This window comes from Schistocerca piceifrons, chromosome 1 (assembly GCF_021461385.2).
Source record: "Schistocerca piceifrons isolate TAMUIC-IGC-003096 chromosome 1, iqSchPice1.1, whole genome shotgun sequence".
Classification (NCBI taxonomy): Eukaryota; Metazoa; Arthropoda; class Insecta; order Orthoptera; family Acrididae; genus Schistocerca; species Schistocerca piceifrons.
In genome coordinates this window covers 1104823678-1105112035 of record NC_060138.1, presented here as the reverse complement: position 1 = coordinate 1105112035, position 288358 = coordinate 1104823678, and the positions used below count along the sequence as shown (strand labels likewise).

General features: G+C 42.2%; 1 protein-coding gene across 1 annotated transcript; it reads right to left on the bottom strand.

Annotated features, from left to right (window-relative positions):
- Window positions 1–122923: 122923 nt before the first annotated feature.
- On the bottom strand, window positions 122924–286460 carry LOC124799346 (putative inorganic phosphate cotransporter). Its single transcript, XM_047262918.1, has 10 exons — window positions 286413–286460; window positions 210722–210861; window positions 195281–195511; window positions 163014–163101; window positions 158560–158783; window positions 158325–158474; window positions 148804–148936; window positions 139067–139311; window positions 124890–125025; window positions 122924–123381 (listed from the first exon to the last, which is right to left on the bottom strand). Exons 1-10 carry the CDS (start codon window positions 286450–286452, stop codon window positions 123347–123349), a joined length of 1422 nt encoding a protein of 473 aa, XP_047118874.1. The 5' UTR covers window positions 286453–286460; the 3' UTR covers window positions 122924–123346.
- Window positions 286461–288358: the final 1898 nt, after the last annotated feature.

Below are 288358 nucleotides of genomic sequence, written 5' to 3'. Positions count from 1 at the left end.
TGCCAACAACATATTTTTGAGCAGTTTATTATCATCATCTCGAAGTTTTTCATCATTCTGTCACACTTTTGGTACAAATTGCCTTAATGGTATAAAACGTAAAACCTGCAACTTTGAGACAGCAATTAGACACTGGTAACAAAACCATTTCTTTTCAAATGACATCAGGTAACATATACATTAATCAAGTAAATTTTAAATGACATTTTTAGTATAATGACAATGTTCAGGAGTTATTTGAGAATCCCAGATTTGTGGTTTTTCTCCCCACATTCTTACTCATCAATATTTCTTTTATAGTCAATATCAAGCTTAACTACACATTTAGGTTATCAAATATGTCAAGATCAGAACAATAATTTTACATCCTACTGCAAGTGATTTCTGCCCACTTTTGGTGGCACTAGACACATACCTCTCTAATCTATTTCATGTACATTAGTCAGGTTTATCTCTTCAGTTTTAAACACACAAAGTTTTTCAACATCATAATTATCCATATTTTCAAAAAAAACCACTTACATTCAGTCATATTATAGTATTCATTTACCTTGTTTTCAGTATTCTTACCTTTTCTCATCCATATTTCTCTTTCCAATTACTTCTCCTTTACACTTTTCCTTTACAATACCCATTATATTTTCATTATTCTTGGTCATTTTGTAGTGTACCCAATTTAAGTATTCATTTACTTGTCCACAAACAATACACAGTATTCTACACTATTTTCATACTTTTCAGTTTATTCTGATAGAGAAGAAGGAAAGAAGATAGTAAAAGTTCTGAATGATGAAGAGGAAGGCTGGCAGCACGAAAAGAAATGGAAGTAGTGCTGGCAATGATTTGGGTACCTAGTGCTCATCAGACACTTGACAATGCAAAGAGTGCATGTCCCCTGAGGCTAGTACATTACATTCATCATTGGTTTCTGTGGACATACAATTCCAGTACAACTATATTTCTAACTCCTAAAGGCTTCCTTGACCTAGGGTACACAAGAAAATAAGCATTTGCATGTGGAGTTCCTTGCACTTCAAAAGGCCCATTGTAAATGTATTTGAATTTAGAAATGTCATTATTAATTTCGCTAGATTTTTCATGGGTCTTCACTAAAACATAATCTCCAAGCTTAAATTTAGTTGTTTTGAGGTTATTATCATGCCTTTTAGATCTAGCGACCGCTTTCTCTTTCATTCTTTTCTTAACTAATTCTTTTTTCTCATGCAAGTTAATTCCTACAATAGGTGGGAATTGCAAGATCTCTTCAATAATACTTTTACTTTTACAGTCCAATAAAATTTCTTCAGGGGTAAAACCGGTGGTTTCATGGTATAAAGTGTTCATGGTCTTTTCAAAGTCACTTACAAATCTGCCTCAAGCCTTATGGTTATGGTGACAGTAGGTTCTAGCTAACCTTCCTAATTCACACATACATCCTACGACAGGGTTACTAGCTGGGTGGTAAGCTGAAATATATTTAACTTGAACATCATGCTGCTTCATGCCTTCCTTCCATATTTTTGAGATAAACTGTGGTCCATAATCAGACAAAACTGCTTTAGGTTTACCAATGGTGTTAAAATACTCAGTCATCTTGTTAAAGACTGCTTTATCAGTGGCTTTCCTAATTCGATATAATTTAATAAATTTGGAGAACACTTCCAACACTACAACCATGTAAGACCAATTACCTGAGGTTTTAGGTAAAGGACCATACAAATCCACTGACAGTAATTCTAATGTGTCCTCTGGTACTGTATTCTGCATAAAACCTTGATTTACTCTGTTACTTTTGCCCTCTGACATACATCACAAGATCTTATTCTCTCAGTAATTTTCTTAGTAGCACCTACATTAATCGCAACCACATCAGTTAACTTTTCAATACACTTCTTGGGACCACAATGCCCTAAGGCAAGATGAAAATAATCAATCACTTCAGTCTCAAATTGCCTAGGCCAACACACCTTCCATTCTTCAGTGCTGGTATTCTTTCTCCTATATAAAATTCCATTAAATATCTTGTAAAATCTACTGATTTGTAGGTTATTAGGGTTACTAAAATTAACTTTCACTGACTTCCATATTTCATCCTCATTCTGGTGGAACTTCATGCTTTTACAAATTTGCTCTATTCTTTTCCTACCTGGAACCTCCTTAATATATCTTATATGAAATTTGCCATCTTCATTACATTCCCTTGGTAAGTTGTTCGTACCCTCAGGCAACTGTGATAAAGCGTCAGCAACATAATTGTCACTACCTTTAATATATAATATCACATAATCAAACTGTTGTAAGTACAGGGCCTGTAACGCCGGAAATGCATATCCTCCTATTTCCATCTATTGTACTATTATTTTTTTTCCTTGTTTTGTTACCTCAAGATATGACATTTCTGTCTCTTTATATATTGTAATTGTTTTACTGTTTGTATATATATATTTATGCACTCATGTCGATGTATAATTGGTTTGTTTCGTAAATATTATTTGTATTTTTACGCTGGGTCTTGCCTAGGGAAAACTGCTATCGAACGATTACATCGATGGGTCGTGTGAAGAATCAAAGTGTGTAGGATCTTTGGTAGTATTAACTCTGCCGCGTGGAGTGCGGGCAGAGGGAGTCTGGCTGGAGTAGCGAGTGGAGCAGGTGTGTTGTGTGACGCTCCCGCGAGTTGCCGCACTTTCGGGGTTTGGCAGCATGTAATTGCGCTCGACTCGCGATGATAGTTTCTGACATGGTGTCGCGGAGGGGAAGCATTAGCTGGCGCACATCAAGAGCCCGTTTCGCCTGGTGACCGTGTCAAGAAGAAGGCGCGCCAACATCCAGCTTCTGCAACAGCGACGGCCGACAATGAGTGACTGTCGCCACCTCCTCGATCGACGGCTTCAAACCTTCAATCAACCAACAAGGAAGACTAAAGGCACGTAAAGTTTCAGAACTGTATGGCAGACCTCAGCTTTTCAAATTGTTCCATTTGCCCCGCAAAATTACAGCAACTTAGCATGAACCATTGTTGCTCATTGTCCCAATTGCATTGCCAAGCAGGGTCCCTTCCTTTTCCGAAATGAGCCCGAGGGTCGTTGAAATTCAAACGCCAGCATCATTCGATTTCGCTGCTTTAATTTCAAAGTTCAGTTGGCTACAATATTTAGATTGCACAAGCACAAATTAAGATTGCGAGTTTTGTTACCGTATTTTAGTTACCTGTGACTGCAGCTCAGCTTGGTACGTACTAAATTTTACTATTGTTAATTGTTCAGAATCATTTAATTCAAGTTCAAAGTTAATTCTCTTATTTCTAAATTGCATAGATTCAAGTAGCTTTTGAAATGATTGTTGAGGTAGTCCAAGACTAACCTTATTTTACTGAATGTCGATGTGCTTCAGAAAGAAAGCTCACTATTAACGTCAGTCACTAAATTAACTTTCGATTTTCCAGTTTTATTAATTCTTTTGCTAAATTAAGTCAGAGTGTAGCGAAATTTATTACTTCTGACAAACTTTCAGTTTTCACACTACACGTGTCAACCTTCAGTTGCCACGCTTCTAGTGCTAATTATATGTGTAATTACCTTTCTTTTTCAGTTACTATAGTAATTGTCCTTAGGACTGGCGACCATAATTTCTCCCAAATCTCAAATATCTAATTACCGCTAGTTAATTGTTAACGTAACGGCCGCACATTTACTTTCTTCATTAACTTTACCCCTTTTCAAAATTAATTTCCACCAGTTTCATTTGCATTTTTCCTTTCATTTAGATGTAACCCTTTCCTCCCTCTTTACCGACAGATTAACTTTGGTGACGATTGCTTTTCCCAAATTTCCATTAGGTACACGCGGTTTAATTTTTCACTGTCATTAAGATCGATAAGTGAGGGGGAGGTTACATGTGGCGACCTGGTGACAGGACAATCTTCATATTTGAGGTTGTTCTGGACACGAATTTTGCATTGTACAAATCTCGTAACAAAGTACTGGTTACGAAATGGTCGATACGTCAGCGAGAATATTAGTGTGAGGAATCCTAATTAGATCTGAGATTTGGCATTTATATTGAAAAATATTAAAATGAGTGAAGGCAACAATTGCCAAAATTTGGTAGACTTGGATACGGAACAATCGGTCGAACAGTGGGAAACGCGCACCACGGTACCCATTTTTCAGGGGCAGGCGGCTAGCATGAAAGACGCGACCGCCGAAGCGCAACAAAGAGCAGAAATGGAATTCCAAACTTCAGAAAATGTTTCGGAATCGGAAGTGAAAATCAAATCTGAATCCCTTGATGACGAATACGGGGGGAAAATTAAAGAGGAAGCCGCTGCGGAAGAAAAACCGGTAGTTTCCGGGAATTTAACTGATTTATTGAATGTTTTGATTAACGAAATCAAGAGTCAATCGGCCAAGCAAGAAGATCAGGCTGCCAAGCAAGAAGCTCAGTCTGAAAAATTTGAACGGATGCTAGACAATCAGAACAAAGCTATTAACGTTGTTATCAACAATGTTGGAGTTGTTAACACAAAAGTTGATAAAATCAAAGAAGATATTGTTGTAATTAATACCGAAATCGGTAATCTTAAACAGGAAATGATAGGCGTTCAGGCGGAAATTGCGAGCATAAATACTCGTTTCAATTCTGAAATTAGCAGAATCGAGAAAAGTGTAGGAGAATCAGTTGCTCCGATCATCGAGAATAAGGTGACGGAACAAATTCAATTAGTGAGAAAAGAGGATCAAAAGAAGGTGGAAACTTTAAAGGCTTTAGTATCCGAAGTAGATACCAAAGTGACGAAGCAGGCTAATACCTGCGAAGAGAAAAAAAGGGAAGTAGAAACGCTTGCGACAACCACGTGCCAAGTAATTACGAGAGTGTCGGAATTAGAAAAGAAACTTGACGAAAAACAGAGCTATGTGCCAATCTATGCACATAGTTCGGAATTGTTGACGAAAGAGGAGCGGTTCGACCCCTTGAAAAAAGGCGGAATACACGCGACGGATTTCATTAAGAATTGTGAAAGAGTTTTACCCAGATCATGGACTGATGAGAGAAAAATTAATGCGATTATTGATGTGTTGGCTGGTGATGCCAAGCGTTGGGGCTTAAACCTCAACATTACGAACCTGACTTTTGACGAATTTAAAAATTTGTTTCTGGCTGAATACTGGTCAGAGCAAAAGCAGCAAAGTGTCTGGCGCGAATTTGTCGTATCGAGGCCTTTCGATGCGAATTCGCGCGGTTCGATGAAGGAGTTTTGTGAGGGCTGGATCCGCAAGTTGGAATATTTGCGTGACCGCCGCTCGGAATCCGAAATAGTCTGGGAACTCTACAAGAAGCTTCCAGATGATACAAAACGATACGTAGGAAGCAATTACAGGACAATCAATGATTTCCTGGAACGAGTGGAGGACGAGGACAATTGGCGCAATAATCGCGACAGTGGCAGAGGCCGTGGTAACAACAACGGGTACCACAGCAACCACAACAACGATAACTACGGGAATAATGCATACCGCAACCATGGCAGCAATAACAATAATGGTTCGGACCGTAATAACAATCGGTACAATGCAAATAATAACAGGAATGACGGAAACCAGTATCATACTAACGTGATACGGGCTTCACAGAATAGTAATAACGCCAGAGGGTGTGATCAGCCGCCTCAGCAGCATCCGGGGAGCGTATCTGCTGGGACGAGAAATGGAAACCATTAGCCGCGCCGGTGAGGGGCCGACCAGGCGTGGAGAAATTTTGGCGGCCCAATAACAGGAGAAAACCCAGGTGTCGTCGTTATGAAAATTCCGTGTGGAATAATCAACGGCGGGAGAGTGTGCCAGTGTTAGGAGAAAGGAGTGCGCCCACAAGTAGTAGATCAACTGTATACACGGCAGTAGAAAATACATTCACTGTCAGTGAGAACAATTTAAGTAGTGTTCCGGAAATCGATTATAAAGGGGCAGCTGTAATACCCACAGCGGAACTGAGTTTAAGAATGATTCGCAATTGTTGAGAGAAGATCAGATGTCGGATAACACGTCCGTCATTGAGCGAGGGGATGCAGAGAGGGATGAGGTCTGGTTAAGGCAGTTCGGTCGCTTATACGACGAACTAAGAGATTATAGGGGCCTGTACGGGAGAAGCATTTATGGAGAGCGCGGGCAGAATTTGCCGCGTCTCGTCCCACAGGAAGATAGTATTTGTGAAGTGATGAAAAGTTCTGGCCCTAACCGGCAGACTTTGCCAGAAATAGTTGATGTTAATGGGGAGCACGAGCAAGATTCGTCGTGTTTCGTCCCGCAGGAGTTAGATGTTGAAGTAGTAACGGAAAGTTCTGGCCCTAACCGGCAGACTTTACCGAAAGTTATAGTGATAGAAGTAGCCGACCCATCCGACGCAAACCTCCAGTTTAAACGTTGCGAGAGTATTAAGGAGAAAGATTACGAAAATTTTAGTGATAGCCGGACACGATTGGTAGAAAAGCACATAGATTACAGCGTGTATGAGGTTAGAGCTGACATTATACGGTCAGACGATAACAGTGTGGGTTGCGCAGATCTAGAGGAAGTAATTGCAGATACTACTGGGCACATTTCTCCGGGTAGATTGGCAGATGAGATCAATCTGACTAAAGAGGAATCAACGAAGGTGACAATTAGTGAATTGATAGCAAAGCAACACTCACTAGTTGACAAGTTACAGGAAAAGGTTTCGGTATTGGAGGCGAAGCTACAGACTAAGCCTCAGGACAGACGTGTTGAAATTAAAACTGTATGTGAACAGAGGCTGAAAAAGCCGCCAGATAAACCGGATTTAGGATCAAAGCCGGATGGTTTTTTCTGGAATGACCTGGATATAGACGAGGATTTACTGTGGGAAAATAAAGAAACAGTCGAGGACAAGTGTAGACAGATAGTAGTGTCTGTTAATATGCACGACCTACAACTAAACGTGTTGATGGACACCGGTGCAGAACTGAGTGCTGTATCTGGGAAAATATTTGAGTTACTGAAAGACAGACCCGGCATCGTAGTTATGCCAGTAACAGGAGTGAAAATTATCGGTGCTACTGGGAAGGCCAGTAAACCGGTCACAAAACAGATTCTTGTCAACTTCGAGATATGTGGGGCACGATTTGAACAAGAGTTTGTCGTTGTGCCAGACTTAACTGCGGAAGTAATTATCGGGTTAGATTGGCTATTAAAGTACCGTGCAGTGATTAATTGCGAAAGCAAAACTTTGACATGTACGTCCCAAGATAAAACAATAGTAGTTAGTTTTGACGAGGCAGGAGACGGTGTGCATAGGCAATACCAGCCTATACGCATTGTTAACTGGCCCAATGGAATTGACGTAGGTATGAATTTGAACTACTGTAATGTGAGGAATCTCGGCATTGACAATAGTATAGAAAGTGAATTGGAAAGTATTGTAGACGGTGTGTCAAACGTAACACACCAACAAAGACGAGGCCGACTTTCCCGTACCTATTGCCATCACAACCATAGGGCATGGGGCAAATATGAAGCAGAATTTAAGAGAATTATGAACACCTTGAGACATGAATCGACGGGATTTTCTCCAGAGGAAATCCTGTTGGATGACAGAAGTAAAAGTTTAGTGGAAGAGATAATCAAATTCCCTCCACGGATTGACATTAGTATTGGTGTGAAAAAAGATCGTTTGCGAGAAGTAATGAAGCTTAAAGCCGATGCTCGCATACGTCGTCATGACGCTAAAGCGCGTTTTGCTAAGTTTGCGATCGGAGACTTAGTACTTGTAAAAGCTCATGAGAAATCGAGCGAGATAGGCAATGAAATCTCTAAATTTAAGTTTGTTTATAATGGACCGTATAAAGTCATTGGTATACCTCACACAAATGCTTATTGCTTAGAGTATCCAAGCTCTGGAAAGCTATTAGGTATACGAAACATTGTAGACCTGAAATTGTACCAACCAAGGATTGATTAGTACCACAGATAGGGTAATTTGTACAGTATGTAGATATAGAGTGTAAGATTTAAGGATGTGCCATGTGGCGATGCTTTTGCCTGACCTAGAGGTCATTAAAGAAGTTGTAATTAATAAGTAATTTATGTTGATTAAATGATTTGAGAGTTACTGAATATTAATCAATTTAAAAATCCAAGCTGCTAGTTTAAGTTTTCAGCTGAGTCACAGTAGATTAAGCAATGTAAATATGATTTTGTAACTAGCTGTAAGATTCCATGAATATGTGTTTTACTAGTCATTGCCGATGTACTTAGACGCTGTTTTAAGTTTCAGGCTTGTACATGTGTGATGATGGACAGTGTTGAGTTATCCACTGTGATAGTGTTAATGGACTTCTTGAGATTACTCGGGAGTGAGTTTTTCCGAAAGAATTCAGTGAAACGGACGTTCTGGAAATGCCGTTACACAGGCGAGTGAGATCAAGCGTGCCGCACAGGCGGGCGCAACAATACTGGCGAGGCGGTGCCGCTGTCGGCTCTTGTGGCGCTGTCGGCATTCTTTGTACTTGCGAGTACGGAAGGCGGAATTGTTTTTCTTCCCGGACAGATGATGTGAAAGAATTCTGCTGTCAATACTTATGTTTTTTTCGATCTACTGAATATTATTTTCTTGTTTAGCATTAAGTGGACTCTCATGGCAAGCGTATTAATTACGAAAAGGTTATATAAAATGTGTATTCTATGTAATTAAGAATTAATTTGCGTATTTTGATCTACCTGTTTTTATGACCATGTACTCTGATTAATTTTGTAAATAGTATTCCATTTCATGATAGTGTTACGGATTTTGACGATTTTGGAATAGCTAAACCATTTTCTATATCTTCTATGAATTTTAATATGTTGTCAACCTGTTTTATTTTGTGCAAGATGACAGAGTGGAATAAGATTAGGAGCGTCTCCACTCAATTATTATGGTCTAAAAATTGATTTATGATTAAATAGACGAATGCAAAATTTTGTTGATGTTTTGAGCATATGCATTTCCGCTGTTTCTTTTTTGGGACATTTTCTGCGTATGTTTACGTTACACGAACATCCTCAGACAATGTGGGGCACGTGTAACGCCGGAAATGCATATCCTCCTATTTCCATCTATTGTACTATTATTTTTTTTCCTTGTTTTGTTACCTCAAGATATGACATTTCTGTCTCTTTATATATTGTAATTGTTTTACTGTTTGTATATATATATTTATGCACTCATGTCGATGTATAATTGTTTTGTTTCGTAAATATTATTTGTATTTTTACGCTGGGTCTTGCCTAGGGAAAACTGCTATCGAACGATTACATCGATGGGTCGTGTGAAGAATCAAAGTGTGTAGGATCTTTGGTAGTGTTAACTCTGCCGCGTGGAGTGCGGGCAGAGGGAGTCTGGCTGGAGTAGCGAGTGGAGCAGGTGTGTTGTGTGACGCTCCCGCGAGTTGCCGCGGTTTCGGGGTTTGGCAGCATGTAATTGCGCTCGACTCGCGATGATAGTTTCTGACATGGTGTCGCGGAGGGGAAGCATTAGCTGGCGCACATCAAGAGTCCGTTTCGCCTGGTGACTGTGTCAAGAAGAAGGCGCGCCAACATCCAGCTTCTGCAACAGCGACGGCCGACAATGAGTGACTGTCGCCACCTCCTCGATCGACGGCTTCAAACCTTCAATCAACCAACAAGGAAGACTAAAGGCACGTAAAGTTTCAGAACTGTATGGCAGACCTCAGTTTTTCAAATTGTTCCATTTGCCCCGCAAAATTACAGCAACTTAGCATGAACCTTTGTTGCTCATTGTCCCAATTGCATTGCCAAGCAGGGTCCCTTCCTTTTCCGAAATGAGCCCGAGGGTCGTTGAAATTCAAACGCCAGCATCATTCGATTTCGCTGCTTTAATTTCAAAGTTCAGCTGGCTACAATATTTAGATTGCACAAGCACAAATTAAGAGTGCGAGTTTTGTTACCGTATTTTAGTTACCTGTGACTGCAGCTCAGCTTGGTACGTACTAAATTTTACTATTGTTAATTGTTCAGAATCATTTAATTCAAGTTCAAAGTTAATTCTCTTATTTCTAAATTGCGTAGATTCAAGTAGCTTTTGAAATGATTGTTGAGGTAGTCCAAGACTAACCTTATTTTACTGAATGTCGATGTGCTTCAGAAAGAAAGCTCACTATTAACTTCAGTCACTAAATTAACTTTCGATTTTCCAGTTTTATTAATTCTTTTGCTAAATTAAGTCAGAGTGTAGCGAAATTTATTACTTCTGACAAACTTTCAGTTTTCACACTACACGTGTCAACCTTCAGTTGCCACGCTTCTAGTGCTAATTATATGTGTAATTACCTTTCTTTTTCAGTTACTATAGTAATTGTCCTTAGGACTGGCGACCGTAATTTCTCCCAAATCTCAAATATCTAATTACCGCTAGTTAATTGTTAACGTAACGGCCGCACATTTACTTTCTTCATTAACTTTACCCCTTTTAAAAATTAATTTCCACCAGTTTCATTTGCATTTTTCCTTTCATTTAGATGTAACCCTTTCCTCCCTCTTTACCGACAGATTAACTTTGGTGACGATTGCTTTTCCCAAATTTCCATTAGGTACACGTGGTTTAATTTTTCACTGTCATTAAGGTCGATAAGTGAGGGGGAGGTTACAGGCCCATCGACTCAACCTGCCAGTAAACAGTCGACAGTTTTTCAAAAAGGTTAATGCCTTGTGGTCTGTATGAATTATAGTTTTATGTCCCCATAAATAATTCCTAAATTTCTCTAATCCCCAAATGATTGCTAAGGCCTCTTTCTCTGAAATAGTATAGTTTTTCTCATATTTAGTTAAAGTTCTACTAGCAAAAGCAATGGTCTTATGTGCTGTTTCCCCAGATTCTGTGTTATCCTGAAATATTTCAACACCAATACCATAAGCACTACTGTCTGTAATCATGTGGAATGGCTCACTGAAAACTGGATGATGTAAAATGTTTTCCCTTACTAACTCAGTTTTTAAATTTTCAAAATCATTCTGACATTCAGATGTCCAAATATATACGTTATTTTTCTTCAACAAGCTATTCAAATGTGGGCTGTTGAAAGCTTGCCCCTTCGCAAACTTGCGGTAAAACCCACAAACACCTAAAAATGCTTTCAACTGTTTCCTGTTCTTTGGATGAGGGTACTTTTCAATAGCATTAAGCTTTTCTGCGTCTTTGCCAATCCCAGATGTGGTTATTATGTATCCTAAAAATTTAATTTCTTGTCTCACAACTTCACACTTTTTTAACTTTAAAGTCATGCCTGCTGCTTGAAGAGCAATAAGGGTTTTGTTTAACAGGTCACAATGTTCTTCCCAGTTATCAGTAGCAATCAATAGGTCATCCACATATACAGTCAATCTGCCACAAAGTTCTTTTCCTAACGCAGAATCCAAAGCCCTAATGAAAACAGAAACAGAGGTATTTAAACCAAATGGTACAACTTTGTATTGGTAACACTTTCCTGCAAACAAAAAAGCTGTATATTTCCTAGAATCTTGGTGCAATGGGATTTGCCAATATCCAGCAGTGAGGTCTAAACTAGTTAGATATTTCACATTATGGAACTTTTGTAATAAATCGTCTAAATTTTCAGGTCTGTCTACTTCTCTCCTGACAATTTTATTCAGTGTCCGTGCATCAATGACTACTCTTACACCTCCATCCTTCTTATTGACTATAATAAGTGGACTATTGTATTCACTATTGCTTCTCTCTATTACCCCCCAATTCCAACATTTTATCAATTTCAGCTTGTACTGCTTCTTTCTTAGCTACAGGTATAGGATATGGCCTGACAAAGAACGGTTCATGTTCCAGGACATCCATACGGTATTCAAAGTTATTTACGACACCTGGTTTATCAGAGAACACTTCCTTGTTATTATATAAAATATTAAATAAATCCTCTTTCTGTTCATATGAGATTTGTTGGATAACATCAACAATTTCCCTAAAGCTGTCAGTTTTTTGATCATACTGCAATAAATCTTTTACATGGTATATTTCATATAGTTGGGACAAACCATCATTTTCAGATTCAATTTTTAACAATATAGGTTCTACATTAACATCTTGGACCTGGTTGTCACCTTCAAATTTAATTTCTATTGTTTTGGTTTCTCTATTAATCTTAACAGTTCCACTACCACAATCTAAAATTACTTTTTCCTTGTCTAGCCAATCAATACCTAGAATCATTTCCGCACTTAGTTCAGGGACCACTAAAAAATCATGTTCAAATTTTTGACTTCCTATTCCAAAATCCATCAATACTTGTTTTTGAATGGGCTTGCTGGACATACCAGTAGCTCCTATAATTTTTACTCCACTCACAGACATTATTACTAGTCCTGGTTTACATGAAATAAGACCAAAGAAAGATTCTGATATGGCACTGATTTGGGATCCTGTGTCTAAAAGCACTTGCAGCTCAGTGTTATAAACATTTACAGGTATTGTAGTTTGTTTAATAGTTCTGTGTTCCTTTTCCTCCTGTTCTTCCCATAACAGATCCTGCTCAACCATAATGTCTTTCCACGAAATATTACCTACTGATTTCTGTTGTATATCAGGTGGCTTTTTATTGTTGACTTCTACATCTTTACAGTTTTTCAACAATTCACGTTCTACTATATTTATATCTGGACGTTCTTTAGGTTTCTGTAAATCTGTTTCTTTTTTTTTCATTACATTAAGTAAAGTCTGCCCTAATATAGTGTCATCTGGCGTCTCTTTCGGTTTTGTTTCAGTTACACATTCCGGATTTTGTTTCGAAAAGATGTCATTAACTTTTTCGTAACCTCTTTCTGTAAAGGTATAATTATGTTTGTCGACCTCCAAAAACTCATCTATATCTGAATCTGTAGTCTCTCCTTCGTCTGAGCTATCACTAGGTTCTATTTCGTTATCAGATTCGAGCAGGAAAGCAACTTTTAAAACAGTGAGGCAGATTACCACTAGATGTTTCAGCTACTTCGTTTTTCGACTCATTTTCTACACAATGCATATCGTTTGGACACTCAGGCACTTCAGCTGTATCACTTTGAACGATTTCAGCCTTAACTTCATACTTAGTATAATCGTCATATACTTCGATAACCTTCATTTCCTTTTCCCCTTCATCATTCTCAGGTAATCGTGCGAAATTCATACTAGACCCTTCTGCATTAGAATCACAGAGCACCTTTCCATCAACAATAACTTCACCTGCACTGCTTATAATGTCGTGTTCACTAACGGCCTACTTTACATCCCTTTCACCTATTATTAATTGTGCACACGTCTTTTGCGTGGCGTATTCTACCTTCCTTTCCTCTTTATTCATCATAACCTCCCCCTCATCTACGTCTTTTACCTCATACACATCATTAACAGTACAAATATTCCCCTTTTCACTCGCCTTTTATGGCTCCCTTTCATTCTTTAATAATGTCTTTTCGCACGATTCCGATATTGAGTTATCTTTATCACATGACATACTAACTTTGTTTCCATTTTTACATTCATCTATTACTGAAACCGGCCAACGGAAGTGTCCGATCCCGCCTCTCTACGGCAGCCATCTTGTTCTGACGTCTGCCATTTGTGTGTGCTGCCAAGTGCAATGTACGGTGCTCCCGCAAGCGCTGCCCTGAGCACAAACGGTCACGTGACTTCGCACTGGGAACGCCACTATGCATCACTCCGCGCCCGTCTCCTATAGGCGCGCCCTTAACCTTCCTGCCCTGTAGTTTACATCTTTTTTTCTCGAATCTGTTATTTGATATCTTTTCTTTGGGCCCAAAACCGGTCTCCGCGTGAATCCGGCCCGTAACACACGCGGTTTTCAGTTTTCCATTTCGTCTATATTTTGGAAATTCTGCGCCATGTATCCTCTACCGCGCGTCGTATAATTTCCTCTACCTCTCGCACGACCTCTTTGAATCGTGTTTACACGAAATCTATCGTTTTCAGGTCGTTCGTTTTGGCCATTGCTTTCTCGCGAATAATTGTTGTTATTATGAAGACGAGATTCGCGATTCCTTCGCCGGTGATCTTCATCGTCTACCCTTTCCAGAAACGCAGAAAAACTTCTGTGTGTACTCCCAACATATCGTTTAGAATCCTCAGGCAGTTTCTGCCAAAGAACCCAAACGATCTCGGCTTCAGTTCTCCTAGCCTTCAGATGTATCAGCTTTCTGTACCATGATTCGCAAAACTCTTTCATAGTTTGTCTACCTCTGATATCATACAACCTGGCCATTAGAAACTCACGCCACAACTGGTCTTGTTTTTGGTCTGACAAGTATTCGTCAATAAATTTTTGCTTAAAATTTTCAAAAGACATCTGGTTTGCATCCAGATTCAACCCCCACCTTTTTGCTTCTCCCGTTAATGCACTGATTACAACATTAATTTTTTCCTGGTCAGATAAATATTCAGGAAAGTTCCTTATGCAGTTCTTTACAAAATCAAGGGGGTGCCATCCATTATGTGTCTTTGCAGGGTCGAATTTTTCCTCGCCCTCTAATATTTTACTGAAAGCGATCCTTTCTGTAAATTGTGTAGGTCCTGTTTGTATTTCTCTTTCCAAGTCATACATTTTGCCTTGGATTTGTGAAGTGTTATGGTCACACTTCTTTTCGCAATTAACAATCTGTTTGGTTAGTTCCCTACTTTTTTCTGTTACAGATTGTTTAATCTGTGCAAATTCCGCGTTACATTCTGTTTGTATTTCGGATTTAATACCGAATACCTTTTCGTCCACTTTAGTACAGACTAAGGGTTTTATTTGATCTTGAATTTTAATTACTCCAGTGTCAAATCTATCGTTAATGTCAACAATTTGTCCTTGTATATTGGCAATATTGCCATTGATGACAGTAATTTCGCTTTTAATACTTTTGATTTCATTACTCACTATTCCTACCTTTGAGGTGACTTCTTCAATTTGTTTACTAATTCTGATGCCCTGCATTTCGATTTATTTACTTTGTGCACTAATCTGTTGGTTTTGCTCAACAAGCTGATTATTAATGTTTCGCCCTTGTGCTGCTATTTGTGCATTAATATTGTCACTGTGTGTTGTAATTTGTGCCCTAATATTGTCATTTTCTGCTGCATTTTGTTGTCCCTGTGCTGCAATTTGTGCAGACAACATTTTTAACAATTCTATCATATCTGAATTCTTTTCACTTTTAGGTTCTACTACATTTTCGTGTTCAAGTTCTACTTCCCTTTCAGTTTTTGGTGATTCAAACATATCCCGCGATTCATTGACATAACCACTGTCTTCCACAACATCACTCATATTGTCTTGCTTAGTAAGCGCGACACACATGGCTTCGATCTGTTTATTGACGTCTGCGTGATAACGTACGTAATTTAACTCGCGCGTAATGCCATCTGTTGGTGTGCTGCCTGAACTGCTCTCGATTGAATTCTGTTCTCGCGTGTTTAGATTTATTTCTAGTTTCCTGTCCATTTTAGCTATTATTAAGTACTGATACCTTTAATTTTCAATTTAAACTGAACTTTCACTATTCGTTCTGTCAACTAATGTACAGGTTCGTGCCGCTGGACGTTTTATGTTCACTCTATGTTTGTAAAATGCTAATTACTTATAATTTTGTTCGTCTGTAGGTGCAAACTGAACAACGTCCCGTCACGCGGCGCCACGTATAACACTCCAGCCGCTACTGCTATACCATAACTTCGAAGCTGGAGGCAGTTTGCAAAACAGAATTATTTTGTTAGAGTAATCATGGTATAACGCAATAGAGTTGGGCAACACGATTCTTTTTCCCGATTCGATTCCTACGATTCAATCTCACATAGCGAATCGATTCCTACGATTCGTTCACGATTCTTTCACGATTCATTCTAGTCTGCAATGGCACGATTCTTACGGAATGCAAAAAGTTCTACATCTTACTCACAGATGGCAGGACATGTCTGAAATTGTCAATGGGGTTAGAATCGTACTGTGTCATGACGAGATATGCCAGAAATAGTTTATTTATAAGTAAACATGCATATGATGTTACAAGTGTGATTCTCGATTTATACGTGTAATGTCTTAATTGATGAAAGGACACCATGTCTAACCTAAAACATATCTAGGATGATTGTTGCTATTGGATGTACGGTAAGTCCAACGTGTTCGTATTCGGATAATGTTATACCGCCATCTCACAAAATTTTGATACACCTCTACTGTAACATCCAATAGTAACAAAGATTTACGAAATTGCGATATAAAATACTTATTGTGTAAAATCGAATTTTTCAGGAAACACGCCAATATAGATAAACTTAAAAATCAAAATCCGCATCTAAATATAAAATTTCATCCAAACTGTTAAAGCCGTTCCCAAGAAACACGAAATTCGCGTTTCTGTTTAAAAAACTCTTTTGTGTAAAATCGCATACTGTAAGGAAAGACACCTATATACAGATAAACATGAAAACCAAAACCTTAACTACATTCAATACGTACTAACAAAGTTTTACTAGATGGCGTTATAAAAACATGTGAAATAGCGTTTTTATAATATAAAATTGCGTTTTTACAAATGGAACTATGTAGGATATATATATATATATATATATATATATATATATATATATATATTGTAAAATTGACTTTTTACGAAAGAATGGAACTATGTAGGTGAACTCAAAAAGCAAAAACCAGTCTAAATACAAAATTTCATCCAAATCGTTAGGGCCGTTTTCGAGATACGCGAAATATAATACATAATCCAAGTGCTATTGCTCGTGTGTAAAGAAGGTGTGTGTGTTTTGCATTGCATCTGCAACAATTAGAGGTACGTATTTATTCATCATACTTGGATTTCTTGATTTTAATCGTGAGTATTGGGAGCTGTGTACTCGCTGTGTATCGTTTCTGTCATCACTAGTTCGTGTACTACTCGCGCAAACTAAGCTGACGTCGGCGCGGTGGCTGATGGTAGCGACAGTAAATGGGAAATGCCTTTACGCTCGTTCCAGTCAGCCACCGCCAAGTGTCAGCTTGGTTTGTTCGTTCCGAGCTTCCTCTGTTCACACGTATCCTCCACTTGACTGCCATCTGGCGGTCGTAATCATTCGGCACGACTCGGCATGATTCGGAAGTTCCCTTCGAAGCATAGCGTACCAAGAATCGATGAATCGTTGGAACTTGGAATCGTCATGAGTCGGAAACACGTAATCGTTCTTACGATTCTTTTGAACGACGATTCGTCCGTATGACGATTCGATTCTTACGATTCTTTATTTAGAGTCGTTCAAATGAACGACTCATTCACGAATCGCCACAACTCTATAACGCAACAGAGCAGTGTTACCCTCTGAGAGGAATTTTATTATGTCGACCGTATTGTACCTAACGGAGGTGGCTTATCGGAAGTCAAAGTCAGAATTACGTAAATACTTGAACAGTACGAACAACATTTTGCCTATCTGCACTGTTCAACTGATAAAGAAAACGGTCGCCAGCCATGATTAACATTCCCGTTTAAGAAAATAGTTATTAGTAATTTTAACGAATAAACACAACCTATAGTTTGTCACACGCGAGTGCAATGAACTCTGACGCATACATATGTTAACTTTAAGGTTGGAACAAACAGCTAGAGCAGCACAAACTATTTGTAAAATTATAATAGATGGCGAAACACACTATTACTTTCAGGGCTTGTTCAAACTGAATGGTCTGTATAACATTACTATTTATTTATTTATTTATCGTATGATGTGTACATTGATTTACATTTATATACAATATTTTCAGGACTAAAATGTACAATCACAAGTTCGTACAATTTTACAGCTCTATGTCTAGTTCTTCAATCCACTTGACTGCTTCATCCGATGTACGATGAATGTCCATTAAAGTTCCTCTGAAAGTACGATGAGGGCAGTCAGCAACAATGTGATGAATCGTCTGTGAGGGGGCACCACAGTCACAATTTGCAGAGCCAACCCATCCCCATTTGTGCAGTAGATAGCCACATCTGCCTTGTCCAGTTCGAATGCGGTTAATGATCCTCCACTGACGCCTTGGAAGATCAAATCCTTGCGTCTGCTTGGAAGGGTCCTCGACTAGATGTTTATTGGCTACTGAAGACTGATCCCACTGGAGTTTCCATGAACTGTTAATGTTGAAAGCAGATCCTTCAAGGTCGAGTGCTGTGCGCCATGGTGTTTTCCTCGATTTCAAGCGTTGGTGTGTTCCTTGTACAATATCTTGATGGATGGGGAGCTGGGGGTTCTGCTGAATGTTTTTCCACGTCTTTAGGAGAGCTTCTGATCTTCTTAGGGCTGGAGGTGGGATATTGCTTAGAACCGGCAGCCACAGCGTGTTTGTGCTCCGAATACATCCTGTGATTAATCGCATTGCCTGATTGAGTTGCACGTCTATCTTCTTAGTGTGAACACTGTTGATCCAGGTTGGGCAGCAATATTCAGCAACAGAATATGACAGAGCTAATGCTGTAGATCTCAGGACGTTAGTATTGGCTCCCCATGATGTACCAACAAGCTTCTGAAGAATATTATTTCTAGTTTTAACTTTAGCAGCCACATTTGATAAATGCTGCTTGAAAGACAGAGTTCTATCTAGTGTTAATCCCAGGTACTTTGGTGTACTACAGTATGGCAACACTTGGTCTCTGAATACAACTTCTGGTTTGTAATTTGACCGTCTGTTACGTAGGTGGAATGCAGATATAACTGTTTTCTGAGGATTTAGGTGGAGGCACCATTTCTTGAAATATTTGTCTAAGGCTTCCAGATCAGTGGATAGAATAGTTTCAGCATCAGCAAAGTTGGAGCACTGAGTCACCAGACAAATATCATCAGCATATATGAATTTCCTTGAAGATTTTTCTGGTAAGTCGTGTGTATACAAATTGAAAAGGAGGGGAGCCAGAACAGACCCTTGAGGTAAGCCGTCATTTAGTTTAAACATTCTGCTCCTATCATTATCTGAGTAGATCTGAAAGGACGAAGGACACGTGCGGTCCTATTCAGGACCCACAAGCTCATAGAATTGGACCATCTCTGCGCATCTGTCAACTGAACATTACTATTAACATTCACTGCAGAATCATTAAGTGGATATAGGTTAAGTCTCTCTCAGTTAAATACTTTACTATTTAAAATGAAAGTTGATTGGAATCCACTGAAAGGTTGCTTCTCACTATCATTTGAAGAAAGAAATTATGGTTTTCATAATTAATGGTCTTTCCGTTACTTGTTACTCACAAGGGAACCTCCCCATCGCACCCCCCTCAGATTTAGTTATAAGTTTGCACAGTGGATAGGCCTTGAAACACTGAACACAGATCAATCGAGAAAACAGGAAGAAGTTGTGTGGAACTATGAAAAAAATAAGCAAAATATTCAAACTGAGTAGTCCATGCACAAGATAAGCAACTTCATGTACAGTAAAGACTCAGGAGCGCTGTGGCCCCGTGGTTAGCGTGAGCAGCTGCGGAATGAGAGGTCCTTGGTTCAAGTCTTCCTTCAAGTGAAAAATTTACTTTTTTTTCGCAAAGTTATGATCTGTCCGTTCGTTCATTGACGTCTCTGTTCACTGTAATAAGTTTAGTGTCTGTGTTTTGCGACCGCACCGCAAAACCGTGCGATTAGTAGACGAAAGGACGTGCCTCTCCAATGGGAGCCGATAACATTTGATAGCAAGGTCATAAGTCAACCGATTCCTCCACAGGAAAACACGTCTGATATATTCTATACGACACTGGTGACGGTATGTGCGTCACATAATTGTCTGAAAATAAAAAATTAAAATATTCATATGAGGGAGGATTTGAACCAAGGACCTTTCGTTCTGCAGCTGCTCACGCTAACCACGTGACCACGGCGCACCGCAAAACCGTTCGATTATTTGACGAAAGGATGTGCCTCTCCAATGGGAGTCGATAACATTTAATAGCAAGGTCATAAGTCAACCGATTCCTCCACAGGAAAACACGTCTGATACACTCCTGGAAATGGAAAAAAGAACACATTGACACCGGTGTGTCAGACCCACCATACTTGCTCCGGACACTGCGAGAGGGCTGTACAAGCAATGATCACACGCACGGCACAGCGGACACACCAGGAACCGCGGTGTTGGCCGTCGAATGGCGCTAGCTGCGCAGCATTTGTGCACCGCCGCCGTCAGTGTCAGCCAGTTTGCCGTGGCATACGGAGCTCCATCGCAGTCTTTAACACTGGTAGCATGCCGCGACAGCGTGGACGTGAACCGTATGTGCAGTTGACGGACTTGAGCGAGGGCGTATAGTGGGCATGCGGGAGGCCGGGTGGACGTACCGCCGAATTGCTCAACACGTGGGGCGTGAGGTCTCCACAGTACATCGATGTTGTCGCCAGTGGTCGGCGGAAGGTGCACGTGCCCGTCGACCTGGGACCGGACCGCAGCGACGCACGGATGCGCGCCAAGAGCGTAGGATCCTACGCAGTGCCGTAGGGGACCGCACCGACACTTCCCAGCAAATTAGGGACACTGTTGTTCCTGGGGTATCGGCGAGGACCATTCGCAACCGTCTCCATGAAGCTGGGCTACGGTCCCGCACACCGTTAGGCCGTCTTCCGCTCACGCCCCAACATCGTGCAGCCCGCCTCCAGTGGTGTCGCGACAGGCGTGAATGGAGGGACGAATGGAGACGTGTCGTCTTCAGCGATGAGAGTCGCTTCTGCCTTGGTGCCAATGATGGTCGTATGCGTGTTTGGCGCCGTGCAGGTGAGCGCCACAATCAGGACTGCATACGACCGAGGCACACAAGGCCAACACCCGGCATCATGGTGTGGGGAGCGATCTCCTACACTGGCCGTACACCACTGGTGATCGTCGAGGGGACACTGAATAGTGCACTAGTGCACGGTACATCCAAACCGTCATCGAACCCATCGTTCTACCATTCCTAGACCGGCAAGGGAACTTGCTGTTCCAACAGGACAATGCACGTCCGCATGTATCCCGTGCCACCCAACGTACTCTAGAAGGTGTAAGTCAACTACCCTGGCCAGCAAGATCTCCGGATCTGTCCCCCATTGAGCATGTTTGGGACTGGATGAAGCGTCGTCTCACGCGGTCTGCACGTCCAGCACGAACGCTGGTCCAACTGAGGCGCCAGGTGGAAATGGCATGGCAAGCCGTTCCACAGGACTACATCCAGCATCTCTACGATCGTCTCCATGGGAGAATAGCAGCCTGCATTTTCCAGGAGTGTATATTCTATGACGACGGGTAGGGCAGGGGTCGACACCCGAAGCCTGGCCATCCCGCCGCCACGCCCAAGCAACGTGTTCGAGTTCGAGGATCGAAGGATCAGGAAAAGGATGGAGAGGGTTTGTCGATGTTGTTCTTTTTATTTATTTATTTCTTTAATTTCTATAACATTTTTTTTTTGTATTATAGATTTATTTTTGTTTCATTACAAAGAAAGATCCTACAACTGCCGTAGCCGAGCGTCCGAGTCGTCTTCTCGTCTGTTGGGAGGGGTTCCCCTCTATTCCGTCCGTAGAGGATCAATATGCTCCAGGATTCTTCTTCATTTTCAGCGTCTCATACCCGGAACGCCCCACTGAGCAGGAGGACCCGCAAATAATGAACCTAAATAATTTGCGAAACGAGTTCTGTACTTCGGGTGGCGGCTGAAAGCTGCATGTGTCGTCATCAATAGGGACCAAAAGTCGAGTGTGTCTTTGGGAGCATCGCAAAATACACTCCTGGAAATGGAAAAAAGAACACATTGACACCGGTGTGTCAGACCCACCATACTTGCTCCGGACACTGCGAGAGGGCTGTACAAGCAATGATCACACGCACGGCACAGCGGACACACCAGGAACCGCGGTGTTGGCCGTCGAATGGCGCTAGCTGCGCAGCATTTGTGCACCGCCGCCGTCAGTGTCAGCCAGTTTGCCGTGGCATACGGAGCTCCATCGCAGTCTTTAACACTGGTAGCATGCCACGACAGCGTGGACGTGAACCGTATGTGCAGTTGACGGACTTTGAGTGAGGGCGTATAGTGGGCATGCGGGAGGCCGGGTGGACGTACCGCCGAATTGCTCAACACGTGGGGCGTGAGGTCTCCACAGTACATCGATGTTGTCGCCAGTGGTCGGCGGAAGGTGCACGTGCCCGTCGACCTGGGACCGGACCGCAGCGACGCACGGATGCACGCCAAGACCGTAGGATCCTACGCAGTGCCGTAGGGGACCCCACCGCCACTTTCCAGCAAATTAGGGACGCTGTTGCTCCTGGGGTATCGGCGAGGACCATTCGCAACCGTCTCCATGAAGCTGGGCTACGGTCCCGCACACCGTTAGGCCGTCATCCGCTCACGCCCCAACATCGTGCAGCCCGCCTCCAGTGGTGTCGCGACAGGCGTGAATGGAGGGACGAATGGAGACGTGTCGTCTTCAGCGATGAGAGTCGCTTCTGCCTTGGTGCCAATGATGGTCGTATGCGTGTTTGGCGCCGTGCAGGTGAGCGCCACAATCAGGACTGCATACGACCGAGGCACACAGGGCCAACACCCGGCATCATGGTGTGGGGAGCGATCTCCTACACTGGCCGTACACCACTGGTGATCGTCGAGGGGACACTGAATAGTGCACGGTACATCCAAACCGTCATCGAACCCATCGTTCTACCATTCCTAGACCGGAAAGGGAACTTGCTGTTCCAACAGGACAATGCACGTCCGCATGTATCCCGTGCCACCCAACGTGCTCTAGAAGGTGTAAGTCAACTACCCTGGCCAGCAAGATCTCCGGATCTGTCCCCCATTGAGCATGTTCGGGACTGGATGAAGCGTCGTCTCACGCGGTCTGCACGTCCAGCACGAACGCTGGTCCAACTGAGGCGCCAGGTGGAAATGGCATGGCAAGCTGTTCCACAGGACTACATCCAGCATCTCTACGATCGTCTCCATGGGAGAATAGCAGCCTGCATTGCTGCGAAAGGTGGATATACACTGTACTAGTGCCGACATTGTGCATGCTCTGTTGCCTGTGTCTATGTGCCTGTGGTTCTGTCAGTGTGATCATGTGATGTATCTGACCCCAGGAATGTGTCAATAAAGTTTCCCCTTCCTGGGACAATGAATTCACGGTGTTCTTATTTCAATTTCCAGGAGTATATGTAGTAAACGGCCATGCCTTTTAGCCAGTTAACGGCGTTCGTTCTGGTTGATGGAAAGTATACGACGTCGGGGCGCAATACGTCGTCAGGGGAGATAGACTCCGGCAATCGCCGCAAGAGTAATGCCAGCATGCGCTGCGTCAGTAGCCAGCACTCGCTGGTCGCGGCACACGTCAGCCGGTGTGCATCCGAGTCAGCGACTGAGCATGTGGGACACAAGGGGTCGTCCGTCAGACGTATGGAATGTAACCTCTGACGAGTAGCGAACTTCCCATTCACAACCACGTACCACAATGAACGCACCGTCGTAGGTAGAAAAGGCGTGTGTACCGCTCGCCACACCGTGTTCCAGGCAACTTCAGGATGTCTGTGGGTGACCGTATTTACAGGTTGCCGCTGCTGATAGAGGCGATAATAGTCTTTTGTGCTGGGCTTCCGTGTCGTCGGAAGTTCTGACCGTAAGTAGCTGAAGTCAATAAAGAAGTCTCTGATGTGGGTGAGTGCCGGTGAAATGTGTCCTACAGAAACCGGGGGATGCAGAGAGTGTGGTGCCACTTCCGCTATCAGGGTGCCCGTCAGAGTGGCGTGGGCAGACGTCCACGTGCGACTCATAGTGTTGAGATAAAGCGATCGCGCACGGTTATATACGTGATTTAAACCGATACCGCCCGCCCGTTGCGGCAGTGTCAGGGTGGCGTATCGGACATTAAAAACCATACCGGTGCTTACGAAATGTCCATATGCTGCTTGAAATCTGTCGGCCATCGTAGCTGTCAAGGGAAGGATATGCGCAAAATAGTTCAGTTTTGAGACAAGATAGGTGTTGACATAACGTGTTCTGAGGAGCATATCCAAGCGACGCAGTTTGTTGTCCTGCAGCAGAGCACGTGTCTGGTGTAGGAGCCGGCGGTACGTAGCCGCTGCCGTGCGGCGGACATTGCTATAGAATTGCACTCCTAAACACTTGAGTACGGGCACCTTGTCAAAGGGCACCGCCGTTGTGTGGGAAATCCCCCCTCCGACATCCATGTATTTTGTCTTCTTCACGTTGATGACGCTCCCAGCGACCGCCCCGTACTGGCGTAGCCACTGTAGCGCCATATGCATTTCATCCTCTGATCTGGCCTGGAACACCACGTCATCGGTTAATGCACCACAACAAAAGGTCACGTCCCGCAAGGAGATACCAGTTAATCGCTGCCGTAGACCATGTAAAGCTGGTTCAAGCGCTGCAGCAAATAATATGCCCGACAGGGGGCACCCTTGTCGCACTGACCGTCCAACAGCAATGTGACCACACTGATAACCGTTGACCATCATGCGGGAGCGCGCTCCGTGGACCAGTCGAAGGACCACCTGTGCAGACTCCGGAGAGAGGCCCATGTGTTGCAAAACTGCGCGTAAGAAGCCGTGATCGACGCGGTCGAATGCGTGGTCAAAATCTACGGCGACAAGGGCGCCTCGTATTTTGCAGGCCGCCGTCAAAGCAATTACGTCGCGGTATGCTTCTAACGCCGTATGAATGTTGCTGACACCACCGAAACATGTCTGATCGGTGTGGATGGCTTTCCCGATAGCGGTGTGGAGACGCGCGCGGGGGATACGGGCGAAGATCTTGTAGTCGTTGTTGAGGAGTGTGAGTGGGCGAAAATCCTGCCACCTACAACCACCATTCGGTTTCGGAACTGGGATCAAGATGCCTTCTGTGAATTCCGTGGGGACAGTGAAATCAGGGCGGATCAGGTCTTGAAACATTTGGACCCACTTGTCACCCATAAGGTGGTAAAAAGTGCGGTAGAATTCCAAGGGTAAACCGTCCGGTCCAGGCGACTTGTTCGGTGCTCCACGTGCCAAGGCCGATGTCAGCTCGTCGGGTGTAATGGGCAACAGCAGACTATCATCGGGTGCCACGTCCCGAGGGGCGGGAAAATAGTGCAACAGCTCGTCATAATCACGTACATTTCGCGGATCTTCCATGTACAAGGTCCCATAGTGTCTGGCGAACGTGTGCGCGATGTCCGTTTGTGTCACTGCGCGGCCGCCGTCCTCCGTGTTTACCGCCGTAATGAGCTGACGTTTGCGGTGGCGCCTCTCGCGCACAATGTGATACACTGACGCTGTTTCGTTGGGGATACAGTCTTGCACTCGCGCACGGATGCGGACACCGTCTAGCTGCTCTGTCCTGATGCGAAGTAGACGAGCTTTGATGCGCTGTACGGACATCTGACGTTCGGGAGACGACGGTTGCGTCGCCAGCTCACGTAACGCTGTATAGTAAAATTCCGATGTTGCCCTTTGCCAGTTCGATCTGTCACGCCCGTAGGCCATCAAGGTCTTTCGGAGGGCAGGTTTGACACATCCCAGCCACCACAGTAACGTGGAAGCATACATAGGCAGGCGCCTGATACATCGACGCCACGTGTCAGTGACTGCTCGCCGACACGCTTCCTCGCGAAGGAGGGAGACGTTCAGCGTCCACGGGCCCCTGCTGCGTCTTGTGAGTTGTCGGGGCAAGGTGACAGTGCAGATGTACGCGAGATGGTCCGTGAAGCCGTCGGCCAGAGTTCTGCATCACGGGTTGCTGTGCGGAGGGCACGCGATACGTATATCCGGTCCAGACGACTGGCAGAATGGCTGGTAAAGTGCGTATATCCACTTTGGGTCCCATGATGTAAGAGCGATGTGTCGTGGAGCGCGAGGTCACGTATTAATGCTTGTAGAGCCGGGCATGGGACGTAATGCGGTATCTGGTCCTCGGGCCGCAGAACACTGTTAAAATCGCCGCCCACTATGTAATGGTCCATATTTCCTTGCAAAAGTGGGGCCAACTCCTCCGAATAGAAGACATGCCTGTCACCACGGTGCGAATTACCGGAGGGAGCGTAGACGTTAATGAGGCGCACTGCGCCAAGTGTGAGTGCGATGCCTCGCCCGTTCGGCAAGTACGTCGCGTCTGTCGCGTCTATGCCATCTCGGAGAAGGATGGCCGTTCCTCCTGCGCCATCACCTACGGGTAGGCTGTACGTGGTGTAGCCATATAGGTCTAAACACAGCTCGGGACGGACCTCCTGGAGAAGGGCAATGTCCAAGTCTGCCGCTCTGATCATATCGTGTAACATGCGGGTCATGACAGTGGAGTGGACACCATTTACGTTGACTGTTCCCACACGGTATGACTGAGACATATCAAGTGGCGGAGGCAGTGTGCCGGTGCAATCCCACAGTGATCTCACACACCACACACCACACAGCCATCCATCTGCATCCTGTGCATTACTGTGCCGTAGGAGTCCCTGACTGGCAGAGCCCTCCGGGCTCAATGTCAGCCACGGGCTCTGGTGGAGATATTGATGTTTGCTGTGCATCATCTGCCTCCATATCGTCTGCCCAATCACCAAGAGACGATTGTGATGTCATTGGGGGCTGGACGCTTTCACAGGAGCCCACATTTTGGGAGTCGACGCAGTGCGCCTCGTTTTCTGGGCCACCAGATTTAGGAGAGTGTTCCTTGTCTTCAGGCACCTTCTGGTGAATGATGCCACTGGAGTCCGTTGCAATTGTGGGCGAGTCAACGAAGTCGATGTCTTCCGCCGGCTTCACATTCCTGTCCTGTTCGTCAGCTGACAATCGCCTCTTCTTGTGTCGCTTGGGTGATTTTTGCTTTCGGGTCCGAGATTCGACATCCACTGGAGTGCGGGGCTCGACACAGTCTCGGTCGCTAGGAACCCCTGTGTCTGATCCCGACAGTGACGGTGGCTGGGTGCCCACGACGCTGCGGTGGGCGGAGGCTGTAGGAACCTCTGCACCGTTGGGCTGCGGCGTCGTCGACGGCGCTGACTCTCCAACGGAGCTGGCAGCGACTTGAGGAGGTAGCAGATTTTGATCATCCATCACATCAAGTCGTGCCGCCTCCACATATGTTAGCGGGAGAGAGGTCATAGTGGATCGTTGGGGAAGGTCATTGCGGGGCACCTGAACGAGGCGGCGCTGCAGACACTCAGTTCTAACGTGGCCCTCCTGGCCGCAGCCCGAGCAGGTCCTCGGTTGTCCATCATATATAACAATTGCGCGGCAGCCACCAACGAAAACATACGATGGAACGTGCTTCTTAAGTTCTATGCGCACTTGTCGTACCCCGTTAAGGACAGGGTACGCTTCGAATGTGTTCCATTTCTCCTCTGTGTGGCTCAGAACTGTGCCGTATGGCAGCAGCGCATCAACGACTAGGTTGGGAGGAACTTCGAACGGCAGTTCCAAGATGCGCATGGTACGCACCCCCAGACCAGCATGGTCAACTCCTACCACGCTCACGTTACCGTCTGCGTGACAGAAGCGAAAGCCGTTTGCAGATCGTTGGAGTAATCTGTCGCAGGCCGCTTCGTCAATCAGTTTGAGTACACTGTGCTGGTTACAATAGACAGATGAATTCCTATCAGTTCTTGTGGTTCGATGTGCATGATGTCTCGTAGAAACCGTTCAATTTCATGGGCCTTCGGTCTCGTGTACGATGCGTTGAACGATAGTTTGATTGTAGCTTTTCGATATGAGAACGCCATGTCGGGTTGGTACAGGTACTATACGGCAAGACAACGACGCGACCGCGCGCTAGCGGGTAAACAACAACACCTGCGGAGCACTGCCCGGCGCGCCGAGCCCGTCCGCACGGTATCACGGCTGAAAGCCGACTTAACCACGAGACCACAGCGCTCCTGCAACAAAGGTATCCTTGATGTTGCTTATGTTGCACATGGACTACTCAGTTTGTATATTTTGCTTTTTTTTTTTTTTTCATAGTTCCACACAACTTCTTCCTGTTTTCTAGATTGATCTGTGTTCAGTTTTTCAAGGCCTATCCAATGTGCCAACTTATAACTAAATCTGAGGGGGGTGCGATGGGGAGGTTCCCTTGTCAGCATTAACACAATATACAAACTGTGGATCCAGTTATACTATTAATATGCACTTCCAATACACAAGAGAGATAAACACTTAGCAATCATGAACAAATAATTTCCTACTATTGCAGTTTTCCACGTTTACTACAGTGAGACACAAAATTAACATATATGTAAGATACTGACTCACCTTCTGCGATTTACAACAGGCAGTAATGTGATCATTTACTAAGCAAAACTTTATAAGCCTCAGTCTTAAGAACTTTTACTTTGAAGTTGGCAACAACACATTAATAAGCAGTTTTACTAGGAAAATTATTTTCAGCAAGCATCATTAACTTTAACTCACTCTCTTGCCACATTAACTTTAACTTTCTCTTTACTATGTTCAAGAGGCATTAATTAGCATAACATTGGTCATAAATGTTCTTTCAGTAGGGACACTCGGTAATTAACTTTAGTTCAAACGGAAAGGAACCTGAGAGGTGTTATGATTAGGAAAAAATTAAGGTAGGTACATAAATTCAGGTATAAATTACCTTATATTTGTGCACACTAAAACATCCAGTAAGCTGATCCTTCACTGTACATCATTATAGTATTACGTTACAGTGATTGCGCAACGTGGTGGCAACTGCATGTTGGTAGGTGGATTCGCAAGCAGAACTGCTGGACTCTGGCCCTTCTTGGTGGCGATGATGAATACCAAATCCAGAATCGTTCCAGCTATTTATCCATCCATCTGAGGCATTGGAAAGTAGCAGAAAAAGCCTCTCTCGGAACCAGCACTATACAACTTTTGCATGGCAGTTCACAGTTTGGTAGCTCGTCCCCGACTCGTGCTCGTCCCCGACTGACTCTTATTCCACCTTTTCTACCTAGGCCAACCACAACTTGCGCGCGCTACACAGTTCCGTTCCCGAGGGGAACCACTACACCGTTTACATACAAGCTAACTAAGAACCCTAAGTGAGGATCAGCAATTTACATAACAGCAAACATACATTTTAAAAAAGACAGAATATTTGTACATTTTGACATTTCTACCAAAAATTATTCACACAAAATTATAATTATATAGAGTAAGTTCTGTTCCCTCCAAATGGTACAAAGAATTTGAATGACAGATACGCTACACAGCATACAATCAAATCATGACATCAAAGTTTTAACAGAGAAAGGAGTATACAATTTTGTGTTCTCTATTTTATCAAACATACTTACAGAAGCTCAATGATGTAACATTAAATGAAACAAAAGCAAAATAAATCAGTAGAGCAATAGAGCTATGGTGTTACAAGCCTTATTGATTGGACCGATGACCAAGCAGTTTGGTCCCTTACCCCCTCCCCCCCCCCCCTTTTAAACCAACCAAACAACCAACCTAATTGATTTTCTCTCCATCCCCAGTGTTTCCTTAGCTGAAATATATATAGCTCTTTTTATAGTCAGCCATTTTTGCTCTATGTCTTTACTGTCTCGCACTGTTCCTTGTTCTTGTTCTAGCGCCTGGGAAACTTTCACACAGTACAATTCGTAAATTCTGTTACTTGCAGAGCTGCAATATTGTACCGTTCTTTCCTAGCATATCTTTTTTTCCGAGCATTTTATATCCTTGCTCTTACCTTGGCCATTACAAGAAAATGATCTGAATCCACGTTAGGGACGCGAAATGTTCGAACATCCAACAAGTAAGATTTATGCCTCTGGTCTATTAGTACACGATCAATTTGATTGATGATTCCACCATCAGTTGACTTCCATGTGCCCTTGTGTGTCTCCTTATGGGGAAACCTGGTAGATGTCACTATCATATTGCGGGAGGCTGTGAAGATGATCAGTGTTATTCGATTACCATTAGTGGACCTATGTCTACTATGGGCTCCAATTAAAGGTTGAAACATGTCTCATCTTCGAAGTTACATTAAAATCATCTAGCACGATCTTGATGTCATTCCTTTGACATTCAAAGGCATCATATAAATCATCTTTTAGGTCTTCAATAGATTCTTCTGTTGGTGCATGTCCATTAATTATAATATAATTAAAGAATCTCCCTTTAATTCTAATTACTCATAGCCTTGGATTCATGGGTGTAAAATTCATTTCCGAATGTTTCACATCTTTAAGAACAAGGAAATCTCTACCAAACTCTGTCTGTTATCATCACAGCTATAGAACACAGTACCCACTTTCTCTTCTAATACCCCATTCCCTGTCCATAGCATTTATTGGATGGCAATAAAGCTCTCCTTGAGCTTCCCCTGCTGGTCTAATAATTTCTTTGCAAAGCCTGAGCTATATAAAGATCGAACATTCCTGGTACAAAATCTAAGATCAGTTTTCAACTTTTTAACCATTTGTTGTTCTAGATCCGTGCCATGTCGTCGTCTATTAATCCATCTAGCTTCTGATTTTTGGGCTTTCGTAACTTTACTTTTTTCTACAGGAATAGAGTGTTAGCCTCGGGCCCATGATCAACAGTTACCTCTCCATGTCCGTCGGAGTGACGAAATTTGAGACCATATTTATATCTCGAATGATTTTGTCACACACTGTATCCATTCAATTTCATAGGCTTTCGGTCGCGCATATTCGTTTGGCTTTCGGTATGCATGTGCCTTTCTATATCGGCTATCTCAAAACCTTCGAATACGCCAGAAAGGTAACAAACATCTCGCATGAAAACTTCCGCGGCAGGGACATATAAGGACGTCCGAGCCGCAGCACTGTCTAAGGCAGACTGTGTCTATGACCTGTTCTCGTACACTCATGATGTATATTGCCATACTGGGAATAACACAGTCACTGCAGTCGTATTTATCAGCCGATACCGGACAAACAACTTTCAAGTAAAACGTCTCCTCTGTACAGGAACAGACACACAACAAATAAAGTTTTCCATCACCTCGGTTCCGAGAGTTCTGAGACCTGTACAGAAAATTGGAACAGAAATCAGCATAAACATCAAATCCGCCCCTTTTTTTGCTCATGAAAATCACACACTGCATGATGTACCACAATACAGCGAGACCTTCAGAGGTGGTGGTCCATATTGCTGAACACACCGTTATCTCTAACACCCAGTAGCCCGTTCTCTTGCGTTGATGCATGCCTGTATTCGTCGTGGCATACTATTCACAAGTTCCTCAAGGTACTGTTAGTCCATATTGTCCCACTCCGCAATGGCGAGACGGCGTAGATCCCGCAGAGTGGTTGGTGGCTCACGTCGTCCATAAACAGCCCTTTTCAATCTATCCCAGACATGTTCGATACGGTTTATGTCTGGAGAACATGCTGGCCACTCTAGTCGAGCGATGTCGTTATCTTGAAGCAAGTCATTCACAAGATGCGCACGATGGGGGCGCGAATTGTCGCCCATGAAGACGATGCTGCCAATATGGTTGCACTATCGGTCGGAGGATGGCATTCGCGTATTGTACAACTGTTACGGCACCTTCCATGACAACCATCGGCGTAAGTCGGCCCCACGTAATACCACCCCAAAATAGCAGGGAAGCTCCACCATGCTGCTCTCGCTGGACAGTGTGTCTAAGGCGTTTAGTCCGACTGGGTTGCCTCCAATCCCATCTCCGACGATTGTCTGGTTAAAGACATATGCGACACTAATCGATGAAGAAAACGTGATGCCAATCCTGAGCGGTCCATTCGACATGTTGTTGGGCCCGTCTGTACCGCCCTCCATGGTCCCGTGGTTGCAATGATGGACCTCGCCATGGACGTCTGGAGTAAAGTTTCGCATCATACACCCTATTGCGCACTGTTTGAGTCGTAAAAAGACGTCCTGTAACTACACAAAAAGCATTATTCAACACGGTGGCGTTTCTGTCAGGGTTCCTCCGAGCCATAATCCGTAGGTAGCCGTCATCCACGGCAGTAGTAGCCCTTGGGCGGCCTGCGCGAGGCATGTCATCGACAGTTAATGTCTCCCTGTAACTCCTCCATGTCCGTACAACATCGCTTTGGTTTACTCCAAGACGTCTGGACACTTCCCTTGTTGAGAACCCTTCGTGGCACATAGTAGCAACGCGGACGCGATCAAACTGCGGTACTGACCGCCTAGGCACAATTGAACTACAGGTAAGAGAATCCGTGTACCTCCTTCCTGGTGAAATGACTGGAACTGATCAGCTGTCGTAGTCCCTCCATCTAATAGGCGCTGCTCATGCAGTTGTTTACATTTTTGGGCGGGTTTAGTGATATCCCTGAACAGTCAAAGAGACTGTATCTGTGGTACTATATCCACAGTCAACGTCTATCTTCAGGAGTTCTGGTAACTGGGGTGATGCAAAACTTTTTTTGATATGTGTACATAATGGATGCACGAGAACAGCCTGTAGACACTTGGATGACGACATGTGCAAGTTTGGGTTTGGCCTGAGTCGTGCGCGTCGTGCTTGGATAGCCAAATGTAATCGTAAGATGACTGCTCGCTATAAGCGGAAAATCCGCATTAGAGCCCCAGTCCGTCACAAATTTCCGTTGTCGTCATTTCATTATACGGCTGATGGTAGTCCATATTCGCAGTTGCGAATACACTCCACATATAAAGGGATTTTGTGTTCTTAGCTCTTCCCGATACTGCCTTAATACAAGGAGCGATCAAAAGTTTTCTGATCGAGGGCGTTGCTGCAACGTATAAGCAGTGTATCGCGACTCCAATGCGTGTATATAAGCATCGACATCTAGGCAAAGGAGTAGTATGCCATTTGCGTTGTTCCAATGAGGGTGCGGTAAATGGGGAGACGTGAGGTATGGCGATGTTGTTACCAAATTCGTCCAACGTTCTATTAGTTTATTCTTGGTTGCTAAGGGCAAACACCGGTAGACATCCATCAGAAAATGAGGAACGTGTATGGGGCAATATGTCTGTCGAAAACCAGCTGTGACAAGGAATGCTACTGATTCATGATAACGAACATCCTTGTATCGCAAATGCCCACTCAAGTGTGGGACATTCGAGCACCCACCCCATAGTCTCGACGTCTCCTCACGCTATCATCACGCCTTCAGTCCCTTAAAAAAGACTTTGAAAGGTCTACGGTTCCTATAGGACATGAAGTGCAGCAGAAAGTTACAGAGTTCTTCACGCGGCGTGACACGTTATTTTACCAAACGGATACATTCCACCTGGTGCTGCTGTCGATGGTTGCCTTAGTGCGCTGGGCGATTTTGCCTGATTGGCATACTGATTTTGGACTGTATGGCCTTCGAATGGAAACTTTTCGTTCTGCCCTTATATCTATAGAATACGTACTTGGTTCATATTTTCCATACTATCAATGGATGGCAGTAACCAGCACATTTAAGAATAAAGCTACGGGTTAATATGGTTATTCTCCCTCCCCTCTCCTACCTACTTTCCTTGTGATTTTTTGTAAAAAAATGACTTATGTACATACTTTGGAAATTAGAGAAACGACCTTGACTCTCTGGATAGTGTTCTACTGTCATTATGTTTTGTGAAACTATAAATGGTTTTCAAAAATGTAATGCCCAACCTGACAGATATTAAACCCAGCCACCAGTACATGTTGTTGTTGTGGTCTTCAGTCCTGAGACTAGTTTGATGCAGCTCTCCATGCTACTCTATCCTGTGCAAGCTTCTTCATCTCCCAGTACCTACTGCAACCTACATCCTTCTGAATCTGCTTAGTGTATTCATCTCTTGGTCTCCCTCTATGATTTTTACCCCCCACGCTGCCCTCCAATGCTAAATTTGTAATCCCTTGATGCCTCAAAACATGTCCTACCAACCGATCCCTTCTTCTAGTCAAGTTGTGCCACAAACTTCTCTTCTCCACAATCCTATTCAATACCTCCTCATTAGTTACGTGATCTACCCACCTTATCTTCAGCATTCTTCTGTAGCACCACATTTCGAAAGCTTCTATTCTCTTCTTGTCCAAACTGGTTATCGTCCATGTTTCACTTCCATACATGGCTACACTCCATACAAATACTTTCAGAAACGACTTCCTGACACTTAAATCTATACTCGATGTTAACAAATTTCTCTTCTTCAGAAACGATTTCCTTGTCATTGCCAGTCTACATTTTATATCCTCTCTACTTCGACCATCATCAGTTATTTTACTCCCTAAATAGCAAAACTCCTTTACTACTTTAAGTGTCTCGTTTCCTAATCTAATCCCCTCAGCATCACCCGATTTAATTTGACTACATTCCATTATCCTCGTTTTGCTTTTGTTGATGTTCATCTTATACCCTCCTTTCAAGACACTGTCCATTCCGTTCAACTGCTCTTCCAAGTCCTTTGCTGTCTCTGACAGCATTACAATGTCATCGGCAAACCTCAAAGTTTTTACTTCTTCTCCATGAATTTTAATACCTACTCCGAATTTTTCTTTTGTTTCCTTTACTGCTTGCTCAATATACAGATTGAATAACATCGGGGAGAGGCTACAACCCTGTCTCACTCCCTTCCCAACCACTGCTTTCCTTTCATGCCCCTTCCATGCTTCCCTTTCATGCCCCTCGACCAGTACATACATTTCGTTAAACATGCAGGCGTTGGAAACGCAAATTGAGCGAGCATTAAGAATGAGTAAGTACGACCATGGCGAAGGAGATATAAAAAGTAACTTCTTCAATCGTCGTTACGCATAAGATGATATGCACAGGCGGCGTTGTGACTTCACATGGATCCAATAAACAGCATGTAGTGCTGTAGTCCCAGTTTATCGGTCGCAGTATGTAACATGGAGCGCTACGCATGAAGAGAAGCGAAAGATATGCAACTTCTTTGTGCTGCAGCTGAAATCACTGCTCGAAGATTTCAACGAATAAACGGCGGAAGTCTGGCTGCAGGAAGACGTCCACATGATCGTACATTTACTGGTAAGCACGACTGACTGGGAGATACTGTCACATTGATGGTATGCAGGTACAGTGCAGGCAAACCACGACGGTACATGCGCCTACTTCTGAAGAAGACATGCTGCTACACTTTGAGAAATGGCCCGCGCAAGTACACGGGCAACAGCCTATGAGTTTGGTGTTCACGGAATGTGTAGTGCGAACAGCAACTTTAGCCTTTCATTCTTACCAGAGTACAAGTCCTGGGCTGACTTATTTGCTGGTTTCTCCATCTACATCTACATCTACATCCATACTCCGCAAGCCACCTGACGGTGTGTGGCGGAGGGTACCTTGAGTACCTCTATCAGTTCTCCCTTCTATTCCAGTCTCGTATTGTTCGTGGAAAGAAGGATTGTCGGTATGCCTCTGTGTGGGCTCTAATCTCTCTGATTTTATCCTCATGGTCTCTTCGCGAAATATACGTAGGAGGGAGCAATATACTGCTTGACTCTTCGGTGAAGGTATGTTCTCGAAACTTTGACAAAAGCCCGTACCGAGCTACTGAGCGTCTCTCCTGCAGAGTCTTCCACTGGAGTTTATCTATCATCTCCGTAACGCTTTCGCGATTACTAAATGATCCAGTAACGAAGCGCGCTGCTCTCCGTTGGATCTTCTCTATATCTTCTATCAACCCTATCTGGTACGGATCCCACACTGCTGAGCAGTATTCAAGCAGTGGGCGAACAAGCGTACTGTAACCTACTTCCTTTGTTTTCGGATTGCATTTCCCTAGGATTCTTCCAATGAATCTCAGTCTGGCATCTGCTTTACCGACGATCAACATTATATGATCATTCCATTTTAAATCACTCCTAATGCGTACTCCCAGTTATTTATGGTATTAACTGCTTCCAGTTGCTGACCTGCTATTTTGTAGCTAAATGATAAAGGATCTATCTTTCTGTGTATTCGCAGCACATTACACTTGTCTACATTGAGATTCAATTGCCATTCCCTGCACCATGCGTCAATTCGCTGCAGATCCTCCTGCATTTCAGTACAATTTTCCATTGTTACAACCTCTCGATACACCACAGCATCATCTGCAAAAAGCCTCAGTGAACTTCCGATGTCATCCACAAGGTCATTTAAGTATATTGTGAATAGCAACGGTCCTATGACACTCCCCTGCGGCACACCTGAAATCATTCTTACTTCGGAAGACTTCTCTCCATTGAGAATGACATGCTGCGTCCTGTTATCTAGGAGCTCCTCAATCCAATCACACAATTGGTCTGATAGTCCATACGCTCTTACTTTGTTCATTAAACGACTGTGGGCAACTGTATCGAACGCCTTGCGGAAGTCAAGAAACACGGCATCTACCTGTGAACCCGTGTCTATGGCCCTCTGAGTCTCGTGGACGAATAGCGCGAGCTGGGTTTCACATGACCGTCTTTTTCGAAACCCATGCTGATTCCTACAGAGTAGATACCTTGTCTCTAGAAAAGTCATTATACTCGAACACAATACGTGTTCCAAAATTCTACAACTGATCGACGTTAGAGATAATAGGTATGTAGTTCTGTACATCTGCTCGACGTCCCTTCTTGAAAAGGGGGATGACCTGTGCCCTTTTCCAATCCTTTGGAACGCTACGCTATTCTAGAGACCTACGGTACACCGCTGCAAGAAGGGGGGCAAGTTCCTTCTCGTACTCTGTGTAAAATTGAACTGGTATCCCATCAGGTCCAGAGGCCTTTCCTCTTTTGAGCGATTTTAATTGTTTCTCTATCCCTCTGTCGTCTATTTCGATATCTACCATTTTGTCATCTGTGCGACAATCTAGAGAAGGAACTACAGTGCAATCTTCCTCTGTGAAACAACTTTGGAAAAAGACATTTAGTATTTCGGCCTTTAGTCTGTCATCCTCTGTTTCAGTACCATTTTGGTCACAGAGTGTCTGGACATTTTGTTTTGACCCACCTACCGCTTTGACATAAGACCAAAATTTCTTAGGATTTTCTGCCAAGTCAGTACATAGAACTTTACGTTCGAATTCATTGAACGCCTCTCGCATAGCCCTCCGATTTTTCATCGGACAAGGGATGTCCTGCGCTGTAGTTAACGGTTATCATTTATTGTAAAATTCGTGAGAACGATAATGGACTGAAACAGGCTAATGAAGTTTCTAAAGCCGTTTTGTTTACAGACGCGGCTCGATTTGCTCGGAAAGGTATCTGATGAAAATCCACGTACAATAGTTATGCGAGGTCTTCAGAGATAATTTGCAGTAAATATGCGAACCGGTATAGTAGACGACTACCTGCTTAGGAACATATTGCCTCTTGAAATCAGGTAGTTAATATGCAGAATGAGATTTTCACTCTCCAGCGGAGTGTGCGCTGATACGAAACTTCCTGGCAGATTAAAACAATGTGCCGGACCGAGACTCGAACCCGGGACCTTTGCCTTTCGCGGGCAAGTGCTCTACCATCTCAGCTACGCAAGCACGAATCAGGCCCCGTCCTCACAGCTTTACTTCCGCCAGTACCTCGTCTCCTACTTTCCAAACTTCACAGAAGCTCTTCTTTCTTCCAGGAGTGCTAGTTTGCAAGGTTCGCAGGAGAGCTTCTGTGAAGTTTGGAAAGTAGGAGACGAGGTACTGGCGGAAGTAAAGCTGTGAGGACGGGGCGTGAGTCGTGCTTGGGTAGCTCAGATGGTAGAGCACTTGCCCGCAAAAGGCAAAGGTCCCGGGTTCGAGTCTCGGTCCGGCACACAGTTTTAATCTACTAATTAGTTTCAGTTAATATGCAGGCTGTTCTTGAAAGAGTACCTACCGATGTTATTGTAGGAAGTATTCTTGCTTATCAAAGCGAGGGTGTGGTTCCAGCATGACGGGGCCTGTCGCACTTCGGAGCATTAATCCGTTCTTTCGGCAGTCGGTGGATCGTTCAGGTTCAAATGGCTCTGAGCACTACGGGACTCAACTGCTAAGGTCATTAGTCCCCTTGAACTTAGAACTAGTTAAACCTAACTAACCTAAGGACATCACAAACATCCATGCCCGAGGCAGGATTCGAACCTGCGACCGTAGCGGTCTTGCGGTTCCAGACTGCAGCGCCTTTAACCGCACGGCCACTTCGGCCGGCGGATCGTTCAGGGATGACCTGCACATAGACCTGCAAATCGCTGGACATCATCCCATTATAATTCTTCCTCTGGAGCTGCATGTAAACCTAAGTGTCTTTTACCCCTGTCGACTCAGAGGAGGAATTTATTGCAACACTTTTTGCAGCGGTTACAAACATATATTACAGGCTAATCATTTTTCATCGGACAAGGGATGTCTTGCGCTGTAGTTAACGGTAATCATTTATTGTAAAATTCGTGAGTACGATAATGGACTGAAACGAGTTTAACTTCGTTTTATTGTCAGTCACATGCAGTAAACTCCATACTCACCCAATATACATTTCCGACACCTGGCTGCTTAACAAAATGTATTTGTTGTCTCTGCCATCATATTTGTCAGTTTGGGCATTGGATTTTTCAACACCCTGTATTTAACCTTCAGTCTACTTCACCCGTTGTCGGAATTATGTAGTGTGAAACCTGTAATTTGATAGCAATCTATGAATATCTCAAAGCATCAGCTGAGTTCTTATTTACAAACAGCATCACCTTCATGACATCTATAGTTCATGTTTCTTTGATCAAAGGCCTGATTCTAAACACTCTTTCGGCAGAGAATTTCATGATGATATTACAAACATTCAGGTGTGATGGAGAATTGTAAATGTATCAGTCTGAGGTAGGGGACACCTGTCTGGAAAAAGACCGAATCGCGAAAGTTGTTCTGACGCCTCTGACAGTGTAATATGTGTACTAGTACTGTTTTTGCTAAGGCTGTGGTGCACCCTGTTTCCTGTAACATATCCCACTTGTTATTCGTCAACGGTTTTGGTTCCAACATTAGCAGAGGATCAGTTGGCGTGCAGGCCAGGAATTCGCTGACATCAGCATCAGCATTTCTGGAACTACTGACATCATATTCAGATTTTTTTCCGGAATCATTGCTGCCAGCATCTGGCGATGGGGCAATGACATGATTTTCGGAATTCGCCCCTCCTCCTCTCCCCTGTGACCAATGGCGCCACATGATTCGTGAAAACACAGAGTGGCCAAAGGTGTGCAAACTCAGCCCCTATCTTTCAAAGCAATTTTAATTTTTGTAGTTAGGCTGTGCGAGTGTTTCATTTACCATCTGTACGTCTGCCTAGTATCAAGCGTCGCCAGCAGCAGTGGCAGCAGCATTAGCGACTACCTGGGAGAAAGAAGCTTACCAGTAAGCATTTCTCTTTATTTCTTTATTTTTTTATACAACAATATGGTTATTTAGCGTGCGTGCGTCACAGCATTCCAACGTGGTGCTAACGTTATACTGCTTCGAAGTACAGGGTGATTAAAGAAAAAAACCACAACTTTAGGAATTTAAAACTCTGTAACGACAAAAGGCAGAGCTAAGCACTATCTGTCGGCGAATTAAGGGAGCTATAAAGTTTCACTTAGTTGTACATTTGTTCGCTTGAGGCGCTGTTGACTAGACGTCAGCGTCAGTTGATGCTAAGATGGCGACCGCTCAACAGAAAGCTTTTGTGTTATTGAGTACGGCAGAAGTGAATCGACGACAGTTGTTCAGCGTGCATTTCGAACGAAGTATGGTGTTAAACCTCCTGATAGGTGGTGTATTAAACGTTGGTATAAACAGTTTACAGAGAATGGGTGTTTGTGCAAAGGGAAAAGTTCTGGACTGCCGAGAACGAGTGATGAAAATGTAGCACGCATCCAGCAAGCATTTGTTCACAGCCCAGGAAAATCGACTCGCAGAGCTAGCAGAGAGCTGCAAATTCCACAATCAACCACATTGGCACTTATCTCTCCGTAACTACCTGAACGTCAACTACCCGAGGCGATGGATCGGCCGCCAGGCAGCCCGTGACAGAGCACTTCATCACTGGCCTCCAAGAAGCCCTGATCTTACCCCCTGCGATTTTTTCTTATGGGGGTATGTTAAGGATATGGTGTTTCGGCCACCTCTCCCAGCCACCATTGATGATTTGAGACGAGAAATAACAGCAGCTATCCAAACTGTTACGCCTGATATGCTACAGAGAGTGTGGAACGAGTTGGAGTATCGGGTTGATATTGCTCGAGTGTCTGGAGGGGGCCATATTGAACATCTCTGAACTTGTTTTTGAGTGAAAAAAAACCTTTTTAAATACTCTTTGTAATGATGTATAGCAGAAGGTTATATTATGTTTCTTTCATTAAATACACATTTTTAAAGTTGTGGTATTCTTTTTGAATCACCCTGTATATAAATTTTACAGATGCTCTGTAGTTTGGTAATAAATTAATGACATTTATATCTAGGTTTTAGTTTTTATTGTTACAGATGAGGACACGCAGAAGTTCCTGCCTGAACCACAGTAACAGCAAGGACGTCTTTCTGACCTCTCATACGTGATGTTCTCTGACTATGTTGTAGCACAACCACAGCAGCAGTAGCAGCAGTAAATATAAAACAGTTAAAACACCGTATAAATGGCTATGTTCATCTCACACTAAGTTATGCATTTGAAAACCTTTTCTGTAAAAACCGAGTAAGTATATATAAACTCTTCAAGACAAAAAAGAAGCACCAAAAAATAATTATCCAAATGTAACAGACAGCAGTAAATCAGTAAATGTATTGTACAGACAAACAAATGATCAGTTTTAGAAAAATTCAAGAGAAAGATCTTCACAAATTGAGCAATTCAACAATTTGTTGATCCATCTCTGGCCCTTATGCAAGCAGTTATTCAGTTTGCCACTCATTGGCAGAGTTACGGGATGTCCTCTTGAGAGATATCGTCGAAATTCTGTACAAAATCCCGAGCTGATTAGAGGTGTCTGCCCTGATCAGAACGTTCTCCACTGGGGAGGGACTCTGAGATCCTGCTGGCCAAGGCAGAGTTTGGCAAGCACAAAGACAGGCAGTAGAGGCTCTCACGTTATGCAGGCGGTCATTATCTTGATGAAATGTAACCCTTGGTTGGCTTGCCATGAAGGGAAACAATACGGGACATAGCATGTTGTCGACGTACCTCTGTGCTGTAATGACGCCATGGGCGGCAACCAAAGAGGTCCTGCTACGAAAAGAAATGGCACACCAGATCACATCTGGTTGCCGGGCTGCATGGCGGGCGATAGCATGGTATCTAACAGCTGCCCAGGGCGCCTCCAGATACGTCTTCGCTGGTCACCTGCGCTCAGTTCGAAGTGGGACTCATCACTGAAGACAAATGTACCCCAGTCAATCAGATTCCAGCCCGAAGATGTGTGTGGAGACGTCCCAAACCGCAGTGGGAACAAGTAATCACTCAGTCAGTGTATACAACAAAGGGACAGCGTTTCTCGTGGTGGACATGTACTTTTATCCTTAGTGGACATTTCCATATGTGTTGGTCTCTGACTGGAGCAATATTTAGATATGTTTTGAAGTGAAGGTCTTGGAGTTGAAGTGAAGGAGTTGAGGCAACTATGGCAAAAATGAGTTGTCCCATGAAGTTTCGACGATTGATGGGACATGTTCTTGATCCACACACAGTGATGCACCTCATCTTTGAAAAATAGCAATAAACCTACGTGTCTGGGACGCTGACAGCCTACTTTGTAAATGTGGAGGTGTCGGACTACGCTTCACATCTCCTTGCACATTTTTTTCAGACCATAAATGTGAAGCAAATTTCGGTAAGTTTGTGGTTGTGATGTTTTGACAGGGAACCAGGTGCCTTCAAAGTTACAATGCCCGCAAACAATATATTTATTGTATGTGTCCGTGAGATAAGCATGTTTTGGGTAGTTTATGTCGCAAACCACAAGTGACCAAGCGAAGCAGTATTCATCTTGCTCATCTAAATTCTGGAAATAAATTTATGCCTGTTTAGCGGCAATATCTGGAGGAAGAGGGTTGAAATTGGACCCAACGTTAACTGGAATTAAAACATGGGCGTATAAATCGAATGCCTTACAAGACCCTCTTTTCTACTATTCAGAAAAATTGCTCAGTATGATACTCTCAATAAATCATATTTGCAAATGGCTCACCACACGATATCACATCCCCTTTCCTCATAAATTTAGGCGATTCTTGTCTCTCTGGCAGTACACCTTTTTTTTTTGAGGGGGGGGGGGGAGGATGCGACAGCTCACTGTTGAGTAATTCCTTGCATCTGATGGTGGGTTACTGCTGTTTGTTCATGGTTTCTAGGATCTCAACACCACACATTGGTGTTACAAATATGGGATTGCAGGTTCCTATCCCTGGAAGCATTGGTAATCAAAGAGTGGTTTAATGCAGCTGGATGACTTACTTAGTTTCCATTAACAAGATGAGCTTCATCACTCCTACTGCTAATAGACCCAGGACGTTATCATAGTGATCTTTCACAAGTAAACACCATAAATGTGATGTTCCAGGATGGGGTGATGGTGCTGGATGTGGTGGTGACCGCAGGAAAACTTCTGAGTCGATGCTCTGGGCCTTTGTGCTTGTGGCAAACATTTCGACGATCCAGGCTGGGGTGAGGATGATGATGATTATGGGCACATCATCAGCCTGGATTGTGGCAATAGGGTTAACAAATGGTGGCTACAGTCAGCGTGATGACCCATGTTGTGGTGCTTGCAGACACCAGTTCGAGGGTCCACTCTGGGGTGATGAGAACATCGGCATCAGTGGTGTGGTCAGTCTGCCTCCAGACGACTCCAGTACTTCTGCGAAGGAGGAAGTGAGATCCGTGAATATCACGCAGACACACATGTAATAGATATACACATGCACCAATAAAGATACAATTCCTGATACTTACGTCGTATTTCAAATGGCTCTAAGCACTATGGGACTTAACATCGGAGGTCATCAGTCCCCTAGACTTAGAACCACTTAAACCTGACTAAACTAAGGACATCACACATATCCATGCCCGAGGCAGGATTCGAACCTGCGGCAGTATTAGCAGCGCGGTTCAGGACTGAAACGCCTAGAACAGCTCGGCCACAGCGGCCGGCCGTCGTGTTTCAGAAAGTGGTTTTAACCACATCTGATTTCTGTCATTTGGGATATTATTGGGTAGATATTCAGATATTTTCGCATTCAATGAACCGCCTACATTAATGGCTATGTTGTAATCAAGAGCGCCAAAAGAAAAAAAAAATACACAATGTAAGCACTCTATGTAAGAGCAAATTATTATTAGTAGAATAAGTAGTATTAGTCGTGCATCCACTTCTCAACGATCAACTCTGGCTAAAGAATGGCACCATGGCCTATGGTAGCTTGGCTCTAAAATAAAAACACACACCATAAGCACTTTATCCAAGTGTTAACTATTATTGGTAGATTTAAGTAGTAATACTCACGTATCTGCTCCCCAATGATCAGTGAGATCCCCACTAACTCTGCGGCAGCTATGCAAAAACATAGGAGTGCATAAGCACTGCATGCAAACGTGGGAGAAAAAGTTGAGGCACACACACGTAAAATAGGAATACTTACGTTCACCTTCCTGCCAGTTACCCATTAGGAAAGCCGTATATTCATCGTCAAGCTGTATTGATTTCATATTACTGTCTTGCTCACACATATGTATGAGGGAATTCTGATCACCAAGGGAAAAAATCATTTTATATGTATAGTCCGCAGTATTTTTTAAAAGAAAACACATAAATATGTACACTTACGTTCCCGGACGAAAGCAGTAGTTTGTTCATCAAACAGCAGTGACTGGTATTTTCGTTACTCGACAAACAAATGCGCCAGTCGACGATGACTATCTGACTGAAGACGACGTGCTCATATCGTATGATTTAGGTCCAGCATCACTATGCATGTACCATCCTGTTTTCGCTGATGTTGCAATCGTTAACTTGCGCATAGCACATTTACATTATTTCGACCGAGCGAGGTGGCGCAGTGGTTAGACACTGGACTCGCATTCGGGAGGACGACGGTTCAATCCCGCGTCCGGCCGTCCTGATTTAGGTTTTCCGTGATTTCCCCTAAATCGCTCCAGGCAAATGCCGGGATGGTTCCTCTGAAAGGGCACGGCCGACTTCCTTCCCCATCCTTCCCTAATCGGATGAGACGGATGACCACGCTGTCTGGTCTCCTTCCCCACAAACAAACAACCAACAACCATTGTTTCGAGACGTCCTACAAAAGGAAGTTGTTCGCACTTATATGTGAGAAATTGTCATTCGTCTTTTTTCACACTATTGCTAGCTGTGCACTTACACGTGATTTTGGTAGGTTGATCTCAGGACTTGGACCACACGCTGTGCAAGCAATTTATCGCAGCGAGGCGACCACGGTCGTTGTTGCCCATCGACTGCCACAATGAGCACACATCGCACATGTGCTCACGTCTGTCAGGTTGGGACCGAGCGGGGAAACGCAGTGGTCAGCTTACTGAATTCGTATTCAGAAGGAGGACGGTTCAGACCCACATCCAGCCATCCTGAGTTGGTTTCTCCATTTTCCCTAAATCACTTAAGGCAAATGCTGGGATGGTTCCTTCGAAAGGGCATGGTCACTTTCCTTCTCCATCCTTCCCTAATCCGAGCTTGTGCTCCGTCTCTAATGAGCTCGCTTTCGTCTGGTCATTAAACACCAATCTCCTCCTTCTCTGTTAGGATGGAGCATGGAGAAAAGAGTTCGCTTCCCACATGAGGTGTGTACATCAATAAACGTATTGGACGTTAGCATTTTATCGTATTGAGAGAGCCCACACTGGAATATGGCAGCAGGCTGCCATAGATTTCTTCCATTTTTAGCGTCGCTTAGAAGAAGTTTCTAAACATGTTACCCCTGACATATGTTAAATATTTACCTGAAGTCTAAAAGCAAAAAGGTCGTGAAAAATATGAAGTGAATAAATGCAGAGCTCTTTCTTCTTTAAAAAAATATTTATTGATAATCCAACTTAAAAGTATTTGTACATTTCCTGAAGCACGCATATAACTGCTGCAGTTGTATCAGATTAAAAAGGCTCAGCCAACATACCGGGGTCAGACCAGTGCTACGCAATTGATTAATACAACATGTTTATTTGCAGTGATGCACTGTCAACGGATTCACATTTGCTACTCTAAGTAAAAATCATTTTGTTCATAATTCGACGTTGCTACATCCGAATTAGATCGTCATTGAAGGGTGCGTTTTTGTGATACTATAACGAAAGCACCTATTTGATGCAATATATCCCTATGACTCGAATAGTAACCTATTTGGTTCAAATGGCTCTAAGCACTATGGGACTTAACATCTGAAGTCATCAGTCCCCTAGACTTAGAACTACGTAAACCTAACTTACCTAAGGACATCACACACATTCATGCCCGAGGCAGGATTCGAAACTGCGACCGTAGCAGCAGCGCATTTCCGGACTGAAGCTCCTAGAACCGCTCAGCCACAGCGCCCGGCTAACCTATTTGATTCATCTTAAATGATACTTTCGTAGACGGGGCGCTGTAGAAGCTCCTGCTCCTCTATCGATGCTTGGGAAACGGGAAAGGATGATCCTCGTCTTCCAGCCTCTTCCACCTCCTTATAGCGGTAACACAGACGAGCAGAATATAGCGTAATTGAACTAGAAGTTTGTAACTGAATGTACGTCTAGTTTAGACATATCCATGCTAGCTAGGACTTAAAGGGCAATGGTGTAGGGTGGGCATTAGTAGGCTTCGACTGTATAGTTTACTGTGTAGGAATCCTACAATGTTATAGCAAGATGATGTGAAAAGACGATTCCGCAATGGATGTAAATTCTTCCAGCAAAGGAGTGCTTTAGCATAGAGCCCGCTTCTTCCGCTTCATCACAACACTCATACACTGCTTTCGACAATTCAGGGTCTACGTCGCTGGTAATCTGTATCTGCAGCACCATTTTAAAAAGTAATCTGATGGAGCGGTAGTTAAGAGTTGATATATATCATATCTAATTCATTTATACCCTGCTGTATCTGAGCCCTATGAGGATGGTCCAAATAATTTCTTTACAATAATGTGTGGACTCAAAAATACTGCATGGTTTCTATTTGGTTTCATGCCTCGGCCAGTGATTCCAATCGGTAGAGCACCTTTCTTTTGCCAAGAAATAGTGAGAATATACTTCTTCGAGGTAAATGTCTAGCGAAGTTTTGCTCCAGAAATTACTGATTTTTTTTTTTTCTCGAGGTCCGCATACGGAATTCACTTAAGTGGAAATGAAAGTGATGCAGGTTTAACGCACTGGGAAGACGATAATTCAAATCCTTGTCTGTATCAGTGTTCTATAAAGAGATGAATACATTCAGTACGTGTTAAGATTTTTGTTAAACCATGAAAAGCGGTATAGATGGCGTGTAAAATGTTGAACGGACACGCGAATTTTTTAAATTGGTCTGTATACTTACTGAATAATTTATTCACAAGACAAAATTACATGACGCAATCTATTCTACCGTCTACTCCTTCATTAGGTGTCTAACGTGAGATTTTTATCTTTAGAAAAGAAAAAGCACAGCACCTGTGGCAGCAGCTCTTCAAATTACATTTTCTTTGTCGCTTCCTTCAAGATATTTCGTAGTTTTTGAACACGGTACTTGTTCCGAATTATTACGCAGATCTGATTCATTGATAGTTTCGTACCTACTGACCATCTCCCGAACCTTTAGCTACAGATCTTGCATTGAGTGAGTGGTTGTTTATTATTATTACATACACTCTACGTAAAAAGAAAGAAAACGCCGCGTCGCGAAAGAATTATTTGAATGGAACGAAAATCCGTAGAACTGATGTACATCTACATAAAAAAAGGTTGCTTTTTCAGAAGAATTGGAAAATTTATTGAACAGAAGAGTTTCACAAATTTAGAAGGTCATTAACGCTTAGGCACACCCCTGGCCTTTATGCAAGCACTTTTTCAGGCTGGCATTGATTGATAGTTGTTGTACGTCCTCCTGAGGGATATCATGCCAAATTCTGTCCAACTGGAGCGTTATATCGTCAGAATCCCGAGCTGGTTGGAGGTCCCGGCCAATAATGCTTCAAAGGTTCTGAACTGGGGAGCAGTCCTGCGACTTTGCTGGCTAAGTTAGGATTTGGCAGGCACAAAGTAAAGCAGTAGAAACTCTCGTCGAATGTTGGCGGGCATTATCTTGCCATGAAGGGCAACAAAAGGGGAAGTAGAATATCGTCAACGTACCGTTGTCATGTAAGGTTGCCGCAAATGACAACCAAAGGGGTCCTGCTATGAGAAGAAATGGCTCCCTAGTTGATCACTCCTGGCTGCCGGTCCGCATGGCGGGAGACAATCAGCTTGGTATCCCCCCGCTGTCTGGGACTTCTCCAGACACGTCTTCTCTGGTCATCAGGATTCAATTCGAAGCAGATATCATCACTGAAGACAATTCTACTCCAATCAATGAGATTCCAGGCTGAAGACGTGTCTGGAGACCCCATGGACTTGACAGATTCAACACTTACACACTTTGGTACAGGGGGGGATACAGGTATTGATCCAATTGGTCCATACTTACGCTGTTGTTGTGCAAATACTCAACAGGTTCACAGTACGTCACTCATATATGGGTGCCAATGGCACAATCTGTCCTCTTCATAATCCTCAATTCATGTCTGTAAGTTTAAGAATACTTGAGTGTTTTAGATATATGTTTGTGTCGTATGAAGTTAATTCTTGCATTGACTCAGCACACATTTCTACACTATATACCCTTTGACCAAGCATGAGAATGTCAATTGGAGTATGAGATGCGTCATGTTCATCCATCATCTTCCTCTCTATATACTCCATCATACTACAAATTTAGTCCCAGTTGGACCATGAACACTGAACTTTAGCACCAACTCGTTTTGTGTTTTCCACTTCTATTATCATGTCGAAGTTACTGTTTGATGAAAAAACCACATTTACATGCTTAGAATCACTTGCAGTCACGTTATAAGTGTTGGTGAAAAGCAATAATCTTGTGTTGCTTGCCTGTGGCTTGAGACATAGTCAAACAACACTAGGTCCTAAAGGGTTGGGAAGACATCGCTGCTGCTAGTGTGGTTTGGGCAGCAATTTTTGAATGTCCTCCTCTGTAACAATAACAACAAACACCTAAGTAAAAACGTAATTTAATTTATCCCAATAGATAAGGTCATCAGTAAAATACATATGCATGGAAGCAGTATAATGTTAGCGCCACACCGGAGTGCTGTGACGCATGCATGCAAAAAAACCATATTGTTACATCAAAAAGATCTGACCAATACTTAACGATAGGCTTCCTCCCAGTTGATCGCTGCTGCTGCTACTTGCAGTGCTAGATACTGGAATGAAGTACAGATGCTCGCAGTCGAACTATAAAAATTAAAATTGCTTGAAAGGTAGTGGCTGCATTTCCACACCACTGGCCACTCTGAGTTTTCGCGAAACCTGTAACGCCATTGGTCACAGTGGTGAGGGGCAGGGGCAAATTCCAAGAATCATGTGATTGCCCCTGCGCCAGATGCTGGCGTAAGTAATTCCGGGATAAAGCTGATGTTGATGTCGGTGGTTCCTGAAGTGCTTATGTTGATTTCAGCAAATTCCTGGCCTGCATGGCAACTGATCCTCTGCTAATGTTGAAACCACATCCATTGACGAGTAACAAGTGGGATATGTTACAGGAACCTGGGTACACCACAGTCTTAGCAAAAACAGTACTAGTATATGTATTCCACTGTCAGAGGTATCAGAAAGATTGTTGCTTATAATTTTCGATTTAGTTGTTTACGGACTAGGGTCCCTTACTCAAATTCATACATTTTACATTCTCCATCCTATCTGAAAGTTTGTAACATTGTCGCAGAATTCTCTACCGAAATGGTATTTAGAAACAGATCTTTGATCAAAAAAACATGAACTATAGATGTCATGAGAGTGATACTGTTTATAAATAAGAACTCAGTTGATGATGAGTCACTGATCAATTGCTACTAATTATAGATTTCATGTTACATAATGCTGACAATAGGTGAAGTAGACTGAAGGTTAAAGACGAGTTGTTCAGAAATTCAAAGCCCAAACTGACAGATTTGATGGCAGAAATGACAACAAATATATTTCTTTAAGAAGCCAGATGTCGGAAATGGATGGGGAGACATCCTTGCTGCTGGGTGGTTCAGGCAGGTACTTCTGAATGTTCTCGTCTGAACAATATCAACAAAGACCGAAGTATATGAGAGTATGGACTATACAGGAGGTTATTTCATGTGATTGAGAATAAAACAAAGTTAGATTTGTTTCAGTCCTTTATTGTTGCGATTAATGATGTAAGAAATGACAACAATCACCATAAGCATGTGTAAATGGTAAACAATGTGCCCTCATACTCTCAAACTATGAAAATTAAATTACTTCAAGGGTGGGGACCGAGCTTGCATGCCATTGACCACTCCTTATTTCTGCATAATGCTAACGCCATTGGCAACGAGGTTAAGGGGGATTGGTGAATTCTGGAAATAATGTAATTGCCCTAACGCTAAATGCTGGCATTAATGACACTGGGAAAAGAGCTGATGTTGATCCCAGCAGTTCCAGGAATGCTGATGCTGATGTCAGCCTATTCGTGGCCCATATGGCCACTGATTCTCTACTAACACGATGGAGCCCCATCTCACTTTGTAAACACTTCTAATGTACTCATGTGGTTTGGTACGACTGGTCCTTACCACTTACCACGTATGGATACGTCTGACAAATTTTAAAGTGTTATGAATCCAGGCTCTGCCAGGTAAGGAGGTCCCAGACACGATGATCTTTAGGCATCAGAATAATAGTTGCTATATATTACCTAAAATATGTCAAGCGAGGAAGGGGTAGCCTCTACTTTAGACATAGCAAACTATTGCCTGTACTGAATATTTTTATTATAATAATTTTTGTGGCGGTGTTCGTAGCGACAAGCAATTCGCTGTAGAAACGGCTTACGAAGTCACCGCCACACTTTTAATAGCGGGCCGACCGGTCCGCTGGAACAGTGAACAGAAAGATGAAAACCCAAACACTCTGATTAATTAAAAGTCGGTACTTATCTTTATTATAGAAGATACAGAAACACCGTGGCGAACTCCGTGTCTACAGAGATATGTCTAGTTCGAGTCGGAGCGGCTAGGTCAGCGTCGGCTGACGACAAACAACAACTCTGCTGCGATGAACACCCAACTGACTAGCAAGTACACAATTCGGTGGCGAGTATACAACTGAGCGGCGAATACAGAACTGTCCTAGCGCTCGCGACTCCAGCGCTTAAGAAGCCAGAAGCCAGCGGTGGCGCGCGCAACCTTGCGGCGATTTCCTGTCTCGCTGGCGCTGCTTATGCGGACGGCGTCCGGACTTTGATGCTGCCAACCTTTTGGCAGCGGGCTCGGGTGGCATTACTGGCTAGGATATAACAATAATCACCATACACAGTCGATTCTGGTTGCGTATTCAGTGATGAATCTCATGAAATTAACAGAAGAAAATCTTAATGAACCTAATTTCAAGCAAGATAAACTCATGAAAATTTACAAAAACAGTTCTACACTAGCGTAATCTCAAGAGAATAAAAAATGCTAAAGTAACTTCAATACATTGCACACACGAAAATGTACCACAAAAATATTACACTGTCAGTGTTATAATGATGGTACATTGACTACTCTACTGCAGCTGGACAGTATCGTCCATCAGCCGAACGCCTTCCTCGAATTTAAGCCTCAAGAACACACACGCAATATGTGGCTGACATGGAGACGAGGGAATGAGAAAAACTACACACATCAAGTCCAATCTAAAACTGATCTGAAGTAAACACACTCTAGTGACTCCCACGCCTAGCGCAGGTGCGACATGGCATTTATCTTGTGCAGACTGCAGCGATAAGGCCAGCCGTGGTCGTCTGTGGCGTGTGTCGGTGGCGCATGCGTCGACGCTTTGCAAACCTGTAGGCCTAACAATTCTACTGTGGCCTTGACTGAATATACAGTCGTAAACTGCCCTATGTTTTCGTGAGGTAAAAAAAAAAAAAGTGTTTTTCCCCTGCCTACATTGACAGGCTATGTCCACTCGCTAAGGCTGAACAACGTGTACACTGTTACCCTCAAATGTACCACAGAATTTAACTAGCACAGCTCGTAGCTCATAAATTCCAATGCAGAGATATTAGGAGATGTCAGAGCCTCGTAAACACACACAGGTGTTCAAAACAAAATGTCTTTTCTGGAGTCACTACAGAGCACACAGCCCTCCTGGGAAGAGAGTGCCCCTAATTACTCACTTGTAATTGCCTATATTGTTGCAGACACAATTAAAATCGCTCAAAAGAGGAAAGGCCGCTGGACCTGATGGGATACCAGTTCGATTTTAGACAGAGTACGCGAAGGAACTTGCTCCCCTTCTTGCAGCGGTGTACCGTAGGTCTCTAGGGGAGCGTAGCGTTCCAAAGGATTGGAAAAGGGCACAGGTCATCCCCGTTTTCAAGAAGGGACGTCGAACAGATGTGCAGAACTATAGACCTATATCTCTAACGTCGATCAGTTGTAGAATTTTGGAACACGTATTATGTTCGAGTATAATGACTTTCCTGGAGACTAGAAATCTACTCTGTAGGAATCAGCATGGGTTTAGAAAAAGACGGTCGTGTGAAACCCAGCTCGCGCTATTCGTCCACGAGACTCAAAGGGCCATAGACACGGGTTCACAGGTAGTTGCCGAGTTTCTTGAGTTCCGCAAGGCGTTCGATACAGTTCCCCAAAGTCGTTTAATGAACAAAGTAAGAGCGTATGGACTATCAGACCAATTGTCTGATTGGATTGAAGAGTTCCTAGATAACAGAACGCAGCATGTCATTCTCAATGGAGAGAAGCCTTCCGAAGTAAGAGTGATTTCTGATGTGCTGCAGGGGAGTGTCGTAGGACCGTTGCTATTCACAATATACATAAATGACCTTGTGGATGACATCGGAAGTTCACTGAGGCTTTTTGCGGATGATGCTGTGGTAATTGACGCATGGTGCAGGGAATGGCAATTGGATCTCAATGTAGACAAGTGTAATGTGCTGCGAATACAGAGAAAGATAGATCCCTTATCATTTGGCTACAAAACAGCAGGTCAGAACTGGAAGCAGTTAATTCCATAAATTATCTGGGAGTACACATTAGGAGTAATTTAAAATGGAATTATCATATAAAGTTGATCGCTGGTAAAGCAGATGCCACACTGAGATTCATTGGAAGAATCCTAAGGAAATGCAATCCGAAAACAAAGGAAGTACGTTACAGTACGCTTGTTCGCCCACTGCTTGAATACTGCTCAGCAGTGTGGGATCCGTACCAGATAGGGTTGGTAGAAGAGATAGAGAAGATCCAACGGAGAGCAAAGCGCTTCGTTACAGGATCATTTAGTAATCGCGAAAGCGTTACGGAGATGATAGATAAACTCCAGTGGAAGACTCTGCAGGAGAGGCGCTCAGTAGCTCGGTACGGGCTTTTGTTGAAGTTTCGAGAACATACCTTCACCGAAGAGTTAAGCAGTATTTTGCTCCCTCCCACGTATATCTCGAGAAGAGACCATGAGGATAAAATCAGAGAGATTATAGCCCACACAGAAGCATACCGACAGTCCTTCTTTCCACGAACAATACGAGACTGGAATAGAAGGGAGAACTGATAGAGGTACTCAAGGTACCCTCCGCCACACACCGTCAGGTGGCTTGCGGAGTATGGATGTAGATGTAGACGTAGACTTCCCTCACCATAGCGTGTGTTCGCCTCCTGCCATAACTAGCGTCGGTCAGTGAGTGCTTTTGCTGCACCTTTCGTGGTTTCTTTTCCCAATGGGGTTCCAGAAACGAACTGGGCGTACGCAAGTTTCACCTGATCCAATTAGCGTTCACTCTTCTTTCATTTAGTAATAAGCTCCTCACACACAGGAGCTGTCCTCGTGAACATCAGGCGTCGTCCAGTATCACGTGATTTTCGAATGTTTACCAAAAACACCGGAGACTTACACTGTTGTCTTTCTTTCTGCATCTCAAAATATCCTTCCACTGCGTTATTGAGTGCTTCCTCAAATTAAAAGGCTTTTGCAGAGCAGGTGTGGCTCTCATGCCCTCTACATGTGAATGTCATGTGAATTTTGCTTATGTCAAGCTGATAACGCACTTTTTGCGTTCTTACGTTTCCGTGTAAGTGGAGGGGATTACTCTCCTTTGAAACCACCCCATATGAATCGCCTATGCGTTAAAACGTTTACTTCGCCGCAGGTGTGCGTCAGATGACTCACGCAAGGCTGACTCACTGTTGTGCGGTTGTCTCTGCTGAAAATGCCCACGTGGCTTCCTAATTAATCTCCCACGGCGAGGTTTCACTGGTTTATGGTTTTCCTAAGTTAAGTTCCGTTTTGCTGTGCCTTGATCGGCTGGGATGCCTCGCTTACACTTCGATCGGCTGCTACACAAATGCTACTTGTCTTCAGCATGCAAGTTAGGTGAGTTTTATTATTACCCACTTCATGTGAGCCACACATGAATTAATTACTCTCCATACTATGCAGATAAGATGATTCTAAAGCCGTCGGCACACGGACCGTGCTGTCGAACGTTAACGTTGAGCGTGCCAAGTTCAACGTGCTGCTGAACGCTCAGGAACGATGCGACTTGCGCATATGGTATGTGGGCCCCAACGTGGTATACGCGATCGCAACGCACTCCAACGGCAGTTGAGGGATGTTTGTAGTTCGCGAATCACACTGTTTACTCAACGGGTGCGGGTAAAATTCCCACGTTAGCTCTATTAAAACGTACATTTCTACAATCGTCCACGGAAAGGAAAGTATCATGTCCATTACAAACAGTGTTGTACAAATTTGGAATACTTCTCCGCCTATGATAAACATTGTTTCATCATTTCCACATTTTAATAAAACCCTAAGGTCAGTGTTACTTGACCACTGTTCCTACGCAGTAGCAGAACCTTTGCAACATGTGAACTACGAAGCGTAAAAGAAAAAGGAGCAAAATATCTTTATACAAGTAGCGCAAGCTGTCTTATAGATTAAGCCAATCGAACTAAGTCACCCCTCAAAAAAGGTTAACTTATATTTACATAACGTCAAATATTATAGTATATACCTATATTAAACTAATAATAAAGTATCAGAACCTAATAAAAACGCAAATGACAAGAAAAAAAATTGGAAGTGTCAAGACGCGAACCATCGCCCCAACGAACAGTTCTACAGAACAGTGACGCCATTCATTGTGCTAAACCAACATCAAATTGTTGCTATCTATTCATATTATCTTATAGCTTGCTGAAAACCTTAGTCGTAGATATGTTACTAATTGAAATTTAATTATAACAAATTGTACCAAGAACAATGCGTTTTGGGTGGATCTTCAGTGTGTCGCTGGCCTTCAAATAGCCTACTCTCGTAATATGCAAGTTAGAATAATCTTTTGCCACGAATATGATGTTTCTCTTTATTTTATTGGAACGAATCACACAGTTAACAACGGGTTTTCCAGTGATTCTCAATTTGCTGGCGCTCCGAAAAAGCATATATACATACAGGCTTGAAATGAATACCAATACGGGCCTCACAACTCTGTACTGAAGGGAGACGGCGTGCATGTGACGTAGGTGGCGTTGTGCCATCTCATTGGTCAACGCTCAGACGCACACTCAGAATATCTGACATGCCAGATATTGCGCTGCACGTTCGGAAAGGCTCCCGAACTTACTATTCCACGCTACGACGTCAGAAACTCGGCACGCTCAACGTTCAACGTTTGGATGCACGGTCCGTGTGCCGACGGCTTAAGCAAAGTATGGCTTGTGGGGTATTAAATTCATCGGCTTGATGAGTACTGTATAGGACATTCCCTGAAAACTGGATAACTGGATAGGCAGACGAAGTCCTGTTTCACAACCAACACATTCACCTGACCTCACTCCACTTGATATCTTCTATGGGGCCATGTGAAAAGTCTTGTGGATGAATCGCTTGTCAAAACTAAAGAGGTCTCCTGGCAAGAATTCTCACTACCTGCGACTCTGCTGAAACGACACTGGGCACATTAGAGTAGGTATGAAAGAGAATGAGATTCTCACTCTGCAGCGGAGTGTGCACTGATATGAAACTTCCTGGCAGATTAAAACTGTGTGCCGGACCGAGACTCGAACTCAGTGCCTTTGCCTTTCGTGGGCAAGTTCTCTACCATCTGAGCTACCCAAGCACGACTCACGTCCCGTGCTTACAGCTTTACTTCTGCCAGTACCTCGTCTCCTGCCTTCCAAGCTAGCTCTTCTCACTGGCAGAAGTAAAGCTGTGAGCATGGGGCGTGAGTCGTGCTTGGGTAGCTCAGATGGTAGAGCACTTGCCCGCGAAAGGCACAGGTATCGAGTTCGAGTCTGTGTGATGATGTCATGCCTGCGTTGTCACTGGGGAACTTCATTCTGAACGACTGTCGTAAATGTAGCAGCTTGTGAAACGTATGCAGGAAAATGAAAAATAATTTTTATTGTACCATAGACCTAGATTACGATCTCTCTGCCATTATGTTACGTGCACTGTTACTGTAGTTGGAGTCAGAAACGATGGCGGTCGTGTTTATGCTTCTTCTGCACAACCACATCACGTGCCATCCAGCAGCCAATGAGCGTTCAGTAGTGTTCTGAGCCGACAGCTCAGAACGTGGAAACCAATGCGAATATTAAACGTGATCGTAGGGAGTTACATATATTGCGAGTTGTCATGGCTGACGGTGGTGGTAAAAGACAAATTTTAAACAAGCGAGCGAGAGACAAAATTTGGACAATATACGTCTTCACCAAATGCAACACACATGTATGCGCATATCGCAACTGTCGCTTGGAACTGGCAACAATGCAATCTCCCTGCGTTCCTTGACCTGTGCGAACGCGCCATCCTTCGTGGATCAGATTGTAGTCCATCGACATGGGAAGTTATCTGACGGTATTGGAGAGTATTCAGTGGGAATCCTGTACGACATGATCAGGATTCACAAGTTGGGGCTCTTAGTGTGGCTTGTTTACACTTTCAGTCCGTCACTGTACCTCGGGATATCAGTTTTAACTTTATGTTCTGCGCGCGTTTTCACTTTGCGGCAAGGAGGATTGTCAGCACAGGCATTTCCCAGTCTAACTGGTTGTTGATTGCGGTCAGAGGTCTATTTAAATGTTTTAATTTACAGAAAAACGAAGTTTCTTGGTTTACAAAAGAGGAATTAATCCTGTTTTTCGTTTTACATTCTGATCGCGTTAATGAACTTAACCCATACGTAATGTACAACCTCGGTTACAAGTAATGCTCAGTATAGAGAGAAAGAATTAGAGTGTGAGCTAGGACAGCTACGATACTTACAGATTGAGAGCAATAGCGGAAGAGTCAACAAAATATCTATTTTCAGCAAACAGATCGAGAAGCTGAATGCACATTTGGAAAAGAACATTTGTAAAACTAACAACTCATAGTCAAATAAATTATAGGACAAGTTCGTGTCATCAGTTACATAAACGCGAAAAGTACCATAACTTAATGCTGTATCAGGAAGTTTCTTTCATAAAAAAGAGCCAATTACAACGAAAATTAAAATAAACTGAGAAACTAACTGCAAACAAAACCTGCACGAAATAAAATCAAGCGTAAGAGACATTCATGACAGAAGTGATCAACGAGTTTGAGTATTATTTTAAATAGGGACTCCTGCAAAAATTCCATGTATTTACAGCCGTACGTAGAACCAGTTAACAGCTCGAAAACATATGTTCAGTCGCTCGTGACACAAGAAGTACTGAACAGGAAAAAATAAAACGATTCCTGAAATTCCCTTTTTTCTGTCAAATTTCTTCATGAAGAAAGTTGTTGCACAGCTACAGACGCAAATATGGCAGTTACAGAGACAGCTAACTGCAATTTTAAAAGATTAATGTCACTCGATAGGGGCAAGGCTATCTGATGAAATTTCTGTTATAATATATGTTGATTTGGCGACATTTTCCACCAGTTGTTTTCCGAAGACAGCATGTCGTATGCCTGAAATAGCGGACAGGTTCTTAGCATTTTTTAAGAAACATCACAGTTCATTTGATTTCTCTATAACTGTGTCTAAGATATCTTCCCTCATCATACCACAAAAGATTGTACTCAGCGATTGTTTGCATTGGTGCATGATTGACCCCATTCGCATTGATTCTGTGAACAACCTTAAATTTAGAGACTTGTAATACTTTACATTTAGCTATATTAACGGCTAACAGTCCGTCTTTGTCAAACTGAGTCAGAAGATTACTACAATTCAAACGTGTCTCTACGTAAACGTGCGGTATGCGGTAATTTCTAGACTGTAACCAATACTACCCTCATTTTAGTTCATTATACAATATGAACAATAGTGACTCTATAACCCTTCCCATACAAATCTGTGACTGATTTTGCAGTACAAAGTGTCGCGTTATATCTATTAATAAGTGCTCCATTCTATCGCAAACCTATCTTCATATACCACAGTTTCTTCAGCTGAGGCCAGAGCAGCACTGGGCAGATGCAGTGCTTCTCTAAAACAACGAAATACTGGGTCTATCACTTTCCCATGGCTCTTAGAATATATATGTACCGATTAATTTGTTTGTATGTATGTAAGATAGTTGAAGACAGTGAACAGACAGACATGGGCGGTAACAAACGCAAGAGAAAGAATGCCTGGAATGCTTTCGGCGTACTAAAGAGAATTTTCAAACCTAAGCTTTCGATGCGTCTCAAAAGGAAAGTTCACAATCGTTATGTGTTATTAGCTTCGACTTGTTGTTGTCAGAAATCGACTTTTGATGGGAAAACATTTCGAAAACTAAGTGTTTTGTCGACGAGTAATGTACGTTGAGAATTAGCAGGTGAGACGAACAAGGAACAAGTGGATTAAGGAAACTGCAGAGGAAGATGCAAGTGTGACTCCAGTGAAGATGAAATGAGGGTTGGTACGACATGCAGCCAGAAGAATGGATGTTACGTCGACCAAGGAATTCATTTATTAGATTTCAAGGATAATAAATGTCCGATTCGATGATCTGCTGGAAGTTGGATAAAAGATATTAGGAAATACGAGGGGGATAAGATAGATACATATAGCCAAAATGCGTGGAGAAATGTGTACGACGCATTTATTCGGCAGTGGATAAATGATTATTATAAAGATGATGATGATGATGTGAAGTTATCTTAATTCCTCTATCTTCTCTACCAAATGCAGATGTTATAATTGAAATCAGTTTATATCGATAACACTACCCGTGCTTGGCAGTGTTGTTATTTTGTTTATTTAAAAGATTTCTAGGACAAACCTTCAGTTTGGCGTTGAAAACCTGCAGCCTGACACGAGTGCTGACATATGTGTTATCCAACGTAACTGAGCTGATTTCTTAGTACTACGGACTCAGCACGTTATCTTGGATGGCGAATCGTTAACACATACAGAAGTAATATCGCAAGTGCCACAGGGAAGTGTTTTGGAACCTTCATTTTTCATGTTGTATATTAACGACTTGGCAGAGAATATCAGGAGTAACCACACACATTTCACAGATCGTGCTGTTAATATGAAGGTAATGTGTGAAAAAAAAGAAACAATAACATATTCAGTCACATCTCGAGAAGATTTCAAAGTGTTGCAAAGACTGTTTTTTTTCGTTTTGTGTTTTACATTTTTGAATATTTAAAGCCTGGCAGCTGGCTTTAAATGTTCAAAAATGTAAAACACAAAACGAAAAAAAAAACAGTAATATTCTACGACTATTGAGCCGTGGCAGCTTCATTTCATCTTTTCTTCCACCTTCATTTATTGGCGCCCCGCTAGATGGCATGAATTACCTTTAGCTTCCTGTGTGTTATCGTCGGCGCAGAGTCTTGAAAACGCGCCGGAGCGTGTGGAGTTGGCATTTGTCTGGGAACTTGGCGAGAGGGCAACACGGACAATTGTCGTACCGTCAGCGGTGCGGGCCGTTAGCTCTATTTGTGCGCAGACAAATTATTTACCGGTACGAGTGTACCGTTAGTGGCTGCGTCGAAGTTTTCACCACACCCTTCAGTGTACTTCGGCTGAATTGTCTTCCCTAGTATCCATGCTGTACGCTTCTGGATGCTGAAGTTTTGCATTGAGTCGAAATTATGGAATAACTATTTCTCGATGTAGCAATGTTTGGTATCGCTCGCGTTGTGATAGCCCGCCTCTGTTACTCTCGATTTACGGATCTCAGAAAATTTTTCAGCCGTTGTAAATATAGTTAACCACAACTAGTTTGTTTACCTTTGATCCATTTAATGGTAAGTGCTTGTTCTGCACGTAAAATGGTGGCTACTTGCCATAATAGGTGTTGCTTGAAGTTTTGCTTTACTGTTACTTGTTTACGGCACAAGCTCTCTGGTACTTTAAATCTGATGGTTTTCAAATCAGTGATATTTTGTTTTTAACCTAGTATTTAATGAAACTGGGTATTTTGTGCTGTTAAATTGCTCATAAAGTCTGTGGCAAACAAGGTTTATTAAGTAGTTACTTTTAAGACCTTGGGATATTTTCTTGGATTTATTGTTTAATCTTTTAATTATTTTAAGTCGAACTAATGTATCAGTTTAAATTGTGTTTTAGATCGTGATAGAGAGTCTTACTTGTAAATACTGACAATTAAGGAGCACCTCCTACAGGTAAGCTCCTGTTTCTCATAGAAATTTCAGTTTGGCACAAATAACTCTCTGGCCGTATAGCCTAGGTGATTCATTGACTGTTTTTCTATTTGAAGAAACTTCCTGCGATTTCACCCTACTCATTTAAATTGCTTTGAGGGAGACGTTTATCACGCCATCATTTGACCATTATATATTATTAAGCAGCATTTGCTCTGTGCTATTTTGAGTAACGTTACTGTTTGATTATTATGGGAGATTTCAAGGTTTTATTCCATTATGTTGTTAGTATGTGGGCCAGTTACATTTTCTTAACTTGTATCTTTTAGCTCAGGTTTCACCTGAGTGGTGTTTGTCAGCAGCTCTTAGTTTTACGAATTGCGGGTCTGGTGTTTGGGACAGCACTTCGCAGTGGGGACATGTTGCTGTTACATTCTGGCATAGTGTTTTCGGCTGCCCAACATTACCTTAGGGGAGCTGTTCGCGCTCCCCTAAGCACTTCAGCTTAAGTTTGTTTAGCCTGCACTCTTATTTATAACCTCTTATGTTTAATATTTTCCACAAAATATTTTACGTCTCTCCCAAAGTGGGGAACGTTATCCGATTTATGATTAAGCTTCTGTTTTTCTAAATCAGATTACTTCAGCCTGTACTTATTGTGCTAATACTTGGAAACTTTGAGCTTTCTTTCTCTAGTGGTCAATGTTTGGGATGTTTTTTAAATTATTTTACCATTACTTCCATACGATATTCATTCCATGTGTGCAAAAGAAAATATTGCTGGACCGCAGCTGTTGGCACTTAACTTCCATGGTTGGCCTGTTCTGAAAATTGAATGTTTGGGCCTGTGATTTGATAATTAGTAATCGCAGCTGTAGATGTTCCTTTCAAAGACTAGTCTGATTAATGTTGAAATTAATTTAAATTTTTTAAAACCCTTTTAAGAGGTGCAAGTGGCAATTTGATCTTAAACTTTTTGGGAGAGTAATTCTTTTAACTATTTCAAGGCTAAATTGCTTTAATTAAGAAATAACTTACATTATTATCTTAAAATTTTGTATTTATTACTTATATCTTGCATGTGGCCTGGGGCCTTTGATCAGTGGCTTAAATAGATTATTTGTTTAAAAAAAGAATAGTCCTGTTGTCCATTCTTTGGCATGATTAATATTGTTTTCTGTTTTTTCTGTAACGTGTTCTGCAAATAAATTTGAATTATGAAAGGAAAAATGAAGTGATTATTGTAAGTCCTCGCTTCCATGTGTCCTTTTCTATTCTCATCATACGTAAGGGGATTTCTACTACAGTTACAAGTATTCACAGCAGCAGTCAGCTCATACAAGTAGATAATGTGTCTGTTTACATCTAACTTCTTTTTTTTAATTCCAGACATTGATCACATGCAAACTGTCATCAATCGATTTTCGTTCTAAATAACGATCTTTAGATCTTATTGAAACAGAAGAAGCCTATTATTTTCCCAATATGATGAAGCCAATTAATGATCATGTTCGATTCCATGGGAAAGACTGAATGATTGTGACCCCTCGACCATGATGTAATCCAGGACAAAAAGGTCTGCATTGGTCTAATCACATCCTTCCTTTTTATTGTATTGCAGATCTAGATTTCAGCTTACAGTGTAGCTATCATCAGTGCTCTGTAAGTAGTCTTGTAGACTGAACGTAATTATTATGGCACATATTCCAGTCTAGCTTAGACCTGTACTTATAATGCACTGATGATAGTTGCACTGTCAGATGAAGTTTAGATCTACAATGCAATAAAAATGACAGACAGCTTTACGAGTGATGCTGACCTTTCTCTCCAATTAATTATATTGGTATAATATAAGGTTTCTTCAGTTTTAGTAAGATCTGAAGGCGGTCAGTATGGACAAAAGTCGACAGTCCGATGTAAATTTGTTTGCAACCACTGCCTGGAATTAAAGAAATAAACTGTGTACTTCTTGGATCACTGTCCTTATTCACGACTATCTCCCAGCTTGCAAAACAATATGTATGGGTATGAAACAGAATAACTGCATAGGTTCAGTCGATAATGAAGCACGTGGCATACTGGGAAAATGCAATCAGTGTACAAAGGAGACAACAACACTGGTATGAGCAATCCCACAGTGCTGCGTGAAGGTAGAGGACCCACACAAAACAGGAGGACGAGAAGATATTGAACACATGCAATGAGGAACAGCTCAAATGGCCCCAGATTTGTCGTCACGATAGTGCTGATAAATCTGGACTGGCAGACGTTGGAGATGGAAGCTAACTATTCAGCAAAAGCTTTCTTACAAAGTTCCAAGAACAAGTGTTAAGTGATGACTCTATGGATACACAATGATCCCCTATGCATTGCTCATGTAAGGACCGCGAAGACAAGATTAGATTGGTTAGAGCACATACAGTAACATCTAAGCAGTAGTTTTTCCCGTGCTCCACACGAGAATGGACTGGGAAGGAAGCATAATACGAGATACAGTGGGTGGTTCCTTTTGCCGTGCACTTCACACTGATTTTAAGAGTACCAGTGAGGATGTAACGTCCATCAACTGCCGTGGAAGTGCTCCAGGATCACTTTACGATGCTAAAGAGTTGTGTCCTGAGACCTGACTAGTAGTAGTCACTGTGTACGGTGAGTAGCTGCTGCTGCTCAGTCGTGGCCATGACGGCGGACTGACAAAGTACAGCATCTGATTGTGCAGCCTGTGCTTACCCCCCCCCCCCCCTCCCTCCGCCTCCACCTCCTGCCGCCATAGCCACGGGGACACTTAACAGACGCTATCAGCAACTGCCCGTGACGCGCAGTCATGGTTCGCTGTTAGTGGACACAGCAGTTGCATGCTTACAGTAGTTACAGGTCCTCCATTCAACTTCTTACAAAAACAATGGTAGGAAGTTGATATAGACCATTATGGTTTTGATCATTTTGCACTCTACAGCTGTACTAATGCTAATAAGAACGACCACGACTGTGCTATTTATTGGGCCATCAGTCTTCTGACTGGTTTGATGCAGCCCGCCACAAGTTCCTCTCCTGTGCCAACCTCTCCATCTCAGAGCAGCATTTGCAACCTACGTCCTCAATTATCTGCTGGATGTATTCCAGTCTCTGTGTTCCTCTACAGTTTTTGCCCTCCACAAATCGCTCTAGTACCACAGAAGTCATTCCCTCACGTCTTAACAGATTGAACGGTCTCTGCATCAGCCTCTTCATTATTTTGCCATACCACACAGCTTCATTTGTTTGCCTCTGGCACCTCAATTGTTGGTGCAAACTGTCTATTACCCTAGATGTAAAGAAGAAGAGGGAAAAGACTGAGGAGCTGAGTGTGTTTGTGGTGGCCACAGTATACAATTCATATCTCGTTTTAACATTTCATTACGTTATTGGTACTTATCGGAGCCCCACAAGCATGTTTGACACATTTAAGTGCCATATTTCAATGCATCTATTCTTTCCTCTTCTTGTCTGATCAGTCGTATGTATGAGTGAGAGTGTGCAAGGATTTCAGTGTGTAGATCCGCGGAAGTATAGTAGTCTGCCAGTGTGTCAGAACAGCCAACTGTAGGAAACTCGTACCAGGTAGCAAAGAGGTTTCTGTTTGCCTTGTTTTGTATACGTTGGCACCACAATAGGGTTTCCTCTGGCCACTTCCGTAGGTACGGGGAGCGGTTTTTGGTTGGAGAGCAAATGCTCGTGGGGTGTTCCGTGGGACGCGAGATGAGTGAGACCTACTGGCGGTAAGTGTGTCTTTTCGATGAGAAATTAATGTTGTGTTTAACGTAAGTTTTTCAAAGATAGTAAAAGTAAATGATTCCTTTCCTCGTTCACAGTTTACTATCGTGTGTGACAAATTTTATTTACTAATTTGCGAGTGTTAAATGCGTTAAAATCCTGGGACGGTGTAGGCTATTGTTCAGTTGAACTGTTAATCAAACACATGGAGCGGTGTTGAGTTTATTGTGATTCAGTTCATTTTGTTTAGTATCTCTTTCGCGAGAGTATGTATATTGCGTACGATTCTCGTGATTTTATGACTGAATTTTGCGCAGTTTGTCTCACTTGATAACTTTCTTTGTGCACGCTTTTGTTTGAGAGGACCACGTGGTCATGATCTAATGAGAAAGTCTACAGCGCCAAGGCCACAGTGATCTTCCGCTGTAGAATATCTGAATTAATTGTGATTCTTATTTATACTACATTTTTGTAGCAATTCACTTTAATAACAATTTGATTAATTTATCCCGCATGTTAAAATCAAGGAAACAGCCCCTCCTGCTACCCACATGTGCTGTGGTGAAAGTTTTTAGTTCTTTTCCTTCCTGTTAGTCTTTCACATGCGTGTGAATGTAAGTGCTCTTGATTAAATCATCCTTTGATCATTCCTCTACCATAGATCACAGACATTGCACGGGACTCCGAAGTAAAGTTCTAGGTTTAATTAATATGTGACATAATAGACCGCAGGCAACAGCAACCATTATATTACTCAGTATACATATTCATGTGTGCAGTTAAATCTAACAAATGTTATTTTGCCAGAATTTTTGTTTACACTGCTAAAATTCCACTCCATGCTTCATCCAGCTCTGATTTGCGATACATCCTACTGCGTTCTGTTCGCGCGACCGTTGTATTGAGGCCATACTTCACCCTCCATATTCAGATTAATTCTAAAGGTACCCCTTAACTCTAAAGATCCCTTTCAAGATGTCCTACCATCCTGGCCTTTCTCCTTATCAGTGTTTTCAAAATATTCCTTTCCTCTCCGATTACGTGCAGAAGCTAATCATTCCTTACTCTATCGGTCCACCTAATTTTCAACATTCGCCTGTAGCACCACACCTCAAATGTTACGATTCTCTTCCGTTCCGGTTTTCCAACAGTCCATGCTTCACTACCATATAGTGCTGTACTCCAGATGTCCATCTTCTTGTCAATGTTTTCCAAATATTTCTTTCCTCTCCGATTCTCCGGATAACCTCTTCACTCCATACCTCATCAGTCCACATGGTTTTCAACATTCTTATGTAGCACCACATCTCAAATGCTTCGATTCTCTTCTGTTCCGGTTTTCCCATAGTCCACGTTTCACTACCATGCAATGCTGTACTCCAGACGTGCATTCTCAGAAATTTCTTCCTCAAATTAAGACCCATGTTTGATAGTAGTAGACTTTTGTTGGCCAGGAATGACCTTTTTGCCATTGCCAGTCGGCTTTTGATGTCTTCCTTGCCCCGTCCGTCATTTGTTGTTTTACTGCCTAGGTAGCAGAATTCCTTAATTCGTCTACTTTGTGACCACAAATCCGATGTTAAGTTCCTCGCTATTCGCTATTCTCATTTCTACTTCTTCTCATTACTTACGTCTATCTTCGATTGACTCTCAATCCATATTCTGTACTCATCAGACTGTTCATTCCATTCAGCAGATTCTGTAATTCTTCTTCACTTTCACTGAGGAATTTCCTGCTTGGAAGGCAAAGATTGAAAATACACTCAAAGTATGCCAGCGAGGTTTGGTTAATACTAGAGCGGCACCTGCTACCTGCAGTTTATCAAAAGCAGACATTATACCTGACGAAACCAGTGAAACCGAATCCATGCAACAATATCCATGTATTGGTGCGCATTCACGTAATCAATCGGAACCAAATTGTCAGGAATATCATCCACCACGAAATAGTCACCAGAATACACCTGTGACTATGAATGAAGAGAAAATGATTAAATATAGTCAATTTCAGATATTTAACCCCAAAAGGAAGTCGATCAGTCCCGTGGTCTTTATCAAGCAATTTAGAGGGATACTGCCACGAATGTGGACTGAGCAACAAAGAATTATGTACGTTGCAGGATTTATGCATGGGGATGGCTCGATTTGGCGTCAGGAGCATCAGAATGGTGTCAAGAATATGAGCAATTTGAAATCGCTTTCTTGCACAAATACTGGAGAAAAGGCAGTGCAAGAAAGACTACACAAGGAAGTTTTTGACACACAACCACTTTCTTTCAAAAATGGACCTTTAAGGAAGTATTTCGAGAAGTACATAAACAAAAGCAAATACTGGAATGAACCAATCCCGGCACAGGATATCATTCGAATATTAAAGGCCAAACTTCCACTTGAAGTAAAGGAAAAACTTCTACATGTGCCTGAACAACATGTGGAAGATTTTTTAGCAACATTGGATTCAATAGACATCCTGTTCGAGGAATCACGTGTTCGTTATACCCAACAAAGTTACCAACCTAACAAATATAATAGCAACAACAAACCGTATGATAAACAAACCAAAGAGAATAGATGGTATGGAAACAAACCTTTTGCACACCATTCACCAAACCCAGAGGTGAATTATTTCCAGAAAAACGTGAAATCTTGTAATGAAAATCCTGAACAGAGTAATCATGACCAACAAGGTGAACAAACATATAAACGGAAATGGAGGAAAAATAATAAGAAGAGGAAAGGATATTATCACGAGGGGATAGTTTACAGTCTTCTTTCGTCATATGCATACTGATACAGGTTAATTACCTAAAGTCGTAGGCAGTGGGGTAGCACATTTTTGGAGTACCTCTGCCAGGATCATGACAGTGATTGGAGACTTTTGTCTTGTAGTCAGGAATAAAAACTTGCACTTTTAAATTTCCAGAAATATTTTAAAACATTTTTCTTAACAGAATGCTCGTAAAGCAAAAACCCAAGAGTATCACAACCAACCACAAACTTCAGGTTAGGAGCCAAACGTCAATGCAAATGAATGGCGAAGCCAACCGCCAGTATTAACTGACGTAACGGAGCAAACATCTACCAATAATGGACTATCGTCAAACTAAACTCGACTTTCAGAATTTCCGTCTACGCAGTCGAGGAAGTTTTGAGGGGTGAAAATTCAAGCGTCAATTTTTTCCGGTATAATGATGGCAGATTACTAATAGAAGAACTTCAGCAGGATATGGCGCCTTGCCAAGAGAAACATACCACTGAACTCGTTGAGAAAACTAAGGTGGAAATTGAGGGCATTACTGTGCAAGTTGCTTTAGAGACGGGACCAGCAGTAAATGTCGTTTCTGAAAAGTTATTTCAAAGACTACTTCCCAAAGTAAATCCACTTATTTTCCCTGTTCACTGTTGCAGTTGTGTAGGCCCTACTGGTCACAGGTCTTCTCAAGTTAAAGCGCAGAATCAACTACAGTTAGGTATAGGAAATGTAGCTGTAAATTGCACATTCCTTGCAATAAAAAACAAGGATGTTATTAAACGTGCTCGAGTCACATTTCAGTGCAACTACTGCACTCGTTTTGTGTGTGGTTTATAATACACAGTAGAACTTCTGGTAACTTTGACTTTCATTACGTACTTGCAATACCTGGTCACAAAATTAAATTACAGTGATACTATTTCACCACAATTTCGGAGTCTGTAAGGTCATAATTTAGCGTTAACTAAAAACTCCTTGTGTAACAAATGATAGTTTACAGTCTTCATTCGTCGTATGCACACTGATACAGGTTAATTACCTAAAGTCGTAGGCAGTGGGGTAGCACATTTTTGGAGTACCTCTGCCAGGATCATGACAGTGATTGAAGACTTTTGTCATGTAGTCAGGAATAAAAACTTGCACTTTTAAATTTCCAGAAATATTTTAAAACATTTTTCTTAACAGAATGCTCGTAAAGCAACGAGAGAAGTAAAAGTTTTGATCATTAAAGTTAGATTAGACTATAATCGCATTTCTACAGCCATAGACCCGTGTTAGTCATAGAACTTCTGCTGGAGCGAATTAAATAATCCACGCATGGGATATTTTAGTTTTCTATGGTTTGTGTGGATTTTGATCCACATCCTGTAGATCTATCAGCGTTGGTACAGCATCGAAATTATTTTGGGTGGGTTTAACAATATTTTGTGTGTCTGCGCGTGAGGACTAGGAGTCAGACGTCGGCAGCTGGAGAGTTGCTTAAGCTAACGGAAATTTCTCATATGGAGCTAGATCACGATAGGGAATTATCAAGTAGGGGGGGGGGAGCAGGTAACGTTTCCCACAGAACGGACAATTCAGAGACCATTCATGCTTCACATAGAACAGACGGAGATTTTCGAGGCAGAGGGTGCGATCAGAATGACAGGGAGAACGAGAAAGAGAACGCTACGGTCGCCTCACGACGTGAGGGCGCAGTTAAAAGGATCAGAGAGTAAAGGGTAGAAGGGAGCTGCAGGGGAGTTTCACCGTTGTAGACGCATTCTCAGTTGAGAAGAGAACTCCAAACAGAAGAGATGAGCAAAGTAGCTCAGAAATTGCTTTACTTCAATGTTTTCAAAAAATGGAAAAGGAGAATAGGCAGCGAGAAAGAAAATATTATATGAAATGAAGAAAACTAGGAAAGAGATAAAGGAAATGTAGAATAAAGTCCAGGGAGAAGAAATAAAAACTTTGACGTTTGCCGATGACATCGTAATTTTGGCAGAGATAGCAAAGTACTTGGAAGAGCATTTGAACGGAATGGACAGTATCTTGAAAGACAGATGTAAGATGAACGCCAACAAAAGCAAAACAAGGTTAATGGAATGTAGTCGAATTACATCAGGTGATGCTGAGGGAATTAGATTTGGAAATGAGGCACTTAAAGTAGTCAATGAGTTTTGCTATTTGGGAAGAAAAATAGCTGGTGATGATCGAAGTAGGGAGGATATAAAATGCAGACAGGCAATGACAAGAAAAGCGTTTCTGAAGAAGGGAAATTTGTTAACGTCGAGTATAGATTTAAGTGTCAGGAAGGCCTTTCTGAAAGAATTTGTATGGAAGTGAAACATGGACGATAAACAGTTTAGACAAGAGGAGAATACATGCTATTGAAGTGTGGTGCTACAGAATAATGCTGAAGAATAGATGGGTAGATCACGTAACTAATGAGGAGGTTCTAAATAGAATTGGGAAGAAGATCAATTTCTGATACAACCTGACCAAGAAAAGCGATCAGTTGGAAACATCAGGGGATCACCAATTTAGTACTGAAGGAAAGCGTGTGGGGTAGAAATCGTAGAGGGAGACAAAGAGATGAATACAGTAAGCAGATTCAGATGGATGTCGGTTGCAGTAGTTACTCAGAGATGAAGAAGCTTGCACGGGATAGAGTAGCATGGAGAGTCGCATCAAACCAGTCCTAGGACTAAAGACCACAACAACAACAAATTTTATGTTGTTGAAAGAAATTAATTCTTGATTTTCAGTTAACGTAACACGAATATAGGCGTAATAAGGTTGAGAAGCATAGACGGTCGTACTAAAATCCTGATGGTTAACTGTCGAAACATTCGCAAAGATATGACCGAATCTGAAGAGATCGTAAATAACCATTTATCTCACATAAAAATAGATACAGGAAGCTGGTTGAAACACTGAACTGACAACACTAAGACTTTTTGGGAGAGTAAATGAAGAGGTCAGGGAGATGAGAGATGCAATTGATGTAATTGTACCAGTAGACAAGAAAGTCAACTCCGCGGAGACAGAAATTTGCAGCTGCTTATGGAATCGTTTGGACAAGACTCTGTACCCGGAATGGGCATTAACTTAACACGGATTCTTCTGTCTAAGACAGACTCACCATCTTAATCATCGGAGGAGACTTCTAACATCCAATTACAAACTGGACTAGTTACAGTTCTCTTTGTGGTACTCGCAACAAAACATACTGCGAAACGTTGCTGGAAACTACCTAGACCAGACAGTTCGAAACCCCACTCTTGACGAGAATAACCTGGATTTAATGGCAACGAATAGACGTCGGCTCTCTGGGTTGCCCACACTGAAATTGGTGTCAATGACTGTCAGGCAGCTGCAGCAAAAATAATCACGAAAGCACAAAAGGAAAAGTAGAATAAATAGAAATTCTTATACGTTCAGTAAACTAGATTAAGAGCCAGTATCGTCATATTCCAGTGGAGAACTCGAAAATTTTAGTTAATGACAGGAGCACGTAGGGATAGGCGTACTATTGTTCATGTTTAAAAGAACTGTTGACCATGCACTCGTTAGGTATGTAACTTCTAGAAGAGTTGATGACAGGATGGACACTAATGGTATACGGTCACTACACAGAAGCTTCTAAAGGAACGGACACTTCTCAGTAATACATGTACAACAGATGGTTCAAATGGCTCTGAGCACTATGGGACTTAACATCTATGGTCATTAGTCCCCTAGAACTTAGAACTACTTAAACCTAACTAACCTAAGGACAGCACACAACACCCAGCCATCACGAGGCAGAGAAAATCCCTGACCCCGCCGGGAATCGAACCCGGGAACCCGGGCGTGGGAAGCGAGAACGCTACCACACGACCACGAGATGCGGGCATGTACAACAGAGCACAGGGCTGTAGACAGACTATGGATGGAACGGGTCTGACAGTTAAAGGCACAGAAATTGTAAAATGTAAACTCAGGGTCTATACACGGACAAGGAAGAAAAAATTCCCGGATTTTTCCCGGATTTCCCGGTTAAAAATACACTTTCTCCCGGATGAAAACACACTTTTACCGTGTTATTAAGTGACGGTATATTTTCCATCGGAACTGTAAAACTCATCAATCATTTTGAATGGCTATGTTTTTATACATGGGGGTAGAATTTCGCGGCACTTTAGAAAGCGAAACTCAGGGAAGAAAACCCGTTTTGGAAAGATTTTGGATGTGCAGCAACATGTATGCTGCATATTCTCGTATTACGAAGGTATAAATTCGTATTCCACAGACACTGCATGTTAATTTCGGATCCATTGTAATCGAGATTGCGATGCGTTTTTGTAAGCCAGTCATAGCCCATGTCACGTGATCTCTCCAGCCGATGACAGCGGATATTCAGACTCCAGAACATGTGATGTAGTCAGCTAATAGCAACATCACTGTTAAGTAGCACGGATACACAAACAGGAAAAGTTAATGTTTTAAATTAATATACATAGTGTTGCTACAAGAAAAGCAAAGCTTTCACATATAATATTAGTCTCTAAGGTCAACAAGCTGCAAGAGAAGCTGAACTTTCACATATAATGTTGATCTTTCTTGCGCGTGTTACACTTTAAGATATATCACACGAATGTGCCAGTAAAATTTTTTGCCGAGTCCAGTGACTTGTCCTCAGTTCTTTCCACAAATAAATTAGCTATAGAAGAGGAGTGAGAGCTTCCCGTAGCGCCTCATCAATTTGCTCATAATAACGACATGAATGTCTGATCTTCTGGTCTCGAAATACTTCTAAATGGCTCTTCATCAAACGCCCTGTGATTTAAGAAATTCATCGTGCATTCTCGCACATAGTTCAACTTGGGTAAGAGGAAATTTACTTTCAAAGTAACGCTTTTCAAACCACCATTCGCAATATTTTCTCTCGACCTGTTACAAATAGGTTGGTTTCTGTAGTCGCCAAAGAGCGCCAGATAACAGGTACCACCGCGCTTTGGCAGCTACTATGACGCAGGAAGTCCGTATGTTCGTACGTGTAAAACATTAAAAGATCTTACATTATGTCATAAAAGAAAAAAATACATCAGAGGATACTCCCAAGAGCATCGGAATTTCGTGAACCATACGAAAATGGCACATTTAAAGTGCATACTTAAAGAGCACATTCGTATATCCAGATTCCCAATGAAGTAGGCTTCGACCTGATGTTAAGCTTTTCAGTGTGGACTTTGGGATGCAAATTTTCTTGGAGTACCAGAACTGCATTAACTCATTTTTGATTCTTTATTATGGCATAATGCCATAAGTGCTAGAAGATGAAAAGGAGCACTTGAAATGCAGCGAGCAGTTGAAGTTAGCCAGTAGTATGGAACCAAACACTTCGTTTCAAACACATTGACTGCCTCACCGTAAAAGGTTAATAGAAACCAAATTTCTTCAGCAAACCGACAAAAATAACTTCATTATTCTACAAGGCGATTAATGCATGACTGTCAAAAAAGTGGAAATAAAATAAAATCTGAAACTAATAACATATATTAGCCTTCCGTAATTATGTGAATGTATTTTAATTCACTTGATAGCTCCCGGCCACAGAAATCCGTTTTTTTTTAATTTTTTTTATTTGACGTAAGAGCAGTAAACGAAGAGGAAACAGCAAAATCACTAAATGTAAACACAGGTCACGTGGAGACTACACACTTCCCCACTATAACTCTGCGCATCAGCCCCGGATGTACGATATTTCCGAACCGGGGCAAAACTAAGAAAGTGCCCCCCCCCTCCCCCCCCCTCCGCCCTCGAACGTTTGAGATACGACGTCAAAAATTTGAAAAAATCGAATTTTCAAAAATATGTTCATTTTGTAGCGCACATCTTTTTGAAGAGTCTTATACGTAAATCATAAATGTTCGAGGAAATGTATGACACGTAATTTGGGCTTAAGTGTGCCAGAGTGCAGTGCCACCCCTCTTCACACAGCATTCTTCTATCGCACGTCACTGTATTTCGCTCCTTGGAATTGAAACGTGTATATTTTGTAATGGATGCCATCAAACTATAATCAGGACAGTGGAAATTAAAATGTCCTGTGGTGCCTCTCCTGCTCCCAGTCCCCCGGTTTGATATCCTGCCCCTCTTTAAAAAAAAAAAAATCTCGCAATTAATACTGGAGGGGATTATTTGTAATCGGGAGAACAAGAACTCTTCAGAAAATCTGCACCCTTTATTGCCCACTAGCTAAAACTTTCTGCTTTGGGTGACATAAAATTAATTATAGGATACATAAAACCAGTAAAGACAAGAGACAAGTGAGACAGTACACATTTCTTCAATCCTTAGCTCCTAGCATTGTTTCCTATCTAATCTTGCTACAGCTTTACATGGCGTGCTTTGCTGTCTGCGAAAGATTCTATTACCTCATCAAAGTTCGTCAAACGTTTTGCTACATGAAAAATTGAAATATCGTTGTCTAATACTGCGTAAGCTGGTAATACAATTACTACCCAATACTGGTGTGGTTTCTCGATCTGATTACGTCTATTTTGTCACTATCTGCTTCATAAAACAAAATAGGCCTTTATAACACTGCAGAAATTGTAACACACCAAATAAACGAGACTGTTTTGGTAAAAATGGTCATTTTTATAATACGACAGAATATAATTCACGAAGACCAACATAAAATGCCTATTAGGCCTACTACAAGCAAAAAGCTTTATGTTAGAAAATAGTTTCACATGTCATTCATACTCTCCAACATCTCCAGCATGAGATCAAAAAATAGGAGTACGAGATTCTTATATAAATTTGGAATCGTCATATTCTCCACTAACTTGTGTGATGTCGCCGTTTCTTCTCCTTCCTCGTCTTAACAAACAATTTTGTCATGACTAATTCTGGAACTATTCCTGCCTTTGTCAAAACTTATACGCCGATTATCCCTGATTATTCTCTGGTTAGCGTTGTTATTTTCGTACAAACCATTTTCCGCGCTATTTCCGGAATATAACTTAAGCGGCTGTTAGACAGGGACTGTACAACTGGCCTTTACTAGTGTAGAGATCTGGCCAAAAATTTTTTGACAAAATTTCATCTTCTTGGATACACCGAGAAGATAATACGTAACCTTGCTTACCTGTTATTTCTGTTATTCGTTTATTTCCACTATGGTAGTCTGACTCTATGGATTTCCCTAGTAATTATAACAACGCTGATCATTCGCAAACCCAATCAACTACATAATCATTCGTTCGGCTTTACTCCGCTCAGCTCGTATAGCCCGCCCCTTTTGCCTACAGGGAAGTTTATTTCTAGCTGCGACAAGGATTCCGCTTACACACATCACGTACACTATGCACACATTCAAAAATGAACTTATGATTCATTCAGAAATAAACTTATAGAGTGTGTTCAAAAACTAACAGCGATGCGATTCAAAATCATATGAGTAATCGATAGACAACGTGCGCTAGATGCTAAGCGATTTGTGAAACCAGGTTTTTTCTCCTGAAGAATATGAATTTGGAAAGCCGCCCGCTCCCCCCCCCCCCCCCCCCCCCGAATTGTCACCCGGATCAGATACTTCGGTTTGCCCTCTTGGCCCCCACCCTCATAGATACGGGCCTGTTGCGCGTGCGTGAATCTGTGCATTTTATGTTTTATTCTCATATTTATATTTCTAGTGCTCGTTTTCTTGTTGCAGTATTATTCTGCAGTAGCAGGAGACAGTAATATTCTTTGCTAGAGAATCGATTCTTACCAGTCAAAATTACAAAAATTTAACTGAAAACTGAAAAAACGAAAAATTCACGGAAATCTTAAAAATTCCCGGGTTTTTCCTCGTTTTCTCCAAGATGAAAAATTTTCTGGGTTTTTCGCGGATCTACCGGTTGTCCCGGGTCGTATACACCCTGAAACTTTCACGGACGGAATTGTCGCAGTTAATAAAATATTCCCGGCTATTATGCCGTCGTCTAAGGCATTTCACTTCAAAAACCGACGTTACATACTCATCCGCGGAGGACATTTTCAAGGGAGTTGGTAGCTTTGTTGAACGTCCGATTCACAACCTGGCTCGCTATTGACTACAGCAAAATTCCGCTTCCGCGAAATTCTGCACAGAGCCGTGACGTCTCATGCTTTGACTTGCCATGGTCGACTGCAGTCGTCCGCTGTTACTATCATCCCATAGCGGAAGACCGGTACACATCTTCTTCAGCACCGGAATCCAAATTTCATTCAATTTCATCCCCTCCTCCTTCCTGTTAAAATTCCTGGGGTGTTTCACAATCTTTATGGCCGGGGATTTGAGGAGATTGGACCTGGATAAACTGAAAGAACCAGAGGTTGTAGAGAGCTTCAGAGATAGCATTAGGGAACGATTGACAAGAATGGGGGAAAGAATTACAGTAGAAGAAGAATGGGTAGCTTTGAGAGATGAAATAGTGAAGGCAGCAGAGGATCAAGTAGGTAAAAAGACCAGGGCTAATAGAAATCCTTGGGTCACAGAAGCGATATTGAATTTAATTGATGAAAGGAGAAACTACAAAAATGCAGTATATGAAGGAGGCAAAAAGGAATACAAACGTCTCAAAAATGAGATCGACAGAAAGTGCAAAATGGCTAAGCAGGGATGGCTAGAGGACAAATGTAAGGATGTAGAGGAGCATATCACTAGGGGTAAGATAGATACTGCCTACAGGAAAATTAAAGACACCTTTGGAGAAAAGAGAACCACTTGCATGAATATCAAAAGTACAGATGGAAACCCAGTTCTAAGCAAAGAAGGGAAAGCAGAAAGGTGGAAGGAGTATATAGAGGGTCTATACCAGGGCGATGTTCTTGAGGACAATATTATGGAAATGGAAGAGAATGTAGATGAAGACGAAATAGGAAATATGATACCGCGTGAAGAGTCTGACAGAACACTGAAAGAGCTAAGTCGAAACAAGGCCCCGGGAGTAAACAACACTCCATTAGAACTACGTAAGCCTTAGGAGAGCCAGTCCTGACAAAACTCTACCATCTGGTGAGCAAGATGTATGAGACAGGCGAAATTCCCTCAGACTTCAAGAAGAATAAAATAATTCCAATCCCAAAGAAAGCAGGTGTTGATGGATGTGAAAATTACCGGACTATCAGTTTAATAAGTCACAGTTGCAAAATACTAACGCGAATTCTTTACAGACGAATAGAAAAACTGGCAGAAGCCAACCTCAGGGAAGATTAGTTTGGATTCCGTAGAAATGTTGGAACACGTGAGGCAATACTGACCCTACGACTTATCTTAGAAGAAAGATTAAGGAAAAGCAAACCTACGTTTCTAGAATTGTAGACTTAGAGAAAGCTTTTGACAATGTTGGCTGGAATACTCTTTTTCAAATTCTTAAGGTGGCAGGGGTTAAATACAGGGAGCGAAAGGCTATTTACAATTTGTAAAGAAAGCAAGTGGCAGTTATAAGAGTCGAGGGACATGAAAGGGAAGCAGTTGTTGGGAAGGGAGCGAGACAGGGTTGTAGCCTCTCCCCGATGCTATTCAATCTGTATATTGAGCAAGCAGTAAAGGAAACAAAAGAAAAGTTCGGAGTTGGCATTAAAATCCATGGAGAAGAAATAAAAACTTTGAGGTTCGCCGATGACATTGTAATTCTGTCAGAGACAGCAAAGGACTTGGAAGAGCAGTTGAACGGAATGGACAGTGTCTTGAAAGGAGTGTATAAGATGAACATCAACAAAAGCAAAACGAGGATAATAGAATGTAGTCGAATTTATTCGGGTGATGCTGAGGGAATTAGATTAGGAGATGAGACACTTAAAGTAGTAAAGGTGTTTTGTAATTGGGAAGGATAATAACTGATGATGGTCGAAGTATAGAGGATACAAAATGTAGACTGGCAATGGCAAGGAAAGCATTTCTGAAGAAGAGAAATTTGTTAACATTGAGTATAGATTTAAGTGTAAGGAAGTCGTTTCTAAAAGATTTTGTATGGAGTGTAACCATGTATGGAAGTGAAACGTGGACGATAAATAGTTTATACAAGAAGAGAATAGAAGCCTTCGAAATGTTGTACTACGGAATAATCCTGAAGATTAGATGGGTAGATGTCATAACTAATGAGGAGGTATTGAATAGATTTGGAGAGAAGAGAAATTTCTGGCACAACTTAACTAGAAGAAGGGATCGGTTGGTAGGGCATATTCTGAGGCATCAAGGGATCACCAGTTTAGTATTGGAGGGCAGCGTGGAGGGAAAACATCGTAGAGGGAGACCAAGAGATGAATACACTAAACAGATTCAGAAGGATGTAGGTTGCAGTAGGTACTGGGAGATGAAGAAGCTTGCACAAGACAGAGTAGCATCGAGAGCTGCATCAAACCAGTTTCTGGACTAAAGACCACAACAACACAACATGGCTTCTTTGTATAGCTTTCGTGGTATCCGTTTGTGGCTCCCAGTACTTGAGTCAGGTCAAATTGAATGTAGTGGGCCGGCCGCTGTGGTCGAGCGGTTCTTGGCGCTTCAGTCCGGAACCGCGCTGCTGCTACAGTCGCAGTTTCGAATCCTGCCTCGAGCATGGATGTGTGTGATGTCCTTAGGTTAGTTAGGTTTAAGTAGTTCTAAGTCTATGGGACTGATGACCTCAGATGTTAAGTCCCATAGTGCTTAGAGCCATTTGAACCATTTTTTTTAAATGTGGTGGACTCCTTGCTATAAAGCATGTTCCGCAACAGCTGATCTGTCAGTCGGCGCTCTTCTGCAATTGCCCATGTACTCTTGGGGTCGTGTTTTGACAGTTCTTTTTGTAGTACTCACGTACATCTCCCCACAACTATACGGAAGGCTATAAGTTTCTTCTTTTTGCAGCGGTAGGCGAGAGTCCTTGGCCGATTTTAGATGATCTTCTACCTTCCGTGTGCGTTTGTAAATTACTGCGATTTTCCGCTTTCTAAAGATTTTTCCTATGCGGTCAGCCACGTCCTTAATTAATGGCACGAGACTTTCGATTTCACCGGTTTTTGATCATCACTATGATTTCTACGCGGTGGTCTTAAATCTCTTTTCACCCCAGCGAACGAATAACCATTCTTGAGCAATTCAGTGCTGAGATGTTTTAATTCTGCGTCAAGCAGCTCTGGTTCACAGATTTTCCTTGCTCTATCCGCCAACGCTTTTGTGACGCCTCGCTTTTGTTGCAGGTGGTAGGTCGAATCCCGGTGTAGGTAACGGTGTATGTGCGTGTGAGTTTTCGGTAACCTGTATGGCCCAAGCTACCATTTTCTTTCTTGAACGCTAGTGCAACAAGAAAAATTAATCTTCCGCCTGCTTCGTCCTCATTCGTAAATTGTATCTTCGGATTGATCCCGTTCAGATGTTTGTGAAAACGATCCAGTTCCTCCCTACCACGCCGCCACAAAACAAACGTATCATCCACGTAAGGGAATCAAATATTCGGTTTCTTGTTTGCATTTTCCAATGCCTGCTACTCGAAATTTTCCATAAACAATTTCGCTACAACCGGGCTCCAGGGACTCACCATAGCAACACCATTCGTCTGTTCATAGAACTCTTCATTCCTTTTGAAATATGTGGTTGTGAGGAAATATTTAAACAGTCCCGCAACATCGCGAGGGAAAATCCCATTCAGCTGTTGAAACACTTCATTGAGTGGAACCATAGTGAATAACGACACCACGTCAAAACTAACTAATATGTCCTGAGGCTGTGCCATTTAATTTACTGATATAATGTGCCGAATTCTTGATATACGAATCCGATCGGCCCACATACGGTCGTAAAAATGTTGTCAAGAACTTGGCAATGGAATAGGTGGGCGAACCGACACCATTCACTATAGGCCTTAGAATAACATGTCCTTTGTGTACCTTTGGCAATCCAAAAGGTCTCGGTGCGAGCGCAGTTGAATTGAACAGACTTTTCTGAATGCTCTGTTCGATAGAGGACTTCGTTATCAACCGCGTAGCAGTTCTATGAACTTTGTCAGTGGGGTCTTTACTTAGTTACCTATTTGTTTGCGGATCTAATAAGTCGTTAATCTTACTATGATAGTCGGTCACATTCAAAACAACCTTTGTACTTCACTCGTCAGGGGAGAGAATGATAATACTATCGTCCTCATTCAGGCGTTTTAAGGCATTCCTCTCACCCACAGTTAAATTACTTCTTGGAGGCTTTGCGCGAGACAATACTCTTATAGAATGAGATTTTCACTCTGCAGTGGAGTTTGTGCTGATATGAAACTTCCTGGCAGATTAAAACTGTGTGCTGGACCGAAAATCGAACTCGAGACCTTTGCCCTATGCGGGCAAGTACTCTACCATCTGAGCTACCCAAGCACGACTCACGCCTCGTCCTCACAGCTTTACTTCCGGCAGTACCTCGTCTCCTGCTTTCCAAACTTCACAGAAGCTCTCCTGCGAACCTTGCAGAATTAGCACTCCTGCCAGGAAGTTTCATATCAGCGCACACTCCGCTGCAGAGTGAAAATCTCATTCTGGAAACATCCCCCAGGCTGTGGCTAAGCCATGTGTCCGCAATATCCTTTCTTCCAGGAGTGTTAGTTCTACAAGCTTCGCAGGAGAGCTTCTGTGACGTTTGGAAAGTAGGAGACGAGGTACAGGCGGAGGTAAAGCTGTGAGGACGGGGCGTGAGTCGCGCTTGGGTAGCTCAGATGGTAGAGCACTTGCCCGCGTAAGCAAAGGTCCCGAGTTCGAGTCTCAGCCCGGCACACAGTTTTAATCTGCCAGGTAGTTTCAATACTCTTACAGTTTCTATACAGATTTCTTCAGCCGTGACCTTGTCCACACTACGAATGACTGCTTCTACACTGGCTATTATTTCTTCAGTGGGCACAACTCGCGGGCTGATGGCAAAATTTCCACCCTTGGCAAGCACAGATCTCTCGTCGTCAGATAACGAGCATCCGGATAAATTGATAACGGTGCGGGAAGGGCTTAAACGGTGAATCCTCTTATTAGGTTGCAAGTTATCAAATTTCTTTTTCTGTCTATTAGACGTTGTCAAATACGCTTCCTAATAGCACAATTTATTGCTGATAGTAATATGGAGGGACATTAACTTACAGGTCCCGGCGGGTCCGCTCTCGTAGTAAAACCTGTTCCGTCCGTTTGAAAATCCGCTGCGCCTTGGCCGAGCCGCATAGTCGCTTAATCCTCAAAAACCTCGGAATAACACTGACCGCTCTGCAACGAGACGGAAATGTGGCGGAACACGGAAGCTGCACTCTGTCCTTCTGTAGACCTTTCATGCGTCGCACATTCCTTGACATCTTCTCCCCATAGAGGTGTGTAATTGTAAAATGTAAATTTTCTCTACCTGAATTGTCACAATTAATAAAATATTCCGGGCTACTACGCCGTGATCTAAGGGATTTCACTTCACAACCTGCCATTCATTAAGGACGTGACTGACCGCAGAGAAAAAATCCTGAGAAAGCGGAACATCGTGGTAATTTATACACCCACCCGGAAGATAGAAGATCATCTAAAATCGGCCAGGATGTTCGCCAATCGCTGGAAAAAGCAGTTGTGGGGAGGTGTATGTGGGTACTACAAAATGAACTGTCAAAAAACGGCTCCAACAGCACAACGGCAACTGCAGAAGAGGGGAGACTGACAGATCAGCTGTTGCGGAACATGCTTTATAGCCAGGACACCATCACATTCATTTTGACCGGACTCAGGTACTGGCAGCCAGAAACGGATACCAAGAAAGGTTACACAGAGAGGCCATAGAGGTTGTGAAACACCCCAGGAATTTTAATAGGAAGGAGGAGGGCGTTAAATTGAACGAAATTTGGATTCCGGTGCTGAATAAGATGTGTACCAGTCTTCCACCATCGGATGATTAGTAACAGCGGACGACGGCAGTCGACAACGGCCAGTTGCGCACGCGTATTCAAAACATGTGACGTCACCCCGCGGTGCGGAAGCGGAATTTTGCTCTAGTCAGTAGCGAGCCAAAGTGTAACTCGGACGTTCAACAAAGCTACGATCCCCCTTGAAAAAGTCCTCCGCAGATGGTGAGAAGACGTCGGGTTTTGAAGTGAAATGCCTTAGACCACGTCATAATAACCCAGAACATTTTGTTGTTGTTGCTGTTGTGGTCTTCAGTCCTGAGACTGGTTTGATGCAGCTCTCCATGCTACTATATCCTGTGCAAGCTTCTTCAGCTCCCAGTACCTACTGCAACCTACATCCTTCTGAATCTGCCTGGTGTATTCATCACTTGGTCTCCCTCTACGATGTTTACCCTCCACACTGCCCTCCGATACTAAATTGGTGATCCCTTGATGCCTCAGAACATGTCCTACCAACAGATCCCTTCTTCTAATCAAGTTGTGCCACAAACTTCTCCCCAATCCTATTCAACACCTCCTCATTAGTTATGTGATCTACCCATCTAATCTTCAGCATTCTTCTGTAGCACCACATTTCGAAAGCTTCTATTCTCTTCTTGTCCAAACTATTTATCGTCCATGTTTCACTTCCATACATGGCTACACTCCATACAAATACTTTCAGAAACGACTTCCTAACACTTAAATCAATACTCGATGTTAACAAATTTCTCTTCTTCAGAAACGCTTTCCTTGCCATTGCCGGTCTACATTTTATATCCTCTCTACTTCGACCATCATCAGTTATTTTGCTCCCCAAATAGCAAAACTCCTTTACAACTTCAAGTTCTCATTTACTAATCTAATACCCTCAACATCACCCGACTTAGTTCGACTACATTCCATTATCCTCGTTTTGCTTTTGTTGATGTTATTCTTATATCCTCCTTCAAGACACCATCCGTTCCGTTCAACTGCTCTTCCAAGTCCTTTGCTGTCTCTGACAGAATTACAATGTCGTCGGCAAACCTCAAAGTTTTTTATTTCTTCTCCATGGATTTTAATACCTACACCGAATTTTTCTTTTGTTTCCTTCACTCCTTGCTCAATATAGAGATCGAATAACATCGGGTAGAGGCTACAACCCTGCCTCACTCCCTTCCCAATCACTGCTACCCTTTCATGCCCCTCAACTCTTATAACTGCAATTTGGTTTCTATACAAATTGTAAATATCCTTTCGCTCCCTATATTTTACCCCTGCCACCTTCAGAATTTGAAATAGAGTATTCCAGTCAACATTGTCAAAAGCTTTCTCTAAGTCTACAAATGCTAGAAACGTAGGATTGCCTTTCCTTAATCTAGCTTCTAAGATAAGCCGTAGGAACAGTATTGCCTCACGTGTTCCAATATTTCTACGGAATCCAAACTGATCTTCCCCAAGGTCGGATTCTACTAGTTTTTCCATTCGTCTGTAAAGAATTCGTGTTAGTATTTTGCAGCCGTGACTTATTAAACTGATAGTTCGGTAATTTTCGCATCTGTCAACACCTGCTTTCTTTGGGATTGGGATTATTCAAATGGTTCAAATGGCTCTGAGTACTATGGGACTTAACATCTATGGTCATCAGTCCCCTAGAACTTAGAACTACTTAAACCTAACTAACCTAAGGACATCACACAACACCCAGCCATCACGAGGCAGAGAAAATCCCTGACCCCGCCGGCAATCGAACCCGGGAACCCGGGCGTGGGAAGCGAGAACGCTACCGCACGACCACGAGATGCGGGCGATTGGGATTATTATATTCTTCTTGAAGTCTGAGGGTATTCCGCCTGTCTCATACATCTTGCTCACCAGATGATAGAGTTTTGTTAGGACTGGCTCTCCCAAGGCCGTCGGTAGTTCTAATGGAATGTTGTCTACTCCGGGGGCCTTGTTTCGACTCAGGTCTTTCAGTGCTCTGTCGAACTCTTCACGGAGTATCATATCTCCCATTTCATCTTCATCTACATCCTCTTCCATTTCCGTAATATTTTCCTGAAGTACATCGCCCTTGTATAGACCCTCTATATACTCCTTCCACCTTTCTGCACTCTCTTCTTTGCTTAGAACTGGGTTTCCATCTGAGCTCTTGATATTCATACAAGTGGTTCCCTTTTCTCCAAAGGTCTCCTTAATTTTCCTGTAGGCAGTATCTATCTTACATCTAGTGAGATAAGCCTCTACATCCTTACATTTATCCTCTAGCCATCCCTGCTTAGCCATTTTGCACTTTCTGTCGATCTCATTTTTGAGGCGTTTGTATTCCTTTTTGCCTGCTTCATTTACTTCATTCTTATATTTTCTCCTTTCATCAATTAAATTCAATATTTCTTCTGTTACCCAAGGATTTCTACTAGCCCTCGCCTTTTTATCTACTTGATCCTCTGCTGCCTTCACTACTTCATCCCTCAAAGCTACCCATTCTTCTTCTACTGTATTTCTTTCCCCCATTCCTGTCAATTGTTCCCTTATGCTCTCCCTGAAACTCTCTACATCCTCTGGTTTAGTCAGTTTATCCAGGTCCCATCTCCTTAAATTAGCACCTTTTTGTAGTTTCTTCAGTTTTAATCTACAGTTCATAACCAACAGATTGTGGTCAGCGTCCACAACCGCCCCTGGAAATGTCTTACAATTTAAAACCTGGTTCCTAAATCTCTGTCTTACCATTATGTAATCTATCTGATACCTTTTAGTATCTCCAGGATTCATCCATGTATACAACCTTCTTTCATGATTCTTGAACCAAGTGTTAGCTGTGAATAAGTTATGCTCTGCACAAAATTCTACTAGGCGGCTTCCTCTTTCATTTCTTACCCGAATCCATATTCACCTACTACGTTTCCTTCTCTCCCTTTTCCTACTACCGAATTCCATGACTACTAAATTTTCGTCTCCCTTGACTATCTGAATAATTTCTTTTATTTCATCATACATTTCTTCAATTTCTTCGTCATCTGTAAATTTAGTTGGCATATAAACTTGTACTACTGTAGTAGGCGTGGGCTTCGTGTCTATCTTGGCCACAATAATGCGTTCACTATGCTGTTTATAGTAACTTACCCGCATTCCTATTTTTTTATTCATTATTAAACCTACTCCTGCATTACCCCTATTTGACTTTGCATTTATAACCCTGTATTCGCCTGACCGAAAGTCTTGTTCATCCTGCCACCGAACTTCACTAATTCCCACTATATCTAACTTTAACCTATCCATTTCCCTTTTTAAATTTTCTAACCTACCTGCCCGATTAAGGGACCTGACATTCCACGCTCCGATCCGTAGAACGCCAGTTTTCTTTCTCCTGATAACGACGTCCTCTTGAGCAGTCCCCGCCCGGAGATCCGAATGGGGGACTATTTTACCTCCGGAATATTTTACCCAAGAGGACGCCATCATCATTAACCACACAGTAAAGCTGCATGCCCTCGGGAAAAATTACGGCTGTATCCAGAATGAGATTTTCACTCTGCAGCGGAGTGTGCGCTGATATGAAACTTCCTGGCAGATTAAAACTGTGTGCCCGACCGAGACTCGAACTCGGGACCTTTGCCTTTCGCGGGCAAGTGCTCTACCAACTGAGCTACCGAAGCACGACTCGCGCCCGGTACTCACAGCTTTTACTTCTGCCAGTACCTCGTCTCCTACCTTCCTAACTTTACAGAAGCTCTCCTGCGAACCTTGCAGAACTAGCACTCCTGAAAGAAAGGATATTGCGGAGACATGGCTTAGCCACAGCCTGGGGGATGTTTCCAGAATGAGATTTTCACTCTGCAGCGGAGTGGAGGAGTGTAGGAGACGAGGTACTGCCAGAAGTAAAAGCTGTGAGTACCGGGCGTGAGTCGTGCTTCGGTAGCTCAGTTGGTAGAGCACTTGCCCGCGAAAGGCAAAGGTCCCGAGTTCGAGTCTCGGTCGGGCACACAGTTTTAATCTGCCAGGAAGTTTCATTACGGCTGTAGTTTCCCCTTGCTTTCAACCGTTCGCAGTACCAGCACAGCAAGGCCATTTTGGTTAGTGTTACAAGGCCAGATCAGTCAATCATCCAGACTGTTGCCCTTGCAACTACTGAAAAGGCTGCTGCCCCTCTTCAGGAACTACACGTTTGTCTGGCCTCTCAACAGATACCCCTCCGTTGTGGTTGCACCTACGGTACGGCTATCTGTATCGCTGAGGCACGCAAGCCTCCCTCCAACGGCAAGGTCCATGGTTCATGGGGGGAAGCGGAACATTTTATTAATTGCGAAAGGCACAAGAAGCCTTCAGTGAGTACCGTAGAAGAATATTATCGAAATATGTCTCACAAAACGCGATAAAATTTCGGTCGTATAGAAAGGCTGGTAGTGACACGAAAGTTAGTGTGTAGGCACAGATGGAAGAGGCAGGCACTCATTTGAAGTTTAGCAGAGTAAAAGCAGAAATGCTTACCTTCGTTTCCAGATAGCCGGTTAAAAAGCAAAGGTGAGCAGTTTCATTCACGTACAACCGCGAATATGAGTCAGTAGCGGTGAAAAACAACAGAGATCGTTAGTCAGACAAAGGTCCAGCGCCTGATGGAATCCCTTTCAAATTCCATATCAAATAGCCGGCTGAGTTAACACCTCTTTTAACCATAACATACTGGAGATTCCACGAGCAAGAATCCGTGCTAAATGATAGGACTCGAGCACAGATCAGTCTCGACCACAAGCAGGACAGCACAAGTGAACCAAAAAACCACTGTCCATTGACCTTGACAGCCTCTAACTGTCATGCAATCATAGAAAACGTTCTCACCAAGAACTGAATAGGGTATCTCGAACAGATTGACGTCCTTCATGAAAACCTGAATTGACTCGGTAAAAAGTGATCACGCGTAACTCAAATCGCCTTCATAAGACGCACTGAAAGCCATAGAACTATGCATTCAGCTAGATGAAGTATTTCTTGACTTGCGACAGCCATTTGGCTCGGTAGAACAAACACGTATCGACCTCGTAGGGATCGCGAAGACACAGATAAATAAAATTCATTGCGCAGAGAGACGTTTAATCAATCATTCTTGCGTCCCATAAGTAAATAGGACGGTAAAAAGCCCCAATACTTGGTCTTTCGATGGACTTGAAAGTGGTTTGCAAAGTATGGAGATGTCCAGCTAGCGTGCGTTGTTCATAAATTTCAGTCCGTTGACGATCTACACTACTGGCCATTAAAATTGCTACACCAAGAATAAATGCAGATGATAGACGGGTATTCATTGGACAAATATATTATACTAGAACTGACACGTGGTTACATTTTCAAGCAATTTGGGTGCATAGATCCTGAGAAATCAGTACCCAGAACAACCACCTCTGGCCGTAATAACGGCCTTCATACACCTGGGCATTGAGTCAAACAGAGCTTGGATGGCGTGTACAGGTACAGCTGCCCAGGCAGCTTCAACACGATACCACGGTTCATCAAGAGTAGTGCCTGGCGTGTTGTGACGAGCCAGTTGCTCGGCCACCATTGACCAGACGTTTTCAATTGGTGAGAGATCTGGAGAATGTGCTGGCCAGGGCAGCAGTCGAACATCTTCTGTATCCAGAAAGGACCGTACAGGAGCTGCAACATGCGGTCGTGCATTATCTTGCTGAAATGTAGGGTTTCGCAGCAATCGAATGAAGGGTAGAGCCATCTGAAATGTAACGTCCACTGTTCAAAGTGCCGTCAATGCGAACAAGAGGTGACCGAGACGTGTAACCAATGGCACCCCATACCATCACGCCAGGTGATACACCAATATGGCGATGACGAACACACGCTTCCAATGTGCGTTCACCGCTATGTCGCCAAACACGGATTCATTCGAAAAAATTACGTTTTGCCATTCGTGCACCCAGTTTCGTCGTTGAGTACACCATCGCAGGCGCTCCTGTCTGTGATGCAGCGTCAAGGGTAACTGAAGCCATCGTCTCCGAGCTTATAGTGCATGCTGCTGCAAACGTCGTCGAACTGTTATTGCTGATCAGAATGGGATTTTCACTCTGCAGCGGAGTGTGCGCTGATATGAAACTTCCTGGCAGATTAAAACTGTGTGCCCGACCGAGACTCGAACTCGGGACCTTTGCCTTTCGCGGGCAAGTGCTCTACCATCTGAGCTACCGAAGCACGACTCACGCCCGGTACTCACAGCTTTACTTCTGCCAGTACCTCGTCTCCTACCCTCCAAACTTTACAGAAGCTCTCCTGCGATGGTTGTCGTCTTGCAAACGTCTCCATCTGTTGACTCAGGGATTGAGACGTGGCTGCACGATCCGTTACAGCCATGCGGATAAGATGCCTGTCACCTCGACTGCTAGTGATACGAGGCCGTTGGGATCCAGCACGGCGTTCCGTATTTCCCTCCTGAACCCACCGATTCCATATTCTGCTTACAGTCATTGGATCTCGACCAACGCGAGCAGCAATGTCGCGATACGATAAACTGCAATCGCGATAGGCTACAATCCAACGTTTATCAAATTCGGAAACGTGATGGTACGGATTTCTCCTCCTTACACGAGGCATCAGAACAACGTTTCAGCAGCAACGCCGGTCAACTACTGTTTGTGTATCAGAAATCGGTCGGAAACTTTCCTCGTGTCAGCACGTTGTAGGTGTCGCTACCGGCGCCAACCTTGAGTGAATGCTCTGAAAAGCTAATCATTTGCATATCGCAGCATCTTCTTCCTGTCGGTCAAATATCGCGTCTGTAGCACGTCATCTTCGTGGTGTAGCAATTTTAATGGCCAGTAGTGTTTTTCTATCTGGATTTGTTAACTACGAGTATATTGCTTTTTCGTTCAATAAACTCGTAGCAAGAATGTATTTCTAGATGGTAAACCTATCGGAAAAGCAAATAAAGAGAATACACGTTTGAAACAAATCCAAAATGATTCTCTCCTTAAGGATGCGAAACGAATCGAGTACACGCGACTGTAGCGAGACATCATGAGCCCTGGCAGTCCCTCCCCTTAGATAGCGTCGAGTGTTTCCCTTACAAACTGCCTCTTGATCACCATCGCTCTCTTCGCTTCACTTTACACAGGCTTCGATTGTCAACGTTTGTAACAGATACGTGCCTTCATGACGTCAGTGTCAACAATGAGTTCAGGGACAAATCCAAACGAACCGTTGCGTAGCATCAGTCTCATTGACAAACCCTCCGAAGAAAGAGTCGATTTCGAAGTGCGCTTTCTAGGAAGTCTGTTTCGCATCCTTCGGGCTGTGAGAGGAAGTTGAGAATAACTGAGGAGGTAGGTGATCACAGGAATCTAAATTAGTCTGCAGCTGCAAACACCGGACCAGAAACTGGAAGACAAATATTTTGTCTTTTGTCTACGTTCGCGGAGTACTATAATGCTGCTAGTCGAGAGGAGTAGAAATTCATTTGCTTTTTTTGAAGCGCTTGCTACGTAACAATAGTTTCAATTTGTTTTCTTCTGGCTCATGGCAGCATTCGTCTCATTCGAAGTTAGGTCCCATTTACAAAGCCATACATTTTCTTTTCGTTTATCTCATGATGCCAGAAAAAAATGTACTGATCGTTTTTTGGAAGATCTAGCGAGAAATATGTGGTTTATCTATAGAATTTTTCTCCAAAACGTACTTTCTATAGCAAATACAAAACAGTTGTCTCGACATTTCGTAAATTAGCCTGCGCTTTATAAAATATACTTCACAGAAAAATCTGATTTTGAACTTGACATACAATACAATCTCATAACCAAAACTACTACAAATGGATCAAATGGCTCTGAGCACTATGGGACTTAACTTCTGAGGTCATCAGTCCCCTAGAACTTAGAACTACTTAAACCTAACTAACATAAGGACATCACACACAGGCACTTATGCAGTTTAGCAGGTACGGAAAAAAGTTTTCATTTTTTTTCAAAATTTTAGCAGGTACGGAAAAAATTTTTCATTCCAAATGTATCTGGCTTGGAGAGCTTTGTGGGTGAATATGTAAAGTTTGTTGGTGATTGTACTTTGTATTTTCATAAATAAAGTGATCTGTAGCATAGCCCACTTGAGGTTAGGTTGGGAGTTTTTTTTTTGGAATGCGGCCGCGGCAGCGGCCGCCTATGATTTGAAAATACTGATTAGTTAGTGTATTACGCAATGTTGCGTCATCGGCAGCGCCGCGCTTATCGGGCAGAAGATATCGCCGACGGTCAAAGGAAAATGAAAATGGATGTTATATTCGAAATCAGCGCATCAGAATTCACTATATCGACAAAATATTGAAAAATAAAAAAATTTTAAAAAATTTAAAACAATTTTTTTGATGTAAATAATTGACTGGGGCGAAAATAAATATCGTATTCGTAATCAGCGTATCAAATTTGACTATAATCGATCAAATTTTGAAAAAAATTGATAAATTTTTTCCGTACCTGCTAAACTGCATAAGTGCCCACACACATCCATGCGCGAGGCAGGATTCGAACCTGCGACCGTAGCGGTCGCGCGGTCATAACTACTACAAATATGGATGACTCGTCATGTGAAGTAACATACTATTAGCTTTCAGTAGCCGGAGTGTGAATGAAGACATCACGTAGCATTCCCTACTACTAATTAATTGGTTTCAGAAAATTTGTAACGTTTTACGTAATTACGTATAACTAATTTATCGATTTAAATATATGTGCTTACCAAAAAAGGAATATAAGGTGATTAACTTTCCTTCCTCGTCGTTTAGCAATAGTAGTCTTTCTGTAATTAGTTATAAATAAATATTTCATTTTCAGATAGTGTGTCAATACTTCCAGTTCCATGGTAGCCCAAAACAGTATAGAAGAATCTATAAAATTGTCAGATCGTAACGTTGCTCAGTGAACAATACAAAACTGGAAAACAGTTTTGTTAATTTTTTTTATAAAATTCTTCTGTGGTCGATCAGTAAATAGGGTTTCACATTAAATTTATGTCTATGGTTTGTGTTTTTGCTAGTAACACGGGCTATACAGGCACGACAAAATAAATTTTTGGTATCTGCGAACTCCAATTGGCAGAAACCGAAAGTGCATATTAAATTTGGTACCAGTAGAAAAAACAGAGCCGATATCAATGCACTAAAAATATTCGTTTCCATATGGGAGGCGAAATACGACAAAGTATGTTATGATGTGTAGGCAGGTCGATATTTCGATAGGGGCTTTGCACCTGTACATGTCCTGCTCGCCTAGAAACTGGATCTGTAGTTGCGAAATAATGTTATATGTATCTTCAGCTCGTAGATTTATGGAAGGATTTGGAGAATGTGAAATACAGTGAAATTTCTTTTTTTTTCCTTTTTTGACAGTTCGGTAACGAGTGCATAAACGGATAGAAAATAATGCATTCTGTTTATGTGATGCAGATTGTGTAGTCATCACTGAGAAAATGATGGACCGTTCATAAGCAGCAAAGGTGTAAAGTAGAGTTCCTCATTGCCACTACCGATGCTGAATTTGCGCATTGTGCGTGCACTGTGGGAAGTAATGGATCATATCGACGTGCTATTGAACAGGAATCAGATGCTTAACAAAACTGAACCTGTACTAGACTATAGTTGTAATATCCCCACAAAGAAAAGTAAGTAGCAGCTAGGCACATTGGACTGCTTAATGTTAAACTTGAATTGGAGACTCTTATAAAAGTGGACGAATTTTGCTATCTTCTAAGTAAAGCCGATAAAATAGGTAGATGTGAGAAATACATAATGCCAAAGATCGCACAAAACAAAAATGCTTCTTATATAAAAAAGCAGATGATAACACTGCAAACTATAAACCACCAGGTCTGAGTAAGATTTGTGAAAAGCTATGTCTGTGAAGTATAATCTAAAGTTTAATTCTCTAATACTGTGGAAGGAAAAAACAGTAAGCAAGATAGAAATGAAACAATTATAGCTTTAGAATCAAAATCGTACCTGTGGTCTAATGTGGGGAACAAGGTCAAGGCAGTGAGATTGGGGTCGGATTGGGGGGGAGGGGGGGGGGGCGGTGCCGGAGAGGCACAGTTGGTGCAACTCATATTAATTTCATTGACTATGCAGAAGAAACTTTAGATCTACAACAAAAATATGTACGCCGTGTTAATTTGGGACCCAATGATGCCATTAATGAACAAAAAATCTGGCTCTTATTTTACTAATGGTTGTACATGAACACTTGATCTGATGACTGTAACTACAATATTAATTTTGCTTCAGGTTTTCACATGCGTGATATACCTGAACACTAAATATTAATACACTAAATACGAAAGACTTCCCACGTATGGGTCGAAAGCCATGGATTTAAAACTTTCCGTGTCTTCTTCCGCTTTTCTAGTGGCCACTGTTGACTTTATTTCGTCAACAATAGGACGGATTCTCAGTAAACACACAGTAAAAGTGATTTTTCGCCCTTTACCAAAGACTGCAGCACTGCTGGGCTCCGTTAAAGATGATTTGGTGCTTCGGAAGCCTGGAGTTTAGAAGATACCCTGTGAGTGCGACCGTTCATACATCGGACAGACGACACGTATAGTCCAGGAGAGATGCACTGAGCACCGCAGGTACACCCGTCTCTTACAACCTAATAAATCTCCGGTGACAGAGCACTGTATTGGCACTGGACACACAATGTCTCTATGGTGTACGATAAAGTCGAAATTTTAGCCTCGACTTCATCTTTCTTGAACTCAGTAGTGACAGAAGCAATTGAACCTCGGTTCGCGACCAATTTAATTAATAGAGATAGCGTCTTTAGCTTGGATAAATCATGGAATCCGGCAATTTCTGTAATTAAATCACAAAGACGGTGCAGCTCTCCGTGACACATCGATATCACCGTGTGGATCGACTGCGCAGCCATAGATTTAAATGCCCATGCATATGTTACACCTCTTTGCCGCCTATCAACGTCTCTGGCGCCTTGTGTGTCTTCGGCCGCATACACTGTGGTTTCAAAGGACGGAGCGAGTGCTGGAGCGTTAGTCACCTCAGCGTACTCTGAAGATGACTGGACGGTATTCAGCCGAAAAGTTAGAAGAAGAAGCTGAATTTATGAGGTTACACGCCCGAAATTTTATGGAATAGTCTTTGAGCTGCGAAAACATGAAGATGCACAGCAATGGAATGGTTTTGTTTGATGTGCTGGATGAGTAGATGAGGTTAGGGAAACAGTTACTAAGACTGGCCACTTTCAAAAGTAGTACATTACGTTACTATTATTTTCAATGTTCGCACGTCATTTCAATATCTAAAACAAATGTACTGCTGACGTCAGTTCTGAGAGATAGACGTTACTGAGCAACAACGGGCAACAAAAGTGATTACCTTTGTCTCTCTTTCACTATCAGTTGGTGAAATTAGTCCTCAATTGGCATCATCTGCCCTCCATCTACGTTTTTGATTAACTTCTCTATTTGCTGAGCGGCTGCATTGCAACAGCCTATAGTCCAGAAAATTAGTCTGGAAGAAGGAGTACAACTCACTGAACACGTGGAAAGCGATTTGTTCTCATAACGTCAGAAAGCTTCATAAATACGATAGTTTTCATATACAAAACGAAATAACGTGGCTTAAGCATTTCAGTTAACCGAAAAGGTGATCATCTCCATTACAACACATATCAATTCTCCAACATTCTTCAAAAAATTTGCAGATTAATTTGATTTGACTTGGCAGCAAGCTTTTACGAAAAATAGCTAAATGTGCAGTGCCCACTTTGTGTCATTAACGTTTTAGTGCACCGTTAACTTTTTCATTAACTCCGTTGTTCTTAACAATTGTTTGATTCGTTAACTTTTTCATTAACTTCGTTATTCTTAATAATTGTTTGATTCCTACAAATATTTGTTGTCTTTTAATGATCAGTTTTTGTTAGTTCAGTTTAAATAGTGTTTCAATCTAAAATACAACATCTCTTAATGTTAATTCTTTATTAATGTAATAAGCGGTGGCGTGTGTTACATATTGTGCCAAGTAATGTACGAGAGTGAATTGTTTGTTTAGGCCAATCCTCCTTGTCAACAAGCCAGATTTCGAAAGACTACACGACTGGGCATTAAAATTGCTGCACCAAGAAGAAATGCAGATGATAATCGGTATTAATTGGACAAATATATTATACTAGAACTGACATGTGATTACATTTTCACGCAATTGGGGTGCATAGATCCTGAGAAGTCAGTACCCAGAACAACCACCCCTGGCCATAATAACGGCCTTGATACGCCTGGGCATTGAGTCAAACAGAGCTTGGATGGCATGTACAGGTGCAGCTGCCCATGCAGCTTCAACACGGTACCACAGTTCAAGAGAAGTGACGCGTATTGTGACGAGCCAGTTGCTCAGCCACCATTGACCAGACGTTTTCAGTTGGTGAGAGATCTGGAGAATGTGCTCGCCAGGGCAGCAGTCGAACATTTTCTGTATCCAGAAAGGCCCGTACAGGACCTGCAACATGCGGTCGTGCATTATCTTGCTGAAATGTAGGGTTTCGCAGCGATCGACTCAAGAGTAGAGGCACGGGTCCTAACACATCTGAAATGTAACGTCCACTGTTCAAAGTGCCGTCAATGCGAACAAGAGGTGACCGAGACGTGTAACCAATGGCACCCCATACCATCACGCCGGGTGATACACCAATATGGCGATGACGAATACACGTTTCCAATGTGCGTTCACCTCGATGTCGCCAAACACGGATTCATCCGAAAAAATTACGTTTTGCCATTCGTGCACCCAGTTTCGTCGTTGAGTACACCATCGCAGGCGCTCCTGTCTGTGATGCAGCGTCAAGGGTAACTGCAGCCATCGTCTCCGAGCTTATAGTGCATGCTGCTGCAAACGTCGTCGAACTGTTCATGCAGACGGTTGTTGTTTTGCAAACGTCCCATCTGTTGACTCGGGGATAGAGACGTTGCTGCACGATCCGTTACAGCCATGCGGATAAGATGCCTGTCATCTCGACTGCTAGTAATACGAGGCCATTGGGATCGAGCACGGCGTTCCGTATTACCCTCCTGAACCCACCGATTCCATATTATGCTAAAAGTCATTGTATCTCGACCAACGCGAGCAGCAATGTCGCGATACGATAAACCACAATCGCGATAGGATACAATCCGATCTTTATCAATGTCGGAAACGTGATGGTACGCATTTCTCCTCCTTACACGAGGCATCACAACAACGTTTCACCAGGCAACGCCGGTTAATTGCTGTTCGTGTATGAGAAATCGGTTGGAAACTTTCCTCATGTCAGCACGTTGTAGGTGTCGCCATGGGCGCCAACCTTTTGTGAATGCTCTGAAAGCTAATCATTTGCATATCAAAGCATCTTCGTCCGCCGGCCGAAGTGGCCGTGCGGTTCTAGGCGCTTTAGTCTGGAACCGCGAGACCACTATGGTCGCAGGTTCGAATCCTGCTTCGGGCAAGGATGTGTGTGATGTCCTTAGGTTAGTTAGGTTTAACTAGTTCTACGTTCTAGGGGACTAATGACCTCAGAAGTTGAGTCCCATAGTGCTCAGAGCCATTTGAACCATTTGAACAATCTTCGTCCTGTCGGTTAAATTTCGCGTCTGTAGCATCTCATCTCCGTGGTGTAGCAATTTTAATGGCCAGTAAGTGTATTTTCGTCTGGGCAAACACTGCTTGTTTTACGGTTCCAGATGTTTTCGCGAGTGAAGTCGCTGTTCAGCTCGCCAGCTACCGGCTACAGGCTGGTCGATGAGCCGCCGACGCCTGCGCCTCTGCGTCGCCTTCGGCCACCTCGACCGAAGCCGAACGAGAAGAAGGTGGAGTCCACCACCACTGACTGCGAAGAGGTCGCTGCTGATAAACCAGATCTTCGGCCAATTCATGTAAGCAGAAAAGCTCCCTTTGTACAGCATCAGACACTAATTACTGTCAGAGTGCTGCAAGAGCAAAGGCAGAAATGAAATCCAATAATGCTATGCAGGCACCTTTGTTGACATGAGTTTTTCTTTTTACAGTTTGGTCCAAGGCCAAGAATTGTGCATTTTGACTTGTCTGACATTGAAGATGAAGAAGAGGAAGTCTCTGGCTCTTACTATCCTCCTGGAGTTCCAGTTCCACCCAGTCGGCTGCAAATCTTTGCCAATAGACCACGCAGACGGAGTATTTTTCGAGAGCCCCCATCGCAGGAAGTGCAGACTGCGATGGCACGTCTAAAAGCTGAGATACAGGCAATGGTACGTTACCCATGTAGCAGTTAAAACGCAGCATTACATTGGAAATAGAAACGTTGATTTCTTATTAATTTTTCTTACGTAAAACACATGTAATAAATGTAAATGAAGGGGTCAATTAAATCCACGAATATATCCAACCTCTATAAAACACTATGGTATAATGGTGAGGGGTGACAAGGTCATTCTGAAGCCAAACGCGATACATCATTAAAGAATAGGTGGAAAGGAAGAAAGATCATCACCAATTTGGCCTAAAAAAGAATATACATTTATATCAATAAGAGCGTTACTTGTTTTGATTTATTTGGATGGAATGGTTATGGAGTAGTGACATTGTCAGTATGAAGATTCAGTTAAATCAGTTCGCGTGTTATATCTCTATTTTTTTCATTGCTTGCAAGAGTCATAGGCACCCTGTTGTTACAAAATGTATCTAGGATGTAATACTTTAATTGCTAGATATAGAGTTTCTCAGGCAAGCAGCATAATAAAAATAATTCTTTTTGTCATTCGCAGGAGAACCCGCCACCTACCACCTGGATCGGGCTTCTAGTGGAGAGTCTAGTCGACCTGTATCGGAACAAGAGAGATTACCGGCGGAACCATGGATTGGCAGAGAGACCAGGGTTCGTCAATCGAATGAGGGGAAGACTCGCACCTGTTCCTGAGGCAGTGAGAAGATTTCTGCATCTGAAGAAGAATGCGGACAAGAGACAGCTGCCGACGGGCATAGATTCAACTCTGAGTGATTACTTTCTTCATTGTAAACACCCTGACCCTAATTACCCGCCAATTATTCCATTAACACCACAGCTACTTGAAACCGCGCTGTGACGGGACTGTAGGTAGACAGTCTGCTTTGAATTGAAATAAAACACCTTAAATCTTGTTTAATTGTGTTTTTATTGCATAGTTAATTTTTAAAACCTTTCTACAAAGTGTACTAGTGTGAAAGTAAAAAATGATCGATAGTGTGAAGACTGCGTACGTATTCTTCCGTGGGAACCTCTGAAGTAATCTGCGTGGATGAACATACATCAGAGTTAAACTGGCAGTAGCATAAGCTGAATTGGAGCAGTTGGCGCTGCACTTAACGTCTCTCAGGCTATGAAAGGGACAGATCTGTTTACTGGGATCAAAACTGACAAATCAGGCAAAAGCGTCCAAAGACACTACAAGTCAACCAGATTTAATTTAAAAGTTTCCAACCGATTTAGAGCTTTACAGACTGTGGGCAACCCCCTCTAGACAACCCGAAGAGTTCATATAGTAAAATCGGACAAGTAAAGAAAAGTACAAGTAATGGCAAGTAATTGTAGAGTCAAAGAAAGGCTGAGAGGTTATTTCTGAAAGGCAGTTTTCATGACACAAAACGTTTTAATTAATTCAGAACTCCCTGGGTGGTCGAAACTTTACAACAACTGCTTTTACGTGAAACGTAGCGCTCAGCATTGTAACTTGTGATATGAGGTATGTGACGAAGGATATCCATAAAGAAGAATATGACTGATTATTGTGAGTGCAGGTAATTTTTTAGAGCGTAACACTATCTCTCCAACTGAGGATGATATCAGAAACACCTCTGAAAATGCTTCTTTCACTAAGGTGAAGATTGTATCATTCTTTGAATAACACAACACGCCTTGGAGCCTAGGGATTCGTTCAACCAACTGCGCCAGTGATGTATGTGAGTGTCTGATGTTTCGCACCACACGCGGGCGCATATCATGCTACATGGTATTGCATTGCCTCCTGTAAAAAATAGTAGAAATAAACTGCAGAAACGTAATGGTGAAGAGTTATCTGTGCTATCAGAATTAAAAATAGTATTATCTGTGTGCGTGTGTTTTTTTATTTTTATTTTTTTTATTTTTTTTTTAGGAAAAGGATGAATGGTTTTTCTTTCATTGTCTTGTCGATTCTGCTGTCCTCACTGACGGACATTAAATTTTCACAGTGTAACGGTACGTCACATAAATATTGACATTTTTATCGATTGTAAACCGTAGTTAACGTATTTTATGAGTATAATTAGTATAAAAGATATAGCTAATGTTCTTGAAACAACTGATATGCAGCGATAATTTAAGAGTAACATCTTTATTTAAAAGATGTCTATGAAAATAAAAAAGGATCGAAAGAGACGCGATTGTACGGCCGAGGAGGAAGGACGTATTTTATGGTACACACACTGTTTTGTTTCGCGATACGGAAGGCAGCCATTGAGAGGCTACACATATTTTATGTAAGTTATTCGGTATTCTGCTAAAATAAACTAATTACTGCTATCACAAAATTAATTTCTTTGCAATAGTTGCCACCTCAAATGCTCGCAGTGGCTAATTATTTTTAATAAGCATTTTTTCAGTAATTTGCGCTGCGGGATGCTCATCTTCCGATGCAGCCTCTGGTCGGCCATTACACGCCGAAGTATTAATTTATTTTTCAGTGTTAACAATAACTGTAAATGCGAGAGATTTCGATGTAAGAACCTTTTTAAATTGCAACAGATAATTAATTTACTTTAAAGCTCATTATTTTTTTTAAATTATACAGATTCCATGAGCTCAGTAAGTTTCATCTTGGCCGCTCCACGCAAACAATCGAAATTCTCTCGAGCCTTACTTTGCAATCAGAAAATAGAAATTAACAAAATTACATTCAATTCAGTTAATGGCAACTATATTTTAGTCATCACTTTCAAAATCTAAAGTTGGTACATGAATAACAGCGGCCCTTCAAGAACCTGTTTCATATTTACTTATGGACGTAAGTAAAAGTGATAAGAAAAGATTATATCCCTGAGAGAAAGAATCATTTTCTAACAAAAGAAAAATTCATGCCGATAAATTAAAACTAAAAATATAATTTTTTTATTTATATATCTAACGTAACAAATGGCGCCAACGTAACAACGCTCTGCAACGTATACAATTATTTATAGTAGGAATATAATTTTTTAAATACATATGAGATAATACATAATTTTAGTGCGTATTTTTTTGAGTAACTAGTACCTATCCTGTATATGATTCAGTACATAAATAATTAAACGTTGCCCTGGCCATTTCCATGTAGGCTCATTGTGGTAGCGACGTCATTAGTGACAAAAATTATATAAGTTCTTCTAAAAGTCATATAATACTAAAAGTATAAAAGGAATAATTTTAATAATCTGGAAATGACGTCCTGCAATATTTTTCAATTCATATTAGGCCAGAAGTACTGTTTTTATTAATAACAATATCAATAAATGCTTACGCTGCCATTGCACATAGGCAGCGATACTGGAACATCCAGTCCCTCAGAAAAAATAAGACTTGTTTAAATGTATTATCGCGTACTAGTTAAAAAGTATTTTTAATCCATCGTGAGTAGGACGGATGTCTTCACGGTGGGATATGTAAGCTATTGTCAGTGAGAGCATCATGGGAAAAATCTGCCGTGGCTTTTAACGTACATAAAAGAGAAAAGATTCATTACTTCCATTTTTCAAAACTATTTCATACCATAAGAATAACGGCACGGTTATCGTTGCATGAATTATTCAGTCAGTCATTTATTATCACTTAAAATTACGCGATAACTGGCGCCCACCGTGAGGCTCGAAGTTCTAGAAAATTTATGCATGTGGAAAAAATATATTATTAATATAAGAAAATTAATGCTTGTTTATGTAATCTGCTTCATGTGGACGAGGATTATTATCTTCGATGTTAAGAGGAACGGAAGTCTTGGAACCCTTTAAAGGCTAAGAGAGAAGATGAAGCGGTAGCCCATCATAGAGCCTATGCCTACCGTCATGTATTTTTTGACTTTCAGTAGGAGGAAGGAAGGATTCGCGCTCAGCTAGTGAACGAGTGAGAAGCATGCTATTTTTAGCGAGTAATTGTAGACCGCCATTTTGGGGTCGCTATGAATAAGTGAGGAGTATGTATTTCATATGTGCACCATTTAGAAAACTACAGTATTGTTTTATTAACAGAAAGGTCGAGTGAGTTGTTATTTCAAATAGTACATTAATTACAAGAACTGAAGCCCACCTGTGTACTTTGGAAAATTACGAAGATCCGATAAGCTTAATGAGAACACGGTCAAGACTTCAAAGGTGAACACGGCGACCAAACGTAGCATTATAAAGAATGGTAAGCACAAATCTACAGCGGAGAAAGAAACTACTTCGCCCTGCAAAATAATATGAACTAATACGAACTTATTTCCAGGCATAGCTCAGCTTATTGTGCTTGTCATTCATGCCGAAAAATTAATCTCATTAATTCAATACATTTTAAAAAGCCACGCATTTCAACATTTTACTATCATCTATTCCATTATTTTATTATATTATACCATGTGGTAGTGTCTTGCAAACAGTAACTCAAGTAGGCAAGGAAATTTATATTTGCTGTAAATTTTTGTAGAAATAGAAATTTTATATTGTGTTATTATTATTTTTTGTGGTGATTGCCGTGTGAAAATAATTGTGATAGAACAATGTCTCGTACAAAGTCAATGAGATTACGTAGTAAGACTAGAAGAGAAGTTAATATGGAAGCAGATTCACGAGACGTTAGTGGCAACGAATTGGAGGAAATCCCCATGGGACTTACATCCAATAGAAATATACAGAAAATATTACGGGTCATGAAGTAGAAACTGTACATCAGCGCGCAGAAATTGAACATAGCCTTGATAGCAGCGTGTCGCCAACTGTTGCGGGTGAAACAGCCGCGCCCGCAACTAAACAAACAGTTACGTGCGCCGCGCCAGGTTAAGGCGCCGTAACTGCAAATCTAACGAAGTTAGATCAATTCCAGAAGCAACAGGATTAGAGAGATAGATAGAGGGAAAGAATAAATTTAGAAAGGGAGAGGCAGCAGGAGGAGAGAGAAAGAGAGAGGGAAGAACGGGAAAAAGAGAGGGAAAGCAATATATGAACACTTCCTGGCAGATTAAAACTGTGTGCCCGACCGAGACTCGAACTCGGGACCTTTGCCTTTCGCGGGCAAGTGCTTTACCATCTGAGCTACCGAAGCACGACTCACGGCCGGGATCACAGCTTTACTTCTGCCAGTATCTCGTCTCCTACCATCCAAACTTTACAGAAGCTCTCCTGCGAACACTCCGCTGCAGAGTGACAATCTCATTCTGGAATATATGAACAGCTTAAAAGTTTTAGAAGTCATGAAAGCAGACATGGCCAGTCTGAAACAAGCGTACCAGGAATTGCTAAATTTAGTAAGTGGTCTAACAACAGAAGTACAAAATCAGAAACTAGAGCAGAATAGCATGAAGGAAGACATTCAGAACATAAGCGAGAGGATAGAAAATATAGAGATAGGAAATGAGGAAAGAATACAGAATTGCCTCACGGAACATAAAGTCGAAGAAAAAGTAGAAAAATGGATGAATAATAAAGAGAAACAGATAGACGATAAAATACAAACAGAAGTGACACGCGCAATTCGCGCAGTTCACTCGACTAGTCAGATCAGTCAGACAGAACAGGTAAGAGTAAATAACATGAGAATGGAGGACAATTATGTACCTGCTTCGCACTTTTCACACGAAAATCCGTCGTTCTCTGCCACCTATAAAACAATTTGTGGGGTACAGGCAGAAACGTGTAGTTCTTACAATGAACCGTTGAATGGTGCGGGGGCTGCGCCCACTGTATCTTCAATAATGGTGGAAGAGAGTTTAATTAAACACCAACAGTTCCAAACCCTCTCAACCGACAAGAAAAATGTCCTCCGGGTTGTATTTATAAAGGGTTTTCGAAACGTACTGCCCAGAGCATGGACAGAGAAACAAAAGATACAGTTTATTGTTTCGCACATAGTAGGAGATGCTGCTCTATGGGCCACAGATGCAGCTGAAACCAGCTACACCTGTGAACAATTTGAGAAGGCATTTCTAAATAAATACTGCTCGCCTTGTATTCAGGAAAGACTTAGAAAAAAGTATATAGTCCAAAGGCATACAGTCCTAAACAAGGAAGCCTAAGAAAGTATTTTGAAAAGTACATCAACAAAACGCGGTATTGGGACGAACCGATCTGAAATCGTGATGTGATCAGGCTATTAAAAGCCAGACTTCCGCTAAATATTAGAGAGAAATTAATCCATGTTCCAGACAATTATCTGGATAGCTTCTCGTCTGTCTTGGATTCAATAGATTTAATTCAGGAAGACTTAAGGTTGCAAAGTGGCAATGGAAATAGTTACGATTATAAGGAAAAGAACAACAATAGAAAAATGGTTGGAATAATTGTGGGAATTGTTCTAATGGGCGAAACCACAATGGTAAACAAGAATAGCAGCTGCTTTCTATAGCACGAAACTATTTACATCATCTATAAATCTGTCCAGTTCTGTGAATGGCATCTTCATTCTGAAAGGATGATGATGATACCATTCAATCTTTTAATGCTGTTGAGTATACAATGAAGCATCAAATAATATATTAAAATTAAAAAATAAATATACAAAAAACTTTTACTGCCTAGACCACACTTTAAATTAGACAATTAAAACATGGTGACTTATGAAAATTGCGGTCTATGCACTAAAAGGCTTTTGTATAACCTTTTTTCTAATTTTTATAAGTTACGTTGAGGCAGCCGTCTCCTTTCCGGATGTTTGCTACAGTGTTTCCTCTTACCTACAAAGCCTTTGCGGAGCACTTCTTCTCAATGCTACCCAGAAAAGGAAAGGTTATTAATAAAATGCTAACTGTCCAAGCTAAGCCTTATATACACGCAAAGGTATGTGCTGTGGATACGATGGGAGGCATTTCAACCTTCCACCCACCTTCAGTAGGTCCTCTGCCGACCAAAATATTAGGGCCTGCTTGCGTCTGCGTGCAGCAAAGTGGAGTGGGACTCTTAATACTGCTGACAGGCACGGTCAAGGTCCGTTAATAACATATCGTTACTGAAAATATTCTCGATATTTAGAGAGACGTGTCATATAAAGTTCTTTTAGATAGCCTACATACCGTATTCTCTCCTGGTTGCCCTGACAAGAAGAAACCTCGTAACATTGTCTCAGCTACTTCCTGCTGGGTAGTACCTCTACGTAGAAGTTTCTAGTGTGATGTATGTGTCTTGGGCGCTGTCGATTGCTGATATCTTTGTTCTCTGCGGTCAGAAACTGCCGGACATACGCATACGCGAGACAGCGGTGGCTGGTGTCTGTCTAGGGCATGAGTTGGAGACACCTTGCAACAACAGGTGACTGTGGTGGAGTTTTCCCAGGCAACTATCAGGCAATTTGAGTGTGGTAGGTTATGTATAGGTCACCATCATCTCCCCTTTTTTAATCTGTTTTAAATAAAGTGCTTGTCTATCCTATTCCCATCTTACGCCAGTAGGCATAATTATTTTTACAGAATAAATTTAGCAATGTGCAGTGATTAAATTTTTTTCTCCATTGCCTGTTTACTAGTATACTAGGAGTAGTCATATAGCAGTGTCATGAACTGCTAATGTAACGGTAATGTGTACATGGTTCATATTTGTGGCAGTGTGTTATTTGTTTACGATGGGATAGGTGTATATTTTGAAAGGTGGCTACACTGAGCCACTGCGCCAGAGATTGCGCCAAAGAGTACTATTAAGCCGCCTCCACAGTGCCTGTTAAGAACTCGTAGAAGTCAGTGCGTGGACAGAGCTTGTAGAAGGTAGTTCGTGCCGAGATGTGCTAGTGGGCACTGCTTGTCGTGAAGTCGGAGTGAGATGTGATAGTGGAGAGTGTTGTTCCATGTTTTATGCAGTTATTTGATGGGAGAGATAGCAGATGTTATTCTAATGGAAATACTGTAACGATCAGAATGCTTTTCGTCAATATATATGAAGGTAAAATATTGCGTGTTTTTTCATTATTGCCATGTTTTAAATAATGCGTCATGACAGGTTCAGTCAACAAAGCATCTGGCTTGTGTTCTTGTATTAGAGTGTAATTCTGGTTTTCTTGAGTAATTATGGTATTTTTATTTCCTTTAGTTACTTCTGTATAAATGGTATTTAAAATTTCTTGTCTTGTTGAAGAAGAACCGTGCCAGATGTGTACGTTGAGTCACACTCCCACACACAGAACAGTTACATTTGTGCTTGGGTTTTGTAGATTTTATGGTTGCTGGGGACTTAATTAATTAATTGTGTTAATGAAAATTCTCATTTCATTCTTTGTTGTTGTTCTTGCAGTCAGATAGCGTAATAATACTAGTCAGGGCCAACCGATTACGAGACACAGCGTAATCGGACAGACAGCTACGAAAACTAAAAACTAAAAAATATTTTCAATCATATATTTAATTAAGCCCCCATGCACGTGGCGACCCTGCCAGGATCGTCCCTTGGATTCTTCTGATTGTAAAAATAGTACACCGTAGTATTGTTGTAGTAATTTGAATTTAGTAATTGTAGTCTGTATTGCATGTGTAGATTGGTAATTGTCATTCTTCTAATGGTATTTTTCAAAATTTAAATTGTTGTCTTGTCTATGGGTTTGACAATTTAGTGCAATTATTTCAATTGTTCGATTAATTGTGTTTGAGGGAAACTTTTCATGTAAATGGTATTGTTGAGATAAAGTGTCATTGAGTGCAATTTTCACAGTGACGAATTTTTTTAAATGTTTTGTAAATGATTACGCGCGATGAAGAAGGCAAAAATGATGGATAGTGAGAATGACAAAGTTGTTAATATGGCGAACTCGCCAACAGAGGAAAACAGTGTGATGAATAATGAAGTGGAAAACAATGTAATAAGTCGGGAAAATAGTTCGGAACCTTTTCAAAATTTTTCTCAATCAGAAAATTCACAGAATACGAGATCAACGATAGAAGATTCTGAAATAGTATCGAACACAGATAGCTTTATGGCTATGCAGAAGGAAGTTAGTTTTGTGGGAAATGTTAGGGACGAAAAGAATTTCGAACCGGCTGATATGGAGCAGTTGATGGGTGTAATATTAAATTTGGGATCAGAATTAAAAACACGGTTCGACTCACAAATGGGAACAATTAAAACAGAGATAGGAACAATTAAAACTGAGATGTGAACTTTGAGATCTGAATTAAAAACAGATAGGGGAACAATGGAGCAGTTTCGATCTGAATTTAAAACAGAGATAGGAACTTTGGAAACACGGATGGGAACAATGGAAACTCGGATAGATTCACGAATAGGAACATGTTTCAAAAATATGAAAGATGAATTAAAGAAAGAAATCAGAGAAGAAGTACAACCAATTTTGAATGCTCACAATAATAGATTAATAGCAGTAGAAATCAGACAAAGGGAACAGGATAGAGAACAGGAAGAAAGAGATCGCGTGATAGTACAGAAATTTTCAGAGTTAAATTTACAACGTGCAAACGATAAGGAAGAAATATTTGAGAGAATCGAGGAATCTGTACCAAATGACAGAATAAATAACTTAACACAACAATATGAACAGTTAACTACCAAATGTGTCAATACTGAAACCCGAGTCGCGACACTTACGGAAGACGTAAATAAACAGAAAGAACAATTAGGTGACTTATCGGAAAGAGTTGAGGAAATTTCAGATAAACTGACAAATCTTAGTTTACATGGGGACAGAGATTCGGATGATACAGCTCCATTACCATTTGCAGAAACCGAAGAGTACCAGAACATAAATAGGCATGTTGAAAATCAGGGAAAATTTAATGAACGCGTGAAAAGGGAATTTGAGGCATTAAAAAAGTAAGTCAAACAAATTGAAGGCGAAATAGTAGGACAGGACAGTAGAAGGAACTTAGAATCACAGATAGCAGAGGGGTATGAAGAAAGTAATTTATTTCATTTACGAGAAGCAACAAGAGCGCGCCAGGCGCGCGAATTTAACAATAATCGTCATTGTGACTGGGACAGACGCGGTAGGTCTTTGTCGCCACGAGGCGAAAATTTTGACTATAAACACTTTTTGACTGTCCGGAAATTTAAGATCTTCCGTAATTCTAAGAATGACATACATCCATGTGCATCGTTAGATCAATTTACGTACGCACGTCCACCAGATGTGCCACAAAGTCACAAACTAGAAATTATGTGCAGCTATTAATGTCCTCAGGGGATTCACTACTCTAAGTGAATATGTGCCGTAGCGAGCATAGGGCCCCGAGCTGTAGTGGTGCTATTTCTCTTTTAGTTTTCTGTACCGCTGCCTACTCTTTTACTATTCTTTGCATCTGTCAAAACAACTCTTCGACTATCAATCAATCTAGTGAGTAAGTAGACAATAACCGGATATGACTGTTTTACCCAAAAGTGACTTTGGAATTTACCGTTTGGACTTACTATATTTTCTGCAGCATTCATTCGTAGTTTAAACGAAATGTTACCTGTTTATCTTCGTGACAATATTACTTCGTATGTTGACGACTTTCTTATTGCTAAACGTTCTTGGAGTTGAGCATAAAAAAATTTTTGGATTCATCATTACGTATTTTTGCAAGAGTTGGCATTACTGTGAACTTCGAAAAATCTGAATTTGGTCATTCTCAGATGAAATTTCTCGGTATTCTTCCTGATCAAAAAAATTAGACGCTATTCGTAATTATGCTGTTCCTACCACAAAACGTGAGGTTCGTAGTTTCAAAAATTTTTGTGGAATGATATACTTTTGAAAAATTTTTGTAGAATGACATACTTGTGAGAAACTAACAGCTACATGTAAACATGCAGAGAATACAAGGATACCGCGCTGTGTTTTGGCGGCGGCACATACTCAAAGCAACAGTCAAGTCTGCGCGCCGCACAAGGCAGTCGTTGACCGCGAACAGTTGCTTCCTACGTCACGCGCCTACAGCTGATCGAGCGCTCAGTGCGAATGCACTGACAGCCGTAAACAAATACACAGTTTAATTTCTCCGATTAAATTCAGTATAAAGCTATAGTGACTTGATGAATTCTGTTATTAACATTCAGTATTTTTCAGGATACGGTTCTATAAAATATTTAAGAACTTCAGGTAAATTCTGTGTGTCTCCGACGTTAAGACGACTTGCTATCGAGAAATTTTCAGGAAGAATGTAATTTCGAAGAAGAAACTAATAAACTAAAAAGGTAACTATTAATTGGGTTTATTTTTCAGGTAACATATTTCCACTTAGGTACGTACTTTAGACGTAGTTTGCTGCTCGCGATTACGTGATTCATACTTTGTGCTAATTTCATGTTCTATGAATTTACTTGTGAAGCGACGTGCTTGCGTACGTTAACTGATTTTGACAATGATTATTAATGAACTGGGTTGTAACTTGTGTATATTATGCATCGCTTGACTGCACTGCTTTTTCACTGATGTCATATTTTTTACTTATGTGCCTGCTGTGCTTATTTATTTAAATTATAATTGTCACTTGATTAGTTGTGCTGATATGTATGTAAGTTATACTTTGTGATTTATCTGCTTGCGCCTTCATGTTTACTTATTAGGATGACATATGAACATTTATTTGCTTATGCTGATATGATGCTAATGACCTGTTTGCTGCTATGCGTATGGATTGCATATTTATACATTTCTGTTTTGTTGTCATAACTACTCTTTAATTTGGTATATAGAAATGCTGATATACTGTGTATGAACATAGAGTTTAGGTCACGCTATTAGATTAATTATAGATTGTTCGCTTGGCAGAGCCTCGTTGTAGGATTTGAGCTGCATCCACTTGTTGACATTGTGTTCTCTACTGGTATATTTACTCGCTATTGCTTGTTTTGCTTACGCAGTGCCTTATATTTTTAAGATAAGAAAATGAACTGCTATAATTCGACGAACGACATTGGTACAAAGAACTTCGTTGAAGTCACATGAGCTGAAGGTTTTATGGAAGCTGTATAAATGTATGCTAATAGGAAGGAAGCTAACGACATGACATACCATTACTAGGTTTAGACCATTAACAGTTATTACACTGCATTTTTCGTGAGCAATTGAAATAGGAAGTGACACTTGACACAAGAAATACTCCACATGTTTGCTTCTGTTTGCCATAATTCTTGAAGTGGTGTGCACACTGTGAAATATTATGATTATTCACACTCCGTAATCGTACTTAATTACTGAGAGTTATTCGAACTAAGTCTGTTAGAGGTCATGTATGCATTTCTTTGTTTATAATTCATAATGAGCAGAAGATTTGGGTCAGATGGATTACACAGAGGTTGTGTGTTGGCAATGTGTCTTCGGATTGTATGGGATGATGAGGTTTGCATTTGGATTTTATCTGTACTTGTTCGAGGAGACTGACTAGAGGAAAGAGTTGTTATGGAAGTGAAATGATATTGGTAATAAGGTTCATATTTATCGACGTATTGAGGTATAGAGATTATATGAAGTTGATGATTATTGGAGTTTTTGTGGACAAGAGGTAAGGTAAATGATATTGATGATAAGAGTTATATGTATTGATGTAAGAAGGATTAATGAAGTATTGAGATTATGTGATGCTGATGATTATTGGAGTTTTGGTGTATAAGAGGTAAAGTAAGTGAGGAGCATATTTTTTTTTGTTGGTCTTAATGGAACAAGGAGGATGAAGATAGCAGACTAGAACACACTTTGTTAAATCACTAAGCAGTATATACTTTTTTTTGAAGAGAGGAAGTATTTGCATATCTTGGCTTGTTCAACAACAGTACATTTGATCTGGCTTGGCAAACATTGGTCTTGACATGATGACTATGACGTTGACCTAACTATTATTGACTGTTATACATTGCTGCCACTACTACTTGATACACATGATGAACATCAGATTTTGACAGAATTGCATTTACACAGTTAACACCAATTACACAGTAGTACTTAATGTGGATTAAAGATGAATGAGTGTGTTTTGTGTGTTTTCCTTTCCTAATCCTACCCACCTATCTCGTAAATATTATTTTATTTGTTTGTAGTGGCTTGCACTGACACCCATAAATATTATAGGTTTACTGATATTTGAGTATTTGTAATAGTTAATATGAAAATTATCTGACATCATTTGTGTGTTTATTATGATTTGTATGTTTAGTGTAAAAGCATTTGTGTGTGCATTCAAACTATTGTTCATGCCTGAACTGTCTGATTAGTGATGGTAAATATTATGAACTGTTACCTGCACTTTTCAACGTAATGTGTGACACTTAGGAATGATTAATTTCTGCTGATGAACTGAGTGATCAGTGATAGTGAATATTATGGATTGTTACTTGTACTTTATCTACATGATTGGTGTCACTAGGACATGTTTAGTTTCTGCTGATGAACAGTGTTATTAGTGACAGTGAATATCATGGACTGCTCTCTGGACCTGCTCATCATTGCTAGGTGCAACTGATGGACTACTTGTATGGAAATGAAGTCACTTCTTGCTGTCTGCACCTACTCAACATTGCTGGGTGCCACTGATGAACTGCTTCTACTGAACTAATGTGACTTGTTGCTGTGTGTACCTCTGCAACTTCACTGGGTGCCACAGATGGAACTACTTCTACTGAAATGATGTCACTTGTTGGTGTCTGCACCTGCTCAGTATTGCTGGGTGCCACTAATGGAACTACTTCTACTGAAATGATGTCACTTGTTGGTGTCTGCACCTGCTCAACATTGCTGGGTGCAACTGATGGAACTGCTTCTACTGAAATGAAGTCACTTGTTGCTGTCTGCACCTACTCAACATTGCTGGGTGCCTCTGATGGATTGCTTCTACTGAACTAATGTGACTTGTTGCTGTGTGTACCTCTTGAACTTTACTGGGTGCCACAGATGGAACTGCTTCTACTGAAATAATGTCACTTGTTGCTGTCTGCACCTGCTCTCAACATTGCTGGGTGCAACTGATGGACTGCTTCTACTGAAATGATGTCACTTGTCGGTGTCTGCATCTGCTCAACATTGCTGGGTGCAACTGATGAACTGTTTCTGCTGAAATGAAGTCACTTGTTGCTGTCTGCACCTACTCAACATTGCTGGGTGCCTCTGATGGATTGCTTCTACTGAACTAATGTGACTTGTTGCTGGGTGTACCTGCTAAACTTTACTGGGTACCACTGATGGACTGCTTCTACTGAAATGATGTCACATGTTGGTGTCTTTTTTTGTATAAACTAATCATTGAAAGCATTTTATATGAACATTTGTATAAACTGATTTTTTGTGTATTGTGTAAACTATTATGTAAAGCCACATGTATGAAAAAATTTGTATTGCTTACTGTATCTCATATGTTACGTTATTGAAAGGTCAGTGCAAAGCCAAAATTTTAACTAATTATGTGATATTTAGGTATTAATATTATCTTTTATTTCTGTCTGTATTTTTGTGGACGAATTTGGTGGTATTTTCACCACCAATGCTGGCAAAAATACCATCAAATTCTGGCCTGTGGAGGAGGGGCATATGAAAGGTGGCTACACTGAGCCACTGCGCCAGAGATTGCGCCAAAGAGTACTATTAAGCCGCCTCCACAGTGCCTGTTAAGAACTCGTAGAAGTCAGTGCGTGGACAGAGCTTGTAGAAGGTAGTTCGTGCCGAGATGTGCTAGTGGGCACTGCTTGTCGTGAAGTCGGAGTGAGATGTGATAGTGGAGAGTGTTGTTCCATGTTTTATGCAGTTATTTGATGGGAGAGATAGCAGATGTTATTCTAATGGAAATACTGTAACGATCAGAATGCTTTTCGTCAATATATATGAAGGTAAAATATTGCGTGTTTTTTCATTATTGCCATGTTTTAAATAATGCGTCATGACAGGTTCAGTCAACAAAGCATCTGGCTTGTGTTCTTGTATTAGAGTGTAATTCTGGTTTTCTTGAGTAATTATGGTATTTTTATTTCCTTTAGTTACTTCTGTATAAATGGTATTTAAAATTTCTTGTCTTGTTGAAGAAGAACCGTGCCAGATGTGTACGTTGAGTCACACTCCCACACACAGAACAGTTACATTTGTGCTTGGGTTTTGTAGATTTTATGGTTGCTGGGGACTTAATTAATTAATTGTGTTAATGAAAATTCTCATTTCATTCTTTGTTGTTGTTCTTGCAGTCAGATAGCGTAATAATACTAGTCAGGGCCAACCGATTACGAGACACAGCGTAATCGGACAGACAGCTACGAAAACTAAAAACTAAAAAATATTTTCAATCATATATTTAATTAAGCCCCCATGCACGTGGCGACCCTGCCAGGATCGTCCCTTGGATTCTTCTGATTGTAAAAATAGTACACCGTAGTATTGTTGTAGTAATTTGAATTTAGTAATTGTAGTCTGTATTGCATGTGTAGATTGGTAATTGTCATTCTTCTAATGGTATTTTTCAAAATTTAAATTGTTGTCTTGTCTATGGGTTTGACAATTTAGTGCAATTATTTCAATTGTTCGATTAATTGTGTTTGAGGGAAACTTTTCATGTAAATGGTATTGTTGAGATAAAGTGTCATTGAGTGCAATTTTCACAGTGACGAATTTTTTTAAATGTTTTGTAAATGATTACGCGCGATGAAGAAGGCAAAAATGATGGATAGTGAGAATGACAAAGTTGTTAATATGGCGAACTCGCCAACAGAGGAAAACAGTGTGATGAATAATGAAGTGGAAAACAATGTAATAAGTCGGGAAAATAGTTCGGAACCTTTTCAAAATTTTTCTCAATCAGAAAATTCACAGAATACGAGATCAACGATAGAAGATTCTGAAATAGTATCGAACACAGATAGCTTTATGGCTATGCAGAAGGAAGTTAGTTTTGTGGGAAATGTTAGGGACGAAAAGAATTTCGAACCGGCTGATATGGAGCAGTTGATGGGTGTAATATTAAATTTGGGATCAGAATTAAAAACACGGTTCGACTCACAAATGGGAACAATTAAAACAGAGATAGGAACAATTAAAACTGAGATGTGAACTTTGAGATCTGAATTAAAAACAGATAGGGGAACAATGGAGCAGTTTCGATCTGAATTTAAAACAGAGATAGGAACTTTGGAAACACGGATGGGAACAATGGAAACTCGGATAGATTCACGAATAGGAACATGTTTCAAAAATATGAAAGATGAATTAAAGAAAGAAATCAGAGAAGAAGTACAACCAATTTTGAATGCTCACAATAATAGATTAATAGCAGTAGAAATCAGACAAAGGGAACAGGATAGAGAACAGGAAGAAAGAGATCGCGTGATAGTACAGAAATTTTCAGAGTTAAATTTACAACGTGCAAACGATAAGGAAGAAATATTTGAGAGAATCGAGGAATCTGTACCAAATGACAGAATAAATAACTTAACACAACAATATGAACAGTTAACTACCAAATGTGTCAATACTGAAACCCGAGTCGCGACACTTACGGAAGACGTAAATAAACAGAAAGAACAATTAGGTGACTTATCGGAAAGAGTTGAGGAAATTTCAGATAAACTGACAAATCTTAGTTTACATGGGGACAGAGATTCGGATGATACAGCTCCATTACCATTTGCAGAAACCGAAGAGTACCAGAACATAAATAGGCATGTTGAAAATCAGGGAAAATTTAATGAACGCGTGAAAAGGGAATTTGAGGCATTAAAAAAGTAAGTCAAACAAATTGAAGGCGAAATAGTAGGACAGGACAGTAGAAGGAACTTAGAATCACAGATAGCAGAGGGGTATGAAGAAAGTAATTTATTTCATTTACGAGAAGCAACAAGAGCGCGCCAGGCGCGCGAATTTAACAATAATCGTCATTGTGACTGGGACAGACGCGGTAGGTCTTTGTCGCCACGAGGCGAAAATTTTGACTATAAACACTTTTTGACTGTCCGGAAATTTAAGATCTTCCGTAATTCTAAGAATGACATACATCCATGTGCATCGTTAGATCAATTTACGTACGCACGTCCACCAGATGTGCCACAAAGTCACAAACTAGAAATTATGTGCAGCTATTAATGTCCTCAGGGGATTCACTACTCTAAGTGAATATGTGCCGTAGCGAGCATAGGGCCCCGAGCTGTAGTGGTGCTATTTCTCTTTTAGTTTTCTGTACCGCTGCCTACTCTTTTACTATTCTTTGCATCTGTCAAAACAACTCTTCGACTATCAATCAATCTAGTGAGTAAGTAGACAATAACCGGATATGACTGTTTTACCCAAAAGTGACTTTGGAATTTACCGTTTGGACTTACTATATTTTCTGCAGCATTCATTCGTAGTTTAAACGAAATGTTACCTGTTTATCTTCGTGACAATATTACTTCGTATGTTGACGACTTTCTTATTGCTAAACGTTCTTGGAGTTGAGCATAAAAAAATTTTTGGATTCATCATTACGTATTTTTGCAAGAGTTGGCATTACTGTGAACTTCGAAAAATCTGAATTTGGTCATTCTCAGATGAAATTTCTCGGTATTCTTCCTGATCAAAAAAATTAGACGCTATTCGTAATTATGCTGTTCCTACCACAAAACGTGAGGTTCGTAGTTTCAAAAATTTTTGTGGAATGATATACTTTTGAAAAATTTTTGTAGAATGACATACTTGTGAGAAACTAACAGCTACATGTAAACATGCAGAGAATACAAGGATACCGCGCTGTGTTTTGGCGGCGGCACATACTCAAAGCAACAGTCAAGTCTGCGCGCCGCACAAGGCAGTCGTTGACCGCGAACAATTGCTTCCTACGTCACGCGCCTACAGCTGATCGAGCGCTCAGTGCGAATGCACTGACAGCCGTAAACAAATACACAGTTTAATTTCTCCGATTAAATTCAGTATAAAGCTATAGTGACTTGATGAATTCTGTTATTAACATTCAGTATTTTTCAGGATACGGTTCTATAAAATATTTAAGAACTTCAGGTAAATTCTGTGTGTCTCCGACGTTAAGACGACTTGCTATCGAGAAATTTTCAGGAAGAATGTAATTTCGAAGAAGAAACTAATAAACTAAAAAGGTAACTATTAATTGGGTTTATTTTTCAGGTAACATATTTCCACTTAGGTACGTACTTTAGACGTAGTTTGCTGCTCGCGATTACGTGATTCATACTTTGTGCTAATTTCATGTTCTATGAATTTACTTGTGAAGCGACGTGCTTGCGTACGTTAACTGATTTTGACAATGATTATTAATGAACTGGGTTGTAACTTGTGTATATTATGCATCGCTTGACTGCACTGCTTTTTCACTGATGTCATATTTTTTACTTATGTGCCTGCTGTGCTTATTTATTTAAATTATAATTGTCACTTGATTAGTTGTGCTGATATGTATGTAAGTTATACTTTGTGATTTATCTGCTTGCGCCTTCATGTTTACTTATTAGGATGACATATGAACATTTATTTGCTTATGCTGATATGATGCTAATGACCTGTTTGCTGCTATGCGTATGGATTGCATATTTATACATTTCTGTTTTGTTGTCATAACTACTCTTTAATTTGGTATATAGAAATGCTGATATACTGTGTATGAACATAGAGTTTAGGTCACGCTATTAGATTAATTATAGATTGTTCGCTTGGCAGAGCCTCGTTGTAGGATTTGAGCTGCATCCACTTGTTGACATTGTGTTCTCTACTGGTATATTTACTCGCTATTGCTTGTTTTGCTTACGCAGTGCCTTATATTTTTAAGATAAGAAAATGAACTGCTATAATTCGACGAACGACATTGGTACAAAGAACTTCGTTGAAGTCACATGAGCTGAAGGTTTTATGGAAGCTGTATAAATGTATGCTAATAGGAAGGAAGCTAACGACATGACATACCATTACTAGGTTTAGACCATTAACAGTTATTACACTGCATTTTTCGTGAGCAATTGAAATAGGAAGTGACACTTGACACAAGAAATACTCCACATGTTTGCTTCTGTTTGCCATAATTCTTGAAGTGGTGTGCACACTGTGAAATATTATGATTATTCACACTCCGTAATCGTACTTAATTACTGAGAGTTATTCGAACTAAGTCTGTTAGAGGTCATGTATGCATTTCTTTGTTTATAATTCATAATGAGCAGAAGATTTGGGTCAGATGGATTACACAGAGGTTGTGTGTTGGCAATGTGTCTTCGGATTGTATGGGATGATGAGGTTTGCATTTGGATTTTATCTGTACTTGTTCGAGGAGACTGACTAGAGGAAAGAGTTGTTATGGAAGTGAAATGATATTGGTAATAAGGTTCATATTTATCGACGTATTGAGGTATAGAGATTATATGAAGTTGATGATTATTGGAGTTTTTGTGGACAAGAGGTAAGGTAAATGATATTGATGATAAGAGTTATATGTATTGATGTAAGAAGGATTAATGAAGTATTGAGATTATGTGATGCTGATGATTATTGGAGTTTTGGTGTATAAGAGGTAAAGTAAGTGAGGAGCATATTTTTTTTTGTTGGTCTTAATGGAACAAGGAGGATGAAGATAGCAGACTAGAACACACTTTGTTAAATCACTAAGCAGTATATACTTTTTTTTGAAGAGAGGAAGTATTTGCATATCTTGGCTTGTTCAACAACAGTACATTTGATCTGGCTTGGCAAACATTGGTCTTGACATGATGACTATGACGTTGACCTAACTATTATTGACTGTTATACATTGCTGCCACTACTACTTGATACACATGATGAACATCAGATTTTGACAGAATTGCATTTACACAGTTAACACCAATTACACAGTAGTACTTAATGTGGATTAAAGATGAATGAGTGTGTTTTGTGTGTTTTCCTTTCCTAATCCTACCCACCTATCTCGTAAATATTATTTTATTTGTTTGTAGTGGCTTGCACTGACACCCATAAATATTATAGGTTTACTGATATTTGAGTATTTGTAATAGTTAATATGAAAATTATCTGACATCATTTGTGTGTTTATTATGATTTGTATGTTTAGTGTAAAAGCATTTGTGTGTGCATTCAAACTATTGTTCATGCCTGAACTGTCTGATTAGTGATGGTAAATATTATGAACTGTTACCTGCACTTTTCAACGTAATGTGTGACACTTAGGAATGATTAATTTCTGCTGATGAACTGAGTGATCAGTGATAGTGAATATTATGGATTGTTACTTGTACTTTATCTACATGATTGGTGTCACTAGGACATGTTTAGTTTCTGCTGATGAACAGTGTTATTAGTGACAGTGAATATCATGGACTGCTCTCTGGACCTGCTCATCATTGCTAGGTGCAACTGATGGACTACTTGTATGGAAATGAAGTCACTTCTTGCTGTCTGCACCTACTCAACATTGCTGGGTGCCACTGATGAACTGCTTCTACTGAACTAATGTGACTTGTTGCTGTGTGTACCTCTGCAACTTCACTGGGTGCCACAGATGGAACTACTTCTACTGAAATGATGTCACTTGTTGGTGTCTGCACCTGCTCAGTATTGCTGGGTGCCACTAATGGAACTACTTCTACTGAAATGATGTCACTTGTTGGTGTCTGCACCTGCTCAACATTGCTGGGTGCAACTGATGGAACTGCTTCTACTGAAATGAAGTCACTTGTTGCTGTCTGCACCTACTCAACATTGCTGGGTGCCTCTGATGGATTGCTTCTACTGAACTAATGTGACTTGTTGCTGTGTGTACCTCTTGAACTTTACTGGGTGCCACAGATGGAACTGCTTCTACTGAAATAATGTCACTTGTTGCTGTCTGCACCTGCTCTCAACATTGCTGGGTGCAACTGATGGACTGCTTCTACTGAAATGATGTCACTTGTCGGTGTCTGCATCTGCTCAACATTGCTGGGTGCAACTGATGAACTGTTTCTGCTGAAATGAAGTCACTTGTTGCTGTCTGCGCCTACTCAACATTGCTGGGTGCCTCTGATGGATTGCTTCTACTGAACTAATGTGACTTGTTGCTGGGTGTACCTGCTAAACTTTACTGGGTACCACTGATGGACTGCTTCTACTGAAATGATGTCACATGTTGGTGTCTTTTTTTGTATAAACTAATCATTGAAAGCATTTTATATGAACATTTGTATAAACTGATTTTTTGTGTATTGTGTAAACTATTATGTAAAGCCACATGTATGAAAAAATTTGTATTGTTTACTGTATCTCATATGTTACGTTATTGAAAGGTCAGTGCAAAGCCAAAATTTTAACTAATTATGTGATATTTAGGTATTAATATTATCTTTTATTTCTGTCTGTATTTTTGTGGACGAATTTGGTGGTATTTTCACCACCAATGCTGGCAAAAATACCATCAAATTCTGGCCTGTGGAGGAGGGGCATATGAAAGGTGGCTACACTGAGCCACTGCGCCAGAGATTGCGCCAAAGAGTACTATTAAGCCGCCTCCACAGTGCCTGTTAAGAACTCGTAGAAGTCAGTGCGTGGACAGAGCTTGTAGAAGGTAGTTCGTGCCGAGATGTGCTAGTGGGCACTGCTTGTCGTGAAGTCGGAGTGAGATGTGATAGTGGAGAGTGTTGTTCCATGTTTTATGCAGTTATTTGATGGGAGAGATAGCAGATGTTATTCTAATGGAAATACTGTAACGATCAGAATGCTTTTCGTCAATATATATGAAGGTAAAATATTGCGTGTTTTTTCATTATTGCCATGTTTTAAATAATGCGTCATGACAGGTTCAGTCAACAAAGCATCTGGCTTGTGTTCTTGTATTAGAGTGTAATTCTGGTTTTCTTGAGTAATTATGGTATTTTTATTTCCTTTAGTTACTTCTGTATAAATGGTATTTAAAATTTCTTGTCTTGTTGAAGAAGAACCGTGCCAGATGTGTACGTTGAGTCACACTCCCACACACAGAACAGTTACATTTGTGCTTGGGTTTTGTAGATTTTATGGTTGCTGGGGACTTAATTAATTAATTGTGTTAATGAAAATTCTCATTTCATTCTTTGTTGTTGTTCTTGCAGTCAGATAGCGTAATAATACTAGTCAGGGCCAACCGATTAAGAGACACAGCGTAATCGGACAGACAGCTACGAAAACTAAAAACTAAAAAATATTTTCAATCATATATTTAATTAAGCCCCCATGCAATTTGTTACCTCCATTTTGCAGAATATACCATGCCATCATTAATTTATAGTAGTAAACAACACATTGTAATATAAAGTGTCCTACCTCGTAAATTACGGTAATATTTTCTGACATTTTCCGGAATTACACATCCACGCTCTCCAAGAATATTAAAGACTGCATGGGAGTATTGCAGTATAAACATGCTTTACTGACTGATGACAGCAACTATATCTCGAGCCCTACAAATTGCAATGTATGTACTTCACATTGATTACGTGATCCTGATGTCACTGCCGCTTATGAGTATTAAAGTTAGAATACATAGTGATGCTATTAACAGAAATCACTTTTTGTGATTGGAGGATATTATGCTGTCACGCGCAGTTTGCCAAGAGGCCTAACATTTTCCAACATTTAGTGCAATAAACCACGACATCGTATTTACTACATACCTTAGAACGGAGTGGGAATATGTGGGTGAAAATCATTTTAAAAATGTAAATAGCAATGGAAGGTGGAGTGCTTATGCCGTTATTTTTAACATACTATGAAATGGTCACATCACCATTTCAGACACTGAGCTAAAGTTGCTGTTTATGTGCAGTGTTTGTTCCCCATAGGTCTTGTGGTTGCATACAAATATTGCGTACCTGAATTGAAGGTACAGTTCAGACTGCACGTGGTCTTAGATCCGTCTGTGGAAAATATATCGTGTTAGTTGAATTGCGCCACGTTGAAAGGAAACTGCCTGTGTGTTTCCTTTAGGCTGACCTTTCCAAGGTGATGGATACAGAAGGAGTGACAGAGGCAGTGCTAAACAACTCTGAAGAATTCTGGGAATGTTTTCACTCATAGCAATAATTTTTATGCTGCCCAGTCTTCTAATTAGAACCACTGGGTGCTTACAGAAAACAGTCCAATACTTTGCTACTAACTGTGTTAATTAAGACATGAAACTTGAAGGTGGTTATTTTGAAGCATTAATTATGGTAATACCGACTACCATTTCTAAGTAGGGTAGCCGCCAGTCACACACAGTTTGCCTAGAGGAGGGTATGGAGTAACATTTGCTACCATTTTGTAGAACTTGAGATTCAAAGCGTCTAATAACTTGCAAGACCCAAATTTTTGTAATAAACGTGTACATGCATTTTCTGACAAAAATGTGTGGTCAATGTAGTTCAGTCTGTCATTGGGTTATGCTAACAGGACAACTTTACTTCATGCAAGTATAAGCCTGCATTTACGAATCAGCTGCTTCACTCATTGAGCCGCACTGACCACACATCTTTACAAACTCTTATCCCCCATTAAACGACAAGATGTGATGTAATGAGGCTAAGCACCAATGTTCAACCAATTTTGATGTGTTTGAATGAATTTAATGTGATCGATTTGGTGTTGTCTGCTGGCCAGTAATTTATTTAAGTAATACAGACAATTTAGGTAGGGAAATATTTAATTTGATGCATCATGTGCTAGCAAAATGCTCAAAAGTTTACATATAATACAACTTTTATTTTGCTTGAATTTTCGTCTTCCATATTACAATAAAAATTTAAATTGTATGTATTTTAATAAGTTACATTAAAAGTGGAAATATTAAGGCAAAAGCTGCAGAAGGCTTGCAAGTGTGGTACCATTTATGTAATACAATAAATGACAAATAATTTTATCTGTTTTCGAGATATCGACTCTGACATCATCTTTAGCGATGTCACATCTCTCTCTGTTACCGTTTTGGGTTGTCTCACGAGTGTGTTTAGTCACAGATGTCTCTCTGCAGTTTAAGTGACTTACTGTAATAAACCACCTCCTTCCTTCATAAAATCGAAGACCATGTCTTTTGGCTAAGTGTTGTATGTCACGTATTTTTAGGTGATATTGTTATTCAAAAGTTGATTACAGAAAAATCTGTGAACCTTGTAGACAGCCTAGACACCATAGTTGCGAATTTAAACTTCGTCGAAAGTTTTTATTCTCCATAACCTCCAGTAGGCTTGTGTCATTTGTAATAATAACAATAATTGTCAGTTGGTATTATCGATTATATTTCTCTAACGTGTAACATGATTCAACATCTTTATCCCTCCTAAAATGGTGCATGAGAACAATTTCAATATGGAAATACACTCCTGGAAATGGAAAAAAGAACACATTGACACCGGTGTGTCAGACCCACCATACTTGCTCCGGACACTGCGAGAGGGCTGTACAAGCAATGATCACACGCACGGCACAGGGGACACACCAGGAACCGCGGTGTTGGCCGTCGAATGGCGCTAGCTGCGCAGCATTTGTGCACCGCCGCCGTCAGTGTCAGCCAGTTTCCCGTGGCATACGGAGCTCCATCGCAGTCTTTAACACTGGTAGCATGCCGCGACAGCGTGGACGTGAACCGTATGTGCAGTTGACGGACTTTGAGCGAGGGCGTATAGTGGGCATGCGGGAGGCCGGGTGGACGTACCACCGAATTGCTCAACACGTGGGGCGTGAGGTCTCCACAGTACATCGATGTTGTCGCCAGTGGTCGGCGGAAGGTGCACGTGCCCGTCGCCCTGGGACCCGACCGCAGCGACGCACGGATGCACGCCAAGACCGTAGGATCCTACGCAGTGCCGTAGGGGACCGCACCGCCACTTCCCAGCAAATTAGGGACACTGTTGCTCCTGGGGTATCGGCGAGAACCATTCGCAACCGTCTCCATGAAGCTGGTCTACGGTCCCGCTCACCGTTAGGCCGTCTTCCGCTCACGCCCCAACATCGTGCAGCCCGCCTCCAGTGGTGTCGCGACAGGCGTGAATGGAGGTACGAATGGAGACGTGTCGTCTTCAGCGATGAGAGTCGCTTCTGCCTTGGTGCCAATGATGGTCGTATGCGTGTTTGGCGCCGTGCAGGTGAGCGCCACAATCAGGACTGCATACGACCGAGGCACACAGGGCCAACACCCGGCATCATGGTGTGGGGAGCGATCTCCTACACTGGCCGTACACCACTGGTGATCGTCGAGGGGACACTGAATAGTGCACGGTACATCCAAACCGTCATCGAACCCATCGTTCTACCATTCCTAGACCGGCAAGGGAACTTGCTGTTCCAACAGGACAATGCACGTCCGCATGTATCCCGTGCCACCCAACGTGCTCTAGAAGGTGTAAGTCAACTACCCTGGCCAGCAAGATCTCCGGATCTGTCCCCCATTGAGCATGTTTGGGACTGGATGAAGCGTCGTCTCACGCGGTCTGCACGTCCAGCACGAACGCTGGTCCAACTGAGGCGCCAGGTGGAAATGGCATGGCAAGCCGTTCCACAGGACTACATCTAGCATCTCTACGATCGTCTCCATGGGAGAATAGCAGCCTGCATTGCTGCGAAAGGTGGATATACACTGTACTAGTGCCGACATTGTGCATGCTCTGTTGCCTGTGTCTATGTGCCTGAGGTTCTGTCAGTGTGATCATGTGATGTATCTGACCCCAGGAATGTGTCAATAAAGTTTCCCCTTCCTGGGACAATGAATTCACGGTGTTCTTATTTCAATTTCCAGGAGTGTATTTAATGTGAGGGTGTTTGTGACTTATGTCAAGAATGTACCTAATTAATAACATTCAGATTGTCGAACTGTTTGCGTGGTTGCCTGCTTAGCATAGTACTTTAGCTAACAGTATTTTTTTCAACTGTAAGCCTGAGCAGGTTAGTTTTACGACATTGATCCCTTAGATATAACTTCTCAAATGTCGACTTTTATTTGTAACTTTTTAGGCATGGAAATAGCATTGGAGTACTTACCACAGAGTTTTAGACACTAATTTGACGACTGTGGGTATGTGGAAATTAACATTATAATACTCGACAGAGACAGCACATTTTCTTTACATTACAGATGTATTTTGCAAACATTTTAGAATATTGTGACAGTTGACAATCATCATAGTGATACTAGACAACTGTTATTAGGCATTGAAATAGGTGTATTTACTTTAGAGGTTTAGACACTAATTTGATGATTATGTGTGTAAGTGGAAATTATAATTACATTAATCAATATAAAACTGCACTTTCTTGCATTTCAAATGTATTTTTACGGACATTTTATACTTGGAAAGAATAGTGTGACATTTGATAAGCATCACAGATGTGGAAAATAATTTGAGTCTTTGCTGTGTCTTAAACCAAGAGTTCTACATAAAATGAACAGTTATGGTTTTTACAAGAGCAGACATTTGTTGGTGATAGTACAAAACGCGTGGTAGAAAGATCGAAAAATGCATATTTCCAACGCTACAGGTATCTCTTAGTGATAGTAAGCAGCTGGGACATGAAACAGCAGATCATTTTATTCCACAGTTTTTGGGGTTTGCGGAATTTCAAGGTACCGAAAAAAAACCAATTCAGTTTAACAAAGTTAGAATTAAACAAATAAAAATATGAGAGTGTTGAGTTAACGTTTGCTCTTGTTATTGGTACCAAAGAATGAGGGTGCTCTATTTTCATGACCTGTAATAAAAATTAAAAATAATTACACTGCGTATGTACAATAGTATTTCCGACATTTGTTTAGTTGAGAAAATATAGGTAGTATTTAAAGCGGGACCCATCTTCGACAACTACATGTTACTAATTCTTTACTTACATTTTACAAGCAAATGTTGGTTTTTATTTACTTGCGGGAAGTATATGACATATTCGTTTCAATTATTCTTATTGAAACTCATATAGCTTTGAATGAAATTTATCAACGTGACTGTTGGGCCAATACATAAACGATTTTTGGAATTGAGTAATGCAAACATAGTTCGTCTTTTTCATACAATTCAGGTACTATGACGTATGTTTTTGATAAATATTTTGTATATTTTTAGCGCAGCCCAGATGGAGCTACACTGTACTAATAGTACTAGGCTGTGATTGGTGGAGAAAGAAAGAGGTGTGTCATGTATTTATTTGCTAAATTATTTGGTCATTGGGACACTTTTGAGCAAAGACCAAAATTTGCTCTGCTTTTATTCTGGCCAAACTCAGTGGCTGGTCATTGGTGATGGCTCTTTTTCGATATCCTTTAACCATGACGTCCAAACCTCAAATTAGAGGCAACTGGACTTTTATGATAAAAAGGGAATGGTAGGGGAAGGGAGGGGAGGGGGAAATTGATTGTAATTGATCGAGAGCAAATTTGCTGAGAGCAGTGGAGCGCAGTAGCGACTGGCAGAGAGCAACAGCAAATGACAACGTTGAAATTTTTATATAACACAATTGACTTGTAGCAAAGATGGGTGCAGAGGGTGATGAGGGCACTGGCTGGGTGAAAAGGGAGGGAGCCGTGACCTTGAATTTGGCAACGATAGTTGCCTCAGCTGTAATCTGTGACCTTGCCCTATTTGAGTTGGAACTCACAGTGCTGCATTACTATTGGCCCTATGACTGCGGAGGCGTCTTGACGGCCATTTGTCAAACACTCGTGGTGGTCCTTTGTGGCGTTTTAGACGTGTGGCAACATGATCTTTAGGATACTGCAGATCCGTCTTAGACTCCGTTGATCTCATTGATCTCAAATTCTTGTGTAGTCTTCCATATGACATGAGCCCTGTGTCATCCATCGATTTATATCCCACGTTCAAAACCGGCTAAGTCGCGAGGTGGTGCCATGGTCTTTACATACCTGTAACAGATTGCTCTGATACCATGTTTACACTCGCGCCATACTCAGCAAATGTCCGCAACATCCGGACCTTATAGACAGAACATCTTCAAGTGGGACAACCCTTCCTATCACTTTTGGGCCGTAAGTTTATGGTAATAAACTTTTTTATATTGGGTGTCACAGCCATAAATGTATTAAAAGATAATTTCATGGGCTGTTATATAACCACTGTCATTTATACCACACGATCAGCTAATTTCGGCGCTGTGCCGTTTCCGAGTACTAAACGGTAGGAGCACCACTTGAAAACGGCACAGTTCCGAAAACAGCTGATAGTGTGACTTTGTAACAGGCAAGGCGGCAAAGGAAATGGTCTTTTAATAGTTTACGACAGTGTCTTTAAAGGACACCACTAAGTGGGATAAGCCATTCACGTCGTGGTGGTATTTTTTGATATTGCCGCAGAACATATTTTCCGCCGCGCGGTCTCAGGCGCTTTGTCTTGGCCCGCGCGGCTGCCCCCGCCCCCCCCCTCCCCTCCCCGCCCTCTCCACCACCATGGAGGTTCGAGTCTTCCATCGGGCATTGGTGTGTATGTCGTTCTTAGTGTAAGTTAGTTTAAGTTAGATTAAGTGGTGTGTAATCTTAGGGACCTATGATCTCAGCCTGCAGTCCAGAACCGCGGGACTGCTACGGTCGCAGGTTCGAATCCTGCCTCGGGCATGGTTGTGTGTGATGTCCTTAGGTTAGTTAGGTTTAAGTAGTTCTAAGTTCTAGGGGACTTATGACCTAAGATGTTGAGTCCCATAGTGCTCAGAGCCATTTTTTTATGATCTCAGCAGTTTGGTCCCATAATACCAAAAACTTAAAAACATTTTTCCTTAAATCAACCCAAAATGAGGAAATAGCTTAGTATCTCTAAGAATATTTTGCTTTAATATTTTTCAGAAAAATAATACATGTTGAGATGCTTACATCTGAGTTTACACAAATAATACTTTTTCGCCGCCATATGCTGATTAGGTGAGTTGCGTCACTCAGTCCATGCAGTCTTGATACGGTTTGCGCGAGTGTTTTGTAGCGATTCAGGCTTAAATTAAACTGAGTTGAAAGAATCACGTTCCTTCGCACTGCGATACGACTTAACTAACATACGACTAGTCAGTGTAACGAACCAAACGTTTCAGAACGACGGCAGCCCGTCTCTTGTAACGTAACCATACACTAAGTCGGGGCTTCTTCGTTCTTGAGATCAGTGGTTCGCTTCCTGGGACAGGTTGGTCACTGAACTTCCTGCAGTTTCTTGAGCTGGTTCACGCTGCCTCCTTCACAGAAGTCGCTCCGTAGTCTGCAAAAAGTAATATTTTCTTTCTCAGTTGTCTATGAATACATTATATAAGATGTGGTTATGTCAGAAATTAAGTTGAACTGAAGTTATGGAGGAGCAACCAGTGGCGAAGGGAGTGGGGCAGAAAGGACTCTCCCCTCGGGCTTATGAATTATTCCCAGACATGCGCGAAGGATAGAAATTGCGGTATACGAACCCAAGGAGAGGTATGATCCATCTCACAACGAGAAACGAATTGTGCCCTCAAACATGTAGAAGTGAACCTACGATTTGCATTAAGAAACCCAGATTCCAGAGAAACGATAAATAACCTTTCTTTTGAAACCACGTATCCCACAAGAAACAGCTGAAGTTCAAGGCACAAAGGAATGCTAATACCTGGAGCATCGAGCCCTTCTCAAGTCGTCTCAGTCATTTTCAAACAAAATGCGTCTGAAAAGTTCGGTGAATAGGCTCAGAAAATAAAGGGACAAGAGTTACAAACAAAATACTTTTACTGGTCTTCAAAGTAATCGTAAAACACTTCTGTCATCGGTTGTCAAGCTGTTGGAAACAGTCAGCAAACGCTTCCTGTGGAATCGCTCGAAGCACTGTGGTCATACTTTGTTGACCATACGCAACGTCTGCGAATATTCGTGAACAATACTGCTTACACTGTCTTTGCTTCTTTTCCGCTCTCATTCTCAAAGACAGCCGCTGGTCATCCGCAAGCATCTGTCGTACACATTCGACGTTATCAGGGTTTGTGGGTGTAGACCCGAACGCAGCTACACAACGTCCTTTCCGTTTCTAAAGCGTTTAAGTCACTCATACAGGTTTTACTCACTAATTCAACACCGTATACGTGAATTAATATTCCACGAGTCTCCGTCGCCGTTTCCCCTAATCTGAGGCAAAACTTGCCTAATTTTCCGCTTCATTTTGCAATGACACGAGTGCGACGGTTGCTCTCGGATGATCGGCGGCTGTCTTAGAGAATGAGAACAGAAAAGCTGAAAATAAGCAAAGACAGTGCAATGTTGTTCACGAAAATTCGCAGTCGTTGTGAATATACAGCAACGCCTGACCACGATGCTTCGAGCGATTCCACAAGAAGCGTTTACGTGTATACGGAACTCCGACAACTTCAGTGCGTTACACTTAATTCATGAAACAATTCGAACAACTGAACCTTGCATCACTGTGATTCAACAGTGTCCCTCGGAAACCATGAGACATGAAAAGGCATTAGAAATTAGGCCACAATGAACTTTTACTTTTATCTGACCATTAAAATCTTATAATTCCCCACGTGTAAAAAAGGAATTCCCCTTACAGTTTTGCAGCTCAATCTTCGTTATTGTAAATACAGTTTTATACTTTGGAACGAGGGGACACTCTCTTTGGTATAACTACAGTCTTATATCACAGTTCAGAAATGAATGAAATCGTAAGAACGGAAACAAACATACGCTCCAAAGTCTTTTGGTCTGTGGAACGATATTATCACATTTAGCTTTGAGACTCACCTGTTTTCTTTTTTCTAGAGTAATTTGGATCGTTCCAGGGTTGAACTTCTCCGCTAGCAAAGAGGATAAAAATCAGATTGCCTACGAAGAAGAACCCAGCTGCGGTGAGGAACACGATTCTCCACTCTCCAAGTGTCTGCGTAAGGGAAACAAACATAAAATTATTGCAGAAAGTCGTAGTAAGAAAACACAAGTCATATCACAGAAAAAAATATATTTCTTGGATACGTTATGTATGACAAAAGATTTTGTACATATTATAAACTGGTAACCATCGACACATCTGTGTATGAAGCCGAGCCTAATGGTCACGGTATCTCGTGTTGTGTCGATGGAGGCCGTTATCTGTGTCTTCATGGCGGCGTTCCTGCCGTTCGGCATTCTTTTCATAATTTATTCATATATTGTATTACGTTAATCCCATCATGAGTTATGCAGAATGAAGACAAACGTATATTACTACAGAGACAAAGCACGGACTAACTGCTTCTGTACTACAGATTAAGAAAATGTGTCGTTAAAATATGTGACATTATTTGTCAAAGTCACTTGCCCATATTCTACTCCAGACATATAAATGCTTCGAACTGACATCGTAACTAATTATCAGAAAAGCTTATATATCAAAAACCTTTCGATTTTTCTAATAAGCCTATTCATATACTATATACTTAACACATGCCGAGTAATGTTGAAGAATAGCATCATCTGTGTTGTATGAGGATGGTCTAGTTACAGTGAGCATTATTTTCTGTAGTGATAACTTAATTCAGAAACCTAGATTCCAAAAATTCCGATAATTTGTAGGAAGAGTAAATAAAAGATTCTTATGAAGTGATTATTCTCAACTTTTTATGAGTTAAGAAACCCTTGCCACTGGCAATGCACTGGATGCAGAAGGCAATGGAAACCACTTCATTAAGACACGTATCGTGCATCCACAGGACATGTGGCCTGTAACTGAAGAAGTGTCATGATGATCTCTCCATTGGCAAAAGGGGGGGGGGGGGGATAGTCCCCCATTCGGATCTCCGGGAGGGGACTGCCAAGGGGGAGGTTACCAAAGATTGCAGAATCAATGGAAGGATAACTTTCTACAAGTCGTGGCGTGGAAGGTCAGAAGCTTAAACGCGGTAGAGAAACTAGAAAATCCGAAAAGGGAAATGGCTCAAGTTAGATATAGTAGGGGTCAGTGAAATGAAGTCAAAAAAAGTCAAGCATTTCTGGTCAGATGTGTTCAAAAAATGTTCAAATGTGTGTGAAATATTATGGGACTTAACTGCTAAGGTCATCAGTCCCTAAGCTTACACGCTACTTAACCTAAATTATCTTAAGGACAAACACACACACCCATGCCCGAGGGAGGACTCGAACCTCCGCCGGGACCAGCCGCACAGTCCATCACTGCAACGCCTTAGATCGCTCGGCTAATCGCGCGCGGCGTCAGATGTGTATAGGGTAAGATCAACAGCAGCAGAAAATTGTATAACTGGAGTAGGATTTGTTATGAATAGGAACGTAAGTTAGAGAGTGTGTTACTGTTAACAGTTCAGTGATAGGGTTGTTCTTATCAGAATCGACAGCAAACCAACACCGATAACGATAGTTCAGGTATACATGCCGACGTCGCAAGCTGAAGATGAAGAGATAGAGAAAGTGTATGAGGATATTGAAAGGGTAATACAGTATGTAAAGGGATATGAAAATCTAATAGTCATGGGAGACGGGAATGCAGTTGTAGGGGAAGGAGAAGAAGAAAAGGTTACAGGAGAATATGGGCTTGGGACAATGAATGAGAGAGGAGAAAGACTAATTGAGTTCTGTAACAAGTTTCAGTTAGTAATAGCGAATACTCTCTTCAAGAATCACAAGAGGAGGAGGTATACATGGAAAAGGCCGGGTAATACGGGAAGATTTCAGTTAGACTACATCATGGTCAGACAGAGATTCCGAAATCAGATACTGGATTGTAAGGCGTACCCAGGAGCAGACATAGATTCATATCACAAAATAGTAGTGATGAAGAGTAGGCTGAAGTTTAAGACATTGGTCAGAAACAATCAGTACGCAAAGAAGTGGGATACGGAAGTATTAAGGAATGGTAAGATACGGCTGAAGTTCTCTTAGGCTACAGATACAGCAATAAGGAATAGCTCAGTACACAGTACAGTTGAAGAGAAATGCACATCTCTAAAAAGGGCCATCGCAGAAGTAGGGAAGGAAGTCATAGGCAGAGAGAAGGTAACTGCGAAGAAACCATGGTTAATCCATGGTTGATCCATGAAAGGAGGAAGTACAACAATGTTCCGGGAAACTCAGGAGTAAAAAAATAAAAGTCGCTGAGGAATGAAATACACAGGAAGTTCAGGGAAGGAAAGACGAAATGGCTGCAGGAAAAATGTGAAGACATCGAAAAAGAAATGATTATCGGAAGGACAGGTTCAGCATACAGGAAAGTTAAAACAACCTTCAATGACATTAAAAGCAAGGGTGATAACATTAAGAGTGCAACTGTAATTCCAATGTTAAATGCAGAGGAGAGAGCGGATAGGTGGAAAGAATACATTGAAAGCCTCTATCAGGCGGAAGATTTGTCTGATGTGATAGAAGAAGAAACAGTAGTCGATTTAGAAGAGATAGGGGATCCAGTATTAGAATCAGAATTTAAAAGCGCTTTGGAGGACTTAAGATCAAATAAGGCAGAAGGAATAGATAATAGTCCTTCAGCATTTCTAAAATCATTGGGGGAAGTAGCAACAAAACGACTATTCACGTTGGTGTGTAGAATGTATAAGTCTGGCGACATACCATCTGACTTCCAGAAAAATATCATCCGCAAAATTCAGCAAGAGCTGACAAGTGCGAGAATTACCGTACAATGAGCTTAACAGCTCATGCATCCACGTTGCTTACAAGAATAATATACAGAAAAATGGAAAAGAAAATTGAGGATGCGCTAGATGACGATCAGTTTGGCTTTAGGAAAGGTAAAGGCACGAGAGAGGCAAATCTGACTTTGCGGTTAATAGTGGGAGCAAGACTAAAGAAAAATCAAGACACGTTCGTAGGATTTGTCGAACTGGAAAAAGCGTTCGACAACGTAAAATGGTGCAAGATGTTCGAAATTTTGAGAAAAGTAGGGGTACGTTATAGGGAGAGACGGGTCATATACAATACGTACAACAGCGAAGAGGGAATAATAAGAGTGGACGACCAAGAACGAAACACTTTTATTAAAAAGGGTGTAAGACAAAGATGTAGCCTTTCTCCCCTACTGTTCAATCTGCACATCGAGGAAGCGATGATGGAAATAAAAGAAAGGTTCAGGAGTGGAATTAAAATTCAAGGTGAAAGGATATAAATGATACGATTAGCTGATGACATTGCTATCCTGAGTGAAAATGAAGAAGAATTACATGATCTACTGAACGAAATGAACAGTCTAATGAGTACAGAGTATGGATTGAGGGTAAATCGAAGAAAGACGAAGGTAATGAGAAGTAGTTGAAATGAGAACAGCGAGAAACTTAACATCAGGATTGACGGTCACGAAGTAGATGAAGTTAAGGAATTCTGCTACGTAGGAAGTAAAATAACCAATAACGGACGGAACAAGGAGGACATCAAAAGCAGACTAGCAATGGCAAAAAAGGGAATTCCTGGCCAAGAGAAGTCTACTAATATCAAATATTGGCCTTAATTTGAGTAAGAAATTTCTGAGAATGTACGGTAGTGAAACATGGACTGTGGGAAAACCTACGCCGAAGAGAATCGAAGCATTTGAGATGTGGTGCTACAGATGTTGAGATGTTGAAAATTGGGTAGACTGATAAGGTAAGTAATGAGGAAGTTCTGCGCAGAATCGGAGAGGAAAGGAATATGAGGAAAACACTGATAAGGATAAGGGACAGGATAATAGGACATCTTTTAAGACATGAGGGAATGACTTCTATGGTACTTCAGGGAGCTATAGAGAGCAAAAACTGTACAGGAAGGCAGAGATTGGAATACATCCAGCAAATAATTGAGGACGTAAGTTGCAAGTGCTACTCTGAAATGAAGAGGTTAACACAGGAGAAAAAAAAAACCACTGGCATTAATTTGTGTAAAGAGTGTTTTCATAAATAGTCTTTATAAAGACTATGGTTTCCTTAGCATTACATTTACTGCAGTAGCAGTTCTCACAGTATTTAATGTAAGAGAATTACTGGGTGGTTATAATTAAAGTGCAGATACTCACAGAGGTCCAGTGTGGGCGGTAATGCGGAACCGATGTTGGCCACCAGGTGCGAATATGGAGCTTTGAATACAACAAAAACTTAAGGACTCTTTCCGTATGGAATGGATCAGGAGCGGGTCGTAGGCAGGAAAGGTCAAACAAGAAAGAAAGGCAAAATGTTTGTTTTATTATTAACCGCCGCTTACACAGTTTATTGAGTATGAGCAACGGAGACGTCAACTACATGCTGCATTCGTGAAATATCGTGACCAACAGTTGCTCACAGCAGTTGCGACAGGATCTGAACAACCCTTACCTGTACATTGTTCTTCAGTTCAGGTAGAGACCAAACGTGTCCCTGGCTAGTGCGTTCTTTTAGATATCCCCAGAGACAAATGTCACATGCATTCACACCATATGACCTAGTATGTCATGCATCTGTCAAACCTCTGGAGATACCGTTCATGGAAGACTCCATTAAGCAGATCTTTCTCTGGGCGAGCGACATGATGTGTTACCCCATGTAGCATGGAAATAGTGGTTTCTACAGAGTTGCTTTCTTCGAAAACACGTATCACATGCTGCACAAGAAGGTCCCGATAACAAGAAAACTTCACGACACACTTGACTGACCCTTTGGTAGTATTCTCTCCAAAGGATGACGGACCGAGTATGCAGGGTGAAAAGTATTTAAACCGACAAACTCTGGGAGGTTGTAGAGGACATCAAAACAAATATTTTTCCCTAATGTCATTTTTTCCTATGCGGAGTATTTAAACCGGTAGAGGAAGATTTCTCTGGCGACAAATTAATTAAACCAACAAAAAGTCCAGAGGAGACATATCTGGGGATCGAGCAGGCCATGGTACAGGACCACCTCTGCCAATCCACGTTTCTGGGAACCGTCGGTCCAGGAATCGACGCTCACGACGACTGAAATGTGCCGGCGCCCCGTCATGTAGGAACCACATGCATTGTCTTGTAGAGAGCGGGACGTTTTCCAGCAATTCCGCCAATGGTCTGGCGAGAAAATTGTAATAGTGCCTGCCATTTAATGGCCTAGGTAGCAGATATGGCCCAATTAAACAGTCCCAACAACACCGAACCACACATTAACGAAGAACCGCACTTGATGAGCGCTAGTAACTGTGGCATGTGGGTTATCCTCACTTCAAACACGCGAATTGTGCATGTTCAAGACTCCATCACGCCCGAACGTTGCTTCATCGGTAAACAACACAGAGGATGGAAATGTAGGATGCATTTCACAGTGTCCCAGGTACTGCGAAAAATGTGCTCTGGGTGGATAATCAACTGGTTCCAGTTTGTGGATACGCTGTAAGTGAAATGGACGTAACACTTGCTCTCGAAGGACTGTTCTTTGCACGAGTGCTGATTGAAGGATTCCGCTCCACGTGCTGCAATACAGCTTTCTCAAATTGCAGCGTTCTAACTGTGCGACGACGTCCCTGTCAAGGTAATCTGCTAAATGACCCGGTCTCACGCAGACGTTGGTACACAGCAGCAAAGGTCGCATGATGCGGGATACGGCGATTAGGATATTGTTGTGGTTAAACCCGCTGTGCAGCTCGTTCGTTGTGGTGCGCTACGTAGTACGCACCAAGCATGTCAGTGTACTCACTCCAGGTGTATCGCTCCATTAGCAAACAGAGACAATGCACTACTACACTGGTGGACAGCAGTTGTCTACAACTGAAGAGCGTAATACGCCCTCGAACAACTGAAGATCGTAATACAGCCGGGACCGATGACCGTAGCAGTCTGGTCCCTTTAATCCCACAAACCAACCGTAATACAGCCTCTAACAAGTGAAGAGCGTAATACGGCCTCCACCGGTTTAAATAATCATCATAGGAAAAAATGACATTAGGGAAAAATATTTGTTTTGATGTCCCCTACAACCTCCCAGAGTTTGTCGGTTTAAATACTTTTCACCCTGTAAAGGTGCTCGTCAATCCACGTCACACACAGTCACATGCGGCCAGTGCAGTGACTCTTCCTGCACAACACGTGGTTTAACAGTACCCCAGATTCGGCAATTCTGTGTATTCAATGCACCCTGTAATGTAGAAGTTGCCTCGGACCCCCATAGAATATTTCCCGGCCACATCACGTCAACTTCCATCCGTGCCAGAAACAGAGGAGCAAATTCAGAACGTTGCTACGGATCATGGGGTTTCAGTTCCTGTACCGTCTGCATCTTGTACGGGTAACAGTGTAAAATATACCGCAAAACTTTCCGTGCTGTGACCATAGTATGAACAATTGTCGCATATTCCACGTGCACTAGCACTATCCTAGGGACGTGTGGCCAATTACAGGAACAACAACCTCGTCAGTAACTTCCATGGGGATTGGACGTCTTCCCCTTCTAGGTGACCGCGCGGTTCTAGGCGCTACAGTCTGGAACCGCGCGACCGCTACGGTCGCAGGTTCGAATCCTGCCTCGGGCATGGATGTGTGTGATGTTTTTAGGTTAGTTAGGTTTAAGTAGTTCTAAGTTCTAGGGGACTGATGACCTCAGAAGTTAAGTCCCATAGTGCTCAGAGCCATTTGAACCTTCTAGGTGCCACATCCAGCTCACAAGTGTTTTCGAATTTCAGTATCATCCTCTTTCAAACATTTAATGACAATGGGCTTCTCCACAGACCTTTCAGTCGGCGATACTCTCTCAATGCAGCACTGTAATTACTGCTGTTCGTATAAAACTGTTCCACGAACACTGCACGGTGTCTCTTCTCGGCAGCCATACTACCCACCCCCGTTATGGCTTGTCAAATGAAAGCGTGAATCTCATGCAGTGTACAGTGCCAGGTTTTCACCTGGTAGTCACAAATGGAACTAATTTTTCCCAGCCTAAATCGGTTCCGCAGTAACGCAATAGCATATCTACCAATTTTCGCTTCAATACGATAATTATAGCCCTCACAGGACCTACGTGAATAACTGTACTTCAATTATAACCACCCTGTGTTTAACAGCTATTTTAGATAACATATCGAACTTTAGTGTAAATTTAAAACTCACGTCTTACCAGAATGCGGTGCATCACAGAAGCCTCATTATTTTCCATTGTTTACGTTCGCATATATGTATACACTACACGAGACCTCGGGCGATGCGTGACGGAGGGGATTTCAATAATAATTAATTCTCCGCCCTTTTCTCAAAAATATCCTATTACTCTTTGTCTCTTTTTAAGAATTTGGCGTTCAGGTGGCATCCGTTCATCTAGCATTTACGAGTATCAACTGCATCTGATTTTCTTGGTACCTTTCCTTTTCAAGCATTAACAAACTGTCTCTTTTTTTTTTTTTTTTTTTTTTTTTTTTTTTTTTTTTTTTTTTTTTTTTTTTTTTTTTTGACCAAGTTGCTGAGGTCATCGGTCCTTAGGTTTACATACTACTTAATCTAACTATTTAACTTAAACTAACTTAAGCTAAGGACAACAAACACACGCACAGCCTGCTGGGGTGGCCGAGCGGTTCTAGGCGCTACAGTCTGGAAACACGCGACCGCTACGGTCGCAGGTTCGAATCCTGCCTCGCGCATGGATGTGTGTGCTGTCCTTAGGTTAGTTAGGTTTAAGTAGTTCTAAGCTCTAGGGGACTGATGACCTTAGAAGTTGAGTCCCATAGTGCTAAGAGCACCATTTGAACCACACGCTCAGGCCCGAGGGAGGACTCGAACCTCCGGGCGAGGGGGGGCTGCCTCGCGAACTGTGACAAAGTGCCTAATACCACGCGGCTACCCAGCGCGGGGCCAAACTGTCTTTTCAAGCAGTTTCACGAAAATATTCTTGAAACTAAAGTTCTTCTTGAAAACAAAAACATCTTCTTGAAATAAAAATTCATCCTCTAACTAAAATTCTTGACGTATTTTATATACCTTCTTGAATAACAAGTTATTTCCAGACAGAAGATGTTTTGACCAACTACACTGTTTCTGGAAACTAAATCTTCTCGTAAACAGAAAATTCTTTGGGTTCAAAATGGTTCAAATGGCTCTGAGCACTATGGGACTTAACATCTGAAGTCATCAGTCCACTACACTTAGAACTACTTAAACCTAACTAACCGAAGGACATCAGACATGTCCATGCCCGAGGCAGAATTCGAACCTGCGACCGTAGCAGCAGCGCGGTTCCGGACTGAATCGCCTAGAACCGCTCGGCCACAGCGGCCGGCAATTCTTTCGGAACTTAATATATATGAATATTAAAGTCGTTTTTCAAAGCAACGCTTCCTTGAGAAATAGAGTTCTTTCTGTAAACTGCATTGGTCTTGCATATGTGAAAATAAATAAATATTTTACTTGTGTGTATGAGATAAAATAATTCCTCTTCTTCGGTGGGGAAGAAAAACACAGTATTCGTTTCGACCATCTATACACGACCCACGACTCACTCCAACAGGTCCACTACTGACAGTACACCTACCCTACTAGGCAAACTTAGAGAACAGTAGGGGGAATTCTCCTGCTGGACTAACACTCTTGAAAGGAACGGTAATGCTGAGAAATGGCTTAGCCGCCGTCTAGGGGACTATTCCTAGAATTAATATTTTACTATACAGCTTAATATCCGCTGTTTTGAAAATTATAGACAGGTTAAATCATTGCGTCGGACTGTGAGTCAAACCTAGAACTTTGCCTTCTTTGTCAAGTGAAGTTGGAGCCAACCTCCTCCTCCACCACTCATTTCATTAAACAGAGGAGGAGGAGGAGATTAGTGTTTAACGTCCCGTCGACAACGAGGTCATTAGAGACGGAGCATAAGTTCGGATTAGGGAAGGATTGGAAAGGAAATCTGCAGTGCCCTTTCAAAGGAACCATCCCAGCATTTTCCTGAAACGTTTTGGGGAAATCACGGAAAACCTTAATCAGGATGACCGGAGACGGGTTTCAACCGTCTTCCTCTTGAATGCGAGTCCAGTGTGTGATAACCACTGCGCCATCCCGCTCGGTCATTAAACAGAGCACTCAAAACTGTCAGCCCCATTTCGGCCCTATTTGTGAGATGTGTGAGGGATGAGTTAATAACTGTATACTTTCGTAAAAGCGCTAATAAGTTTTACCTTTTCCATCGTATTTGGAAGATATGTGAGGGATGAGTACACTATCGTAAAAGCGCTGAAAATATGAGACACGTGAAAACTTCGCCTTTGTGACGGTTTGAACTCCACTGGGGACACTTTCAGTGAGGTGTCTGAATGTCTGTGGAGAAATGGCACCCATTCTTCCTCAAGAACCGAAACCAAACAAGGTGGTGGTGTTGGATGCAGGGTTCTGAAGCACAGTCGATGTTCTAACTCATACCGAACGTGTTCCATTGGGTTCAGATCGGAACTCTGGTCATTCCATTTCAGGAATATTATCGTCCACAAACCGTTGGCTCACAGATGCTGCTTTATGACAGGGTGCATTGTCATGCTGATACAATCATAGTCACCGACCTGCTCCTCCAGTGTACACAGTACACAACGCTGTAAAATATTCATATCCTTCCCCATTTAGCGTTTTCCTAAGCTCAGTGAGGAAACCACACCCTAGCCATGAAAATCACCCACACACTCGAACACTACCCGCTCCATACTTTACTATTGGTACTAAACACGATGGCAGGCAACGTTCTCCATGTTTTCACCAAACCTAATCCCTTCTGACTCATCATTCCAAATCATTCGTTTCCAATCATCCGCCGGTCGGTGGCATCGCTCTTTACACAACATCAAGGGTCACAGAAGTCTGTGGCTCACAGAGAGCTGCCGGACCACTGCACCCTCCCATTCTTAACTTCGTAAACACAGTTTTTCGCGGATGATGCTGTAGTATACACAGAAGTTGCAGCATTAGAAAATTGCAGCGAAATGCAGGAAGATCTGCAGCGGATAGGCACTTGGTGCAGGGAGTGGCAACTGACCCTTAACATAGACAAATGTAATGTATTGCGAATACATAGGTAGAAGGATCCTTTATTGTATGATTATATGATAGCGGAACAAACACTGGTAGCAGTTACTTCTGTAAAATATCTGGGAGTATGCGTGCGGAACGATTTGAAGTGGAATGATCATATAAAATTAATTGTTGGTAAGGCGGGTGCCAGGCTGAGATTCATTGGGAGAGTCCTTAGAAAATGTAGTCCATCAGCAAAGGAGGCGGCTTACAAAACACTCGTTCGACCTATACCTTTTTTTTTTTTTTTTTTTTTTTGCACTTGGAACTGAATCTACATATATACTTTGCAAGCCACCGTACAGTGCGTGACAGAGGATACCCTATACCACCACTACTCATTTCCTTTCCTCTTCCACTCACAAATAGAGCAAGGGAAAAATGACTGTTTGTATCGCTCCATCTAAGCCCTAATTTCTCGAATCTTATCGTCCTTATGCGCAATGTATGCTGAGGGCAGCAAAATCGTTCGGCAGCCAGCTTCCAATGCCGGTTCCCTAAATTTTCTCAATAGTGGTTCTTCAAAAGAATGTCGTCTTTCCTTCAGGGATTACCATTTGAGTTGCCAAAGCATCTCCGTAACACGTGTTGTTCGAACTTGCCGGTAACAAATCTAGCAACCCGTCTCTGAATTGCTTCAATATCTTCCTCCAGTCCGACCAGGTAGGTATCCCAAACACTCGAGCAGTACTGGTAGCGCAGTGGTTAGCACACTGCACTCGCATTCGGGGGACGATGGTTCAAACCGGCGTCCGGCCATCCTGATTTGAGCTTTCCGTGATTTCCCTAAATCACTTCAGGCAAATGCCGGGATGGTTCCTTTGAAAGGGCACGGTTGATTTCCTTCGCCATCCTTCCCTAATACGACCCTGTGCTCCGTCTCTAATGACCTCACTGCTGAAGGGAATTTAAACACGAATCTCCTCCTCCTCGATCAGTATCCAAGAACCAGTTCCACCAGAGTCTTACATGCAATCCCCTTTACAGGTGAACCACTATTTCTAACATTCTCCCAATAGACCGAAGTCGACCATTCTCCTTCCCTAACAGAGTTCTCATATGCTCGTTCCATTTCATATTGCTTTGCAGAGTTATGCCCAGATATTTAAACGATTTGACTGTGTCAAGCAGGATGCTAGTAATTCTGTAACAGAACATTACAGGTTTGTTCTTCCTACTAATCCACATTAACTTACATTTTTCCACAGCAAGAACTGTTGTGTAATACCACAACTTATCCAATACTTCTATTCCTGATATCACTACTACTACTACTACTACTATTACCACTAATACACATTCCAGCGGTACTCTAACATTCTGCGTGGTGGCTGTTTGTTCTAAGTCGTGTCTCCCTACCACTTTCGCGCAACGACGCTCTGAGCGTGTTTTTTAGGGAATTGACTAGTTTTAACCTGGGATCTGTTGCTGGTAAGGAGACGCCAGACCACACATGACGTGGAGAGTTCAGAAGAGTTCAGTGAGACTAGCGATGATATAACCAAATACTTAATGATTTCAGCGTCAGCTCCACTGCAGTCTCTGTAAAAGAATGTTAATACTAACTAAATTTAGTGGAAGGGGTTCAAGGCTTTCCTATTTTTAGTTAGCTGGTAAAATAACGTCGAGAAAGTAGTTAAGTTTACCATTGGAATTTTTATTCTACTCACAAAACATTGTTTATAAATTTCACTATTGATAAAAGGAAAAATTTGAATACATGATGATAAAAACCAACTGCGTTCACAAAAATGTGAACGAATATTCCCTGAATGGGTTTCCAAGTCCTATAATGGGTCGAAGGATGACCTATGCCATATCACATCTATAATCTAGGTTTAAGTTAAGTGTCATAAAAGACAAAACTATCAAAATCGTCTACAGTGACCCTCAATTATCTTTAATTACTTATTTAACTTGTCGTAAATTACAGTGGCTGATATGGCTTCTCAATAATTATATAACGGAAAAATCATCGCGTTTCAGATTTTAGCTTCTCATAGCAAATGCGAATACCATGAGCTTTAATTGACGATCGACATTAGTATTATGCAAAAAGGGGATGTAATAGATGAGACTTCTGCAGTTCTGAGTGAAGCCTTATGCGCCCTTATGCGGCATCGCGCGTGTTCATTACCTTGTCGTTCGTTAGGCAGTGTCAGGGGGCAGCGGGCGGCGCAGCTCCACACACCTTGCCGTCTCGGAAACAACTCTTTCTATATTCTCCTTACTACAATTTACCTAAGTTGGTTTAAGAAAAACTATCTGGCTGTGTTTTCAACTGACCAATCAGAGTCTCAATGTTAACCTTAAGTTCCACCTACAAAAATTCTGACTATCCAATGAGAAACGTTATACTTTTCGTGGTGGGGCAATGTTTTTGGCGTTTCCAACGTAACAGAGATGCGTATAGTCTCACGCTAAAACTTGCAGCTGGTGTGGCCCTTTTAGTGTTATCGTAAGATCTATACTGTTCTTCTGGAGGGCTCTATCTTTTAACATGGGCTGGGGGGGGGGGGGGTCTAGGCGGTCGGCCGGTAATGTGGGTGTCCGTCCCTTATCGTAGGGCCTTCTAGCTTATCACGGTTCTGCTCTCGGCTTCTGCTCTCGTTTCTCCCCTCAGAACTGCGTCTGTTTCACGGTGGGAAGGTATGACATGCATTTAGGCGTTCTTGTGTTAGTCTGTGGTATTCCATTTGCTCACTCATTGATCGTATTACTTTGGTTAATTTAACGTCAGGATTTATTCGGAGCTATGTGACATAGTAAAGCTGCATGCCCTCGGAAAAAATTACGGCAGTACTGGCCCTACGACTTATCTTAGAAGCTAGATTAAGGAAAGGCAAACCTACGTTTCTATCATTTGTAGACTTAGAGAAAGCTTTTGACAATCTTGAATGGAACACTCTTTTAAATTCTAAAGGTGGCAGGGGCAGTATACAGGGAGAGAAAGGCTATTTACAATTTGTCCAGAACCAGAGGGCTGTTATAAGAGTCGAGGGGCACGAAAGGAAAGCAGTGGTAGAGAAGGGAGTGAGACAGGGTTGTAGCCTATCCTCGATGTTATTCAATCTGTATATTGAGCAAGCAATAAAGGAAACAAAAGAAAAAATTGGAGTAGGAATTAAAGTACAAGGAGAAGAAATGAAAACTTTGAAGATTGCCGATGACATTGCAGTTTTGGCAGAGACAGCAAAGGACTTGGAAGAGCAGTTGAACGGAATGGGTAGTGTCTTGAAAGGAGGATATAAGATGAACATCAACAAAAGCAAAACGAGGATAATGGAATGTAGTCGAATTAAGTCGGGTGATGCTGAGGGAATGAGATTAGGAAATGAGACACTTAAAGTAGTAAAGGAGTTTTGCTATTTGGGGAGCAAAATAACTGATGATGGTCGAAGTACAGAGGATATAAAATGTAGACTGGCAATGGGAAAGAAAACGTTTCTGAAGAAGAGAAATTTGTTAACATCGAGTATAGATTTAAGTGTATGGAGTGTAGCCATGTATGGAACTGAAACATGGATGATAAATAGTTTAGACAAGAAGAGAATAGAAGGTTTCGAAATGTGGTGCTACAGAAGAATGCTGAAGATTAGATGGGTAGATCACATAACTAATGAGGACGTGTTGAATAGGATTGGGGAGAAGAGAAGTTTGTGGCACAACTTGACTAGAAGAAGGGATCGGTTGGTAGGACATGTTCTGAGGCATCAAGGGATCACCAATTTAGTATTGGAGGACAGTGTGGAGGGTAAAAATCGTAGAGGGAGACCAAGAGATGAATACACCAAGCAGATTCAGAAGGATGTAGGTTGCAGTAGGTACTGGGAGATGAAGAAGCTTGCACATGGAGAGCTGCATCAAACCAGTCTCAGGACTGAAGACCACAACAACAACATGTGACATACTTCCGGATTTGCTATCATGTCAGGGTTTTCATGGACGGTGTTGGCTTTGCCTGACACCTTACAGTACTCACATTCTCCTTGACTACGGCTCCCACGTACAGCGGCGCAGCAATAGACATGAGTGTGGCGATGCCAGTGGTGATGCCCATCATGACCCCAGAGAAGTTCCGCGCCAGGTCGATGTGGTTGAGCTGGAAGCCCATGATGGTGACGCCATTGCAGCCCACGGCGACGGTCAGCAGCGCCACCGAGGCCGCCGGGTTCTCCACCTTGATGACGCTGAGCGCCAGCAGCGCCGCCGCCGGACACCAGTGGCCTGCAACGCCACACCGTACACTGTAGAGTTGTGGCGATTCGTCAATGAGTCGTTCATTTGAACGACTCTAAATGAAGAATCGTAAGAATCGAATCGTGATCCGGACGAATCGTCGTTCAAAAGAATCGTAAGAACGATTGCGTGTTTCCGAGTCGTGACGATTCCAAGTTCCAACGATTCATCGATTCTTAGTACGCTGTGCTTCGAAGGCAACTTCCGAATCGTGCCGAGTCGTGCCGAATGATTACGACCGCCAGATGGCAGTCAAATGGAGGATTCGAGCGAACAAAGGAAGCAATTTTGCACCACCTTTCGCACAAATCGACTCCTCTTTACAGGCATACTGAAATAAAACAATAGACGCAATCAAATCAAACGTGACCTTTCATCAATTAAGGCATTACACGTATAATTCGAGAATCACACTTGTAACATTATTGCATGTTTACTTATACATAAACTATTTCTGGCATATCTTATCATGACACAGTCCGATTCTAACCCCATTGAAAATTTCAGACATGTCCTGCCATCTGCGAGTAAGATGTAGAACGTTTTGCATTCCGTAAGAATCGTGCCATCGCAGACTAGAATGAATCGTGAAAGAATCGTGAACGAATCGTAGGAATCGATTCGCTATGTGAGACTGAATCGTAGGAATCGAATCGGGAAAAGGAATTGTGTTGCCCAACTCTAGTACACTGCCCACGTGCTCTGCGCCTGTTCACCCTACAACGTGACAGCCGTTGAGGTAAGCGTTCGTATATTGTTTGCGGCTGGAACAGATGGCGCTTCCGACAATTGCGGTTGTTGCTCAGGTAAGGGGAGTTACGTGATAGGCCGGCCGCGGTGGTCTCGCGGTTCTAGGCGCGCAGTCCGGAACCGCGCAACTGCTACGGTCGCAGGTTAGAATCCTGCCTCGGGCATGGATGTGTCTGATGTCCTTAGGTTAGTTAGGTTTAAGTAGTTCTAAGTTCTAGGGGACTGATGACCTCGGATGTAAGTCCCATAGTGCTCAGAGCCATTTGAACCATTTCTCCTCCATTTCTATAACACTGTCCTTAGGACCATCGCTTTTGTATAGACCCTGTATATACTCCTTCCACCTTTCTGCTTTCCCTTCTTTGCTTGGAACTGGGTTTCCATCTGAGGTCTTGATATTCATGCAAGTGGTTCTCTTTTCTCCAAACGTCTCTTTAATTTTCCTGTAGGCAGTATCTATATTACCCCTAGTGAGATAAGCCTCTACATCCTTACATTTGTCCTTCAGCCACCCCTGCTTAGCCATTTTGCATTTCCTGTCGATCTCATTTTTGAGACCTTTATATTCCTTTTTGCCTGCTTCATTTACTGCATTTTTATATTTTCTCCTTTCATCAATTAAATTCAATATATCTTCTGTTACCCACGGATTTCTACTAGCCCTCGTCTTTTTTACATACTTGATCCTCTGCTACCTTCATTATTTCGTCTTTCAAAGCTACCCATTCTTCTTCTACTGTATTTCTTTCCCCTATTCTCGTCAATCGTTCCCTAATGCTCTCCCTGAAGCTCTCTACAACCTCTGGTTCTTTCAGTATATCCAGGTCCCATCTCCTCAAATTCCAACATTTTTACAGTTCTTCAGTTTTAATCTACAATTCATAACCAACAGATTGTGGTCAGAGGCCACATCTGCTGGAAAAGTCTTCCAATTTAAAATGTGGTACCTGAATCTCTGTCTTACCATTATATGATCTATCTGAAACCTGTCAGTATCTCCAGGCTTCTTCCATGCATACAACCTTCTTTTATGATTCTTGAACCAAGTGTTAGCTATGATTAAGTTATGCGATTTTTCCTATGTGGCCAGTAATGCCCTTAACGAACGCTAGGAAAACTTTAGATTCCACAGACGCCTGTACATTCCTATGGTCTCATCGTAGCTGTCTTAACTTTCTTTTTATTCCAGCTGACGAATATCCGTTCTTGAGCAATGCATCGATGAGATATTTCCGCGCCAAGCAGCTCCGGTTCGCAGATGCTCCTTACTATGTGCGCTAAGGATTATATAACTCCACAAAATTGTCGTGAGTGTTGATTTCAATCCTGGTGTAGGTATCGGACAGTGTGCGTGCGTTTTCGTTATATACACTCCTGGAAATTGAAATAAGAACACCGCGAATTCATTGTCCCAGGAAGAGGAAACTTTATTGACACATTCCTGGGGTCAGATACAACACATGATCACACTGACAGAACCACAGGCACATAGACACAGGCAACAGAGCATGCACAATGTCGGCACTAGTACAGTGTATATCCACCTTTCGCAGCAATGCAGGCTGCTATTCTCCCATGGAGACGATCGTAGAGATGCTGGATGTAGTCCTGTGGAACGGCTTGCCATGCCATTTCCACCTGGCGCCTCAGTTGGACCAGCGTTCGTGCTGGACGTGCAGACCGCGTGAGACGACGCTTCATCCAGTCCCAAACATGCTCAATGGGGGACAGACCCGGAGATCTTGCTGGCCAGGGTAGTTGACTTACACCTGCTAGAGCACGTTGGGTGGCACGGGATACATGCGGACGTGCATTGTCCTGTTGGAACAGCAACTTCCCTTGCCGGTCTAGGAATGGTAGAACGATGGGTTCGATGACGGTTTGGATGTACCGTGCACTATTCAGTGTCCCCTCGACGATCACCAGTGGTGTACGGCCAGTGTAGGAGATCGCTCCCCACACCATGATGCCGGGTGTTGGCCCTGTGTGCCTCGGTCGTATGCAGTCCTGATTGTGGCACTCACCTGCACGGCGCCAAACACGCATACGACCATCATTGGCACCAAGGCAGAAGCGACTCTCATCGCTGAAGACGACACGTCTCCATTCGTCCTTCCATTCACGCCTGTCGTGACACCACTGGAGGCGGGCTGCACGATGTTGGCGCGTGAGCGGAAGACGGCCTAACGGTGTGCGGGACCGTAGCCCAGCTTCATGGAGACGGTTGCGAATGGTCCTCGCCGATACCCCAGGAGCAACAGTGTCCCTAATTTGCTGGGAAGTGGCGGTGCGGTCCCCTACGGCACTGCGTAGGATCCTACGGTCTTGGCGTGCATCCGTGCGTCGCTGCGGTCCGGTCCAAGGTCAACGGGCACGTGCACCTTCCGCCGACCACTGGCGACAACATCGATGTACTGTGGTGACCTCACGCCCCACGTGTTGAGCAATTCGGCGGTACGTCCACCCGGCCTCCCGCATGCCCACTATACGCCCTCGCTCAAAGTCCGTCAACTGCACATACGGTTCACGTCCACGCTGTCGCGGCATGCTACCAGTGTTAAACACTGCGATGGAGCTCCGTATGCCACGGCAAACTGGCTGACACTGACGGCGGCGGTGCACAAATGCTGCGCAGCTAGCGCCATTCGACGGCCAACACCGCGGTTCCTGGTGTGTCCGCTGTGCCGTGCGTGTGATCATTGCTTGTACAGCCCTCTCGCAGTGTCCGGAGCAAGTATGGTGGGTCTGACACACTGGTGTTAATGTGTTCTTTTTTCCATTTCCAGGAGTGTATAATTACCTAAAACAAGCTAAAATATAATCAAAAACCCAGAACATAATAATCATCTTGGAAACACAACTTACACCGTTCACATATTATATTCTAAGTGCCATGAATACAGATAAGGTGCAGCTGACCTGATCATGTTGGTTCAAAAACCACAATAATGTACTTGGTATGATCCTATTTTGTGTAGTACAACTTGCCTTCGTCCGATCGCCAGCAGTAACAGGTGCAATAAGAGACACATAGTATATTATAATAGACTGGTGGCTGGACCCCAGAGCTTTATATTTGTTGCCTGGATCTTACCCACTTACGTAAAGAGCAAGATCACGTACATACAACTGGCAGGATTCAGTGTTTTTAGACCGAAATTCAGTTCATCGATATTGACCACGTAAAATCTGTTGCAACCGGGTATCAAGACTTGATGTCGGACGAGGCAGAATGGATAGATAACATTACTTCGAAATTTTTAAAATCACCAAAAGATTATTCAGGTTAGTTGCTAGAATGTACGGGACTGGAGACAAATTATAGGACTTTCATCCGCGGAGGCACAGAAGTAGGCTGTTCAATCGAAGAACCATGGTGTAAATAAGAGAAATGTTCAGGAGTGAAAGGATATCAATGATATTCGTTTATGACATTACTGTCCTAAGTGAAAGTCAGAAAGAATTGCTGGACCTGTTGGACAGAATGAACAGCCTACTGAGCGCAGGACATGGACTGAAAGTTTATGAAAGAATGACGAAAGTAGTGATGAAGAGTGTAAATGAGATTAACGATAAACTTAACATAAAAATTGGAGACCATTTAGCAGACTAAGAGAAGAGCAAAATAACCCGCGGCGGAATAAGCAAGGAAAATGTGAAAAAAAACTAGCGTAGGCAAAAAGGGCATTCCTCTATAAAAGAAGTTTATCTGTATCAAAGATAGGCCCTAATTAGAGAAATTTCTGAGATTTTTTTTGGAACACAGCTTTGTATGTAGTGAACCATGGACTATGAGAGAAACTGAAAAAAAAGAAAATCTATACGATTCATATCAAATGTTACAGAAGGACGCTCAAAATTAAATAGGCTAATAAGATAAGAAATGAGTGCGTCCTCTGTAGAATCTGTGTAAAACACTGACAAGAGCAAGGGACAGGATGGCAGGATGTCAGTAAAGACATCGGGTAATATGACCCGTGGAAATGGGGAGCAGCGTAGAGGGCAAGTACGGTGGCGGGAGAAAGAGAGTGTAATATGTACTACAAATAATTATAATCGATAAGGTTGGGTATGAGTGTTACTCTGAGATGAAGAGGTTGGCACTGAAGTTGTGACGGGTCGCATCAAACCAGTCAGAAGACTGATGAAAAAAGAAATCTAGGCACACGCAGGATAGGACTGAAAATTTTTTGATAAGCGAAACACAAGATATTGTCGGATGGTGAGCCATCAACAGAAAGGAAATACGAACCATGTTTTAAATAATTTTTACTAATACACGAAAACATATACTTTTCAACGTAATTTCTACCAATACTAATTAAAATTACTTCCCATTTTGTTTATCTGCAATAAGTGGTAATCACTGGACGCTAGATCAAGACTGTACGGAGGGTGATCGAGTTCTTCCCAGCCCTATGATGTGATGAGGTTTTGTGTTACTTCTACCGTATGCGGATGGGCATCTTCATGAAACAAACCGGAAAAAAGCCGTTTTATTGAGCGTGCTAATCATTTTGGCCGCTGGATGTTATTGACTTACGATACGGCAGTTGTGTGAGACGTTATTGTATTACCAAGAGGCAAAACGTCCATAAGTAAACAATCACCGTCTATACAGCTTCTGATGTACTACGAAAAACATTTGTTTGCTCTCCAGTGACCGTTCAACTTAAAAATTCATTACCTGACGCTCAAGGAAATCAAAAACACTGGCCATTCCGTTGGTTTTGTGTACATTGGTTGGTTGATTTGGGGGGGAGGGACGAAACAGCGAGGTCATCGGTCCTATCGGATTAGAGAAGGATGGAGAAGGAAGTCGGCCGTGCCCTTTCAAAGGAACCATCCCGGCATTTGCCTGAAGTGATTTAGAGAAATGACAGAAAACCTAAATCAGGCTGGCCGGAGCCATCGTCTTACCGAATGCGAGTCCAGTATGCTAAACCGAATGCGACTCCAGTGTGCTAACCACTGCCCCATCTTGCTCAGTTTTTGTTTACATCAGACAGCGTTTCTGGTTCAAATGGCTCTGAGCACTATGGGACTCAACATCTGAGGTCATCAGTCCCCTATAACTTAGAACTACTAACTAAGTAACCTAAGGACATCACACACATCGGTCTCGCGGTTCCAGACTGAGGCACCTAGAACCGCTCGGCCACACGGCCGGCTCAGCGTTTCTGGAACCCAGCGTGAGCACAGCTTTCAGTGTTTGCAATAATTTCGTGAAGGACCCATCCTGAAACTTGACTAAAGTGATTAGACAGGGGCTAAATCGTAAAGCGTCTATTTCCTTTGCATTCTGCGTCAAGTCACCAGAGATGACAGGTAGTCGCTCATTTCACGCATCATCATGACTATTAGTACAGCTATGTTCAAACTCTCTAGGCGATATTCTTATCATTCAATCCGTCACAGTTTTACCACCGAAAATAGAAGCTGTTTACTCTCTTTTATTACTACTTTCATCTCCAGTCTGTTGTGCTGATTTTGACTATTTGTGATGCCGGCCAGAGTGGCCGAGCGGTTCTAGGCGCTACAGTCTGGGGCCGCGTGACCGCTACGGTCGCAGGTTCGAATCCTGCCTCGGGCATGGATGTGTGTGATGTCCTTAGGTTAGTTAGGTTTAAGTAGCTCTAAGTTCTAGGGGACTGATGACCTCAGAGCCATTTGACTATTTGTGATCTATTTCAAAGTACAAAATGTGATACGAGCATACCAGATGTTGCTCTCTCATGATGACGTAACACACCTGTGTACGAGTATGTACAGTAAGTCCATCATCACGCTACGTCCCTGACAATGAAGCCATTTGTGCTTTGAAATCGATAGAAAATAGTTAAAAATCAATAAATACAGCTGGCTGAATGTAAATACATTAATAAAAGAGGATAAAGACTGCAATAAATACAGCTGGCTGAATGTAAATACATTAATAAAAGAGGATAAAGACTGCTTGTGCTCCGTAATACATTATTTAGCAGCTGGATAAAGGATTGCTGGTGGAGTTTCTCCGTTAGCTTCACTAATCTGCGGAAGAATTACAACCACTTACACGTCTTTTTCACACAGAAAATGAATCACTGCGGTTGTTTCTCACCGACCTAGACTTTCGATTAACTGAGGCATTTTAAATAATCAAGATAAATGTAAACAGTGTCGAGTGCTATCATTACTTGTTTTATGAGCACAAACAAGTGTAATAGAGCCATTGCTGCTGTGGTGTGCAGGGTGTCCCAAAAAGAATGACCCGGTTTCAGCTTGTCATAATATTGAGGCAAACGTGACTGGGTAACTGAAACAGCGCTAGATGTAATCGGCATGGTCTAGAGTTTCAGCAAAAATCCGCTAGATGTCGCTACGATCGCTGACCTAGAGCGTGCAGCCAGTCTCGCGCAATATGGCGTCCGCGCAACAGAAGGCGTATTGTGTTATTGAATTTAGTCGTACTCAATCAGTGATCGCAGTTCAGCAGGCGTTTCATATTCGATTTCGTGCTAAACCAGCATCACAAAAGAACATTCGACGGAGGTATAAACAGTTTGAAGAAACAGGGTGCCTCTGTAAAGGCAAAAGTCCTGGCCGGCCACGCGTTCCTGAGCAACCAGTGGAACAAATCCGACGAGCATTTGAGCGGAGCCCCCGCAAGTCTACGCGTCGTGCTAGCCGAGAACTTGCGTTACCGCACATGACAGTGTCGCGTGTATCACGGCGTCGTTTAGCCCTCAAACCATACCGATTACAATTGGTACAAGCTCCTCGAGATACTGACAAAGTGAAGCGAGTGGACTTCAGCAATGACATTCTAGAGGACGTGGAAGATGACACTTTCATGTCACGGTTGATATTCAACGATGCGTCAAATTTCCATATCAGCGGTAAGGTTCACCGTCATAATGTGCGTATATGGGGGCTCGAAAATCTACATCTACATCCATTCTCTGCAAGCCACCTGACGGTGTGTGGCGGAGGGAAACAATTGAACACGAACGTGATTCACCAAAAGTGAATATTTTTTGTGCTGTTTCGCAAAGCAAAGTTTGTGGACCCTACTTTCTTGAGGAAGATACAGTAACAGGACAATCATATCTTGCAATGCTACAGAACTGGTTATTTCCACAACTTGACTCTGACAATTTCATCTATCAGCAAGATGGAGCACCACCGCACTGGCACAACAATGTGCACAGTTTCCTCAACGCCAACGTGCCTCAATGTTGGATAGGGCGTACAGGACTGCGAGACCAGGCTTTACACTCTTTGCCTCCTAGGTCCCCTGACTTAACACCATGTGATTTCTTCCTGTGGGGATATGTTAAACAATTTGTTTACGTTCCACCCTTATCTCGTTACATTGATGAACTAAAAACCAGAATATCAGCTGCTGTAGCTTCAGTGACAGAAGACACCTTATGCTCAGTTTGGGATGAATTCGGCTATCGGCTAGATGTCGTCCGTTTAGCCAATAGAGAACATATTGAACATTTAGGATGGATTTTTATAAACTTCTGTCTTTTTTGAGTAATTTAGTGTGCAATTTGTTGGTGTTAGGCCCTTCTTCCTAATAAATAATTCTATTTAAAATCAAGTCATTCTTTTTGAGACACCCTGTATATTAATGATTTAGCCGGCCAGAGTGGCCGTGCTGTTCTAGGCGCTACAGTCTGGAGCCGAACGACCGCTACGGTCGCAGGTTCGAATCCTGCCTCGGGCATGGATGTGTGTGATGTCATTAAGTTAGTTAGGTTTAATTAGTTCTAAGTTCTAGGCGACTGATGACCTCAGAAGTTAGGTCGCACAGTGCTCAGAGCCATTTGAACCATTTTTTTATGAATGATTTAGCGAAATGAAGCAGTTATCTACCAAGAAAATCATCTGAGAAACGAAAGAAGGAAATCAATACCTAGTCGTATTCTATAAAGCGTAAACCTATCAGAAATATTGAAACTCACTCTAAATGTAGAGAAATATCAAAATGTAACAACTGAGTCCCAACTGGTATCCTTATCTCAGGGATTCCTGGAAGTAATAAAGTATATATTCGAAACAGAATGAACACTTTTACTAATGAATTAAGTGTAGAAGGAAAATAATTTATTTCTTGTACTTTAAACGTTATTAGTTCCGCTGTTTCCCGACATCTGCTAGTAATGCATGGCACATAAAAATAAATTAGTTTCGATCTAGTAAACTGCCAAAATGATCGCTACCTTTATGACTTATTTTGAACAGAATGGTCACATTAACTCAGTGGCTGGTGGAGCAAATGGTACACTTGCGAGCACTGGTACAGTGCCAAAAAGGCAGTTTGCTAAACAAAGAAATTACATCAGAAAATTGGGCGACCTACTTTGGAATAGTTTACGAGTGCGCAGGCTTCATATCGGGCTGGCTAACAGATGTTATCAAGTGTAGGCAGTGTGACACGACATAATTTGTTTTATTCCCGTAAATTCTCACAAAAAATGTAATTGTCAGATGTTCGTAAAAACAATTGTTTTATCAATTTAAAAAATTCGGGGAATGAAGTAGTCAGAGATTTTAGCATTTATTACAAGATAACGTGCCTCATGCAACCCACTTTATGGCTATGTTTCAAAAAATTTATATGCTGTTGATTAGCATACGCTTTAGGTGGGTCATTATCACACAAAGATTTTATCAAGCCTACTTAGTTTACAGGGATACTAATCAAAAGTGATACAGTATGATTAACGGCGATTTTCTTACCAAATGTGTTAATCACTTTCCTCAAAGCTCCAGTGCTGAGCATTTGTCTCCTCTGCACAAAGTTTACAATCCAGCTAGCCACAAGGCTAACGGCCCAGGCTACAATGTACGGTAGCGCAGAAACTATTCCATTCTGCAAGAGAATATTAAACAGATTGTAAGCTTCATGAGTATTTACATTACATGAACATTAATGTTATCAACAGCAAGTTACTTCCAAAACCAGAGTTAAGTTATATTATTATCAAACGTCAAGAAATCTCTTTTGCTTATGAAATTTGAGAACAAGGAGTCTGAAATTAATTGGTGCACTTAAGTTCATTTATACTGGCTGTATATAATACTCCTGCCTGCGTCCATGAATGACTTTTCTGTCAGGAAAAGTGCCCAAGAAGAATCTTAGACCCCCTCAGATAATCAAACAATTTGTCAAATTTTGCGAGTTCGTCAAATTATTTGGCTTTACTTACGTTTTTGTCAAACAGAGGAGGGGTGAAAGAAATTTTGATGGACAAACAGTTTCGATTTGACAGATAATTTTGACCGTTTACTCTTGGCTTTGTTAAACAAAAGCCCATTCCCTGCTAGAATTCTGGTGTAACTCATAATAATCAGTGCTGTAGCTCGTCTCATATCAATAAAAGATCACAGGCCATCAAGAAAATCGCAAAGATGTTAGATGTTACGACTTTCCCATCATATTATAAACGATGTAAAGAAAAAATAAAATTCTGTGCTCAGTGTGCAAATTTTAAAACTTAGTAATTTACTGCAGTAGCCAGATATCGCAAAGTTGTAGAAAACGTTGAACAACTGGAAGAGACTTGTCTTCTTTTTCAGTAGAAGGACAAAGATATTCTAACAAGTTATTAAAAGTTGAATGGCCCTACCCCATCCCCACCACGTCCGTGCACATTCCCACAAGCAGCAGCACATCTTCCCCCATCCCTTCGCTGTTATCCCCCCCCCCCCTCCCCACCGCAGCCTCCATCTTACCCCCACAACCAACAGATTGCTTATACTATCAGACACAGTTGCCACACACAGTCTGGCCTCAGCGGCCAGAGACAGTGGTCATCTGTTTGTGAGATGTGCTTGTGAGAATGCGTGCATACTTCCCACTTTAGAAGAAGGTCTTTTGGCCTAAAACTCAAGTGTATAGCAGTCTTTTTGTTGTGCTTGCCTGTGACTCAACGTCTCCTCTGTATGATGAGTAGTAATTTATCCTTTTCCTAATACTGTCATTAATCCATTCCATATTTCCCAGTGTTTAATTTAATTTAAAGTCTCTCCCCACTCTTGCTGTTTCGCATCATACTAAGCGGGAATTGCTGTAACCACAATTCATCTCAGAAAACTTTTTCCTGCTGAACTGAATACTGTTACCTGGAAACAAGATTCCAACACTGAATCTAGAACTATGTAAATCAAAATAATGTTCTATTGGTCAGAATTAAGAAATGTGAGAGGGAAACTGACAGTAAATTAAAAAATTTTTTAGCAACCACTATAAGCCAAATTTCAGCCTTCAGTTTGCAACCCCAGACTTCGTGAAGATGCAGAATGTGCCACATGCCCTATAAATATATATTTTACTTTCTCCAAATTTTGGTAGATTTGCTTCTGAACACAGTGCACGTTTTTGTATCTAAAGGCAGGCAGAGCCATCTGTGTGGCAGGATCGTGGTCAGTGGCGTCATACAATAATACAATAAACACCAGTTAGTTGACATATAGACTAACAAATGTTTATTAAAGAGCGTGAAAGCAATACAAAAAGCGACTCTTTCGCAACTGCTAAATGCTAATCGCACCTCACCACGTTACTCTTCAATACCAAAATTATTGTGGATAACCGTGGAAAAAATCATAATTCTATATAAAGTTATAGTTCACCACGTTGTCGTAAAATTTTACAAGTCCAAGAGCTTCTGCTCAGAATTTAAAGTTCACCAGACCAGCAAGCGATATATTTGCAACTCCAGATGCGATTCTGAAAAAACTTACAGTTCCTGTAATAGATGTCGAAACTGTTCTAAATTTTCAGAATTTTTGTGTGAAATTTAAAAAATCCGTAAAACTGTAACCCGAAACATTTCTGCCACTTACAAACAGAGACACACACGGCATTCGTGAAAACATATGACCGTTCTCGTTCAACTCTCGGAATGGACTGTAGCGTGCCAGTATGTCCAACGCCCTTAAATAGACGTGATCTACATTTATGAACTGTTACTAAAATACTGCATATCGGTTAGAACTAGAATTTTACTAGCTTGAAATTAGATTTTTGCTGGGATTCATCGATTTCTGGTTATTTACATTTTAATCGGTGAGATAGTTAACTTGCCCAAGTTGACATCAGCTATCATTAAACACAATGAACCTCACATGCTTATGGATAGCACTATAGTCTAATTTCTTCTATGATTAAATACGTTGATAATTATTGGAATGAACATTCCTGCTTATAATTTAAAATTTATTACATTGAAAAACCTATTTCGATAGAGCTGTTCAAACGTTGTCTTTGGAAACTTTGCTCTTTCAAATCCCTTAAGGTATTAAGAACTTATTAATTTCTTAAGTCAATTGGTGTTTCTGAACCTTATATCTTTAATATCTTAAATACCATTTTGTCTGACGAGAGGGCATTTAGACGCACATTGTCATCTCTCAGGAGGATCAGCAGCGAATTGACGCATAGTGCAGGGAATGGCAATTGAATCTCAATGTAGACATGTGTAATGTGCTGCAAATACATAGAAAGAAAGATCCCTTATCATTTAGCTACAATATTGCAGGTCAGCAATTGGAAGCAGTTAATTCCATAAATTATCTGGGGGTACGCATTAGGAGTGAATTAAATTGGAATGATCATATAAAGTTATGGACAAATGTAATGATGTAGAGGCTTATCTTACGAGGGGTAAGATAGATACTGCCTACAGGAAAATTAAAGAGACCTTTGGAGAAAAGAGAACCACTTGCATGAATATCAAGAGCTCAGATGGAAACCCAGTTCTAAGCAAAGAAGGGAAAGCAGAAAGGTGGAAGGGGAATATAGAGGGTCTATACAGGGGCGATGTTCTTGAAGACAATATTATGGAAATGGAAGAGGAGGTAGATGAAGATCAAATGGGAGATATGACACTGCGTGAAGAGTTTGACAGAGCACTGAAATACCTAAGTCGAAACAAGGCCCCGGTAGTAGACAACATTACATTAGAACTACTGACAGCCTTGGGAGAGCCAGGCCTAACAAAACTCTACCATCTGGTGAGCAAGATGTATGAGACAGCCGAAATTCCCTCAGACTTCAAGAAGAATATAGTAATTCCAATCCCAAAGAAAGCAGGTTTGACAGATGTGAAAATTACCGAACTATCAGTTTAATAAGTCACAGCTGCAAAGTACTAACGCGAATTCTTTACAGACGAATGGAAAAACTGGTAGAAGCTGACCTCAGGGAAGATCAGTTTGGATTCCGTAGAAATGTTAGAACACGTGAGGCAATACTGACCCGACAACTTATTTTAGAAAATAGATTAAGGAAAGGCAAACCTACGTTTCTAGCATTCGTAGACTTAGAGGAAGCTTATGACAATGTTGATTGGAATACTCTCTTTCAAATTCTGAAAATGGCAGGGGTAAAATACAGGGAATGAAAGGCTATTTACAATTTGTACAGAAACCAGATGGCAGTTATAAGAGTCGAGGGGAATGAAAGGGAAGCAGTGGTTGGGAAGGAAGTGAGACAGGGTTGTATCCTACCCCGATGTTATTCAATATGTATACTGAGGAAGCAGTAAAGGAAGCAAAAGAGATGTTCGGAGTAGGTATTAAAATCCATGGAGAAGAAATAAAAACTTTGAGGTTTGCCGATGACATTGTAATTCTGTCAGAGACAGCAAAGGACTTGGAAGGGCAGTTGAACGGAATGGGCAGTGTCTTGAAAGGAGGGTATAGGATGAACATCAACAAAAGCAAAAAGAGGATAATGGAATGTAGTCGAACTAAGTCGGGAGATGCTGAGGGTATTAGATTAGGAAATGAGACACTTAAAGTAGTAAAGGAGTTTTGCTATATGGGGAGCAAAATAACTGATGATGGTCGAAGTAGAGAGGATATAAAATGTAGACTGGAAATGGCAAGGAAAGCGTTTCTGAAGAAGAGAAATTTGTCAACATCGAGTATAGATTTAAGTGTCAGGAAGTCGTTTGTGAAAGTATTTGTATGGAGTGTAGCCATGTATGGAAGTGAAACGTGGACGATAAATATTTTGGACAAGAAGAGAATAGAAGCTTTAGAAATGTGGTGCTACAGAAGAATGCTGAAGATTAGTTGGGTAGATCACATAACTAATGAGGCGGTATTGAATAGAATTGGTGAGAAGAGGAGTTTGTGGCATAACTTGACTAGAAGAAGGGATCGGTTGGTAGGACATGTTCTGAGGCATCAAGGGATCACCAATTTGGTATTGGAGGGCATCGTGGAAGGTAAAAATCGTAGAGGGAGACCAAGAGATGAATACGCTAAGCAGATTCAGAAGGATGTAGGTTGCAGTAGGTACTGGTAGATGAAGAAGCTTGCACAGGATAGAGTAGCATGGAGAGCTGCAGCAAACCAGTCTGAGGACTGAAGACCACAACAACAACAACAACGTTTAAAGTTGATCATCGGTAAAGCAGATGCCGGACTGAGATTCACTGGAAGAATCCTAAGGAAATGCAGTCCGAAAACAAAGGAAGTAGGTTACAGTACGCTTGTTCGACCACTGCTTGAATATTGCTCAGAGGTGTGGGACCCGTACCATATAGGGTTGATAGAAGAGATAGTGAAGATCCAACGGAGAGCAGCGCGCTTCGTTACAGAATCTATCAATAATCGCGTTACGGATATGATAGATAAACTCCAGTGGAAGACTCTGCAGGAGAGACGCTCAGTAGCTCGGTACAGGCTTTTGTTGAAGTTTCGAGAACATACCTTCACCGAGGAGTCTAGCAGTACATTGCTCCCTCCTAAGTATGCCTCGCGAAGAGACCATGAGGATAAAATCAGAGAGATTAAAGCCCACACAGAGGCATACCGACAATCCTTCTTTCCACGAACAATATGAGACTGGAATAGAAGTGAGAACCGATAGAGGTACTCAAGGTACCCTCCGCCACACACCATCAGGTGGCTTGCGGAGTATGTATGTAGATGTAGATGTCTTTAATTTGCGTTTTTTCCCTAACTTGTAGCCATGATGGCAGGGATTATATGTATTTTGTAGCCGTGAAATTAATTTCCGGCCCCTGGCTGCCACCCTGTCGGTAACTCACACCCCCGGCGTCCTGCAACAGCCATGCGCCCGTGTCCTTCCCGCTGATAGTGTAAACACTCCAGACTACCTGCTGCCTTTCTGTCAGCCGGTTTACTTTGTGGCCTCTTGTTTCAGCCAAAGCAGGGACGGAAAGTGTCGTTTGCTGGGCGAAACAAACGACTCCAGTGGTCATCTCCTCACGAGCGATGCTCGCCTGTGTCAACGCTTGCACGCACCACGCCCTTTCGCCTGTCGAGCTGCATCTACACTGAAGAGCCAAAGAAACTGGTACACCTGCATAATTTCGTGTAGGGACTCCCATCCACTCTCCCCCTCCCCCGAGCACGCAGAAGTGCCGCAACACGAAGTGGCATGGACTCGACTAATGTCTGAAGTAGCGCTGGAGGGAATTGACACCATGAATCCTGCAGGGCTGTCCATAAATTCGGAAGAGTACGGCAGGATGAAGATCTCTTCTGAACAGCACGTTGTAAGGCATCCCAGATATGCTCAATAATGTTCATGTCAGGGTAGTGTGGTGGCCAGCGGAAGTGTTTAAACTCAGAAGAATGTTCCTGGAGCCTCTCTGCAGCAATTCTGGACGTGCGAGGTGTTACATTGTCCTTCTGATATTGCCCAAGACCGTCCGAATTCACAATGGATATGAATGGATGCAGGTGATCAGACAGGATGCTTATGTACGTGTCACCTGTCAGAGTCGTATCTATACGTATCAGGTGTCCCATATCACTCCAACTGCACATGCCCCACTCAGTTATAGAGCCTCCACCACCTTGAACACTCCCCTGCTGACATGCAGCGTCCATGGGTTCATGAGATTGTCTCCATACCCGTACACGTACATCCGCTCGATACAACTCGAAACAAGACTCGTCCGAGCAGGCAACATTTTTCCAGTCATCAACAGTCCAATGTCGATGTTGACGGGCCCAGGCGAGGCGTAAAGCTTTGTGTTGTGCAGTCATCAAGGGTACATGAGTGGGCCTTCGGCTCCTAAACTCCGTATCGATAATGTTTCGTGGAATGGTTAGTACGCTGACACTTGTTGATGGCCCAGCTTTGAAATCTGCAGAAATTTCCGGTAAGGTTGCCCTTCTGTCACGTTGAACGATTCTCTTCAGTCGTCGTTGGTTCCGTTCTTGCAGGATATTTTTCAAGCCGCAGCGATGTCGGAGATTTGATGTTTTACCGGATTCCTGATATTCACGGTACACTCGTGAAATGGTCAGACGGGAAAATCCCCAATTCTTCGCCAACTCGGCGGTGCTGTGTCCCATCGCTCGTGCACCGATTATAACACCACAGGGTAACGGCGTGCTCTAGGCGTCTTGTCACGGTCCGCATGGCTTTCCCCCTCGGAGGTTCGAGTCCTCCCTCGGGCACGGGTGTGTGTGTCGTCCTTAGCGTAAGTTACTTTAAGTTAGATTAAATACGTCCGCAGCTCGTGGTCTCGCAGTAGCTTTCTCGCTTCCCGAGCACGGGGTCCCAGGTTCGATTCCCGGAGAGGTCAGGGATTTTCACCTCCCTCGTGATGACTGGGTGTCGTCTTCATCATCATCATTCATCCCCATCACGGTCGGAGGAAGGCAATGGCAAACCACCTCCGCAAGGACTTTGCCTAATACGACGGTGCGGGTCTCCCACATCGTTCCCCTACGCTCTGTCAAGGAGTATGGGACTTCATCATCATCAGATTAAATAGTGTGTAAGCTTAGGGACCGGTGATCTCAGCAGTTTGGTCCCATAAGTCCTTACCACAAATTTCCAAATTTCGATGTAACAACTGCGCCACACACTTGTCTTATATAGGCGTTTCCGACCGCAGCGCCGTCTTCTGCCTGTTTATATATCTCTGTATTTGAATACACATGCCTTTACCAATTTCTTTGGCGCTTCAGTAATATCTCAACTTGTACTACTTTCTTTCAATTTCTTAATAGGTAACACGTTAGTAAACGTACCGATAGGAAGGAAAACAAATTCGAGTTTCATGTTCTGCCGACAGGGGCGTCATTTGAGTTGAAGCACAAACCCGGATTGAGGAAGTAAATCAGCCGTGTTATTTTCATAAGATTCAGAGTAACCATCCCGACTGAGAAGGTCTACGGAACATTTAAATCAGGATGATCGCCCGGGGATTCGAGCCGCCGTCCACCCCAGAGCGAGTCTATTGTTTTAAACAAAGCGTCGGCGCGATTGTCGCTGTCAGAATACAGATTTGAATTACAAACACACGCGACTGTACCGGAAATGCGCACTCGCAGGTTCTCTAAGACTGCGTCCGATATATCTGTGACGTTCGACTTTTTGATCACATTTCACCAGTATATGCAAAATTGTCCTGGCTGCGTGCTGACAAACGCAGAGTTTTCCATACACTCTGTCTCATGTACTGCCTTATAAATGTACACTGTCCCTCATATCTCTCCTCATCCTTAACGCTTATGTCAGACCAACGTGACAGAAACACACGTTCCCATCACAATAAAATCCACTCTGTTCCACCTTCTCCAAGTCCTTTACAATAGCGGGAACCCGACTCTGGAGTAACCTCCCTCGTTATGTTAGAGAACTTAAAAACATGTCCGGCTTCAAAAAACAGTTAATGACGTATCTACTTAAGCAACAGTAATGCCTTCCTCTTTACATGAATGCACTTTACCCCATTACTTCCCTCTTTCTACATCTACATGACTACTGTGCAATTCACATTTAAGTGCTTGGCAGAGGGTTCGTCGAACCACAATCATACTATCTCTCTACCATTCCACTCCCGAACAGCGCGCGGGAAAAACGAACACCTAAACCTTTCTGTTCGAGCTCTGATTTCTGTTATTTTATTTTGATGGTCATTCCTACCTATGTAGGTTGGGCTCAACAAAATATTTTCGCATTCGGAAGAGAAAGTTGGTGACTGAAATTTCGTAAATAGATCTCGCCGCGACGAAAAACGTCTTTGCTGTAATGACTTCCATCCCAATTCGCGTATCATATCTGCCGCACTCTCTCCCCTACTACGTGATAATACAAAACGAGCTGCCCTTTTTTGCACCTTTTCGATGTCCTCCGTCAATCCCACCTGGTAAGGATCCCACACCGCGCAGCAATATTCTAACAGAGGACGAACGAGTGTAGTGTAAGCTGTCTCTTTAGTGGACTTGTTGCATCTTCTAAGTGTCCTGCCAATGAAACGCAACCTTTGGCTCGCCTTCCCCACAATATTATCTATGTGGTCTTTCCAATTGAAGTTGTACGTAATTTAAACACCCAGGTACTTAGTTGAATTGACAGCCTTGAGAATTGTACTATTTATCGAGTAATCGAATTCCAACGGATTTCTTTTGGAACTCATGTGGATCACCTCACACTTTTCATTATTTAGCGTCAACTGCCACCTGCCACACCATACAGCAATCTTTTCTAAATCGCTTTGCAACTGATACTGGTCTTCGGATGACCTTACTAGACGGTAAATTACAGCATCATCTGCGAACAACCTAAGAGAACTGCTCAGATTGTCACCCAGGTCATTTATATAGATCTTAAATCTCCCTTCCCCAAAACTGGCTATACTAGTAAACATCTACTTTACACATCAAGATATTAATGTACATCTGCACAAATATTCATTACTACTGCCAATTTTTCTCATGTTTATCATTATTATTCGATTTTTTTACTGTTATTATTATTGCTTTTATCATAATTTGTATGTATAGCACCTGATGTAAAAATACTGCGAGCATTTACTTTATTAGGTCTTAGTCATTACTCTTTATTCATTTTGTCACTAGAGTAATCTAATTTTCTTATTTAAACTATTGTCATGATGTAACTCTAATGTGTGAAATGCTGCATGTGTGAAACACTGGGCCGGCCAGAGTGGCCGAGCGGTCCTAGGCGCTACAGTCTGGAATCGCGCGACCGCTGCGGTCGCAGGTTCGAATCCTGCCTCGGGCATGAATGTGTGTGATGTCCTCAGGTTAGTTAGGTTTAAGTAGTTCTAAGTTCTAGGGGACTGATGACCTCAGAAGTTAAGTCCCATAGTGCTCAGAGCCATTTGAACCATTTTTTTGAAACAATGGTCCGATGTAAGAGACGGCCTGATGGCCCTAATCTGATCAGGTCAAATAAATAAATAAAATATTTCCTGCAGCAGCTATCTTTAAGTGTATTAAATAGTTTTACTTACTGCAGTGATGTTCAATTTCAGAACATTACTGAAGTACGTAGGTATCTCAGTTAGCAGTGTGTAGGATCCCCAGTTCTGCGCCATGTGGGTTAATGCGAGGGCGATGAAAGGGATGGAAGTGAAAAGAGAGACCCACGGCGTCGGTAATTTCTGAAAACATAGTCCAAAGCTGTACCCAGCTAATGAAGCAAACATATTATATACAATCACTTGAGTAGGGTGTGTTCTACGCTACCTTCTCGTCCTGTGAGACACACTTGACTGATTCTTCAATGTAGGACAGTTCCTGCGGGGACATGTATCTGTGTTTGGCGGGAGAGTCTGCTCCGAAGAAGAAGACGAGCACCCCCCAGACGATGGACAGCCCTCCAAACGTGTAGAAGATGGAGGGCCAGCCAGCAGCGCTCTGGGCCAGGACTCCGGACACCACAGTCGCTATCACTGTGCCCATCTGGCCACCTGGGGGACAGAAACAAACACAGCTAGCCAGCGCACAGTTGCTACCTGACAAAGTGAACTGAAGACCTCTCACGGTGGCAGCACCGTCGTGGTTACGACTGAGAAACTCGTTTGGCAGTAGAAAAGCGTTAACACCACGGAATTCTTACAAGTGGACGTCTGTCACAGTCTACACATTTGTACAACAGTGCCCTTCAATGTACAGCAATTAAACATAAATTTGCACTTTCGTTTCACAAAGCTTCTCGGACATGTTAGTACACGAACCCACCTTTCGTCTCAATAAATCACTGGCTGCTTTAAATGTGATGCTTCATTTTTCTTAAAAGTCAAATGTAGGAAGCTTTTTGTGAAATTATGTCGCCTAGTTCGCCCTTGAGGATTCGTTTATCCTGCTATCTTTCAAAAATAATGCCATAGACAGGACAGTTTTCCCCTGAGTTTTCTTACTGTCCACGAAGTCCAATACTGAGTGACAAAAGCTGTGAAATTTAGATAAAATTGCAATTTCTACATCTACAACTACATCCATACTCCGCAAACCACCTGACGGTGTGTGGCGGAGGGTACCTTGAGTACTTCTATCGGTTCTCCCTTCTATTCCAGTCTCGTATTGTTCGTGGGAAGAAGGATTGTTGGTATGCCTCTGTGTGGGCTCTAATCTCTCTGATTTTATCCTCATGGTCTCTTAGCGAGATATACGTAGGAGGGAGCAATATACTTCTTGACTCCTCGGTGAAGGTATGTTCTCGAAACTTCAACAAAAGCCGGTACCGAGCTACTGAGCGTCTCTCCTGCAGAGTCTTCCACTGGAGTTTATCATCTCCGTAACGCTTTCGCGATTTCTAAATGATCCTGTAACGAAGTGCGCTGCTCTCCGTTGGATCTTCTCTATCTCTTCTATCAACCCTATCTGGTACGGATCCCACACTGGTGAGCAGTATTCAAGCAGTGGGCGAACAAGCGTACTGTAACCTACTTCCTTTGTTTTCTGATTGCATTTCCTTAGGATTCTTCCAATGAATCTCAGTCTGGCATCTGCTTTACCGACGATCAACTTTATGTGATCATTCCATTTTAAATCACTCCTAATGCGTACTCCCAGATAATTTATGGAATTAACTGCTTCTAGTTGCTGACCTGCTATATTGCAGCTAAATGATAAGGGATCTTTCTTTCTATATATTCGCAGCACATTACACTTGTCTACATTGAGATTCAATTGCTATTCTCTGCACCATGCGTCAATTCGCTGCAGATCTCCTGCATTTCAGTACAATTTTCCATTGTTACAACCTCTCGATATACCACAGCATCACCCGCAGAAAGCCTCAGTGAACTTCCGATGTCATCCACAAGGTCATTTATGTGTATTGTGAATAGCAACGGTCCTACGACACTCCCCTGCGGCACACCTGAAATCACTCTTACTTCGGAAGACTTCTCTCCATTGAGAATGACCTTGTCCTAGTATTGTTCGTATTGCCGCAGATTACTACCTGATAACACATTTATCAAAACATTCAATATACTATTTATTACGTGTACTTTGCTTCCGTTTCTTTGAGGTTGATTTCTGAAACACAGAAGTATTACCTTTTCTTTGTGTTGATTTGCATGTGGACTCATACTGAAGTTTTTCTAGAATGTTATCACATGGCTGGGGTGCTGTAACCCATGAACCATTGTGGTGTGCACCATCACCACCACATTTGTAATGTTATTTTGGAATGAACATTAACATTGTAAACCACTGATCTTTCATAATGTTAAGTTAGTTAAAGGTATCATACTTTAATAAAATACAACGTTGACTTCTTTCCACATACATGTAACTGGGATTCATTAAATATGGCTAATGCAGAGAATGATTGATTACGAAGTTTTAGTTGAAGTACAGAGAGAGAAAAATAGTTTCTATGTACATGTTTCCTCTTTGTCTATGATTCAAAGTAGTTTTCAGTATTCAGATGCGATATCATAGGTATGTTTCCATTTGGCATAAAGTAATAAATTGAGCACACCTATAAGTTCAATATAAGAATAAAACCGTACCTTATAAGATATCTGTTGCACAAATATCTGATTGTCTAATTGTAAAGATTAAAGACTCGTGTCGGATACATGAAAAGTAACAGAGGTTATTGTGAGCAATCCACCATTCTTAAAGCGTAGATGTAATTGTTGACCTATGATAAATTTCGAAGTGGACCTAGTAGATAGTAAGCTAGCGAAAAAGAGTTAAACAAAAACTAAGTAATGTGTGTCAGCAGCACTTTTTCTCCAATGTAGCAGTTTATGTATTAATTATGCTATCTGCAACTCAGCCCTGATTAAGCACAAACTGTTTATACTACTTTAACCAATGTTAATAATGAATGTAGTGTCCGCCCCAGTAGCTGAGTGGTCAGCGTGACGGATTGCCGTCCTCTGGGCCCGGGTTCGATTCCAGGCTGGGTCGGAGATTTTCTCCGCTCAGGGACTGGGTGTTGTGTTGTGTTCATCATCATTTCATCCCCATCCGGCGTGCAGGTCGCCCAATGTGGCGCCGAATGTAATAAGCCCTGCGATATGGCGGCCGGACCTGCCCCGCGAGGGGCCTCCCGGCCAATGACGCCAACCGCTCATTTCCAATGAATGTAGTTTCTATTAGCTGCTGCTCTTTACTAATTTACATCCTGATTCGTCTACAGGTTCTCCTTTATGGTGGGATCCAAAAAATGCTGTGAGTAAATTAAGGAATGCTGCGGATAAGTCACGAACCAAATACCTAGCAAACAACTAAATGTATTACTTTTCAAAGAAGAAGAATTTATGGTATGGAAGGTATTAATTTCTCTGAGACTTGCGTGGTACATTAAATAAACGAATTTTGCTAATATCAAAATCACTCCATTCCATAATTGCCACGGTGGCATTCATACTGCAAACGTAATACGTCTTCAAGTACAGAAAAAAGTCTTCGTTGCACAACCTGGGCTTATTTAATTTTCATACATGATGCGTTTCGCGTGTTCTAGGCATTATTAGACAGTCTGGCGAAATTACAAACTGATATAAGTATAAATTACTATTAAAGACATTAATAAATGAATAAATTAAAAATAAAAAAAATATGGGCGTATTTTGCACTGTGAGTTTATTCTGCTCACTGAGTTTGTTTGTTTGCCTAAGTTAGGTACCCCTTGCACATCTTAGTAGCTTTCTTTTGCCTACTGTCATTACCTTTTATCGTCTTGCTTCTAGGCGATGTAATGAAGCATTAACAAAATGGCTCTGAGCACTATGGGACTCAACTGCTGGGGTCATGAATCCCCTAGAACTTAGAACTAGTTAAACCTAACTAACCTAAGGACATCACAAACAGCCATGCCCGAGGCAGGATTCGAACCTGCGACCGTAGCGGTCTTGCGGTTCCAGACTGCAGCGCCTTTAACCGCATGGCCACTTCGGCCGGCGAAGCATTAACAGTGGCTACTGGCTGTTTCATTTCGGTTCTATAGGGCTTTTATTCACGTTCGACGCCTCGGTCACGATTATCAAGGGTTTTTATCGGTGAGTTCAGTTATGATGTAATATTTCATGCGTTGAAATTTATACCCCCCACCACCCCCAGAAACACAAATGTGGCCCTGTACTCTATAGGCCAGTCGATGTATGTCTTTCTTTCGTTATGTCCGCCTGCTCAGCTGGGTGGTAACGTGATTGCCTCCCATGCACTGGGCCCGGGTTCGATTCCCGGTCCGCTCGGAGATTTTCTCCGCTCGTCGACTAGGTGTTGTGTTATCTTCGTCATCGGCCGCAAGTCGCCCAATGTGGCGCCGACTGAAACAAGAGCCCGTTGCGACCTCCCGGCCAACAATGCCATACAATCATTACATTTTTTCCTTTTGTTATTTTTAATTTACTCATTTATTAATTTCTTAATTAGCAAATTCTTTTATATTTAAACCAGTTCGTAATTTCTCCAGATTGTCTGATGATGCCTAAAACAGGCGAAACGCATCACATGTGAAGACTAAACAAACCTACCTTCTGCAGACAAGACTGTTTTTTCTGTATTTATATTTGCTAGTATCTGTCAAAGACATTATTGTCACCAAACTGAGACGATTCAGGTAACACTAGATACTGAAATAACACCGAGCTGTTCGAGAAAGGAACAGATGCTTTTCTTATTTACCAATAAATGAGTTAGAAGCAAAAATTACCGTGCAGAACACACTTCACCTGAGTAAACGATGGTCCCCAGCACAGCATTTTCCTTGGGTGGTATCCACTTCGCCAGCAGCGAGTGTGTACAGGGAAATATGAAGCCCTGAAAGAGCAGAAAGGGTTACCCTAGTGACATATTTTTATCAAGTTCAACTCTCAAAAGCAACATTAGTGATATGTTTTGCAGCATAGTCAATATACACCAATCAAAAAGAGTTACACATTAATGAAAGGTAAGCTGTCAGTTTACTTTGATACAGTACATAGGAAAATATGCTTTCAGACGCAGTATAATATTTTTAAATGTACTAACGTAGATTAACTATGATTCACATTTATGTGAATGAAGAACTAGACAAAAGCTTTCATAGCACTCAAATAGATCAGAAATAGGCTAAACTATACTCACTGTCACAACACAGTTTGTAAAACTTCCTGGCAGATTCAAACTGTGTGCCGGACCGAGACTCGAACTCAGGACCTTTGCCTTTCGCGGGCCAGTGCTGTGCCAACTGAGCTACCCAAGCACGACTCGCGACCCGTCCTCACAGCTTTACTTCTGCCAGTACATTGTCTCCTACCTTCCAAACTTTACAGAAGCTCTCCTGCGAACCTGCAGAACTAGCACTCCTGAAAGAAAGGATATTGCGGAGACATGGCTTAGCCACAGCGTGGGGGATGTTTCAAGAATGAGATTTTCACTCTGCAGCGGAATGTGCGCTAATATGAAACTTCCTGGCAGACCAAAACTGTGTGCCGGACCGGGACTCGAACTCGGAACCTTTGCCTTTCGCGGGCAAGTGCTCTGCCAACTGAGCTACCCAAGCACAACTCATGCCCCGTCCTCACAGCTTTACTTCTGCCAGTACATCGTCTCCTACCTTCCAAACTTTACAGAAGCTCTCATGCGAACCTGCAGAACTAGCACTCCTGAAAGAAGTGGCAGAAGTAAAGCTGTGAGGGCGGGGTGTGAGTTGTGCTTGGGTAGCTCGGCTGGAAGAGCACTTGCCCGCGAAAGGCAAAGGTTCCGAGTTCGAGTCCCGGTCCGGCACACAGTTTTAATCTGCCAGGAAGTTTCATATCAGCGCACACTCCGCTGCAGAGTGAAAATCTCATTCTGGAAACACAGTTTGTGTTTAGATCGAGAGTCCAATGCTGCCTGGTACTTGCATAGCGTGAGTTCGTTGAGGAATCTTGAAAAATAATGACCGCCTCCGTGCCAACGCTACGTCGTATACTACGAGAGTTCTGCCAGAATAATTCTCAGCACACGATTAGTGAGAACCACTGAGCAGCCAATAGTGTTTCCTTGTAGTGAACAGTCTGTATGAATGGTAATAAAAACGTAGTTAACGTCTCAAATATTAAAAACACAAAGCTCTAAAAATAATAATTCATGTGCTTTCTTGCTAAAATTCGTCAAATTTAAAACACCTGTGGCGCTATCTGTATTACCAAACCGCTGTCGTGAAACCCAATCCCGGTTGCAGATTGCCTATGCACCGAATTTCACGGTAACGAAAATTTGATTTCGATATATTTCGCGTAATTGTTGGCCGAAGTTAAAAATTTAAATTTCTGCCATAATCTACTCAGTAAGAGGTATAATCCTGTGTTATATACGAGAATTATTGCAGAAAATGTGTGTTTGTCTCGAAGCAGCGTAACTTGACGGCGCGCATTTCCCGGATGTATTCATCCAGTGCAGTATTTGAGAATGAGTGCACAGTGCGACTCCCAACAAACTTCACACGTAATTTCAAACCCTTTCTAGACTATTTCTCCTACAAAATGATGAAAGCAAAAACGTTAACCTCTTACTACGTTTTCGCTGTATTTGCAGTCAAACGTCAGCATCAGGCATGATGTTTTAATATATTACTTCTTTTTTGCCTACTCTATTCGCAACACTGTTTGCCGTCAGTATCTACGTATACTGCTGAATGTACAGCAAAATTATATGATGGTACACGTGGTTCAGGAGGTATTACGTCATAAACCTTAAAATGCGTGAAAAATTAGATTTTGCTGAAAAAAAAGGGCAAATCACCCAGACTATATTCATCCTTTATTCCATAATGGTAACACTTAGCGACTTTCAACAAACTTTAATCTCAAACATTCTTTAAACTCTTCTCGCTTACTTGCTTAAAGTCAGATATTTAACACATTAACTGATTTGTACTTGATACTAGAAGGTATCAGATAGATTATATAATGGTAACGCAGAGATTTAGGAACCAGGTTTTAAACTGTAGATTATGTACTGTAGATTAAAACTGAAGAAACTACAAAAATGTGGGAATTTAAGGAGATAGGACCTGGATAAACTGACTAAACCAGAGGTTGTACAGAGTTTCAGGGAGAGCATAAGGGAACAATTGACAGGAATGGGGGAAAGAAAAACAGTAGAAGAAGAATGGGTGGCTTTGAGGGATGAAGTAGTGAAGCCAGCAGAAGATCAACTAGGTAAAAAGACGAGGGCTAGAAGAAATCCTTGGGTAACAGAAGAAATAATGAATTTAATTGATGAAAGGAGAAAATATAAATATGCAGTAAATGAAGCAGCCAAAAGGAAATGCAAACGTCTCAAAAATGAGATCGACAGGAAGTGCAAAATGGCTAAGCAGAGATGGCTAGAGGACAAATGTAAAGATGTAGAGGCTTATCAAAAATGGTTCAAATGGCACTCAGCACTATGGGGCTTAACATCTGAGGTCATCAGTCCCCTAGAACTTAGAACTACGTAAACCTAACTAACCTAAGGACATCACACACAGCTATGCCCGAGGCAGGATTCGAACCTGCGACCGTAGCGGTCGCGCGGTTTCAGACTGAAGCGCTCAGAACCGCTCGGCCACCACGGCCGGCAGAGGCTTATCTCATTAGGGGTAAGATAGGTACTGCCTACAGGAAAATTAAAGAGACATGTGGAGAAAAGAGAACCACTTGTATGAAAATCAAGAGCTCAGATGAAAGCCAAGCTCTAAGCAAAGTAGGCAAAACAGAAAGGTGGAAGGACCTTATAGAGAGTCTATACAAGGGCGATGTACTTGAGGATAATATTATGGAAATGAATGATGTAGATGGAGATGAAATGGGAGATATGATACTGCGTGAAGAGTTTGACAGAGCACTAAAAAACCTGAGTCGAAACAAGGCACCATTAGAACTACTGACAGCCTCGGGAGAGCCATTCCTAACAAAACTCTACCATCTGGTGAGTAAGATGTATGAGACAGGCGAAATACCTTCAGACTTCAAGAAGAATATAATAATTCCAATTCTAAAGAAAGCAGGTGTTGACAGATGTGAAAATTACCGAACTATCAGGTTAATAAGTCACAGTTGTAAAATACTAACACGAATTCTTTACAGACGAAGGGAGAAACTGGCAGAAGCGGACCTCGGGGAAGATCAGTTTGGATTCCGTGGAAATATTGGAACACGTGAAGCAATACTGACCCTACGACGTATCTTAGAAGATAGATTGCGGAAAGACAAACCTACGTGTCTAGCATTTGTTGACTGAGAGAAAGCTTTTGACAATGTTGACTCGAATACTCTATTTCAAATTCTGAAGGTGGCAGGGGACCTGAAGGGGAAGTAGTCGTTGGGAAGGGAGAGACAGGGTTGTATCCTATCCCCGATGTTATTCAATCTGTATATTGAACAAGCAGTAAAGCAAACAAAAGAAAGATTCGGAGTAGGTATTAAAATACATGGAGAAGAAATAAATGGTTTGAGGTTCGCCGATGACATTACAATTCTGTCAGAGACAACAAAGGACTTGGAAGAGCAGCTGAATGGAATTGACAGTGTCTTGAAAGGAGGATATAAGATGAACATCAACAAAAGCAAAACCAGGATAATGTAATGTAGTCGAATTAAGCGGGTGATGTTGAGGGAATTAGATTAGAAAATGAGACACTTAAAATGGTAGATGAGTTTTGCTATTTGGGGAGCAAAACAACTGATGATGGTCGAAGTAGAGAGGATATAAAATGTAGACTGGCAATGACAAGGAAAGCGTTTATGAAGAAGAGAAATTTGTTAACATCGAGTATAGATTTAAGAGTCAGGAAGTCGTTTCTGAAAGTATTTGTATGGAGTGTAGCCATGTATGGAAGTGAAACATGGATGATAAATAGTTTGGACAAGAAGAGAATAGAAGCTTTCGAAATGTGGTGCTACAGAAGAATGCTGAAGATTAGATGGGTAGATCACATAACTAATGAGGAAGTATTGAATAGAATTGGGGAGAAGAGTAGTTTGTGGCACAACTTGACTAGAAGAAGAGACCGGTTGGTAGGACATGTTATGAGGCATCAAGGGATCACAAATTTAGCATTGGAGGGCAGTGTGGAGGGTAACAGTGGTAGAGGGAGACCAAGAGATGAATACACTAAGCAGATTCAGAAGGATGTAGGTTGCAGTAGGTACTGGGAGACGAAGAAGCTTGCAGAGGATTGAGTAGCATGGAGAGCTGCATCAAACCAGTCTCAGGACTGAAGACCACAACAACAACAACTCATTTGTAAACCAGTCAGACGTCTGAAGTTGTTTTATGCATGGAAGTTCGGGGATTTTCTGGTAAGAAGCTAAGCGAAGACTTGTTCTAACCCCGGGGTAGAACAGTAATATCATCAATATCCATTTTTCAAAGAATTTCAGTTCTCACGGATGCTATACCGTCGCTGTACAGATGGGCGAGGCTGTGTACAAGTGCCTGAGGCTAGGGAACATATTTTGTATGTATGCCGGGTACTAAATGGTTTCGAACTGACGCGAACCCTGTTTCGGCTCAGAGACTATTAATGGCTATTAATGCTAAGTGCTCCGCGGGCAGCCTGCCTTCCTCATAAAGAACTGCATTCAATAGCTACAGACGTGATCTGATCAAAAGTATCCAGATAGCCCTAAGCAACGTGGAACTGACCACTTGTCGTACCGAGAAGCGCACTTGACAGTATGAAAGGAGGCTGGGAGTACTGTGTCATCAATATGAAAGCGGTCACAGCAGAATGAGTCGGTCAGGAGAGCTCAACACATCGGACGTGGACTAGTCATTGGGCGTCACCTGAGTAACAAATCCATCAAGGACATCTCAGCCCTTCTAATGCTGTCCAATTCTCCCGTTGGTGTTGTGATTGTGAAGTGAAACGCGAAAGACACAACCACATCTAAACCAAGGCCAGGCAGACAGACCTCGTGAGCTGGTGGAGAGGGCCGTCGAATGTTGCGAAGAGCGGTTGTAAAATAGAGCATGAAATCAGCGAAAGGAATCATCTTGAGTTCCAAAGTGCTACGAGCAGTCCAGCTGGTATTAAAACCAACGGGATACAATAGTCCAGTAGCTGTTCATAATTGAAAATGGATTAAAACAGTCTTGACCGCAGTAAAATACACTCATGTCCACAAAAAATAGAACATCTTGAACGACTAGAGACACGACGTTCATATTCACAGGACATGTACTTTAGTATGTTCTGCAGAGATGATTGGCATTTGAATGATGTCGGCCCCTGGGTTCGAGGTCAACATCGATATTGCGGCGCAACACCACCAACTGGTAAAATGTGCCTGATGCTCTCGTTGTCGCTATAAACCGAAGGCAATGGATCAGTGTGTCTTCAGCATACGTGTGGGATGCCTCGCAGACGTATGTGCGAATCGTAGCGTCAAACTAGTGAGTTTGAAAGAGGGCTTATTACTGGCGTGAGATAATGTGATGCATCCATCCGGAAAATTGGTGCTCTTGTGGGACGAAGTGTTTCAGCAGTGCAACGGGTTCGCGGAGGATCACAGAATACGATGAGAAGGGTCAGGTCACACCAACCAGACCACCCCCCGAGAAGATTGACATCTTATCCGAATAGTGCGGCTGGTCCCGGCGGAGGTTCGAGTCCTCCCTCGGGCATGGGTGTGTGTGTTTGTCCTTAGGATAATTTAGGTTAAGTGGCGTGTAATCTTAGCGACTGATGACCTTAGCAGTTAAGTCTCATACGATTTCACACACATTTATCCGAATGGCATTTCCTGACAGATCTGCGTCCTCCTCAGATCTATGTAACAGTGTAACACACAGTACACTATCAGGGGTGACAGTTCGTCGTCGTTTATTACGGCGTGGGTTACGTGCGCTTCGTCCACTTCTCCGCCTACCTTTGACGAATGTGCAAAAATATGGTAGACGGCAATGGCGCATGGAACGACGTCACTGAGAATAGGAATGGCATCCGATGATGTTTTCGGACGAATCCGGATTCGGTTTGTTTGAAAATGATGACCGCATTTTGGTTCGCAACAGACCGAGGGAGCGGCATCACAGTGACAGCAATCGCACAAGACATACAGCGTCTTATGGCATGGAGTGCTATTGGGTACAACCAACAAATCACAGTGGGTGCATGTCCAGGACACTGTGACCATTGTGACCTAAGTAAATGACATCTGCAACCCGTAGCCATAGCCTTTGTGCACAACACCCCAGACGCCATTTTTCAGCAAGACAGCGCACGACCACATGTTGCTGCACCAACACTTGTCTTCTTGGTGCCACAGGCTCTCAGCCTCTTCCCCTCACCCGCCAGATCACCAGACTTGTCGCCAATCGAAAATGTGTAGGATATGGCTAAAAGACGGGTGAAATGCTGTGACCCAGTGCCAACCACCACAGATGAACTTTGGAACCAGGTGAATGCCGCATGGATTGCTATACCACTGGACGCCAATCGCGCGTTATACGCATCGATGCCATCACGCATGCAACAAGTTATCGGGGCCGCTCGCGGACCGTGTGCCTACTAGGCACCAGGGCACATTCTGAACTGACGTGACTGAAATGCTAATCATTTCTACAGAACATACTAATGTTCATGTCCTGTGAATATGAACGTCTCAAGTCCTTCAAGGAGTCATGTTTTCCCGGAACATGGGTGTATCTACTCGTATTTGCAATGGTTACTGGTTCCAGTCAAATTGTGATCATCTTCAGACCATCTGTACCGCGATGGTAGGCGGTGGCGGTGGTCGGACCAGATGTTGTGACTCCACGAACGTCAACGTTTCTCCACGAGAGACGTTCTCAAAAATTACCAGTTCCTCATAAGCCATAAATTTATGTAATAGCACCGCGCGACTGCTACGGTCGCAGGTTCGAATCCTGCCTCGGGCATGGATGTGTGTGATGTCCTTAGGTTAGTTAGGTTTAAGTAGTTCTAAGTTCTAGGGGACTGATGACCACAGATGTTAAGTCCCATAGTGTTCAGCACCATTTTTTTTTATGTAATAGCCACTAAGCGTCGCTTTAGGTGGCGTAAAGAGAGACGCCACTGGACAGTGGATGATGGAAACGAGTGACTTGGAATGAAGAATCACACTATATCACATGGCAATACGATGGAAGGGTTATTGTTTGACGAATGCTTGCAGAACGTTAGCTGCCATTATGAGTAGTGCCGACAGTGAAGTGCAGAGGAAGTGTTGCTACAGTTTCGGGTTAGTTTCTCGAGGTTACGGGCTGCTCCCCTCATTAAGAAAACGCTAAACGCGGAATGATGTGAACACATTTTAAACACTCTGTACTAGGTACAGTAGAGGAACAGTTTGGAGATGATGATTGATTGTAGCAGTATGACAATTTGTCAAGTCATAGAGCAGCATCTGTGAGGCATGGATTGTGGACAATAACATTCATGAAATGGACTTGCCTGTCCTGAGTGCCGATCTGAACCCAGTGGAATATCTTTGGAACAAGTTAGAACGTCAGCTTCACTACAGACAACAGTGTCCTCTCTGGTTTCAGTTCCTGAGGAAGTATGGGCTACCACTCCTCCATATACATTCGAAGTGTCCTCACCACAGTTCACGTCGTCATAAGGACGACTCTTGGAGACTCCCCATATATGTCCACCAACAGATGTCTGGGTCCTTTTGATCAGACGATGTAAACTGGCCTATGCAGAACTGTACAAGAAATCCCGAAAACTACAGTAGATAAGTTCACTCTGATCCCCATGCCCAAAGAGTTCATACCAAGAGTACCTCATCTAAAAATAGTTGTATTTCTTATCGAGAATGAGGCCGAAAACTTTATTGCTTTTAGGTACCTTCATTCTAAGTTCTAGAAGATTAAAGGCATGATGGGAATGGCCAGAAACAACCACATGCACTTCTTCTGCCGGAAACAGCAAACCCGATTTCAGTGCCCATTCTTCCGACTTCTCACTGTTGTCAATAGTTGTCTCCAAGACTGGAAGACGGACGAAAAATTAAAAATTCATGGCGCATAAATTACTCTGCGCCCTGCTGTAGACAGAATATATCTTAGAGTTGTTGTTAAGATTATCACACTTAAAACTCTACCTTGATGTAAAACGCTTCACATAAAATGATTAGAGATAAAGTCAGTTTCTCGATTTATAAAATAGCATCGTGGAAAGAATGGCAATGTATAAACAGGAAGACATGCTCAGAGGCCACATACGAGGAGCTATCTGATGAAATTACGCTTAAAAGCAGTATCACAGGCCTTCATGTAGACGAAAAACTGCCTGTATGTAATTATTGCAGAGGAAATCATGTTGTATATTTATTTATTTTAAAAAAATAAAAAAGGGCCTTCAGTCAGTCTCTTACGTTGGACGAGAGTTTCTACATATATAGCAGTTTTTTAAAGAAGAGCTGCATAAGAAATGAGGAAAGCTTTAATATGGTAAATAGTAATAACATAAAATTAAATAATTCAAAATGATTTGAACGTGTACAGAGAGAATGTGAATAAATAACACTGATTGAGAACTAGGTATAAACGCCTAGCCAGCACGGTAGCTCAGCGAGTTCGGTCAGACCTGGCGTGTCTCTGTAATAAAAAAACTGAGTGAAAAGATCAACAACGAACTTTAATGCATGTCATGTGACGTCCACTTCGACCAAAATACAACGATCAAAATGAAAAAAAATGAAAAATAAAGAAAAGAAGTCGTTATCGTTGCTACCTCTGGATCACGGGGCCCCGGGTTCGATTCCCGACCGGGTTGGGGATTTTCTCTGCCCGGGGACTGGCTGCCTGTGTTGTCCTCGTCAGTTTATCATCATCATTCGTGACAGTGGCTAGACTGGGCTGTGAAAAAAATTGGGCTGAGCAAAACTGGGACTTTGTACTGGCGCTTATGACCGCGCAGTTGAGTGCCCTACAAGCCAAACATCACCACCATCATCAACAACAAATAATTGTCTAGATTATGAGATCTAATCCACCTGATGACCTACTGCGTTTCCCTCAAATATTTTAAAATCTGTAGCTCAGAAAACATGAGGAGCAGACAGAAGAGGCTTGTTCGATTTTTATCGAGCCTTTGTACGATCCACACTTGATTGTAGTCGTATGCTATAGGAATCTGCTCGTACGACTTACATGAACACCATTGAGGCAGTCTACTGCATTACTTCAAACTGGCCACATGGACGTCAAATACCCGTCCCATAACTCGCCTCTGCACTGGGCCTTGAATGTTACCAGTTTAAATCAGGTGACGAATTCTCATGGTGCAACAAGCACAAAACGTTTTAACGCTACGTCAGGCATTTGCGTGCTATAGTCTACTGTTGCTTGCCCTTTGATACCCATTTTGCGAACTTAGAGCTTTTGACGTACATGCAGACTGCAGTCTTTTATGAGCGCTTTTCGTTTGTTAAAATCCAATTGGTCGCGAAATGGAAACTACAGTCAAAATCGAAAATCTTTTATTTGCAACAGTTACTTCTCAACAACATTGTCGCCGCTACGACTTATACATGTGTCGTAGAGTTGTACCAAATTTCCAATACCATCGTCATAGAAGGCATCCGGCTGTGTTTTCCGCCTATTTTCAACGCTGGTCAGCACCCCGTTGCCTTTGCCAGAATGCTATCCTCATAGCCAGTGGTTAATCTGAGCAGAGATGAAACTCTGGTGAATGATCAAACTCTTCTCACTCCAAACGCTGCATGCGCGTCTTCGTTGCACCTACAGTGTGCAGCCTAGATTTGTCATGAAGAAGGAAATGCATGACAGTTACATTTTGTGGGCAATATGAAATCTGGCGAAATTTCTCGGCAGTTACTCGTACATGGCGGGAGACACTGTTTTCTAATCATCTTTACCTGCTCACTGTGAACTTGAAACTGAAAAGAGGGATGTGACGCGATCGACGGGCATACAAGAGACACTGCCCGACGTAACTGTGAAAAGGCTCGTCGCTCTTCCATTTCGCGACCCATCGAGCGTTAATACACCAATAGCTGTCGTAGAATTGGCCCTGGAGAATACTATTATTTTGCGCCACGGATGGAGCAAACCATCACCCTCACCCAGAGACATTTTAGATTGAGCAGTTTATAACTGCCCACGTCGTGTTGTGCCGACTCCACTGTAGCTTGAATGGATTTTTTAGTTTGTTTTACATGCCCGACTTCTGATTTCACCACACAAGTCTCCAGGGTTGAGCAGTTATTGCCCGATGACGACACGCAATACAGTTTGTTAAAGCGGAGTTCCCCGTTATTAATTATGTTTTTAGATTTAATTTTATTATTCGTACAGAGACAACGTTCCTTTGTTTAACGCGCGTCGTCAAAATAAGTATGAAATGATAATGTCTTTGCAATACATAATGTCGACTATTGAGTTAAAGTTCGTACCTATTTTGCCATTTTAGAGAAGAGAAACCTCAAGCGCTTCTGCTTCTATAGACTCAGTATCAAATGTTCACTAATTTCAATTTACTTCCTATCTCAGTTCAATATTTAACACAAATTATATATCAATGTCATTTCAGAGATATTACGTCGGTTCCACACTAACGGAATAACACGTAATTGTCATTTAACATCACTTTTTTTAGTAATCCTTTTTCCTATGACGTAAATGTTAATGAATAATCATTATCTAGGAGGGAAAAGTGATTGATCCTAATCATGAGATAATAGCTTTTAATGAGCCCGCAATCGTTAATTAAATAAAAAGTCACGTTCAAGGATGATATGTGAATAACTTTCGTTACGTCCGTTTTCACGTATCTGTCAAAACTAATCCTGTCGCCCACAATTCAAATTAACACTGACGTTAACCCCTTTTTGTCGGGACATCGAATCGTAACTATTATGTGAAAGTTTATTATAGTCCCCGAATTAATTCCTTTCAGATACGCACAAGACCGAACAGCAGAACAGAACACAAAAGACTGGTTTAACAACCGAAAAACGCAATGACGTTACATTACGACAATGTCCGCCCAATGAACATCTCTTTGACTTTATCTTTTCTACTCTGCTTACTTAAATTATTCCTAATTACAATTTATTCAGCTATTTAACGAAAACATCTAACAAAAAATAAAATAAATTTATGCCAAGGTAAAAGATCCGTTATAAGTTCTAACGCAAAAAGTAATCCTAATACAATTTCTGAAGTGCCATTTTATGATATTTTGGGTAAGCACTGTGACTTCATCACTGTTGTGTACATAGTTCCACGTAGTCAGCGCGTACACAACTTTCTCACTAGAGCGTGCCCCGCTAAGCACAACAGCGCAGGCGCAGCGCTCGTCCGTCTCCGCAATACAAGATGGCGCTGCCATAGAGACGGACCAAATTCTGCTTCCGCCGATCCGCGTATTAATATGTAACGCAGCCAATGAGATTGCTGCTTACATAGAACCTTTTCTCCTCGCGGATCACACTCGCGCAGTGATACATGAACGCGTGAGGTATTATAACAAGTATACAGACGTCCGATTAGTCAGTCTGCATTTGTCTGCACCAGTCTGTATTTGTCTGTACCAGTCTATAGTCAAGTTTCAGTCCGTGCCTAATAAGATTACCATATTCCTGTACATAGCCATGAAGATAAATGTATACACACTTTCGTCAAGTGTCAGAGATATATGTGAGAATAAGATTAACGTACCAATACCAAAGGAACTTCAGATTGTCAATTGTAAATAGCATCCAGAACCAAGTTAAGTAATTTTTATGCTTATTATTTTAATAAATGTGTGTGAAAATTAATCAAGTTCTGTTCAAAGTTGGTCACCATCAATCTGCTGCTCTAAGCATGCAAGTGGCATTTCTATCGTCTGACCTAACGGCAGAAGATAAACACGCCACAATAAGACTACGAGACATATTGCTGACACTCGCCTACTTCGTTAGAGCAACAAGTCAAATAATCTGATGGTGTGTGTACTGAAGGTCTTACAGTACCCACACCACAATCACAATGTTTATTTAGGGCCCTTTGTGGAGAGATCTGACTGCTCACCGGATTTCGCAGGTCATGTCTTTAGGACCCAGATGTCCGTCATATAAAGAGATGCACAGCTAGAATCGCAACACGTCAGTGAAGGCCACATGAAAGCGTAACAGAAATGCTCAACAACTTAAATGGGAATCCTTGGATGAAAGACGACATAGTTATCACGGAACCTTGTTTGTTAGATCTGGAGTGATACGATTCGTTTTAAGACGTCAGGGAATAACTTTCATGATACTAGAGGCAGCTGTAGGGGAAGACGGATTATATCCTACAAATGGTTGAGGTTATAGGGCAAAGTGCTTCTGTGAGTGAAGAACAAGGCGCAGGAGAGGAAATCGTGGCGGGGCACATCAAACCAGTCAGACGGCTGATGTCCGAAAGAAAACTCATACCTCGCGTGTAGGTTTCTAGAGAATAAGATAGGGCACGTACAGAGACGTATACAGTAAGCTTAAAAAAATGCTCCGTACTCTGAGAGGTGTTAGTGTCGACCAAAACAAGGAAAAAATTCCGTGTAAACATGGGCTCTAAAATGCATGCTTTAAGAGTTATGAGAATTTGTTCATCTTTGCTACTGTGCAACACATCTTTTCACCTGAGCCGGCCGCAGTGGCCGAGCGGTTCTAGGCGCTACAGTCTGGAACCGCGTGGCCGCAACGGTCGCAGGTTCGAATCCTGCCTCGGGCATGGATGTGTGTGATGTCCTTAGGTTAGTTAGGTTTAAGTAGTTGTAAGTTCTAGGGGACTAATGACCTCAGAAGTTAAGTCCCATAGTGCTCAGAGCCATTTCAACCAATTTTTTCTTTTCACCTGAACAAGTGCTCATAGCTCTTAAAGTATGCATTTCCGAGTCCATGTTTACTGTAAATTTTTGTCTTGTTCTGGCCCGTACTTCCATCTCTCTAAATAAATAATTTTCCCTCGCTCAGTACGTGAATGGAATACAACAAAAAATCAATAAATTGGTACGATGTCATTCCGCCATGCACTATACAGTGGCTTGCGGTGTCTGTATGTAGACGTAGATGAAAAGTCACAGTTGTGAGTAAAGAACTCAGAGGAACAAGAAAGCTGACTTAACAGCCAAAGCAGTTATCTCCCAGTGAGGTGTTAGTTAGTATTTGAGCCAGAACGTCATGCACCAAGGGCAGTGAAGTGGTGGAATTGATGGACATTAAGCTGTAAAATTACTGTCCAGCCGTAACATTCGTCTTTTCCGTCACATATCCTGGACGAAGAGACACTGACACCTACTACACGAAATGCTTCTGACTCGTCTAAAAATATGAAATTACTCTCTGGCGGACAGCTGTCTGCTGTCCCCACCAGTTTGTCGTATGTGTTGGGTATGCATTCACTACGCCACATCTGCATTTTGGGCTTCCGTTATAGTACTGATGTACATTTAAGCGGGGATTGCTAACCATTTTATGTGATGATAATACCTCAATGATACTATCTTTTGAAGATAAAAAAATATCTTGGGCGCAACGAGATTTAAATTTTTATTTATCATGTACTCGCAAAACAGCAGAAGGGAAGGAAAATTAAGTGTAAAACTACGTCGACGACGGTCCACTACAAGAGGGGAACAACCTGGGATTGATGACGTGTAGGGAAGGAAATCTATCAAAACAATCCTGGAAATTACATTAAGCTATTAAGAAAACCCTGGATGCGCTAAACCTGTATAAATAAGCAGATATTGGAGCCGCCGCCCCGCAGAACAGGAGTCCAGTATCTCACGATTACACCACCTCGATTTATAGCCTGGACTCCAATCTAAACGCTTAGATTGCAGGTTTTAATCTATCCGAGAATGACTCGCTCGTCCATTTTTTAATTTAGTCATCAGCCTATCGCATGTATTATCTGTAGTATTTTAGATTCTTATTTATTCACCAGTGTTCTTATTTTTATCAAAAGTTTGATAAACTATATATGGCGTTGGAAAGTCCTGGTGGAACGTAAATAATTTCTGGAGTGTAGGTAACAACTGCTGAGTCGTCCAAAGCACATAAGGTAGGCTGAGAACATTGCTAGCTTTCGGATGAATCTTTTTTCAGAGCAACAGAGTCACATACATACATGCACACAAACACACACCTGTGCCGTTCCAATTTACCAGCACTGCAGCCCAACTCAAGCTGCGTTGCCGGGACAATGTAGGCATACAGGAATGTTTGTGTGTATATGTGCGTAGCCTATAGCTCTGAAAAAAGCGTCACTTTATTTAGCATGTGTACTATTCCTGAACCAACTTGCAACTTTACGAATCGAATTGGGGAGAAAAGAAATCTATGGCACAACTGACTAAAAGAAGAGGTCAACTGATAGGGCGCATCCTTGGGCATCAATCAATCGTCAATTCGGCAATGGTCTGTATTGTGAGAGAGACGGGTGGCAGGGAGGGGAGGGGGTGCTGGGGGTATTATAAATGTACAGGTAGACCGAAGCCTGTTTCAAGTAAACGGGGTTCAAATGCATGTGGGTTCCAGTAATTATGCAAAGGTGAAGATGTTATTACTGGATAGACAAGCGTGAATGGGTGCAGCAGACCACAGACTGACTGAATGCCACAACATCTACATCATACTCCGCCGGCCACCTCGTGTGGCAGGGGGTACTTCCGGTACCACCAGCTGATCCCCCCTACCCTGATCCACTCCCGAATGGAGCTTGGGAAGAATGATTGCCTCTGTATTGGCTCTCCTTTCTCGAATTTTCTCGTCTTGATCATTACGCGAGATATGCAGGGTGGTCCAGTGATCGTGACCGGGCCAAATATCTCACGAAATAAGCGTCAAACGAAAAAACTACAACGAACGAAACTTGTCTAGCTTGAAGGGCGATACCTGATGGCTCGCTAGATGGCGCTGCCATAGGTCAAATGGATATCAACTGCGTTTTTTTTTTTTTTTAAATAGGAAGCCCCGTTCTTAATTATCTATTCGTGTAGTACATAAAGAAATATGAATGTTTTAGTTGGACCACTTTTTTCGCTTTGTGACAGATGGCGCTGTAATAGTCATAAACATATGGCTCACGATTTTAGACGAACAGTTGGTAACAGGTAGGTTTTTTAAATTAAAATACAGAACATTGGTACGTCTGAACATTTTATTTCGGTTGTTCCATTGTGATACATGTACCTTTGTGAACTTATCATTTCTGAGAACGCATGATGACTGGGTGTTGTGTGATGTCCTTAGGTTAGTTAGGTTTAAGTAGTTCTAAGTTCTAGAGGACTGATGACCATAGATGTTAAGTCCCATAGTGCTCAGAGCCATTTGAGAGCCATTTGAGAACGCATGCTGTTACAGCATGATTACCTGTAAATACCACATTAATGCAATAAATGCTCAAACTGATGTCCGTCAACCTCAGTGCATTTGGCAATACGCATAACGACATTGCTCTCAACAGCGAGTAGTTCGCCTTCCGTAATGTTTGCACACGCTTTGACAATGCGCTGACGCATGTTGTCAGGCGTTGTCGGTGGATCACTATGGCAAATATCCTTCAACTTTCCCCACAGAAAGAAATCCGGGGACGTCAGATCCGGTGAACGTGCAGGCCATGGTATGGTGCTTCGACGACCAATCCACCTGTCATGAAATATGCTATTCAATACCACTTCAACTGCAGGCGAGCTATGTGCCGGACATCCATCATGTTGGAATTACATCGCCATTCTGTTATGCAGTGAAGCATCTTGTAGTAACATCGGTAGAACATTACGTAGCAAATCAGCATACATTGCACCATTTAGATTGTTCCGATAAAATGGGGGCCAATTATACTTCCTCCCATAATGCCGCACCATACATTAACCCGCCAAGGTCAGCCACTTCTCGCAGCCATCGTGGATTTTCCGTTGCCCAATAGCGCATATTATGCCGGTTTACGTTACCACTGTTGGTGAATCACGCTTCGTCGCTAAATAGAACGCATGCAAAAAATCTGTCATCGCCCCGTAATTTCTCTAGTGCCCAGTGACAGAACTGTACACGACGTCCATAGTCGTCGCCATGCAATTCCTGGTGCGTAGAAATATGATGCGGGTGCAATCGATGTTGATGTAGCATTCTCAGCACCGACGTTTTTGAGATTCCCGATTCTCGCGCAGTTTGTCTGCTACTGATATGCGGATTAGCAAAGACAGCAGCTAAAACACCTACTTGGGCATCACCATTTGTTGTAGGTCGTGTTTGAGGCCCGTTGGGCATTTTGAGCAGAATAGCCATACATCAACACGATATCGACCTTTTCCGCAGTTGGTAAACGGTCCATTTTAACACGGGTAATGTATCACGAAGCAAACACCGTCCGCACTGGCGGAATGTTACGTGATACCACGTACTTACACGTTTGTGACTATTACAACGCCATCTATCACAAAGCGAAACAAGTGGTCCAACTAAAACATTCATATATCTATACGTACTACACGAATATGTAATAAAAAATGAGGGTTCCTATTTTTAAAAAAAACGCAATTGATACCCGTTTGACCTATGGCAGCGCCATCTAGCGGGCCAACCATAGCTCCATCTGGTTTTCCCCTTCAGGCTAGACGAATTTCGTTCTCTGTTGTTTTTTCGTTTGAGATTTTTTTCGTGAGATAATTGGCCCGGTCACTATCAATGGACCACCCTGCATATGGGGGAAAGGACTATGTTGTCTGTAAAGTGCTCTCCCGAAATTTCAATAGTAAACCTCTCCGTGATGCACAACGCCCATCCTGTAACATTTACCAATGGACTTTGTTGCACCTCCGTAGCGCTTTCGCGTCGACTAAACGATCCCGTGACGAAACACGCCACTCTTCGTTGGCTCTTCTATATCTCCTCAATCAGGTCTGCCTGTAAGGATCTCATATTGATGCACATTACGCCTTATAAGCCATAAGATGAAATGATTAATTTCCTCGCTTCACACAGAAGCTCTTGATTCATTTTCAAAAAATGCACACTATTTGATCAAAAGTATCGGGACACATGATAGCGAACATTAATATGGGTTGTGTCCACTGTTTGCCTTTATGGCGGCTTGAATTGAGTTGGGAAAACTGCCAGTGAGATGTCTGGATGTCTCTGTTGGAATGGCAGCCCGTTATTGCTCAAAAGGCAAAACTGTAGAGTGTAGTGACGTCGAACCCTAGGGTCTAGAGCCAAGTCCATGTTTGAAGACAATGAGCTCACCTGACCGATGTGTGAGCTGCCACATCTTCGCTACTGACAACACTATGCCCCCCGCCTGCTTTTATACTGATGGATCCGCCTCTCTTCACATCTGGTAATCAATTTTGCATTACCTAGTGGTGTCTGCATACTTTTGATAAGATAGTGTACATCCAGTTGGGATGGTTGCAGCAAGAAAAGTTACATGACTATCACATGTCATGTCAGCTCCTCACTGTGAATACTCCCCCGTAACTCGCATCAGAAACTGAGCACCTCTCATACCAGGTACCACTTACACTATGTAATCAATAGTATCTGGACGCTCCCAAAAGCATACGTTTTTCATATTAGGTGCATTGTGCTGTTACCTACTGCCAGGTGCTCCATATCAGTGACCTCAGTAATCATCAGACATCGTGAGGGAGCAGAATGGGGCGCTCCGAGGAACTCACGGACTACGAACGTGGACAGGTGATGGGTTGTCACTTGTGTCATACGTCTGTACGCAACATTTCCACACTTCTATACTTCCCTAGGTCCACTGTTTCCGATGTTATACTGAAATGGAAACGTGAAGGGACACGTACAGCACGAAAGCGTACAGGCCGACCTCGTCTCTTGACTGACAGAGACCGCCGACGGTTGAAGAGGGTCGTAATGCGTAATAGGCAGACATCTGTCCAGACCATCACACAGGAATTCCAAACTGCATGAGGATCCACTGCAAGTACTATGACAGTTAGGTGGGACGTGAGAAAACTTGGATTTCATGGTTGAGAGGCTGCTCATAAGCCACACATCACGCCGGTAAATGCCAAACGACGCCTCGCTTGATGTAAGGAGCTTAAACATTGGACTACTGAACAGTGGAGAAATGTTGTGTGGAGTGACGAATCACGGTAGACAACGTGGCGAGCCGATGGGCAGAGTGTGGGTATGGCGAACGCCCGGTGAACGTCATCTGCCATCGCGTGTACTGCAAACAGTAAAATTCGGAGGCGGTGCTGTTATGGTCTTGCACCCCTTGATGTTTTACGTGGCACTATCACAGCATAGGCCTACATTGATGTTTTAAGCACCTTCCTACTTCCCACTGTTAACGAGCAATTCGGGGACAAAGATTGCATCTTTCAGCAAGACCAAGCACCTGTTCATAATGGACGTCCTGTGGCGGAGTGGTTACACGACAATAACATCCGTGTAATGGACTGACCTGCTCAGAGTCCTGACCTGAATCCTATAGAACAACTCTGGGATGTTTTGGTTTTGGAACGCCGACTTCTTGCCAGGGCTGACAGACCGACATCGATACCTCTCCTTAGGGCAGCACTCAGTGGAGAATGGGCTGCCATTCCCCAAGAAACCTTCCAGCACCTGATTGAACGTATGCCTGCGAGAGTGGAAGCTGTCTTCAAGGCTAAGCGTGGGCCAACACCATACTGAATTCTAGCATTACCGATGGATGGATCAAATGGTTCTGAGCACTATGGGACTTAACATCTTAGGTCATCAGTCCCCTAGAACTTAGAACTACTTAAACCTAACTAACCTAAGGACATCACACACATCCATGCCCGAGGAAGGATTCGAACCTGCGAACGTAGCAGTCCAGCGGTTCCGGATTGAAGCGCCTAGAACCGCACGGCCACCTCAGCCGGCTATTAACGATGGAGGGTGCGACGAACGTGTAAGAAATTTTCAGCCAGGTGTTCGCATACTTTTGATCACGTATTGTATCTAGAAGCCTAGCTGTGGCCATCTACAAAACAAAAACGTTCGCAATTTTTTTTTCTTCTTCTTCTGTCCGCCTCTGGAACAAGTTAGCCTGCACTCTCAGTGCTCTGCTGCATTTATGTAAAGGCTGAAGTACTTTCTTCTGTAACTTTTCCCCATAACAACTAATGCGCATGCCCAGTTTTCCCTCTGTCAAACAGAAAAGCAAATGTTCGCATCTTGTCCCGGTTAATATTTTTTAGATTTTCATTTCTCAATCAAAGTTCGGAGTAGGTATTAAAATCCATGGAGAAGAAATAAAAACGTTGAGGTTCGCTGATGACATTGTAATTCTGTCAGAGACAGCAAGGGAGTTGGAAGAGCAGTTGAACGGAATGGACAGTGTCTTGAAAGGAGGGTATAAGAGGAACATCAACAACACCAAAACGAGGATAATGGAATGTAGTCGAATTAAGTTGGGTGATGCTGAGGGAATTAGATTAGGAAATGAGACACTTAAAGTAGTAAAGGAGTTTTGCTATTTGGGGAGCAAAATAACTGATGAAGGTCGAAGTAGAGAGGATATAAAATGTAGACTGGCAATGGCAAGAAAAGCGTTTCTAAAGACGAAAAATTTGTTAACATCGAGTATAGATTTAAATGTCAGGAAGTCGTTTCTGAAAGTATTTGTATGGAGTGTAGCCATGTATGAAAGTGAAACATGGACGATAAATAGTTTAGACAAGAAGAGAATAGAAGCTTTCGAAATGTGGTGCTACAGAAGAATGCTGAAGATTAGACGGGTAGATCACATAACTAATGAGGGGGTATTGAATAGAATTGGGGAGAAGAGGAGCTTGTGGCACAACTTGACTAGAAGAAGGGATCGGTTGGTAGGACATGTTCTGAGACATCGAGGGATCACCAATTTAGTATTGGAGGGCAGCGTGGAGGGTAAAAATCGTAGAGGGAGACCAAGAGATGAATACACTAAGCAGTTTCAGAAGGATGTAGGCTGCAGTAGGTATTGGGAGATGAAGAAGCTTGCACAGGATAGAGTAGCATGGAGAGCTGCATCAAACCAGTCTCAGGACCGAAGACCACAACAACAACAATCAGTCATACCACTTTCGTCTCCTTAATCTTCACTGCACATGACTTATCATTTTACTCTTTGTCTCTCTTTTCTTTTATCTCAAGTCCGTTGCTTATAGCGCCCGTAGTATAAAATATTTGCCTTTAATTTGTCTTTATTGGCTTAGTTTTCGTGGATGAATGGAAAGAGTGTTACTGTTTCCGTACTATTTATGTCACAGTTACGTCTAATTGTTTGATTCTAAAATAGTTGTAATTGAAAACATACTTGTAGTATGGTTTGTAGTGTAAAATACCGGGTATTTCAAAACGAATATCGTGATTTTAAGGCTTTGTAACATTTATTGCGTTTAACCTACGATTACAAATAATATATCAACTGAGAGAGCAACTCACACAGTTTTTCTTACAAGTTTTCAATGTGAGCGGCATTCGTCACGCGGCACACGCCGAGTCGAAAGCCAATTTCTTCCCAAACCTTGATCAGTGTGCCTGGAGTAATACGCTACTGGCCATTAAAATTGCTACACCAAGAAGAAATGCAGATGATAAACGGGTATTCATTGGACAAATATATTATAGCAGAACTGACATGTGATTACATTTTCACGCAATTTGGGTGCATAGATCCAGAGAAATCAGTACCCAGGACAACCACCTCTGGCCGTAATAAAGGCCATGATACGCCTGGGCATTGAGTCAAACAGAGTTTGGATGGCGTGTACAGGTACAGCTGCCCATGCAGCTTCAACACGATACCACAGTTCATCAAGAGTAGTGACTGGCGTATTGTGACGAGCCAGTTGCACGGCCACCATTGACCAGACGTTTTCAATTGGTGAGAGATCTGGAGAATGTGCTGGCCAGGGCTGCAATCAAACATTTTCTGTATCCATAAAGGCCCGTACAGGACCTGCAACTTGCGATCGTGCATTATCTTGCTGAAATGTAGGGGTTCGCAGGGATCGCATGGTAACCAATGACACCCCATACCATCACGCCGGGTGATACGCCACTATGGCGATGACGAATACTCGCTTCCAATGTGCGTTCACCGCAATGTCACCAAACACGGATGCGACCATCATGATGCTGCAAAAACAGAGCCTGGATTCATCCGAAAAAATGACGTTTTGCCATTAGTGCACCCAGGTTCGTCGTTGAGTACACTATCGCAGGCGCTCCTGTCTGTGATGCAGCGTCAAGGGTAATCGCAGCCATGGTCTCCGAGCTGATAGTCTATGATGCTGCAAAAGTCGTCGAGCTGTTCGTGCAGTTGGTTGTTGTCTTGGAAACGTCCCCATCTCTTGACTCAGGTATCGAGGCGTGGCTGCATGATCCGCTACAGCCATGCGGATACGATGCCTGTCATCTCGACTGCTAGTGATACGAGGTCGTTGGGATCCAGCACGGCGTTCCGTATTACCCTCCTGAACCCACCGATTCCATATTCTGCTAACAGTCATTGGATCTCGACCAACGCGAGCAGCAATGTTGCGATACGATAAACGCAATTGCGATAGGCTACATTCCGACCTTTATCAAAGTCGGAAACGTGATGGTACGCATTTCTCCTCCTTGCACGAGGCTTCACAACAACGTCTCAGCAGGCAACGCCGGTCAACTGCTGTTTGTGTATGAGAAATCGGTTGGAAACTTTCCTCATGTCAGCACGTTGTAGGTGTCACCACCGGCGCCAACCTTGTGTGAATGCTCTGAAAAGCTAACCATTTGCATATCACAGCATCTTCTTCCTGTCGGTTAAATTTCGCGTCTGCAGCACGTCATTTTCGTGGTGTAGCAATTTTAATGTCCAGTAGTGTAGTTGCAACAAGTGTTTCAGTCCTGTTTCTTCAGTCGGGTGGATCAAGTTGTTAGCGGAGGCACATACTCACGATCCTTTGTCAACATCCAAAGGTATAAATCGCATTGCTCCATATCGGATAACATGGTCGCCATGCGAAACAAGCTCTATCATTTGGCTCCTCGCAGCCAATCCAACGGTCGGGTACATCATCATTTAACCAATCACGTACTGATTTCTAGCAGTGGTGCGGCACTCCATCTTGTAACCATAAAAAGTTTTGCGGTAAAGCGTCTTCCGATTGCGCAAAGACGAATAATTCTAGCGCATCAGGATAAGAAACATCAGTTGCCGTCGCTTCACAGAAAAAGAAAGGCCCTAAACTTTCCGTCAGGATATGGCACAAAAACATTCAATTTAGGAGCGTCTCGTTGCAACTGCACCATCTCGTTGTGGTTTACTGACTCCCAGATGTACGCATTACATATGTTCACATTCCCACTTAAGTGAAAAGTCGATTCATCACTGAAGACAACACTATCCAGATCATCTTCATTGTCACGCAGCAACATTTCGTTTGCAAATTTAGCATGTAAACTGTAGTCTGTAGTCTTTAGAGCCTGTAACAACTGCAGACGATAAGGCCATAGTTGTAAGCGTCTCCTTAAAAGTCTCCGTATAGACGTCGAAGGAACTGCTAATTCACGACTAGCCTTCAGAGTTGGCTTCTTTCAGTCACTCTTAGTCATCCCGTACCCACCTGTTTGCAAAGTCGGCCAGTATCCAGAAGCCGGTGATACCATTTTACAGATTATATTATCAGTTGGAAAACTGCAATGGAATTTAGTACAGAACGCGCGTTACACTATAACAACAGATTCAATCCTTGCAAACCGTAAAACACTAAAAGCTTTCTATTCACTAGTCGTCATCCTTTCTAGTAGCTCTTTCCAACGGAATACATAAAAACAGCGCATGCGCATGTGCACAGGTATACGAACAAAACTGAGTTGCTCTTTCTTTTGATGTATTATTTATAATTTAAGTTGAATGTAGTAAACGCTACAAAGTCTTAAAACCATGATATTCATTTTGACACACCCTGTATGCAAAATGTCTGGGTAGTTGTAAGACGTGATGACTGTAATACCAACAAGCTAAACGAATAAAGGTATTTAAAAAGCACGAGAGGCAGTGACGTGAGACCTCAAGTATGTAAAACGAAATGGCACCACCCTCATTGAAATGTCGAAATCCTAAATCTTAAATGCAAGAAGCTAGCGCTGTCGTCGTCGGAAAGCATAATCGACTTAACTATATCGATGTGTGCTGCGATGTAATGTGAAGTAACGTAAGTTATTTGAAAAATTAATGTTTCAAAGACCTTGTTCCGCAGTGGAAGATGTCACGAGATGGTTGCATGAGAAAGGAGTAAATAAGCCACCATTACAATAACATTCGACTTACTAGCGTTACCGGAATATGTCAATGCAGTGTTCCTTCGTTTTTAAGGGGACCTGGACGTGAACGAGCTGCATTTTTATACCTCGTTCTCAGTGCACATTACTCTTGAACTACAATGCGGAGGAAGTTGTGGTTTTTTACCAACGATGAATGACATTACCTCAAGCTGTAAAAGGAAATTTATTGAAATATCTGTTATACTTTAAGAATTACAGTATTTTGCCTAATAGATGTTTTTATAATACACGCTCCCATTCTGGTACCATTTTCTGGTCCATCATCAATCTAATAGCATTCAAATTGTGGCAAGCTGCAATCAACATTCATAGGAACACATTTTGCCTCTCTTTTTGTAGTTTGGAGTATATCTGAGGCAATAGAAAAACCATTATACTACATTACTATTTTGTCTAAATAATACCTCTAAAATTATATACAGAATGACAAACATAGATCATTTCTGCGATGTATTAGGCATAATACAAAGATACTATCCCATTCTTCACTTGAGAGAAATTTGGTGAACATGGATAAAACCATTGCGAAGTTACTTGTACCTAAGGTTCTGAAAATATGATTTCGAGAAAATGAGAGAAGAATGTTCACGGTCTTTTTGGCTCACCGTATACCTCTTTCAGAACATTCCATCAGCATAAAAAAATGGTTCAAATGCCTCTGAGCACTATGGGACTTAACTTCTACGGTCATCAGTCCCCTAGAACTTAGAACTATTTAAACATAACCAACCTAAGGACATCACACAACACCCAGTCATCACGAGGCAGAGAAAATCCCTGACTCCGCCGGGAACATCAGCATAATCTGACGATCTATGGCAGTCAGAGCAGCTATCATATTATTTCCTGGCTGGATGCCTAATTTGCCCATTACTTTTGTCCTGCTGATTACACCATCATTGAAACATATGACAGCATCCATCACACCCATTTTGAGTACTGTCTAACCAACAAACACTGTTTTTGGTACTCGTTACCACACGCAGCTGTTGAAACTCTCATTAGGGTTTTGTGTACGGCCATGTAGACATTAGATAAGTAATTTTGTATCTGCAAGGTCCCTGTATATTGGCTTTATTGTTTCCATGACTATGGCAGGCAAGAAATTTTTATGGTGATATACCTTACCTGTGGCATGAGTGTGGCAGGATTGCAGACATTTGTTCAAAGAGCGCTTAAGACCAAGTCAACAATTGAAATGTAGATAAAAAAATACATTTTTTGAAACAGGATAAAATTGTCTTTCAGATGGTGACAAAAAATGTTTTCGAAAATTTCAGTCATTTCACGTCCAGGTCCCCTTAAGAGCGATCACAAATATACAATCGAATGTGCTCTTACAAGTGCCAACGTCATGCCTACACTGCAGTGGAATGTAAATCCAAGCAATGTTTATGCTGGATGCTGACAGACTGCCCATGGGCGTGGACTGTATATTAATTATTGCATTGTTGAGTCAACGGATAGGAAATCACGAATGTCTTGTGTTCGCTGATGAAGTAAAGATCCGAAAGCAGAAATTGATATGCAGACACAAAATACTATTACCAATTCTCACCACTACCTCTGTTTGTGTCACCTGATATAATATATATATATATTAGTTCCTTACATCCAGTCTTACAAATTTACTGTCTCTGTCCAGATCATCCGCTCTCAAAATTCCGCAATCTCACTCCCCACATCCACCACTGCTGGCGGCTCACCTCCAACTGCGCAAAGCTACGCGCTGTTAACAGCCTACTGCCCAACACTACAATAGCAAACAAAAATGCAAACCAGCCACAGACTGCACACAGCTCAGTCAGTGATTTTCATATAGAGCGCTACATGGCGTTACCAACACAAAAACCTAAACAGCCTACTTACAATATGATCCGAGGAGGGCCACATTGCCTGAAACCGGTAATTTGTAAATAAATGAGCAACGATCTGTAGACTGAAAAAATTAGACAATTTTATATTATCCCATTAGTTCAGTGATGTGCAGTGACCACATTCAAGTTACGCATGAAAACCTACATCATTGTGATGAGATGTAGGACTTAGACCCCATGCCTCCTGAATGCTGAGAAGAGAAAATTTACTAAGAAATACACTCTGTCTTGATACTGTAGGCTGTTACTGTACGTTTGATAGAGAGCTCTAAACATACATGTAGATGAGGTATAGCAAGCGCAGTAACAGAAACGAAGCGTATTAGCAGTTGCTGCTGGGATACTTACAAATAAACAGGACGACTAGGTATTTATTTCAGTCGCTTCATTGTCAATTTAGTTTAGTAATGCGGGTAGCACGAATTATAGCCTAGCACAGCAACAGTATAGGCCAAGAGGTTCGAAGTTACTAAGCTCTCCTGATCCACCTGTTCAGCTGCTGCACAAGTTAAAATTCTTCCTACGAATCACAGTCTGGCACCTGCTTTTCCTACAATTTGTTTTGTGTGGTCATTCCATCTAAGATCACTTAATCTACGAACAGTCTTAAAAAGCATCCGACGCTTTCTACTAGATCATTTATATACTCCTGGAAATGGAAAAAAGAACACATTGACACCGGTGTGTCAGACCCACCATACTTGCTCCGGACACTGCGAGAGGGCTGTACAAGCAATGATCACACGCACGGCACAGCGGACACACCAGGAACCGCGGTGTTGGCCGTCGAATGGCGCTAGCTGCGCAGCATTTGTGCACCGCCGCCGTCAGTGTCAGCCAGTTTGCCGTGACATACGGAGCTCCATCGCAGTCTTTAACACTGGTAGCATGCCGCGACAGCGTGGACGTGAACCGTATGTGCAGTTGACGGACTTTGAGCGAGGGCGTATAGTGGGCATGCGGAAGGCCGGGTGGACGTACCGCCGAATTGCTCAACACGTGGGGCGTGAGGTCTCCACAGTACATCGATGTTGTCGCCAGTGGTCGGCGGAAGGTGCACGTGCCCGTCGACCTGGGACCGGACCGCAGCGACGCACGGATGCACGCCAAGACCGTAGGATCCTACGCAGTGCCGTAGGGGACCGCACCGCCACTTCCCAGCAAATTAGGGACACTGTTGCTCCTGGGGTATCGGCGAGGACCATTCGCAACCGTCTCCATGAAGCTGGGCTACGGTCCCGCACACCGTTAGGCCGTCTTCCGCTCACGCCCCAACATCGTGCAGCCCGCCTCCAGTGGTGTCGCGACAGGCGTGAATGGAGGGACGAATGGAGACGTGTCGTCTTCAGCGATGAGAGTCGCTTCTGCCTTGATGCCAATGATGGTCGTATGCGTGTTTGGCGCCGTGCAGGTGAGCGCCACAATCAGGACTGCATACGACCGAGGCACACAGGGCCAACACCCGGCATCATGGTGTGGGGAGCGATCTCCTACACTGGCCGTACACCACTGGTGATCGTCGAGGGGACACTGAATAGTGCACGGTACATCCAAACCGTCATCGAACCCATCGTTCTACCATTCCTAGACCGGCAAGGGAACTTGCTGTTCCAACAGGACAATGCACGTCCGCATGTATCCCGTGCCACCCAACGTGCTCTAGAAGGTGTAAGTCAACTACCCTGGCCAGCAAGATCTCCGGATCTGTCCCCCATTGAGCATGTTTGGGACTGGATGAAGCGTCGTCTCACGCGGTCTGCACGTCCAGCACGAACGCTGGTCCAACTGAGGCGCCAGGTGGAAATGGCATGGCAAGCCGCTCCACAGGACTACATCCAGCATCTCTACGATCGTCTCCATGGGAGAATAGCAGCCTGCATTGCTACGAAAGGTGGATATACACTGTACTAGTGCCGACATTGTGCATGCTCTGTTGCCTGTGTCTATGTGCCTGTGGTTCTGTCAGTGTGATCATGTGATGTATCTGACCCCAGGAATGTGTCAACAAAGTTTCCCCTTCCTGGGACAATGAATTCACGGTGTTCTTATTTCAGTTTCCAGGAGTGTACATTGTAAACAGTAACGCTCCTATCGCACTTCCTTGGAGTGCTCCGGAAATTACCTTTACGTCCGTCGATTTTGTTCCGTTAAGAGCGACGTGTTGAATTTTATCTACAAGGAAGTCTTGAATTAAGTCGCAAATCTGGTCCGATACTCTATAAGCTCGTTTTTTTTCATCAATGGCTGTGCAGGATGGAATCAAGTGTTTTCCTGAAGTCGAGGAACAAGGGATCAACCAAAGCGCAATTGTCTAAAGCATGTAAGTAGGCTGTTTAGGTTTTTGTGTTGGTAACGCCATGTAGCGCTCTATATGAAAGTCACTGACTGAGCTGTGTGCAGTCTGTGGCTGGTTTGCATTTTTGTTTGCTATTGTAGTGTTGGGCAGTAGGCTGTTAACAGTGCGTAGCGTTGCGCATTTGGAGGTGAGCCGCCAGCAGTGGTGGATGTGGGGAGAGAGATGGCGGAGTTTTGAGAGCGGATGATCTGGACGTGTATCCGTCAGAAAGAGTACATTTGTAAGAATGGATGTCATGAACTGCTATATATATTATGACTTTTGAACACTATTAAGGTAAATACATTGTTCGTTCTCTATCAAAATCTTTCATTTGCTAACTGTGCCTATCAGTAGTTTGAATCTTTAATTTAGCTGGCAGTAGTGGCGCTCGCCGTATTGCAGTAGTTCGAGCAACGAAGATTTTTGTGAGGTAAGTGATTTGTGAAAGGTACAGGTTAATGTTAGTCAGGGCCATTCTTTTGTAGGGATTATTGAAAGTCAGATTGCGTTGCGCTAAAAATATTGTGTGCCAGTTTAAGCACAGTCATTTATAATTTTTCTAAGGGAACGTTTCAATATGATGCAGTTACCTGTCATAAAGAAACTACCAATTCACTGTCATGTACTCTGAGTTAATTTTCGATCTGTAATTAAGTCAACATTTACAATAAATGCTTTGCCCCTTCTGCCCCACCACAGCTCCTTCATCTTTTCCTTCTGTTTTCCCTGCTCCCTCAGCCACAAACTTTCCCCAAATTATTCCTTTCTCCATGTCTTGTACATCCATCTCTTCCCCAACTGTCTATACACCTCGTCCACCGAACGGTCAGTTCCTCCTCCACCACTTCTTCCTCCTCATCTCCTGTTCCCCTCAACCTCTAATTTCTCCCACCCGTATTCTTCCTTCCCCCATATCTCTCAAAATCATCTCCACTTTTCCTCCTTCACAACATTTTTCTTCCGCATCCTCAACCTTCAGGTCCTACCCATCGTCTTTTAATGCTGTCAAGCCCTCCCGCGCCATACCTCTACTTCTAAAAACCCCACCTCTCAATTCTTGTATTCACCTTGTTCCTTCTTTTCCACAGTCCTATTCTCGCTCTACCCTTGCCAGCACTATTTCCCTCCATCATCTCTTTCCCCAGCACTTCTCACTCATCCGCTTCCTATTACTCCTTCACCTGCTCATCCTTCTCCCATCAGTCAAAACATCCAATATATGTACAACGGGAGTTACTCAGATTACAGTCACTCACATAACTCTATCAGTAGTGAATATAGCTGCACACAAGACCGTTAAACCTTTAACTGTTAATTAAGGAAGTTAACTATTGATTAAAAAATTAACTTTTAAATTATTATTAAAATATATTAATGGACTCTTTAACTTCCGTTACCTTAAAACTTCCTGGTAGATTTAAATTGTGCGCCAGATAAACACTCGAACTCGGAACTCTTACCTTTCAGAAGCAAGTGCTCTGCCGACTAAGCCATTCACCCAGGACTGCACAGCCCTCCTCAAAGATTTACTTCCGCCAGTATCTCGTCTCCAGCCTTCCTAATTACAGAGTGAAAAACTCATTCTGGGAACATCCCCCAGGCCGCAATATTCTGTCTTCCGGGAGTGCTAGTGTTGCAAGCTTCGCACAACTTTCGTGAGCTGTGGAAGGTAGCAGACGAGGTACTGGCGGAAGTAAAGACGTGAGGGGGCGGTCGTGCGACTGATGTAAACAGGTGTTTACTGTTTACTGTTGGTGGTTTAGTGAGTTCCCGTTAAGTACTACTTTTTGTTAGTGGATTGACTGTGTAAACTAAATCATGGAATCGGATTCTCGGGCTGCAACCGATTAAAACCAGTGGGCGCATTTAAGTGATTACGTTAATTTTGTATCCAAATCTGGAGAAGAAATACTTTTCGATTGTTAACTGTGCTTGCCAAAAAAATCAACAATTATGGCTCATACTTCGTGCCTTAACAACTTGAACCAATACATAAGGAGAGCACATGAATCGCAGTATGTATAGTTTGAAGAAACAGTGAAGGTAGGATCCGGCTGAGAGGAAAAAATCAAGCTCGGGCATTCAGCCGCTGACAGCGGAGCCAGGTGCAGTAATCCGGTTAAAAGAATACGACTGAGAAGATTTGGAGAGTCTTTTGGCATTGCAGCCATTGCCAGCGATGTGTCTCATGCTATTGTGGATCGATGTATAGTAAACTTGGTTATTAAGAACATGATTCCTCAACACGTTTTCGAAACGAAGTCATTTGGTAAGGCATTGAAAACTTTAAAACCGACCAAAAGTTCAATTTCGATGAGAATATTGTGCAGATGCATCGTTGATGAGCATGTTTTATGCACCGAGAATCAGATACTATCCTATTCTCCTGCATTTTGATTCTCCCACTGTTTAATATTGGTAACTAAATAATTATAAAACTAAATGATTAAATGGTCAAACAGTTTGCATTATTTATGTTCGATTCTCTATCTGAACTTCTACAGTCAAAAAAATTTTTACTTAAGCAACGGTAATGCGTTTGATCCATTTGCTTATTTTACTACACCCACAACAAAGTTTACTATTACGAGCTAAAACAATTAAATTTACCTTATGATAAATCTACTGTTAAGTAATACGTTAAAGTTTAACGAGATTAACCATTTTAGTAACAGATTAACGACCCCCAAAATTAACCCATTAAGTACCAGTATCCTATTTTGAGGACAGAGAACATATTTATTTATAAATACACAATAAATTATTAATTTGCAACTATTACTGTTCTACGTCATTTGTTGATGTTTTTTATAACAAATGTATGCTTACATGAAATTAAAAGCAATAAATCCTACCATTAATTGATTATTGAATACTAAGGCACACTTTTCGTTATTACAGGTATTTACTTTATCGACAATTTAGTAATATTTGAAATATGAGGCAAAGATCTTTTTGCGATTATTTATGGTCAACAATGTGTCTTTTAAACTACTTGCATTGTTAGCTCAATTGGAGCTATATTCGTTGTTTTCCATTGTTATAAAATTTGGTGTACTCGAAATAGGACACTGGGACTTGGTGTTATCATTTCAGTTATTTGTATTGCTGCACGTTCGAATATGAAACTCTGCTACTGCTTATGTATTTTCTTTTTAGAACGTGATAATTTTACCAGATTTTTTTGCTGATGAATATGTTACCCATTAGTAAATAATACAGTTTCAGATGGACAGTTTATCCGAGGCAAGCCTATTAAATTTGGCTATAAGTTGTGGTCTCTTTGTAGAGCAAGTGGCTACTGTTTCAAATTTGATTTATACTGTGGAAAGGATCCAGAAGATACTGCAGGGGATGACCCACTATTGGGACCAATAGGTGTCCTAAACATATTGGACTGCATTGAAAAACCCAAGAATCATTGTGTGTACTTTGACAATTTCTTCACTAGTAGAGATCTTCTGATTCATCTGAGAAATTTGGGTTTTCGAGAAACTGGGACTGTCAGAGAGAATAGAGTTGGTGACTGTCCACTACTGAGCAGCAACGAACTGAAAAAGACAGTTCGAGAAAACTGTGACTACCAGTACGACAGGAATGGAGAAGTCTTATTTGTTCGATGGCACGACAACAGATGCGTTACAATTGGTACAAATTTTGACCAAGTTGAACCTTTGGGAGCAGCTACGTGGTACAGTAGACAAGCAAGTAAGAAGGCACAAGTGCAACATCCTGCCGTTTTGTAGTCGTATAATGCGTACATGGGAGGTGTTGACCACCATGACTGGTTAGTTGGAAAATTTTCTACCGTAATTAGAAGGAAAAAATGGTACTGGATCCTATTACACGTTTGCTGGAAATAGCCCTCGTAAATGCCTGACTCCTCTACAGACTAGTACAGGGGAAAATGCGCAGGATTTACTGGATTTCAGACGTGCTGTTACAGTTACATACCTGAAATTGGACACTGGAAAACCGAATATTGGACGTCCAATGGAATACCCATCAAGTCAGTTGAGAGTGATACCAGACATCAGATTTGATGGAACTGGTCAAATGATTGACAAAAGGAGCACGTAAAGAAGATGTGTAAGAGCTAAATGCAACGGGAAACCAAAAACATATTGTGTTAAATGCCGTGTAACAGTGTGTGTGAAGTGTTTTGTGCCATTTCACAAGAAATAAATAGCTAAGACTTGAATACAGTTTAGTATGGTATACGATACTGTTAGATCCCAGTGTCCTATTTTGAGGACGGCTATTATATCAGCATGTATAAATATTATTTGGCTATTTTTGTACTTATTGTGGTTCATACACTATGTACATTATAATTAAGGAATAAAAAATTCAATTTAAAAAAATTAATTTTGGACATAATGGGTTATCTGTTTCATTGACATTGAGCAGCTATAGTAGTGACGACAGAAGCGCGTTGTTCGCTTGAAGTGTTTCAAAGTGGCGACCACATTTTCCTCTCTGTGACGTACCTGGCACAAACCCAGCACGACTCTGGAGGCGCAGACGAACACGATGCCGCCCGCGTCGGCCACCACTTCAGTCAGGGTGGTCACGATTCCAGAGAAGAACAGCGAGCCCGACAGGAAGTTCTTGGCGCCAAACCTGTCTGCCAACCATCCAGCGGGCGACAGCATCACTACGTAGCCCCAGAAGAAAGAGCTCAGGATGGTGCTGGTCTGTGATGGCGTCCATCCGTAGTCCTGTTAACACATTAAGTCGTTCTCTATCGGAATTTCATAATACTACTCTAAGACAGATGTGAAAATTACCGAACTATCAGTTTAATAAGTCAGAGCTGCAAAATACTAACGCAAATTCTTTACAGACGAATGGAAAAACTAGTAGAGGCCGACCTCGGGGAAGATCAGTTTGGATTCCGTAGAAATACTGGAACACGTGAGGCAATACTGACCCTACGACTTATCTTAGAAGCAAGATTAAGGAAAGACAAACCCACGTTTCTAGCATTTGTAGACTTAGAGAAAGCTTTCGACAATGTTGACTGGAATACTCTCTTTCAAATTCTGAAGGTGGCAATGGTAAAATACAGGGAGCGAAAGGCTATTTACAATTTGTACAGAAACCAGATGGCAGATATAAGAATCGAGGGACATGAATGGGAAGCAGTGGTTGGGAAGAGAGTTAGACAGGGTTTTAGCCTCTCCCCAATATTATTCAATCTGTATATTGAGCAAGCAGTGAAGGAAACAAAAGAAAAATTGGAAGTAGATTTTAAAATCCATGGAGAAGAAATAAAAACTTTGAGGTTCGCCGATGACATGGTAATTCTGTCAGAGACAGCAAAGGACTTGGAAGAGCAGTTGAACGGAATGGATAGTGTCTTGAAAGGAGGATATAAGATGAACATCAACAAAAGGAAAACGAGGATAATGGAATGTAGTCGAATTAAATCGGGTGATGCTGAGGGAATTAGATTAGGAAATGAGACGCTTAAAGCAGTAAAGGAGTTTTGCTATTTGTGGAGCACAATAATTGATGATGGTCCAAGTACAGAGGATATAAAATGTAGACTGGCAATGGCAAGGAAAGCGTTTCTGAAGAAGAGAAATTTGTTAACATCGAGTATAGATTTAAGTGTAAGGAAGTCGTTTCTAAAAGATTTTGTATGGAGTGTAACCATGTATGGAAGTGAAACATGGACGATAAGAAGAGAATAGAAGCTTTCGAAATGTGGTGCTACAGAAGAATGCTGAAGATTAGATGGGTAGATCACATAACTAATGAGGAGGTATTGAATAGGATTGGGGAGAGGAGGAATTTGTGGCACAACTTGATTAGAAGAAGGGATCGGTTGGTAGGACACATTCTGAGGCATCAAGGGATCACCAGTTTAGTATTGGAGGGCAGCGTGGCGGGTAAAAATCGTAGAGGGAGAACAAGAGATGAATACACTAAGCAGATTCAGAAGGATGTAGGTTGCAGTAGGTACTGGGAGAGGAAGAAGCTTGCACAGGACTGAGTAGCATGGAGATCTGCATCAAACAAGTGTCAGGACTGAAGGCCCCAACAACAACACTGTATGATCGCTGCTTACTGCAGTGGTGTAGACCTATGTTATATTGTTGATTGCTTTTACTCAAACTTATGGCTTGTCATTTATTTTTGGGTTCGTAAACATTTTATTTTATCTGTTACTAATTTTACGTTGTAATTTCATGTACTGACACGTTCCATGACCTTGGAGATTTGCTCCTCCATTTGGTCCTAAGGAATTAGACGTGTAAAATAAAAAGTAAAATTAAAAATAGGCACATATAGGTAGCGGTAGTATCGCGTACGCAAGGTATAAAAGGGCAGTTTATTGACACGATTGTCATTTGTACTCGTGTGATTCGTGTGAAAAGGTTTACGACGTGATTATGGTAGCACGATGGGAATCATCAGACTCTGAACGCGGAACGGTAGTTGGAGCTAGATGAATGGGACATTCCATTTCGGAAATCCTTAGGAAATCCAATATTCCGCGATTCACAGTGTTGTGTACATAGTTCCGCGTAGTCAGCGCGTACACAACTTTCCCAATAGAGCGCGCCCCGCTAAGCACAACAGCGCAGGCGCAGCGCTCGTCCGTCTCCGCACTACAAGATGGCGCTGTCTTAGAGACGGACCAAATTCTGCTTCCGCCAATCCGCGTATTAATATGTAACGCAGACAATGAGATTGCTGCTAACGTAGAACCTTTTCTCCTCGCGGATCACACTCGCGCAGTGATACCTGACGCTCGAGGTATTATAACGAGTGTACAGACCTCCGATTAGTCAGTCTGCATTAGTCTGCATTAGTCTGTAGTCAAGTTTCAGTCTGCGCGTAATAAGATTATCATATTCCTGTACATAGGCACGAAGAGAAATGTATAGGCAATTTGTCAAGTATTAGAGGTATGTGAGAATAAGATTAACGTACCAAGACCAAAGGAACTTCAGATTGTCAATTGTAAATACCATCCAGAATCAAGTTAAGTAAGGTTTATGCTTGTTATTATTTTAATAAATGTGTGTGAAAATTAATCAAGTTCTGTTTAAAGTTGGTCACCGTCAATCTGCTACTCTAAGCGTGCAAGTGGCATTTCTATCATCTGACCTAACGGCAGAAGATAAACACGCCACGATAAGACCACAAGACATATTGCTGACACTCGCCTACTTCGTTAGAGCGACAAGTCAAATAATCTGATGGTGTGTCTACTGAAGGTCTTACAGTACGCACACCACACACAGTTTCAAGAGTGTGCCCTGAAAACCAAATATCAGGCATTACCTCTCACCGCGGACAAAGCAGCGGCTGATGGCCTTTGCTTAACGTCCGAGAACAGCGGCGTTTGCTTAGACCTGTCAGTGTAACAGATAAGTAACACTGCTTGAAATAACCGCAGAACTCAATATGGAACATATGACGAACGCATCCTTTAGCACAGTGCGGCGAAATCTGGCGTATGTAGAAACCAATGTGGGACGTACGACAGTGCTGCTAAATTAGGCGCTAATGGCCAATGGCAGGCGACGACCGACAGCACGACATCGTCTGCAGCTCCTCTGCTGGGCTCGTGACCGTACCGGTTGGACCCTAGACGACTGGAATACCGTGGCCTGGTCAGACGAGTCCTGATTTCCGTTGGTAAGAGCTGATGGTATGGTTCGAGTGTGGCGCAGACCTCACGAAGCCATGGACCAGAGCCATCAACAAGACACTGTGCAAGCTGGTAGTCGCTCCGTAATGGGGTGAGTTGTGATTACATGGAATGACCTGGGTCCTCTAGATTTTCAGCTACCTGGAAACCATTTGCAGCCATTCATAGACGTCATGTACCCTAGCAACGGTGGAATTTTTGTGGATGACAATGCGCCACGTCATCAGGCCGCGGTTGTTCGCAACTTGTTTCAGGAATGTTCTGGACAGTTCAAGCGAATGGTTTGGCCAACCAGATCGCTCGACATCAGTGTCATCGAACAATTATGTGACATAATCTAAACGTCAGTCCATGCACAAAATCCTGCACCGGCAACACTTTCGCTATTATGGACGGCTGTAGATACAGCATATCTCAATATTTGTGGGTATCCCACGACTTTTGTCTTATCACCGTAATCTTGCCAGGCAAAACATTGGTAGCTTACTTAAAAGAGCACATGGGTCGCATTAGAGATCAGTCTGAGGCAGTCATGATTCTACATCTATAGCCCTCCATAGTTGACGTAAGTAATACATGTGCCAATAGGTTGTGTGGAGTCAGTTCAGTAAGATACACTATGTGAACAAAAGCATACGGACACCAGGCTGAAAATGACTTCCAAGTTCGTGGCGCCCTCCATCGGTAATGCTGGAATTCAATATTGTGTTGGCCCACCCACAGCCTTGATGACAGCTTCCACTCTCGCGGCCGGCCGGAGTGGCCGTGCTTTTCTAGGCGCTACAGTCTGGAACCGAACAACCGCTACGGTCGCAGGTTCGAATCCTGCCTCAGGCATGGATGTGTGTGACGTCCTTAGGTTAGTTAGGTTTAATTAATTCTAAGTTCTAGGCGACTGATGAAATCAGAAGTGAAGTCGCATAGTGCTCAGAGCCATTTGAACCATTTTTTCCCACTCTTGTAGGCATACGTTCAATGAGTTGCTGGAAGCTTTCATGGGGAAAGGCAGCCCACTCTTTACGGAGTGCTGCACTGAGGAGAAGTATCGAGTAGGTTCTCGAGGCCTGGCGCGAGGTCGGCGTTCCAAAACATGCCAAAGGTGTTCTGTAGGATTCAGTTCAGGACTCTGTGCAGGCCAGTTCCATTACAGGGATGTTGTTATCGTGGAACCACTCCGTTACAAGCTGTGCATTATGAACAGCTGCTCGATCGTGTTGAAAGATCTAGTCGCCATTCCCAAATTGCTCTTCAACAGTGGGAAGGAAGAAGGTGCTTAAAACATCAATATACGTCTCTGATATCATAGAGCCACGCAAAACAACAAGGGATGCAAACCCCCTCCATGAAAAACGCGACCACACCACAACACCATCGTCTCCGAAGTTTACTGTTGGCTCTACACACGCTGGCAGATAACGTTCACGGGGCATTCACCATATACACACCCTGCCATCGGATCGCCACATTGTGTTCCGTGATTCGTCACTCCACACAATGTTTTTCACTGTTTAATCGTCTAACGTTTACGCTTCTTATACTATGTGAGGCGTCGTTTTGCATTTACCGGCGTGATGTGCGGCTTATGAGCAGCCACTCGACCATGAAATCCAAGTTTTCTCACCTCCCGCTTAATTATCATAGTACTTGCAGTGGATCCTGATGCAATTTCGAATTCCTGTGTGATGGTCTGGATAGATGTCCACCTATTACACATTACGACCCTCTTCAATTGTCGGCGGTTTCTGGCAGTCAACAGACGAGGTCGGCCTGTACGCTTTTGTGCTGTACGTGTCCCTTCACGTTTCCACATCACTAGCACATCGGAAACAGTGGACCTAGGGATGTTTAGGAGTGTGGAAATCTCGCGTACAGAAGAATGACACAAGTGGCATGCAATCACTTGACCATGTTCGGAGTACGTGAGTTCCGCGGAGCGCCCCATTCTGCTGTCTCTCAATGTATAATGACTACTAAGATCGCTGATATGGAGTACCTGGCAGTAGGTTGCAGCACAATGCACCTAATATGAGAAACGTATGTTTTTGGGGGTGTCCGGATACTTTTTATCACATAGAATATCTCCTGAACTATGTGTCGTACAGTGATATAATTTTGCAGTTACATTTATTGGTATATGCGCATGCTGTCTTAAAAATGTGTTGGAATACAGTGAGTAGTGAAGAACTAATAAATAGCAAGCAAGCAAGGAAGGAAGTCGGTTTAACGTCCCGTTGACAGTGTGCTCATTGGAGATGGTGCACAAGCTCCGATTGTGTCAAGGATGGGGAAAGAAATAGGCGGTGCCCTTTCAAAATGAACTACCCGGCATTTTCCTAGAGCGGTTTAGCGAAATCACGGAAAATCCAAATCTGGATGGCCGGACGCGCGTTTGGACCGTCGTCCTCCCGAATGTGAGTTTTGTGCGATAACCACTGAGCCACCTCGCTCGCTAAATAAACTACAACGTTTTGCCTCATGAGGTACTCTTGCCGCATGGACGTTGGGAAAGCAGTACGCGATAAACATTTTTCCTTTCATCATTTTGTAGGGGTTGTCAGCGAGACAAAATTTCGTAGTTGTTTGAAATTGTGCGTAAAGTTTGTTGGAAGTCGCTAAGTGCTGTAATTTTCAAATACTGGATAAGTGAAGTTTAGGAAATCTAGAATCTCTGGCTACGCCCCCACCCCTTTGATAAGTTCTTACTTCCACAAGATTCTTTCCTGACGGTGGGGTACATATGTACTAACTTTGGCTGAAATCGGTCCAGTGGTTTAGGAGGAGACATGAAACACACACACACACACACACACACACACACATACACAAAACCCGCACACACATACACACACACTCACACACACACACACTCACACACACACACACACACACACACACACACACACGTACATACATACATACATTTTTATAATATTATGGATATTTCGACGACTTACCAAGTCGTCTTCTTCAGAAGCTGCGAGCTTTGCCATTATGTATACTTCCTGCCTGGAAGTATACATAAGACCAGACTATCAACTATTTATGATCTCGCGTCTTGTTTACAGACTTGTTCGAGTTCCGATGCTCACTACGCTCTTTGATGCTTTTTTATTTTACAAAGTTCGCACAGATATTCCAAGAAACACAAATCCTCTTAGCGGTTTCCAGTTCTGGTGAATGTGATTGCTGGCTAGATATCAACAAATTGAGTGCCGGACTCCATTTCTTTTTTAAGCTGAAACCTCCATCCATGTTTATTAGAGTTACTGACACGATTATTTCGATTGACTGCTTAATTATGCTGTTCCAGAAACCTGACGTTTGAATCACAATACTCGTCTCATTGTATATGGTGTCATTGTTATATTCGAGGCAGTGGCTGGGTGACAGCTGATATGCTGCTGGGTGACAGCCGATATCCTTAGTTGTTTTAGCCACATGGACCACTGATGTTTCTTGAATCTCTCCTCGACTGCAATGAAAGTCTGCCCCACATATGACACACATGTGATGCACATGCGGCTTTCAGAGATCTATATCTTCTTGAATAGTACAAAGAATACTTTTTATCTTAGTTGAAGGGATCGAAATACACTGAATACCAAGTTCAGTAGGAGTCTTCCGACCTTTCCGTACACTGGGCCACCGTAAGGTACACTACTGGCCATTAAAATTGCTACACCATGAAGATGACGCGCTAGAGACGCGAAATTTAACCGACAGGAAGAAGATGCTGTGATATGCAAATGATTAGCTTTTCAGTGCATTCACACAAGGTTGGCGCCGGTGGCGAGACCTACAACGTGCTCACATGAGGAAAGTTTCCAACCGATTTCTCATACACAAACAACAGTTGACCGGCGTTGCGTGTTAAAATGCTGTTGTGATGCCTCGTGTAAGGAGGAGAAATGCGTACCATCACGTTTCCGACTTTGATAAAGGTCGGATTATTGCCTATCGCGATTGCGGTTCATCGTATCGCGACACTGCTGCTCGCGGTGGTCGAGATCCGATGACTGTTAGCAGAATATCGAATCAGTGGGTTCAGGAGGGTAATACGGAACGCCGTGCTGGATCCCGACGGCCTCGTATCACTAGTAGTCGAGATGACAGGCGTCTTATCCGCATGGCTGTAACGGATCGTGCAGCCACGTCTCGATCCCTGAGTCAACAGATGGGGACGTTCGCAAGACAACAACCATCACACGAACAGTTCGATGACGTTTGCAGCAGCAGAGACTATCAGCTCGGAGACCATGGCTGCGGTTACGCTTGACGCTGCATCACAGACAGGAGCGCCTGCGATGGTGTACTCAACGACGAACCTGGGTGCACGAATGGCAAAACGTCATTTTTTCGGATGAATCCAGGTTCTGTTTACAGCATCATGATGGTCGCATCCGTGTTTGGCGACATCGCGGAGAATGCACATTGGAAGCGTGTATTCGTCATCGCCATACTGGTGTATCACCCGGCGTGATGGTATGGGGTGCCATTGGTTACACGTCTCGGTCACCTCTTGTTCGCATTGACGGCACTTTGAACAGTGGACGTTACATTTCAGATGTGTTACGACCCGTGGCTCTACCCTTAATTCGATCCGTGCGAAACCCTACATTTCAGCAGGATAATGCACGACCGCATATTGCTGGTCCTATACGGGCGTTTATGGATACAGAAAATGTTCGATTGCTGCCCTGGGCAGCACATTCTCCAGATCTCTCACCAATTGAAAACGTCTGGTCAATGGTGGCCGAGCAACTGACTCGTCACACTACGCCAGTCACCACTCTTGATAAACTGTGGTATCGTGTTGAAGCTGCATGGGCCGCTGTACCTGTACACGCCATCCAAGCACTGTTTGACTCAACGCCCAGGCGTATCAAGGCCGTTATTACGGCCAGAGGTGGTTGTTCTGGGTACTGATTTCTCAGGATCTATGCACCCAAATTGCGTGTAAATGTAATCACATGTCAGTTCTAGTATAATATATTTGTCCAATGAATACCCGTTTATCATCTGCATTTCTTCTTGGTGTAGCAATTTTAATGGCCAGTAGTGTATACTATTTTTGGCTTTGCTTCCGGAACTTCTTTCTCTGGTGTCCTAGATTTTTATCGCTTCACTGTTGGTTCAATATGATGATCTGAGTACCCATTTCTTCGGAACACTGTCCGTTTGTTTCGTAGTTCAGCGAGGCTCTCCTTGTCTAAAGGTGTTCGAGCTTTGTGCAGAAGATTCATTAGCACCGAATTTCTTTGTGATGGGCAGTGATTGCTCGAGGCTTGCAGATATTCAGTGTGCGTAGGTGTTCTACATATATGTATTACTACGGACAGAGTTTCAGTGTTATATAAACTCTTCAAGTTTTTCCTGCCGTTGTTATAACACTAGAAATGTATCGCCCACGTACCGATCAAAACATATTTGTTTCAATGTGGTGGATTGTAGTGTCTGTGTTTCAGAGTGTTCAACGTATAGGTTCGCCACGACAGGTCATAACGGACTACCTGTCACTACCCCACCGGTTTGTTTGTAATATTCTCCACCGAAAAGGAAATAAGTTGATTTTACAAGATGCCTAAAATGTTCTGTGAAACAATCGTCGAAATTTTCCGCGATTAGTCCAAGGAAACAGAAAGTCCAACTCTCGTAGTGAGGGGGTCGTGGTAGCACCGCTGCTTGTGTTCTGAGATCCCTAACGATTTTACATGGCACTCACTGAGAAGAGACACCATCTACCATGTTTCATTTGTAGAACCAACACCTGTCAGTCTGCAGGCAGCGCCATTCGAAAGATCTAAAATCTTCTTATTGTAATTTGCGTTAGTTTACGAGTTTACCTTTCGCATGCGGCACATAATTTTTTTATTATTATTTCATTTGAGCACCCACACACCTTTCGCCTTTTTAATAAGGCATCTTCAGTGGGAGTTCAGGAAAGTTACATAATTTTTTCGTTGTCAAGTACAGATCATACTTTTAAAACAGTTCATGGAAGTTTTTTGTAATAAAATGGGAAGCGGCTTACAGATCAATGTCTAATTCGTAATGTCTAATTTGTAAATTAAGCAGCTTTCTTTCATATTGAAAATTGGTTGAAAGCTTCTGGTTTTTCGTATCATACTGTTTTTCAACCGTAGCATTTGAACTGAGGTTTTCTGTGTCTAGAGTGTCATTTGTTTTGGTAAGTGTTGCCACCATTCCTGGATCTTGCTTTTAATAGTTTTTTTTTTTGTGGCTGTATGTGTGTTGAAGTAAGTTTTGTGTGAGGACATGTATGTATGTTTGTATGCGAGTGTGTGTGTGTGAGTGTGTGTGTGTGTGTGTGTGTGTGTGTGAGAGAGAGAGAGAGAGAGAGAGAGAGAGAGAGAGAGAGCATCTACATTTACATCTAAATCTTCATGCCTATTCTTCAAATCACACTTAAGTACCTGGCAGAGGGTTCATCGAAGCACCTTCGCACTAATTCTCTATTGCTGCCCTCTCGAACAGTGCGCTGAAAAAACTAACTCCTCTGTCTCTCCGTGCACTGACTTCCCTCATTTTATTATGATGACCATTTCTCCCCATGTAGGTCGCTGTCAATAAAACATTTTCGCATTCGGAGAAGGAAACTAGTGATTGAAATTTCGTGAGAAAATCCCTCCGCAACAAGAAACGTCTTTTTTTTTAATACTGTTCACGCCAAATCCTGTGTCATGTCCGTGACACTCTCTCCTATATTTCTCGATTTCTCGATAATACAAATCGTGCTCCCCTTTTTTGAACTTTCTCTATGTTCTCCAATAACCCCACCCCGTAAGGATGGCACACCGCGCAGCAGTACTCAAAGAGAGGGAGGACAAGCGTAGTGTAGGCAGTGTCTTTATACGTCTGTTGAATCTTCTAAGTTTTCTGCCAACAAAACGAAATCTTCGCCCAATATTTTTTATGTGTTCTTTCCAATTTAAGCTGTTCATAATTGTAATTTCTAGGTATTTAGTTGAATTAGCTTTGACCAATTTATCGTGTAACCGAAGTTTAACGAATTTCTATTAGCACTCATATGGATAATATCACACTTTTCATTATTTTGGCTTGATTGCCAATTTTCGCAACATACAGATAGATATTTTACGTAAATCGTTTTGTAACTGGTTTTTTATCTTCTGACATTACTAGACGATAAACGACAGCATCATCTGCAAACAACCTGAGATGCCTGCTTGGATTGTCCCCAAAATCATTTATACAGAGCAGAGGGCCATAACACTACCTTGGAGAACGCCAGAAATAACTTCTGTTTCACTGGATGACTTTCGTCTGTTACAACGATCTGTGACCTCTCTGACAGAAAATCACGAATTCCATAAGCATGCAATTTGATTAATAGCCGCTTTTGAAGTACGATGTCAAAAGTCTCCCGGATATCTAGAAATACGGAATTGGTTTGCAATGCCTTGTCGATAGCAATCAACAGTTCGTGTGATTAAAGAGCTAATTTTGTTTCACAAGAAAGAAGCTTTCTCGTTCTGTGTTGACTATGCATCGATAGACCGTTTACCCAGAGGTAATTAAAAATGTTCAGATACAACATATGTTCCAAAATCTTGCAGCATATTGACGTTAATGATATGGGCCTTCAACTTAGTGGATTACTCCTACTGCCTTTCTTGAAAATTGGTGTCACCTGCGCAACTTTCCGGTCTTTGGGTACAGATCTGACGTCGAAGGAGCGGTTGTACATATTTGTTAAGTATGGTGCTATTGCAACAGCATACTCTAAAGGAGCCTAATTGGTATACAATCGAGACTGGAAGATTTGCTTTTATTAAGTGATTTAAGTTGCTTCACTACTGCGAGGACATCTACATCTAAGCTACTCATGTTGGCAGTTATTCTTGATTCGAATTCTTGAATATTCACTTCGTCTTTGTGGAAGGAATTTCGGAAGACTGTGTTTAGTAACTCGTCTTTACCAGCATTGTCATCGATAGCATTTCTATTTCTGTCACGCAGAGAAGGCATTGATTGTGTCTTGATGCTGGCATTCTTTAAATGTGACCAGAATCTGTTTGTATTTTGTGCCAGGTTTCGAGGCAAAGTTTAGTTGTAGAAACTATCATAAGCATGTCTCATTGAAGTTCGCGCTAAATTTTGAGCTCCTGCAAAAGATTGCCAGTCTTGGAGATTTTCTGTTCTTTTAAATTTGGCTAGTTTTTCCCCTATTTCTGCAACAGTGTTCTGAACTGTTTTGGGTACGGTGAGGGATCATCTGCACCTTTTGGTAATTTATTTGATATAAATCACTCAGTTGCTGTTGATACTATTTCTTTGAATTCAGGCCATACCTGATCTACTCTTACATTGTTAATATGGGAGAAGTGGAGATAGTCTTTCAGAAGGCGTCCAGCAAATTGTCATCTGCTTTTCCGAGTAGATATATTTCTCGTTTGCTTTTGGTGGATTTAAGACTTACTGTATTCAGTCTCTCTACGACAACGTTTCTTTTACTAATCTCAGCATCCGTTTTGATGCTCATTATTACCTCAGGATTCTTTGTCGCTAAGGATCAAGCATGTTTTCACAACCGTTTACTATTCGAATGGGGCTCATGAACTAATTCCTAAGCGAGACGGAACAGTTCAAGTTCCTAGGCGTTCGGATAGATAGTAAGCTGTCGTGGAAAGCCCATGTTCAGGATCTTGTTCAGAAATTGAATGCTGCTTTATTTACCTTTAGAACAGTATCTGAAATAAGTAACAGTTCAACACGAAAAGTAGTCTACTTCGCATATTTTCATACGCTTATGTCGTATGGTATTATCTTTTGGGGTAATTCTTCTGATTCAAAAAGGGTATTTTTAGCTCAAAAACGAGCTGTTCGAGCTATATGTGGTGTAAGTTCGAGGACCTCTTGCCGACCCCTATTCAATAGTCTGGGAATTCTGACATTGCCCTCACAGTATGTATTTTCTTTAATGTCGTTTGTTGTTAGCAATATTAGCTTATTCCCAAGAGTTAGCAGCTTTCACTCAGTTACTACTAGGCAGAAATCAAATCTACATGTGGAATGCACTTCCTTGACTCTTGTGCAGAAAGGAGTGCAGTATTCTGCTGCATCCATTTTCAATAAGCTACCACAAGAACTCAAAAATCTTAGCAGTAGCCCAAACTCTTTTAAGTCTAAACTAAAGAGTTTCCTCATGGCTCACTCCTTCTATTCTGTCGAGGAGCTCCTGGAACAGCTAAAAAATTAAGCAAATTCCAGTGTTACATTGTTGATTTTCTTTATTTAAACTTACGACTTGTCTGCTGAATATGTTTCTTATATTTCATTTTATCTGTTTCTACAATCGTGTTATAATTTCATGTATTGACTCGTTCCATGACCATGGAGACTTCTCCTTAATTTGGTCCCACGGAACAATAAATAAATAAATAAATAATAATTTTCAGAGAATACGTTTAGCACAATTTTGGATGATGTTGTATGCATACCTCCGGACTTAAACACGTATTTACGAGAACATATTGCGGATAAATTGAAGTCACTACCAACTATAATTGTACGAGTCGGGTACACGTTTGAAATTAAACACAAGTTTTCTTTGATTGGTTCAAATGGCTCTAAGCCCTATGGGACTTAACATCTGAGGTCATCAGTCCCCTAGACTTAGAACTACTTCAACCTAACTAACCTAAGGACATCACACACATCCATGCCCAAGGCAGGAATCGAACCTGCGACCATAGCGGTCACGCGGTTCCAGACTGAAGCGCCTAGAACCGCTCGGCCACCACGGCCGGCACTAGATTATTACTGTAACTATTGTTTGTTGCTATTTGTGTCAGGAGATCTGAGTGTTTCTGGTAGTTTACGGCGCTGGGTGGTACTGGTAATGAGTTGTATTAACTGTGAAGTGCTCATTATAATTATGTCATCTTCTATTATATACTTTTAACATGTGTCCTGAAAGTTTATAAGTGGGAGCTTTCTTGAAACAACACTTTGATAAAACGCAAGAGCTGATTTCACACACACACACACACACACACACACACACTCATGCTCTTTCTCTCTCTCTCTCTCTCTCTCTCTCTCTCTCTCACTTTCTCTGTATGTCTCCCCCCCCCCCTCTCTCTCTTCCTCTCTCTCCCTCTCCCTCTCCTTTCCCCACCCTAGAGAGAGTCACACATTCTCTCTCTTTCTCTCTCTCTCTCTCTCTCTCTCTCTCACACACACACACACACAAGTACACACAAGTTCAGACACAAAATGACATCAACATACGTATGTCAACCAATGAAACAATTCAAAGCAACAACCAGGAAAGTTGGCAGCACTTACAAAGACAATAAAAACTTGAGTGAACTGTTTTAAGCCTATAACCTGGAAATGACAGGACGCCCACTCTCTATGTTTCGTTAAAAAGGCGAAACGTGTTTGGGAGCATAAGTATAATACAAAAAATTTAATCTGGAGCATGCAAAAGGCGTTTTTCTTGCAAACAACTGAAATTTACAATGAGAAGACTTTCGATTCATCACATTCAGCTGAGATGCACACCGCTAAGAGAATTTGCGTTTCACAGAATTATCAGTGCAAGCTCTGGAAAACAAATGAGCATCGTAAGGAATAGAGGGTGCCGGGAGTCGAACTTGGCTGCAAATAACGGGGCGAGACCAACAATAGTTCACAGTCTGATTGGAGTCAAGGCAGCGAGTACTCATAAGAGCGAATTCTCCGACACCTGAAGTAGGCAGCTGGGTCGGTCGTCGAAATATCGTGCATAAAATGAAAATAACGAAGCAGCAGAACACCCAGAAGCACAACATTAATTTAGCGAGAGTATTATTTGTTGGCTAAGTTTGGAAAGAAACTTCTTGCCTGTTTTGTACAGCGAGGTAGTTTCTCTAAAATGTCTTTAATGACTCTCTGTAGTCACATGCACTTTAAAACATACGATTTTGTAGGCCCAGGCTGTTAGTAGAAAATGAAAGCTCAGTTGTTTTCAAGTCTTATTAATAGATGTCTTTACTGCTATGCAGTCGAGCGGTCAAGATCATTTTTACGTGTCATTCTTGAACAATTAAGCTAGTCGTCTTCGTCGGATACAGTGAACGCTGGTCTCAGCTCTGGTCACTGGCTCGGCTTCAGCCGAATGAGACGCATTAATTATCAGTTATTAACTGAAAACAAACTCTGTTGCATTTATTACATATCCCTTCGATATTGAAGGAACCTGATTGTATGGTGTGGAGAGTGAGGTGAATCTGACTGGATCAGTTGGATTTCTGGAGAGTGGTATAGTAGGCATGAGATGCAGAATCATCAGGATAATGAAGAAGTTGAATGGCAACTGATGATTTGTACTCTATTGTGGGGAATATGAAGTCCTGTTCGATATTTCAAGTCGTGATGAAACTAGAACCCTGGGTTTGATGTGCAATATTCTACAGATACAGCATATAAGTTTGATGTTTTGCAAGTTGTCATCATAGGGAAGACGTCTCCAAGGATAAGAGATTTCATTCCAGCAACGATGCTGACTGTGATGGCATCTATCTTTGTTTTGAATACATTTTCCCAGAGATACTATGTTTACAGGACGACCCATAGAGTCTCTTTGGAGTTAGGAAAGGAGAAAGAAGTATCTTCAACGCGTGATTTTAATACCACCATTACAGGCATATGTATAGTACAACGATTAGTTTAGTCTGCGAAGTGGAGATGTCTGAATTCGCTTCAGCACCTGGTACAGATTCTAAACGGTCATGTAGATTAAATCCAATGAAAATTGGAAGTAATAAAACGTTCAAAAATTGTTTCATACTTTTTAAGCGGTATGTTTCATCCTTTCCATCTCTGAATCAAACAGAGCAGTCTAATGACATCTGTCCTGTTGTCACCTGTTTTTTTTTGTCAAGGCACAGTGCATGTATTACTTGACCTACACATGATGCTTATACTGCGTCAAAGAGCAGTTACATATCAACGAAACAGAAACTTTTTTCTCAATTTTTATGCAAATCTTGCTAGTTAGTGTGGAAACGTAATCAAGAGGGAGTGAAGCAGGGCATATTGGCATTTGGATTAAAATGCTTTGTAATTGACTAATGGCTGATTGCAAATCAATGCTGCTACATTTTCAAGGTCACTGTAGACGTGACACAGGAAGCGTTTACTGCATGAGACAAAGCGACTATGAGATAATTACGCGCCCCACCGCTCAACTGTCGGGCCCCGTGTTATGTTAAATGGAAAGTAGACCGCTCACCTTGATGTTGGGGTTGGCCCCAGTGTTGTTGGCCATGACGACGACTCCCACAGACATGTCGCCTCGCATGCTGAAGGCGAGCACGTGCGTCACACACAGCAGCGCCGACATCAAGTGTCGCACGCCAAGCGCCGGGGCATCTGGAACAAGTGCACACGGGCATGGAATACTCTTGAGTCTTCAGTCATAAGTAGAAATAATGAAAGGATGTATGTGTGATTTATATCTTTTTTCCTTAATGCTCAGTCGTCAGAAGATCATGATCTTTATCTAATACCGAAGAGGACTTCAAGTATGGCACGGACAACAATTACGAAACGATTCAATAATGATCTAAAACTGGTCAGGTGCAAGTAGTGTTCGTGTTCTGTGGGTTCCATACAAACTTTATTATATATACAGACAGTTCATCCATCCCGGGGTTCGAGAATCTCGACATTTTTCCTGTTATCGACACTGATACTGGCATTATATCGCTCCAAAGAATTCCGAAATATTCCGAATCTTTTAATTTTAAGTGTGAAGTTGGATAAAAAATGACAAACGAAATACTTTTTAATGTGATATAATTACAAATTAACAATGTTCGGTCGGCCGCGGTGGTCTCGCGGTTCTAGGCGCGCAGTCCGGAACCGCGCGACTGCTACGGTCGCAGGTTCGAATCTTGCCTCGGGCATGGATGTGTGTGATGTTCTTAGGTTAGTTAGGTTTAAGTAGTTCTAAGTTCTAGAGGACTGATGACCACAGCTGTTCAGTCCCATAGTGCTCAGAGCCATTTGAACCATTTTTTAACAATGTTCGCATGTTTTTTTTTTTTTCTTTTACTTGTACTGTGAAATCTTGCTTCTTGCCAAATTTCATGATTCTAGGTAAATAGGAAGCACCCTATAGCCTCTGAAGAGTGAGTTAGAGAGCATCGAAGCATATGACATAAGTGGCTGTATCTTTTGATTGTACTGATTTAGAAGGGTACATTTTTACGCCGATAAGGGACCGTAAACCTTAGCCCGTGACGTAAATTACAACTTGATACATCTACCAGTTGCTGAGAAAAAGAGATCTTAACGGATGGACGAACAGACAGTTGAATAATAAATGACAAAAAAATGTTTTCTCGTGTGATATAATTACAAGTTAAGAATTTTCGTTTTTTTTTTTAATTACAGTGTGAAACCTTGCTTCTTGCCAAATTTCATAGAGGAAGTATCCTACACGTTTTGATGAGTGACTTTGCTTGTGTCAAAATATGTGACATAAATGTCCGTATCTTCTGAGTGCATTGACTTACAAGCTTCGATTTTCTACGGTGCTAAGGACCCATAACCGTTAGTACATGACACAGATTTCAACTTGATAACGTCCAACCGTTCTGAGTTTTTTAACAGTCGGACAACAGACAGATGGGTAAAAAGCAATCCTATGAGTTCCCCTTTTACCGGCTGAGATACGGAACTCTAACAAGCTGGCTCCAATGTTTGTTTTCGACTGATACAGTTGTTTTGCGTTTCTTCATAACCTACTGCATTCTATCTCCTCATATTTATTACTGCATTGCAGTTGGATTTGAAAGACTGTCACATCAACCAAATATTGAAAAATAAGTTGTAGCCAGAGTCTCGTCATCAATAAATCAAGTGACGGACGCAGTAGCACCGCGCTATGTGACGCAAAAACATGCCGGAGTGCTTGAAACAAATGTATACTGCAACAGAACATGACCCCATGTTGTCAAGCCACCAGAGGTACGCTACAGTCTTAGCGCAGGTATGTTCCACTGCATTCATCCACTGTGAAACACCTGCATGTTTCCATCCCCATTATGCTTACGTACAACTTCTACATTCATTATGCGTCTGGCAAATACGACGTATTACACTGTGCGACGTGGCTGAAATGGCACTGAGACTTCCAGACGCTTGACCTGTACTCCCTTTGCAACCGAGCTACTCCAACACACTCAACGTACAAGGGCTTAGCACGCCGAGACGAAAGCACACGCCAATAGGTGAAGTGTGGCCCTGTGTCAAAAGCATTCTTGTCTGCCACTGACTGTGCTGCGAGGCTTCATCAGCTACGACAGTAAACCTCGCACTCACAAACACATTAGACTTCATTACAGTGTCAGACAAGCGTCAACAACAGGAGACGTCGTCAGGAAGAGGCACATCTGCACCTTTCCAGTACGGCCTATCATTATTTATCTCATGAGACAAATGCAGAAATATTTCTTAATTTTATCCATTGTTTTCCAGCAATATTAATAGTTTGTGTGAGTGAAATGTCAGCGTTATGTGCACATTACACAAGAAAACGGTTTCCTGTTGAACCACCTGCCATGTGTTGTAGGAATGGCCAGGTTAAACTGCCACACTCCTGTCCACCACCAGCCAGATTACATGCACTGACACAAAGGGACGCACCGCTGATGAGACATTTCTTGTGGCATATACGAGAACATAAGGCAACGTTCCAGATTACGTCGTTTGGTGCAACAGCACCATGTGCACACACTGTTATTTTGTGTAGTATTAGTATCGACCTGCTTTGCAGGGCAAGTCACACATCAGAGGCAGAAACAGTTTTTCAGCTTCTAATGTATAGGCTGCTCAGCACAACAGGTGTATCCTGTTGGAGTAGCATTAGCCTTTTTTATTGGCCTGCTTTCAATGGAAGCTTACATGTTTTGGGAAAAAATACGTCACCAAGTCCTTGGCACATTGACTGTGCTGCGAGAGGAGCATGTTGCGGGAATAGTATCAGCCTCCTTTATCATCCTCTTTTGCAGTGTTTACTCATGTGGATGGACGTGCTTGGGAGAGGGTTGATATGAATAGAGGAAACGATGAGAGAGAGGGGAGGGGAGGAGCAGGAGGGCATGGTATGGGCCTCCATTATCGACCTACATTACAGAGTAGCCTACAAAACAAGGGAAAAAGGGGCTTACATACCACTGTCATGTAGGCTATGCTGCATAAGAGTGGGAGTAGTACCAGCCTGCTTCATCGGTCTCTTTTGCAGTGGTTACACATGTGGAAGAGCATGCCTGGGGTAAAGTTGAGGTGGAAATAGGAGGAGATGGAGAGAGAGAGGGATTTATTAGAGATGGGGCCCCTCCACGTCCGCACCAACGTGGTGACCAAACCAAACGTTCTACTGTCACCTCTGTAAACATGTTAGTTATCTAGTAAGTGGATCACAGGATGCTGGGCTGTGATGTTATCCGTGCGTCTGGGTAAGACTACGCATTAACACGGTCCATCAGGTGATAGATAGTGGACGAAACGCGAGTGAGGGTAGCGATTTGAAGAGCAGAGGGAAAAAAGTGCCGTGGGAAAAAAAACCTCTGCGACAGTGGGATGGGTAGTAACAGCAGTAGTGGCTTACTAGCTGCTATAGTTCATGCAAGGTTGGATTTGTTAGTATGGGTATCATGCATCATTACCGTGGCTAGCGATGGCTATGTATCCCAGTTGCTGCAGCCGCTACATTCCTGGAACAATCAAGATCGTTATACAGTAGTGGGAGATAGGCCATAGATCATCTCACTGTGTGGGGGATGTGTGGAGTTTGTCTGCATGCAGTGTACGGTACGGCTTCCCTGCGTGGTGCCAGTTATTTGGCAGTGTGTTCCAGCTGGATATCCAGTAATGGCGTCTGATTAACAGGGGCTCACCTGTACCGTTATGTTTGCGTATGCTTGGCCATGGATGTTAGGTCCTTACAAGTATGTCTTTTGGTCTTTTATGTTTCCATCTATGGTTGTGGTCGTAGTTCCCCAGATACAGAATAAACGGGTTCTGCGAATGTCTGGAGTTTCTGTATAGTCTTGTGGTGAGTTGTTGGATTACCTCCGTGAGCGTCTCAAGTCGGTATTCCCGGTGAAGGTCCGCGATGCGTGTGTATCGTGGAGCATGGCTTATGATTTTGAGTACTTTGTTTTGTATGAGCTGCAGACGGCGCAGGCGTGTAGGCGCAGCGTATCCCCAGACAGGAGCTGCGTACGTCATCAGGGGTCGGATAAGTGTCATGTACATGGACGTCGACACCCTTCTGTTCAGTGTGCTACGCCTGTTGAGCATAGGGTAGAGCTGTTTGAGCCTCGCGCTAGCTCGGTTGGTCATGTGTTGTATGTGGTCCCCACAGAGTAATTTCCGGTCCAGCCAGACACCGAGGTATTTGACTTTCTCACGGAAACGTATTGGGCGTGCATGTAGAGTTATTGGTCTGCAGTATCAGTGTTTGCGCAGTTGCTTCGGTCTTCTAGTGAACAGAACGGCTTCGCACTTGTCGACGTTTACTCTAACACGCCATTTCTCCAACCAAGGCTCAGCCACTCTGAGTGCAGTCTGTAGGCGTGACGTAATGGTTGATGGTTTCCAATCTTGCGCGAGGATGGCTGTGTCATCCGCGTAGATTGCCGTCGTTGTGTTGTGTGTGGTTGGGAGATCGTTTATGTAGAGGTTAAACAGTAGGGGCCCTAGGATGCTTCCTTGGGGTACTCCCGCGTGTATACCGTGTCGTGTTGATTGTTTTCCCTGCACGTCAGTGTTGAAACTCCTGGCTTCAAGGACCTGATGCGTAGCCTGCCTAGCATGATAGGCATGTTATGGAACTAGAGTGCTTTATTGAACTGTATTGCAGGGACTGTATGTTCCAAAGGGAGTGTCTGAAGACAGATCGAGATGAATAAAGGAGAGGACAGACAAAGTCAGTGGGAGGAGGAAATGGATTGAGAGAAGGGAAGGACAGGAAGATGTATAAAGCAGACAAAAGGTGTAGAGAGGTAGTGGTCTGGTGGGAAAGAAAGAGGGAGAGGTGGACATGGAAAGAGACCAGAGGGAGGGAAGGGTAAGATGTGTCCAGAGACGTTGTGGGGGGGGGGGGATGGATAAGGAGAGGGGGAGGAGGAGGTGAAGAGAGAGTGGGGAGGAGGAAACAGACAGAGGTGGATGAAATGGACAGACAGAGAGTGGTAGAGGTGGACACAACGTGTTAAGAAGGTGAGGTGTGTTAGTGTATGTGTCACATGTATATGGATAAGAAGCCATGGGGAAAAGACTAGCCTTCTCTACATACTTATATAAAGTAGAGTTTACGTGTGTGTATGTCTGGGATCTCCCCCCAAACTCCTGAACTGGTCCCAACCAAATTTGGCACAGAAACGGTAGCATTGTAGGACTTATAACTTCCTAACTCCAACAGGAGCGAGGATATTGGAAAAAGTGTTGTTGTTTTTGTTTTTTTTTCATCCAATGGCGTACTCGTTGCCCTGAATGGCAGGCATATTTCGGAGGAAGAGTATCAGCTATCTGATCACTTGCTTTGTAGGGCAGGCTACATGTCAGAGGTAAGAAATGGTTTTCCATCACGCAACAGGTATGCTGCCCTGTTCGAAGGCATGTTGTGTTGGAGTAGTATCAGCCTGCCTTACCATTCTGCTTTGTATGGTAGCCTACACATCAGGAGCAGAGAAGATTACCAGCTCCTGACATATTGGGTATCATACATACTGTGTTGGAGTGGTATCAGCATTGATGGAGGAATGGATAGGAAAGTATGGAGGGAAGAGGGCATAAATAGAGGAAAAGGGAAGCAGTATTGGAACAGCGTCAAGGAAATAGATGGTCAGAGAGTAGTGGATTAGAAAGCAAATGGAGCTTTGGAAGAGAAGAATGTGGACAGCACAGAGGGGGGGGGGGGGGTTGATAGAGATGGACAGAGAGAGGGTGAGAAGGGGAGAGACAGAGAGAGAGAGGAAGGGAGAGATGCATAGAGAGAGGAGTGGAGGGCACAGAGAGAGTTGGAAGAGGAGATACACAGAGAGATGAGAAGGGAATGGACCGAGAGGGTGAGGAGATCAGAGAGAGGGGAGGAGAAGATAGAGGAAAGAGGAGGAGACGAAGAGACAGGGTGAGGAAGAGGAGATAGGTGTGGGAGGATTACGTGGGCATGGTGACAGAGGAAGATGTGGAAACAGAGAGGGACTGTGGAGGTCTGGGAAATGTGGTGTTGAATACATATATGGGCAAAGTGAGGAAAAGACTACTATATGTATGTATGTTGTTCTGACACTCCACTACTTTTCACATTCGTCATACATCATCAAAAACACACTGCGAGTGCGTTAGTGTAACTATAATAAATGACAGGGGTTAGGAGTGGACCCTTATTGTATGACAGAGCACATTGGTGATTAGCTGTTATTGTCAAAGAAGCACACGAGTTTACATAGATTGTGACATGACACTTTCAGGACGGTTGTCAATATAACGCATTACATCCTGTTTAGCAGAAATAACACTGAACACAACAATCTCAAATTTAAATAGAAGGTTCTTTACAAGATTTTCCTTACTTCTAGACAGTGAAGTTGGCCAATATTACGACAAATCATCTGATTCCAGTTCTAAGTTCGGTACTATTTAGGATGACAATCAAGTCTATGGAGGATGGTTAGTTTTTGTGACAAGATGAGCAAAAGATTACTCAAGGTTGCTCGAGTTCACAGTGGACGCAAGCTGGTAATCGAACAATTTTCCGCCTCTGCCAGCGGCCTTTACCTTCAGCTGCACGTGCTGTCAGCTGCATTGCTTCTCCTGCCCTCTGAAAATCCTATAAAAAGTTAATCAAAATCTTTACTGATTTTATCAGCTGAAACTGTCCTATGTTTCTCGTTAGGTGAGAAAACATGCACTCATCCCTAGTCTGGAAAATATTGCGATATACACTTACATAGATGGAACGGTTTGTATACTCAGTTCTTGCAAGATCAATTAACTACGCAGCTGTTTTGTTTGTCCACTACCAGAGTTCAACGACTCTAGCTGGATGTCAGCCAAAGTGAACGCAGTGTTCACACAAAAATTCCTCTTTTGACTTCGTATAGGGCGTGATTCGCCCTGTTCCACACTTGACACTGGTTCTGAGGAGAGTCCCCAAAGTTTTCGGTATTGTGTCTTTCGTAGAAAACTGTCCCCCACCTGTGTCCTTTCGTGCTTCACGTCCCGGCTTTTTCAGACCAATGGGAGGGTTCCTTTCATCTTGTGGAAACTACCCCAGACAATCGCAAAGGGCCTACCCTTAAACAGCGTCACAACGTTGACCCTTTTTCTCATTCTGAGTTTATTTCAACCAATCGGACGTTTTGTGCCCTCTCCTGACGCCTAAAAGCTGTACACGTACATCATGAGTGCACCACAGGCCTTTCACATGATCAATAGCATTGCTGATATGTTTCTATCCATCTGGAAATTCCCCTATGCAGTTTTCTAGAGAATATCTCCATCGCTAGTAGCACTGGGCCGCTACCTGCTCCCCTTGATGTATCGCCCAGCACGTTCATTGTCCCTCTCACCACGGGTCACCAACCTCTTTTAGAAGCCTGTGACAGCGCAACTCGCGTCTGCGCCCAAACTAAAACGTTTCTTTCAGTAGCTTTTTTCACATTTTGCTCATTGACATGGAGGATTTGGGTTCGGTGTGTTAATACATTACATACTATACATTTTGATATGCAAATCTGCTCACTGTTGCCAAAGTATGTCAGGTGACACAACCATCTACTTGTTATGACATATAAAATCTCATGTAAGGTGCGAAATTGACATTCATTCAAGCTGCCACCTTACATAGTGTATGTATGTATGCATAAGAAGTCCTTCCAAGCTCCTGAACCGATATGGGCCAAATCTGACATACAAATTCTTCACCCCAAGAGTGCGAACAAAGGGAGATTTATAACATTCTAACTCTATTATTTAAGAGATACAGTCATGCATGTTTTTTAAGCCCCAGCCACATAGGCTGCCCTGGATGCCAGGCATGTTGTAAGGGGAGTAGTATTGACATGCCTTATCGACTTACATTGCAGGGCAGCCTACTCATTAAGGGGAAGGAATGGTTTGCCAGCCCCCGACATGTAGTCTGTCTGGAACAAGAGGTGTGTTGTGCTAGAGTAGTAACAGCCAGCTTTATTGGCCTGCTTTGCATGGCAAACTACACATCATGGGAATAAAAGGGTTTCAAAGCCCTTGGTATAGAGGCTCTGCATGAGAGGCAGGTATGAAAGTAGTATCGACTTGCCTACTTGTGCAGATGGATGTACCAGGGAGGAAGATTGGGGTGGATACTGGAGGCAAAGGAGAGAGATGAGAGATGGGGTGGGAGTGGGTGGATATGGCAGATAGAAAGAAGTGGTGCAGGAGGAGAAGGGTTTGATGGAAAATGCAGAGATGGAGGGGAAGGAGGAGATGGAGGGAGAGAGAAAGGGTGGAAGAGATGGACAAAGGAAGAGGGATGAGGGGATGGACAGATATGGATGTAAGGAGGTGGTGGGCAGACAGAGGGTAGGTGGAGATATGGGCCAAGAGATATGCATATTCTGTATGACCTTGTGACATACATGTACACATGCAAAAAGGTGGGGAAGAGGCTACTACATACTGCACATTAAGGAGTCTATGTACATGGGTATATACCTTGAATCTCCTTCCAAATTCCTGGATCAATTCCAATAAAATCTGGTACACAAACAGCGAACTTCATGAGTATCATCACTATAGCCTTCCAGCTCCAGTAGCAGTAAAGACTGAGTACTTCAGCCCCTGTCATATATGCTGCCCTGCACAAAAGAAACGTTGTGTGGGTGTGTAGTGGCCTGCCTTATCGACTTGCTTATTAGGGCAGCCTACATGTCAGGGACAAGACAAGATTTTCCAGCCCCCAATGTGTAGGCTATCTAGCATGAAATTTTGTTACGCTTGAGTGGTATCAGCCTGTTCTGCAGAGTCTACATTTGCAGATGGGCATGGATTGGGGTCGTTTGAGATGGGAATAGGGAGAAGGAGAGAGGAGAAGTTTAATGTGGAAAGAGGGACGAGGAGATGGATAGGGAGAGAGGGCAGATGGAGATGAGTAGGGAGACATTGACTGGAATGGAGGGGTGGGAGAGAGGATGGGAGGGGGCGAATGGAAACAGAGATGGGGACAGGAGAAGAGCGAGGAGAAAGGAGAAGATGGACAGAGAAAAGGGGAAGAGAGGGTCAGGAACAGAGGGGGAGGAGGGCACAGACAGAGAGAGGTGGAGACATACGTAAGGAGGGGGTAGGTGGACATGAATAGAAAGAAGAGGGGGGCAATGGACAGAGATAGGAGGAAAGAGGGGATGGGCATATAGTGCGGGACGAGGAGTTGGACAGAGAGAGGGGAGGAGGAGGAGGAGGAGGAGGAGGAGACAGACTGATGGGAGGGAGCTGATGGACTGAGAGAGGAGGATCAGATGTGCAGAGAGTGGGGATACGAGAAGGTGGACAAGGAGAAGGGTAGGTAGAGAAGGATAGAAAGAGGAAGGAGAAGAGGAGTAGCTGTGAATTCGACCGTTTGCTTAATGTGTCTATCAGTTGAAATTTCTCGATATTTTAGCCACACTCACTCTGTCATGATACAAAAAAGTTTCGACCATTCTCTCCATCATATTAGTGTGACTACATAAATTCTTCGTCAAGTAAACAATATTCCAGTATTGGCCAATCTAGTGTTCAGCAGACAATCCCTTTCGTGGCCAAAGACAATATCACAAAATCCTGACCATAAGTTGAAATTTGTCTACAACTGAACCTATGCGATTCACTTAATATTTAGTCACTCAGTTTTACATTCGAAATTTTATTACTTGCATGAGACTAAGAGTGGATGTTGTTTTTAGGTTCACAAATTTTATTCGTCTACATTAAGACAAGCTGTGAGCGAAGTTTATATTTTGTACACATTATCCTTCATAGAGCTAGAAATTCATAGAGCTTAATTTCTATTAGGTGACTGTATCATCTTCAGTACCTTTATCTTTTAAGTAAGTAATACAAAAAAACTGGTTCAAATGGCTCTGAGCACTATGGGACTTAACATCTATGGTCATCAGTCCCCTAGAACTCAGAACTACTTAAACCTAACTAACCTAAGGACATCACACAACACCCAGCCATCACGAGGCAGAGAAAATCCCTGACCCCGCCGGGAATTGAACCCGGGAAACCGGGCGTGGGAAGCGAGAACGCTACCGCATGACCACGAGCTGCGGGCAAGTAATACATGTCATTAACAATAATACCCGGCAGGGTAGCCGAGCGCGCTAACGCGCTGCTTCCTGTACTTGGGGAGGCGCACCGGCCCCGGATCGAATCCGCCCGGCGGATCAACGACGAGGGCCGGTGTGCCAGCCAGCCTGGATGTGGCTTTTAGGCTGTTTTCCACATCCCACTAGGTGAATACCGGCCTGGTCCCCATGTTCCGCCTCAGTTACACGCGTCGCAGACATTTGAAACACGTCCACACTATTTCACGATTTCCACTAGACGCAGACAGTTGGGGTACACTGATTCTGTCCTGGGGGGTACGGGGTGGCGGCAGGAAGGGCATCCAGCCATCCCTGACACTAAAATTGCCAAACCCGTTGTAACCACGCCGACCCTGCGATCGCTGAGGGGCAATGGCGTCATTAACAATAATGGTTTGCCCAACTTTGCCATACCAACCAGTCATTTTCCCGAAGAACTCTATGCAGCTGCGACATCATCATTAACCACGAAAGTCAGTGTCTTCGAAAAATGACGATAGATAATTCTGAAAATACTTGGACCCAAGTTCCAAGGCGATATCTGGGTGTTCAAGAGTTCAGAAGAATGTATTCTCCAACGAATCGACGTACATTCATTTGCAAGGAAAAGACGTCTAAAATTATTGGACAACAACGGTTAACCAAGAAAATATTAAACGCGACACAAAAAGACATAGTACGATGCCTAGCTGAAGCTCAAAAGGATCTCACTGTTGACTTACTGGGAACTACACGGACGATGTACAGGCAGGAGATCGACTCTCTGATGTTCACGTCCAGACAGCTAACAGGAAGAAGTCTGAAACTACAACACGCGTGGACTAGGACTACATCAGACCCACTTTCACAGAATGACGAAGTTTTGGGAAGTTAAGAGGAACACGAAGACTAACGCTAACTAATGATGTTCTTTACACGACCAAACGAAATAAAATAATAATAGGTCTGTCACACTTCGTTAAAGCGCACTCTGAGCCCTTTTCGACGAGAAATAAAATTTTGATTTAACGTCCCATCGATGACGGAGACATTACAACGAGGGAGCACAAGGTCATAAGGATTGCACAAGAAATCGACCGTGTACGTGTTACGTCGTGGCAGGATCCATCACCACGATCGTCTAAAGTGGTTTAGAGGAATCATGACAAACCTAAATCTTGATGACCAGGTGGAGACTTGAACCGTAACGCTCTCTAAAGAGAGTCTAGTATGTTCTCAATTCACAGTACTCCATTATCCTTGAATAAAATCTTCTGGAGGTTCCAGCCGCGTGAATTGGTCATACACCCAGCAGCTTTCAGGCGTGCGCACCTCGGCCATTGTCAGGTGGTGCCATACTGCCGTTCAGTGGCTGGTCTCGTCTATCTATAGCTCAGTACTGGATGTCACCTCACTGGTGCTCAGTCCAGCGCCACATAAAGCAATGTTTCCGCCCTGAAACTGCCGTATCCGCTTTAATCTCGCAACGATGGGACGGTTGTTTTCAGGTACAAGAAGCCGTCTTTATTGAGGACTGTATTACGTATATTGATGTTCTATAGTTATAGCTTCTTTTAATAAGCTAGCAGAGAAACCGTCAAGCTTCGTGATTACAGAGGTGTTGGTGAACGCAGTTTTACGTCTGTTTTCCAAAGCGCGTTCAGCTACAGCAAATTTCTTTGGTTGTAAACGTCGGAAGTTCTTAGACCTGCGGTATCTGTCACAGAGTTGACGTATTTTAGCTTCAGACATGAAGGTTTTCTTCATGTTACGTCGCTTCAGGAACAGTTTAATCTTCTCTGTCAGTGCTCTACAGAAAGGCAAAAACGCCAATTTTTACTCTGTTCCTCGGCTGTCTCTCTTTACTGCAATTGCAAACATCGCTTTGATATTCAGCGACTATTCACTGCTGGGTAGTTTCTGCACAAATTTTAGACAGCCTTGTTTTATTCCTCATAATCTCAGAATTGTCCGCCCCTGGTAGCTGAGTGATCAGCACGACGGAATGTCATACCTCACGGCCCGGGTTAGATTCCCGGCTGAGTCGGAGATTTTCTCCGCTCAGGGACTGGGTGTTGTGTTGTCCTTATCATAATCATTTCATCCCCATCGAGAAGCAAGACGCCGAAGTGGCGCCAAATCGAAAGACTTGCACCCCGCGAACGGTCTACCCGACAGGAGGCCCTAGTCACACAACATTTATATATTTATCTCAGAATTGCAAATAGTGTATTCTGGTTAGTTTTGCTAATAGCCATTCTTCTTCAGATGTTGTAAACCAATATTTGTTGTTCTTCAATCTGTTTTCAAAGTAGGTCTTTGGGTTAGTACTGCCTTGCATGTTCCAACATTCCGCCGGAACCCAAATTGATCGTCCCTTGGGACGACTTCTATCAGTCGTTCCATTTTTCTGTAGGTAACACCGATTATTGTTTTGTAACCATGACCTATTGAGCTCCTGGTCCGATAATACTGACACCTGTTGGCGCCTGCTTTCTTTGGTACTGGGGTACCAGGCTACCAGATAATATGCTGCAAATCCAAGATAATATGCTGCAATCTCCTGTCACGATGTTTGCAATTTATTTGTCATTAATTCGTCTCTGTAAACGGGTTCTTCAAAATTGCACGACGCTTTGTTATTTATCAAACTACGTACTCTCACATATTCAATTACATAACAAATTATCTGACGTTCTAATGGGATAATCAGACAAATACATTGCTTTAGTCTCGTTATATCAAATAATTGTACATGATATCTAGGTAGGAATTCAGATCAGTCTCAGCATATAATCATACACTGTATCATTCAAGTGGACTGTGTTGCAATGAATAAACATTAAATTAAAAGAACACAAATAATATGAATATAGTGGCAAGTTCTATTGTAGTAGTAGTAATAGCAGTAAACGAAGAAGAAGAAGAAAACAAAAAGAGGAAAGCGGAAAGTGTAAGACTAACCAAATTTGAATAATTATTGGAAATATTGATTACGCAGGATATTGGCTGCTTCGAAAAGGGTGCTGCATTTTGTTTATTGATGCACTCTCTTCCCTTTCCAACGCACTGGCGCCATCTAAAGTACCGAACTGAATCCCGTAATCAGAGCCATAAAGCTACTGGCTGTCCGCATTCGCAATGCGTAGAGTGATACGTATCTTACGAAACACTCTTTCGAGGAGTAACAGTTGTCGTGTAGCCGCCGCCACGCACGTAAACTTCTTGATAACATTATCATGCCTTATCAAATTTCCCACGGTTATCTGACCGAAAAGTGCCACAGATTTCACCCCTTCAACTAAACAGCCTGTTAGGTATTGAGATGTATTGTGCTTCCTTTTTCTTAGTAGAAGTAAATTCTGCGTTACGTAATGTTCTCCTAGACTTACAAAACTTTATTGATGTTGGTTGTTAATTGGTTACTTACGACAAGCTAAAACAGTATATCCGAAAGGAAGTCGAACAGAGGATGTGTGTGATGTTCTTAGGTTAGTTAGGTTTAACTAGTTCTAAGTTCTAGGGGACTGATGACCTCAGATGGTTTTTTTTTTTTTTTTTTTTTTTTTTTTTTTACCGAGGATGTTACCGAATATGGACAGCGTCTATCCAGTCAGTACACGGAGACTCAAAGTTGCATCCAGTTGATGAGATTTCATTTTATCCCAGTCTCCATTACTCTCTATTCGCGCGCCGCCAAACAGTTTCAGTTTGTCACAATGAATAAAAGCAGCGTGTCGTTGCCAGGAAGAAAAGAATATCTTATCCTTTTTGTAGGGTTTCACATGAAAAGACTTTCATTCCAGATTTTGACGGAAATGCTTGCACATATGTTTTAGTGTAAATTTAGGGCCTATTGAAGATTAAAAACTTTACGTGACTGGTGTTTGAACACAGTCTTTCTTTTTTTTTAATACTATAGTATATTGTGTTACGTATTTTCTGTTCAGCAGAGTAGATATTGTCTGCATGGTAGCGGTCTTTTGTGCACTATGCGTACTCTTTGCTCCCTGTCATTTGTTCGGAATCCATTATCTGTTTTAACGTATGAATGATGTTTGACTCTCCCTGTTATGGTTGATCAAGAAGCAAGGCGTGTAAGAATTACGGCACTGAGATCGCCATTCTTTCTGTTCAGAATATTGTAGTGATATTTATGGCTCCAGGAATACTAATAAACATACCTCTCCACCATTAAAGAGTGAGATTTAAAACGCTACTTTTCGATCACATATTCTTTTTCGGATGATTACTTTTTTTTAAACTTGAAATATTAAATCTTGTGGTGTGATTCATATTGGTAGATAATTATGCAGCGGTATTCAGAACATGAAGTCGGTGGCGAGTTTAATCGTACTATTCCTACCAACTATCTCAAATTTTTATCCACGCCATCTGCCCAATCGAGTTAGCATTGCGCCACGTTCCCCTATACCCCCAGCCTCTCAAAGGAGGCTCCATTTAACCTAGAGAACAGAATAATATTATTTATTGGCGACTAAGGTCACAGATGTTCAAAGAGTTAGTTATTAGGATAATTATTGTAAAAATATTATTTGTATTCTCATGTAAAATGTATTAAAACTCTTGTGTGTTTGTCTGTTTCATAGCCTGTACAATGAGTGAAGGACCAGGGAAGCAGCAAACCAGGAGTGGACTGAAGCTGAATTATATGCAAGTAGTTTATATTTTTGCTTGTCCCCTTTCCCACTTTGCTTGTACCAGGGATGTTTAACACAGTCATAATTCATTATAGAATCGGCGGTTTCCATTCTTTAGAAGTTTAGAGGGATTTAGAATTTTTTCCAGCAAAGAACTGTGCTCGTAACGGAGCATATGTAGAAGCATTGCTACATTGTTTTTCTGTAACCATGAGATTTCAACTTAATTGTTATAACTTTTGACTAACGTGTGTTTGGGATTGTTGTTATTGTCTGAATTGTTTTTGGAGGAAGTTTCATTTTTTGACTATCTTTTGAGTTATGGAAAAGACGCGACACCAAGTCGGAATGGAGAATAAAGACGAAAATGACGTTGAGGAGAATGTGGAAAATATTGAGTCTTCCGCTGAAGACAAACTAAGTATTGATCCTTTAGCAGAATTATTCCGTGGGATCGATAAAATTGGAGGTTTTCAATCAGGTGGGTGTACTTATTGAGAAGCAGGGAGTAATATCAAACAAACAAGAAGCAACGTCGAGAAAGCAAGATTTAATCAACCAATATACAACTTCAGCTAATGAGTTATCTGATTGGAAGAAAGCTCATCAGGGTTTACCCGAAACAATCACCTATTTAACCAACGAGGTAGCTGAGATAAGACAGAATCAGGAAACACTTTGTGAACCCACAAACGTTTTCATAACGTGTTACCAGCCTACCTCTAGGATAAGAAAATAAAAGATTATCGAGCAGTTTGCTCTACAAAGAAGTCAATTTGCTGCCGAATTACATTTGTGGACATCTGAAAAGGGTGTGAAAATAGTTAAAAAGATAGAGGAAGAGGTTCAGGCAGAGGTTGAGACTACTTCATCCAAGAAGGGTAGTGGAGACGAAGACTTTGCACATGAGATTCACGAGATTAAAGTTCAATTGAAAGATAATTTTTCGTAGTGGCGAGCTGCCATCAGCGAGTGAGGAGCTTGTTGGGGTTACGTAAGCAACGCAGAACGAACAATCTGTAGCGAATGGTTCTGAGCCGGTACAAGCACGTGCTCCATTGTGAAAGAATCCGCAAAATAAAAGGTCAGAATTACCTGAGAACTTATTAACTGTAACACACTGTGCGCTGGGGCGGTGAATGAGTATGCCATTGTGTCGACGGAGGAAATGTTAAAGCATAAGCAAGTGATTTCATCAGACAAAAAAATATTGCAACCGACTTTCTTTACAAGCTTTTGGAGGGGCACTACCACGTTCTTGGAGTGAAGTCCAAAAAATACGCTGTGTCAGTGGATACACTATTGTTAACAAAGGACCACGGCATAGAGGTATACTAGACCACGAGGTGGCCATTACTATGGGACATAACGATGGACTGCGATTCTGCTTATAAAGAGGTAACGAGCAAAAACCACCATACATCATCTTCATTTAGTGGCGCGTCTAAAGCAAGAATTTCTAATTGACACCACGAGCAGCTTGCATCCCACGTACCTCATCAGTAAGTACTTCGTATAGATGAGCAATGTATTATATACAGCACAGAGACGTGTTTGTGTTGTTAAGAATCGTTCATGGAATTCTATTAAAGTTATGGAAGAACTCACTACGTAATTAATAATTATGTGTATAATTCTGGGGTCTATTGTGGCTGTCAACACAACTGGCACTGCTAAGAATATCCTACGATATCCACATTGCTGGCAACGGGTTATACACAGGGCAGATGACTAGTTTGAAGCTCAGTAAAACTTTGAAACACGTATCTATTTTGTATGGGCTGTAAATAAATAGTTGCCACTATTAAAGTTCCAACCCTCGTATTCAACTAGCCGCGGTTTTCGTAGATCCGAATTCGATTGTGAACAACTGATCCATTCCAAATCAACTGCTTCTGATTAAACTAGTTGCTCGCCGTAACCTAAATACTACTTAAAAAAGTTGGCTCGGGTGTAACATAACAGACATTTCGGCCGCTCACCAAGTTGCTTTAAATCGTCTATCCCTTTCCATAACAGTCTTTTTACTTATTTTTACTTCACCAGGTCTCTGCACATGGTTCAAGATTACGGTTTTCCTTTCTGTTTTAGATAGTATTCCCAGCTTTCCTAATTCGTATTGGATGTCAGAACCACCTCTTACTTGCAGTGAAATAATACGTTTTGTGAGGGTTGGATTCAATCAACTAATGGTGAAATACCTGATACGATAACATCGCTCAACGTAATTTTGACATTTTTGTAGAAAACCTTTTTGAAGCAATGATGTATTTCAGACGAAGCAGAAGTCAAAAACCTGGACTCTGACAAGTAGTTCCACTTAAAAGATGACGTATTAATTATTATTAATTATTTAAAACATGGATAAACACGTATTAGTAACTTTCATAACACTCCACCTAAGCGAAATCCAATTCCAGTTTTGTAATTCTGTGTTAAAATGAAATCGTTTGATATGCATCAAGATAACGTTTTGGTTGTTTTAAGTCATTTCCATCCATTTCATCCCAATTCAAACAGTGTATTATATAAACATATTTTATATTCGATGTGCTAAACTTCCTGTATTATTAGCTATCAATATAAATTTGTATAATATTAAATTTGAGTTTTTTTCTGACGTAGGGCATGTCTAACGCCATGGGTATGACGTCAATGGGAACTAGTGTGTCCGGAAAGTAAGGACGAGTATTAAAGTGCTATAGAACATACAAAAATGTATTTTTTTTTACAAACGCATTAAGTAGCTTCTCCCACTTATATCCTCCATATGACCATTCAAGGCTGCGCATCAACGAGCATCGCGTTCATTGAAGTTCTCGGTGACGCGTTCACAGACATCTGGTGGGATGCCGTTAATAACTCTTTCAATTTCATCCTTCAATTGGTGCATTGTTTGTGATTTGTTCGCGAACACTTTTGATTTCACAAATCCCCACAAAAAAAATGTCACAAGGCGTAAGATCACATGATCTGGCAGGTTATCCCTGGTTACCTCGCAAAGAGATAATTTTTTGAGAAAACTTTTCATTCAGAGTAGTTTAATGAGTTGTGTGACACGAGGCATCGTCTCGTTGAAACCAAAAATCGTCATTTTCATCAATAAGAGGTAAAAACTAATCAGAAAGCACTTTTGGTAACGGTCACCGTTTACAGTGACTCCCTCTTCATTTTCGAAAAACTACGGACCGATCACTGCTCGTGCCCAGAACCCGCACCACACAGTCGTGCGTTGTGGATGCATCTCATCTTCCACAGTCCCTCGTGGATTTTCGCTACCTCAAATTCTGGATTTCTGTACCCACTGAGGTGTAGCTGCGCCTTATCTGAGAAATTGTTCTTTTTGTGTAGTTCTCGTTCTCCGCTTGGCGAACCAAGATCCATTGAGCAAATCGATGTCTCTTTACATGACCTGCAGGCTTCAACTCCTGTGTAAGTTGAATCTTGTACGCATGCATTTTCAGATCTTTCGAAATGATTTCATGCAGTGAACTTCGTGATAAATTCAATTGTTGAGCTCGTCGACGAACCGATTTTCTAGGGCTTATGGTCGCGTTGTCACGCACGACAACAATGTTTTCTAGTGTTCGAACAGAACGAGGTCGTCCTGTTTTCTTAACGTATCGAACAGAACCCGTGGTCTCAAACTTCCAGATCAACTTCCGAACTGAAACTTTCCTGGCAGATTAAAACTGTGTGCCGGACCGAGACTCGAACTCGGGACCTTTGCCTTAGGTAGGAGACGAGGTACTGCGGAAGTAAGTCTGTGAGGACGGGGCGTGAGTCGTGCTTGGGTAGCTAAGTTGGTAGAGCACTTGCCCGCGAAAGCAAAGGTCCCGAGTTCGAGTCTCGGTCCGGCACACAGTTTTAATCTGCCACAAAAGTTTCATACTAGCGAATACGCCACTGCAGAGTGGAAATCTCGTTCTGGGAACTTCTGAACTGATGATTCGGTTGGAGCTGCATTACGTCTGAGTGTCACACGCAATTCATGAACGGTTACCTTGAGACTTCCACTATTTTTGAAATAACTTCTTATGACTTGGATACGTTACTCAGTTGTCATCTGCTCCATGATGAAAATAAACATCAAACAACAACGCTCACTACACAAAAGCTGTCAAGCTACTAATGGGAAGGATCGCAGATAACAAAGATGAAAAAGTCACAGCTGCCAACCATCGTATGATAAAATGGCGGAAAATTCAAATTTGTCCTTACTTCCCGGACACCCTGTAGAATAAAAAAATGGTTCAAATGGCTCTGAGCACCATGGGACTTAACATCTTAGGTCATCAGTCCCCTAGAACTTAGAACTACTTAAACCTAACTAACCTAAGGACATCACACACATCCATGCCCGAGGCAGGATTCGAACCTGCGACCGTAGCAGTCCCGCGGTCCCGGACTGAAGCGCCTAGAACCGCACGGCCACCACGGCCGGCCGTAGGATAAAAGCAGCAGCCGCAGCTGAAGAGAGAAACTTTTTGGTAGTAGCACTTGAAGGGACAGTTGTTGTGGTGAGAGTCTTGGCAGACCCTTTAGCAGACGGCTACAGTTTACAAGGTGGCAATATACTGCTTTATTGAGGGGGTGAAGGTGGCAACACTGACGCACTGAGGCAGCAGGATACTTCACTCGTTCAGTGCATCGATCTCATGTTGTTGAATATGTACAGAACAATAATAAATCAGTGTAATTCAATGTTTTTTGTTTGTCATTCATAAAGTTAAAAGATCGCGTCAAACATACATATGATGCCATGGACCTGCAATCCTGCACGACACAGAACTACAAGGTAAGTAGGCCTATGTCCAAAGGAGTTGTGGATATGTAATCTACTATATTAGTAGGATCTCGAATTAAAGCCATTAAAATAAACTATCAATAGATCAAGTAGTGACCATACGAACCCCATAAAACGTTTATTCGACTTGTAGGCAGATACATTCTGTAGACAATCTCTATCCTACTGTTTAAATTCCACACAGGCGACTATAAAAGTTAAAGATCCGTGTTCGACTACAGGTATGGCACACCGTTTTCGATTGTCAGAAAATTTCATTTTCTATCATCGTTATCCATCGTTCGGACGCTGATATGCCCAAAAGGAAGTAGCATATAATGCAGTTGTGTCTACTCTATCACATTTAGCTTCTGTCGATAACCAGAAATCCTTATATTCGAATATAATGAAGTTTTAAATGGAAGAATGTTCCAGTCGTCTCATTCCTAAGTTGATGTGTCCGCTTGAAGAACTGAGTCTTTTCCCCTGAGGATTGCTCTTTGATGATGACAGATCTTATAATTGCCTCTTGAGTATCAGAGACACACAAGAGTGTCGAGATGCGATATCTCGTGGCACGTTATCGCTATCAGATCATCGCGGCCTGGGGAGTGAGGCTCTTCATTCTGAAGTGCTGTAGCTGCTTGGTTTTTCATCGAGCACTGTGCGAATCGTCTGTCAAGTCTGGGGAAAGCCTACGCATCCTTGGTCAACAACAATGGTCATCATCGCGCAATTGGATACGAATACGGAAATTCAGCAATTGGGCACTCAAGACAGGAAAAAAAAATTTCTTTGGATAATCATCATCAGCAGGAGCACAAAGAGCAGCAGCAGCTATTTGGCATCAATTGCTAAATAAAAGCCGCCCTCTCGAGTTTCCCATTATGGTCTGCAGCTGTGCTCATGTTTTCTTATGGCATCCGACCTCCTTCAATTAGGCCCTTCATTCCGTCCTAACTTTTCCAACAATAATCAGCTCATACACCTAGCAAATCACCCATGTCAACACAAACTATAACAACCTGTCCACTTTCTGTCTCTACTCAGCGAAAAATCCTACAATCGGGTATTGCCTTCCAGATAGTTACACACTCATCTTACCGCATCCTTTCTGAGCGATGACCATCCTCTGTAGCTATAAACAAAAACCCCTCCCGCATCGGCCACCCAATTGTGCTGCAAGAATTCGTCTTCTCACTACAACTTTTTCTTCTATAGACATTCCACGCTACAAACCAACCCCTCCCTTATACACTCTTCAGTATGCTGACGACATCGTTCACCAAGCTGCCCTAGTTCCATAAACCACTTCCATTCGTCCCAACAATCAGTCCGATTCCATCTCAATAATTTCGCCTCCTTGTATAACAGTGGTAATCATTCATTAATATGGCAAAAATCCAAACAATAATAATTATGTTATAAAATGAGCTCACTGCTTCAGGCACATTCTACTAATCCAGAATGAGATTTTCACTCTGCAGCGGACTGTGCGTTGATATGAAACTTCCTGGCAGATTAAAACTGTGTGCCGGACCGACACTCGAACTCGGGACCTTTGCCTTTCGCGGGCAAGTGCTCTACCATTTGAGCTACCCAAGCACGACTCACGACCGCTCCTTACAGCTTCAATTCAGCCAGTACCTCGCCTCCTACTTTCCAAACTTCACAGAAGCTCTTCAGCGAACCTTGCAGAACTAGCACCCCTGGAAGAAAGGATATTGCGTTGACACAGTTTTAATCTGCCAGGAAGTTTTATATCAGCGCACATTCCGCTGCAGAGTGAAAATCTCATTCTGGAAACATCCCCCAGGCTGTGGGTAAGCCATATCCTTTCCTCCAAGGGTGCTAGTTCTGCAAGGTTCGCAGAAAAGCTTCTGTGAAATTTGGAAGGTAGGAGACGAGGTACTATCAGAATTGAAGCTGTGAGGACGGGACGTGAGTCGTGCTTGGGTAGCTCAGATGGTAGAGCACTTGCCCGCGAAAGGCAAAGGTCCCGAGTTCGAGTCTCGGTCCGGCACACAGTTTTAATCTGCCAGGAAGTTTCACATTTTACTAATATTTGTTAGTACAACGAGTTTCGGCGCATGCTGCCATCATCCAGTGCTTTACGTTAAATGCACAGTACTCTGAACTGTGATGATGATTATTTTCTGGGTGTGCCATACTTCAGATTAATGTGCATGTAACTGTAATTCACCTGATGATGACAGCAAGCTGCCAAAGCTTGTCGTGCTAATAAATATTAGTAAAATGTGTCTGAAGCAGTAAAATATATTTCATAAATTTACATAACAATCCCCCCCCATGAACCATGGACCTTGCCGTTGGTGGGGAGGCTTGCGTGCCTCAGCGATACAGATAGCCGTACCATAGGTGCAACCACAACGGAGGGGTATCTGTTGAGAGGCCAGACAAACGTGTGGTTCCTGAAGAGGGACAGCAGCCTTTTCAGTAGTTGCAAGGGCAACAGTCTGGATGATTGACTGATCTGGGCTTGTAACAATAACCAAAATGGCCTTGCTGTGCTGGTACTGCGAACGGCTGAAAGCAAGGGGAAACTGCAGCCGTAATTTTTCTCGAGGGCATGTAGCTTTACTGTATGATTAAATGATGATGGCGTCCTCTTGGGTAAAATATTCCGGAGGTAAAATAGTCCCCCATTCGGATCTCCGGGCGGGGACTACTCAAGAGGATGTCGTTATCAGGAGAAAGAAAACTGGCGTTCTACAGATCGGAGCGTGGAATGTCAGATCCCTTAATCGGGCAGGCAGGTTAGAAAATTTAAAAAGGGAAATGGATGGGTTGAAGTTAAATAGAGTGGGAATCAGTGAAGTTCGGTGGCAGGAGGAACAAGACTTCTGGTCATGTGACTACAGGGTTATAAACACAAAATCAAATAGGGGTAATGCAGGAGTAGGTTTAATAATGAATAGGAAAATAGGAATGCGGGTAAGCTACTACAAACAGCACAGTGAACGCATTATTGTGGCCAAGATAGATACGAAGCCCACACCTACTACAGTAGTACAAGTTTATATGCCAACTAGCTCTGCAGGTGACGAAGAAATTGAAGAAATGTATGATGAAATAAAAGAAATTATTCAGATAGTGAAGGGAGACGAAAATTTAATAGTCATGGGTGACTGGAATTCGAGTGTAGGAAAAGGGAGAGAAGGAAACGTAGTAGGTGAATATGGATTGGGGCTAAGAAATGAAAGAGGAAGCCGCCTGGTAGAATTTTGCACAGAGCACAACATAATCATAGCTAACACTTGGTTTAAGAACCATGAAAGAAGGATGTATACATGGAAAAACCCTGGAGATACTAAAAGGTATCAGATAGATTATATAATGGTAAGACAGAGATTTAGGAACCAGGTTTTAAATTGTAAGACATTTCCAGGGGCAGATGTGGACTCTGACCACAATCTATTGGTTATGACCTGTAGATTTAAACTGAAGAAACTGCAAAAAGGTGGGAATTTAAGGAGATGGGACCTGGATAAACTTAAAGAACCAGAGGTTGTACAGAGGTTCAGGGAGAGCATAAGGGAACAATTGACAGGAATGGGGGAAAGAAATACAGTAGAAGAAGAATGGGTAGCTTTGAGGGATGAAGTAGTGAAGGCAGCAGAGGATCAAGTCGGTAAAAAGACGAGGACTAGTAGAAATCCTTGGGTAACAGAAGAAATATTGAATTTAATTGATGAAAGGAGAAAATATAAAAATGCAGTAAATGAAGCAGGTAAAAAGGAATACAAACGTCTCAAAAATGATATCGACAGGAAGTGCAAAATGGCTAAGCAGGGATGGCTAGCGGACAAATGTAAGGATGTAGAGACTTATCTCACTAGGGGTAAGATAGATACCGCCTACAGGAAAATTAAAGAGACCTTTGGAGATAAGAGAACGACTTGTATAAATATCAAGAGCTCAGATGGAAACCCAGTTCTAAGCAAAGAAGGGAAAGCAGAAAGGTGGAAGGAGTATATAGAGGGTCTATACAAGGGCGATGTACTTGAGGACAATATTATGGAAATGGAAGAGGATGCAGATGAAGATGAAATGGGAGATACGATACTGCGTGATGAGTTTGACAGAGCTCTGAAAGACATGAGTCGAAACAAGGCCCCGGGAGTAGACAACATTCCATTGGAACTACTGACGGCCTTGGGTGACCCAGTCCTGACAAAACTCTACCATCTGGTGAGCAAGATGTATGAAACAGGCGAAATGCCCTCAGACTTCAAGAAGAATATAATAATTCCAATCCCAAAGAAAGCAGGTGTTGACAGATGTGAAACCTACCGAACAATCAGTTTAATAAGCCACAGCTGCAAAATACTAACACGAATTCTTTACAGACCAATGGAAAAACTAGTAGAAGCCGACCTCGGGGAAGATCAGTTTGGATTCCGTAGAAACACTGGAACACGTGAGGCAATACTGACCTTACGACTTATCTTAGAAGAAAGATTAAGGAAAGGCAAACCTACGTTTCTAGCATTTGTAGACTTAGAGAAAGCTTTTGACAATGTTGACTGGAATACTCTCTTTCAAACTCTAAAGGTGGCAGGGGCAAAATACAGGGAGCGGCAGGTTATTTACAATTTGTACAGAAACCAGATGGCAGTTATAAGAGTCGAGGGACATGAAAGGGAAGCTGTGGTTGGGAAGGGAGTAAGACAGGGTTGTAGTCTCTCCCCGATGTTATTCAATCTGTATATTGAGCAAGCAGTAAAGAAAACAAAAGAAAAATTCGGAGTAGGTATTAAAATCCATGGAGAAAAAATAAAAACTTTGAGGTTCGCCGATGACATTGTAATTCTGTCAGAGACAGCAAAGGACTTGGAAGATCAGTTGAATGGAATGGACAGTGTCTTGAAAGGAGGATATAAGATGAACATCAACAAAAGCAAAACGAGGATAATGGAATGTAGTCGAATTAAGTCGGGTGATGCTGAGGGAATTAGATTAGGAAACGAGACACTTAAAGTAGTAAAGGAGTTTTGCTATTTGGGGAGCAAAATAACTGATGATGGTCGAAGTAGAGAGGATATAAAATGTAGACTGGCAATGGCAAGGAAAGCGTTTCTCAAGAAGAGAAATTTGTTAACATCGAGTATAGATTTAAGTGTCAGGAAGTCATTTCTGAAAGTATTTGTATGGAGTGTAGCCATGTATGGAAGTGAAACATGGACGATAAATAGTTTGGACAAGAAGAGATAGAAGCTTTCGAAATGTGGTGCTACAGAAGAATGCTGAAGATTAGATGGGTAGACCACATAACTAATGAGGAAGTATTGAATAGGATTGGGGAGAAGAGAAGTTTGTGGCACAACTTGACCAGAAGAAGGGATCGGTTGGTAGGACATGTTCTGAGGCATCAAGGGATCACCAATTTAGTATTGGAGGGCAGCGTGGAGGGTAAAAATCGTAGAGGGAGACCAAGAGATGAATACACTAAGCAGATTCAGAAGGATGTAGGTTGCAGTAGGTACTGGGAGATGAAGAGGCTTGCACAGGATAGAGTAGCATGGAGAGCTGCATCAAACCAGTCTCAGGACTGAAGACCACAACAACAACATAACAATCTCTGACCTCATTCAGTTCCATACAACACGGATAAACTAAAGAATAATTATACGACAAACTACTCAAGCTTTCCGATCCTCCCCCCTCCCCACATTCCCCCCCCCCCACCCACCACCCCAACCACCAACCTCTGATTCCCTTCTCACTGTTCACAGCCTTCAAATTTCTCTGAGTAAACAGTGAAATACTTCAGACTAACATCCGATCACAAGCTAACTTCGAACCCGCATCCACTATCCAGAATAAATCAAATAATATTCTAAAACTATTAACCGGTGGAACATGGGTACTGAATCCTACGACCAAGGCACATACCAACAAGACGTTCATTTGCTCCATTCTCACCCACGTAAAGCGTTGTATTGATCTCGTTCCGTTCCAAATTTTACCATTCCCTGCAAATCCTTGAATATCCTGCACCTCACCTCACTTTCAATATCTGATTACCTTTCATCATCCATATTCTTTATTAACTGCCTTCTTTAGTGCAGAGCGTAGGGGAACGATGCGGGGGACCCGCACCGCCGTACTAGGCAGGGTCCGAAGGGAGGTGGTTTGCCGTTTTCTTCCCCTGACAGCAATGGTGGTGAATAATGATGATGAAGACGAACTCCGTCCAAGATAATTCGCTGCCTTCTGTTGCCAAGATGTTTTCAGTGTATTTGTCATTGATTCGCCCCTGAAAAGGTACGTTGCAATTGGTGTGATGTTTTCTTATTACCATAACGATTACATATACAATTACGAGTGAGTGCTGAGAAGTAATGCCTCCGAATTTTTTTTATGTGAGAAGTCTTAAAGCTCTATAAATAAAACAAACGTTAGTAACAGTCTACATCTTTATACTTGATGGCTACACACACTACTGAGCATTAAAATTGCTACACCAAGAAGAAATGCAGATGATAAACGGGTATTCACTGGACAAATATATTGTACTAGAACTGACATATGATTACATTTTCACGCAATTTGGGGGCATAGATCCTGAGAAATCAGTACCCAGAACAACCACCTCTGGCCGTAATAACGGCCTTGATACGCCTGGGCATTGAGTCAAACAGAGCTTGGATGGCGTGTACAGGTACAGCTGCCCATGCAGCTTCAACACGATACCACAGTTCATCAAGAGTAGTGACTGGCGTATTGTGACGAGCCACTTGTTCGGCCACCATTGACCAGACGTTTTAAATTGGTTAGAGATCTGGAGAAGTGCTGGCCAGGGCAGCAGTCGAACATTTTCTGTATCCAGAAAGGCCCGTACAGGACCTGCAACATGCTCTCGTGCATTATCCTGCTGAAATGTAGGGTTTCGCACGGATCGAATTAAGGGTAGAGCCACGGGTCGTAACACATCTGAAATGTAGCGTCCACTGTTCAATGTGGCGTCAGTGCAAACAAGAGGTGACCGAGACGTGTAACCAATGGCACCCCATACCATAACGTCGGGTGATACGCCAGTATGGCGATGACGACTACACGCTTCCAATGTACGTTCACCGCGATGTCGGCAAACACTGATGCGACCATCATGATGCTGTAAACAGAACCTGGATTCATCCGAAAAAATGACGTTTTGCCATTCGTGCACCCAGGTTCGTCGTTGAGTACACTATCGCAGGCGCTCCTGTCTGTGATGCAGCGTCAAGGGTAATCGCAGCCATGGTCTTCGAGCTGATAATCCATGCTGCTGCAAAAGTTGTCGAATTGTTCGTGCAGATGGTTGTCTTGCAAACGTCCCCATCTGTTGACTCAGTGATCGAGAGGTGGCTGCACGATCCGTTACAGCCACGCGGATGCGATGCCTGTCATCTCGACTGCTAGTGATACGAGGCCGTTGGGATCCAGAACGGCGTTCCGTATTACCCTCCTGAACCCACCGATTCCGTATTCTGCTAACAGTCCTTGGTCTCGACCAACGCGAGCAGCAATATCGCGATACGATAAACCGCAATCGCGATGGGCTACAATCCGACCTTTAACGAAGTCGGAAACATGGTGGTACGCATTTCTCCTCCTTACACGAGGCATCACAACAACGCTTCGCTAGGCAACGCCGGTCAACTGCTTTTTTGTATGAGAAATCGGTTGGAAACTTTCCTCATGTCAGCACGTTGTAGGTGTCGCCCCCGGCGCCAACCTTTTGTGAATGCTCTGAAAAACTAATCATTTGCATATCATAGCATCTTCTTCCTGTCGGCTAAATTTCGCATCTGTAGCACGTCATCTTCGTGGTGTAGCAATTTTAATCGCTAGTAGTGTAGTTAGTTTTCAACATAATCACCCTGGCGATGAACACATTTCTCGCAATGAAATACCAATTTGTTTTAAAACGTAGCTGTTGAATGTTTGGCTTTGTTGACGGAGCCATAACCTCACCTCTGCTTGGACCGCCTCATCACTTTCAGAGTGAAGTCCTCCAAGGTGTTCTTTAACTTTTGGAAACAAATCAAAATCGGATGGGTCCATGTCAAGACTGTATGGAGGATGATGGATGAGAGTGAACCCAGGGCGCCGGATTATGGCAGACATCGGGGTCTCTCGTGTGATCTGGCACTACCAGGAACTCGATTACAGCACGCTATTTCTCACTCACCTACATAGTTACGTTACACGCCACCATGCTTCACGCTCCAGTTGTGAGCCTTCTAGCGGCAGAGGGCTGAAAATATGCAGACATTAGGAATAAAGATGTAGAATGTTTCTAGAATGAAATTTTCACTCTACAGCGGAGTGTGCGATTGATATGAAACTTCCTGACAGATTAAAACGGTGTTCCGGACCGAGACTCGAACTTGGGACCTTTGCCTTTCGCGGGCAAGTGCTCTACCATCTGAGCTACGCAAGCACGACTCACGCCCCGTCCTCACAGCTTTACTTCCGCCAGTACCTCGTCTCCTACTTTCCAAACTTCACAGAAGCTCTCCTTTCTTCCAGGAGTGCTAGTTCTGCAAGGCTCGCAGGAGAGCTTCTGTGAGGTTTGGGAGGTAGGAGACGAGGTACTGGCAGAAGTAAAGCTGTGAGGAGGGGGCGTGAGTCGTGCTTGGGTAGCTCAGTTGGTTGAGCCGGCACGGTAGCTCAGCGTGTTCGGTCATAGGGTTAGCTGCCCTCTGTCATTAAAAAAACTGAGTTGCTCGATCAACAACGAACTAAAGCGGATGTCTTACGACGTCCGCCCCGAGCAGATACAACGAACAAAATTGAACAAAATGAGATTAGAAAAAAAAAATGTTGGTAGAGCACTTGCCCGGGAAAGGCAAAGGTCCCGAGTTCGAGTCTCGGTCCTGCACACCTGTTTTAATCTGCCAGGAAGTTTCATGTAGAATGTTAATAACGCCTGTTTTATTTAAAGAGCGTTAAGAGTTTTCACATAATATATTCGGAGGCATTACTTTTGAACACGCTCTCGTTCATAACAAACTATCTGACGTTCTAATGGAACAGCCACACTAAGGTATTGTTTTAGCCACGTCGTGACGAATAATTGTACACAGTATCTAGGTGGTAATCCAAATCGACCCCGGCTTGTAATTGAACATTGTATATGTCAAACGGGCTTAGCTGAAACGAATAAACAGTAAAGTAAAAGAACTGAAATAATCTGAATATCATGACAAGTTCTATTGTAAAAGATAAAGTAGGAAAACAGAAAGAACAAGATTCAACTAAACTTCAGTCGCTATTGGAAATATCGATCACATTAGAAGCGTAGTTGCGCCAATCGAAATACCGTAAACCGAGCTGCAACGTTCGCCATTCATAATGAGTCAAGTGACGCGTATCTTATCAAACACACTTTTGAGGAGTACGAAGTGTCGCGCAACCGCAGCCGCTTACGTAAACATCTTAATAGCATAGCTTATAAAATCTCCGTCAGTTATCTGATCTAAATGTGCCACTGATTTCACTCCTTCAGTTATCCAGCCTGTTAGATACTGAGATGTACTACTTTTTCCTAATCGTAAATTCTGTATTGTTCTCTTTCATCTATCAAAATTTAATAGTATTTGGAAGAGGTTGATTACGACAAGCTAAAACTGTGTATCAGAATGGAACTCAAACTGGGGACATTGCCTAATACAGGCAGCCTCTATCCAGTTGATCCATCAGACCGCGTCTCACTGCGACTGGCAGCTTCATCCAGTTGATGACATTTCATTTTATTCCTCTCTTCACTACTCTGCGACACCAAACAGTTTTAGTACGTCATAAAAGCTAAAAGCAATGCGTCGTTTATCAAGGACCAATAATTTCTTCTAATGTTTGTAGGGCTTCATACGAAACAATTTTCATTCCAGATTTTGGGGAATAAAATTCCACGTATCTTTTAGTAAAAATTGATGGCTTCTTGAAGATTAAAAACTTGGATGTCTGGCTTTCTTTCTTTCTCTCTCTCTCTCTCTCTATCTCTCTCTCTCCCTTTCCTTCTTTTCTTCCTTTCTTTAATATGTCTCAAAGGAAAACTTTACAGCAGCAATCTACTTCTGTGGTAACATTGAATGCTCATCAGTTCGTCAGCAGACCTGGTCTCGTACAAGATTTTGTGCTGTCCCTTACGCAGATTTTCACGAAATAAGGATAGAATTTTCTCATGGGCATGCAGAGAGCCCTTAATCATGTTGAGATATACAGGGCAAATGACCCAAAACTTGCACTATAAATATTTCGGAAATAGGAGGCGCCATTCATAGGTGCATTTCACAGACGGGAATTTTAGTCAGGAACCCGTAGACGAGAACCCGCCTTTGCTGCAAAAACAGTGGAGTATTATCAGTTTCGTATGTGTATTTACTCAAAGAAAGATACATATATTTCAATGGAACAATGCCTGTTGACAGTACAACAATCAAACTGGAGTAAATTAGAATGTCAACGGTGTTTCTTGCAGGATCTAGTGCAAGTACTGCCGGTCCGGCGCGAATTATTATATCTCGCCAATAAATTGTATAGCTGGGGTGTCATCATATTGGCAACTGCGAATACATTTCTTGTATTTCCTACAGTTGTAGATCGCAGCAGTGTCCGTTGCTTCCGACATGCATACATGTCTGAAGGACATGGCATAGTAGACTGTTGAACACAAACAACAGCAAATGCAATATTGTATTTGAGTGTTCCATCTGAAACCTTCTAGACGCTGCCGATAGTGGCTAATATAGACAATGACGACGAGGGATCGAAGCCGTTTGTTTCACAGATGTAATAGCATGTCATAGCGTCTGATCGAGGGCTTACTTCTCAGGTGAGATAAAGTCTATTGCAATCTCTCTCTACCCTGCACCTCTCCCCGAATAGAACAACAAACCTGCCGTCACCCCCACTGACATATATGAGAATTTCGTTTTAGTATTGAAACATTCGTAAAGGAGTCGTCTCATATTGAGAAGTACACTTGTCACGCAATTGATTCAACAATTACTCTATTGCAGCATCCAACATTCACAAGTATGCCAATCTCATAATTCACACGATACAAAATCGCAGTATGCACTCACCGTAATCAGTATTTCATTTAGCACTATGATTTTGAATAAATGTGGTAACGACATTGCCACGTTGGTGACATATGTTCCCGCCCGATCACCATAGCTAAACAACGACGGCCCGGTTGGTACTGGATGAGTGACCGTAAAAAAAAAAAATAAATAAATAGATAAAATAAAATAAAACAAAAAATAAAAACTGTTGGCAAGGACACAGAGTCACCGAAATGGCGTCCAAGTGAAAACGAGGGCCTCGCAGTATCGTTATTCACATAGGTATGCAGCCTACGGCTAAGTGAGCACGTAAATGGGAGGAATACTATTACTTTCAGTAGTTCCGGCTATGTTCGGAAGAGTCAGTCTTTTGGTTACACTTTTTCTTAGCTGAAGGTCTTTTTCCAACTCTACCTCTAGACTCATATGCTTGACGGCAGGTACGGCCAGCCCGTGCATTTGCGCATCTTCCTAGCTGGTACGTCCTCTGCCAGATTTTTTAAAGTAACTATTACTGTTACCTTAGGAACTTTACGTAGTTAATTCAGCATTCCAAATACACAGTAATTGCATAAAATACATAATGAAAGATATAGCAAATAAAATAAACCTACAAATTAATGCGCGGCAGCCCCGTTCGAGTCCTCACTCGGGTGTGTGTGTTGTCCTTAGCGTAAGTTCGTTTAAGTCAGATTAAATAGTATGTAAACCTAGGGACCGATGACCTCAGCAGTTTGGTCCCAAAGAACTAACCACCACCACCACAAATTAATGAATAATAAAAGAAATATTTTGATTTAACTCGTAAGAAGCTTCATCGTGGTTGGTTGTTGCTGGAAAGCCGACTCCGTGTGGCATTTCGTTTGTCCAGCTCCGGCAACTTTCTTCCCAGGTCTTGTGCTGTGTTGCTGCATTTTCTTAGCTAGCTAGTTAGCTAGTTTTATGTTCCATGAATTATTTTGCACAATAAACCGTAATTGCATGCAACGAGTCATTTTATATTCACATCGCAAATTAATCTTTAAATATGTGGCTGCACGCTGAACATTTGTAAGCCTTTTTTTAAGTTTACCCACCACCTTTTTGTCAAGGAAAAACTTTTTCAGTTTGTTTTGCAGTTTTACTTTGCTGTCTCAAATATTTTGTGTCACTGGGTAAGAGAATAACGAATGTCATTTTTCTTTCTGGTACTGTAATTATGTATTTCTTTTCAACTGTAGTGAATTATTTACAACGAACGTCATGAGGGAATAAATATACTGTGAAGCAGTATTCAGAGTGACCAACTCCATAAACTGATGTCTACAAGATGATCGTGGGTCACCACCACGTACTATTCTTACAGCAAAGAAGACTTTCATTCTTAAAGATGAATTACTTTAGGAAATTGTTCCGTATGACATTATTGCATGTAAATGTGCAGAATATGTCAGTTTACTGATTTGTCTCTCCCCAAAATTTTCAGTGATTTTAAGTGCAAATGTGGTTGAACGATGTTGTTCTAGGAATTCCAAAATGTGCTTTTTTCAAGTGCAAATTCTCATCAGCGTGGACACCTAAGAATTTTGAAGTTCACACTCTATTATTTCCTCACCATGTGCTACACTTACCAATGGTGTAGTACCCCTAGTTGCGCAGAACTGTGTACGCCATCCTTTTTTAAAATTGAGGATGAGACCATTCACAAAAAACCAGTCAATGCTACTTTTAAGCACATTTTTTTTCATTTCTTGTGTTTTTGTATGCATGCTTGGATTGATTACAATACTAGTGTCATCTTCAAACAACTAATTCTGCTTGTTGTATATTAGGCGGCATATAGGAGGAACAATAGTGGACCCAAGATTGAGCCTTGAGGAATCCCATACATGACTTCTCCCCAATCGGAATTACGGCCCAATACTATCCTGGTTGAATTACTAAGTACAATTTTCTGCACTATTTTGGTTACATGTAACATTACTCACTGATTAGTTATACCATCACTAGCATAAAACTTCAATTTATCTAGGAGAATACTGAGATTCTCACGCTCAAATGTCTTAAATTGATCACAGAAAATACCAAGAGGCTGTATTGTATTATTTAATGATTGTAAAACATGGTGAGTGTAAACGTAAATGACATTCTCAGCAGAGCAACTCTTTCTCAAACCTAAACTCATTTGCTGAGGATATTATTGTTGCTAAAGTGAGATACTATTTTCTAATATACTACTTTCTCAAAACTTTTGGAAAATGATGTCAGCACCGAAACAGTCGGTAGTTATTGATATCTCTCTCATAACATTTTTTAAAGAGGGGTTCAACTACAGCGTATCTTAGTCTCTCCTATGTTGACAGGAGACCGTCGGTTTGGTGGTGTGTTAAACAGTTTGTTGGCCGGCGTGGTTACCGTTATTCGTCGCTTATTTTTAAAGGCTGTGTCTAACTCTGTGATTAGAAACATCATAAATATTTCTTTATACATTAGCGTTTTCATAAAGACATCATGTTTACGGCAGCGAATGTTAAACTTTTTATTTCCACTATTGCAATTTCAGCCTTAGGCCATTACCAAGTGCAGATGTTTTGTCTTTAAGCCATGTCAACTTTATACAAACTTTATACATGCTGACACATTTAAATGTTGTTGTCACTTGCTGTTATATACATTCGTAACGCTGCCAATGTATACAGGGTGTTACAAAAAGGTAAGGCCAAGCTTTCAGGAAACATTCCTCACACACAAAGAAAGAAAATATATTATGTGGACATGTGTCCGGAAACGCTTACTTTCCATGTTAGAGCTCATTTTATTACTTCTCTTCAAATCACATTAATCATGGAATGGAAACACACAGCAACAGAACATACCAGCGCGACTTCAAACACTTTGTTACAGGAAAGGAAATGTTCAAAATGTCCTCCGTTAGCGAGGATACATGCAACCACCCTCCGTGGCATGAAATCCCTGATGCGCTGATGCAGCCCTGGAGAATGGCGTATTGTATCACAGCCGTCCACAATATGAGCACGAAGAGCCTCTAGATTTGGTACCGGGGTTGCGTAGACAAGAGCTTTCAAATGCCCCCATAAATGAAACTCAAGAGGGTTGAGGTCAGGAGAGCGTGGAGGCCATGGAATTGGTCCGCCTCTACCAATCCATTGGTCACCGAATCTGTTGTTGAGAAGCGTACGAACACTTCGACTGAAATGAGCAGGAGTTCCATCGTGCATGAACCACATGTTGTGCCGTACTTGTAAAGGCACATGTTCTATCAGCACAGGTAGAGTATCCCGTCTGAAATCATGATAACGTGCTCCATTGAGCGTAGGTGGAAGAACATGGGGCCCAATCAAGACATCACCAACAATGCCTGCCCAAACGTTCACAGAAAATCTGTATTGATGACGTGATTGCACAATTGCGTGCGGATTCTCGTCAGCCCACACATGTTGATTGTGAAAATTTACAATTTGATCACGTTGCAAGGAAGCTTCATCCGTCAAGAGAACATTTGCACTGAAATGAGGATTGACACATTGTTGGATGAACCATTCGCAGAAATGTACACGTGGAGGCCAATCAGCTGCTGATAGTGCCTGCACACGCTGTACATGGTACGGAACAACTGGTTCTCCCGTAGCACTCTCCATACAGTGACATGGTCAACGTTACCTTGTACAGCAGCAACTTCTAAGACGCTGACATTAGGGTTATCGTCAACTGCACGAAGAATTGCCTCGTCCATTGCAGGTGTCCTCGTCGTTGTAGGTCTTCCCCAGTCGCGAGTCATAGGCTGGAATGTTCCGTGCTCCCTAAGACGCCGATCAAGTGCTTCGAACGTCTTCCTGTCAGGACACCTTCGTTCTGGAAATCTGTCGTACCGCGCCACGGCTATTGCCCCGTGCTAATCCATACATCAAATGGGCACCTGCCAACTCCGCAATTTGTAAACATTGCACTGACTGCAAAACCACGTTGGTGATGAACACTAACCTGTTGATGCTACGTACTGATGTGCTTGATGCTAGTACTGTAGAGCAATGAGTCGCATGTCAACACAAGCACAGAAGTCAACATAACCTTCCTTCAATTGAGCCAACTGGCGGTGAATCGAGGAAGTACAGTACATACTGACGAAATTAAAATGAGCTCTAACATGGAAATTAAGCGTTTCCGGACACATGTCCACGTAACATCCTTTCTTTATTTGTGTGTGAGGAATGTTTCCTGAAAGTTTGGCCGTACGTTTTTGTAACACCCTGTATAAGAGCAAATGATAACGACATATAAACGTGTCAGCGTGCATAAAGTTGACACAAAACATCTGCACTGTAAATGACCTAAGGCCGAAACTGCAGTAGTGGAAATAAAAAGTTTAACAGTCACTGGCGTAAACATGATGTCTTTCAAAAAATTTTACATCAATTTGAATCCCAGTTATGAAAAGTTAATTAGTGTTTTCCTTCGTCTTTTCGTGTTGGTCCCATAAGTGAGTTAGAAATTGCAATTCTTGGTGCGTCACATGTTTATGATGGAGTGCACAGTGTGTGCGACTGTCCACGTGGTGGGTGATCTCTTGCAGGCAGGGAATGTCTTAAAGTGTGGTGCCGTTATTGCTGTTGTGCCAGAGTGGTTCGGCGCTGTTCTGTTGATGAGGCTGAAAAAATATATTTCACTACTTCGGCAAACGCCTGCGACCGTTCGACACGAAATCCTTTGCACCAAACTCTCCAGGCTGTCAGGCTGGAAGTTCGTCCACATGGTCAACCAACTGAAATGTCTGTGTTAAACATAGCTTGTAATTCCTTTCCTTTTTCGAAAATTAGTTGAGAAATTTGGAAGTTGTTGTTATGTTTGTACACGAATGATCAGTACATTTTCTTTTCTCTTCCACATGTTAATACAGAAGCGTACTACATAAGCGATATGGCGGATATGATTTCCTGCTATGGATTAGCAAATGGAAGTTGCCTGCAAGCCCGTGTCCTCTATAAGGTAAAATATCCAAGTCGCAGAGTACCAACTGGCAAGTTCTCTGGCTGACTTTTGCAGCATCTGAAGGACGCAGGTTCCCTAGCATCTAAAAATTTGAACAGAGAACGGCCTCGGTCAGTCCACACATCTCAGATGGAGGAGCGTGTGCCACATGTACTGGACGAAAGACCTGGAACCAGTGTGTGACGGGACGGTACTACATGGACATCTGTTGTATCGATACTCTCTTCAGGGCGTCCAGGCACTAAGGCTAGAAGACCGCCGAAGCGGATTGCTGTTCTGTCACTCACTCGTGCAGAAGTGTGCTGAAGAGGTCTGCAGACCTACTGATTTCCCTGAAGATTTTATTTACTGTCGAGACGTGTTTCACAAGAGATGGCGCTATGAACTTTCATAACAAGCATGTGTGGCCTGATGAAATTCCCTTTTCAGTTGCAGGAAGAGGACATCAACATCGTTTCTTCATCAACGCGTGGACAGGCTTTCTTAGTGATGAATTACTAGGGCCATACATCGTATCATAAACATTAAATGCTGCATACCTTGTTGGAGGATGTGCCATGTAAGCAAAGACTACAGATGTGGCTTAAGCCGTCGGCACACGGACCGTGCTGTCGAACGTTAACGTTGAGCGTGCCAAGTTCCACGTGCTGCTGAACGCTCAGGGACGATGCGACTTGTGCATATGGTACGTGGGCCCCAACGTGGTATACGCGATCGCAACGCACTCCAGCGGCAGTTGAGGGGTGTTTCTAGTTCGTAAATCACTGTTTACTCAACGGGCGCGCGTAAAATTCCCACCTTAGCTCTATTAAAACGCACATTTGTTCCATCGTCCAGGAAAAGGAAAGTACCGTGTCCAATCAATAAGGACACAGGCTTATAAAAGTTCCATTATAAACATAAGATAAACATTATTTCATCATTCCCACATTTTAGTAAAACCCCAAGTTAGTCTTACTTAATCACTGTTCCTACCCAGTAGCAGAGTCTTTGCAAAATGTGAATTACGAAGCATAAAAAAAGGAGAAAAATATCTTTATACAAGAAGCGCAAGTTGTCCTGTGGATTAAGTCAATCGAACAAAGTCATCCCTCAAAAAAAGGTGAACTTATATTTACAGAAAATAAAATATTACAGCATATACTTATATTAAACTAATAATAACGTATCAGAACCTAATAAAAACGCGAATGTTAGGAAAAAATTTGGTACTGTTCAGATGCGAACCACCGCCTCAACCAAAAACTCTATAGTGGACAGTAACATCACTCGTTACACTAATCCAACAACACACGCTTTAAATCTAATCTTATTATGTTACCCCTTGCTGAAAACGTTAATCGTAGATAATTATGTTACTAATTGAAATTTAATTATAACAAATTTTACCAAGAACAATGCGTTTTGGGTGGATCCCGTAACAAGTGTCATTAATGGACATCAGATTCAACCTATTCAACCTCTCCTATTAATAAGCGTACAGGCTGCAGAAAGTATGAGTTTCAGGATCCATATGTAATGGTCTTTCTTTTCAGCTGTGTTGTGTACTAGCACCGCTCACACTACTGAGCTCTTTTAGTACTCTGTGAACAAGAGTACAGATCTCAGGAAGTACGAGTATGCGTTTCTGGACTCGTGTTCATTGGGAGTTTTTTCTTGTTTTGTTGGGTACTGCAGCAGTCAAAATACAAGGGGTATTCAGAAAGTAAGTTCCAATCGGCTGCGAAAAGGAAACCACTGTGAAAATCAAAAATGTTTTATTTGCAACAGTTAGCTACAACTTCCAACTACTTATCTAAATAGTCACCACTCTGACTTAGACATCTGTCATAGCGTTGTGTCATAGAAGGCAGCTGCCAGTGATTTCCAACAATTCTCTACGCTGGTCTACAGCTCGTTGTCTGTGCCAAAATGTTGTCTTCATAGCCAGCGGTTCATGTGAGTGGAAATGAAGGTCAGAGGGAACCAATTTGGGCTGCATTGATCGAACACTTCCCATAGAAAACGCTGCAGAATGCGGCTGACAATTGTCTTGGTGAAGGAAACGCATGACAGTTATGTTAAGTAGGTTGCATGGCTTAAGGCGAAATTTCTCAACAGGCCCTCTTGCTTGACGGGAGACACTATTTTCGAGGCTTCTTTACGTGCTCACTGTCAGCTCAGATCTGAAAAGAGACTTGATGCGATCGGCGAGTGTACTAGAGACACTACCCAATACATCTGCGCAAAGCTTCATCGGATTTTCACAGTGGTTTCCATTTCATGTCCGATCGGAACTTACTTTCCAAGTAGCCCTCGTATTCGACACATTTTTAACACCCAGTGTATACAAACATAAGAACGCCGCCCCCCCTCCCCTCCTCAACGGCTAGGTATGTGACATGATGCATAACTTTTGCAACAACATTTAGTTCACGTCATACGTTCATTTCAACCAACACAACATAAGGCCCGGCGAGGTCAGGGATTTTCTCTGCCTCGTGATGACTGGGTGTTGTGTGCTGTCCTTAGGTTAGTTAGGTTTAAGTAGTTCTAAGTCCTAGGGGACTGATGGCCATAGATGTTAAGTCCCATATTGCTCAGAGCCAACAACATAAAGAAACCTCCACAGAGAGCTTATGAGCCCACACCTAACGTACCAAAGTAGTGAGTCAAGATAAGGAGACGAGGTTTTCCGTAATCTTATAAGTCGCAAAATCGAGAATATTTTGCTGTACGATTAATGCTCTAAGATTCTGAAGCAATTACACTTAACTCACTTATGACGCTTGTAACTGTTTGCCATGAAACGTTACCCAATAACATCCAGGAAATGCACCAAGGTGAACTTGCAGGTAGCTGGACAAGTTGCCTGTATGTTGCGTACGAAGTATTTCGAAGTGCTAGCAACCTTGACCTTCACTCTTAGATCGGTTCCCAGTTTTTTTCCTTACAACATATGTTAGAGGCATGTGAGGTAACTGTGCTTTGTTTTCGTGGGACTAACGCGCCATGGTCTCTCTTTTTATGCCGGTGTATCGCTGTACAGGAGGGGTGGCCACAGTTCTTGTCTTTGGGACCCGCGAACTTATGGAAATGACTGTAACTGAGCCGTATTGATTAGAGAATAATAGTTAACATTAACGAGGAAACCAAGAGCTCTTGCATGAGCTGCAAGTCATTTTATAGTTATCTTAGAAATGCGGCAAGTTTCGGCTGATCTTTGATATCTGTAGTCTCGTTCAAAGCCAGACTCGCTGCTGTGCACTAAGTTTTTGTTTCTATAGGTTATCCGTCTTGAGCTGACGGATTATCGATAACAAAAGATTTTAACAGCTGCTGCGAAAGATGTCCATGTAAGCAAACTAATTTTTTTTTAAGTTACAATAACCTCGCTGATAACAAAAGCCTGTATCGTATGCCTAAAAGCGAGCATATGATCAAGGATTTCCTTGAAGTTTCTTATTTGCGGGTTCTAACACAGAAGCAGTGTGTGCAATATTCTTCATCTATTCCCCCTATGTGTGCTTTTGCTACTACGTTGGATCTGCTTTCTTTGTAAACACATAACTCTCTGACCTTAAATGTTTTTATGGAAAGATGTCAATTCAGTTTTCCATGTTTGAGAACCAACAGAAGAGTCTTTACTGAAACCGATGTGCTTTGGTTGTAATAAAACTGGTTATGCTGAGATAAAATGCACGAACCGATCTTGAATATTAAATAAGTGATTCCCAAGTTAAAGACTCAAAACCCAGAAATCCACTACCAAATAGCTATACGAAATCGGTAAACGTCACCATGTATAAATTCTTTACGTAATTACTATGATTATTACGGATTTGTACTTTGTTTTCGTAATGAATATTCCAAAGACGGTTTTGCGTGAATAGATCGATATACGATAGTATTGTCTTTGCTACATGTTGTTATGGGTAAATCTATATTCTTGTTCAGTCCGTCTATGGAGTATGAGTTATCTCTGTGTCGAATCAGAATGGAGGTTGAATTTATTTGTAAAGTGAAGTGAAATAAGGAACAATTATGTGTATTCGACAGCATAAAATCAACCAGTGTCCACATCATTTAAGAAAATGAAACCGAGCATCGCATAGACCAGTATATGAAGTTACATTTCAGCAAATAGCATGGACATGGATGGTGAACCTACAGCTTTCGACAACAACGAAGAACAATAACAGATGAATACTATGAAAACTGTTTATTTAAATTTTGCCCTTGCTACGAGGGTAATCCCAAAAGTAAGGACTATTTTTTTATAAGTACGTAGACCTCTTTATTTCTACGGTGGTTTACATCAGTTTACAACTTGAACATTTAGCTATTTTTCGACATAATCACCATTTCTGTCGCTGCATTTTTGTAGACGCTGTGGCAGTTTTTGTATGCCCATGTCATACCAGCACGCCGCAATGCAGTTTAGGAAGTTAAGAACTGGCATGATTGTTGCTTGGTCTCCGGTGTAAAGTGGGATGCCCAGGTTTCGTCACCCGTGACAAATGAGTCCAGAAAGTTGTCCTGTTCGGCTGCAAGGTGGCGAAGAAATGCGCGGGAAGCATCAAATCGTTGCCGCATGTGGTCCTCAGTCAGCATGCGTGGCACCCACCTTGCGCACACCTTCCGGTAGTTCAACGTTTCCGTTAAAATTCTGTGAGCGGTGCTTCGGGAAACATCAGGAACCAACGTGCACAGATCATCCAGGGTGATCCGCCGATCTTCACGCATACTTTGCTCAACCTTCAACACTGTCTCCTCAGGAATTGACGGTCTCCCGCTCTTTTGTTCGTCGTGAATTTCGGTCCGACCAGCTGCAAACTCTCTACACCACTTACGAACATTTTTGACAGCCATGCACGACTCACCATACACTTCCGTCAATTGGCGATGGATTTGAATCGGCGCAGTGCCCTTGGAGTTCCAAAACCGAATAACTGCCCGCAATTCGCACTTGGCGGTAACACCCAACGGGAGCTCCATTCTCAAAGGCTGCCAAGCCAACACTGAGCGCCTCAGCGAGGCGTGCGCATGTTTGCACACACCGCGTGAAGCACTCTTCATAACAGTGTGACCAACTGCCACACAAACAGAGTTCTGTACTTATAAAAAAATTAGGAGACCTTACTTTTCGGATTACCCTCGTACCTCTCTCTGCAGTGTGTCACTATCTCAGCGTTCCAAGTACTGTGAAATTGTGACCAGCCGCCCAAATTTAAACTTACTTCAAAATTAATTAATCGACTTTGATTTAGAACAGTGAACTTGAACTGTGACAATGTCATTGGACACGAACGACACACTGGTTTACTCTTTCTCGCCACAAAAACAAATGTCACTCGCCAGTCTTTATTAAACATGCTATTCTCTGCTTCATATTTATGCTTCTTAGGCAATATCACAATCGTTATCACATCAGCAATAATCACAATTTTACTAAAGCAATGCCACTGCACGGAGAACCATCATCACATTACTCGCTACATGAGTGACTGGCTACTACTAACGGCTGTGTACAGCATTATCAAATTGTCAATAGAGCGTGGCAGGGCATTGCCGAGTCGATAAGAGCCGCACTAGATCGAGGCAAGAGCCTCATGTGGCCCAGGAGTCTCGTTGTGGCCACTACTGGTGTTGTTGTTGTTGTTGTTGTTGTTGTTGTGGTCTTCAGTCCAGGGACTGGTTTGATGCAGCTCTCCATGCTACTCTATCCTGTGCAAGCTTCTTCATCTCCCGGTACCTACTGCAACCTACATCCTTCTGAATCTGCTTAGTGTAGTCATCTCTTGGTCTCCCTCTACGATTTTTACCCTCCACGCTGCCCTCCAGTACTAAATTGGTGATCCCTTGATGCCTCAGAACATGTCCTACCAACCGATCCCTTCTTCAAGTCAAGTTGAGCCACAAATTTCTCTTCCCCCCAATTCTATTCAGTACCTCCTCATTAGTTATGTGATCTACCCACCTAATCTTCAGCATTCTTCTGTAGCACCACATTTTAATAGCTTCTGTTCTCTTCTTGTCCAGATGTCCAGACTATTTATCGTCCATGTTTCACTTCCATACATGGCTACACTCCATACAAATACTTTCAGAAACGACTTCCCGACACTTGTATCTGTTCTCGATGCTAGCAAATTTCGATTTTTCAGACATGCTTTCCTTGCCATTGCCAATCTACATATTATATCCTCTCTACATCGGCCGTCATCAGTTATTTCGCTCCACAAATAGCAAAACTCATCTACTACTTCAAGTGTCTCATTTCCTAATCTGATTCCCTCTGCATCACCCGATTTAATTCGACTACATTCTATTATTCTCGTTTTGCTTTTGTTGATGTTCATCTTATATCCTTCTTTTCAAGACACTATCCATTCCGTTCAGCTGCTCTTCCAAGTCCTTTGCTGTCTCTGACAGAATTACAATGTCATCGGCGAACCTCAGTTTTTATTTTTTCTCCATGGATTTTAATACCTACTCCGAATTTTTCGTTTCCTTTACCGCTTCCTCAATATACAGATTGAATAACATCGGCGACAGGCTACAACCACTGCTTCCCTTTCATGCCCATCGACTCTTATAACCGCCATATGGTTTCTGTACAAATTGTAAATAGCCTTTCGTTCCCTGTATTTTACCCCTGCCACCTTCAGAATTTGAAAGAGAGTATTCCAGTCAACATTGTCAAAAGCTTTCTCTAAGTCTATAAATGCTAGAAACGTAGGTTTGCCTTTCCTTAATCTATTTTCTAAGATAAGTCGTAGGGTCAGTATTGCCTCGCGTGTTCCAACATTTCTACGGGATCCAAACTGATCTTCCCCGAGGTCGGCCTCTACCAGTTTTTCCATTCGTCTGTAAAGAATTCGCGTTAGTATTTTGCAGCCGTGCCTTTTAAATCTGATAGTTCGGTAATTTTCACATCTGTCAATACCTGCTCTCTTTGGGTTTGAAATTATTATATTCTTCTTGTAGTCTGAGGGCATTTCGCCTGTCTCATACATCTTGCTCACCAGATGGTAGAGTTTTGTCAGGGCTGGCTCTCCCAAGACTATCAGTAGTTCTAATGGAATGTTGTCTACTCACGAGTCCTTGTTTCGACTTAGGACTTTCAGTGCTCTGTCAAACTCTTCACGCAGTATCATACTGGTATACTACTTTTATTAGAACGGCGCTTTTTCTCGTATCCTGCCCGTAAAATCTACTTGTGCCAGCGTCTATTTCGAAATTCATTGCATAGTGCTCATAAAAGTTCGACGACCTCCTGGCCTTTTCTTCAGTGCAGAAACCACTCGCAGTGAGAAGTAACTGGGCAGGAAGATGGATTACACATTAGAATACCAAGAGAGACGGAGCACAAACTCGCACTGGACAGCAGCGGGAAGGAATTCGGCCGTGTCCTCTTCAACATAACCAGGCCGACGTTCGCCTTAATCTAGGAAACTTACAGAAAGTCTAAATCTGGACAACCTGCAGGGCTTGCAGTCTATACCCGGGGCTTGTGCTCCTCGTAAAGCGAGACTCGAGATATCCTCATAGGAATCGCCTATGCTTTATGGTGTCCAGGGAGTCGTACCGGAATTACGTTATGGACCGGTATTAGTCTATTCACTCATATCAAAGTAAGGTAGCATCACAACGAGCAACGAATAACACAAAACCAAGCGGAGCAGACAAAGTATTCGGTAATGGCTACTGCAAGCGCTTGCTGAAGTTTGTAGTGCCATAAACGAGGAAGTACATGCCCGACTTCTACAAGTAGCTAACTCAACCACAATCCAAAACCACTAGCAACTAAAACTGCCACGTTAAAAAGTCTTCATTCATTGAACATATAACCTTCGTTAAAACACATTCGTGGCAACCCAAATATTAGAAATTTCTGTGTTTGGATATTTTAATGTTAATATAACTTTGAAAATTCTGTTACAATATCGTCAATTTTGTGGCGACTGCCAGTATATTAGTATGAAATGGAATATGAGCCGACTTATAGGACAAATACAAGGATGTTACCAGTACCGGTAACATAGTCATCACTGAATGAAACCGTTCGTCGTTTATTCTAAACTGCGATCGGGGACTGAAATAAAGATACTTTCAATTTGGTTTATTTCCCTTATACAAGTCATTACAAGAGATGACTGAAGCGATGTGTGACAGACAAAAAATTCCAGGACCAACTGGAGATCAAATCACGGACCAGTGGACCTGTAATCTCGACACTGACTCACAGCGCCACTGAGCCACACGTTCCAAACGAAACTTATCATTAATCTTTTCCTTGTCCTAATTTTCCTTTCTTTACGATAACGTCTGTTCCTCTTTATTCGAGTCCTTTTGATTCGTAGTATCTAAATGACTTGTAATGACTTGTATAAGGGAAAAATATCAACTAGAAAGTACCTTTATTTCAGTCCTCGGTCGCAGTTTACAATAAACGACGAACGGTTTCATTCAGTGATGACTATGTTACCGGTACTGATAACATCCTTGTACTTGCCCTATAAGTCGGCTCATATTCCATTTCATACTAATATACTGGCAGTCACTACAAAATTGACGATATTGTAACAGAATTTTTAAAGTTACATTAACATTAAAATATGTAAATACAGGAATTTCAAATATTTAGATTGCCACGAATGTGTTTTAACGAAGGTTATATGTTCAACTAATGAAGACATTTTAACGTGGCAAGCCGGGGTTCTAGGCGCTTCAGTCTGGAACCGCGTGACCGCTCCGGTCGCAGGTTCGAATCCTGCCTCGGGCATGGATGTGTGTGATGTCCTTAGGTTAGTTAGGTTTAAGTTGTTCTAAGTTCTAGGAGACTGATGACCTCAGATGTTAAGTCCCATAGTGCTCACAGCCATTTGAACCATTTTAACGTGGCAGTTGTAGTTGCTGGTGGTTTTGGATTGTGGTTGCGTTAGCTACTTGTAGAAGTCTCACTTCTTCAGCTATACTACTTCCCAGACGGCAAAGTTCATCAATTCCTTTCAAGGTATCTAGTACAAAATAACATTCAAACATGTAGCGTGTCCATCTGCTGTGCAATACATTACTTTGGCTTTATTTTTGTTTATGTGCTAGTAACAGCCATCAGCTAGCACACATTACATTTGATTTAGAGCCCGACTCAATTCTTTTTCACTTTTGCAAACCACTGACGTGTCATTAGTGTATCAGTTATATTTCTGTCTATGACCCACAAGTGGCAGTGTCGATGGGGAGTCGTCATTGGACTGAGGCACTGTAAATTTAATAGCGCTCTTCGAGAGAAAGAAGCTTCACGTCTGCACACGATTTCATTGCAAACCTTCCTCACTAGAAACGGAAACACAAATCTTTATTCAGTCAGTGATTTCTCATTAACATACGCACAACGGTAGTAGATAGAGAAGAGAATAGCTGCCAATGGGGCCGAAGGAAAAATCGTTTACAATTCAGGAATAAGGATCTCAGTTCAAGAATAAGAATCAAACACTCGTATCTATGGTGTTATTTTTATTATTAAAACACTTGTTACTCCCAGTTACGTTCTTAATTTGTTAAATTTGTATTGTACACCGGGATTTTGGAAAAAACATCCCATTATCAAGAACCTTTTGTTTTAATTTTCGATAACATTTGATGCTGCAACTCTACGGAACCTGCTCTGTAAAACGCATATACGAAGACGCTCATTTTTTCCTTGTTTTCTTGTCCTTCAAATAGTGGGAAGTGTGAAAGTAATTTCAATTACAGGCTTTTCCGTGTCCCTTTGTGTAGAAATTCACACGTGCTATTTATTTCTTACACTGTCCACTTGTGCACATCATAAACAGAATCTTTAACAAACAACAGAGCCGCTACGGTCTGGAACCGCACGACCGCTACGGTCGCAGGTTCGAATCCTGCCTCGGGAATGGATGTGTGTGATGTCCGTAGGTTAGTTAGGTTTAAGTAGTTCTAAGTTCCAGGGCACTGATGACCTCAGAAGTTAAGTCCCATAGTGCTCAGAGCCATTTGAACCAAACAACAGAAATAGATATTACATTATACATGGCAACATGGTGCAGAAAAACAAGTATGAATGCCCAGTGTAAAGGTGCAATTATTACCATTTGTTACACTTAATACGCTGCTAAAGTAGCAGCTCAAATTCATTGGAAATCTGACGCAGCGAATAGTCTCGCAGGACTAGAAAGGAAGTCAGGTCCCACCTCTTGACCGAAAGGGTAAAAGATCGCAAGCAAATATCGTATGCACAGTACTTATTGACCAGTATCACCGAGTCCGTCTGTTGCATGACCCTAGACCGTAGTTTAAGTTCGAATATTATGGCATCCCTGGAGGAGAATAAGCTTAAGTAATTAGCACGGAGTGAATAAAAACAACTCATGTGCAACAGAGACTGATTTACTGGGACATAATACCCTGAAAAACGTCGAAGCAGGTCAACAAATACGTTAAGTCTCCCCAGGTTAACGGAAGACGAAAACACCGTACCAGACTGTTGACTTTTACCCTAGCTAGGATCAAGCTGTGTGTCTTCACAGACATGCAATTGCCTCAAGATTTTATTTCTAATTGAAAAATATACGCTGTACTTGACAGCGAATCATTACAGCACTATTCCAGCTTTGTGACACAAATAGTTAACCTGGAAGGCAAGACATCAAGCAAGGAAGGATGAAGGTAGTCTGCAGTATTCTTCACGAAGCCCACAGCTGTCAATGTGCCTTCGTTTATTACCACAGATCTTATGGAAGCCAAGGTGAACCTCTCCCATACCATTATACTTCCCTCAGCTACCTGCGTCCGAGGCGCGGTACACGTTTCGAGCAGCCGTTCGCCTAGATATCAGCATTATCTGGACGCAACCATTGATCTGGAGTAAAAATGAACGTGTCGGGCAAGGGGACATGTCTCGGTTGGTTCACGATCCAGTCTCGATAACCCGTGCTCACTGCAAACGTATTAGGCTGATGCATTAGTTCTACATCTACATCCATACTCCGCAAGCCACTTGACGGCATGTGGCGAAGGGTACTTTGGCTACCTCTATGGGTTCTCCGTTGTATTCCAGTCTCGTATTGTTCATGGAAAGAAAGATTGTTGGTACGCCTCTGTGTGGGCTCTAATCTCTCTGAATTCATCCTCATGGTCTCTTCGCGAGATATACGTAGGAGGAAGCAATATACTGCTTGACTCCTTGGTGAAGGTATGTTCTCGAAACTTCAACAAAAGTCCGTACCGAGCTACTGAGCGTCTCTCCTGCAGAGTCTTCCACTAGAGTTTATCTATCATCTCCGTAACGCTTTCGCCATTACTAAATGATCCTGTAACGAAGCGCGCTACTCTCCGTTGGATCTTCTCTATCTCTGCTATCAATCCTATCTGGTATGGATCCCACACCGGTGAACAGTATTCAGGCGGTGGGCGAACAAGTGTACTGTAACCAACTTCCTTTGTTTTCGGATTTTATTTCCTTAGGATTCTTCCAGTGAATCTGTGTGGTATCTGCTTTACCGAAGATTAATTTTATATGGTCATTCCATTTTAAATCACTCATAATGCTTACTCCAGATAATTTCTGGAAATAACTGTTTCCAGTTGGCTGACCTGCTATATTGTAGCTAAATGATAAAGGATCTATTTTTCTATGTATTCGCAGCACATTACACTTGTCTACATTGAGATTCAATTGCCATTCCCTGCACCATGCGTCAATTCGTTGCAGATCCTCCTGCATTTAAGTACAATTTTCCATTGTTACAACCTCTCGATATTACAGCATCATCCGCAAAAAGCCTCAGTGAACTTCCGATGTTATCCACAATGTCATTTATATACATTGTGAATAGCGAAGGTCCTACGACACTCACCTGCGGCACTACTGAAATCACACTTACTTCGGAAGGCTTCTCTCCATTGAGAATGACATGCTGCGTTCTGTTATCTAGGAACTCTTCAATCCAATCACACAATTGGTCTGATAGTCCACATGCTCTTACTTTGTTCATTAAACGACTGTGGGGAACTGTATCGAACGCCTTGCGGAAGTCAAGAAACACGGCATCTACCTGTGAACCCGTGTGTATGGCCCTCTGAGTCTCGTGGACGAATAGCGCGAGCTGGGTTTGAAACAATCGTCTCTTTCGAAACCCATGCTGATTCCTACAGAGTAGGTTTCTAGTTTCCAGAAAAGTCATTATACTCGAACATAATAAAAGTTCAAAAATTCTACAACTGATCGTGGCGTTTTTGTTTTGCATGTTGGTATTCCGGTTTCTATGTGTTTATTTATCGATTGTCTTTTTTATTTGTACTTCACTGTTGATTTTAAGTTTACGTACTGTCATTCAGCCAGTTGCAAATAGCGAATGGAGCTGTCGACACTGGAAAATGGAGCGTCAAGTTGAGAAATCGGAACATTTCCAACTTATTCTTCTGTTTGAGTTCTACAGAGGGGCGACAGCAGCGAAGGCAGCTACAAACGTTTTCACGGTGTATAGAGCTAATGGGATTGGACAGAGCACAGCAACAAAATGGTTTCTCGTTTTAAAGATTATCGTTTTGACATTAGTGACTCGCCACGTTCAGGAAGATGTTCAGCTTTTGATGAAGATCGTTTAAACGCACTAAACCACAACCAAACGTGACGAACTATGTTCATTCCAGACACGTGCGATATTTGCACACAAAGTGGAAGGTTCAGAAATCGGATGTGAGAGTACCGCATGCTCTAAGCCAAAATCACAAAAATCTGTGGGTGGCATCTTGTGCAACTCTACTTGGTCGTTATCAATTTGCTCGTGAATAACACCGACCGTTCGTATGCTGTATCATTACTAGTGACAGGAAATGGTATCTTTTTGCTAACACAAGAAAAATAACTAATCGTTGACCCCAAGTTAAGCAGCAACTACCAACATTAAGACCTGCGCACATCCACAGAAGACTGTGTTATGCGCCTAGCGAAACAGCGGAGGTGTGGTGTACAACGAATTGCTTCCCGAGGTGTAACCATCACTGCTGAATATTATTGTCAACAACCGAGACGTCTCGCAGACGCAACGACCAGGCAGATTACGTGAAGTGGTGCTGCTCCACGATAATGTCTGCCCACATTTCGCTAGACTGACCAAAAGACTGTATAGGAGTTGGATTGGAAAGTCATTTCATACTCAACTTATTCACCTGTTCTTGCGCCCTCATACTTTCATATTTTCTGCTCTCTATCGAACAACCTTCAAGGAACATCCATTCTAGACGAAAATGCGCTCCCAACATGGGTCGATGAGTTCCAAGTGATTTGTACAGTCGCAAAGTTATCCCAGCGTTGGCAGACTGTTGTATATACTGAAGGTGAATATAATATAGATGACTTGAGCCTCTGTTACGTTATCTATTGTTTTTATTAAAACAAACGAACAAACACCGTCCTAACAGGCATTGGAGGCCCAACGGTACCGACCGGCCGCAGTTTCATCCTGAGCTCTCAGGCGTCACCAGATGCGGATACGGAGGGACATCTACATCTACATCTACATGATTACTCTGCAATTCACATTTAAGTGCTTGGCAGAGGGTTCATCGAACCACAATCATACTATCTCTCTACCATTCCACTCCAGAACAGCGCGCGGGAAAAACGAACACCTAAACCTTTCTGTTAGAGCTTTGATTTCTCTTATTTTATTTTGATGATCATTCCTACCTATGTAGGTTGGGCTCAACAAAATATTTTCGAATTCGGAAGAGAAAGTTGGTGACTGAAATTTCGTAAGTAGATCTCGCCGCGACGAAAAACGTCTTTGCTTTAATGACTTCCATCCCAACTCGCGTATCATATCTGCCACACTCTCTCCCCTATTACGTGATAATACAAAACGAGCTGCCCTTTTTTGCACCCTTTCGATGTCCTCCGTCAATCCCACCTGGTAAGGATCCCACACCTCGCAGCAATATTCTAACAGAGGACGAACGAGTGTAGTGTAAGCTGTCTCTTCAGTGGACTTGTTGCATCTTGCAAGTGTGCTGCCAATGAAACGCAACCTTTGGCTCGCCTTCCCCACAATATTATCATGTGGTCTTTCCAACTGAATTTGTTCGTAATTTTAACACCCAGGTACTTAGTTGAATTGACAGCCTTGAGAATTGTACTATTTATCGAGTAATCGAATTCCAAAGGACTTCTTTTGGAACTCATGTGGATCACCTCACACTTTTCGTTATTTAGCGTCAACTGCCACCTGCCACACCATACAGCAATCTTTTCTAAATCGCTTTGCAACTGATACTGGTCTTCGGATGACCTTACTAGACGGTAAATTACAGCATCATCTGCGAACAACCTAAGAGAACTGCTCAGATTGTCACCCACGTTATTTATATAGATCAGGAACAGCAGAGGTCCCAGGACGCTTCCCTGGGGAACACACGATATCACTTTAGTTTTACTCGATGATTTGCCGTCTATTACTACGAACTGCGACCTTCCTGACAGGAAATCACGAATCCAGTCGCACAACTGAGACGATACCCCATAGGCCCGCAGCTTGATTAGAAGTCGCTTGTGAGGAACGGTGTCAAAAGCTTTCCGGAAATCTAGAAATACGGAATCAACTTGAGATCCCCTGTCGATAGCGGCCATTACTTCGTGCGAATAAAGAGCTAGCTGCGTTGCACAAGAACGATGTTTTCTGAAGCCATGCTGACTACGTATCAATAGATCGTTCCCTTCGAGGTGAATCATAATGTTTGAATACAGTATACGCTCCAAAACCCTTCTGCAAACCGACGTCAGTTACATGTGGTCAGCAAACCACTCTCCCGGCTGTTGTCAGTTTTCGTGACCGTTATGTTTATTAATCTTACGGAAAAACACTACGAACTCATGCAACAACTCCATACTTTCCTTACCGCGTCACGTGTCAACAGTGCCACCAGGCGGCGTTCAAATTTAAGGAAGGCAGCGGTCATTTTATTGTGGCCCATCAGTTTATATAAAGTATTTATCAGCAGAACTGTCAGATTGTTCGCTGATGACAGTATTGTCTACAAGAATCGTAAGAAAACACAGAAAGCCTTGGAAAAACTTTCCACATCTCTTTAAACATGGCTGCTTGTAAATAATTCCCACAACAAACATAAATAACTGGGAGGTGTGTGATTACTAGACTAGTGGTGAATATCTTGAGCAGATCACATCGTTTAAGTATGCGGAGTCTGTAGTACGATGGGATATGAAATGGGACGAGCATGTAGTCTGTGGTAGGGTAAAGAAAGATTACACTTCAGCTTTCTGTCGATGACGAGATCATTAGGAAAATAAAACAAGCTTGGATAGGGGAATAATGGGGAGGTAAATATACAGTGCCCTGACAAAGGAACCATCCTAGAGTTCACGCAAAGCCATTATAGAAAAAAATTAATCTGGATAGCCAATGGAGGTATGAACCGGTTCGTTTTCGAATACGAGTCCATTGTCTTAACACTGTGCCACATCGCACAGGTGTGGTAGGGAAGGAGACTGGGAGACAGATCTTGCGCTCTGAATAAGCGCAGTCCAGCTGTAAAGGAAACCAAAAACAATTAGGCAGTGCAACCAAGTCCAGAGAATTGTTCCACTATTTCGAGTCATCAAGCAGGTATGGCAGCAGACATCGACCGAATTCAGAGGCGCGCTGCTAAAATCATAATAGGACAGTGAATCCCATATGAAAATGTGACATGGGGTTGGAAGTCTTTGGAAGAACACGATAACCTGTTGGGTAAAATCAGAGAACCGACATTCGAGAAACGATGGACAACAGTTACGCTGCCATCATCGTCTATCTGACGTAAGTACCTCAAGAATAAGGTAAGAGAGATCACGGTATGTAGAGAGACGTGTACGCTGACGGATAAAAATCACAATACCAAGAAGGAGTTGTGCGACATGAACGAAAGTTGGTAAGCGTGTTTATACGAGGGGCGTTTGAAAAGTCCGTGCAAAGTCCGAAAGATGGCACCACCTGCTCGTGTCGAGGTGATGTTTAGTTAAAGTGCGCGTCATTTATGTTGGCGGCCGAGTTTAGGTTCGTTCTGCGCATCTGACGTCACAAAACACAGTCAGCCAATGAACAGAGAACGACGTTGCCACATGTCGACTGAAGTGTAGAGCATGGACGAGTGTCTTCCGTTTTAGAAACATTCAGTCACAAATAAAGTAATAGAACAAAAGCAATGTCTTGATAGCAGACATTCTTTTATAGAAAGTTTGGAAAAAGCATTCCTTATACCAATTGCTTCATATTCTATTAATTAATTAAACCAAACAAGCAATAAGACTCGTAATTCAGGTGATAGCAATAAAGAACAGCGGTAATTGTTTATTTCCTATTGTTCTTCGACGAAGCGTGAGTAATTCATAGTCATACCAACAGTGTTTATCAGTATTTTGCGTGTTATACTCCTAATTGCGTCACTTAGTTAGATGAGGTGCGTTAGCGTAATGGTTACGATGTTGGGCTGCTATGTCAAAGGTTATGAGTTCAAACCCTATGTGATGCTTAATATTTTCATTATTTAAAAACAATATCAAAGTGCCTTACTTCACGAATTATATTCGTTTGAATGCAATTTTTTGAAATTTCTAGTGCTTTGTCTCTTCATTAACCCTTTCGCTGCTGCAGACACGTGCTCGCCGCATTCCGCGCTGTGCACGATTTGTCATCACTGGACTGCTCGCCTGTGCAGACACATGGTGTTCCCACTGCTTTGACACACTTACCATTCGATTTCACAAAAACTATTTGGCCCAAAAATTTGATTTTTACACGTCTTTTTGACTGATGCCTTCCCCCCATAAATGACTTAATTTTGTTTCGATGTTCAGCGCAGTTATTATGCAGCATTAAATGTAGTAAACCATTGCACGAAATTTTGAAGAGTTTGCAGAGGTAGAAGTCGATAGCGTATACTTTCCGTATGGTCGATTTTAGTTGCCACAATGTTGAGAATGAAATGTGGACAAGATACCTAAATTTCATATAAAATTTACTGTATAACAATATCTCATTTAATAAGTACGACATAGGTGTCGTATGTAATATTGAGAAATATTCCGTCTTTCGCGACTGTAATAAAAGTATTATTTACACCGGACGCGTTTGGCTTTATTTTAAAGCACTTCAATCAAGGATGATGATGAAATCAAGGAAAGGTATGGCACATACACAATGGTACTCGTGTTCTCTTTCCTGTTTTTGTTCCACAGTCGCAGTTTTACCAATGGTACTGAAATATATTCCTCTTCTGCAACTGTAATAAGGGACTTATTTAGACCAGACGCGTTTCTCTCTTTTGAAGCATCTTCAGTGGACAGTATTTTGTCTCCTCCATTGCCAAGTCACCTTCCGTAGTTTTGTGCTGTGGTAACACAATATTCAACGTTTATGTTGGCAGATCAGTGTTTTAGCAAATGATGTTTGTGTGTGCCACACACAAAAATTATATTTGACATAGCTCACAGCACTTCACTGATAGACGGTATATTCAAGTCCTAATGTTTTTGTAAGTCCACAGTTTTGTTTAATCTATTTTGTCCACTTCCTTTTGATTGATTGAAGTGCTTTAAAATAAAGCCAAACGTGCTCAGTGTAAATAAAACTTTTGTTAAAGTCGCGAAAGACGGAATATTTCTCAATATTACATACGATACCTATGTGGTACTTAAATGAGCTTTTGTTATACAGTAAATTTTATATGAAATTTAGGTATCTTGTCCACATTTCATTCTCAACATTGTGGCAACTAAAATCGACCATACGGAAAGTATACTGTATGGACTTTTACCTCTGCAAACTCTTCAAAATTTCGTGTAATGGTTTACTATATTTAATGCTGCATAATAACTGCGTTGAACATCGAAACAAAAGTAAGTCATTTATGGGGGGAAGGTATCAGTCAAGAAGATGTGTAAAAATCTAATTTTTGGGCCAAATAGTTTTTGTCCCCTCTAACCGTAAGCTTGCGAACTATGCTATACTATGGCGCTGCTTCTATTGGCGCGTGCGTCGTGTGCAACTGGCAACGCAGCAATCTCCCGCGTCTGGGCGGGCATGCGCGATAAAGAATTGAACTATAGTAGCATCTTCGGAAGGAATGCACACCAAGTTACAGCCATATTGGTCTATTTCTTTGTGTTTGCCATTCGTGTAACTCAAGGAAGATGAGTGATTGTCAAAAAATGGACGAGAAAAGAATTTCGTGTGGTGATTAAACATTACTTTATGAAAGGCAAAACGCCTCAGGACACTAAAGAGAAACTTGGTAAACATTACGGTGACACTGCACCCTCGATCAGAACAGTTTATAAGTAGTTTCAAAATTTTCGGAGTGGCCATATGGGCACAAGTGATGCTGAACATTCTGGACGCACTGTGGAGGTTACGACTCCAGAAATCATTGATAAAATCGATGATATGGTAATGGATGACAGAAGTGTTAAGGTTCCTGAGACTGCTAGTGCTGTGGGCATCTCGGATGAATGGGTACATAATATTTTGCATAAACATTTGGACATGAGAAAGATATCCGCAAGATGGGTTCCGCGATTGCTCACGCTTGACCAAAAACAGAAAGGTGTGAAGTGTTGTAAGGATTGTTTGCAGCTGTTCAGGAAGAATCCGCAGGACTTTAAGAGTCGTTTCGTCACTGTGGATGAAACATGGATGCATTACTATACTCCTGAGACCAAAAAACAATCTAAACAATGGGTTACCAAAGGAGAATCTGCACCAAAAAAAAGGTGAAGAACGTTCCTTCGGCCGGAAAGGTTATGGCGACTGTCTTTTGGGATTCACAAGGGATAATCCTCAACGACTATCTGGAAAACGGTAAAACTATTTCAGGTGCATATTATTCATCGTTATTGGACCGTTTGAAAACCGGGCTGCAAGAAAAACGCCGGCGATTGGACCGCAAAAAAGTCATTTTCCATCACGACAATGCACCAGCACACACCTCAGCAGTTGTGGTTGGAGAATTAATGGAAATAGGATTCCAACTCGTTTCACATCCCCCGTATTCTCCAGACTAGGGTCCCACGGACTAGTATTTGTTCCTCAACTTGAAGAAATTGCTGGCGGGACAAAGATTTTATTCAAATGAGGAGGTGATTGCAACAACTAATAGGTATTTTGCAGATTTTGACAATTCTTATTATTCGAAAGGGATCAACAAATTAGATCAGCGTTGGACGAAGTGTATAAGTCTAAGAGGAGACCATGTTGAAAAATAAAAAAAGTTTACCCCAAACACGTAAGTAGTGTTTATTTTTGCATGGACTTTTCAAACGCCACATCTGTAAGATGATGGCTATTCGAATTTCGCGGCAGTCGCATAAGAGTGGCCCTAGTAGAGCAATTATGAGAATGCAAAACAGGTTTTCTTTAAGCACACGGCGTAACCGCCGTGAGAGTTAGTTACCTATGAAATTGGGTGTGATGAGTTGATGTTAGTCAAGAATGCCTTTAAGGCGACAAAGACACCATTGTCAACACCTTACTGAGTTTCAACGAGGTCGTGTGATAGGGCTGGATGTTCCTTCTGCGATACTGCAGGAAGTCTTGGCAGGAATGCAGCCATTGTACATGATTGCTGACCGCGGTGGTCACAACAGTGTACGGTCGCAAGAAGACCGGACTCCGGACGGTCACGTGACATTACCGGGAGGGAAGACCATCGTGTTAGGAGTATGGCTCTGCACATCATATTGCATCTGTAGCAGTAGTTTGAGCAGCAGTTGGCACCAGAGTGATACAACGAAATGGTACAAATCTGTTACATGACGGACAACTCCAGTGTCATACTTAAACAGCTGTAACCGTACCTGTATTGGCAAAAGGCAACAAGCATGGAACTCCATCCCACAAACTGGCTTCCGGCGCCTGTACAACACAATGCATGCATGTTTGCATGCTCACATTCAACATTCTGGAGGTTTCAGCGATTATTAATGTACCAGCATTTCACATTGTCAGTGGCTTATCTCGCACTTACATTAACCTATGATCACAATGTTAAGCATTTAAATATGTATCTAGACAAATGTACTCCCTAAATTTCATTATTCTGCTCGAACTACTGCCATACAGCGAGCGCCAATACTGCCAGCTAAATAAAAGATTCTAACTACTGAAGGCACTAACTACTGATAGGCCTAGTCAGCAAATGAAAGATTTTGATAGAGAACAAACAATGTATTTACCTTAATAACGTTCCAAAGTCATCATATTTCATGACATCCAGTCTTACACATGTACTCTCTCTGATGGACACGCGTGCAAATCATCCGCTCTCAAAACTCCGCCATCTTACTCCCCACATCCACCACTGCTGGCGGCTCACCTCCAACTGCGCAACGCTACGCGCTGTTAACGTCCAACTGCCCAACACTACAATAGCAAATTCCAACGATGCAAACCGGCCACAGACTGCACATAGCACAGCCAGTGATTTACACACAGAGCGCTACGTGGCGTTGCCAATATAAAAACCTAAACAGCCTACTTACGCTTTTTATTCCTAATACCAGGCTATTAATGTAAGATGCTATATTTTAGAATGCTTTGCTGAACATACCGTTTCTCCATACGATTATTCCATTTTATTTTTTTGTTATATTACATTATCAAAGTTAATACAGTATTATTTATAATTAAATAGAAAGTAAGAAAGTTATTGGTTAATCAGCTTCTTCCGTACAACATCTAGTGATAAAAAGTAAATAAGGTTTTTATGTGATTTTTTTCATTCTTCTGCAAACATAGGACGTAGAGGTAGTCCTTTGCCTTTTTGTATAGAGCTCAGCTGGCACATGACTCATTCTTTTCTGCAGTGTAACCCTATTGAAGGGTACCATAAAAGAAAAATCAAACATGAAAAATAGGAACTATCGCACTGGGTGAGGTGAAATGGAAACATTAAGGGCTGTCACAGAGGTTTCTTTGTTGCTTGTTGTAGTTTTCCAGCCTTGAGTAATCACTCATCCAGCGTGAGATAATCAGATACCGGATTTACCGAGACAATCTCTATTACGCTGTCACAGACAGCGATCACATTGCACTCAATAAACATGTTGCTGATACGCTACAGCTAATTAGGTTGTGACCGATCGTTAAAAATCCACATACGACTGAGAACTGGGTTATTAGAACAACACATTAAGAGATAAACTACTTACTACCTCCGGTCTGTACCGCCAGCACCCTGTCGATAGTGTGAAGGGAGAGGGGGCGGGGACGGGGGGGGGGGGTGGAGGAGGGGGTTTAAATCCTCTGTAACGTTAACGCCAATATTTTGTGTCACCAGTGAATGCGACAGTGCTCGAGATTTGTGAAGTGATTACTATTTTCCCAGGAATGACTTTCAATCCTATATGTGAAAACTGATAAGGAAAAGACTTATTATTATATTACACTATATTATATTATATTATATTATTATATATTACTTTTATAAATAGTTTTGTACAAAGAATAATCATATAACAAAAGATAATACCACTAAAAGAATGTATTGGCGTTGTATTGTCTGTGAAATTTTTTCCTTCTATTGTTCTCTATGATGTATCAAGCGGCTGAGATCAAAGATTAAGCTGAGGTCTGTTCTTTTAAATATTGTAAAAAGTAGTCGTGTTGTGTGAGGTGCAAGTGGTCTAGAATATAACGTACAATTTACTAAACGGAATTCTAGTGTACGGACTTTTATTTCTAACTAGATAACCTACTACGAATGTTTTAAGTTTTGTGTCCGCAGCAAACATGAAAGCGGCTATTAGCGCCTGGTACGGCGATTCTGTATTATTGGTAACTGGTGAATAATATTGATATTGTGAACAGTCAAAACGGTGTAGGATTCTGAAATTTAATCCAGCATAAAGGAAAAAGTTGATGTTATTGATTTTCTACGAAAATTACGTTGGTAAGAATACCCAGTCCAGATGGTGTTTTGTCTGCCACCATTACGTGAGCGTAAGGAGCGGCAATTTCAAACTGCAGAAATAATCAGACACTAATTCCTTCGATCGATATTACAATATTTGAACTCCGAGGACAAGAACCCATATAAATTTATTATTTTTCAATTCTAACGATGAAAATAACATTTAGTAGAACAATCTTAGACTTTACGTAAATGAAATATTTTTGTGGCTGGTGCGCAAGATTAATTTTTCTCAGAGTAATTTATCAGTCACTTTAAAAAAATATATTAACGACACCAGTGCTGCTATGGGAAGAGGTCGTGGTGTGATGTATTAATTATTTGGTGCATACTTTTTATTTCACTTACTGAATTAATGAAACACCACTTCAATATTTATTTGTAACGATAAGGTATAACAAAATAATTCACTCAGCAGCACATAAATAAGAATTATTTATTTCTTTTAAATAATACTGTTATTATTGCTGTTACATTTTAATACGTTTCACAATAACACGCACACACCACCACAACAATTTTAAACAAACAGAACAAAACCCTTCATACCCCGCCCAACCATCCAGAGTGAGATTTCCCATGGCTTAGCTAAATCGATAGAGGTGAATACTGAGATGGTTACTTTGTAAGGTGACGACCAATTTCCTTCCACACCCTTGTCATATTCGAACTTGTATAGGAATCTGTAACGCCCACTTTGTCGGCAGGACATTAAATCTTAATCTTCCTTCCTTCTGTACGTTCTGAGAAATAGATTTTCATGTGTACTACATAATGTATACCAAAAGATGTAACTGTTCATTTTACTTCTTGTTTATGAAACTGTGACTTTTGTTTACTTATTTTAACTGATTTTACTGTACCTTCTTGGCGAAACGTCATAATTAATGCACAAGAAAATGTTTTTGTCCGTCGACCGAAAGGATACAGCTTTCTCAGCACTTCTAGATGTTGTCATAATGACTATGGGATATTTTGTTCATAATTTCCATGCAATCGATGGATAGGAGCAGTGAACACTTTTAACAATAAAGCTAAAGAGTGCCTGGTTTGTCGCTCTCCCCTCCTTCTTCCCGCCCTCTCTGTTCTTCTGGTAACAAAACCACCATGTTTAAATACTTTGGAAATCAGCGAAAAAGGCTTGACTTTCTGAGTAGTACTCTAGAGTCAATATTGCGTTTCCTTAATCTACTTCATCCGTTGTCACTATTGTGCAATGTGAGATCTGCAATTAGACATCAAAATATCATTGTCTCACATCATCGTTTACGTTCTTTATAAAGTGTTCAAACAAAGGTGTGCATCACCTCATGACAACCATAATTCATGGGTTTTTTTCTGAACACTCCACGACAGGAAATCGTTGCCTGCACCACCTGTGTAACAGAGGTTACAATAGAACGCAGTTTGTCTCAGACTGTGAATGGGACAATGCGGTTTGTGTACACTTTCAATTTGTCAACATGCCTCGTACTATCAGTTCAAGCTAACATCGTCACTTATGTGGCAAGAAGTCACCATGAGAATTTGCCGTGGAAATGGCGGTTAGCTCTGACCGAAGGATTATTTAAATGTAACGGCTTATATAAATATGCAGTTTATTCGTTTGTAAACGACGAATAAATTCCATTTTCGTTGTAATTTCTGATCTCGTTAATGAACTTCTCCTACATGTACCGCATGACCAGATCTATGATAAATGTTCAGTCTAGAACGAAGGAGTTCCAGTGGAAACTAGAAGAGCAATGATGATAACGGCCTGAAAGTAATCACAAAATATCAACAAATTACTGTATTCATATCCAGCAAATACGACGACGAGCAGACTGCATATTAGAAGACGAATATTTGCAGAAATACCTGGTCAGAGTCAGAAAATTGTAGTTTACGTGCGTACTATGTATAAAAGCGAAAGTTGTTACAAATCTGCCATAATTTAATGGCGATATCAAAAACCTACTTTTGATTAAAAAAAATAGAGCGAATTACAACGAAAATTAAAAGAAACTCAAAATACAACTGACAAACAAAAACTACACGAAATAAAATCGAGAGCAGGAGACATCTCTGACAGAAATATTCAATGACTTCGAGCATTATTTTAAATGCTGGCTTCTCCTAAAATCCCAAATTTTGTGGCCTAACATATACTCATTTAACTGGTTGGAGTTATGTTTCCAGTCGCTCATTGACTGCAGAAATACTGAAAATGCAATATGATAAGATGAAGCCTGAACTTCTAAATTGTGTTTTAAAATTTTTTATGAAGAGGATTGTGGTGAATTCCGTGCTTTTGATTACTACACGGAAGCAATAATGGTAGCTACAAAGGTAATTAATCACCACTTTGAAAGAATTAATTTCACTCAGTAGAGATAAGGTCACTTGACTTGGTCACATTCATATTAGATTGTATGTTGATTAGAAGACAGAAGCGGCTTATCTGTTATTGGCTGTTCCACGTACTTTACCGCAGTTCTGAAAAATCGCACAGGCTCCTTTTTTCGTTTTTAAGAAACGCCGCAGCACAAATGTGATAAATTACTGGATGGGCTCTGCAAACTGTTACTGCGCAAAACACAGATCGCCATATTCAGTCACGAGATGAAAAAGTGGTTCAAATGGCTCTGAGCACTATGGGACTTAATATCTGAGGTCATCAGTCCCCTAGAACTTAGAACTACTTAAACCTAACTGACCTACGGACATCACACACATCCATTCCCGAGGCAGGATTCGAACCTGCGACCATAGCAGTCGCGCGGTTCCGGACTGAAGCGCCTAGAACCGCTCTGCCGCAGCGGCCGGCCACGAGATACAGAAAACCGTATGTAGCTGTGGGCAGATTAATTAAATTGCATTTCAGCGTTTACCTTATTGATTATTGGCCATACTCTGTTCATGTATTTACTGATTTATCTCTATATCAAAACACTTTAACTGCAGGGTGAGCATTCTTTGTCCAAACGACAAGTGTTGCAAGCATGGGCGTACCCAGTTGGGTACGCCCATGCTTGTTTGTTTTTCACTGTGGAAAAGGGGCTTTCAGATTCGGTCGTCATTCGGGGTTCCATAACCCTGCTAGACGATTATAGCATTCCGTCTTCAGGCCACAAGTGGCCCATCGGGACCATCCGACCGCCGTGTCATCCTCTGCTGAGGATGCGGATAGGAGGGGCGTGTGGTCAGCACACCGCTCTCCCGGTCGTTATGATGGTTGTCTTCGACCGGAGCCGCTACTATTCAGTCGAGTAGCTCCTCAAATGGCATCACGAGGCTGAGTGCACCCCGAAAAATGGCAACAGTGCATGGCGGCCCGGATGGTCACCCATCCAAATGCCGGCCACGCCCGACAGCGCTTAACTTCGGTGATCTGACGGGAACCGGTGCCTGCACTGCGGCAAGGCCGTTGCGCTAGACGATTGCTAAGGAACAAAGACAGTTTTGGACGGAATAATCACAGGCACTGATGGACAACGTAAAACACAGTACATACGTAATAGAGGTTAAATGGAATTATTACGATGAAAATTGGTACAGATCTGACAACATGGGAAAACAGAATTACAGATATATACAACCTTTGTGTTTGACACAGGTCAAGCTTCCAACATGAAGGTCGCTATCGGGCGCTCCGTAAGAAATATGCCCTCTTCGGGCACTAGTGCACATTTTGCACCTGTTGTTCTTGCTGGCTACCAAACTGCTGACGAGTCCTCGGGGGTTATTGTCCTACTCCTCTCTCAAGGCGGTTTTCGGTTCTTGCACTGTTCGGCGATGGGGTGTTTGCTGAGAAACGCATCTGCCAAGAGCATCCCAGACATGCTCTGTAGGGTTTAGTTCCAGGAGTATGCAGGCCATTCCATACGTTCATTATCTTCACTTTCCAGTGTGTCCGACATCTCTGCTGTATTGTGTGGGTGGAGATTGTCGTCCATAAACAGAATGTCGGAACCTACCGCTTCCCTAAACAAACGGATTTGATCCAGAATATCTCCTAGAAATACCGCTATATTCTGTCGGTAGCTCGTACAAAGATATGTGGCGGTGTTCGGCCTTTGTGCACAAAGCCTGCCCACACCATAACGCTTAGGCTATACAGATGACGTTCATAAACACTGTGGAGTGCGAATTGCTCCCCTCTGTTTCCACAGTAACTGGTGCCGGAATCTCTTACCTGAGTTTAATGAGATTCGTCTGAGGACATCACTCTGGACCACTATTGCTGACCCCAAACAATATGTTCTCCACATTACGAACTCTTCCTCGACGATGAAGTGGTTGAAGAGGGACGCATTTAAGGGGTTTACTAGCATACAAACCATCCTGCTTTAATCGCCATGAAATGTTACTGGCAGAGACACATTCATCAGGGCTGCGTATTTATATTCTTGCAATGTGGTAGTGCATCTATGACCACTGGCATTCTTTCGTACAGCATCTCCGCCTGCAACAGCCTTTTTTTAATCTCGAGATGACACATCCGGCCACACTCATTACTGCGGCCACAGTAGTGAGCCTTTGACTGGCTTCAAGTCGTCCAACTTCTCGTCCACGATCGTAAGCACTCAGATGAAGTCTTACAGACGTGTTGCCGTACCACACGGAATGTCGCAATAATCGGTTCCATAATAACCTTCGTCCGTCACCGTACTGCACGAATTGTCGAATGCATACTGAGCGGCCGTGCAGAGGTTTCGCTGCAGTTGGAATGTCCTGCCGTCTATATTTCCATCATAGGTCGGATGATAAGTAGCAGCTGTTGTTCGTGTGGTATCGATACCTACGATGCCACGGCGTAGGTGCAAGTTCGTAGGTTGGCACTGTGACACCGACACCGACGACAGCGCCCTCTAGCCGGCGCTGTTCAGCTCTACGAGCGCCGCTGCAGATTCTACCCATTTGATTCCGAGGAGACGACCTAGCAACACTGTTTCTACTTCGTGGGGGGGGGGGGGGGGGGGTCATTACTGACTTTATTACTTCAATGATAGTTTGTCCTACTACTAGTAACCCTTACCGTTGATACCTGTACGGCTTCGCACCTACGAACTCGTCTGTACGCAAAGATAAGTAAAAGAGTTATCACTTACATGCAGTACCGCAGTACCTCCTTTTCCTGCTCCTACTCGCTTCCGACATTCGGCCTACCCTTCAGTTTATAGGAGCAGACCCACGCGCCGCCTTCCAGGCGGGATACGAATGTTTGTTCCATAGTAACTGGCACTTGTTACTTAGCAATTATCAAGCAGTGTGTAAGGTGTCAGGCAAATCCAACACCTTCCATGAAAACCGTGACATGATAGCAAATCCGGCAGTATGTCACATAACTCCAAATAAATCCTGACATTAAATTAACCAAAGTAATGCGATCAACGAGTGAGCAAATGGAATACCACAGACTAACACAAGAACTCCTAAATGCATGCCATACCTTCCCACCGTGAAACAGACGCAGTTCCGAGGGGAGAAACGAAAACAGAAGACGAGAGCAGAACCGTGTAGGCTAGGAGACCCTACGATAAGGGACGGAGACCCACGTCGCCAGCTGACCGCCAAAACCACCCCCCAGCCCATGTTAAAAGATAGAGCCCTCCAGAAGAACAGTATAGATCTTACGATAAGACTAAAAGGGCCAAACCAACTGCAAGTTTTAGCGTGAGACTCTTTCGCCTCTCTGTTACGTTGCAAACGTTAAAAACATTACCCCACCACGAAAAGTATAACGTTTCTCATTGGATAGACAGAATTTTGTAGGCGGAGCTTAAGGTTAACATTGAGATCCTGGTTGGTCAGTTGAAACGCAGCCAGATAGCTCTTTTTAAACCAACTTCGGAAAATTGCAGTAAGGAGAAATTAGGAGAGAATTGCTTCCGAGGCGGCGAGCTGTGAGGAGCTGCGCCGCCGCCGTCCACTGATGCTGCCTAAACACCGACAAGGTAATGAACGCACGTGATGCCGCATTTTTGAGCGTATAAGGCTTCACTCAGAACTGCAGAAGTCTCATCTGTTACGTCCCCTTTTTACGTAATACTAGCGTTGATCGTCAATTAAATCTCATGGTGTTCACATTTGCTACATAAGTAAAAATCTGAAACGCGATGATTTTTCTGTTATATAATTATTGAGAAGCCACATCAGCCACTGTAATTTACGACAAGTTAGATAAGTAATCAAAGATAATTGAGGGTCACTGTAGACCATTTTGATAGTTTTCTCTTTTATGAAACTTAACTTAAATCTAGTTTATAGATGTGATATGGCATAGGTCATCCTTCGATCCATTGTAGAACTTGTAAACCCACTTAGGGAATATTCGTTCACATTTTTGTTGAACGCAGTTGGTTTTTATTATCCTGTATTAAAATATTTCCTTTTATCAACAGTGCAATTTGTAAACAATGTTTTGTGAGTAGAATAAAATTTCCAATGGTAAACTTAACTGCTTTTTCGACTTTATTTTACCAGCTAACTAAAAATAGGAAAGCCTTGAACCCCTTCCACTAAATTTAGTTAGTATTAAGATTCTTTTACAGGGAGTGCAGTAGAGCTGACGCTGAAATCATTGAGTATTTGATTATATCATCGCTAGTCTCACTGAACTCTTCTGAACTCTACATGTCATGTGAGGTCTGGCATCTCCTTACCAGCAACAGGTCCCAGGTTCAAACTAGTCAATTCCCTAAAAAACACGCAGAATGTTAGAAGTGCAGTATCAACCTTAAAAAGCGTATTTCAATTCATCGTTACCTAATGTGCAACACAACTTCTAAATTCCTGAAATTTTACGAGTAACAGCTCAGAACGAAAGAGGAGATATGAGGGACCTTTCTGTGGGCTCCAGCCTATGTAGGTCTGGCTTACAATGACAAGTTGCTCCAGCTGGTGAAGGATGTCAGTGCCTCTGGGCCTTCAGTGAACGTCAGTCTAAAACCCCATCATTTGATATTGTGTGGGAAACTGGCCAGTGGCAGATAACTGACGCTCTTAAATCTGGCTCCAAGCTACTATTCAACTCATAATTAGAAACTGTCCAAGCCTTCGAAAATTTCAGAAGAGCAGGAAACATAATCATGGTCCACTTTCTTCCCATGTACACTGTATAGGTATCAAGGGTAACACTCTCTCCGGATATCAGAATAAGATGAAAAACATTTATTGTTTTCCAGTAAGAATCATGTTTAAATGAAGTAGCCTCTTCATTAAGTCAGTTCTATTGTTTCATGAACATATCCAAACATATAAAGCCCTTTCCGATTTCAAACGTCACAGTAACGTGTTTTGTAAAATAAAGTGTATTACCAGTGATTACATAAGCTTTTATTCTCCCTCTATGTGTTTATGAAACTTTATTTTTTCATATTAGATTGTATGTTGATTAGAAACTCTTGAGTTTTTCAAGGAAAAAGATGCTCTCTTCTAGCTACAGTTGATGTCATTACAAGATTCTCTAGCTATGTGTGGTGTGGCACCCTTACCAGAGAGAACTGACAGTGGACATCGAGGAAGTGCAGGTCGTTTTGTATTATGCGAAACGAGGGGAGAGTGTCATGGATATCATACTCAGGTTCGGGTGACAATCATTACAATAAAGAATTTTTCGTTGCGAAGAGTTTTTTCACGACATCTCAATCTCCACCCTTCTCTTTTGAATGTGAAAATATTTTGTTGACGCCCACTTGCATTTGGAGAAATTATCATCGTAAGAAAGTAATAAAAATCAGAACTAGCACGGAAAGATACAAGTATTATTTCATCCCGCGCGTTGTGGAGCGGTAGGGAAATAGTGTGAATGTGGTTCGATGAACTTCTGCAAGATACTTAAGTTTGAATTGTAGAGTACTCGCGTTTTGTAGATGTTATGTCTCTATACGAATACTGTAAAAGAATTTCAAATTATTATTTGTGTTGTGATATTTTTAATCAATTTGTTGGCAATATAGCTACATAAACCCTAGTCAGTTAAAAAAGGATTTAGTAGATTCTGCATTTTAGATTCGTAAAGAATGACTGTTTACAAACTGCCGGAACACATATGAAACTGACTGATAACCCCATAGAAGATAGAAGCTGTCAGATATCTTTAGTGGGAAGAAATCGCCAGGACCTATTCTGACATCTGAAGTCCCTCGAGAAAGTGCTGCAGGAGTGTTATAATCACGACATGTTCGAATAAATTTCAGATAAAGTCTGTAATTCTTCGTTCATGTAGGGCGCTGTAACATACTGACGTGTATCAGCAGAATATTGTTGAAACTTTGAGATTAATATAAGGAATTGTAATGCAGTGCGCATGATCCGATGAAAAGATTATGTTACGGGTGAGTTCACTACCGAACATACAACAAATCATTAGAACCAATCACGGAACTCAAACGTATAGCGAGTGCCGTTCAGAGCGGCTTATTTATTTATGCGCTTATTTCACCTGACAAGAGCCTTCAGACCCTTTCTTGTATTTTATAGAGAAATAACTTTCATAACTATTTAGTCACTTACGTTTGTTCTGAAAGATGTCCACTACTCAACAACATACATTTTCAATAACATGTCAGCAGTTATAAAAAGTTTAACTAATGATAGAGCACAGTTTGAGAAGAGTCTAAAGTATTTATTGGTGGCCAGCTCCTTCTACTCCATTGGTGAATTTCTTGGCAGAACCGATTGATGCATGTATGTTATTATCAATATCACATAATATGAATACTGCGTACAATCTGACTTCTGTACAAATTTTGTGCAGTAATGCGACCATTGTAAACTAGTGCTGTAAGATGTTTTTTTTTTTCTTTTATTTTATTTGATGATGGGTGGCTACAATAGCCTAAGGATCATCGTATGCACTTAAGTGTATTGAATATTTGCTCACCAGTTTTATAACCTTTCAAATTTAAATATGCTTAAGTCTTTTGTTTGCCTACTTCACATCCGCAAGGTACATTACCATATCTGATCTTATTTTATAAACATTTATGAGATATTCTTGTTTCCTGACATTTTCCACATCACAGAGGATATCCTCATTTGGAACGAAAAATACATCTAAACTAATCAGACGTCCTTAGCGAACCAACAAAACAAATTATGCAGAACATGAGCCACGTATGTTGACAATAATTAATATATGGAATTTCAGAAATAACAGTCTTATTAACACAGTGAGTGGCCAGAAGTAATTCTTGATGGACCATTACTGGATGGTCTACACTTCAAATACCTGGGTGTAGCAATTTGTAGCGATATGGAATGGAATTACCACATAGGGTCGGTCGCAAGTAAAGCAGGTGGCAGACTTCACCAAAATAGTTTATAAATGCTGACGTCTTATTGTCAGTTGGCAAGTTTCTATACAAGAGGCATATTCCACTCTGGTAGTGATACTGAAGTTTCTCTGTGACGCGGTTACAAATATTTCGTCAATAATTCATGGTCGTATGTACACGTCAAAATAAGCGGTTTCTATCATCTTGCTTAAATCAAACAGTGTTAAAATGCTGGCTTCAGGTCTGTCCATGGCATATTTGATATCATCGCTAACTTTGACAAAAGCAGTTATTGTGCCATGCTGTTTTCTGAAGCCTGACTGACATTTATCGCCGACGTCATAGGTTTTCAGGTAGTACGTTGGCTGTTTATAAACAACGTGCTCCTAGGCTTGAACTAATGCAGCTAATATACTGATCCGCCTACTGTTGTCTGGTGATTTTATGTTATAATTCATCAAGCTCGAAAAAGCACAAAATAGAATGAGGCGAGTCGCTGGGATTTTGTGTACAGTAGTTAGAACATCACAGAGACAAAAGCTCCAGTGGGAGACGCGAGATAAAGACGTCTTTCACGAAAATGATGGGTTGTAAAATTCTAAGCACCCAGTTTATGGGAGGAGTAAATTAATGTGTTCCTACATTAACATTTCACGTAGCGACAACGAAGGTAAAATACTCGAAATTAAGTCTCGAAATCATGAGAGACATTACTTCTTTTCTCGTGGACATTTGTAAGTAAAGTGGGAGAGGAGAGTAACAAAATTACTGCACTGCACAGCCTTCGCCACAGACGGTAGATCGCGTGCTGAGTGTTATACGCCAAAAAATCTTAAAAGACCTACATTCATTGTTGTTACGACGGCTGAAGAGCGTTTACACTTTCCTTTCACGATTGGGTAGCAAACGTCCTCACGAAATTAATGCTTGTTGACATTCCTTTTATACTGATGAGCCAAAACATTATGAACACCTGTTTAATAGGCAACGATTTTCCGTGGCATGGATTCGAAAAGTCCTTGATAGACTTCTGGAGCTAATGGCACCAGACGTCTACGCACAGGTTATGTAGTTCCCGTAAATAACGGGCCAATGGTTTGTGGGCGCTGAGCCGCCGCCCGATATTGTCCCAAAAAGGTCCTTTAAGGTTTCTGGTGGCCAAGGCATCAACGTATATTCACTATCATGTTTCTCAAAGCACTGTATACGATTATGGCCTCATGACATGGACAGTTATCCTGTTGGAAGATGGCCCTACTGGCGTGGAAGACATCAAGCATGAAAGGACACAGGAGGTCCGCAGTAATGTTAACGTAATCCACAGCTGACGTGCTGTCTTCGTTACTACAGTAGGTCAGATGGAAGACCTGGTGGATGTCCTAACACCAAAACATTGCCTGCGTTGGTCAGCGTCGGTGATGCAATTATGTTTCGAGCAGCTGAAGGTTTGGATGGCGGTGTATCCTGACACGCCCATCGACATGGTGTATCAAAAAACGTGATTCGTCTGACCACGTTCCCATTGATCCAAGAACCAATCGCGATGATCCCGTACCCAATGCAATCGTTAATTGATGATGTCATTGGCCCAACATGAGAACTGGTGGGGGTCGTCTGGTGCAGAGCCCCATGTTGAAGAATGTGCGCTGAAGGCTTTACATGTGGAAAAGTGGTCGAGTCGCGCGCTCAATGACGCGCGCACTGTCTCTTCGTGAGCGTAAGGCAGTAGCGATCCTTGAGACATTTATGTACCAAGCGGACATTGTACGAGAAATGGCTCTAAGCACTATTGGACCTAACATTTGAGGTCATCAGTCCCTATTGTACGTAAACATGTGTAAATGTAAGGATGTGACAGATTGGTGATAAGGGGCAATCGTGTCTGGCCGTGCCCTTGGTCATACGGAGTAAAGCTGCTGGAACTGTTTGTGTTTCACAGCGGACTGTTCAACGTTTCTACAAACAGTGGTATAACACATGTGGTCACAAAATACGACGACAGAATTGTGGTAGCAAATAGAGCCTGACTGAGAGGGACCGGAGATAGTTTGACAGCTTGTCAATTAAAACCGTTTCCAAACCTGACAGTAATTGCTGCAGGAAGTGAATGAAGAGCTATCTGAACGCGTTACTTATTGCTACGGGAAATGAATGCAATGAACATTTGGAGTCACCTCGCAAGAGGCGATTGCTCACACAGGTATATGAAGACAACAGCAAAGTTCAGTGGGCCGGAAGAGTACGTGACTCGTTTTCTGATCACTCTCCCATCCTATTACATCTCAAATGGCCTGCAAAATCATTTAATTTAATTACCACAGAAAACACAGAACAGCGGGTAAAACGCCGACGCCAGCACCCTCGCAATTGGTGGAACTGAATGATCAGTTCCTCAGCAAGTGGATTAACTTGTAAGCGACTTGCCTGCACAAACTTGTGGACTCACTTCCAGACGGTCTTCAAGTCCAGGGGCGTAATTACACGGTATTAATTGATGCTTGTAATGATTTCTTTAGGGTTGACTAAATTTTTGTCCAAGGAGCTTATGACTGCCTATATTAGTGTGTACTAGCTGTTTGTTACTAGTCTTGATTATATCTTCAGGGTTCTTAAGTGCTATATTTAAAGGGCTGAATAAAATTCTTAGATCGCAAAAATATTCTTGAAGTACTATAAACAAATTGTGACGAGATGTTCTAATTTCACAAGCGACCCCCAGTTTCAGTCTTGCAGTTTTTGTCCTACAAGCTTACTCTAGTCATCGAGGCCTGTCATTATTTCGCTTTAGACTTTTTTTTTTAAATGTTGTAGTTCATGTGAACCTGGTCTTACAGTCTTGAGTAGCATTCAAGTACCATTATACGCAGTGTAAATTGCCGTTAAGCAATCGATTTCCTTAACTTCAATCATCCCGTGACTAAGACCAGAAGAACTACGTGCCACATTATATTTTACAAATACACGAAAAGATTTTTCTCCAGAGATATCACAAGGAAAATCTTTCGGGACAAGTTCCGCCTATATTCTACTATTAAGACATCGTACACCAAGGTACAATAAGTGATATTTCCTTGTGTCTTGATTTGGGCTACATTCCTCTTCTGTCTTTAGTTACCTCATTGCCAATAGGACGTTAAACACTAACCTTCTTTCTGAATTCCTGTGTAAGATGTATTATCCAAACACAACTACAAGATCACACTACCCCTTTAAGCAGGTAGCCTTCATTGTCTTATATAGCCCGAAGGCGCTTGGTTTGTTTTATCGACTGTTCCCTACTTGCAGTCGCAACTAACAACATTCGCGAAACACCAAACCCTCACATTTTACATTATTCTCAACCTCCCCTCACATCACAAGTGTTTGTACCGATTCCTGTGTTGCAAACACTAGACTGTCGAATAACTTGCACTGAAATTTTAGAGAAGTTTCAAATTTCCTCTGTTTTCAACGTTGCCTAACGACATATCTCCTATAATAACATTATCTCCCCTCAATTTTCGCAGATTCAGTACACTCAATCTGCAGTCTACATCTTTTAACTCTTTCTTTCTCCCCTCCTCCTTTATCTGTATTTCTATTTTATCGTTCTAAGTGTCGTTTGCACTATAGAAGGTGTTTCCCTAAGAGGGTGCAAAAATTTAATAGAACGTAAAGAATGTTCCACTAAAAAACTTGAAGTAGGAAACCTGGCATCGGAGAAGCCATCTTAAGGAGATAATGGGAATAAAATTACATTTCTGTATACTCTTTTATTTGCATCAGTTACAGTTAACTGCAGACACCATCACAGAGGCAATGAATGTACCATTTGTATTGTGTGTTAGAAAATGTGCTGAAACCGATGGCCGTCAACCTCAATGTATGTACGACATCGGCGAACAAGATTCTCACGTACTCTGACCAATATCCCTGGTGTTTTTCGAATCACATCACAGGCAGCTACAATTCTGGCAACTAATTCCAGCCCGCATCTCGTGGTCGTGCGGTAGCGTTCTCGCTTCCCACGCCCAGGTTCCCGGGTTCGATTCCCGGCGGGGTCAGGGATTTTCTCTGCCTCGTGATGGCTGGGTGTTGTGTGCTGTCCATAGGTTAGTTAGGTTTAAGTAGTTCTAAGTTCTAGGGGACTGATGACCGTAGCAGTTAAGTCCCATTGTGCTCAGAGCCATTTTTTTAACTAATTCCATCTCTGTATCCAACGTAAGTGGCTTTAGATATCCCCAAACGAAATAACGAAGGGTATTCATGTCGCGTGACCTCGCAGGCTATGGAATAGGACCTCCCCTTCCAGTCCAGCGCCGGCCGAGGTGGCCGAGCGGTTCTAGGCGCTACAGTCTCGAACTGCGCGACCGCTACCGTGTGTGACCGCTCAGTGTCACTCAATACGAACACGACGACACCCCTCGATTGACGTTAGCACTCGTCGTGTCACACGCCTTCATACATGGCAGTGGACGTTTGAAAATTCGTGACGCTAGCTCAATGCTCGTCAATTGATTTAAATGTTATTCCCGGCTGACTCTTAATTTAATTACTGCCACGGGGGTGAGGAGAAAGAACACATCCTGGTGATACCAGCATTATGCGTATTTATATGTTCGATTAATTTGAATGGTTTGCAATGTTACAGCGATTCTATTCGAACTCTATGCTGACGTACCGACAAGAACCATTTTCGCAGATAAACATGTAAGTACGTAATGGATGTTCAGTTTCTCAATACAGTTCGTCGCACTCACACATTATACATCCGCTGTAAGAAGAAAATCATTCATTTACATTTTTGGTGTCCCACAATATTGGTTGGCTAAATATTATGACGATACGTTGCATACAACTTCCACAGATATTGTTTATCATGCAGTCAAGACTACCTAATGAAGCCAAAATCGTGGATAAAACTGAAATGTAGTTTATTTATTAACACGTTTCTTTTCACTAACTAAGTATGAAATATGAATCGAGATCGGAGGTGATGATCCTATCCTTATTTTCGGTATTAAAATGGTCGATATCGTGTACCGAATAACGAGTGTCATGTAATGTTCAAATATCGACAAGACCCAGGCTATCAATTCGGCACCTAAATGTCTATTCTTCGCTCTCGAAATGTTCGATGTGATTGTCTTTCACACGAAGGGTTCAATTTAACGGTGTATGCACTGTTTTTAGTATTTTAGGTCCCCGTTTATTAATATCCAGTAGTTAATAAGCCAACTATTTTTTATGCTGGCGCGTTGTTTGTATCGGTTACCCCCGCAACCGTCCAAGGTTAAGATTCTCTTAATGTTCCGTGCACACTCGTTTCGCAATTTTATAAAATGCAGTATTACGTAAACTATAGCTTTCCGTTGTGCACAACTTTCGTGGGTTCCACAACCAAAATAGTTTCCCAAGAGAATCTTTCCCAGTTAACACAAAGTTCGAATTATGTTGTCGGAATCATTTTCACTTCACCCGACAATAGACGTCTCTAATCACTTCGTCAAACGTAATGTATTTTAAACGTGCTTGAAGAGTCTTTAAATAATCTCCTTAACGAATTTCGCAGTCGCGTACCACATTTCATCGACTAGCCCGATCGCAATAACTGAAGGTAGAGAGCTCAATAATGTGTTACATGTTCTTTTATATGTATTAAAAAACAAACGCGCCCCTATATCTTTCTGTCCCGCTTGGTCTTTGCTACTTTGCTTTTTATTACTTTTCATTATATTGCTTCTTAGTAATACTGTGCAGTTATTAAAGTTTCGTATTACTTTCCCCCTTTTTAATTCTTCCAAAATAAAGTCTATTTATCCCCGATTTAATTAATATGATGCTAATTGACACGCCTGCCCGCAAAGTGCCGTTATAGGTCGCAGGTTCGAATCCTGCCTCGGGCATTGATGTGTGTGATGTCCTTAGGTTAGTGTTGGTTAAGTAGTTCTAAGTTCAAGGGGACTAATGACCTCAGATGTTAAGTCCCGTAGTGCTCAGAGCCAACCAATCCAGCGACCAGGAAATATAACACTGAGATGGTTGAGGACATCCACACTGAAGTGAGGTGGTGCACCGTGTTGTATCCACATCGTCTCACGAACAACCAAGCGAACGTTCTCCAACAACTCAGGTAGAACTCTTTGCACGAACCTCAAGTATAGGTGGCCATTCAGACGGCCAGGTAGAAGATATGGCCCAATGAGAATGTCGCCTGCAATGCAAGTCCAGATATTCAAAGCAAAACTTACTTGATGGTATGACTCTACTACAGCGTAAGAGTTTTCCTCACACACACATGGCTATTCCTGCTGTTCGAAATACCATCACCATCAAATAAGGCTTCGTCAGAAAAAAGCACAATTTGGAGGAAATCCGTCCGATCAATCCATTGTTGGAGCAACCACTGACACACTGCGACCCTTGGTGCAAAGTCAGCCACATGCATTGCCTGGACTTGTGGATGATGTGGGTGTAATTGTTGTTCGTGGAGTACTCGCCACTGTATAGTATGTGCAGCGCCCATTTCACGAACAATACGACGAGTACTTGTAGTGGTGTCCGCTGCAACACGTTCCAAGCCATCTGTTCCAAATCAGGAGTGCGAGTGGCTCTCATGTTGCCAGGTCCCTCGTTTCTTCTTTCCAATGAACCAGTCTCCCGCATTCGTCGGCTGAGAGAAATAAACACTCGTCGGGGCGAATGATGCAGGTTACGAAATCGTTCTCTGTAAAGCCTTTCAGCAGCGAGAGCATTGCAACGTACTTCCCCATACACAAGTGCATGTCAATGAGTTCTGCGAAACTGTCTCTGAACAGCACTAAGTGATGAATGGGTCTGTCGTTGATTCATAGCACGTTCTGTCCTGGGACAATGTAAATACGATTCAACAGAGCCACTTTATGGACAAGTAAAGTTAAGCAAAACCTGCATTTCGACTTCCTAGTAATCAGGCTCGTCCTCCTTGTTCCCCTGCAGTCAATAAAGAACGTGTAAGTAAATAAACAGCACAGTACGTGTAAACTTGTAAGCATGTTAGATGTAAAGAAGCTAGAAGACAGTAAAGCTGGACAAAAAGGTGACAAGTTTACTTCCATTCTCCTTCAGCTGGCTTCTCCGACCCCAGATTCCCTACCTGAAACTGTCCAGTTGAGCATTCTCTATGTCCTATTACATTTTTGAACGCTCTTGCAGAAACACCCTGTAGGTATTATAGTCATTAATTATTATGGGGCAGCTTGCGAAAAGATGAGATAAATCTTGCGTTTCAACTTCTTGCCTTCTTTTCTTTGTCCAACCTTTTCTCGCTTATTATATTGTCCTTGTAAGTTTTTATTGTATTATAGTTATCATAAAATTAGGTGTTTTAACACAGCATCACGGCTTAAATATTCTCTCATGAAATTTGTTGTAATTAATGTCTCTCATGAAATTTGTTGTGAATATACTTTTATTCAGAAAGGTGGCGAATAATGCTGCTACAAAAATATGTAATGACCTCTTGCCTCATGATACAAAATGCCTCGCATATAGCAAAGCTAAATTTGAAAGCAAGGAAAAAATCTTTCTTCTGGCAACTCATATTCCACAGGAAAGTATTATTTAGAAATTTGTAACGTTCTATAGCGCAAAAGTCTTACATCCGTGCTGTTATTAAACAGAATATTCTGTTTTGTTATCTCAACTCATCTGTAAGTGGCTTTCATTCAGGCATATTCAAATAGAAATTTATTTAATATCCTGTAAACTGACTCGTTTCACGTCATTACAGTATATTTTACAAGAAGTGTGCCTGTAGCCTCTGTCTGGTGAAGGTACTGTCGTAAGGAGTACACAACGAAATTTGTAACTGAGTTGATTTGTCAGTACGGTGAACACAGCACAGTATCTTCGGTGGAAAATCGTCGACAGATGTAGAAGTAATTCCAGGCGCCGCCTGGGAAAGTATGTTGGGAAATCTGCCGTTCCTATTGTATATTAATGACTTGTCAGTTAATATTAATAGCAACATTAGACTTGACAGATGATTATGCTATCACTAATAAAGTACTGTCTGGAACAAGAAACTGCACAAGTATTCGGACAGACCTCGGGAAGACTCCAGGAATTGACAATTTGTGTTCTGCCATGTAAAATCGTGCACTTCACAAAACGAAAAATCTTAATATACTATGACTACAGTATTAATAGTCACAGTTGAAATCAGACAGTTTACGCAAATACTTCGGTGTAAGAATTCGTACGGATATGAAAGGGAACCATCACATAGCCATAGGTAGAAAAGGTGGCAGACTTCGATTAATCGATGTGATTTTTGGGAAAATGTAATTAGCTTACAAAAAAAACTGCTTACAAAACGCTCGTACGATCTATCCTATAATACTGCTCGACGGTATGGGACCCGTACCAGATAGTACTAAAAGGGGATATTGAACGTCTACAGAGAAGAGCAACACAAATGGTCACAGGTTGGTTCAACTCGCGAAAGAAATTCATGTCGGTGCTAAAATACCTTAACTGGCAAACGCCTGAAGATAGACGCAAAATATTTTGCGAAAGCCTATTTGTAAAGTTTGGATAAACAGTATTAATTGATGAATCCGTGACCATCTGCATATCGTTCCTGGAGTGACCGCGAAGGCTACTTACAGCGCGATCAGAGGCCTTTAAACAGCTTTACATCCCGCACTCCACACGGGAGTTTAATGGGAAGAAAACATAAGCGATACAATGGGTGTAGCCTCTGTCACGCACTTCAAAGGCATTTGCCGAGTGTAGATGTAGTTGCTACGTCCATAAACTGCCATGGGTTCCCTCTTGAATCAGTTTTACTTTGCCAAACACTCGCCGCCTGCTCGGGCGCTTGCTGTACTCACTGTGTGTGCTGAGCTCCGGCTGCTGTTCCGTCGTGGCCATGGCGGCGGACTGACAGACCGCATCAGCTGATTGTGCTCTCTCTGTAAACCCCCACCCAAGCTGCCGCGCGGATACGCCAGTCGCTATCGCCAGCGGACCGCGACGAGCAGTCGTGCTTCGCGGTTAGCGAGACAGATCTCAACACGGCACAGCAGCTGCGCGCGGATTGTATTGCCAATACACAGAAAGAAGGATACTTTATTGTATAATTATATGATAGCGGAACAAACACTGGTAGTAGTTACTTCTGTAAAATATCTGGGAGTATGCGTGCGGAACGATTTGAAGTGGAATGATCATATAAAATTAATTTTTGTTAAGGTGGGTGCCAGGTTGATATTCATTGGGAGAGTCCTTAGAAAATGTGGTCCATCAACAAAGGAGGTGGCTTACAAAACACTCGTTCGACCTATACTTGAGTATTGCTCATCAGTGTGGGATCAGTACCAGGTCGGGTTGACAGAGGAGCGGCGCGTTTCGTCACAGGGTTATTTGGTAAGCGTGATAGCGTTACGGAGGTGTTTAGCAAACTCAAATGGCAGACTCTGCAAGAGAGGCGCTCTGCATCGCGGTGTAGCTTGCTGTCCAGGTTTCGAGAGGGTGCGTTTCTGGATAATGTATCCAATATATTGCTTCCCCCTACTTATACCTCCCGAGGATATCACGAATGTAAAATCAGAGAGATTCGAGCGCGCACAGAGGCTTTCCGGCAGCCGTTCTTCCCGCGAACCATACGCGACTGGAACAGGAAAGGGAGGTAATGACAGTGGCAAATAAAGTGCCCTCCGCCACACACGTTGGGTGGCTTGCGGAGTATAAATGTAGATGCAGATGTAGTAAATGTAGATTGTGATTACGGGTCCTCCACTCAAGTTCTTTTTCTTCTTCTTCTTCTTCTTCTTCTTCTTCACTTCAAGGAGTAGGCTAACAGCCTGTTGCGTCTTCGCAAAAGCCGCCTTTTCCTCGTCTTTATACCTCTTCTACAGGTCTGACTAATCTTTCTGTTTCCATCCTTTCAATATACTTCGTCCATTTTGCTATCTTGTTTTCTACTCTTTCATTCAAGCAGTTTGTATTTAATTATTTTCACATTTCAAAATCATTTATTCGCTCTATCACAGTACACGCTTTTACTATCCTTAAAATTTGCGATTCAGATGACTGTCCTTTGGTCTTTCTTAGTTGTTGTTCAGGTCTCACTTCCGGAATTGAGCTTAGGTGTTGCCCTTACTTTGTACATCTACATGGCTACTCTGCTATCACACCTAAGTGCCTGGCAGAGGGTTCATCGAACCATCTTCGGCCGGCCGCGGTGGCCGAGCGGTTCTAGGCGCTTCAGTCCGGAACCGCGCGACTGCTACGGTCGCAGGTTCGAATTCTGCCTCGGACATGGATGTGTGTGATGTCCTTAGGTTAGCTAGGTTTAAGTAGTTCTAAGTTCTAGGGGACTGATGACCTCTGATGTTAAGTCCAATAGTGCTCAGAGCCATTTGAACCATTTTGAACCATCTTCACAATAATTCTCTATTATTCCTATCTCGAACAGGGCGCGGAAAAAACGAACACCTGTATCTTTCTGTGCGAGCTATGATTTCCTTTATTTTATTATGATGATCGTTTCTTCCTATGTAGATCGTCGTCAAAAAAATATTGTCGCGTTCGGGGGAGAAATTCGGCGACTGAAATTTCCTGTGAAGATCCCGCTTCAGCGAAAAACGCCTTTGTTTTAATGGTTTCCACCCCAAGTCCTGTACCATGTCTGTGACACTGTCTCCCCTATTTATCGATAATACAAAACGTGTTGCCCTTCTTTGAACTTTCTCGATGTACTCCGTTAATCCTATCTGGTAAGGACCCAAACCCCATAGAAGTACTCCAAAAAGAGGACGAACGAACGTAACGTAGG

What these genes read in the sequence shown, in the direction of transcription:
- LOC124799346 (XM_047262918.1), bottom strand. Translation starts at nt 286,452, where the DNA reads ATGGCCACGACGGAACAGCAGCCGGAGCTCAGCACACACA. An exon ending in GCCGGAGCTCAGCACACACA is followed by an intron (nt 210,862 to 286,412) that starts GTGAGTACAGCA and finishes CACTTGTTCCAG; the next exon opens with ATGCCCCGGCGCTTGGCGTG. An exon ending in TCGTGCTGGGTTTGTGCCAG is followed by an intron (nt 163,102 to 195,280) that starts GTACGTCACAGA and finishes CTGCTCTTTCAG; the next exon opens with GGCTTCATATTTCCCTGTAC.